Source organism: Xiphophorus maculatus, chromosome 1, assembly GCF_002775205.1.
Source record: "Xiphophorus maculatus strain JP 163 A chromosome 1, X_maculatus-5.0-male, whole genome shotgun sequence".
NCBI lineage: Eukaryota > Metazoa > Chordata > Actinopteri > Cyprinodontiformes > Poeciliidae > Xiphophorus > Xiphophorus maculatus.
The window spans coordinates 24,602,612-24,840,049 of NC_036443.1; the positions used below are offsets into that span (position 1 = coordinate 24,602,612).

General features: G+C 37.7%; 8 protein-coding genes and 1 long non-coding RNA gene across 15 annotated transcripts; 6 read left to right on the plus strand and 3 right to left on the minus strand.

The window, feature by feature from the left end:
* Window positions 1-2,349: 2,349 nt before the first annotated feature.
* On the minus strand, window positions 2,350-51,229 carry iqsec2 (IQ motif and Sec7 domain 2). 3 transcript variants are annotated; one of them, XM_014473167.2, is made up of 14 exons: window positions 49,571-51,229; window positions 15,502-15,799; window positions 13,679-13,996; window positions 11,425-12,479; window positions 11,177-11,338; window positions 8,891-9,013; window positions 8,335-8,501; window positions 6,856-6,995; window positions 6,635-6,760; window positions 6,448-6,547; window positions 6,200-6,361; window positions 5,805-5,999; window positions 4,042-4,091; window positions 2,350-3,794 (listed from the first exon to the last, which is right to left on the minus strand). In XM_014473167.2, the coding sequence occupies exons 1-14, from the start codon at window positions 50,020-50,022 to the stop codon at window positions 2,616-2,618; spliced, it is 4,527 nt and encodes a 1,508-aa protein (XP_014328653.2). In that variant the 5' UTR covers window positions 50,023-51,229; the 3' UTR covers window positions 2,350-2,615. The 3 variants fall into 3 exon arrangements, with proteins under 3 accessions (XP_014328653.2, XP_023189239.1, XP_023189245.1); XM_023333471.1 differs by lacking the exon at window positions 49,571-51,229 and adding an exon at window positions 15,939-16,532; XM_023333477.1 differs by lacking the exon at window positions 4,042-4,091 and having other exon boundaries at window positions 3,680-3,794.
* Window positions 16,893-30,506, plus strand: LOC111608575. The gene is made up of 3 exons (XR_002752745.1): window positions 16,893-17,308; window positions 19,434-19,553; window positions 29,433-30,506. It is a non-coding gene; the product is annotated as an uncharacterized LOC111608575 (long non-coding RNA).
* Window positions 51,230-58,037: 6,808 nt separating the features above from the next.
* On the minus strand, window positions 58,038-126,093 carry LOC106700000 (membrane-associated guanylate kinase, WW and PDZ domain-containing protein 2-like). Of its 2 annotated transcripts, none has more exons than XM_023335095.1 (19): window positions 125,843-126,093; window positions 100,167-100,456; window positions 94,771-94,887; window positions 87,190-87,309; window positions 84,186-84,350; window positions 81,259-81,451; window positions 77,781-77,851; window positions 76,653-76,814; window positions 73,415-73,934; window positions 71,877-72,432; window positions 71,016-71,079; window positions 69,380-69,802; window positions 67,448-67,510; window positions 62,898-63,098; window positions 62,746-62,822; window positions 62,519-62,665; window positions 61,058-61,196; window positions 60,043-60,146; window positions 58,038-58,204 (listed from the first exon to the last, which is right to left on the minus strand). In XM_023335095.1, the coding sequence occupies exons 1-19, from the start codon at window positions 125,923-125,925 to the stop codon at window positions 58,136-58,138; spliced, it is 3,564 nt and encodes a 1,187-aa protein (XP_023190863.1). In that variant the 5' UTR covers window positions 125,926-126,093; the 3' UTR covers window positions 58,038-58,135. The 2 variants fall into 2 exon arrangements, with proteins under 2 accessions (XP_023190863.1, XP_023190913.1); XM_023335145.1 differs by having other exon boundaries at window positions 58,112-58,204; window positions 60,059-60,146.
* A 3,259-nt stretch (window positions 126,094-129,352) lies between these two features.
* gpkow (G-patch domain and KOW motifs) lies at window positions 129,353-142,970 on the plus strand. Its single transcript, XM_005810693.3, has 11 exons — window positions 129,353-129,555; window positions 129,685-129,845; window positions 129,923-130,068; window positions 133,846-133,952; window positions 137,273-137,477; window positions 138,217-138,349; window positions 139,142-139,319; window positions 139,942-140,062; window positions 141,536-141,605; window positions 142,589-142,674; window positions 142,763-142,970. Exons 1-11 carry the CDS (start codon window positions 129,380-129,382, stop codon window positions 142,889-142,891), a joined length of 1,512 nt encoding a protein of 503 aa, XP_005810750.1. The 5' UTR covers window positions 129,353-129,379; the 3' UTR covers window positions 142,892-142,970.
* Window positions 142,971-143,023: 53 nt separating this feature from the next.
* Window positions 143,024-151,126, minus strand: pqbp1 (polyglutamine binding protein 1). The gene is made up of 7 exons (XM_005810678.2): window positions 151,018-151,126; window positions 149,982-150,049; window positions 149,773-149,884; window positions 149,549-149,649; window positions 148,606-148,824; window positions 148,468-148,525; window positions 143,024-144,476 (listed from the first exon to the last, which is right to left on the minus strand). Exons 1-7 carry the CDS (start codon window positions 151,113-151,115, stop codon window positions 144,326-144,328), a joined length of 807 nt encoding a protein of 268 aa, XP_005810735.2. The 5' UTR covers window positions 151,116-151,126; the 3' UTR covers window positions 143,024-144,325.
* Window positions 151,108-158,876, plus strand: timm17b (translocase of inner mitochondrial membrane 17B). 3 transcript variants are annotated; one of them, XM_023337330.1, is made up of 7 exons: window positions 151,157-151,177; window positions 152,510-152,636; window positions 154,766-154,865; window positions 154,947-155,010; window positions 156,686-156,814; window positions 156,896-157,006; window positions 157,826-158,063. In XM_023337330.1, the coding sequence occupies exons 2-7, from the start codon at window positions 152,614-152,616 to the stop codon at window positions 157,909-157,911; spliced, it is 513 nt and encodes a 170-aa protein (XP_023193098.1). In that variant the 5' UTR covers window positions 151,157-151,177; window positions 152,510-152,613; the 3' UTR covers window positions 157,912-158,063. The 3 variants fall into 3 exon arrangements, with proteins under 3 accessions (XP_005810734.1, XP_023193087.1, XP_023193098.1); XM_005810677.3 differs by lacking the exon at window positions 152,510-152,636 and having other exon boundaries at window positions 151,108-151,177; XM_023337319.1 differs by lacking the exon at window positions 152,510-152,636 and having other exon boundaries at window positions 151,132-151,177; window positions 154,766-155,010; window positions 157,826-158,876.
* Window positions 158,877-167,603: 8,727 nt separating this feature from the next.
* LOC102230940 (voltage-dependent L-type calcium channel subunit alpha-1D) lies at window positions 167,604-201,209 on the plus strand. Its single transcript, XM_023337870.1, has 45 exons — window positions 167,604-167,684; window positions 172,556-172,695; window positions 172,775-172,920; window positions 173,998-174,150; window positions 174,233-174,429; window positions 175,533-175,636; window positions 175,754-175,896; window positions 176,439-176,507; window positions 176,588-176,651; window positions 176,736-176,762; window positions 177,338-177,498; window positions 178,422-178,647; window positions 178,730-178,937; window positions 180,005-180,125; window positions 180,223-180,295; window positions 180,422-180,485; window positions 181,926-181,983; window positions 182,074-182,170; window positions 182,255-182,384; window positions 182,485-182,544; window positions 182,643-182,749; window positions 183,568-183,655; window positions 184,059-184,166; window positions 184,262-184,314; window positions 184,409-184,555; window positions 186,410-186,611; window positions 186,732-186,890; window positions 187,578-187,688; window positions 187,768-187,851; window positions 188,651-188,671; window positions 188,760-188,894; window positions 189,082-189,147; window positions 189,218-189,309; window positions 190,161-190,320; window positions 191,940-192,067; window positions 192,160-192,256; window positions 192,874-192,976; window positions 193,057-193,158; window positions 194,022-194,146; window positions 195,158-195,504; window positions 196,370-196,522; window positions 197,163-197,614; window positions 198,170-198,282; window positions 198,367-198,693; window positions 200,521-201,209. Exons 1-45 carry the CDS (start codon window positions 167,628-167,630, stop codon window positions 200,722-200,724), a joined length of 5,982 nt encoding a protein of 1,993 aa, XP_023193638.1. The 5' UTR covers window positions 167,604-167,627; the 3' UTR covers window positions 200,725-201,209.
* A 2,692-nt stretch (window positions 201,210-203,901) lies between these two features.
* Window positions 203,902-221,643, plus strand: LOC102226037 (synaptophysin-like). 2 transcript variants are annotated; one of them, XM_023338840.1, is made up of 7 exons: window positions 203,902-204,056; window positions 204,381-204,515; window positions 205,578-205,643; window positions 216,095-216,219; window positions 216,365-216,563; window positions 218,043-218,234; window positions 218,314-218,595. In XM_023338840.1, exons 2-7 carry the CDS (start codon window positions 204,498-204,500, stop codon window positions 218,593-218,595), a joined length of 882 nt encoding a protein of 293 aa, XP_023194608.1. In that variant the 5' UTR covers window positions 203,902-204,056; window positions 204,381-204,497. The 2 variants fall into 2 exon arrangements, with proteins under 2 accessions (XP_023194608.1, XP_005816429.1); XM_005816372.3 differs by lacking the exon at window positions 203,902-204,056 and adding an exon at window positions 219,792-221,643 and having other exon boundaries at window positions 204,498-204,515; window positions 218,314-218,624.
* A 2,914-nt stretch (window positions 221,644-224,557) lies between these two features.
* LOC102228430 (proteolipid protein 2-like) lies at window positions 224,558-232,647 on the plus strand. The gene is made up of 5 exons (XM_023338866.1): window positions 224,558-224,862; window positions 228,604-228,759; window positions 228,846-228,944; window positions 231,322-231,415; window positions 231,917-232,647. The coding sequence occupies exons 1-5, from the start codon at window positions 224,764-224,766 to the stop codon at window positions 231,928-231,930; spliced, it is 462 nt and encodes a 153-aa protein (XP_023194634.1). The 5' UTR covers window positions 224,558-224,763; the 3' UTR covers window positions 231,931-232,647.
* The last annotated feature ends 4,791 nt before the right edge of the window (window positions 232,648-237,438 follow it).

Below are 237,438 nucleotides of genomic sequence, written 5' to 3' on the forward strand. Positions count from 1 at the left end.
AGAAGTGCTCACTGTTTGCGGAAGTAAACATGGATGCTAACGGTGGAGCACAGCTTACGATTTTGAAGTTGTTGCTGACCGAAGCAGCATATTAACAACTTGACCTTCATTATGGTCCACCACGGTTGTCGTTTTTTTCCCGCTTGAGCGAGTCAGGGCGCAGAATAGTGACGTTTGTCGAGTATCAATGACGTTCAAGATCGATTGACGCGACCTGGCCATTAGGTCACATTAGAATCGGATACGTATCGGATATCCAAGCAGCGTGGGTGGCATTCGGAAAAAAATCCAATCTGTGTTGTTCAGACTGTCATGAAAAGCTCAGATACAGGTCGCATTAAGGCACAAATAAAAAAATAAATCGGAATTGGGTCACTTCAGGCTGCAGTGTGATCGCAGCCTTAGTCAGAGGCTTACTCACAGTCATGAAGAGCAAAAATATATGAATGTTGCGCTTTTAATGATTTATTTAAGCTATTCTATTGCCAGGGTGAAATCTTGAGGGGTTTTTAGAAGGATAAATTGTTAAGAAATGTCATTAATGCTGGCATTTCTTTAATTTACTACACAAGACAGGAATTTAAGACAGGCCAAATCTGCTTAATTAACATCTGCTTAAAGTGAAACTTGCAAAGGAACAAGCAAACATTATTTTAACCTGTAGTACCAATTTTTGCTCTGTGTGGATCAGATAAAAGCTACAACATATTCAAGCTTTTTTTTCTTATTTTAATCTAAATTATGTGTTATATAATTATTCCAGCTTGGGACAAAATTGGAACAATAAATCAATAAAAAACCCAAATTAGTTTGACATTACTGTTTGCAAAACTCTGACTTGTACTGTCAGTTGTTTATTAATAATTACATTTCCAGTCTTATATTTAGACATCACCCCAATGTAGAGAAACTCGTTAAATAAATTTAACTTAAATATCTCTTAATGTTGTTGGTCATGTCATCTAAAAGGCTGATTCTGTTTGGAGGAATCCAAACTTAATTAATTATTTTAACACTAAATAATACTCAACATTACAGACAAAAAGGAAAAAATATGATAATGTGAAAGAAAACCACATTTCACATATCAGAATACCCTCCAGTGGTTATGGCAAAATGAGAGAATCTGTATGTGCTCATACTTTACAAACATTTGCTGATATAATTAATCACTGATCAAAACAATGATCGAACAATATTGATTATACTCAGGAAGAGCAGGTATATCATAATATCAATAAAACAGCAAGAAGGTTCAGAAATACTTAAAATATATTATTGTTTGTATCACTGATTAGATTTCCAAACCCACACAGAAAGTGTTAGCAAGTCCCAAGACTCCAGCTGATGTAAGACCAGGAAGGCAGAACAGCGTTAAAAACCTGCGATTGTTTTAGAAGTTTAAGACAGAGTAAATATCTGAGGTCTTCTTCAGAATAAAGAAATGGCCTAAATGGCAAAGTGTAACCAGCAACAAGGGATGGGACATCATGGAGCCAAGAAAATTATTGCAAAGTCAAGGGAGATTTCTTCTTTTTGTAACTTTCTTCTCTTTTCAATGCAAAACTGCAACTGGAATGCATTCGGTAGTTCAGTCTCTATTTACAAACCCACTGTGAGCCAGTGGATACAGGAACACTCTGGTTTTCCAGTGTCACATTATAACATCTTGGTACTGAACATGGAAATATTCTCATACATACTCATGACTTCAAACAAGTAAAACTTAAGCATTATAATCAGATATAGATTTAGTTTCATTTAAAATTATATGGCTATAGACTTTTTTTTTTGATTGTGTGTGGCAAAAGTAGCAACATGTGCTCATGTTATATTCTGTGTGCAGTTTTTTCAGGTATGTGAGCACAAACCGTTTACCGCTAGCAGTGTTCGCTAGCTCCATATGGAGCTAAATTAGAGCCATCAAGTTTGTTCAAAAGAGTGGAAAAAAAACTGAAACTAAAAAAAATAAAATTGAACTGAAAAATTACTTTGAAACTAAAAATAGTCTGAAACTGAAAAAAAGTTTGAAACTGAAAAATATTTTTGAAATTAAAAAAAAGATTTGAAACAGAAAAATTATTTTGAAATAAAAAAATGAAACTGAAAAAAGTTAAGATTGGAAAAAAATTAAAACTGAAAAAAAAGATTTGAATCTGGAAATTATATATATATATATATGATAAAAAGTTAGAAACTTGAAAATGATTTTTGAAATAAAAAAGATTTAATATTGAAAAAAATTGAAAGATAAAAAAAATTAAAGACTGAAAAAAAGATTTAAAACTGGGAAAAAAAAGATTTGAAACAAGAAAAACAGTTTTGAAGCTGAAAATAAAGATCTGAAATTTAAAAGAAAGTTAAAATCTACTTTTCAGATTAAAATCTCTTTTTTTCAGTTTCGGTTTTTTTTTTACTTTGAACAAACTTTAGCTCCGCCTACATATGTGGGAAGCGAAGGTGAAAGTAGCAGAGACGCAGCAGCCTGCGTTTCCTCTTGTCTCCAGCGCTGCTGCTGTTGCTCTCGGTCCGGGCGGACTTGCTCCGGGTCCGGGACCTGCCCGCCTCCTCGTATCTGTCCTCGAAGCGGTGGCCCCTGGAGCTCCACGTCCGGCTCACACCACGGTGCTTATCCGGTTGATAGGTTTGGATTTGGAGCTGCCCACCGTACCTGTCGATCCAGCCCCGGTCACCTGCGGCACCTGCGGAGGCTGCCCTGGGTGCTGGGGGGGGTGAGGGGAGAGAGGTGTAAGAGGGGTAAGGGGGGACAAAGGGGGGGGTAAAGGGGAGTGTGGTGGGGGAGGGGGGATAGAGGAGAGAGGAGGGTACTGGGGCAGATACGGGCCGGCGGAGGCTGCGTGATGCGCACTGACGGAGGCGGACGGCAGGTTGTGGGGCAGCGTGCCGAATATAAAGTGTGTTTGATGGGTGGAATGGCTGGTTGGGTGGGGCGTTTGTGCGTGCCTGGGGTGGGTTTGGGAGTGTGCGTGGGGGTGGGAAAGAGACAACGTTAGCGGGGGTTTGGAACCAGGGCCGCCGGCCCCTCTGGCAGATTGTGTGGGCTGCATGTGGTAGAGGGCGAACTGCTGGTTCTGGGAATGTTGGGAGAGAGGAGAAAGAGGGGGGGGACATCCGACCACCATGTTGGTGTAGCGACCCTGAAGCCCATGCTGGGAGAGCTGGGAGAGATGGGCCAGCTGCGGGTGCTGGACGTGCGGTGGCCCAACAGGAGGACGACAGGGTAGTGGGCCTCTCTGTAAAGTATGAGGGGGCACACCTTGCAAAGGAGGGGGCGCGGGCTGGACGTGAAAGCGATGGTGATGGTAGTAAGGTGGCGGAGGCTGTATTGTGCCCACGTGACAGAACTGTGCGTGCAGTGCCTGAATCTTGGAAGCCCCTCCCTCCAGCTGGCATAGGGATGAAGGGGAGTGAGGAGGGGCTCCTCCAGTAGTCAGTGGGGGTACAGGTGCGGGGTATGGTGGCCCCGGTGGAATAAGGGGCCCTGGTGGTTTGGCGCGTTTGCTGCCGAAGAGTGAACCCAGGAAGGAGCTGCTGTTGTTGCTGCTGTTGCTCCCCCCAGGGCCGACCCCCGCTCCTGCTCTCTCTGCACTGCTGGAGACTCCCCCAACTCCTGTCCCAGCAGTGGTAATTTGCTGCCCCGGCCCACCCCCCACCCCCGATCCGGGGCTCAGGATGGGGCGGTGAGGCCGGAAATCTTCTGTGCCGTAGCAGCCAGGGATCACGCCCGGCATTGGATAGCGCTGGTGAGGCTGCGGGCTGCTAATGATGGAGCCCTGGGAACATAAAAACTCATCAGGTTTTAAAAGACACACTGGAGAATTACAATCCCTGCTCCTCCTGACGTCGGCACACAGAACATGCTGAGGGTGGATTTAACTACAAAAAGCCATGCAAAGGGTGTCAGTGTAGAATCACACATGCTCGTTTAGTCGATATGCACATGCACTCAGACAGCAGAGCAGTGGTTAGGGGAAAATGTAAGTCCTTTAGCTAATCTCAGCTAATCTTTTATAGACTTACTTCCATTGTACTGTCCAGAGAACCAACACTGTTCCTGCGACCACGTTTCCCTGCACCCCACCAGGAAGAATCAGGTTAGCAAAGCGTGAAAGATTGATTTTTTTTCTTTATTACAAGAATCCAGTGCCTTGCAAAAATAATTTTATTCTGCTCATTTTTCACATTTTGTCACTTTAAAACCATAAACCTCAAGGCATTTTACTGAGATTTCATATTATAGACCAACATAAAGCATTACAACTACTAGCCTTTTGCCGTATGTCTGCTAAAGAATAATTGTCAATTCTTTGCAAAATAGCTCAAGGTTATTCAGATGAATGAAAAATGTATGAGAAGAGCAATTCCTACTTCTTGATTTAAGTTTCTTCTCTGACTGGGCGATCCTAACACAATTATATGGTTTAGTAATAATAAAAAAAACATCCAAATGCAGTAGGGGTGCATCGATTGCAGTTTTTTTTAGCAGATCTTCAATTACCGATCCTTAAAAAGCTTGACCAGCCGATTCCGATTTTGGCCGAAACTAATTTTATTTTGTTTGAAATGTTGCTAAATATAGCAAGAATATCCCTGAATTGGCAACAGTGGAGGACTAGTTAACTGGAAACATGCAGACATGCCCTGATGGGCCGGTCTGTCAGTCAAAACTCTCAGCGGAGAGAGCAGAAGAGGATAGTGGTTGATTTTTAGACCTTTGTTGAGGTAAATAAGATTGTTGGAAGGTATCGGCTTCTGATGTAAGTATTGGCCGATTGCCAATCTCCCAAAATTAAGGAAATTGACAGATGAATCGGCTGGCCGATAAATCGGTGCAGGTCTGGCTGTTTGCGTTTTATAGACCAAATGGTTATGTTTTGGTATCACATCACCTTCATCACTCATGCAGTTGTAGATGCTTTTCCATTGCAAATCTGCGCAAAGTTTTGTCAATATTCCAACAAAAAAAAAAATTTTGCAATTGCGGTGTTTCCACTAAATAACAAATGTGATTATAATTTCACGTGAATAAGTTAGTTCATGCAATAAGTCATTAAATTCATGCCGTTTCATGATCCTCCGGCTACTTCCTGTCGTCTCCTTTGTGGTTTCCACCAGTAGTAACATCTGTTTGTTGATCACATGACTCGTGTGACGCGAAAAAAGCGTAAAAAATAAACCAAAGTTTGATAAAAATTGGTTTATTTTGATAAAGCCGAAAAAGCCACCTCATCCAAACAACAAATGAGAGTTTTTTCAAAATTAGCCTGTTTCCATTAAGCAAACTTGTTTTCTAAATGTGAAACTGAGCAATTATATCGTCAATGCAAATGCAACTTGTGACTTGTTATGTCTTTGTTTCAACAATTACTTTCTTTTTTGTCATTCTGCCATCAAAACCAGGTTTGTGGAATAATAGTTGTCAACAGATTCTCTGATCTGAACTGTGAATCTAAGCAGTTAATTCAGAGTTACTACATCCATGGTCCTGTTGTGATGCTTATTTAACGAATATCCTCCTTGAGTTCATGACCATGTCAAGTTGGGTTTGTAGTTTTACCATACTCTTTGCAGCACGTTGAACCATTCTCTCTGAGGTTTTCAAACTTTGTTTGTGTTTTGTAGTGAGACAAAATTTGATAAGCGCAAGAGTTAAAAGGACTTTTGCAAGACAGAGGAACATAATTTAGCACTAGAAAGAGAGAGCAAGATCAGCCAACCCCAATCAGGAGAGATGATGTTAGAGAAATGGTTTTGACATCGTCTGAGCGGTGATGTTGTCTCACCTGTGTCCGAGAGGTCCCTGAGAGATGAGCTGAGCGCTGTGCGCTTCAGACCCTCACCCACTGAGCAGTTGTCATCAAAACTCGTCCTTCCCAAGGTGCCATTCACAACATCGCTCTTCACACCTACGCCTCCTCCAACCACGGTGCCCGTCAGCAACCTGGGTCGTATCACACCTTTCTGTTTCTCCAGTTCCGCTGCAGATTTACATAGAAACACAGGGGAATATTAAACGAGAGAGAAAAAACACAGAGAAATGAGTTGCATAGCAACAATGACAACAACAACAACTTGGGTAAGTTTCCATTCTCATGCTTAGAAACATCTAGAACAATGGCTGTGATAACCAACAAGGACAGTTTAACTAATAGAAATGACCAGCAGATGGGGCACTTACACTCCACTCTGTATTTCTCCATCTCTTGGACTTCAGCAATACTCTCCCTGAGGTCGCTAACAAACCGGGTGCGGTCTTGCTGACTGGGTGCCATAAAGACGATAAGAACCTTTCTCTCTCCGCCGAGGCTGGATGAGGTCAGGCGGATGCCATGAGGGTAATCTAGTTAGAAATGGAGACATTTATGTTACGATGAAACTGAAAAACTAGGTTTAATTGAAAGGTACAAAATGAAAAAAGTTTCTTACATGAGTTCTGAAACATGTGGACTTGCATGTCAACCAAAGGGAAAGATTGTCTGAAGCTATAAGTTACTGAGGTTTTCTTCTTTTGAAAGATTTTGGTTACCTGGTATGCAATGAAAAATGTATATATTCACAGTGCATGATCAATTATTTAAACTTTAATATCATAGGAGTCTGAAAGTCAGCCTACCACCAGCAGGTCATTAAAGAGAAAGACTTCTCGCTGGTGAACCCCTGTCCTCTGAGGTCTGTTGGGGTCAGGCACCTCGTAGAGCTGGCAACAACACACCAGCCGGCGATGGGGAAGGGACAGCACCTATATACCCAAAGAAACAGAGACAAAATCAATTTTACAGAAAAAAATCCATTAAATCCCATCTTGCGATGCCTTAAATAGTTATAGAAACTCACAGGTTTTTTGCCAACAATGACCCTTTCCACTGCTTGCACCTGTGAGACGTGATCATCATTGGTCCGTAACTCCCATTTCTGTATTCGCTGGTAAATCCCAACCAGCAGGTCCCGGGGAATATCCTGACCATTGTCCACACCTTGGTTTGGATAAGGACATTAATGGTTTTAGGAAATAATGGCCAATGTTTCCTAATCCTCGTCCTCAAGGCACTTTGATCTGCATGCTTTAGATGTTCACCCCATTCAGCAAAACTCTGTTAATCAACCTTCATGGAAATCATGTGTGCTGAACAAGGGAATGCCTAAAACATGCAGGGCATTGTGTCTTGTGGACAATGGTAGAAAAACACTGTTTTAAAAGGATCCACAATTAGTTTTAACAATCACCTTTATATGAGGAATATTTATACAGTAGATGTAAAAACAATACAGTAATAATACTGTAGGCTGTTTAGTTTTTGTACATTTTAATAAAATATTGTCACATGAACGTCTCCATGTTGGTCACGCTGCAATGCATTCTGGATAAGTGATGTTTAATGGTCCAACTATGCTAGCTCCGTCCTTAACAGTGATGAGTAACGTCATTAAGGCTTTTCAAATTGGACTGGAGCATTGAAATGGATCTGAATGTAGAAATCACAAGAGGTCATGAAGATGAGAAGGGCCAATCGGAGGAAGAACTTGGCCGTAGGAGTTGGTGTTTTGCTACCGCTGATATCTTCAGCTTCATAAATTAAACGATGAATGACATACATCTGGTTGGACTGTGTGATCCGGTAAGTACTTCTATAGCTCTGTGTCAGGTCCAGTCTTCCTCCGGGGTGGCAGTAGTGCCGCCAGTACTACTGCTGTAGAGCGCCGTTCACATGTAAAACAGCTTCCAGTGCTGTCTGTCTGATGTTTCTCCCTGTGCTCCAGTTTCAGCGGGGATTAGGCCTTTATGGATAAAAACTGTGGCACAGCATTTATTTTTAGCTTGTTACGGTAACGATCACCAATTTTGCTCATACAAATCACCCAACATCTTCTGGAGAGAAATGTTGAGAATAAAAATCTAAGTCCTTTGGAAATTGTATTCGGCTCCGGCTCTCTACCATTGCGCTCTTCTTTTTTTTCACATGGGAAGCATCCAGATACACCTCACTGTTTTTTAATTTTTTACAGCCAATAGTGACACAGTGTGGCATTATCAAAAATTACACCAGCCTTCCTGTGTTTACTCCGTAGAATGGACATAATGACGTCATCAACCCAGCGGGTTTAAAAATATAACAAGACATACATTTTTTAAAGTAACTATAAGTTTTGGTGTATCACAAATGGCGATTTTTTAGTTAATAGGAAAATTACAACATATTTAGGCCAACATGTTCAACTAATCTTGGATCCCTTTAAGCCTTAGCAGTAAGGAGTATGTGCATGCTGAAACGCTTCTGTTTAATAAAGTGTCGCTGTTAGTAAATGGGTCAGCACCTCTCAAATTCTTGATGAAATCTTCTAGCTTCATCTTCCTCTCTGCTTTGATGTTGGGGCTGTACATGTCCGTATTGAGGAGGATTATGGCAAACGCCAAAATGAAGATGGTGTCAGGGTTCTGGAACTGCCGAACCAGGGTTGGATTGCACACGCAGTACCTCTGACTGAAAACAAAAGGAAGTAGTTGAAACCTTATAGCTTTGTTTCAGTCAACATCCAGCCAAAATTTACATATGGGACCTCATAAGAGTAAAAAATTGGCTCAAAAGTGGGCCCCAGAAGGGATTGTCCATAGATACATAATGTCCTTATAGGTCAAATTAAACCTTTGTCAATAACCAGTTAAGACCTGGCAAACTGCAACTATTTGGGCGCCCAGTTGGACAGGACGTCCATCTTTCCTTGTCAATAAAGGTTTTATTGAGTCTACTGAAGTGTGTCTCATTTAAAAAGTATCCATTAAGCCTGAATAAAATCTTCATCCACATACAGCTGTTTTGTTGGGCAAACCAATTGAATTACATTTTTCTTTAGGTATTTTTCATATACAAACCTGAATGCCTCTATAAGTCTCTCCACCTTTTGGGCTTCCCCTTGAACTTTAATTTGCGCCTGGAATTTTCTCAAGGCGTCATCGATGTCCATACCTGAGAAATCCATCTCATCCACCACACAGCTGCAAAAACACATACACAACTCAGAGGTTATAGCTGAATTTCTTTCAAACCAGGCATGCTTGAACTTGAGTAGCAGTATTATGTAATTCTGATCACATTTTCTGATCAGAATTACATAATACTCTATAAAATCAAATTGGTTCAACAGCTTCTCTGTGGCTTCTGGGCATGTATGCAGATTTACTCAGCTTTTATCCATCTGTCCATTCATCCATTATCTTCCCTCTAAGCCGGGAATGGGTCGCCCAAGGAGAGAAGCCCAGACTTCCCTTTCCCAAGCCAGCTTCTCCAGGGGAATCCCAAAGAATTCCCAGGCCAATCGAGAAACATGGCCCCTCCAGGGTGTAATGGTCATTTTCTGGGTCAATGGTATGTGCCTGGATCACCTCACCAGGGAGGCGTCTAAACCAAATGCCAGAGCCTCCTCAACTGGTTCCTCTCAAAGTGTAGGAGCATTGGTTCTACTCTGAGCCTTCTTGGATGATCAATTTTCCCAACTTATGTCTAAGGGAGAGTCCAGACACCCTGTGGAGGAAACTCATTTCGGCAGTTTGCATGCGTGATCTCATTCCCAGAGCTTAGATAAGGATAGGAACGTAGATTGAACAATAAATCTGCACCATGACAGACCGGTACAATCCTAACATTACTCTAGATGCTGCTTCAATATGTCTACCAATCATTTTCATTTTGAATTTTTACCTCATTTGTAAATTTCTCCAATAGCAGAAGAAAAAGAGGCTACTCTTCCCTTTTCCGGCACAAGACTTACTTTTTGTCAAACTAAAAAGTTCGTGTAATCAAAACACTTAGAACATTACTGTCCTTTGGGACTTCAGTGAGCCACTGTGAGAGATCATAGCCACAAACGGTAAAAATATGGAAAAGCATGAAACAGCAGTGAACCCCATTAAGAGGGGCCAGCAAACCAACTCTTACTCCAAAAGTGCACAGACCAGCAAAACTACAGGCTTCTTCAGTCTCAGTTAAAGCCAGTGTATGGGGGAATTTTTCTGTCATAATTCGAGAGCACACATTTTCAGTGTGTGCTCTCGACAGGAAAGACAGGATTTTGTGACTTTCTTCTCAATACTTGTAAAGCTAGTACTCCAAACTTCTGCTCTCTTTCAAATATTCACTGCGCTTTCTCAAGTCTCGCTGCTTGTGCTTGGGACAAAAAAGTACCGTCGCCTGGCAACCTCTCAGCCAATAAAATGAAAGTGTCATGCTGGGTGCGTTTGTTTCCTTCTAGTGGGTGTGCCTGTGTGGCTACTATCGATTGTAGCTAAATGCGCCACCCAGTGGATGTAGGCTGAAGCAACGAGGAAGAAGTTTTTTAGTAAAGCTCAATTTACTAAAAAACATCTTGATCCCCAAAACATTTTGGAAAATATTCTATGGACTGACAAGAACTCCCTTCAGAAAGGGTGCATCCCAAAACATCTGGAGTTTCAAACACCAAAGAGTCCCAAAAACACAAAAATAATAATTTAAAAGGAATTATTAATTATCTCAAAATCGAATTACAATGCTGAAGCATGGACCAGTCATGCTTGAAAAGTCTATAAGATCCTCTGAAGTAAACAATTCTGCCGAGGAAAATCTGCTAAATTCCCCCACAGGGATGTAAAAGTTAAGCCAACATGATCCCGTCATGTTGGCTTAACTGCCTTTTTAACTTTGTAAATTAAACCATTTCTAAACTGACTTCAGCATTTAATCAAAAACATGGAGAATCAATATTTAGCTTTATATTGTACAAATCTAGAACTCAACTCAGAACAACTGTAACCAACATTTAGTTTTACACCTCACTAATCTTACCAGACATGGAGAACCAACATTTATTTTTATCAGAACAAGAATTCAGAGAAACCCCTACTAGTTTATAAATTATTAATTACTTATTCTCATTCTTATTAAACATGGGGAACCAATATGTATTTTCATACTTGTAACTTTTTGTCTTTTTTTTGTTTTGTTTGTATTTCCTTTTTATTTATGTGAAGCACTTTGAAATACTTTGCTGCTGGAAATGTGCTTTATAAATAAAATGACCTACCTTACCTTACCTTACCTAATCCTATTGATTTTTACATTAAAAAATTATTTGAGATAAATCCAATTTTACACAGCACTTAATGTTTATTTTGAATACTTACTCCAAAACGTCTTTGTTGAACTGTTTTTGTCGGTTTCCAAGAAACTCGCCAATCATCTGCCGGCTGAGGCCTTTTCTTTCCAAAAGAAAGCGAGCGATCCCAACCGGAGTGTCCGACACAAAGCCTCTCTCTATCAGGTACTGGATGCCCTTTTCTGGTTTCCTAAAGTTGACGCAAACAAAGCATGAACCTAATCACTGTACATGCATGGACATAGAAGTATTGCACTTTGTGGAACCTCAGCTTACTTGTTGAAGAGATTGAGACCAATGCGGTACTGGCGTCTCTGCACCACGTCGCTGTTGAAGGGTGGAGAGTCCCAGCTGTGGCGGCTCTCCCTCTGATATGTCTGCTTGCCCAGAGGAGGAAGAGGCTCTTGCAGGCTGTCCTGAGATGAGGAGCCTGAGCTGCAGTTGACTGTCTCGTTGGAGTTGGTGGTGGAGTTGAGGGAGTCGTTGTCTCCGTCGGAGCAGCATGGCTGCTCCAGAGCGCCGGGCGGTAGAGCTGTCGAGGAGGAAGATGACAGTGGAGTGGTGGGGGGCTGCTGGGGTGAGGAAGAGGATGAGGGCGTGTCAGGGTACTGATGGTGATGGATGGGATGGTGGTGATGGTGGTGGTGGGCTGCCACCTGGTGAGGGATATGAGTGGGTATGGATCTGCCAGGTGGCCTGGTCTGACCCTGGGCAGCTGCCGCCGAGGACGGGTGGGTGCCTGAGTTAGGGGTGTGTTTGAGGGTTCCCTGTGGGGAGCCCGACCCCACTCCGGGTTCTTGCTCATACACCAACTGTCTGCTCAGGGAGCCTCGGTCTGAACGATCGCTCATGTCTACTGAGCTGTCACTGGGTGGCTCGATGGTGAGAAGTGGCAGGTGGGCCCCCCTTAGTCGGTAATCTCTGCACTCGGTGCATGGGGTGCTGCGCCGGCTGTTGCTGCTTCCCCCTCCTTCAGTGTCCCTGCTGTCCTCACGGCCTCCAACACCACCGCTGGGGCCCCAGTACTCTGTATCTGTGCTGCTGGGTGCCCGGTCAAGGGACAGAGGAGAAGATGGCATCCCATCGTCCATGTAAAGAGTGACGTCACTGTAAGACGTGGCAGTACTGTCACCATGCATGCTGTGTCCCCCCCCAGCTCCTCTGCCTCTTTCTCCCAAGCCTCTCTGGGAAGACGGGTTGCTGCTGCTACTCCACATGCACTCTCCAAAGTCTTCACTGATTGGTCCACCCTCCCTGCTGCCCTCCTGGGAGTCATCGCGACCCGCACGGCAGGTGAGGGCGTCATCTATGGAGTCGGCCAAGGACTTGACCTGGAGGAAACATGAGAAATTAAATTATTGAGGCCAAATTCTTCAGTTATGTGTGTCTGAGATTTTAAAAGTGACTTCCTTGAACAGGTTATGATAGGTCTATGGGCTATATATAACATGTTCGTTACATTTTGTTGCACAAAGTCATTCTTAGGTAATTAGATTTTTGTCTAAGTGTTTTTAGAATCATAATGACCTGTTTTAAGTCCTTTTGTCACTTTAAATCCACATAAGCTGCTGTTGGCCACGCCCCCCAACACTTACACTCACACGTGAAAATGGCTGCAAACTGATGAGCAAGTATACGATGGTACATTTTTGAAAAGCAGAAGTGGAGCCTGCTGCACAACCAACAAGAATGCAGGAAGTGGTTTCTAAACAGTAAGTCCACAACAAAACACTTGTCTTTTCCAGAAGCCATTATACAACGCATACAGTAGTAAAACCAGCTGAACGTACAGCTCTGGAAAAAATTAAGAGGCCTCTGCACTGAAACCTCCTGGTTATTCCACCAAATATTGATTTCTGAACTCTTCCTGAGTTAAAACATTAGTATTGTTTTTTCTAAATGAATATGAACTTGTTTTCTTTGCTTAATTTGAGGTCTGAAAGCACTGTATCTTTTTTGTTATTTTGACCGTTTCTCATTTCCTGAAAATAAATACTAAATTTTTGCTTGGAATTTCAGAGACATGTTGTCAGTAGTTCATAGAATAAAAGAACAATGTTCATTTTACTCCATCACAGACCTATAAAAAGTAAAATCAGAGAAACCGATCATTTTAAGAGGTCTCTTAATTTTTTTCTAGAGCTGTGTGTGGTGGAGTTCCGATTGGGTTGCTAGGTAACAGGTCTCGGCTCTACTGGGGTTGCTAGGTAACGCCAGTTGAACGTGATCTAGCACAGCTCATTTTCCAGACACCAAAAAAACATGAATTTATTGACAAAAAAATGTGTGCACAAAAATGTACAAAATTCAGATTAATTTATCTTTATTTATATCGCACCAAATTACCACACATATTAAAACATTAGAAACCAAACAAGTCCATTACATAATCAGCTATAGGTCCAATTTCAGTGCTAATCATTTAATTCTTTTCAGTACCATCCAATAGCGTAGTCACGTTAACTGATAACTCGGTAAGTGGAAGCTGCTGTTTGAACCTCATGGCTTTATAAAATCTCATCAGTTTTACCTGTTTGGAGAAGGAATCCTCCAGATGGGTGTAGTCGGGGGCGCGGTCCGGATCCGGGGAGTGAGGAGGCCCGATGGCCACGCTGTGGGTGAAGTTGGTCTGCGTCTGCGCCTGCTGCTGCGGCTGGCGCTCGTCAAAGGAGTACTGCAGCCTCATGTTGGACAGGATGATGCGCCGAGTCATGCGGCTCTCTGAGGCCGAGCTTCGGAGTCGCTCAAAGTTCTTATTCATGCGATATTGTCTGAAGGCCGTCTGAATGGTCTTGGCTGCTCTGCGACTTACAAAAGAGCCTCCGTACTTTCTCTCCAACATCTCCACCTGCAGAAGGTGAGAAAAATAATGTGTGCACTCAGTAACAACTTTCAGCCACAAGGGCCAAAGTTGTTTAGCTGTAAACACTTCTAAAACAAATGTTTTGTTACGCAATTAATCACATGACAAATTAAAATAAGCTCAATTATTTCCTCTTTTAGTAGTATTTTTTAAGGAAACTTTATTTACAAACATCAAAATCTATATTTATTACTTTTGTTAGTTGTATTTTATTTTGGATATTTAAAATATCTCCCATTTCCAGTGTGGAAAGTTTGTCTTTCAGAGAGAAAACTTGCATTATTATAACTTTTTATTGTTTCTATTCCTGCCTTTTTCCATATTTTGAATGTTAGACTTTTTACTGTATTGCAGCTAAAGTGCTTCATAAATAAATTAGTAGTAGCAGTAGTGGTAGTATGCCATTATTAATATATTACTTGAAAATGGTCTCAAAACAACAATATTATTAAGTATTGCAATAATTTCTGGGACAATTTATCCACCATCAAAATCTGTTATTGTGTCAGGCCTAATTATTGGTGCCTTTTTATTTTGTTTGCTCTATAATAGACTACTTCAATTCTATTAAAATCAACAAAAAGATTGTACATACAAAACATAAAAAAGGTCCACAGTTAAATTTTTATTTGGTTTGATTGTTTTCCTTTTTGAGAAGTAAGATTTGCTTTAAAAAAAAAAAGTAGGTCAATGTTTGTGGTTCTGGTTGTAATGCGAAAACGTAAAAAAATTGCAATGTATTTATTTGTACCTAATATTTTTTCTGTAAAAAAAAAAACATGTAAAAATGTCTTAAGAGATGAAAAGGTTTCCGCCTGCATCAATGTTGTCAAGTTTTATTTGCTCCATTCTAGATTTGATCTCTTGGGAAGTAGTAATTGACTTGAGTAACATTTTTTGGAAAAAAAATCAAAAAACTGTTTTGGAGTATGTTTACTTCGCTGTACTTTTTACTTTTACTTGTGTAATTTTATTATGAAGTATCTCTACTCTTACTTGAGTAAAACTTCTGGATTCTCCACCTAATGAATGAAGAACAAACATTATTTAACCAAAAATTTACCAGATAAAGACATACAGTTTTTGTTGACGTTTCATACATTTTTTATTTAAAGAAACTGATTTGGTTATTTTTTGTTACTTAAATGATTTTTTTTTGTCATTTTCATCCTTAAAATACCAAAATTTCCACTTAACTTTATATTTTGGTCCATCTAATGGTGTAATTTCTAAAGACTAAATGATTCATAATTTGATCAGTTACTCAATACTTGCGTAGACCTTTTACCAAATACTTTTTTACTCCTGAGTAATTTCTTGGACGGCTACTTTTTACTGTACTTTAGCATAAATAAGTTGAAATAGTGCTGCTCTTACTTGAGTAAAAATTTGGATACTCTGCCACCCTCCTCTAAAATCCTTAGAAGACCTGACTTTATCATTTTTATTCTGCTCTTCTGAATCTCTCGCTGTCTGTTCAGCATCTTTACCTTCTTATCCTGCAGATCTGTGGAGAGCTCATAGCTGTCAGACAGGGCCTTGCACCTCTTGTTCTCCTCCTCTTCCTGTTTGCGGAGAGCCAGGCTCGCCGGCTGGTGACGGCTCCGCAGAGCCCAGGCCAGGCTGGCCGGGCTGGAGGTGGCCACGCTGGCCGGGCCCCTGGGAGCCGAGGGAGCGCCGCCGCCGCCGCTGTCAGTGTATCGCTCTGAGCCGTGGAGATAAGGCGACTGGCTGAAGGAGCTGTCTTTGTGAGCGACCGTCTCCGGACACTGGGACTCCCCCTCCACACTGAGGAGGAGGAAATACAGAAGCAGAAGTTTATGAGTCATTAACAGTTTGAGAGATTATAGCAGCAAACATTTTGACCTCCAGATCACAGTGACTGAATATCAGCATCTATATGCAAAGCTGCTGAACATGGACTTACTTGTAAATTTTGGAGCGCCGTGAACCCAGCCACCGTCTACTAGAACTCATTGTCAACTTTTATCAGGTTTTATTTTATGCAATTTGAGCTCCTGACAAAATTCCCAAAATGATTTTGTAACCGGACCAACATAAAGATTTCTGCCTGTTGAAGAGTTCAGGGTTTAGTTAACATTTTGCCAAGTCGACATAAATTTCCTCACTGTTGTTCTGCCCTTGTCAGATACGCATCGCAGCAGTAAAACTTTCTGAAAAGTCAGCTGCTACATAAACAAATTTCTGCAGCGCCACATACCAGTAACTCTATCCTAACAGGAAAAACCAGCGTGTTATGTCAGCAGCTGTGGAGCCACCGGCTTACAGGGGAACCAGACAAAATGCAATCATTAAAACTTCAGATTATCCAGAAAGAATCACAAGTTACTCAAAATTAAACTTGTTAAAACTTATCAGTAAATCGAGTTAGTCCAGAAATCCTTCAATCCTGCTAGTTTCAGACCAGAAAAGTCCACCCGCGTCTTTGTGTGTGTGTGTGGGTGTGTGTGTGTGTGTGTGTGTGTGTCACATGTTCCTGCCTGCATTTCCTCCCCGTTTTGGCCACGCCCCCTTCTGTCAGCCGAGTCCGGTCCCAGAGAGGTTGCAGCCGGGGTCAGAGGTGTGTGTGAACATGACGATCAACTCCAGAAAAATGCTAATCAATCATAACAGCAAATCATTTCTAACTGATTAATCAAAACAAAGAAAAACCAAATCCAGCATTTATTTTCCTCTTCCTGATTGGTCACTTTTCCTGCTCTACATCAGAAACTTCCTGTGTGAGAGTTAATGAGGAAACGCAATCATTTCCTTTAGTTTATTAAAATCAACATGTTACAGTTGATTCAAACATCCCGGCTGCTGCTTCACATCCAGAGCCGGAATGTGTGGAGTGGGCAGACGGGGAAACGTTGTACAATGCCGCGTCCTTCAGCCGGACATCCTGTGCCTTTAAGCAACACATGACTTAGCTAAATGATTGTTGAGAGTTGCATAACACAAGCTTTAACAAAAAGACTCCACAAAGGAGGCAACGATTGCCATAATCTACATTTTTACAGCAGATCTAGCTACACTTCTACCTTCTGCAATGTTAAAAATTTGCTTTTTTCTCTCCAGTTTTTTGAGTTGAGTTTTATTCCGCGCAGCATAATTTTTCCAGTCCTCCTCCTCCTCCTCTTCCTCTTCCTCCTCGGCTCCTTAAATAGAGGAGCGGAGAGCAGGGAGGGGGTTGCTTGGTGACGGTTGCTGTTGGACTTTTGTGGGCGGCGAGGCAGTTGTTAGGATGAAAGGCGTTGTTGCCATGGCGACGTATTGACTGTTATCATCGTTAAGGTGGGTGTTGAGGATGCTGAGCAGGTTGTGAATGAAGGTCTGCAACCTTTTGTACCCTCAGTCAAGATGAAAAGTAATTTAGAGACACAAATTATGCATGAAAAGAAAATCGCTATTTATAATTTATGATAAATATCTACTACTATAGGAAGAGAGTTTATTATTTTAATTTCTGTTTTCTTTTTGATTATTTTATAATACAGAAAATATAATCCTTTTGCAAATAGATGAAAAAAATTATTTTATGGGATGTTGACATTTGCAGAAAAGATGTCAATAGATAAATATTTATCTAAATATTATTTAACAGACATTTTTTGGCAACCTAATGACAACTCAGCCTGACTTCACTCTGTAAAACATTAAAACTCATCCAGAATCTGGGCAGTCTTTGACCTTTGCTCCAAGTCTCCTTCTTTATTTTTATTTTTTTTAGTAAAGGGACGTTATTCATTCCAGATCCAAAACCTAAAAGGATCTTGAAGGTTTGCTGTGTAAAAGCATCAACCATCATAAGACTGGGATTTGGGTCAATTTCTTTCAAAATGCTCAATAAATTTAGCTAAGCTAAATAAAATATAGAAAAGCTGATTTGAGTGCAGGCAAGTCGGCTTTTCAGTAAAAATCTCTGGATAAACGCGGCTCTTTGTGTTGTACTGAACATTTTCCACTGCAAGAAAATTATGTCAGTATTAATTTTACACTAATTAAAAATAACAAAAAAAACGTTTGTTTAAAAAAAACAATTAGGAGATTATTTTTTGTGATTAATCTAAAAATTTCTGAAACTTTTGACAGTTTTCTTGTGTTTTTTCTAGAAAATTTTAGATCTTTCATGGAATGGAGCTGGGGGCCACCAAAACAGTCAGTCCAGGGGCCACAAATGGCCCCCGGGCCACACTTTAGAAATAGAGCACTAATGAAAAACTAATTATTGTAAAACTCAATATTCCCACCAGTAAAGACATGAACATAATGAGCCAGAACCTCCAAAATGTGCTAAAGATCAGCTGTGTTGGTTTGGTATTGCTCACTGCAAAAACACAAAATCTTACCAAATATTTTTAGTAGTTTCTACTGCAAATATCTTAGTACACTTGAAAAAAACAAAGCTAACTTTAAAATAACCTTTGAGCAAAATAGAGGAGCTTGTTATAAGTTAATCATTTCTAAATATTGATTAAAAAGTTATTGTTTATTTCCTTGTATTTTGGAAAACGTGTCATTATAAGTGAAATAATCTGCCAGCACCTTTTAAAATCAGTATTAAGGAATTATTGACTTAAAACAAGCTCCTATATCTCACTGAAAAGTTATTCCCTTTTCTCTTATTTGCACTAAGACATTTGCAGAATAAACTAGACTAAAAATACTTAGTAAGACATTCTGTTTTTGCAGTGCTGCAGACTGAAGCTCAACATGTACAAGTAAAACTGTCGAAGAAAAGCCCTTCGTCAAATTATCGAATCAGGGGAAAAAGTCTCATAAGGTTTAAAGAACCTTAAAGAGTTGATCTCGCAGCTGGTGGGATGCACACACACCTCCAAAATGCACATGTGGTTGCTGGGAGACAGAGTAAAGTTCAACTACATTGGTTTTACTTTGAGTTAGTTAGATCTGGCAACCCTGGTCAGTATTTATCCAGTTAAGGAGCCTGAGCAGAAAGATTCAGGATATTTAACTCCTTCATTTTATCAATGGACTCAAATCACGGTATCATGAAGCAAAACAACAAAAAAACTTTTAAATTAGTTCCTTAAATTAGGACCAAAGTGCTTTATTTAGCTGGATTATAGCGAGGCAAATCTTTGAACAACAGCTGGCCTTCTTTGAAACTTTAAATACGCTTTACTGCATCTTAAACGCTTTCAGAGATGGCAACTTTAATTTAATTTTGTTTACAGTTATGATTGTTATTAACTCAAGTGATGTGGCGACATCCGACAGTAAACGATTCATTTTGTTTTATTAGAGACTCTAGTTGTGATCTTCATGCCATCTGTAAGCAGCATCAGGTCTGTTATAACGCAGCAGAGGAACGCCACAGTTTTTATTTGTCCTGCTCGGGGTTATTTTTCTGCTTCTCTATACAAACTCCTGACATTTCAGGTGTTACTTGTCACAGCTGGATCTCTGTGCGACCCGCGCTCAGGTGCTATTCAGACGTTCCCATTCAGCCAGCCGGCTCTGCAGGATTTCCCCAGCAGCACGCGACCCAGAAGTCGGATCACGTTCGTCCACCAAAGTAAGACATTCTGTTGTACTTTTCCAGCCGTCAAATACAGACAGAGTCTCTTTGTTTACATTCCAAAACCCTGGATGTGTTTTGTTTACACAACTCTGTTTGCAAGAGCTTCTTTTGCACACAAATGAAATATATGTTTAATAATATATATTATTTATATTTAAATTTATATGTATTTAAATATGTATTGAATATATACATTTATTAAGTATATTAAATATATATAATATATATTAAAATATATGAATTAATATTTTAATATACTGTATATTAACTAATATTATTAATATCAGTTTATATGTATATATATAAATATATATGTAGTGACTGACTATATAGAATTTATTTTTAGATTAAATTTTAGGAATTAAGCTAAAAAAAATTTTGCTGCTACAATCAATAGTAGCCACACAGGCACACCCGCTAGAAGGAAACAAACGCACCTAGCACAACGCTTTCATTCTATTGGCTGAGAGGTTGCCAGGCAACGGTGCCTAGAGGCAGTTCCATGTGTCGTAAGCAAGCAGACAATCAGAGCAGAGACTAAGTGTGCGCGCGAGGAGAAGTTTTGAGTACAAACGTTACAAGTTTTGAGAAGAAAAACATGAAGTCCTGCTTTCAAAATGAAAATGTAATCTAAAGTATTAAAAGTTTTGAGAACAAGGGGCGTGTCGTGGTGGCGTAGGGCGTAGCGCGACCCGTATTTGGAGGCCTTGAGTCCTCGACGTGGCCGTCGCGGGTTCGACTCCCGGACCCGACGACATTTGCCGCATGTCTTCCCCCGTCTCCTTCCCCGTTTCCTGTCAGCCCACTGTCATATAAGGGACACTAGAGCCCACAAAAGACCCCTTGGAGGGGTAAAAAAAAAAAAAAAAATGTTTTGAGAACAAAAGGTATTAAATCCTGCTTTCAACGTGAAAATGTAAGCAAAAGTATTAAAAGTTATGAGAACAAAAGACATGAAATCCTGCTTTCAACGTGAAAATGTAAGCAAAAGTATTAAAAGTTATGAGAACAAAAGACATGAAATCCTGCTTTCAAAATTAAAATGTAAGCAAAAGAATTAAAAGTTATGAGAACAAAAGACATGAAATCCTGCTTTCAAAATTAAAATGTAAGCAAAAGAATTAAAAGTTATGAGAACAAAAGACATGAAATCCTGCTTTCAAAATTAAAATGTAAGCAAAAGAATTAAAAGTTATGAGAACAAAAGACATGAAATCCTGCTTTCAAAATTAAAATGTCAGCAAAAGAATTAAAAGTTATGAGAACAAAAGACATGAAATCCTGCTTTCAAAATTAAAATGTAAACAAAAGTATTAAGTTTTTAGAACAAAAGACATGAAATCCTGCTGTCTGACTGGACATGTGTGCACTTGTGGCTGAAAGATTTTCCCATATATAGTGCCATTTATTTGCCTATCAACACCATTGAAAGTGAGACCTGAAAATCCTGACAAAAATAACATCTTTGTTTATAAAACAGTCTGCTCACTTGAGAACTTAATCTACAAAAACAGAAAATGCAGCTATGGCACACATTTTAAAAAATGTTTTAGCAGAAAACACAGGCAAGAATATGTGGATGAAAATCAGAAAAACAGGTTTGTTGTGTAAAACATAAATGTGGCCATATCACAGCTGGCAGCTCATCATTTATGTAAGAAAGCCTGTTTTCCAGTCTCAGCGCCAGAGAGAGACGGACTCTCTGGAGGTTTCCTCCAGAGGACAAGCCAACACTTTCCCTACTCTCACCATCTAACCGGAGCTGGAGCAGATGGCTGCACTCTAATAAACTACAGTGTCGTCACAGAGACGGTTTAAAGAATAAAAGAAGTGGGCAGAAATTGAAAAGTGAACGGGGGCGCTGAAAAAGCACAATGTCAGCTTCTCTGGCTCCTGTCCCCTCCATCATATAATATTGATGTGACGATGTGTGTGTGCGCGTGTGTGTGACTGAACCCGCAGCAGGACACCGAGGCTGCTGGATTAACCTCTCTGCAGCATGCCATAGGGAAGCCAATAATGCCATCAATCTGTGTGTTGACTCATTTCCGCAAGAGCGTTGACTCACCAAAGTTGTCTGAAATGGTTTCCAATATTTTCACCATTAAACTTTAAAATAACATTCAATGTTTGGTGTGAAGCTCAAATCTTAATGTCATATTTTAAAGGCCAATCGAGTAAAGTTACCATAATTCTCACAAGTCTGAACCCGAAGCAATCCGCATCACTGAACCGCCATCTTGGTAGGCAAGTGCAGCGCAAAGCATAGATGAACCAACAAGAAAATATATTTACACATTTCACCAATGTGTGAGAGAAATATACAGCCCTGGAAAAAAAAAATAAGAAACCACTTAAAAATGATCAGTTTTTACAATTTTACTCTTTATAGGAATATGTTTGAGTAAAATGAATATTGTTCTTTTATTCTATGAACTACTCACAACTCTCCAATGTAGTATTTATTAGCAGAAAATGAGAAGTGAATCAAAAATAATGATAATGCAGTGCTTTGAGACCTCAAATAACACAAAGAAAACAAGTTCATATTCATTTAGAAACAACAATGCTAATGTTTTAACTCAGGAAGAGTTCAGAGATCAATATTTGGAGGAAATCCAGGAGGTTTTCAATGGGGTTCAATGCAGTGGACTCTTCATTTCTTTGACCAAACTTGTGAAGCTATTGTTTTAGTGAGTTTCAGTTTCTTTATTGCTTATTTTACATCAGCTGTTTTACTCCTAATTGCACTGACTGAACAAATTAAAGTAGTTTTTATATGTTTAACCAAACTTGTGAAGCTGTAGGTGTATTTATGTGTGCTGCACTGATGCAGCATTATAAATTAAATTGGTTTTCTGATTTTAAAACAAGTTTGAAGTCATTTCAGCAGCATCATTTTCTGTATCAGATCGGTCGATACTAAACCTCAGATATCGTATTGGAAGAGAAAATAATGGATCGGTGCATAACTAAGTAGCACCAGTGCTTTTTCATCAATGTTAAGGAATATTTGTCTTAACATAAGCTGCTATATCTTGCTAAAAAGTTACTTGTAAGATAGTTTTGTCTTATTTCAAGTGATCTAAGATGTTTGAACTAGAAACTAGACCAAAAATACTTGGTAAGATTTGAATTTTTGAAGTGTTTTAGTTGGTTTTTCCACATAAATCCAAATGAAATACATTGACGTGTGAATAATTTTGTATATGAACAGTAAATTATCAAGCACTAGGCTGATACCTCTAAGCAATTCTAACAATTCTTTCCAATAATCTCAAGTTTTAAAAAAAACTGAGAAAATGACATAACTGCTGCTGGAGCAAGTGTGTGTGAATCTCCTTCTTTGAGCTTGTCCAACTGAAAGGAAACAATCAAATCATTCACGAGTCGGAGCGGAGCATTCCTGATCCGCCAACACGCTCCAGCCGCTCCGCTGCTTCACATTTTCCTGCCACCGTCGGGTCCAAAACTGAAAGGCGCTCAGAGGAGGCAGCAAGATTCCTGCGCTGCCAGATTGTTGGCAGCGCCACAAAGTGAGGCAGGTGGCAGTATTTTTTAAGCATAATCTCTTTGGATTATCTAAGGATCTCAGGCAAGAAAGACTAAGAGATATGGATTGTGTGAACAGATGATGACACGCAGAAAAATTTAAACTTTTACTGGAAAGTGTCTGTCGTATTGGTGCTTACAAAGGAATCGATTGTAGTTTCTAAAAGAAATTATATTTGTGGAAGTTGCTCAGCGTGAAATAATACTTTAAACTCTGAATTCTGACTTTTTTCTCCGTTTTTTTTTTTCTTCTCAGTGCCCCTAATCATCTCCTACACATAACAAAAATACAGTTAAGTGTTTAGTTTCTAGTGCAAATATCTGATTGCATTAAAATAAATAAATCTCACTGAAGTAGCATTTTAGTAAGATTTACTAGCTTGTTTTAAGTCTTGAATATTGAAGAAAAAGTACAGATTATTTCACTTATTACCTGGGGAAAATGTCTTGTTATAAGTGAAATAATCTGCCAGTGGAACGAGTAATTTTTTAAAATCAATATTGAAGAATTATTGACCTAAAACAAGCCCTCATATCTTGCTAAAAAGTCACTTATAGAGCAGTTTTGTTTTGACTGTAATAAGACATTTGCATTAGAAACTAGACAAAAAGAGTTGTTAACATTTTGTGTTTTTGCAGTGTACCCTGCAGACACGCATTTAAACAAGAACTTAAAAGCTCTGAAACAGCACTTACGGTCATATCTGACAATTACTCACTTGCACTTCCTCAAGAGGTATTTGTCATCTCAATGGCATGTACTCTGCCAAACAGGTAGGCTGTAACTAAAACATTACTTCTCTTTCGCTTGTGTCGGTTTTTCGAATCATGTTCGTTTTCTCTCTAAGCAGAGCTTCGAAAACCAACTGATTTATCACCAGTGTTGCTTTTTTGTTTTTGGAATCTGTCTTTGGAAAAAAAACAAAACAAAAAAAGCAACCAAACTTCAAATGAGGCAAATCTCATAAACAGAAAGTCGCCAACAACCCAAACGCAGAAAATCCAAAATAAATTCACTTCTGTCACAACTTATGAGGTGAAACGGATGTTAAAAACTTCTTACCATCCTGGCGATGTCAGAGAAAAGTCCGACTCTGGCTGCAGGAGCCCGATAGCAACACCCCCTCTCCTCTCTCTGGCTCTTTCACTTTTTTTTTCACACTCACATTTCATTGGCTCCTGTTCGCCCTGCTGAGCCGAACAGGCTGCATTCTCCACAGTCTTCTGACAGCTGTGAACTTCACTCATCCTGCACATTTTCTCACATCTGGCCCAGTCACTTTCAACATCCAGCGTCAAACTTGGGGAATCACAATGACAGAAACATGTTGAAACATCCGTTATTGATGAAAAACGGAAAGGATTATTCAGAACCTGATGCTGATGTAGATAAAGTATAATGATATAGGCAGTGTGCTGAAGCAGCTTACATGAACACTTTTATATAGAAAGTCTCAAAAACATGAAAAACGTTTCTGCTTGTGAGCTCTGGTTAGCGGCGGCCGAATAGTAGGTTCATTCACCTCAAGCCTCTGGAGGATCCTCCACCTCGAGGTTCCAGAGGCTCCAGCAGCTTCAAATAACTGTTTGCTGCTTTGTAAGGGCATTTTAACAGCTGCTCTCTTAATCCGATGAATTTGTCTAACAGAAACCTTCCTCATTATGCCTTTATCTATACAAACCCATCTTTGTTCTGAATCAGCCACAAATCTCTTCACAGTACGATAACGCTTCAGTTTTCCTTAAATATCTAATGTTTTCATACCTTGTCATACAGCCCTACACTATCTGATGATTTTTGTCAGCAGAGATCCTTTCTCTTTCCCATATTGCTTGAAACCTGTGGCCTGCTTAATAATGTGGAACATCCTTCTTAAGTAGATTTACTTTAATTGAGCTCACCAGACAAACTAATCAACCAGCTCCCTGAAATTAATTATAGTGATTCAAAAAGCCCTGACACACAATACCATCTATAAATTTAATAGCACAACACAAAATTTAATTTTTATGACACTTAAGTTCAATTTGCATAATAATTTGGAACACGGTGTATTTTGTATTTGAGCCAGAACACTGTTCGACGGACCATCACATTGAGTGTACTGTCGTTATGTAAACCAACTGTGACCGTTTAATAAATCGGTAAACGATTAAAAAACCATTTTAAGTGCAGTGCTAGTTTTCAAATAATATTTAACCCAGGTTCACACTGGTCGCAGATTATCATGGCCGGAATAATTCACAGATTTTGGTGTAACATCGTTCTGAAGCCTTTTATCCAGGATCATTTTTAAACACAATCCTTTCTTAAGCTAACTGTAGCGTCGCGTTGGACGGTGATTCAATATGAGATCTATTATGTAAAGGCACATAATAAATTCTTTAATGCGTTTGATACTCTATACTAGGACTTACTGGGATATACAGTATATATAAAGTTTTTGCAGTAAAAGCAGTATAAAAATTCTTCTTTCAAAATCTAATTTCTGCAACATTTCAGCTCTAACTGTGGATTTTTCTGCCCTTTTCAATAAATCTCATTTATAAACCATGTGCAAATACAAAAAGGTTGCACCGTCTCTTGCACGTTTAATGATGCATGAAAGAAGAACACGGTGTGAAAATTTGAAGCTGGAGGATTGTGCCAGGCAGCAATAAATGTGCTGCACTCTGATCTGTATTCCACCAGCTGACAGCCTCCCATTAAAAATCACTGTCTCTACATGGAAACCTTAAAATAATCCAGGTAACCAACCCAGTTATTGTGCTGTCAGGGAAAACATCACTCTGAATTTTTCTACTTTTTTTTTTGAAGGGTTTAAATTTTTTTTTTTAAAGAAATATAAACAAAGACCATTTCTGACATCCAAAAATCAAACTGCTTTGAAGAGTGTCACATTATACTGATTGCACTGATTTTAATAAGAGCAATTATTATTTAAATAGGAAAACTTTTTATATTTTTCTCTAAATTAAATGTAAATCTGCTCTGTGTCTCCCTCTATAACAGATAGTACCTTCAACTTAGCGTCAGGCATCAACAGCCCATAAATAAATAGTATTGACCTTTTGCGCGTGACGTCACGCTCTCCAGAACTCCGCCCACTCCGCCATGACGGCCGTCAAAACAAGCAATGCGTTCATTTAATGCTAGTCTACAAACAGACATCTGTAACCTAATATCGCTTCTATCTAGTTGATTTCACTTTTAAAATGGTCACAGGAAGCTGCGCGGTCGACTGCACAGACAGACAAGCATGCAAACCAAACTTGTCATTTTATTGTATAACTTTTATACAGCCGTTAATCATACTGACTGGCAGCCCTCGGTGTTATGCCCTCACCCTAAATTTACAAGGAAAGACGACTAACGTTCATATACATTATAAGTATGTATGATTAGAAAGATATAAAATATCGCATAAAGGAGAAAGTACGGGTCTAACCGTAACCATGGAAACAGTGACGTACCGTCATGAAGCCTTTATGGACAAAAGGCTACAGGCTACATGCCTGATGCTAATCAGTAGTGATGGGTAAATGAGGTGTCATGAAGCGTTTCGACCCATAGCAAAACTGTATCGAAACTGTGTCACTGAATACTGACACCTGCTGGACCTGCAGAACATAATATGAAAGTAAACTAAGAGTAAATTTCAGCTGAATTTAGATTCAGACGGATCAAGTAGAAACTGAAAAGACCCGGATGAAACAATAACGAAGTGAGAATCAATTTCTTATTTTCTGATGTAAGATCAAAATGGTCCCAAACTACAAAACCTTTCCTTTGCCTTGAGGCCCCATAGTTGCCGCTGTACCGTAAAAGATCAGGAATTATTTTGGCAAATGCATCCCGTTGGCAGATTTGCTTCCTTATAAAAACAGGTTGGCGCGCCAGCGTCATTTCGAAACAGTTCCTGTATCGGTCAGGTGACTTCCTGAAAGCAACACACGCAACGACACGGGGTTTGTCTGTGGGCTTGACGCATGCGCCGACGCATCGGTGTTGCCGGACCCATCCCTACTAATCAGGCTACATTAGCATCTCGTTGTTAAGTCTGCTAAGGTGTAAGGGGGAAACGCTGTTCATGACATAGTGATATAAATAATATGGTGTGAATTCAGGAAAAGTTGGTCATTTGATCAACACGTCAGGAGGAAGGAGGTAAACCGACCCGGTTTCTAAGCTAGCTGTGTAACTTTTGTAAATCCCGCCGTCTTTGAGCCCCAACCAGGTGTTTTACCTTCACAGACAAATTACCTCGACTCGAACAAGTGAAAGCCATGAATAAATTGGCCAAAACAAATTGGGAAAATAATTTCAGTCGCTCTGTTCAACACTCCCGACCCTCAATGCCGGCGTCCATCATGGCGCCTCAATGATTAAGTGACGCAGTTGCAAACGGTTAACAGAACAAACTTAAACAGTACAATTTACTTAGCAACCCAGAGCAAGAATCAAACATGGAGAGCCGACATTGAGCTTTATACTGTACAAATCTAGAACTCAACCCATACAACTGAAACCAACATTTAGTTTTATACCTCTAATCCAGACCAGACTTAAGATCCAGAGAAACCTATAATAGTTTATAAATTATCGACTACTTATTCTTATTAAACATGGGGAACCAATATTTGGTGTTGTACTTTTTTGTACTGTTACCCTTACCTTTTGTCTTTCTTTTGGTTTTATTTGTATTTCCTTATAATTCATGTAAAGCACTTTGAACTGCCTTGTTGCTGAAAATGTGCTGTACAAATAAAATTACCTTACATTACATTAAATAAGAGAGACTCCAAACATAAACATTGCTTTGTGTTAGAGGATTCTGTGTTTTAATAACGACTACTAGAGCATCTCTACTATTAGTTTTTGTGTTGCTAAGGTAGAGAAGAGTGATATAACACACAGTGATCCAGTATGACAGAAAAAAGCATAGTGGAGCGTAAAAAATACCTCAAGAAGGGAACAAAGTGTCTCCAGGCCCCCAAAAAATCTTTATTGTGATGAATAAACTTGATGGACAAGAGAATATTAAATAGAAGGAATCATCATCATGATTAAAAAACTGAACACAATTATTTTTATTTTTACATTGCATAAGTCCTGGGGACAGAAGTTTAAGGAAATCAGCACATAAATCAAATCCAATGACTCAACTAGTGGATCCAAGAAAAGCAATAGAGGCAACAGTAATGAGCAGAAGATGCTGATGTGTTCTGACAGAGAGAAATGGCTTCAAGAGAGGAAATAAATAGCAAGGAAGACAGAGAACACAACATCAAGACCTCGTAAAGTAATGATTAAAGGTGCAGTATGTAAATTTGATTAAAAAATAAATGTTTTTTTACATATTTATTAAAAATTTCACCCTGCCATGGTAAATAATCTGGGAAATGATCAAACCTTGAGCTACTATTGCTGAATAAATGAACCGCTTCCAGCCAAAAACAACCAATCAGAGACAGGAGGAGGGCCTTAGTGCTGTCGATTGTCCTCATAAACATGCTGCTAAATGTGCAAATGGCGGAAAAACAATTGATTGTGACAGGAAAACTGTTTACCTGCCATCAATGGTGGCTATGCTTAGGCCTGTCACAATAAATCAATTAATCGCATGATAAAGTGAACTCAGTAATTTCCATTTGGATAATTTATTGTTTTTCTCTTTTTCTACTAAAAACTGGATGATAAATGTCTTCATTTGAATCACCTAATCACCTTTTGAGGACAATTTTGTTCACAATTTAGTTTTTTTGTTTATTTTGTATATTTAAAATGTCTTCCAGTTCCAGTGTTAAATGTTCATTAGAATTTAAAGGTTATTGATCTTTGTTTATGTGTTCTTGCATTTTTATGCCGTTACTATTATAATAGTTGAAAATGGTATAAAAAAACAACAATATTATCGTTTATCACAATAACTTCTGAGACAATTTATTGTCCAACAAATTGTGACAGGCCTAATCATGCTAACCACCCTGAGGATTCATGACAGTGTAGCAGAGAGCATGAGGGGAGTTATAGGAGTGATTGACAGCGCGAAGGCCCGCCTTCTGGCTCTGATTGGTTGTTTCTAAATAGCACTGGGAGTTTGATTATCTGTCTCATCTCATACTGTCACACCATACTAACAAAAAAAGTTACATACTGCAGCTTTAGCACACAAAACTTGTCACACATGAATAAATCGATGACACAGATCCCACAGGTTGCATGCGTCTTAATTTTCTCCCAGCAGGAATGCAGAATGAATGTCTTTTTTTAATATTTTTGACGCACAGCGACGTCTCAGCTTTTTTTTTTTCCCACAGGTAAGCGTGCAAGTCGTGGAGGAGTCAGTCACACCTCTGCTCCGTCAGCGGGAGGAGGGGCTGCTGCAGCCTGAGGCAGAGCAACAGAACTGATGGGCGCCCTCGTCCTCGCCCTCCTCACTGGGGAGGCGACAAACACGGGACAGCAGGCGGACGAGAAAAAAAGAGAGGAAAAACATGAAAAACGAAGCATAAAGCAAGCAGGTGGGATCTCGTCCTTATTAGTGTGGGTGACATTAAAGAGATAAAGCAGGAACAAAAAAGGCATCTGGGTTAGTTTACTCTGCAGCCGCCTTAATGCCAGTAGGTGGCAGTGTTGCGGCGTTGTGTGCTGGAGGGCAGCATCAGCTGAGGGATAAGTGGAAGAGATAAAAGAGGCAGAGAATCACCGGGTTTACTTGTGACTCAGTCAACCTCAGTCCCGCAGTTTACTGGAGATCACCGCTTCCTCTCGCTCCGCTTGAGGAGTGGTGTGCGTTTTTCTGAGCTTGCAGAACAGCAATCTATTAGTCACACCTGGGCGGTGGGACACTGAAGCACCAGTTTATACAATGGGTGGAGGAGGTAGACGAGGATTAACTGTAAAAAATATAAATAACGAAAGAAAACACTGGAAATGAGGGAAATGGGGCAAATAGGGCGGTTTTGGATGACTTACAGGCTCTTGCAAATGTTTTTTTACATCACAACCACAAGCAAAAATGGATTTAATTAGGATTTTATGTAATGTATCAAAACAAGCGATACAGAACTTTTTGTGCCTGGCCTTCTTTACTCTGACATCCCTAAATAAAATCCACCTGTTTCTAATTTAATCTCCAAAATAATCCAGTTGTTCTTAAACTCAAGGTTTTTTAGAGAGGATTATCAAACATCATGAAGACCAATCAGGGTTAAGTTGCAAAGAAGTCTAAAGCTAATCTAAAACTACATCATCAGCTTTGAACAATTCTCAGAGATCATGAAAAGTTTGGAACAACAGCAAACTAAACAAGACTAGGCCGTTCATATAAGTTGACAAATTGCAACATTTTCAGCTGCTACATTGAACTGTCAAACGAACTAAACCTTTTGAAAAACCTGTCACCCTCCTCGCCTGTGGGGGCGCTGCAAAAAGAACCACAGGAAGGAAGGAAACAACACAAACCTCAGAAGAAGACCAGCGTAACTTCCTTCTTCACAAAGTGTAAATAAAATGGAGTAGCGTCAGATTTTACTATGGTAGGATTTCTCTTTTGTCAATGGTTAAAGACCACAAGTCATTTTTCCTGTTAGCGCCAGATTCTCGTTTTGTTTTGGTTGCATTTACCCAGAATGCTCTGCACTATAGTCCACTTCCTACTTTTGACTGATTTTGGTTTGATTATGCATTCACACTTTCATAAACAAACCGGACTTTCAAGGCAAATGAACTAGAGTTTGATTGAAGTGGACTAAACAGAGCTGGTGTGAATGCACCCTAAGAGTCAATGATAGATATTTGTTGTTTTTAAAAATGATTTCTATCCAGTATGACTGAATTTGAGCTAATTTACAGTAGAATGAGCTAAACATCCCTAGATGACCAGAACTAATCACATTTTTGTTTGAGAAAACTAAATGAAAACCATGAATAATTCATCTTCCACTTTACATTTAAAAATACTTTGTTTGTGGCTGTAATGTGAAAAGATTTCAGGGGGGAAAGGTAGCGGAGATTGCAAGGTAGTTGGTTCTTAATCTTGGTCCTGGGGTCCCACCGTACTTGCTCTGCTCCAGCACACCGACCCAAATGCTGCAGAAATTTATTTAAATTAGGTGCAGCATGCAGGACAGTGGGGCCTAATGCTGCGTTCCAGATACCTGGGAATTTGTAACACTAGTTGGGTTTGACGTCAGACCCGAGGTAACAGCGTTCTAGTCAAAGTCAGAATTTCAACATGGCGACGTTGTTTCCAGAAACTTTTACAAACATAATTTTCAGCGAACACCAGTTTTAATTTGTTCAGTTTGCAGCTGCAGGCGCCACATGTAGCACTGATTTTAGACGCACTCTTATGTCTGTATTGTAAAACGAACACTTTTCCACCACATCTTACTATGGGATGTCGTTTGTAAAGTTTCACTGTAAAAATTTACAGGAATAATTTGGTTTATTTAGCCTGTCATATATAAAATGTAGGTGTTCACTTAACAAAGTCACAGTATCACCATTTGTAAATCTCATAAATCCAAACTAAATATTTAATTTGAAAGCTGAATATTTAGTTTCAAAACATTTACATTGCACTGTCAAACAAATATTAGTAAACAATGTTGTTTACAAATATTAAGGTTGTAAACTAAATTTTAAATTTGTACTTATGTTGTCAAATTTACAAACTAAATATTTAATTAACAAGCTAAATATTTAGCTTCAACTTGAATATTTAGAAACTAAATATTTAGTTTGTAAACTATGTATTTGTATTTATTTTCTAAATAAATATTTAATGCTAAATAATTAAACATTTATACATAAATAGATGTAGGAACAAATTAATTCCTAAACAACTAAATAAATATAACTAAATACTAATTTATTTAGTTATACATAAATTTAGTTTAAAAAATATGTAGTTATAAATACAGAAATGTATAACTAAATATTTAGATATAAATAAAGTTAGTTACATTAATTTAGGAACTAAATATTTAGTTTAGAAACTAAATATTTTACTTTCTGACTAGATATATAGCCTGTAAACTAAATATTTAGCTTGTTAATTAAATATTTAGTTTGGATCTCCGACATTTTAAAATATATGAATAACATGAAGAAAATCTGAATTTGAAAAAATAAAATGTACATTTTCTTTTTTTATGCTGAATAAACTAAATTAATATTGTTAATTTTTTACTGTGTAACTTTACAAACAGCAGCCCTTGTCTTGCTACTGCTGATGCTGGCAGCGGCCATATTGAATCATATTTACAAGTCCTAACTGGAGGAAGTTGGAGTTGCTCCCAGTTTCCCAGAGTTCCAGTTGATTTTTCTGATTGAGAAGTCAGAATTTCCCAGTTCTGAGAGCAACTGGAACGCAGCATGAGGACCGAAGCTGAGAACCGCTGCTCTACAAGACGCCTCTTCGCCAGTGGGAGGGTGGTCAGTTCTGCTTCCTGTACACTCACCTGTTGTCCTGCTGCAAACTTTGGTCAGCAGACGGGCAGCAGTACTGGTGGAGGCTGCCAAAGCTGTGAACGGTCAGACTGGTTGGAAACGGAGCGGGGAAGGCGGCACCGCTCACCGCAGTGGGTGTGGTGGGAGCCGAGGTGGGCTGACCCGAGACAGACGGAGGCCGGACACTGACAGCGAGGTTTCAGAGACGGACGACACACAGAGAGAGAGAGGGCGGCATGGAGAAGCAGAGGGACACAGAGACACAAATGATCAGCGCAGAAGCAGAAACAGCGACAGAAAGCTGCACACTCATGGCAGAATGATCATAGAAGCAATGGCCGCTCTGGAAGCAAACAGGAGATGCAGATGTGCGACGGTTTGGAGAGACAGGAGCAAGGTGACTAACTTCATCTGAACCACACAAACAAAATGGTTTGATTCCCCTTCTGGAACATCAACAACTTATAACGGGATTAAACCTGAACATTAAAGGTTTATGCTTCCCTGACCAGGTTAGGATAGCTATATGAGCTACACAAAATCATTTTTTAGATTTAACTCTGGCCAGTTCAGCCAATTTGGAGCTCCTTTCAGAATGAGTCGTTTTTAAGGAAGTCCAACCAAACACTGAATTTTAAAATTATCCTGTGGCTAGACAACTTACGTCCAAAACCAGTTTCTTTGTTTTTAAGATGTAACATTGTTTAATTAAATAAACCTGCTGAATTACATTTCAGTTAACAAGCTGTTTTAGGGCCTCTTGTCACTTTAAATCCAAATAATCTGCTGCAGGCCAAGCCCACCAACTCAACGTTTACACTTGCACGTAAAAATGGCTGCAAATAGGTGCATAATTATAGAACCGAACATCTTTGAAAAGCATTAGTAGAGCCTCCTGCACAACGAACAACAATGTAGCCAGTGGTTTCTGAATGGCAAGTCAATAACAAAACATTTACATAAATGGCTTTCCAGCAGCCATTGTACAGCGCATCCAGCGGTAAAATCGGCTGACCAAACTTTCTAGAACTCAGCTTGGATTGCTAGGTAACGGGGCAATGACTCAATAATCAGTAGGTTTTTGAAATGGCTCATTTTCCAGGCACTAAAAAACATGAACTTGATGCCAAAAAGTGGCAATTGAGAACCAAACGGAAGTACAAAAAAACATGTAAAAATGTGAAATCTGCACCTAGAATTCACGAAAACTAAATGTTTTAAATGTTCTGCTTCTTAAAAGAAGAGGAGTTCTGCTGGATTGCATAAAAGCTCCTTTCTGGATCATCTTTTATGGAAATGGGAAAGCACTTTCTGTAATTCATGCAGGAGAAAAGCACATAAAAAACACAAAAGCCTCTCTCTCTGCTGCGCCTCTGCTCTGATAGGAATTAGAGATGTTCCATCTGCAGCTGAAGAGTGAGCAGCGGCTAGATTAGCATGTAAATGGCTGGTTCCTCACTGCGGCCAGCTGCTTTCAAGGACAGACAGTCCACTTTAGCATGTTAACGGTCTCTGAGAGGGGGAAAAATCCACAAAGTGGGTGAAAAACAAAGCGAGATCCAGAAATGAAGAGTCTGCTGACGTTTTCCAGCTGTGCACTGGGAGCTAACCTTACATCGTTTCAAAATAAAAGCACTGATTGTAACTGCAGAAGAAATTTCACCCTGGATTGTTGCATTACGTAAAACAAAGAGGGAAACACATCCTGCACTGAGTGACAGCCGCCTTCATTAGTATGAATTGTAGCTTATTTTGAGCTGAGCCGACTCACGCCCTCCCGCCGCCGTAAACGCTCACCAAGTCAGCAGCTAAAAATAGCCGCCGTCACCAATGTAGTATTTACTCCCGCTTGAGTTAAAACCTACAGAGTCAAGCTGTTTCACAAGAACCACTAATCCCTTTTACTTCCCACGTTCATTATAACCCACTGACCTCTGGAGCTGCTTATGAAACAATGAATTTACAAACAGTGGAAGAAAGAAACGCTTCACCTAAAACCTAACGAGGTTTTACAGTTTCTGATTCGGGAAACAAGCAGGAGGTGAACAAGATGGAGAGGAACTCAACACTTAAAAAGAAAAACACAAAATCTGACTTATTTTTGGTTTAGTTTCTAATGCAAATATCTTTGTATACTTGAAATAAGAAAAAAGTAACTTACAATCAACTTTTCATCAAGATATAGGAGATTGTTTTGGGTAAATAATTCCTTAATATTGATTAAAACGTTCTAGTTCCACTGGCAGATTATTTAATTCATAACTTAAGAAAAATGTCTTGTATGAGTAAAATAATCAGTGTTATTAAGATTTTAACCTTAATCTTTAAAATATTAAAAGATAAAACGGAATAAAGCATTTATCTCATGTCTACATGCAGCAGCTGACTAAACAAAGTGACAATTAACACAAAAACGCTTCTTGTTTGTGTTTTGTATTTTAAAAAAAGACATTAATAGTTACATCAATAATAGACTAGTTAAAATGTATTAGAAATGTACAGAAATGTTTTAGATTTCAAGTTTATTACTGTCAGGATGTTTTTGTGTCAAAAATAATCAAACCAACAGTGTCTTAAAATAACACATCCACAGTTAAAGAAACGGATTTTTTATTCCATTATTTCAGTATTTTTCTACATATTGTTGTCAGCCAGCAAACAGAAGCGATGTTGTGTTAGTTTTTAAAGACTAACACAACATAATTTTATTTGCTAATTTCATATTTTTAAAACACACAAAAAACACTTTAAAAGACCCCCACATAAACTATGACGGGGGTGTCCAACCTGCGGCTCGGGAGCCGCATGTGGCCCGTTAGACGTTCCTAAACGACTTCAAATAAATTTGGCTAAAACTGATACAAAACAAACTAAAGTTTATTAAAAATGTAGGTTTTTGGTTCTTTAATGTCCATTGAATTTCCTAAACCAAATCACACTGAAAGTGTTATTTTATGGAGTTATATTACTGCTAAATCATTTATTATTTCCTATTGTTTTAGTATTTTTTTTCTTGCCAAGTTTGCTTTCTTTTATTATTTTATTATAATTTTTTTAAATAATAAATGACCTTGTAGAAACTGATCAAAGATCAGGAGTTCAGTAACGTCTGCGGCTCTAAATCCGTTCTATTTGATCCAATTCAGGGGAAAAATGGCTCTTCAGATTTTAAAAGTTACAGACATCTGAACCGCAGCATCAACTTTCCTCCAGAAGTGGGCAAACTGTCTTTTGGTAAGCTGGTAGAATACAGCAACAGGTGGGGGAGGGGCAGAAGACCTCTATGCTTGCTAGAGTCAGAGAAGAATGGCTGAATGTGAAAGAAACATCCAAGGGATAATTTTAGCATTTTCAAAACTGTAATTTTTAAAAACTCTGTATAAACGTTGACATTTTGGCTATTTAATCAGGCTAACGGATCTATTTGAGCTGGTAGGAGGGGAATTACCTCGGACTAAAGGAGGTTTAACAAGAGATTTCATCAAGTACAAAGAAACAGAAAAGGTGACAACACAAGGACAACACTGGAAAAAATGATTATTTTAGCCACTTTAAGGCAGATATCTGTCCACTTTGATGTCTGTCTTTCTAAAACACAGAAATGCTATCAAGAGTTAAGAGCAAATATTTAATCTTGATAAAAGAAGAAAAAATAAGTGAGCAGAATAAAAGGAGGAAAAGTACTTAAAGTCAGAGTTTAGGGATGTAAAATGGCAGAAACAGTGTATGTTCAACTGCAAAAACACAAAATCTTACTAAGTATTTTTGTCTAGTTTCTACAGCAAAAATCGTAATACACTAAAAATAAGACAAAACAGACTTAAACATGAAGAAATCACAATGAATGTTTGACAGCTGCTATGAAGAGTCATTCGGTGAGTAGAGACACTTTTAATGCAAAGTTGACAAAAGTTTTAATACATTTTTTATGTAACGTTGCATTAAAAGTTTATTATTAACCAAATAATTTTGACACTTTTAAATGACTTTTAGAGCAACTTTTCATTAAAAGTGTCATGACACTTCATGTCAACAGTCGTAAATATTTATGAAGACTATTTATGAAGACTCAGCGTCATGTCACTTTTATACACCTTTAAATAAAAGTGTTACATGTAAAGTAAGACAAAACTAACTTACAACTAACTTTTTAGCATGACCTATTGCTTATTCAATATTAAGGATTTATTTACTTAAAACAAGCTGCTATATCTTGCTGAAAAGTTACTTGCAAATAATTTTTTTTTATTATTTCAAGTTTCTGGCAGATTATTATTTCAGCGATAAGATGGTAAAATATCTTATCAGAAATAATCTGTCAGCGTGACTAACACGTTTTCATCAATATTATTGAACAATTAAAAGCTGAAAAGTTACTTGTAATTTAGATTTGTCAAATTTTGTTAAATTGTTCTCAGACATCTGCACCAGAGACCGAAGGTAAGGTTTTGAGTTTTTGCAGTGCGTCCCGCTAAAATGTCTCAGATAGAGAATCTGCTCAAAGAGAAAAGAGCAGAAAAGTGGGAGAATGTGTGAAGTTGTTCACATTTAAAGAGACGAACTAAAATAATCGAGATGAATGGAGGTAAGTGGGTGAGGCAAGAGGCTTAAGTGGAAACGGATCCCGCGTCCGAACCCACCCGAGCCGGAGCGAGCGGGCGTCACTGCGTGGGTGAGCGTCTATGTATAGCCGAGCGCAGGAGAGCGGGAGGCTCACATTCACAGGAAGACATTCAGCTCTTTTCTTTTTACGTACAGCAGCGCACGTTTCACGGAGCAGCAACCCACAGAGCGCAGCCGCTTCCGGTTCAGTCTGAGAACCGGACCGGACCGGACCGCTGCTGCACCGAGTCGTTTCCACTATTGTCTGTGAAAGCAGCGTGTGGGAGCGCACTGCGTCATCCCACCTCCAGCAGGTGACCCAAGATGGCTGACAAACCCAAGATGGCTGACAGCGACGCAAGCTGCGTCAGTTTGAACGATTCACTTCTCTTCCGAACCGCTTGGACCGGCTCTTCCATATCAATCTAAAAAAAATCCTCGTGGTGTTTGTTGAAAAAACATTTTTCAGCATAAAAAAAAAGTTCTCCATATTTGCACGTTTCTATGATGGCATATTAGGACCATTGTAGATTAAACGGAGTAAATTTTAGCCAAACAATTGAAGAATTTGAGAGGAAAAAAACCCTGAAATTTTTTAGATGAATCTCAGAAATTTTCAAGAAAAAAACAAAACAAAAAAACATTAAAATTCGTGGACTCAAATGTCAAAAATTTGTGAGAAAACATGCTGAAATTGTCAGATTAATTTCAGAAACTTTCTAGCAAAAAAGAGAGAAAATTTCTTAGATTGGAAAGTTGAAGCTTTCCGAGAAAAAAACCCAGAAATTTTCTAGAAGAAACCCGGACATTCCTGGGCTTAAAGTCAAAAATATTAGAGAAAAAATGCTGAAATTTTAAGATTAAACTTTCTAGCAAACAAGAGGAAATTTCTAAGACTGAAAAGTTAAAAATTTGTGAGAAAAAACATGGAAGTTTGAAGATCAGTCGGAGAAATTTTCTAGAAAAAAAAAAACCCTAGAAATTTGGAGATTAATGTTTTAACAGAAAAGAGGAGATTTCAAAAGTGGCAAATGTTCTACTTTTTCACTTCTAAAATGTAGGAGCTTGTTGCAAATCAATTATCTCTTAATATAGATGAAAAGTATCGATTCCACTTGTAGTTTATTTCACTTATTACAAAACATTTTCCCATGTTAAAAGTGAAATAATCTGCAAGTGAAACTAATATTTTTTCATCAATTTTAAGGGATTATTGACTTAAAATGAGCTCCTATATCCAACTGAAAAGTTTCTTGTAAATTAGCTTCGTGTTGATTCAAGTGCGCCCAGATATTTGCACTAGAAACTGAACCAAAAATACTTGGTGATATTTTGCGTTTTTGCAGTGTAATAACAACAGCTGGAAATTGTTGCCTCGATATTTTCCAAGTTGAGGCAACAGGACATTTTTCGGATCGCGCTGGTTTTGCGCTGAGTCTCCTGCTGCTTGGCAACAGAGCGGGCTGCCTGCGTGGGCGGCCGCTGCTCGGCGCCAGCAGAAAGCTCAGGAAAGCACGAGGAGGGACACTTTGTGGTCGGACTGCGCGCGCGCCGCTGCGCCCTGCGGGGCCGACGCACGTGCAGCACAGGTGCATGAATCCAAACGGATGATTCACCCCAAACGAGCAACAATCAGACTCCATTTAAATGTAGAGTGGGCGACTTAGAAGGAGTGAGATCCCAGCAGATCACCGGTGGGATATTCTGCTAATAGATCCCGGTTATGAAGTTGGACTTTTTAAGACTGGAACCTGCAACCTTCGGTCTGAATCGTCTCCTCCTCCCCAATCAAGCCGTCATTCAATCCTGCTTCCGTCTTTCACCCTCACTCCTACTCTCTCTATCTCTCTCTATTCTGCGTCTCTCGCCCACAGAGTTCTTCACAGAAGAGCTCACAGTGTTCCCACGGTAACCAGCATCCCTATTCTAATCCACGGGAACGTGCGCACGGGTGTTTGACAAACATCCCACCTTAAAAGTGCCACTTATCCACATTGGAGCCGAGAAGAAAGAGTGGAAGAAAGGCGACTAAGAGCTGGGAAACGAGTTCATGATCGCATCACCCAGTGACCTCCTGACAGCAGGATCTCCGCATTAATGGCGGATAATCTGCGTTTTTCTGCACGCAGATGCCACTTTAACAAAAGAAGCAGAAAAGGTGACCCATTACGCTTCCTTCAACAGGTTAGGATAGATCTATGAGTTATAAAAACATTAATTTTTTTATGCACAAAATCATTCTTAAAAATGAGATTTTAGTCGGATCAGTTCTGCCTATTTTGCTAGGTAACGAAAACCTGCGAAGCCCAGTGGTTGGATGCCAGGGCAGTCATTCATACAGCGGCTCGTCTGTTTTTCAGTTAAAAATGTTTAAAGTTGACAGGAAATTTGAAAATATCGCTTGATAATTGTGTGGTATTGAAATATTGTAAGATTAATACCTGAACACAAACTATAAAGTCTTAAAAAATGCAAACATAAAAAAAAAAAAGACTTAGATAAATAATCAATGCTAAGCCTGGGGGCACAAGTAAAGCCTGGTGACCCGCCAGGCTTATAATACACTGGGGGAAACCCTGGATTGAATGGAGAATTTCTGTGAACACCAATATTCAAGGCCTTATACACTGAATATTTCCGCCACATTGTTAAAACATATTATACACATAAGATTGGCTTCAGAAAGTTTCCATCCCCATGAATCCAGAAAAGTACGCCAACGAGCAAATAATCACGCTCATTAACTCTAAATTTAGGGGAAACAAATGCAAGACCCACTTTTCAGATTTTTGTTCAAATGTTGGAAAACCACTTACCATTTTGCGTCCATGTCAGATTTGTTGTTCTGTCCCAAAACATCCCAGTAAAACACATTGAAGTTCGCGGTCGATAGTCGACTGCAGAGGCTGGGGAGCCGCAGAAAGGCAGGTACAGAAATGTAATATTACAACCGTCTGGAGGCCTGCGGTACAGTTTCCACAGCAACTATACTTTGTCTCTCACAGCATCATTCTGACTCCAAGAACATTGCACTTACAGTGGAAAGATTTACATCACAGCTATTCACTTGTTTTCTCACTATTTGTGGCTAATGGTACCAGCAAGCAGATGGGAAATGAAAGTCTATATAGGCGAAGGCATACTGGCCTTCAGTAATTTACTGCCTGAGATTGTGAAAGTGAGCAAATTCCCAAGGGATCTTCATTCAATCTGTCTGCGTAAATTAAATCTTCCAATTCTGCCGTATTTTGTCAGCAGAATCCGCTTTTTAAAAAATGTGTGAAACCTGCTTGGTTTTGACATCTCTAAAACGTGACACCATTCTGACAAACCATGTCAGACTACGACCCGCGGCGCTCCACAGAACCCATCTGGATTTACACTCAGCATGCAGAATTTAAAATGCATTTGTGCATCAAGCGTAAAACTCGTAAAACCATCTGCAGGGAAGTTGGAGGAACGTCGGCCGCTCTGAGAAGAAGAAGATGAAGAAGTGTCAGAGTAAGACGCTAAATATAAACACAAAAATATGATTTTGATTTCTTTTCCACACGCAGTGTGAATTCACCAACACTCATTTCACTACAAGGCAAAAAAAGCACCACCCACATGCAGCTTCCTCCTACACACACACACACTCATAAATGACATATCTATCATTTAAATTTATGTCAAAATAAGCTGCACCTTTACGGCACTGCTGCAGAATTAAATTGAGAACTTTTTTTAAACAGCTGCAGTTTCTCCTTTAAAAAAAGTCATGGCAGTTTTACAGAAAGCAGATTCTCCCTTCACATCGCTCGCTGTGTTTGGATGAGGTCAGAAAAAGCTCAGCTGAGCTTGCCCACACATTTCGCCCGAGGCCAGTTCATCCCTCCTAAGTTTTATCTTTGCTATGGAAATGTGTAAAACACAAGTCAGCAGCAGCAGCAGCAGCAGCAGCTGCTGCAGCAGCTGCTGCTGCTGCTGCATGGTTTGCACCAGGAACGAATATTCAACAAACGAGGGGTTAAAAAATAAAAACGAAGAAGAAGAAGGGACAAAGCTCAGAGGTGAAGAGAAAGAGAATAGCACAAAAGTAATTTTTGCAGCTTCTCTGAGTCATATCTGCAGCAGTGGGAAACAGAACCAGCGAGGGGGAGAGAGTGAGTGTACTTACGTGAGTATGTGTGAGAGAAAGAGTGTGAGAGATAGACGGGGTGGAGCGGAGTGGAAAGGGGGTTACATGTTGAGGAGCTACTGAGCTCCTTCTGAGAAAGAAAACCCATTACGGTTCCCCAGCTTCATGAAACAAAATTAACGTCTATTTTGGTGAGAGAGGAGCCTGGAGCGGGGGAAAGATGGAGACACAAACACCTTCTCGGCGCTCTGTGGAGCTCCCACTGTGGCAGTGGGTGAGAAAAAGACACACGTCCTTTTTGTTGCTCTTCCTTCTCTGCATTACGTAACAACTCTTCCCTGAGTAATGCTGTCGAGACCTCCAGCGGTCCCTGCCTCTCATCCTGTGAGCTGCGTGACAAGCTACATGTATGTAGCATGCAGTCCCTCCCCCACTTCACAGCCCACTTCACGCTGCACTGCAGGGTCATTTCAGCTGCAAAGCAACAGCCAGACCCAGGTGGAGTATTCTGCAACCACTAGAAGAGATCCACAGCAGAGAGTGTCATCGCTACGCTAGTAAAGCTCTTGAGCCAGATGTGGACAGATTTGCTAGCAAAGCGTGGTAGAGATAAACATTTTACTTCTGCAGAGGTAAAATCTCACATTGAAATCCAATTTGTAGATTTATTCTGTGGGGGAAACATCTCACGTTGAGGAATATTTGTTCCCAGAATCACAACTGTTGGCAGTAGAGCAGCACTCAGGGTGTTTTTACACCTGATAGTCCAGAAGATTCAGTTCGATTTTGGACCAAAACTAAAAGCAGCAAGCAACAAGACGTCCTAAATGATCGCCAACATCACGTTTATTTTACGGTGTTTTCACACCCGACAGTCTGGTAGACTCGGTTCGGTTGGTTGCAACCTTTGTTGCGTTTCACTTTCACACTGCACTGTGTCAAACGATCCAAACTAACACTTAGTTCTCATGTGACGTCACACTTCCAGGAACTTTGTAACCGACGGCCATCTTGGTAGCCAGTTGCTATGGAGTTGCTATGACAACAACAAACAAGCCACAAGCTTAGAACTAGCTCTCCTTTTGTTCCTATCTAGCTCATAAACGACATGTGTCAAACACAAGGCCCGGGGGCCATATATGGTCCTTCATAGCTTCTTATGTGGCCCTAAAGACTCCAGATGTGCTTAAATATTGTTTTATTAATCAAATCAAAGTGTTTACTGTCAAATTACATCAGTCAATACTTGTAATTTTACTGCGATTGTGAAAATTAATGCAAAATCAACAAATCGCATCATTTTTTGGGCTTGTGCATAACAGAGTTTAATGAGAAATTTCCAGAAAAAATGTCAAAAACTTTGGTTTTAAGTGATGCCAACTCCCACCTGCAGGTGGCAGCGTATTTTACTCCTGCACTTTTTTATGAATCATAAACAGCCACATTATACCTAAGCACAAATATTACAGCAGGTCTTGCAAATATTTTTAAATTAGCGCCAGAAAAGGTTTGATTCTTATTGCAAAAAAAAAAAAGAAAATAAGTGAAATTCTGGAGAGACTGATCGATGTGAAAAGAAGTCCAGATTTATTTCATTTTAATTAGCACTTATCAATTGACAGACATATCAAACCATTTGTTAATCGAATTTATTGGTACGTTCTGGCACAACCAGAACCAGATGTTAGGAACATCCGTGATTTTAATGTGTCCCAAAATGAAAATGCGGTTTTTGCCCCTGTCATAAACAAGGACAACTATAACTGAATTACAATTTTTGAGAACTCTACCCACCTCTGTGTAAAGCTAAGATAAATATCAGTGACATTTACTGTTGTACTTATTGCCAATTCTCTAAATCAAGATTAAAACCGTCCTATTTAGAGTTGATTTTGAATCACGATAAATGTAAGTACATATTTAACGCGTATTGATCATTTTAACGACGGCACTTATAATGTAATGTCTCACTGCAAAAACACAAAATATTACCAAGTATTTTTGGTCTTCTTTCTAGTAGTATAAACTGTGAAAAAGGTTCAATCTGTCAATGGAAATAGTAGTTTTTCTTCAGTATTAAGAAATTATTGACTTAGAATAAGCTCCAATAAGTTACTTGTATGTAAGTTTTGTCTTATTTCAAGTGTACCAAGATATTTGCACTAGAAACTAGAGCAAAATTACTTGGTAATATTTTGTGTTTTTGCAGTGCTGTCATTAATTTTCACAACTGTTCACTACATGACGTGTTTATAATGTTTTTACAGCACTTTGAGCTGCCATGTTGCTGAAATAAACGTCAGTGAATGATGCTGTCACCATTGAATGCATTTAAATTTTTACACATTTACCAGAGGAGCAGCTTCATCTGACAGATATGCTCCCAAAATAACAACAACCAAACATCAACCGTGCAGCTTTCCGTGGGCCTGGGCTTGACGTTGAATATTGTTCCCGCTGCAGCCGCAGACTCTTATCGTTCCCGCCGGCGTTGAGAGCCGGAGAGGGACGAAACGGGGGCAGCGTTTGGGACAGCTGCTTGTGGCGCACCGCTGGGAGAAACAAGAGGAGGCAACTTTGTTTTGATGCAGCTTCGACATGGATGACTAACAAAACGGAGACGAGTTACTCAGCCTGAAAGAAAAGAAAAGAAAAAATGGAGGGCTGTGCGCGAGTCGAGGAGGCCAAAACTAATTGGAGAAACAAAACAAAAGCAGGATCTCAGAGCTTCGCTCTCCCTGCCTTGCTTACAGCCTGTTGACAGATGGCGGATCAGTGTGTGTGTTCCACCTTTTCTCTTTCAGTCCGGCGCATGCTGAGGGAGGTCACCCAGTCACTGGCCTCCTCTCCCTGTCATCTTTCCCCCACTTCCACTTCATCCTTCTGCCTCCTCCCCAAATCTGAGCCGCAATTAGACAGTCAGAGGCAGCGGAGGACGGAGAAGTGTGTGTTTATCTCAGATCCATTATTAGAGGAGAGCGGATTGTCACTGACCAGAGCCAACAGGCCCGATTGGATGAGGCTGAGTCACAGCCAGACAGGGACAATATGGCTCCAAAGGCGCGACTCTTTATTAAATGCGACACTCCATATGATGCGCTTGTCTGAGCCTGGATCCAAAGTCGGCCACAACCGCTACAGGCAATTAGACAGGGGAGGATCAGCAAGATCTACATTAGCTATTCATCACTGCATTTAACACCCACATAAATAACTAATATGTGCTTCTGTCTAATGACTAAGTCCACTCCAGGGGGACGGCAGGGAAGCACTCGGCTCTGATCAATCAGGGATTTGGGTAAACCTGAGTCAATCACCGCCAAGCGGATCGGGACCATAAGAAAACAGAATCCAGCTCCAACTGCTGAGATTTTCTGGATGCAGAAGTGCACACTTAGTATTTTACTTAGGAGTGTGTTTTACTTAGGAGTGTGTTTTACTGTGCACCCCTTCACATGAATTCCTGCCTACTCACAAAGCTGAATGCTTGCAGAACAAAAGCCGACTGAGTGCGTGGTTAAGAAAAAGCAAGGACAGATGCTCTCCCTGTGTGCCAAAGCTGTGTGTGTGCGCAGCAATCTGGCTTCAGGTTAGCTGTAAGTTGGAAAATATTTTTTTTTAAAAACAAACAAAAAAACGATAAAAGAAAACCTGCAGTGCCAGTGTTGGGTAGCACAGATAAACAGAACACCGGCATCAGTAAAGATGTGTAAAAAGGCCTTAAAGTAACTCCTCTTAATGCGGTGGCAAACTTCAACACTGAAAAATTTACAAAATCTAATCTTGACGTCCTTTTCTTGGGGAAATTATTGCCCGGCCCAAACATCCTTCTAAAACCATTTAAACAATTATCACATTTTGCACATTTTTGTCTCAACTGTTTCTAAAAACAGAAGCTTCTTTGAAAAAAATTAGTTAAGGTTTTTTCGGTGTCTGGAAAATGAGTCCTTTATAAAACCTCACAATTGTCACAAAGACAGACACTGACCCGTTACCTAGCAACCCCAGCGGAGCTCCAGCTGGATGGATGGGAGGGAGGGATTGATTTGTAGTTCCCGTCTCCCACACAGCACTTATACATCAAATACTTAAATTAATGTTTTTCGTTTGCTTTTAAAAACATCATAGTCCCTGTTTCTGTTGTTTTCCTGTCAGCCCTCCTTCCAGCCTCCAGTGAGGAGCTGAAGAGTTTAATTGAACAAGGAACAAAGGAGTTCTTTAGTCTGTTGGTCTGAGGATTACCGCTGTATTCACTTTACAATGGCTGCTGGAAAAGACAAGTGTTTTATTGTTGACTTTACCATCCAGAAACCATTTGCTGCATTCTTGTTGGTTGTGCGGGAGGCCCTACAAATGCTTTTCAAACATGTACAGTTGTATAATTGCGCATCAGCAGCAGCTTATTTGGATTTAAAGTGACAGAGACCCTAAAACATTTTATTCTGAAAGGAGCTCAAAATAGGCAGAACTGACCAGACTAAAATCTCATCATCTAAGAACAAATGTGTACAAAAAAAAGTAATGAACAAGCTCTGAATAGGCCACAGACTTATCCTGACCTGTTAACGGAAGCATAGTAGGTCGCCTTTAAGTTTATATGTTGAGTTAGAACATCTAATTATTAATCCACTTTGTTTCTCTGGGTTATAAATATCACATAAAACATTCACGTCACCTACTGGCCACCTGGCTGGATCCTTATTTATCTAATATGCGTCAAGGTAATGGAAGAAAAAACAGCTTCAAGGCTCACTGTTAGAGAACAGCAGCAATGGGCGGCAGTTTCCATAGCAACCAATCAAAGCCTTTTCTGTTCAACTATTACAAACACAGACATGTTGAATCAGCTAAACTTTAACTGGAGTCATGTGTTTTTGTGGGAGGACACAACAAATTAGATTTTTGACAACAAAAGCTCCAGTTTGGAGGAAAATATTCTCACGCCTGCTGTTAAACACAGTGGATGACCTGTGATGCTGTGGGCCTCCGTAGAGATGTCAATAACTCTTCAAAACAACAGGAGCCTTTGAATAAAAATCTGGCCAACTTTGCCAGAACATCTCGCCAAAGAAACACGGGAATGGTTCCAATTGGGCACAAAATCAATCAGTCAAGGCAATCCAGTAATACAGCCAGAACTTGGATGATACTTTGGGCCACAAAAAAGAAAATGAATGTCCTAAAGGGCCAGTTGTGGCAGGATGCATTGATAAAAACCATGAAAAAACTGTTAAAATATCAACATCTTTTCACACGGATCAGTCACTCTGAGATTTTGCAATTGTTTTGTGATTTTGTGGTCCTAACTTAGAAATATTCGCAAGGAATTTGCTATATTTGTGCATATGTATGATAGTAAATGTGACCTTTGTCACTCTCCATGTCAATCCCAGACTATAACCTGACATCAAGTTAGCCTGAGGCCGCAGAGAAGTAGAAGTAAGAGACACTGCCACCTGCAGTTTGGAGTTAGCATCGCTTAAATCCAAAGTTTTTGAACAAGTTTCCAATGAACTCACAATTATGAATTAGCGTGGAAAAAAAAAACAGAGAAAAACTGATTTGATTTGATTGATAAAATAATCTGAAGAACTGGCATACGTGTCAAACTAAAGGCTAGGGGGCCAAATACGGCCCGCGATAGCTTTTAATGTGGCCCTCTAGACTCTAAAGGGAGACATAATTAGAACAGTCAAGATAACACTCTGCTTTAATATTATTTTATCAGTCAATTCGATCCAGTTTTTATCTGTTTGCTGCCAAATTACATCAATCGGTTCCTCCAACTTCTTATGAATTATTGAGGAAATAGATGCAAAAAAAATAAAATAAAATCAACAATTTCCAGCACTTTTTCACGCTAAAGCATAATTATGAATTTATTCCAGATTCTTGTCAAAAATTGTGAAAAATATTGGCTCTACCTGATTGTTTACTACCATCTGCAGGTGGCAGTATTTCTTACTTCTACTAAATATTATAATCCATAATAAGTGCAAATATTTCTAAATTACTACTACAAACACTTTTTTATTGCATAAGTTCTCAGTTTCATGCTCAAAAAGTAGTTTTGAAGCAGCTTTATGAATAAATTATGTCCAGTTGGTGCTATGGGAGCCAAAAGACTAACAGTTTTCTGTTATTGTGTAATTGCTAAACCTTTATAAGTCATAACCTCTGTTTCCAGTCTGTTGTTTAGCCAATCTAGTTAAAGGTTTGGTGTGAATTCAAAGTTGTAATAATTTGTTTTTTGTGGTACTACTGCCTTTCTATCATCTCAAACCAGTCTCTCTCCTCTGATGCCAATAACACACTTTTGTTCAATCCAAACAAGTGCCATTAATTGGATATTTTCTCATTTTGAGAGAAATGTTTGTGTGGATCATCCGTTTCTGAAGTACTGGTACCAACAACAATACTACACTCAAAGTCCGATTAATGACGTTTGAACTTCAGCAAGTTGATGCACTGAGTTGCTGTCATGAGATTTAGCTGTTTATATATATATATTTTTTAAGTTATCAACCGTAAATCTTAAAACGGCTCAAAATAGTATCATGTTTTCATCCAGTTAACTTTTCCGTTATTCTAAAAATATAGGAAAAAAAGTCCCAGAAGTGTCCTTGCTGAACTTTTCTTCAACAGAATATTGTTCACACCTACACACACAGGGATGTCAGACATTATTCTACCATTTAAAAATCACCTTGGGCTTTTAACAATTTACCCACAATCCTCCAGTACTGAGTTAATTTTCTCATGGTGCTGCATTAAAATGCCCCCACTGAGATCCAGTGCTTTAATGTGAGGATTATCACCAATGACAAGAAAGGTTGCTGCCTTTCCCTGCCCGTCAGACTGAGGGTTTACCATGGAAATGTTCTGTCAGAGCGGAGATATTCTGGAGACTGCGTCCAGCCATCGAAGGGTGTTTTCACACCTCACAGGCTGGTAGACTCGGTTCTACTGGGGACCAAAATTTGATTCATTTGATACATTTTTAGCTGGTGAGGTTTGCTTTCTCGCTGCATTGGTTCAAATGAACCAAACCAGTTGAACAAAATGTTCCCCTCCTTGCCTGTGGTGGCGCTGCACCAAGAAGCACTTAAGGAAGCAGCAGAAAAACCTTTAACCCTTTGGAGTCTTGGGTCTAAATGGCCGTTTTGGTCTAATTTTGAATTTACCCTTATATTTTCACCATAAAAACTATTTACCTTACCTTGTTTGGTATCATTATTTTCAGAACATCCTAAAATTTGTGATTTTACAGTGTTTGTTTCATTTTGACAAAATTTATTATCACATTGGAGCAAAAAACACACACAGAAACATGACGTCATGCCTGCCACAGGGCGGGCGTTGACCTCAAAAGGTTAAAGGAAACACAGAGCGCAACTTCCTTCTTCACAAACGTAAACAAAAATGAAGTAGTATCAGATTTTGGCAGTTGTAGGATTTCTCATGTCTTTGGTAAAACTGAAGACAAGGTAAAGCTAAACTGTGATTGTTTTGGTCTGAGAAGACCCTGTGCTGAAGTTCACTTCCTGCTTTTGGTGCAGTTTGCATGCACATACGCTTCAGACTAAACATGGCTAGTGTAAAATGTTTTCATCAACTGAAACACTTTGAGGCTGTTTTCACACCTGATCGTCCAGCAGACTCGGTTCAATTGGGGACCAGAATTACAACATTTGTAAAATTTTTAGTTGGGTGGCTCACTTTCAAATTCTGTTGTCAAATTAACCAAACTAATTGAATAACCTGTTCCCCTCCTCGTCTGTGGGGGCGCTGCACCAAGAACTACTGAAGGAAACAACATAAAAACCTCCAAAGAAGACATGAGTGCAACTTCCTTCTACACAAAATGCAAACAAAATTAGAGTGGCATCAGATTTTAGTGGTTGTAGGATTTCTCTTTTGTCTTAGCTAAAAGATCATAACCCATTTCTCCCGCTAGCGCTGCACTCTCGCGTTTGTTTTGGTTGTATTTACCCAGAATGCCCAGCGCTACAGTTCACCTCCTGCTTTTGGAGTGGTCTCCAGTTCACTCACCTTTCACATTTACATTCGAACCGCACCAGAATTCACTTTAACAGAAGCGAGACCAAAGCGGATCAGAGTTCACGCCTCCCAAAACGAACTGGACTTTCTAGACAAACGAACTAGAGTTCAGTTAAAGCGGCCTGAACATGGCTGGTGTGAATGCAGCCCAAGTTAGATCATCCTGATTAGTCTACAGAGAAGAGAAAATGAGGCGCCTGTGTTTGGTGGACTTACTTCCTGCGTGCGCTGGAGCTGGTGTTGGTGTCTGTGCTGTCAGTGCGTTCCAGCCGGTCCCGGTCCATGTTGGAGGAACCGCAGGAAAGGCCTCGCGTCAGTCTAGCGTGGCTCCTCCGCTCTCTGCTGGGCCCTGGAGTTGTGGCTGATCCAGATGTCACCTGAGGCGTTGAGGTGCCACCACTCCCGCTGCAGCCTCCGCCACCGCCTGGTTGGACCGGAAGGGTCAGAGGCTGGCTGTGGTTGTGGTTCTGCTCTGGGGTGTCAGCCCCCCGTGGGCCACGCTCCAGCCTCAGGTCCTGGTTTTCCTGACTGACCCGGTCCAGCTGGCCCTCCAGCTCCTCAATGCGCCGGCGCTGCGTCTCGAGGAGCTTGGCCTGGCTCTCGATGATGTTGTTGAGCTCCAGTAGGTACTCCACGGCCCGGTTGGGGCTCTCCGGGTTGGACTCCATGGTGGGAGCCTTCCTCTTGGTGTGTGTGAACACCACCAGCTGGAGTTTCGCCTCCACCCTCCCCACCAGCCCTGATGAGTTGGGGGGAGGGAGGGCCCAAGAAAGTCTCTGCTGAAGTTTAACTATTTACCTTTGGTGTTCAGAGACAGAAAGTCACAAAGGTGAAGGGATGGAGAGTTTCAGAATGACTACATATCCCTAAGGATGAGCATTATAGCATGTTACACCATGAAGAGTGTTCAAAGCTCAAAATGAAGCTCAGGACGCTGGTGATAGTCTGGTTTCCTGAAGTTGTAGTCATTTTGACTCCACCATAGAGAAGGTCAAGAGTTTGAGACATCATGATTCACAATTTACAGATAAAACATGAAAAACAACAAGAGATCATCCGGTGGAGGGAGAAACAAGGGTAACTAATGACTTACAAGGATTTCTGGGTTTTAAGTTTCCTGACAGATTTAAAAAGAGATCATCAAGTTACACCATTAATAGCTTTAATGGTATCAGTTTTTACTAAATTATAAATATGGGTAAAAAGCACACTTCTTGGACAGACAGGGGAAGGGGGTTGGGGAAAGTGGTGCGGGTTGTGATTTACCAATTTCTTATCAGGCGCTGTCAATCATTACATAACAGAGAAAAATCAGCTCCCTCCCACGTTGAGTGTCCCCGCAGTACATCTTCTCCGCTTTCAACCCATGATTTAAAAATGTCTTCAAAGCGCAAGAAGTACGCAGACTTAGATTGGGAAGTTCATCCTGGGAGTCCAGATCCTCTCCCCCCAACAGGTCCGAGCAAAAAAGGAAAACAAACCCCAAAATACTACATCCCGGGGTTTTTAAATGCAAATCCAAAACTGAACGTCTCTGGTCTTTTCCTCCACTTTCCCTCCAGATTAAGCATTAACGCACAAGTTGTTGCCTTAAAGGGGAATAAAAAAAACTACCTGGACTATTTTCATGGTCCAAATCCTAAAACTGCACTTCTGTGTCTGCAGCCTTCGCTGCTGATATAAATTGGGTCTAAAGAGTTCACCAAGCCGCTTTTCTTACTTATGTGCTCTTCAGCTGCTTCAGGTTCTCCGTCTGTGCAGAAATGAGGTGGCGATGATGCTTTTCCTCTCAGCAGGCGAGGAGGCAGAGAGGTTTCTCTGTTTGCGCGTCTCATAAGCAGGGAAAAAAGCGTTTGGCTTCTCCACAGGAGCGCGTCTCCGTCAGGTTTCCACACGGAACATAATGAACATCCGGTAGGGACTTTCACAATAAAATACAACCTGGCAGGGGCACACTGAAATTATGATTTCACTGATTAAACTGCAGCCATAGGCTCACACTGCAGCTTGAAGTGACCCAAATCCGATTGTTTGTAAAATCGGATTTTTCTTTTTCTTTGGCGCGGTCGAACTTCCGACTTGTACGTTATCTCCGGTGTGAACGTCAAACAACCTGGAAGTGTTCCGCATGCGCACTGAAGGGCGCGATAACGTCACACGGACAGCGTGTGACGTTATCATGTTCCAGTTTTCATATGCCAACTGCCATAAAAAAGAAAGTGCTCTTTGTTTAAAATGAACAAAACATCTGATGCAAACTCAAATCTGGAAGTTGGCGGTAATGAACGTTAAGCTGTTTCCAACCACCATAAAATAGAAGAAGAAGAAGACACAGTGCTCAATGTTTGCGGAAGTAAATATGTATGCTAACGGTGTAGCATAGCTTACGCTTTTAAAGTTGTTGACCGACCGGAGCATCATATTAACAACTTAAACCTCATTATTGTCCGCCATGTTGTTGTTTTTCCTCCCTCTTGCGCGTGTCAGGGCGCAGAGTAGTGACGTTGGTCGCGTGTCAACGCGACCTGACCGTTAAGATTCAGGTCACATTTGAAGAGGTCAAGCAGCCTGGGTCGCATTAAAATGAATCCGATCTGTGTTGTTCAGACCGTCATGAACAGATACAGGTCGCATTAAGGAAAAAAATAAAATACAAAATAAAATGAAATAAAAAATCGTAATTGGGTCACTTCAGTGTGAACGCAATCTTAGATTTCAATAAACAGTGGGTCAAAAATATGAATATTTACTGAATTTGGCTAAATACAGCAAACATTTTAAAAGTTATAAGAAATCCTGTTCTTATAACTGAGAATAAATGTGTTAAATTCTCCCCCCAAAATTTTGAAAACTAGATGTTGTTCTTTTAATAAGGTAAACATGAATGACATCCCTACAAACAAAAAATTGGACTATTTTATTTTCTTGATTTTACCTTTTTTTTCTTTTGGCCCGCACATACTTTTCAATGGACAATTTTGGCTCAAAACGTTTGGACACCGATGCTTTATACCAAGCCTGTTTGTGTATTTTATTTTGAAAGTCCCGTTTGAATCTCATGTTTCGTCTGTCTAGCTTTGCTTCGCCCAGTAAATCCAGTAAGGAGAGAACAACATAACCAGTGCAGTTCTGCTCCTATTGCGCTGATTATTTCTCTATATTTAAAAGCCCAAGACTTGGTTTCAAAGTTTTCTTTTTACTGTATTATCACGCATCATCATCATCATCATCATCATATAAAACAAAGCTTTTCTTTTTTGTTTTTATCCTTATTTCTCGCTTCAGCTGACTTGAACAGAAGGATGTGGCTTACAGGAGATAAGAGAGGGAAAAATGCCTCAGAGCGATGTTATTTTTAGAGCTCATATGTGAACTGAAACGCAGTTAATTCACCTGCTCGCTCTCTCTCTCTCTCGCTCTGACACAGTAAAAAAAATAAATAAAAATAAACAACAACAAAAAAAACCATCTGATATTCTCGGTTTGGTTTAATAACTAAAATCCTGCTATTTACCCCAAAAACATAAAATATGTTTCATCTGCAGGCTATAACTTCTTTTTCTATTTCTAATAATGTCGCAGAGACAAAAAAAAAAAAAAATAGAGTAAAAAAAAAAAAAAGAAATAAAACAAATTTCATCTTCTGTCCAAACTCTGTAATGCATTTTTGCTGCCATCTGCTGTCTGTTAACGAGGCTCCAAAAACATTAATAATAACACGCAGACATTCAAGTCAATGCAAAAAAAAAATTGCTTCTGCACTTTATTTCCACTTTACAGTTCAGCCAATTTCAAAATGAACATATATATATTAAAAAATAACAATATTAGCAAACATTATAAAATAGGCAAAGCTACAGTGTGTTGGAGAATATAACATGATCGTCTGGTCATTTGCAGCACATCAATGCGATCAAGTGGCCTGGAAACAGTAGGTAAAGTTGATTTATGCTTTTTGGAGATGACTGGTAGTAATAACAGTCTGTGTCTCTTAATGCAGCTGCAGAAAATCAACATAATATTGCTGTAGCGTTAACATAATAAAGCAGGTCCACATCGTGCTGTGAAGAGCAGCTTCTCACCCGAATGGCTTTTCTAGAGCAAAGTGTCACAAAACCTGAGTATATAAAAAAAAGAAAAAGACAAATCTTCTTTATTATTATTTAAATAGAAAAATAACATCTCACAGTGTCCATTCAGGTTGATTCCTTTAAGTCATAATAATTTAAAAAGAGAGCAACAGAAAATGATGTGCTAGTTCACCATCTCAGAGCTCAGGTTCCGCAGATATTTTATTTTTTTTATTTTTTGGCATGGCTGAAATTCCTCAACGGTCCACCCATCCGTAGTCTTAGACACCTCAGATTAAAAGATTTTCACAGTAAGAAAAATCAGTGGTTAGGATAAAGTGGTTTGTTACCAAGGCAACTGTACGTGGCACGATGGGCACAGCACTCTCAGGAATCTAGATATTGTTTTTTTTTGTTTGTTTTTTCTCTTTTTCTTCTGACCCCACATACACAATAACAACAGTACTGGAAATATGAATACACACGCCAGGTGCATATTTTTTGGCATCCTTTGCTAACGGTTTAACTCTGAAACACTCAAGCAGCATTTTACAAAACATTCACTTAATACTATTACAGGTGCTACATTTGTTTGTGTGTGTCTGTTTACAACAGGTGGGATTTTTCACATCATTGCACAGTAATAAATAGGAACATATGCCTGTTATCTGTAGTACATGTTTACAGTGCCTTGAAAAAGTATTCCCACCCTTTAACCTCATTAGATTTTTGGTGGCCTACTCCAATCCAGCTCAACCAAATGAATGACTCATTTCCAGGCTTCTGCAGAATGTAATTACTGCTGATTCAGGAGTTTCGTCTTGTGATTCAGGAAGCAGGGATGCATCTAAAAGTTGCTCTGAATGACTGGAATTGGGCAACCATGTTTCACAACAAGCTTCAGCAACTTTAATTGGGATGTCTGTGACAGCAGAAAAACGAGCAAACACATTCAAACTTGTTCAAACTGCTTCCCCCTTTCTAATGCCGCCCTGGGCAACTGCCATACCCAAAACAATCACTGAAAGTAATGCACTGTTTTCTAATTTTTACGAAATAATTCAAAATTAGCATAAATTGAGGTGTTCAGTGAATTTAGCAGAGGTTTGTAAGAGAATAAAACAAGAAAAAGACCAAAAAAACACAGCAGATGGAAAAGTTTCACAGGTCATAGGTTACAGAAAACAGGGCAGGACAAAACGTCACTGCGTTGCCGCCTTACAATTTTATGCAATTTTAATATTGCTCAGACTTTTTAGATTGCTAGCCACATACAAGGGATGCTAATCCTTCTTAAGAGGAGTCTGTTAGTTTTTTTAAACTACTTTTTAACCAGAAGTTGTTTCGTAATTGCAACATTCATAAACATTACATGGTGCTTTTTTAAAACATCGTGCAACCCTTCGGCAAACCTACCAAATCATCCATGATAAACTGAGTCACGGCATGGAGAGCATCAATCAGAGAACAAAGTACGCAGAAGATTTTTTTCGTCATCTTGTTTCAGTTTACTACAAGACATGTTAGAGACGCTCCTAACATGGAGGAAGGTGCTTTGGTCAAATGAAGCCAAAATTTAGTTTTATAGCCTACATGCAAATTTAAATGTGTCAGAAAACCAACACGGCCATCATGAAACACGGTGGTGGCAGCATCAAGCTCTTTTCTTCAGCGTCACAGCAGATGGGAGAACGGATGAAGCTACATGCAGGACTTTGACCTTCCAACAGAAAAACAACCAGCCAGACAAAGTCGTGTTTTTAAAAGTGACCTATTACGGTTCCTTTAACAGATTAGAATTAATCTAAGGTTACAAAAAATGTTTTCATCACATTTTTTCACATACTTTCAGAATGAGCTGTTTTAGGGCCTCCTGTCTCTTTAAATCCAAATAAACAGCTGCTGTTGGTCACCCTCCAGCTCAACGTTTACACTCCCACGTAAAAATGGCTGCAAACAGATGCACATTTATACAACTGTACATCTTTGAAAAGCAGAAGTAGAGCCTCCTGCACAACCAACAAGAATGTAGCAAGAGGTTTCTAAATGGTAAGTCAGCAACAAAACACTTGCCTTTTCCAGCAGCCATTGTACAGCAGTAAATCCAGCTGACCAAAAGTCCTGGAGCACCGCTTGGGTTGCTAGGTAACAGCGCAGCGTTTGCAGGAGATGTTTCTGAAACGGCTAATTTTCCAAACACTAAAAAATATTAACTTGTTGCCAGAAAACAGCTGGGCATTCTCATTAAGTGCTTGGGTTGTTTTTTTTGGAAGCAGTAGAGACACAAATGGAAGTAGAAAAAATGCAAAATGTGATTTTTGCATTATAAGTCTCCTTCAATTAACTTATTTATGCATCAGAATGGCCTAGTCAAAGAATCAATTGGAGTTGTTACCCTAAAAGACAAAGCTAATGTCAAGTCAGGGGGAGGGGATAAACACAAATTCACGCCACACTTTTCAGCTCTTTATTTTTAAAACATTTCGTCTGTCACATTGGTAATAAATAAAACGCTGCATTTTGTGGTTGGGTTGACACAAAATGTGAAAAGATTCTGGGGATGTGAATACTTTTGGAAGGCACTGTATATTTATTTATGTGTTCACAAAAGCTGGGAACCAATTTTCACATCATCGCACAACAATGAAAACTGTCAGTTATTTGTAAGATATATGTATATATATGTGTGTATCTGTTTGGTGCATATATTCAAATATATGATTTTTTCATTAAAGGTATACAAATCAGAGCTTCTCCAATTATAATATTTACAATAAACTCTTAACTTATTTCTTTACAGATATTTACAGAATAGGGGAGCTTCAAAAAGGGTTTCACACACACACACACACACTGAGACAGTTACTGTACACACACACACACACACACACACACACGCAGCGGAGTGCATATGGACGGCTGATAGTCTCGGACAGTCGCAGCATTTTTATTGCTCAGTATCTTCATGAGGTAAAAAGTCTTTGCTGTAATCAAAAGTGGCCAGAGGGAAGCAGAAGAAGTGGAGACGCTGCAAAAGCACAAAATGTTACCAAGTAATTTTGGTCTAATTTCTACTGCAGATATCTTAGTAAACTTGAAATAAGGCATAACTAACTTACAAGTAGCTTTTCAGCATTTTAAGTAAATAATTGATTAATATTGATAAATACTTGCCAGTTCCACTAGTAGCAAGACATTTTTACCTTGTTATAAGTGAAATATACAGATTAGGACCAAAGAGGGGGGGATCTGACTTTCCTCTCTGAATTCAGTTTTGCTTTTTTCTCTGAATTTTTTAATTTTTTCTCTGAATTTAGATTTTTCTTAAAATCTGGACTTTTTTTAAAATCAGAATTTTGACTTTTTTTCTTTCTCAGAATTATTTTTTTTTTCTTAGAATTTTTGATCAGAATTCAGATTTTTTCTTATTCTTCCATAGAAATAATCTATCAGTGGAAATAGTATTTTTCTTTTAAATTAACATTACCGTAAGAAATAACTTTGTTTATTGTTTTTATTGCGCTACGTTTCATAGAGTCAAACTACTATTTCATGAGCACCAGGACGTTTGGCACTAGAAACTCGACCAGAGACACTTGGGAATATTTTGTGTTTTTGCAGTGTGGGTCAGTAACTGAAGGTAGGTTGAAATGTGCAGCAGCGTTCTGGAAAAACGTTTACAACGTTTGGTGGAGGCTCAAACCGAAATGTGGCGCGTCGTCGTCCAGAGATGAGCTGCAGAAAGGCACAAAGAATATGAGCTGCAGGTTTAAAGTGACTCAGACTGTTGGTGCAAGTGGAGATGGAACAGAATCTGATGCCGCGTCGTTTAAATGCTGCGTGTTTTATCTCTTATTAACAGTCAGGAGACAGCGCTGCTGCTTCTTCTTCTTCTCGTGTTGCTCATCCTCAAACTGAACCAGCCTCTGCTGACCCGGTACCAGCCACGGACCGGGCAGCGCGGCGGCGGCCAGCGAGAGCCCTGAAATGCTGGCGGCGGAGATGCTGGCGTCTGATTGGCTGTCTCCAGACTCCGACGCGGCGTCGCCCAGCTGGTTCTCAGACAGCGTGGAGGCGAGGAAGGAGAACGACTCTCTGTGCGACTCTGGACCCGCCACGGTGACACCTGGTAAGGGCCGATCAGAGATGAACGACTCTGGGCCGCAGTCTTCCTCCTCCTCCTCTTCGTCGTCCCTCCTCAGGCCCCGGTATTCTGCCGCCATGTTCCAGTTTTCGTCAGTTTCCTCCTCCCGGTTTTCCTTCGGTCTGGGGAGTCTGTGTGTCGGGCCTGGAATAGGTAGGAAAACATCGTCGTCTTCACTTTCTACTGAGTCCGTTCTTCCCTCTGGTTCCTCCTCAGCAGCAGGTCCTTCCTCCTCCTCCTCCTCCTCCTCTTCTTTCCTCCTCTCCAAACTCCTGCTTTTCGTCTCTCTCTGTCTGCTCCTCCCTCTTTCCTTCTCTCTTCTTCCCCTTCCTGCCTCTTCATCTTCACATTTCCTGATTCCGTCTCTCGGTAAACTCTGAGGCCTCCTCTTCCTCCTCTCCTCGTCCCAGCGCTCAGAGACGGGGCTCCGTAAGTGACCTCCTCCTACTGAGCCCCGCCTTCTTCTCATTCTTCCTCTGATCGCTCCCGTCCCGCTCTCCCTCACGTCTCCGACCGACCTGCTCCTCCTCGTCTGCTGGGCGCGGCGCCCCCTCCTTCCGGTGGAGCTCACTGCAGCCAGACTCTGCTCTTTGGGGTTGTGCAGGAGGGAGGAGGAGGTGATTCTCTGCTCACGGGCTGAACAGGTGAGGAAGAAACGGAGAGGAGACAAGATGAGCCGACAGACAACAGACAGGAAAAATAAAATCTTTGCCTGACAGATTTATCTGATCCGCAGTGCTTTGCAAAAGTATGAATGAAGTTTTGAAATTTTACACATTTTGTCTTGTTCACTGACTTTATTTAAAGGATTAACTCAGTGAAAAAGCAACATAAAGTTTAATAACAGCTTGTTTTATTTCTGTTTGGATAAATTTTCCTGTTCTTAAATTAAAAATAAAACACTTATGCTAGTTAAGGTAGTGTTACTTTAAACACGACCACTTATTCTTCCTTAAATAGGTTAGGACAGAGATTCCCAAAGATTTTCTGGGCCCCCCCTATGGATTACAATAAAATCCCCCCAAAAAAGAAAAAAACATCAACTGGCCACTCACATCGTTCAACCAGACATAAACCTAAACACATATTTTGTTTTCAGACTCCACTGAAGTTTATTTCACACTTCAGGTTGCAACAAATCTACAAACCATCTTTACAGTGAAACACTTTTGTGTAACTGGTTTTTTCATTCATTCATACCGCTTCCCCTTTGGGAACCACTGGGTTAGGATAAGTTTATGGGTTATACAGAACATATTCATTATATATATAAATATATTTTTTAACACAATCATTCTTTGATAATGAGATTTCAACCTGGTCAGTTCTTCAAAATGTGACTCAATAATTAGGAGGATTGTGTTCTAGACACCAAAAGATTTTGATAAAAAAACTTATTTCCTAAAAACGTTTGGATAAATGGTTTAAGCTCTTTGTCTATTTTTGGAAGCAGTAGAGATCCAAATTCAAAAATGTGAATTTTGCATAATAGAGCTCCTCTAATTAAAGCTCGTTTATTCAGAATGGCCTAGTCAAAGAGCAGCCCTATTGAGTTATAGCTAACTAAGTTAGAGCCGTTACCATAAAAGATTTGCAGCTGCAGCCATAAAGCTTAGAGCCGCGGCAAGGATAAACACAAATTCACTCCACACTTTTCAGCTTTTTATTTTTAAAACATTTCGTCTGTCACAGAAAACCTTAATGAGATGTTTTAGGGCCTCCTGTCACTTCAAATCGTAATAATCTGCTGCTGGCCACGCCCCCCAACTCAATGTTTACGCTCACTTAAAAATGTCTGCAAACAGATGTGCATTTATACACAACCGTCCATCTTTGAAAAGCATAAGTAGAGCTTTCTGTACAACAATATAAAGTGGTTTCTGGATGGTACATCAACAGAAAAACGCTCGTCTTTTCCAGCAGCCGCTGTACAGCGGTAAAACCAACTGATTAAACATGATGGAGCTGTGCTTGTGTTGCTAGGAGGGTACGGAAGATTTTTAATCATGAAAATGTTTTAAACCATGCTTCCCTTTCCTCCCACTTCACAATTACGCATGACTTTGTGCTGGTCTGTCAGACAAAATGCTAACAAAATGTGATTTTCATGCTCAACCCCCATAAATACGACTGCAAGGCACTGCACATTAAAAAGCTTCTAGCTTAAGTGTTTCACTGCTCTTAAGGTCGTCTTGGGTAAGAACATCCTTACTGTGCTGCAACATGAATTAATCATACGACATGCATTTATTTATTAGCGTGCTCTCAGATTATGCGTTCACATACTCACAAATCATGAAGGCAAAAGCATTCTGCTCAGAGGTGAATTCGCAAGAAACATAACTTTGTTCATTACTAACTAATCTCATAATCTTATAATGAGGAAGTCCGACATATGCTAAGTTTTACTGAGCGCAGACAGCAGTGGTGAGTGGTTAAAGAGATGTAGAGAGGCAGAAAATGGGAGAACTAACAGGAACCATTACCAACCGCGTATTCTCTGTCCGTCCAATGACATAGAAGCAAGGCTCGCCTAGCTTGGAGTTGGTCATACATAGAGACAAACTGGAGAGCTCCACTGAGAGGCAAAGAGAAGAACAGAGTGGAAACGAAAGGGAATGAAAGGGACAACCAAGACATGCACAAGGCGAAGGTGGTGTGGAAATGTTACCAGAAAGAAGGTTTTAATGGAGAAATCAGAGAGGTGGAAGAGAGAATGAAACAGTGAAAAGGATTTTAGTTAGTCAATAAGATAAAAGAGAGGAATAAAGAAAATAACACCCAAAAGACGCAAATATAAGAATATGAGTTTTTCGTTATAAAATACTGTCCATTCAGGCACCCATATGGTGCTTTTAATGCAAAAACACAAAATCTTACCAAGTATTTTTGGTCTAGTTTCTAATGTCTTAGTACGCTTCAAATAAGACAAAACTAACTTACAAGTAACTTTTTAACACCACATAGGATCTGATTTTAAGTGAATTATTCCTTAATACTGATGAAAAAGTTCTAGTTCCACTGGTAAATTATTTCACTTATAACATGGGGAAAATGTTTTGTTATAAGTGAAATAATCTGCCAGTGGATCTTTTTAAAATCGATATTGAGGAATTATTTACTTAAAGCAAGTTCCTATATCTTGCTGAAAAGTTACTTGTACGTTAGTTTCATCTTTTTTCAAGTGCACGAAAATATTTGGACAACTAGACAAAAATTCAAGAATTTTTAAATTATTTTTTCCAAGTGTTTATTATGAAAAATCACAAGAATTTGGATTGAAAAGTCAGAACTCTCTTTTCCGTAGAAATAATCTACTCGTGTTTTATCAGTATTAAGGAATTATTATTGACTTAAAACAAGCTCCTACCTCTTGCTGAAAGTTACTTGTCAGTTAGTTTTGTCAGGTTTGAAGTGTACTAAGATATTAGAAACTGAACCTAAAGTACTTGCAGGATTTATCTTGAAAAAGCTCAGGCGGCGTCGCACCGTAATCAGGCACGTAGCCGTTGCCTCTCTTGAGCACCAGGTGGATCCGGTGGCCTCCGCGGCGGATCATCTCCACGGCCTGGCTGTGGGTCATCCCGGTCGTACTGTCCCCGTTGATCTCCACCAGCTGGTCGCTGACCTGCAAGCACACCATCACTTTTCACTTCACTCACAGGAGGAAATAAAAACAATGTAAAAGGTGAGCAGATGTTTCACCTCCATATCTCCTGATTCAACAAAACTCTCCCTGTTACGACTCTGATGTTAGCTGCTCTGTATCTGAAGCTGCAGCTTTTCTGCTTTTATATTACAGAATAAACTACACATGTTAGTTTTTGCGTACTATTTAGGAATTATTGCAAACTTATGGCTGCTGTTCAATCCGTTGAGATGCTTAGGCTGCATTCACACCAGCCCTGTTTAAACAGATTAGTTTGTTTTTCTACAGAGTTGAGTTCGTTTGCTGAGGTGTGAATTAAATACGGACCAAAAAGAATCAAACTCTGGTCTGCCAGCAACCTAAGTTTTGGTTCAAATTCATATCTGAACGTCAAATGGACCGGAGACAGCACCAAAAGCAGGAAGTGGACTACAGAGCAGGGAGTTGTGGGTAAATTCAACTGAAATAAAAGTGTGTCTGAAAGTAGCGGGAGAAATTGCTCATGATCTTTTACCAAAGACAAGAAGAAATCTTACAGCCGGTAAAATTTTTGTTTACATTTTCGCAAAGAAGGAAGTCCCATACAGTGTCTTCTTCAGAAGTTTTTAAGTAATTTCCTTCAGTGGTCCTTGGTGCAGCGCCCCCACAGGCGAGGAGGGGAACAGGTTTTTCAAATGGTTTGGGCCGTTTGACTCAGTGCAGTGTGAGAGCGAACATCAGCAGCTGAAAATGTAACAAATATGGCAATTTCGGTCCCAATTTGAACTGAGTCAATAATTCCTTAATATTGATGAGAAAGTATTAGTTCCCCTGGTAAATTATTTCACTTATAACATGAGAAAAATGTATTGCTATACGTGGAATAATCTGCCACTGGAACTGCCATTTTTTCATCAATATTAAGGAACTATTTACTTGAAACAAGCTCATTTGTCTTGATGACAAGTTATTGATGTTGATTTAGTCTTATTTTAAGTTTACTGAGATATTTGAAATAGAAACTAGACCTTGAATACTTTGTAAGATGCTGTTTTTTTTGCAGTGTGGCTTTTTGTTGTCATTTTCTGACATAATGAACAATTTACATTTACTATTAAAACAGACTCGCTTAATATAGCATTAGTAATGTAACATTAATATTTTATAAATGCTCAATTATAACACTACGAATGATAAAATCATTAAAAACGATGAAGGAAAAAATAAACTTTTGTTTATTTGGCATTTCTGAGTAAAGCTACTTTTACCTGCTGGATAAATTTGCTCAAATTAAAGTTGGATTCTCTAAAGTCTGGCACCACCTGTATTTTCTGGCTCCGTGACGCAGGGCCGCCCTCCATCAGCCCGAGGACGTAGAGGCCCATGTTGTACTCGCTGCCGCCTCGGAGGCTGAAGCCGAAGCCCGACGGCCCGCGGTCAAGGTCGACGCTGTAATACCTGGAGTCACGCTGGCAGGGAGCGAGAAAGGCAACAACAATCACTCCCATTTCTGGAAGCACACAAGTCTTCAGGAGACGCATGTCCTCACCTTTGGGTGTGACCTCTGACCTTTCCTGCTCCTGTGACCATGGTCATGGTTGCCGGTTTCTGTGTGGTTTGAAGCATCTGAGGTGGATTAACATTTTGGTTAGATTGTTGACTGAGAGCCAGGATGGTTGGCTCTGTGTTGCGTTTGCTTACAGGTGCTGGGCCGGGGCACGATGGTTAGGCGCAGCGTGTTTCCGGCTCTGCGAAGAATCTGAGTGAGCTCTCGGTGAGGCAGCGTCACCACCGAGCGGCCCTCAACGGCCTCCAGGCGATCTCCGGGCCGGATCTGGCCGCTCTTTGCTGCCGGGCTGCCGCGCCGGACCGTGACGAAGCGGTGAGGAAGGAGGGACGCAGCTGAACAGGAACAAAAGCGATCAGTCGGACCAATCTAAATGGTAAATGTCACATTTTATTTCATATTTAAAGGGGACCTGCTTTGTAAAATTCACATTTTGCACTTTTTTGTACTTGGGTCTCAACTGCTTCTAAAACAGTCCAATTAAAACTTCTTTACTGTTTTTTGGTGTCCAGAAAATGAGCAGCTGATTTTACTGCTGTATGCATTGTACAACGGCTGCTGGAAAAGACAAGTGTTTTGTTGTCGATGGTGGTGTCAATTGATTAAAAAATGTTCTATGCTTTAATTACACCATGATTAATCAAGATTAATCTCTAAGCTTAACTTTGTAAGCTTCAAATGCAAAAATGCCTGTTTTCAAAATGTGTTTAAGAAAATGTTTAATTGTTTCACATTCATGAAGGTTTAAAAGAAGTAATTTTATTCCAATGTAAATTAGATGTTAACTATAAGCTGGTTGTGATTCGGTGGAATTCACCAATGCACTACGAAGGTGATACTTAGTGCAAACTTATGTTATATTACGGTGTTTTAGATTATTAACGTTGAGAGCCCTAGTTGTTCACTTACCACTCAGAAACCATTTGCTGCATTCTTGTTGGTTGTGCAGGAGGTTCTACTAATGCTTATCAAAGATGTATTATGCTTGATCTGAAAGGAGCTCAAAATAGACAGAACTGAGCAGACTGAACTCTAATTTTCTTAGAATGATCTTGAGCCAAAAAAATGTAATGAAAATGTTTTGTGCAGTCCATAAACCTACTTTAACCTCCTCAAGGAAACATAACAGGTGATCTTTAAAGTAACACAACCTTAACTAGCATAAAAGCGTTTTATTTTTTTATTATCAATTCCGTTTAAGAGCAGGAAGATTTTTCCCAACAGAGAGCATGCTACATTTGCTAAAACAAGCTGTAATTAAGCTTCAGCTTGCTTTTTGGCTGGGGTAAGCCTATAAATTGTTTCCAGTGGGAGTTTTTTCTACCCTCTTTGTCTCCCTGAAACATTCCCCCTTTGTTTCATCCTAATTCACCTTTTTCTGGCGCGCCAGCAACATTTTCCCCCCTCTATTGATTCGTCTTTTACCTCCAGAACAAGGAGTCATGACCAGAAGCCTTCGGGCCAGAACTGATTGTTCTGCCCTAAATCTGTCAAGCAACGTCACATTTTGGATTTTTACGCTTAATATTTATACAACGTCAGTAATTTTCTGCTGTTCTGCAAACTTGCGGGTTGTCTGCATCAGTATGCCACTCATATCTGAAAGAAATACACTGCAACATTTCTTTTTCTCTGCAAGCATTTAAGGGGATAGTTCAGGTTTTTTTGTTTTTGTAGAGAGGTTCTGTTATAAACTATAAATCAGATTATAACTAAACTGCAGTAGGTAACTCTCTTAACATCTTTATTTTGTATAAATCCAGACTAAATGACTAAGCAGGATTCAGTTAACATCTTCCTGAAACCAACTCCAGTATAAATAATGGTGTGGCTAATTATCCAGTTATTCTTTACACACTGGTTTGAATTAGAGGGTTATTTCTAAGGAAATTTATGTTTATTTACATTGATAATGGGGGTAGAAGATGGAAATCCAGTCGTTATTTTCTGAAGTGAAACAGGAAGTGGAACATGTAAAGCTCTTCATCTGTCTCATTAAAATGAAGCATTTCAAAGTAAATTAGGGGAATGCTATTTGAATGCTGTTTTGAAGAAGATCACTGCCTCCAACCCAATTATTCACACTTCCTGTGTCAATAATTATTGGATTCTTTGTAAATCTCCGCCTAATTTAACTCTTAGAAAATACCTAAAAATCATTTACATGAACAGTTATGAAGCCAAAGATATTAGAATGAAATATAAATATAATTTAGTGTTTCACAGTGGGGAAATTCAGGAGTTGTTGGAAATTGGAGCTGATTGAAGAGGGTTTTGGTTTAAGCTAATCTCGGGCTAGCTATTAGCTTTAACGTCTTTAATCAGTCGATTTAAAATTCAATGAAGATACCAAAAGAAACGTCTTCGGCACTAAAGATGTAACTAACCCATAGTTCTCAAACTGATTTACAAGTCCCACAGGTGGCTACTGAGTTGCCTTTAAGGAAAATATGTGGCTCAAACTTATTGAAGTTGTACTTAGCATCTGTTAAAATGTATTAGAAGTTTTTGTAAATTTACAGGAAACATTTTGCTCCTTTGCACGCCTACTCTTGATTCATTCGTTCATATAGTCTCTATTTAAATCCTCTAAACATCCGTTGTTTCTATCAGTTGACTGATATTCATTTTTATAATCTATTTCTCCTTGTAAAGTTCAGTTTATTTACTTCCTGCTTCACCTGTTTGAGATTTTTCTCTTTTTATTCGTCTTCTATTTATATGTTTAGTCATGTTTTACTTGGTTACTGTTTCCCTTGGTTTTCTCTCTGTTTAATAGATTCTCGTCTCTTTTATATAAGCTGATTATTAATTTGAATTTGTAATGCTTTGCATTCAAATAATCACCTTCCCTATCACTTAAGCCTCACAGTTCAGTCCCTTCTTTGTCAGATCCTTCCATCCAGTTTCTGTTGTTCCAAAGTCTATTTTTTATGTTTTGTTTTCATGAAATTCACTATAAACTGAAACTGCCCCTCTATCTGCATCAAACATTATATTATTATTGGTCAATGTCTACTCTTAAATTCCTTCTATCAATACTGTGTGATAAAAGAAACTTAAACTTAAACTATCAGGGTTTTTTAAATTCATTTTCAGTTTTCATTTTAAGATATTTGATATTATGAAAGGGCTTGTTGTGCCAGAATATATGAATAAAACCCATTAACAAACTTGAAATATTAATAAATTCCATAAATACTTATTAAAATGAATATCTTTGAATATCTTTTCATACTGATGTAATTTGGCAGTATACAGATACAAACAGCTTTGATTTGATTGATAAAATAATATTAAACCACACAGCTATTATCTTGAAGGCCACATAAAAGCACCAGTGGGCCAGATTTGGCCCTCAGGCCTCGAGGTTGACACATGTGATCTATTTAAATACTTTTTCTTTTGCTGTGTGTGGGAAACAATGTTGGCAATCCTCCACTCTGAGCCTCTGCACCGCTCATCGTAACGAGCTGCAATAAATAAAGTACGTAAATAAATAAAAGTGTGAAGAAGAGGTCAGAGATGATATGGAACTGAGTGGGTTGTCGTGATGCGCCGGTTTCAAAGCAAAAAAAAAGAAACGGCCTCTGTTCGCTTCCTCACTTCGTCTTATCCTGTGTGTGATGAGATCGCTCAGATTTAGGCTCAACTGTCCGTTTGATGAGGAAAAAATACGGAGCAGCCGAGATTTAAATGTTCCTACAATAATCTCCTTCAGCAGATAAGAAGCTCCTTACAGATTTTCTCTGTAAGGAGATTTTCTTTGCTCAGATGTGAATCTTCTGGGTTTTTTTATGCTGGCTCCTCCACCCCATCCCTGCGTTGAGAGCAAGCTGCGTTTTGGTGACAGCTGGCTCCTCCAGAGTCCTGCCAGTGGCCTTACGTAACCCAAAATAAACATTTTTCATTTAATACCAAAAACTCTCATCGCTCTCTGGATAAAAACAGCACGTTTGATTTAAAGTTAAAATGCTCGTTAACAGATTAAACCTGTAACCAGGGGGCGAAGAATATGCCAAAGGAGATGAAGTGCATGTCAGACAGGGACGATGATTCGGTTAAAAGACAACTCAGAGCCCAGAAACATCTCCAATCTGGACGTAATCTGGGTGACCCAGGCAGAAACGGCAATCAGGTCAGATCAAAGCCAAGGCAGCTTTGGACATAGTCTTCTTATCATGCATAATACATCAGCAAACAGATGAATAAACACGAACACGGCACCATTGTGCAGACACACACATGCCCGGAGACCGGGACGAACACATTTGGTCACAGATGTGGGAAAAGAGGCACAGCTGCATGCTAATGCACAGATTGTTTTTTTAATCCTGTGGGGTCTTTCCCTAGTGGCTCTCTGTGTCTACCGTAATCCCACTGCGGTACGTCCTGCAGCCACCATGCATGAAAGGTAACAGCCCCCTGTTCTCTGTCATCACCAAGCCCCCCCTCTGCAGCTCGGATGCGGACGCAGTCGGCACCGAGTGTTGGGAGGTTCTCCTCAAAACGCAGTTAAAATTCTCTCCACTCGTCTTTCTGACTGCTCAAAAATCACAGATAATCATAACATGCAAAAGTCCACTTCTGCAACAACATCAGCAGCAGCATCTGAGACATGTGACCAACTTTCACACAAGCAAACTTCAGGACATGCAAACATGAAGTGATTAAAAATATTTACGTTTGGACTCCTTTACAGTTTTCAAAGCAGACTGTAGTCTCTCCAGCATGGCTCTTTGTTTAGCTAATGCAACAAAAAGGAAAAAGGAAAAGAAAGAAATCAAACAATAAAAAAAAGTCCTTTATTCCAAGTCCAGCAGCTTGAAGGCTTCACTTGCAACAGGAGCTAAAACACAGGCTGGCCGTTCCCCCTCTGTTGCTCTGCAGCGAGGGAAATGTTCAGCATTTCCCTGAAGCATTCAGAGAGGTGGTGGAGAGAGCAGAGAGGTACGAGGGAGGGGGAGAGTTTTAATCTCCTGAAAAACCAGACTGGACGCTTTTACTGCAGAGTGAAAAGGGGGGTGAGAGACGGAGAGTGGGCGGGAGCTTATGAGACGAGTGGCGGAGCGGGAGAGAAAGACGGGACAGACGGAGAAAAGAGAGAGAGACGGGGACGGAGGGGACTTCTTGACAAGATAAGACGACATGGGGGTTTATCGGCGTGAAAACACGCACGTGTTTGTGTTCGACCATAAAGCGGTTTTATCTGCATCCCAGAGAGGAGGAGAGGCTTATGCATCGTTGGTGAGGCTGCGTTTCACCTGCTGTAGATGCAATAAACACCAAACTGAGAGGCGATAAGAGCAGCTCTCTTCCCACAGAGGACATAAATAAACCTCAACGCTCTGTTGCAAAAAAAAAAGGGTTCTGCAGGAAACAGTTATGATTGAGTGGATTAAAAAGTTAATAAAAAAACTAATCCACTAATTTCTGGACGCCTCTTATTCTGTTAAAAACAGATTTAAAGAATTTGTATCTCTTCACTGCAAAAACACAAAATCTTACCAAGTATTTTTGGTCCAGTTTTTATTGCAAATATCTTAGTCCACTTGATTTAACACAAAACTAAACTTATAACATTTCAGCAAAACATAAGTGCTTGTTTTAAGCAAATATTTCCTTTTTATTGATTAAAAAGTACTAGTTCCACTGGCAGATTATTTCATTAATAACAAAGCACTTTTCCATGTTATGCCAGTAGATCTAGTAAGTTTTAGATCAATATTAAGGAAGTATTTTCTTAAAACAAGCTCCTAAATCTCAATGAAAGTTACTTTTGTCTTATTTAAAGTTATTTACACTATCTTAGTGCGCTTAATGAAAACAAGATTTGAATTGGTCTATGTTGCAAAAACACAAAGTCTTACTAAGTATTTTTGGTTTAGTTTCTAGTGCAAATATCTTATTACATTTGAAGTAAGACAAACGTAACTTTTCAGCAACTAGTTCAAATGGTAGATTATTTCACTTATAAACATGGAAAAAATCTCGTTACAAGTTAAATAATCTGCCAATGGGACGAGAAATTACTCACTTTAAAAAAAGCTCCTGTGTCTTAATGAAAGTTACTTTTGTCTTATTTCAAGTGCACCAAGACATTTACACAAAAACACTTGGTATTATTTTGTGTTTCTGCAGAGTAGCGTAGTGACCAGTCCTTCACTGGAGCTCTTCGAGGTCCAATTAGCTCTAAGTGCTCCAGAGCTTGAAGGACCTGAACTCTCTAGCAAAGACCCTTGAACTCAAAAGCACCAGATGACAACGGTAAATACCGAAAAGGTCGAACAAAGATCTGTTTTAAACAACCAGAACCAGGAGATTTAAAAAGCACTTCATAATAAACCAACCTGAAAGACTGAATGCAAAACAAATTCTTTGAAATTGCAAGATGAACAAAAGCACCAGAGAAATGTAGATGAGGCGTTGTGACTCATTCAGTGGCTTGTGGCCATGCCAAGCAATTTTAATGTGCAATTACCTAATAGTGCTTCTTTGCACAAGGGCATCCAAATAAAACCCATTGCTTTGGGCAGGTAACCAACTGTTAATGCTTTTCAGAAGTCCTCCAGTTCTGATATTTTAATGCACCGAAGTGGGTGATGCCAGTTCTTACCTCTTCCGTTCTCCAAGTCCTGAGAGGCAATCACAAACCCGAATCCCTCCCCGGGTTTTCTCCTCAGTTCCACGTCAAACCCTCTGAAACGCCGCGTCCGCTCGCCCTTCCGCTTCTCCAGGCTCGCGTCAGGCACAGACACCCCGCCGCTGCCGCCGGCCTCGTCTTCCAGGCCGATGTCGATCCAGTCTTTGGGCTCCATGGTCAGGGTCACTGGAATCGACTCCAGGAAACTGGTGCTCTGGATCAGAGAGGAGCTGGTGAGGAGCGGGGAGGGAGGGTTGCTGGTGGCGGTGCGGGGAACGGGCAGCGCCTCTGGGAGCAACGACGAATTGCCCACGTCAACGGGAGGAGGAGGGGGGCGCAGCAGAGGTGAAGGGAGTCTCCGACCCGAGCCCGGAGAAACCGATGAGTGATAAGTGCCTAAAAAGACGAGAGAAAAGAAACCGGATATAAACACTAAGCATCAGATGGTAAGAAGTTGGTAGTTGGGTTTCCACTGACGTGTAATTTCACAATTAGGCCATTTTGCTGGATGTTAAATTGTTTTGTGATAAACTAGGGGTGTCCAAACCTTTGGAGCCAAGGGCCAAAATCCCCAAGCTGAAAATATTCAGGGGCCAAAATTTTAATTTTCCCCACCAAATAAAAAAACGCAAAATGTTTTTAATTTGAATTGTTTCTCTTTTACCTGAACAACAATAAATCAAACAGTCAAATCAAATATTTAATAATTTTCTAAAATTATTAAACATTTTAATAGTTGTATCAAATTATTGATAATATATTAATATATATTAATTTAGAGTTAGCAAGTGTTTTCAAAATACACCCTCTGCAATAAACGAGTATATAGCAATATATTAATATTAATATAGATTAATATTAATCTATATTAATATATTGATATACATTTTTTACATCAATATATTTATTTAAAAGAAAAATTATTAATATTTTTTTACCTTAATTTTTATAGTTATGTAACTTTTTGGACTAATTATTTGACATTTTTTAAGTCTATAAAATGTATTTACTTTAATCTTTTACAACTTTTGCTGTATTTAGCCAAATGTCATACATGGGGGCGCCAAAGTCTGTTTTTCAGTGAAAACATGCTGGATGTTTGTGGTACGACTAGTAACAAAATAATTTTAAAAAGGCTAACTCAAGAAAAATTATTTCTGTTGTACGTTTAAGAAGATATAAACTTGCCATGGAAAATATAATCCTAAAAAATTTACAAAAAATTTTGCAAGGCCAAATTTGTCCCATTCTTGAATTGCAGTCACAAAATTAATCCAAGGGCCACAAAAGGCCCTGGGGCCGCACTTTCAACAACCCTGCAATAAACAATAAAACTGTTGTTTTGAGACTATTTTCAAGATATACAGTAGTATTGAACGCATTCTCAAAGATCAATAAACTTTAAATTCTAATGATCATTTAACACAGGAACTTGAAGACATTTTAAATATCCAAAATAAATAAACAAAACAACAACAAATAAAATGAAATATGAAGTCTCTGTAAGCAAAATTGTGTTTTTTGTCACTGGTGGAATAATGACAAACTTCTAATCACATTTGTAATGGAAACGCAGCTACCGACTCCAAATGGGTTGAGAGTATTTTACCTCCTCTGTAAACCAGCAGAATAACTTCTCCCCGTTTTGTGTGTTCCTGCAGGATTGTTTGAATCTATAAAAGAGGAAACGTTGGGGTTATTTTTTGGAGTCAAACTGAAACACATTATTAAGCAAAGCTTCAAGAGTTAAAGTTAGGGCTGGACAATAAATCAATAAAAATATATTGTGATCGACATGTGATCAATATCAATAGATAATACGTTTGATAGAATCTTCAATAGTTATTCTCTCTAGTTCTGCCAGATAAACATGGTTTGTCTTGTTATAAGTTTGTTTAACTTATAACAAGACATTTTTTCCATGTTATAAATGAATTAATCTGTCAGGAGAACTTGCACTTCTTCATTAATATTATAGAATTATTGACTTAAAACAAGCTCCTATTTCTTGTTGAAAAGTAACTTGTACGTTAGTTTTGTCTTATTCCAACTGTACAAAGATATTTGTACTAGAAACTACATCAAAATACTATATTTTGTGTTTTTCCAGTGTGGTGGAATCAACTAACTCCCTCCCTCTTTGATTACCTAGCAACAACATGCTGGGGAGCAAGCAGTTTCAAGTTCCCCCAACTTCGGTTACCTAGCAACAGCCTGTTGAGTAACTTGCAAAGTAGCAGTTTCAGATTCACTACCTTCACATACCTGCTTAACAATAAAAAAAATGTCATTGAGGAGTTAGAACTGTGGTCACACCACCAGTTTGGCATCATTTCAGACATTTAAAGCAGAAACTGGATACATAATTATTACTATCGACTGATATGAAACTCTGATGTTGCGATACATTTTTCAGCCATATTGTCCAGCGCTTGTTAAAATAATCTAGGTTGACTGTTTTATTTATTACCTGAATGAGGCTGAGACTCTGGACATCAGCTCCATTGATCTTGACAACAGCGTCCCCTGGCTGCAGGGAGTTGCACTGCTTTCTGTCAAAGACTCTCTCCACCACAGTCAACCTGCCTCCAGAACCACCAGCCATCAGACTGAACCCGAGGCCCCTGTCTCCTTCGGCTTGCGCCAAGGCCACTGGAACAAGTTCCCCTCCGGTGAATCCCCAAAACCCACTGCCCACACTCATCGCGCCAGGAGAGGAAACGCTGCTGGGGCTGGCGGTGGGGCTGGTGTTGCCATGGAAACCATTGACGCCGTGGTGGAGGGGGCTTTCTCTGGTGAGCGGTGGTCTGAGATGGGAGGTCTGTGGTCTGAAAAGGTGGGAGTAAGCGCTGCGGGGCCCGCCAGAGGAAGACGACGGCCTCCGCGATGACTCGGGGAGCGGCAGCCTGGTCCCCGGCACGGTGCAGGTGGATAAGTCGCTTTCGGATGACTTCGACGTTCCATAACGTAAATGATGCTGCGGTGTCGTAAGGGAGTTATTGTTGTGATTTCGTATCATTGACGCCCTGAGGAGAAAGAGAAGGAGGCAAAGTCAACACTGAATTACACTTTACTTAAAAAACACACGTAAAGTCAAAAAATCAGGTAGTACAAAATCAGGTAGTACAACTCAAAAAATAACTGTTCATGTAACTTACAATAAACTAGTTTGATTGAGTCCTTGACCTTCCTCTTTCTCCAAATTCTTTTTAAGGTTTTATTGGCTCTAGTGGCCTTTATTTGAGAGAGGACAGACAGGAAAGTGCGTAATGAGAGAATGAGGAAGACATGCAGCAAGCAAAGGTCATCAGTCTGGGATTCGAACCTGTGACTAAGACCTCCATGTGTGGGTTGTGCTTTACCCCTGCGCCACTGCAGCAACCCTCTCTCCCACTTCACAGAATTATTAACTACATGAGATGAATTCACTCTCGGCATCGGTCATCACTGACGTTTGCAGGTGTCACTTCTGTGTCAGTTTTACAGGAATACCAGAAACACAAAACAAAGGTTCCGGCTTTGGAGTTTTGCATGTAGGAAAAATGCAATTAACTGAATAATGGGCCAAAAAACAAACAAACAAATAAAAATAAAAAAAAAAACACATGAAGTTAGTTGAATATAGCCTAGCTTAAAAAAACATCAAGTTAGCTTAATGTAGCCTAGCTTAAAAAAATATCAAGTTAGCTGAATGTAGCCTCGCTTAAAACAACATCAAGTTAGTTGAATGTAGCCTAGCTTAAAAAAACATCAAGTTAGTTGAATGTAGCCTAGCTTAAAAAAACATCAAGTTAGTTGAATGTAGCCTGGCTAAAGATAAAATTATACATAAATGTTCTGGTTTTCTGCGCTCCTGTTCATGGTAACACCGAGATTATCTCTTTATTATGAGTCAGATTAGATAAATTACTGCCTCCAGAATATAAAAAAACTCAAGTAAAGCATTTGTACTTGGATGCACTTGTACTTGGATCTCTGCGTCTGAAAAGGTTAAGTTCGGGTTCTTACCTGTGTGAACCAACCGCAGAAACAACCTCGCTGTCACTCTGGCTGGCTAGCGTCGGGTCCAGCAACTGCAGCCTGGCTAAGCTCCTGTGTGACCGCGGTGGCCGAACTGGGGAGAACGGCGCAGCGTTGCTCACACTGGAGCGTCTGTACGGCGGAGGCAGTCTGGATGCGTAAGATGTGGCATTTCCATTGGCATCTAGGGTCACGCCGTGCTCCACGTAGCCTCTGTCGCTGTGGTAGCCGTTAAAGAGCTGGCTCTGTGGTGAAGGTGTTGAAAGGCGAGGTACCTGGTGAAGAGGTTGTGGTTGGGTAGTGGTAGGCGTGACATGGTGGTCCTCAGCGTCCAGTAACCTTGGTGACGGCTGCTTGGGGCGACCGTCCGGGTTGTAGAGCATTGGATATCCCCTTCTCACCTCTATGTCTATGCTGTGGCCAACAGGCACTGATTTGAGCATCTCTACCGCCTCTTTGTGAGACATTCCCAACACACAAGCATCATTGATGTACACGAGTATGTCCGCTGATGAAGTCAAAACAAAAACACACAGATTAATATGCAACAGGCATCATCATTTTTCTGATTTTATGTAATATTTTGGGGAAATTTTGAAATGTCATTGTTACCCTATCTTCTAATGGGTTAATGTGTAATGCATATACCAGCATGTCCTTTACAGAGTTGGGTAGAGGGCCCAAAGATTACACTCAAGTAAGAGTAGCACTACTTCAACATATTTTCACTTCAGTAAAAGTAAAAAATTAGCCATCCACTTGAGTAAAAATGTGTTTTGTATAAAGGCTACTCAAGTACTGCGTAAGTGATCAAAATATTAATCATTTAAGATTTAAAAACTACATAATCAGACAGAACAATATGAAAAATTATGTGGAAAGTTGGTATTTTGAGGACCCAAAAGAAAATTATTCAAATTAATAACATAATTACAATATAACATCAGGCAAATGAAAGTATTTTCAAAATTAATTTCTTTGAATAAAATACTTATGAAACTAACAAAAAATGCAGGTGTGTGTCTGGTGAGTAAGACACACACTTGTGTGTCATTTTACTTAAGAGTAGCAATACTTTATGATCAAATTACTCAAGTAAAAGTTATAAGTATAGGATAGTAAAAATACTCCTAATAGTAATTATTTTTTCATAAAGTTACTGAAGTAAATGTAACTAGTTACTATCCAACTCTGGTCTTTTGTAGGTAAAAGAGTAAACAAATAAAATTGTGAAAAGAACTTAATTGTCTATGTCGCAAATATATCCTAAAATAGCATGAACTTATTCATGGTTAACCTAGGAAGACAACTAATAGTAGCCTAACAGTCACGTCTTAAATTCTTTAGTTTTGACCAGAACCACTGGTGTCTTCAAGACTTTCATCAGACATTCAGTTTATTTCAAAGGAACTAAAATGCTGAAAGGTGAGCGCTGTCTGAGAAGATAAACGGTACAATAACATCTCCAAGCAGTTTCAAGTTTCCATGACAATCATCTGCAAATTGCTGAAAAGTTTCAGGTTCACGGTAATGGGCGGCACTCTCCGAGGACATGAATATAAGAGGAAATGCTACGCCCATTTACCTGAGAACTAATGGGACGGTAAAACTAGGACCAAGGAAACCATCCAGAACCATTTAGGCTGAACTTCCGGGTCGAGGTGCTTTACTTTCTGACAGCAGGATCCTTCGCATTTTGAAAATTTCTGACATAAAATCAAACTAAATGTTGCCAGATGCAGATTTCCGCTGTTGGATATCATGCCTGCATTAAGGATCTCATCTGTTTGTCCAAACTGTCGTCTTGTGTACAGCTCTATGTTGTTTTTCAAGTGAATCAATAATCAATAGCCAAGTCTGATTTGTGCCCAACATTGAACATGCAAAGTGCAGAGACATTTGTCCGCGTCTCTGTGTTCGCTTATAAAATTCATCTGTGAGCTTGCGGACTAATCCGAAAAAGTAATCTGCCTAAACCAGCCTATTTAACAGATATGCACTAGATCAGCCTGTGCTCTGGCCTCCTGGAGCGGTAATAGCTGCCTCTGGGAGAATTTGCGTGACAGTCTGTAAACAGGATGTGCGCCACTGTATTTGCAAGTGTTATGATAGCAAGATTATGGATTACAAGCCGCCAGGATTAAAAGGTTTTATCTACACTTTCTCTTGTATGAAAAAATAAAGATGTGGAGCTGCAGGTGAGGAAAAGATGTATAAACACTTTAATTACAGCCTGATATATATAAACTGAAAATACGTTTGATTAAATGTATAATAATTCCAATAAATCCAGAACCGCACAGCATTCTGGGGGATGTAGGCAGAAGGAAAACTTTAGCCGCTCAACGTCAGCTAAACAAGGTTTTTGGAATCAACTCACTCACTCGTGCTCTGGTTACCTAGCAACTCACTCATTCTGTGGTTACCTAGCAACGATCTCTTGAGGAGCTTGTGCAGCAGCAGTTTAAGGTTTTAGTATTGTGCCTCATAACTGCTTAAGAATAAGAAAGAACGGCGTGGAGTTGAAGAAAAAAAAGACTATAACATCTCAAAAGCAATTTGTGGATAAAACAGGTAGTTTTTCAGATATTTCAACACATCATAATTATTGATATCGACTGATATGAAACCCTAAAATCGTGATACGTTTTTCCTGCCCTACTGTTACTTCAAATACACCAAAACATTTCCATGACTTAAGTAATAATAGCTAGTCTGCAGATATGCCAATTCAATAGCTTTCACAAAACAAATATTTGTCAAATACCGCAAGTTCATGCTGACAACACCCTTCAGTGTGTATGATGTTACAGACTAAAAAAACCTCTCAAAGTTAGCCATGTTCAAATTCACTGAGGAGTTATTAAAAAAAAGCCAGAGAATTAAAGAAAATTGTATTTTCTATGACAGGTTGACGGCCTATACAAAGTCTAAGTCTACAGTTTGTATGGGCTGTAAAAGAGTGAGAGATCAAGATTTTCGCAGATGCCAGGAAAACAATGTATTGCAAAGATGATTTGTTTTTTTTCTTTTTTGGCTCTATGGCTTTCTGTAACTGAACATGCTGGGATTCAAATTGCTGGTAGCTTTTTGTAGATCTCAGTAGTAAACAGGTCAAAATTTTCTACAAATACAAGCAAAAATCTCTTTTACAGTGATTGAAAAAAATTCAATTTGGAACCCAGAACTAAATAGATAAGATTATTTTCATTTCTAAAGATTTTACCTGTCTTTAGAGTGGAGGGGCCACTTGCCGTCACACTGTAGACCTGGAGAAACTCTCTTGGCCGGCTGCCTCCTACTATGTTGAAACCAAACCCTCTGGAGCCCTTGATCAAGTGTGCATGGACAGGGAAACCCCTGAGATCCTCAGGCAGGTCCGTGAACCCTGATGATCAACAAAGTAAAGAAAAAAACACAAAAAAAGAGGCAGAAGATTGATTAATGAGAGAAGCACACCAGACAGGAGACAAAAAAAAGTGGAAACAGTCCAAGGTTTTTCATACACAACTAAATGCTTGGAAGTGGCGGGTTTGAGTAGGGAGGAAAAAAGGAGTTTAACAGTACGAACCAATCGCCAGATGGCTTTTAACGAAATGCTACACAACCCAAAGCATATGGTGGAGAGATTGCTTTAAAAGCAGAATCCATTACTGACTGTCTGCTAAGTTAAATTTGGCAACATAATCCATTTGCTTTACCAAGCTCTGCAGAGTCATGTAGGTCATTTTTTAATTTATTTTTAAATGTTACATCACATCAGAAAAATCTGCGAAATGTGTTTTAGATTGAGCGTATTCCCCTAGTTCATCTTGTTGTCTTTATCTAGACATGTGTGATATTACAGCAACAGATAATAAAAATCATCAAAATCCCTTTAACACGCAGATAAAAATGAATGCAACATTGCCTTCTGCTGGTAAAGAAAGGGCATTACACCTGACTGAGCAGATGGAACCACAGCAATGCATTTGAATCTGTTCCTTTTTTTAATGTTGCTGTGATCACAGACAGACATCATGAATGACGTTTTTATTTGAAACGGGTAGATTACATGGATGCCAGTCACATGTTCTCCCCGTGTTGACCCTGCCAGCCTGTGCAGCAGGTCTGGCCGCTCTCCAGCAGCTCAGAGCTTTAGGCGTTAATCACTTACATGCCACTGTTCGGCCAAAAGCTCATTCTATCTCATTTGACTCTAACAAGCCTGCTGTGTCTGCGGCTTCCGTGCATGACAAATTTGTGGCCTCATTTAGCATGTTCAACTGTTAAATATGTTGATCATGTGCTGATAATTGCATGGTGAGAGAGAAGGGGCAGGAAAGGAAAACAAAGAAGAAACAAAGACGCTCACATTCATTTTTGTAGTTGGTCTCTCTGCTTGAGGGACGAGGGCCCAGCCAGCTGGTCCTCCTCGGGCTGCGCCTTGGGTAGAAAAACGGGCAGAAGAAGAGCCACCAATTTTAGTCAAATTATGATACTGAATAAATGACAAAAATAGTTTTTACCTGGCAAAAATGCACAATGAATTTCAATTAATATGAGTTACAACAATATTTCATTTGTAACTGGGATCAATAAAGTATTTTTGAATTTAAGTCAAAGACAAGGAAGGGCTGGACAATATGGCTGAAAAACGTACCACGATATAAATGTTTCATATCGATTGATATTGATAATTATTGATGAGTTTTTTTGGTTTTAAACACTTGAAATATTGCCAAGCTACTGATGTGATCTTTCCTGTTTTATCCACAGTTTTCTCTCCACAATTGATTTTTTTAAGGTGTTATGAGGAGAGAAAGTGGAGGAACTTTAAACTCCACAGGTTGTTGCTAGGTTACCAAAGAGTGAGTGGGTTGCTAGGTAACCAACGAATGAGTGAGTTAGTTGATGCCAATCTCTATTAGTTATTGGGCAAGAGGAGAAACTTTCATCCAACCGCACTCACAAAAGCACAAATACTCAAATATATGAACTGGTAGGAAACTTGGGGTTAAAGGCTGTGTACTGAAAAAAGCTCAAAAAATTGGTAATAAAGAAAATAACACCCGAAAGACACACATGCAAGAATACGAGTTTCTTGTCACAAAAATACACTGCTCAAAAAAATAAAGGGAACACTTAAACAGGTGTTTCACACTTAAAGTGTTCCCTTTATTTTTTTGAGCAGTATACATCTGTCCATTTATGCAAATTACATTTTGTATTTTAGAGCTTTCACTGCAAAATGCAAAATCTTACCAAGTATTTTTGGTCTAGTTTGTAGTGCAAACATCTTTGTACTGTTGTAATAAAACAAAAATTAACTTGCAAGTAACTTTTCAGCAAGACAGACTTTATTATAAGTAAATAATTACTTAATATTCATGAAAATATACTAGTTCTACTGGCATACTATTTGACTGATAATATGGGAAACTTGTTGCATTGATGATAATTATAATCTGGTACCAGTCCACCATGTGGGGAGGACAACAGAACCCATTTTCACCAGAATCAACAAACAGGTCGTTCAGTTTGCACCACAACTATCCCACTCAAAACTTTAGCATCCAGAGATATCAGCTAGCAAAATTACAATATAATTATTGTTATTTTTCATTATGTTACTGACTACATTTCATTCCGTGGAACTACAGTGAATCATACTCCAGCTATTTATGGAAAAAATAATAATAATTTCCTTCCTAGACCCCTAAACTTCATTTTAGATAATGTTTTACCTTTTATTTTTACATTCCTAATACATCTGTGTTATGATTTTATAATAAATAATTGAAATCATGTGTTTCCATTCTACATTACTGCTGCTAAACCAAAACAAAACAAAACTACTTTGATTCAAGACGATAATCAAAGACAACAACACTACCTCTAGCTAACAGCTGGCTAAAATGCTAATGGGGGGAAAAAAACATCTAAATACTAACTACTTGAACTTACTTGGTTTTAAGAATTTCTGAGAGAAAAAAAGACACTAATATGCAGCCACTCCCTTTTCCTTCGTGATTCACCCAAGGCTCCATTGGATCAGCCAAATGGTCCATGGTTATCAACCCGGCTGGATGCACAGGGCACCAGAAGAGAGGAAGGATGCTGTGTTTCTAATGACCAGGAAGACAACAGGATGTGTGCAGGGGTGTGTGTGAAAGTGGTTTTATATCCTGGTAGGAACAAACTTACAGAGGACTTGCTATAAATTTGGAAAACAAATTTCATTTATAACAAATTTGAAGAGATGGAAGGTGTGATGGTTAATATGTGATTATTCTGGTTCAAGGTTAGGATTAAGCATTCAAGTTTGATGGTAAATGATTGAAATAAGGGAAGCGTGATAAGAAAGCAGCCTCAGTGTGTTTTAAAAACAAATGGGTGGCAATTCATGTATATAATATATTTAAAAATACACAAGACTTTATTTAAAAAAACTGTGATGTAACATTCCTGCATGGCATGCTAAATACTGTGTTCACTACTGGAGGGCATGTTAATTCAGTGTTTTTCACATCGTTCCATTATTAATCATGTTATGTTAGCATTGCATTATCATCTCTGTGTTGAGAAATTTAAGGGGGATTTTCATAGTCCAACATTTTCAGTATTTTAGATGTGAAATCTATGATTACATACTCTAGTTTTATTAGTTCTTATATATTTGTGTTATTTGACTCAATAATAGTTGTTTACATTTGGGTTTCTTAGCTAATCTATTGTTCACCGTCTTAGTCCCCTTCCTTGAAAAAAAAAAAAATCCCCAGAATTCACTTATTCATGATGGAGGACAAAATAATGACTTAGGTTTGATGAACTTATCATGCAAAAATGTTACTTGTGAGTTTAGCCAAAAAGACTTGAGCTCTTTTCAAACACCTGTTGTACCTAAAAGTCCATTCCGCTGCGACATTATAATTCAGTTACAGTAAATTTAATTAAAATTTCATCTAAAACTAAAACTAGAATAAAACTAAATTGGGTTCTAATAAATAAAAAAAGGTGTCACTGATGACAAATTTACACAGTGTGAATTGTTAAAATTAAACTAAAATTTTGTTGTTTGGCAACAAACATTGTATGAGAGTTAGATCTAAAACAAAAAACTAATATGCCCTCATGTTTACTCTTAGGTAGAGAGGAAGACCTGTGATGCTGTGGGCCTGTTTCTCTTCCAAAATCTGAACTTTTCAGAGGCCTAAGCATCATAACATCTTTAAAGTGCCATAACATTTGATGTTAAAACCTTTTGGAATGTCTTTATTAATTTCAAATTGGTCTTTAAGCAGGAAGAAATGGATAATAAAATGAAAAATTAGCCTTCTTCAGTTTTAATCTATATCCTTCAGACCCAAATCCAATAAAATACCTGTAGAGAAAAGCGCATGAGGAACAACAATCAGGAGAAATTCAGAAAAGACTTAAAAGATTTTTATGTATGCTTCACCTTGGAACAGCAAAACATCTTCTAGGTTTTAATGTTACAAAAACACAATGATAGTCATTTAATTGCACCTGTCCACCTCATGTCTCTCAATATGTAAATTATCTGCTACACTGCAAAAACACAAAATCTTAGCAAGTATTTTCGGTCAAGTTTCTTGACCGAAAATACAAGTTTCTCTTAGTGCACTTGAAATAGACAAATGTAATTTTTAAGCAAGATATAGGAGCTTGTTTTAAGTCGATAAAACAATATTGATGAAAAAGTAGTAGTAGTTCCACTGGCAGATTATTTCACTTTTCCCATGTTAAAAGTGGAAGTAGTAATTTTTTAGGTAAAATAAATAAATATTGTTTAGACTTTTCCTTTGCCAGGTTGTTTGGTGAAGACTTACCCGATGTAAAGTGAATCTCCAGGGTCACTGAACGCCTGCTCCCAGTGATCGGGCATCATGCCTCTGATTCTGGCACCTCTTCTGCTGCCGATGATCCCATTCTCTACGCCATGACCCTCGCCTCCACTGCTGGATGCCCGGGGCCGACTGGGGGACCGGTGGCCAATAGGAATGCTTACTCCTGCAGAGCCACCTGTAATGATAATGATAAAAGTTAAAACACAAACATTTACATATCCAACAAAAAAAAAAACAAAGTTTCTCTGTAAGCAAAATGTATTGACGTTTGTTCTGACAACTCATGGAGAGTCAGCATCTCTGCCACTTCTGTCCGCCCACTGAGGAGTAAGACTGTGTGGCCATGCATGTCACACAACAAGCAGAATGAAAATCAGCATTTTTTCCCCCCTTAACTGTCCTTGTAGCTGTCCTTCAGCTTTCAGCTCCAACATAGATCGGCGAGATCTCAGACACTGGGGCCACCCAGAGTCCTGCTGCACATGACAAGTACCGCCGAGCAATCCACCCACAAAGTTACACTTGAAAAGATGACTCAGCAGAGGTCAGAGTGTTGGACGACTCTCTTTTCAGACTCCTTCCTGCATTCACCCCCACTGGTCCCGACTGCCAGCCGAACCCACCTGACTGTTTGGAACGCTATCTTTCTTTGTAATTATCTGGACGTCTGCCTGCCTGCATTTTTCTCCACCCACTCCAACTCCCTCTCTCCTTCTCCTTCTGCAGCAGTCTGGCTTAATGCCTCAAACCTCCCCTCCCTCCCAGCCAAAACCACCTCCCTGTGATGCTGCTTCTTTTGTTTACTTCACCCTATGTGCTCTTCTTGACTCATAATTAGGCCTGTCACCACAACAAATTTTGTCGGAAGATATATTGTCCCAGAAGTTATTGTGATAAACAATAATATTGTTGTTTTGAGACCATTTTTAAGAAATATAACGGCAATTAGTGGTGCACAGATTGAAGTTTTCTGGCCAATTACAGATCTTTAAGAAACATGACCTTCCGATTTTTTTGTCTGACATATTGCCAATTGTCAAGAAAATCACTGAGTTGGCAACAGTGGGGTGACTACTGTTACCTGCAAACATGCAGACATGACCTGGTATTTGGGTCAGTCAAACATCTCTCTGTCATGGTGCTTAGGTGTAGTGACCGTTTGCAACTACAGTACATCACTTAATTATTGGAGGAGCCATAATGGAAGTGAGGGATCGAGAGTATTGAACAGAGCAACTAAAATTGTTCTCCAAAGTTGTTTTTGTCAATTTATTAATGGCTTCAATTTGTTCCAGTCCAGCTAATTTGTCTGTGAACGCAACACACCCGGTTGGGGCTCATAGATGGCGGCATTTACAAAAGTTTTAAATCGCTAGCTGAGAAACCGACCCATACCTCCTCCCTCCTGACGTGTTGATCAAATTACCAACTATTCCTGAATTCACACCACATGATTTTTGTCACTATGTCATAAACACCGTTTCCCCTCGATCACCGGATCAGACTTAAAAACGTACAAAAGACGAGATGCTAACCAATTTTTTCCATGCATGCTAGGCTACATGACGGTGAGGCATTATCTCCAATGGTTACCAACGGCTACCTTCTCCATAATGTGATATTTGACATCTTTTCTAATCATACTTACTTATAAAGTATATGAACGTTAATCTTCTGACCTCGTATAAAGTGTCCGCTGCAAATCTGCGATTACACCGAGGGTTGACAGCCATTGTGATGGACAGCTGCTTCCCATTACGATTAAAGGCTCCTATCCATCGCCACCGTATCTTTCCTCATTAAAAGTTATAAAATAAAATGACGAGTTTGGTTTGCATCCTTGTCTGTTTGTGCAACCGACCGCGCAGCACCCTGTGACGATTTTTAAAGTGAAATCACCTAAATAAAAGCGATATTAGAAATGTTACAGGAAAGTCTGTTTTTATAAGTTATTCTTCCTGAATTGACACTTAGCAACTACGTCACCTAATTATTCGAGGCGCCATGACGGACATCGAAAGTGAGGGACGGGAGACTTAAGCAGTGCGACTGAAGTTGTTTTCCCAAGTTGTTTTTAATAGACAGTACATATTAAATCAATATAATGAAGTTAATGACTTAAAACAAGCTTATTTCAAGTCTAATAAGATATTTGCACAAGAAACTAGACTAAAATACTCTGTAAAATTTTGTGTTTTTTGCAGTATAGGAACTACAGGACTGCTTTATCCTGGTATTTACTGAGTCATTAGTAGCAGTCCATGAATTATTTAAACCATGCTTTTACTTTCTTTGTGTTTTAAAAGCAAGATTTTCACGCCCAGTGAAATTTTTCTGTACTGACTGTTTGTTCCTAAAGTGATAAAACTGGATCCGTTTCAACACTTATGATTAATCAGCTTCTGATTCTGTCACAAATGAAAAATAACTAAAAGCTCTTTGGATGACAAAAACTCAATATATTTGAATTTATTTCTTGGCAAGGTGAATGTAATAAATTTCAGTAAGTCTAGCTTCTGACCATAATTTCACTATTTTTTATGGTTTGGCTCCCAGTTTTTATTCTAGCCTATCTGCTTAGTCGTTGTTTGTTTTAGGGATCCTAAGACAAAACGACCTTCCTTTGGAGGTGATCCAACAATCAATGAGGCCACAGCTCCACCGAGACTTTTCAGCATACTAATTGTGCTAATGATTGATTAATTTGGGGATCAGAGACTCGAGCTATAGATAGGGGAACACTGGATACTGTGCAGAGCTTTGCAACAAACAATATCTTCTGTACTCATATATTTTTGAGCTCTGAACAATAAAATGCGACTTATCAAGTTGTGCAAAGTGAAGAATTGATCAGCCTCTGTATTCTTTACAGTAGTACTTATGGCATAATTTAGCTTTGCAACACTTGCCTAAGTCGTCCTCGCTGTTTCTGCCTTCGTCTGCAGCCTTTTCCAGGTTGCTGAGGGATTTGCTGCGTGTGCGGAAGTTTCTGAGCAGGTTACGGTGTTCCTGGTAGCTGATGGGGGGACTCTCTGGACCTATGTGAACAGGACGAGGTGTGCCGTAGTAATTCCCTGTAATAAACAAGGGCAGGACAAGAAAACCTCGCTTTAAAACAAGCACATGAATCTGTTGTAAAAATATATATTTCGGGGCTGATATACATCCTGTTGGGACAAAACTTCTCAAATCAACTATTGTTGCAAATGAAAGCTGGTTAAGAAACAAGAAACTGGCGTAACATAATGGTTTGAATCCACAACACTTTGTATTCTTAAGCAATTATACACACTTACAGAATACAGCGTGTACGTATGTTACAAGATTTTATTTTAACAATATTACAGATGATTCCTAAATGTGTTTATTTATTCTTTGAATTGATTTTGTTTAGGAAGGTAGTTGTTTCTCCAGACATTTTTATCGGTGTTTTACATTCTGTTGAGCTGCTCTTGGCAGTTGGTGGTTACCATAGCAACCGACAGCTCCTCCCCCTTTTTTCTGTTGCTTTGTGTTTTCTTTACAAGTATTATATTTTAACAGATGTTTTAGACAAGTTTAATCACATACAGTGTTTCCTGAGAAATTTTGCCACATTTTGTATATGTTTTTAATCGTTATTAATGTTATACATTTTAGCTGTGTTTAATTTTACGACTGTTAACTGCTACTAACTGCTGCTAACTACCTTTTAAACCAGTGGTCCCCAAACTACGGCCCGCGGGCCAGATGCGGCCCGCCTCCACATTTGGTCCGGCCCTCTGAACAATACCAGAGTATTTTCATATATGTGCATTTTTATTTGATAAGTTGGACTTTTGCAATAAAATAAATGTTCCTTAGTAATGAACTTTATTTATTATTAACTACTAGTTAGTAACTATTTTATACATGCATATAATTGACTCTAACCCTTTTTTTTATGTGGAGAACCCAGTGTTATTTGGTTATTATTTATTTCATAAATAGTGTTATTTCCTGACTTTTGTTCTCTGAAGAATCCAGAAAAGGTTATTTGATTGTGCTTTCTGAAAAACAATACATTTTTATGTTTAGCACTCTTACAATCATCACACTTTTTCTGTTACAAACTGACCCCGGCCCCCCATCAGAGAAGGGACAAGTTATGTGGCCCTCACAGGAGAAAGTTTGGGGACCCCTGTTTTAAACGGTTGTTACTTCCTACTAACTCATTGGGAACAATTGCTCTGTAGTTTGTTTAGGGGTTTTTTAAAACTATATTTTATTTAATGCAAAGTGGCAAAAGCTGTTGGACTGAGGTTAACCACCAACTTAATTTCTTCTTTTGTTGGGCATGTTTTAATTTTTGGTACAAAGTTAAGTTTCCGTTGTCAGTTGTGTGATAGTTTTTACACGCGTGAATATATTTCCTGTAATAAAAATATATATTCATTGCTATTTATTTTAAAAATGAGATTAGTTACGTGGATTAATAATGAAAATTTATGTTAAATACCACTATACAATCACAATTAGCTGCCACTTTTTCTGCTGCTGTCTGTAACTGTGAGGCAGAAGCTGCTGGACTGATTTTTTGATTTCCTCTTTTGTTTGAATAAATGCAGAAAACTTGAGTGTGTCTGTCGTGAAATCAACCTGCTGGAGCTGAGACGAACATAGAAGTGTTACACGTACATTATGTATCCCCTGGGATGGTACACTGTTTTTGTTATAGCCATCTGCTCCCGCCTCTAAAAACAAAATGGCATTATCCGTACCACCCCCACATCCCTCCCATTTGGCTCATAGGGATACAAATGGGTTGAGGGGAAATATTAGATTAGCGAGCTAAACAGCAAGGTCACCAGCCGTCACCATTTACTGCAGCTTCTGGAGGCTACAGCGCGGCTGATACTGCTGACACTGATAGCAATGTGCATGTCAATGTCAGATGTGAGACAGGTGAGGATGACATTTATTGGTCCCATTAAACTCATAAATTATGGATAGTAATGTATGGAGGTTTTTTAATCAGAGGCAGGGCTCTGACCCTCACAGGAGAACCGAAATATGAGCTGAGCAGCACCTGATGTCAGAAATATATGCCGACCAATGGATTTTGAGTAGCTGGCAATTGCTGACTCAGTGAATCTCATTTGTTATAGTGTTTATTTGGTCATTTTATACAGATAATCAATCAACAACATTTGATATATAGAGAAATAGGGTTATTTGGGTTAATTAAAATTTTTAAAATATGATTATGGTATTTAATAGATGCTAAGTATCAAATTTACCTTATTCACTGCAAAAACACAAAATATGACCAAGTATTTTTGATCTAGTTTCTAGTGCAAACATCTTCATAAAATTTAAATAAAGCAAAACTAACTTACAAGTAACTTTTCAGCAAGATATAGGACCTTGTTTTAAGCCAATAATGCCTTAATATTGATGAAAAAGTGCTTGTTCTACTGGCAGATAAATTAACTTACAACATGGGAAAAATGTCTTGTTATAAGTTAAATCTGCCAATAGAGCAAGCATTTTTAATCAATATTAAGGAATTATTTACTTAAAATAAGCCTCTATATCTTGCTAAAACTTCTAAGTTAGTTTTGTCTTATTTCAAGTTTTCTATGATTTACACTAGAAACTAGACAAAAATACTAGGATACTTGGTAATACTTTTGCAGTACATTTTTGCCTACAAAACTCGGTAATATTTTGTATTTGCAGTGTAATACAACAGGAAATCAAGCAAATTTGATAAAGAAGAAATCTAATCTGCAAAATAAATATCTTCCACTTGTGTTAAATTACATTTTGGCTAACTGTTGCTCCATTTTTTTAAATGTGGTTTCAACAAAATAACATTTTCCTTGGATCTGAATCCCTATAATCTTTAAATGTTGTTGCAATAAAGAAAATGTCAGATTTTTTTACCCTAACCTTTGAATTTCCCACTCTCGAGCAGCGCTCCGGACTCTTCCAAGGAGAAAAACTCCTCAATGGAGACAAAGTTGTAGTCTACCCCTGAGATTTCCCCGTCTCTGGGTTGCCTGGTCGTACCTGTGATAAAGGAGACAATGTCAAACATTAGAGCGATGAGGCTACATATAAAATCGGCTGTGGCATGGATGATGTATCAGTTAATCAAACCCCTCTCCTCCAATCAAAGGTCATCAATCTGAGCTTAGCGTTCAGACAAACTGCAGATCAGCAAAATATAAATAATCAAGTTTTGACAAATGATGCAAAAATGTAAAAATTACACTAAGTTAAGCCAAAATGGCATTATTTAAAGTCAGTTTTTTTATTTGTTTTCAACAGAGCAGCCATTGTTAAACCAAACTTTGCCCTTTTGTGTAATAATAGCAAGCATTTACCAAGGCCTCCTTATAATGAACAGATCAATACGAAGTGGATCAAATATTAATGAGACGCTGGGAAAGTCTTAAAGTGTTTCTATCACCGTTGCAAAGATGGAGCACTTAGATGATCAACGATCTGTCATCATAATTAATTCACATTGACCTTGGCCTGGAAGAAAGCGGCGAGGGTGAGGCATCATGCACAACATAGCATCTTTTCTTCACTGCTTCACTTCAACACTGTAAATCTCCACGCAGCTGTATGCAAGCACAGGCATGCAGTGTGAAATATATAATATTTTTATGTTTCCCATTAAGCTACTGGAGTAGTTTTAATTTGCAAATTGGAGATGGAGAGCAACCATCGTGACCTTGAAACACATCCTGCCTTTCCTTCAGACTGAATCGCTCCAAAGTAAAGACAAATCTCCGTCCTTCCACGGGAGGACCACATGTGACGTCTGTCTGTGTGTGTGTGTGTGTGTGTGTGTGTGTGTGTGTGCCCAGCAGGATGAAGTCACACCCGGCTACCCTATAAAACCTGTGATTAATGCACTGCTGTCCTGGGAGCAGCTCTCGCAGCCACAATGACACATGCAGGACTGCACTGAGCATGCAACCCACACACAAACACGCACACACTTAAGACGGGAAACAGTTTTCACACACTGCAGCTAGCTCTCACAGGTAGGAGACTCCAAACTCTGGACAGCTCCTCCACCACTCTGTCCTGTTCCCTCTGCAGCACAAAGTGTGTTTACTTTGCAATCAGCTCTGGCTGTTTGCCCTCTGGGCTTCTGCCAGCGGTTAGCCCAGCACTCGCAGTCCGTTTCTCGCCAAAACCTCCACAAGCCCAAGTTAAATTTATCCAGCGCTTTGATATTAGGATGCTTCCTGCCGCAAACATTTCCACAGATTTTCACATTACAGGATTTTATTTTAAATATCAGGGTGATTGATGTTCAGGTCAAAAGCACAAACAGAACCTCATCAATATTCTTTGATACAGAAGCACACTGTGGCTGTTGGTTGAATGTAGGGATGCACCTATTTCCTTAACTTTGGAAGATCGGTGAAGCCAATCTTATCCACCGATCTTATCTAGCTTGGCAAATGTCTAAGAATCAACCACTGTCCTCTTTTGCTGTCTGGTGAGAAATGTTTGACTTTCTGCATGTTTACAATTAACAATAGTGACCCACTATTGACTGTTGTGAACTCAACCTTCTAGCTATATGAAGCAACATTTCAGACAAAAAAAAATTGGTATTGGCCAAAATCGGAATCGGCAGGTTAAGCTTTTTAAAAGATCGGTAATCGGTGATCAGCCAGAAAACTGCAATCGGTGCACTGCTAGCTGAAAGGTAACACTAGCACTTCCTAGCATAATATTTTTACTTACACTGATTGTCGAGTGAGAACTTGGTAATTATAAGCTCAGATAACTTAGATATTTAATTGGAAAATTAACTGCAAAGCACTGATGAGTCACTATTTTCATTTACTATTTTTGTGAAATATTAATGAAATTTCCTTACCTACCTGGAAAACAAACTTAGAAATTACCATCTACTTAGCAACCCAGAACACCTGGAACCAACATCTAGTTTTATACTTATAGCAACCCTGAACAGGAATCAAACATGGAGAACCAACCAACATTCATACTTTTTAGTTTATTACTTTTTCTTTAGGTTTTATTGTTTTGTTTGTATTTCTTTCTAATTCATGTACAGCACTTTGAACTGCCTTGTTGCTGAAAATGTGCTATATAAATAAAGTTAAATAAAGTATAGGCCCAGAAAAGTGCACTTAAGGCTAGCACTAGGTTATCTGGGCTTATACTTGCCAAGTTCCCGCTCTGCAATCGGTTTAGGTAAAAATATCGATTCATTCATGCTTTGCAGTTCATTTTTCTATATCAATCCATAAGAGCCTTTAAACTGAATCGATCACCAGATCACACTGGAACCGGAAGACATTTTGAATATCCAAAATAAATGAACAAAACAGCAGAGACAACAAATGAAATGAATTATGAAGTCTCTGTAAACAAAACGGTCCTTCAAAAAAAGGTCTAGTTGAGACCAAAACACTTGATTAAAGACGTTTGTCATCCGGTTTTTGGTAGAAAAACGATAAATCATGCATCTCATTTCAATTTATCATGCAAATAATTAATTTATTGTTTATTGCGACAGGTCCAGTGGTAGTTTTGCTTTATTTCCCATGTAATCAAACATTACACTATAAAAACAAGACCAAAAATAATATTTTGTTCTGCAGTGCAAAGTGCATTCCTGCTCATGTTTTCTCATGTAATTCCTGCACCTCCTATTTCTAAACATATATTTACCCCTCTAATTATGTGCAACTCAAATTTAACCCAAAAAAATAACTGAAACTGCAAGTCTTTGTGTCTAATTAAAAATCTGATAACAAACTTGTGTGTAATTATTCTCCTTCCCTCAGGACACACAGTATCTCTCCAGCTGATATGGTGCGAGGCAGGGAATCATTATCCATGCACCCTCATTGGAGTTATATATATAAATATATATATAACATGTCAGTGGGGAGACAGAATGGATTATTGACATCTTCATCTTCCTCGCCTGTCCCTGTAGGCGCCACACACTCTGATCCCTTGCAACACGGGTGAGGAACGGATTGAAGAGGAAATTACAAAGAACTGCCTACGACTGTCTGCCAGGATCAACCGCACACAAAAAGCAAAAACAACCAACCCTGTTCTGACTAAAAGGTCACAGACGGACCGGCGGACACGCTGCAGGGAGAACATTAGGATAAGTTGAATGATGATGTTTCTTATCTCTGAGTCAGACGATTAGAAACGTCTTTCATGGAGGAGATGAAGGCGCAGCCAGCCTTCAAACCGCGACTTTGGCTCTGAATCATCCAAGGGCACATCTGCAAAATTCCAACTGCGATTATGAAAGAATGGATGGGAAAGTAAAACAAAGGGGTAACGAAGCCGAAACCCGTAAAACAAAAAAACTCCATGAATGAAGAGAGAAAAGAGGTTTATAGTTTACTCTGAATTTCATCGAAGTCGAGGCACAACCCAATATTCTCACTGTGTAACAATATCCCACTTATTTGATCGTTAATTTTCAAAATAGGTTTCATTTTTTTCCATTTAATCAGAAAAACGTCAATGATTCAAACTGCTGCTGAAATATTTTACATTTTACAGGAATGATGTTATCCAAACGTTTCATTCAAAAAAAGAACTGAGAATATTCCTATTCTTAAGATCTTCTGGAATTTTAAATGAGTTTTTATTGTTAATGCTTTTATTGTCTTTTGTAGCACTTTGAAATTTACATTTAAAGTCTCATTGTGCAAAGTAAAGGATCTTTTTTAACATTATAGTCCTCAGAGAGCTATTAAATTGTCGGAAATCAGTCAGTTTTATTTTAAACATCCAATTCTTTCCATCTCAATGAGTTTATAATTTAAAGAAGTAGATGGAATATTTTTTAAAACCTAATTCATGCTTTTCTGAGGAATTTTAGCAGATTTTTATACATTTATGTGCTGCTTGAATGTATCAAAAAATCTAATAATAAGAGCTCTGACTACTGCAACATATTTGCAAACACCTTGGTCTCAGTTCGGTTGAAGTGAAATTTGTTCGAATAAATATGTGAACGGACCGGAGACCATTCCAAAAGTCAGAAGTGGACAATAAAGCAGGGCATTCTGGGTAATTACAATCAAAACAAACCCGAGAGTACAGAACTACTGGGAGAAATGACTCGTAGTGTTTTACCAAAGACAAAGAGAAATCCTACAACAATCTGATGCTACTCCACTTTTGTCTACATTTTTTGAAGAAGAAAGTGTCTTCCTCAGAGGTTTTCATGTTGGTTCCTTCAGCAGTCCTTGGTGCAGCGCCACCACAGGCGAGGAGGGGAACAGGTTTCTCAAAAGGTTTGGTTCAGTTCAGTACAATGCAGTGTGAAAGCAAACTGTAGCAGCTGAAAATGCAACAGATGTTGCAACTTTGTTCCCCAATCGAACCAAGTCGTTTACAAATATGAGATTTTCCTCCTCAAAACCCTGTTAGGTTATGAACAGCAGATGCAAATGGAGTAAAAAATACCTGTTTCCAAAACATTTGTGCTGATCTTGTCTGAGAGTCTGGAAACAAAGTTGTAAGGTCAGATTTTAGGTCTCTAAAATAGTAAATTAGCCTCTTTATTGGCTCAGTAGCCCAGCCTGCAGCTTGATGCTTAACAGACGTGTAGAAAGACTTCATACTGGGATTACTGATACTAATATTGGAAACCAGTCCCTGCCTCCCAGTACCACACAGTCTGCCTCATCATTAGCACACAAGTCCATTAGAGCGACGTCACTTTGGCTCTGACCGACGTTAGCTTTTAATTTAATTCCTCTCTGTAGATTATTGATACTCCAGCATGCATTTGCTTAATTCTGTCGTTCATTTCCATTTTTACGAGCTGCCTTCCCAAATGAGCCTTTGTAACGTTATTTCTTGCTTCAGTGCCAACTTCAATATCGAACAATATCATCTCATCAAAAGATGCCTGAATTACTCTAAAACAAAACAGCAGCATGAAGCAAGATTTACAAAAAGAGGAAAAAAAATTGAAATAAGAAACATATGTGATCTGATGGTCTAAACACATTGCTAAGCACTTTTCAAAAAGTTTTCCAACACCAGACTTTAGAGATAAAAATAACATAAACTAGCTATAAAGACAGTTTTAACTGACTATTATATAACATGTATTACTGTTAATGTCTTACTATAGTATTCTACATAGCAAGGACAAAATAAACTAAAATATAACAAAATTTTATGTTTTGTAATATCTCACATGCACCCTACTGGTCTGAGAACAAAACACTAATTTAACAAAAAATCCTCCAATTATAACAATTTTGCTTAATGTATAAAATACAAGACAATTTTTATTTCAAATATACAGACAAATAAGTTATTAAGCCATAAATATTTATTGAAACAATCAGAACAAATCGTGAATCTATCTGCAATACCTCATTGAGTTACAGCAATATTTAATTTCCCTTTCGGATCAATAAAGTATTTCTGAATTTGAAACAACATAAAGGAAGTTACAAAAAATCTCTAAAAAAATATTCTTGTTAATTTTCTCGAATTTAGCAAGTAGAAATAATTTTAGTAATATATCTGACGTAAAACAAGAAAAGTTTAGTCTGATTTAACTTCAAGCAGTCAAAAAAATATACGCCTTTTTTTAGATATATGAAAATATCTATTTTTAACTGTAAATAACATTTTCCAAATTTAGGCTGTTAATCAAACATTATATTGCACTTTATTACAAAACTGTTCAGTTTGAATATGAATCATTTTCAAGGACTTTGTACAGAAATTAAGCACTTTCCAAATATTGAAAACACCTAATTGAATTTAAACTATTTTTAAGGCTGTTCCTTAGCATGACGTATATTTTAAAAACTCAAATTGTGCCAAATAAATAACTAGAAATGCAAGTCAAGAAAGAAAGCAGGAAAACGTACTTATGTTCCTGAAGGGGGCCACAATGAGCCACTGATGAAAACTCCTCAGCGTTTCGCTCCTGTTAAACACAGCCGCCTCATTCAGGGGGGAAAAGACAAACAATACGAGCAGGAAAGAAAAACAAAGAAACTTGTATGGTCTGAAATAAGAAGTGATGCTGCCTGAGCTGCGTGGGGATCAGGCTGCGCCGGTGTGAGCATGAGAACAACAGCATCTTACTGTGTCATCTTCAGGAGATCAGGGGATTACACACCCAGGGGGCCGAGCCTGCCTCGTTGTCACTCTTACTAAATTAAAACACCCAGAGATGGCAGGAAGTTCGTAAAGTTTCCCAACAATAAAGCAAGACGGATTAAACAACTCCTTTTTTTCTTTTTTAATCAATAATTAAAATCGGGGCACTGTTTCCTTAAATCCTCCTCTGGCTCGCCTTCATCTGATTTGCTCATTTTAATTATTAAAAAAAAAGAAAAAAAAGCAGAGAGCGGCAGAGTTAATTTGGATTGTGCCGTCCCTGAGCAGCCACTTGTAGATGCAAAGCGCGGTAATAAGATGAAAAACAGTTAAAATTGCAATTAAACTTCAATTTGAGAGATAAAGCGAGGCTCTCTCACGCCGTCTTGTGCGTTCTGGACCGCTCTTTGTTCTGTCAGAGGGTGAGTTGTGTGGCGTGGCGGCAGACTGTGCCATTTGACCTACTTCCTGGACTAAAGGAGAGATTAACAGCAACTCCACAGTACTACGACAAGGTTAAGACTACACACACACACACAAAGAGAGAACAGTGATGGGTGGTGTCCTCTGCATCACCGCTTGTAAAAAGCAAAATTTAAAAAACGCAAAACAAGGCAGAAAATTACATTAGGAAAAGCAAATTGCGATTCCAGACTCAGAATAGTCAGCTGTTATATCCTGCAGCCGTTCGCAGTGACGTCACCATGGAGGGGATTAAGATAGCAACAGATGTACAACTACTAGCTGCCTTTGGCTGCCACTCTGCATGCTTTTATTTATTATAATCAAAATGAAATTGCTTGTGCAGGATAAAAATAAATAAATAAAAAAAACTGGAAGAACCTGTTTCAGTCAACTACCCTCAGATTTAGCACCACCTGGTCAAACTGCCTGCACAACACAAAATAAACCGTGTTGTGGCAATACTGACTGCCCAAACTGGTTGACTTCTCCTTAAATTTTCATTAAATTTAATTGCAACTGACCATTTCATGTGCAAAGTTGAATTATTCAGTAAATCAAATCACCTAGCGGGAGCATGCTTCGACATGAGGAAGTGAGGAAAACAGTTCTGCATGCTTAAGTACTAATTAACACCAGGATATTCACGTGACAGCAGCAGGAGATACGTTGTCACAGAATTAATGAGGCCGGTAATGAAAACGAAGAGACACGCTTGGCTAAATTATGAACATAAGCCAGGTTGAAGTCGATTTAATATTAGCCTTAAACTGACATGAGCTGACAGATGACATCACATGAGAGGTGTAAATGCAAGCAGAGGAGACATAAAGGACACAAACCAGCAGCAGGCGGAGAAAGATCGGAGATTTACGAAAAAATTAGAGAGAGAGGGCGACTCACAGGGTACAGCTCGGAGGTAGAGGTTCTCTCTGATGACCTGCTGAAGCTGGCTGTCCACTGAGCCGGGTGTGAAGCACTTACTCAGATATAACCTGAGATCTTTGCACAATGTGGAGCCTGAGGGGAGGGCAAACAAAACACAAACAGCATAAAGAGGAGGAACCAGAATTAGAAGCTACAAATTAGCATAGTTTATTAAGTTGTTTCTTATACATTATTTTACTAAGTGCATAACTTTTAGGTATTTTATATTGTTTACTATGATGTAATTGTGAGTTGTTTATTGCCATAAGCAATCTTGAGCTGTAATGTGAATTTCCATGCATGGTGGGAAGCATCTATTTATCTATCTATCTAGTAAGGATGAACAATAAATCAATGGAATAGGAAAGAGTAGGATATACTTTATTGGTAGCTACTCCATCCGAAGTGTTAAATACTGGTAAATTCAAATGTAACCATACGCAATATAAAATTTATAAAAATATATACAGAAGTGTGATATTGTAAGTGATTTAAATACGACTAAATAATAATTAAATAGACCATAAATCTGATAGAATAGTCAATATATGGAATATTCACTGAATTTCGGTTGGCAGAATTAACTCTCTCACTCTTTGGTTACCTAGCAACTCACTCACTATGGTTGCCTAGCAACAATTTGTTGAGTAACTGGCACAACTGCAGTTTAAGGTTCTGCCATTTTCCCTCATAACTTTTAAAAATAAGCAACAACGGCGTGAAGTTGCTTAAAACTGTGGATAAAACAGGAAACGGTCTCGCCACCAGTTTGGCAGCATTTGAGATATTTAAAACAAAAAACCTAATCAATATTTATCAATATCGACCGAAATGAAACTCTTATATCACGATAGGTTTTTCAGCCATATCGTCCAGCCCTATTTATCTATCTATATATTAGGAGTGAGGTATGAGACATTGAGTGAAAAATATAAGGACAAATAAACAAAAATTTATACTTTGTCTTTCACAATCATTTTTCTGTTATCCTTATTTTGATACACCGATTTAATAAAAAAAAATACAGCATAAACACCAAATAAACGCAACAATTTTCAAACTAGCATGCTTATTGAGCACATTATAATTCTTAAGAAACTTGCTCTTATTTTTGGCCCATATTTTATTAGCTTATTTAATTGAGTCAAACTTCTTAATTTTTTTGTTGTTGCTGTGTTTGTAATCTTTGTAATGTTTTATCGAAACGGGTCTCTCTTGTAAGTCATATCTTGGATCTCAATGAGACAACCTGTATAAAAAAGGCCAAATAAAAATAAAAGTTATACTTTGAGGGTGGTAACTCGTCTATGCCAAGCTTGACTGTATCCAAATCATTTCTGCTACTAGGATGGATTTAAAAACAATGTTTTATGACCTAAACCCTGACACTAACACCTCACTGTGCATTTAACCTGACTGTGAACTGAGTATCCTTCATGTATAAAAATAGAGAAAACAGAGGTTAATGGAGACATAGGAAGGAGTCGGCGTGGATCAGCAGGACTCCGTTTTCTTTCTGTGATCTCTTAAAAACATCTCCAGAGCTTTACGCCGTTTGATGACAGCTCGCTTCCTGTTATTGATGGGCTGAACACATCTTCACTTGTCACCCTCACATGACAACTCTGTCGGTGCGACCCCTGCAGGCATCCGCCTGTCTGTCTGCACCCCTGACACCCCTGACACCCCCCACCCTCCTGTCTGTCACACTAACTCTACCTAGTAACAGACTGATTTTAAAAATACCAAAGGATTCAACTTCATGTCTGGCGGTTAGCTGCATGTAAGTATGAATGGTCACATATGGCGGCTGTCTGTAAAGGAGGATTTAATCTCGTCTGTTGCCTTTAGGGAGAAATTATGGGCTTTTGTTCAATGTGTTATAAAACAGCTGATGTTTTCTAGTCTGTTCAGGCCTGAAAATTTGCTCTTTGACTCAGGGAGCCAACTGCGCTTGGATTACAAAGCCAAACCTCCTGAAACTTCCCTGTTTCATCACAGTATATCCATAAAATTCAATGTATTTCATTGGGATTTTAGGAGGTACAACAAAACAAAGTGGCATAAAAATAAGTTTTCAAATATGTTTTGGACTATAAATCTAAAATGTGTGATGTACATTTGCATTAAAGGTGACCTATTATACTTCCTTGAACAGGTTGGAATATGTATGGGTTATACGAAACACGTCCATTACAGCTTTTGTACAAAATCATTCTTAAATTATGAGATTTTAGTCTGGTCAGTTCTGACTATTTTGAGCTCCTATCAGGATGAGCTGTCTTAGGGCCTCTTGTCACTTTAAATCCAAATAATTTGATGGCCACACCCCACAACTCAACGTTTAGACTCGCATGTCAAAATGGCTGCCAACAGTTGTGCACTTATGCAACTGTACGTCTTTGAAAACTCGAAACCTCCAACTTCTTCAGGAATTCAGCAAGTGGTTTCTACCTGGTAAGTCAACAACAAAACACTTGTTTTTTCGAGCAGCCATTGTATACAGTGTATACAGCAGTAAAACCAGCTCACCAAAAGTGCTGGAACTCTGTTTGGGTTGCTAGGTAACGGACTGGGCTTCACTGATTCCTGGCTTATATTCCAGAGGTTTTTGAAATGGCTTGGTTCCCAGACACCAAAAAACATTTAACTTATTGCCAAAAACTGGCTGTTTTTTTTCTTTTTTTTTATACATTTGTTTTTAGAAGCAGTAGAGACCCAAATGGAAGTGAAATAACATGCAAAATGTGAAACTCGCATTATGGGTCTCCCCATTTTCCAGCGTAAGAAAATTCTGTCAGTCATAATTTTAAGTTTTAACAATTCACTTCAAAAAACCAAATATTACCAAGTATTTTTGGTGTAGCTTCTGATCCAAATGTCTTCATAAACTTGAAATAAGACAAAACTAAATTAAAAGTAATGTTTCAGCCACACATAGGAGCTTGTTATAAGTCAATAATTCCTTAATATTGATGAAAAAGTGCTAGTTCCACTGGCAGATTATTTCACTAATGGGAAAAATGACTTGTTACAAGTCACTTTTTAGCAATATTAAGGAATTATTGACTTAAAACAAGCTCCTATATTTTGCAGAGAAGTTACTTGTAAGTTAATTTTGTTTTGTTTAAAATGTATTAAGGTACTTGAACTAGACAAAAATATTTGGAATTTGATCAATTTGGTAAAATGTTGCGTTTTTGAGGTGTTCAATACATAAAAATCTACCTCTAGTTGCACAAAGCTGATACACTGCAAAAACACAATATCTTACTAAGTGTTTTTAATCTAGTTTCTAGTGCACATGAAATAAAACAGAACTGCCTTGCAAGTAACTTTTCAGCAACATATAGGAGCTAGTTTTGAGTAATTAATTCCTTAATATTGATGGAAAATATCAATAAATCCATCAATGAAATAATTATTTTATTGAAACTGAAGATTATTTCACTTATAACAAAACATTGTCCCATATTATAAATTAAATAATCCGCCAGTGGAACTAGTCATTTTTCTATCACTATTTAGGGGTTATTTACTTAAACTAAGCTGCTATATTTTGCTAAAAAGTTGTTTCTAAGTTTGTTTTCTCTTATTTCAAGTATAATAGAAGTACTTGGTATGATCTTGTGTTTTTGCAGTGTAAACACACCGCCCCAAACAATGACAGTTTTAGACGTAGCTTAAAGTCTGTTCTGTCTACAGCCTCTTTTTAAATTTCCCAGTTTGTGAGTATCAAGGCATCATTGCTATTTGTGCTTCCTGCATCTGGGGAGCCCATCTTGGTGTCCTGTATTTGAAAGCTGGGGCAGAGGGAGTTGTAGTAGTAGTAATAGTCCTAGAGAGAGTGGGAGGAGGAGGTGTGCCACACCGACCCAGAGCAGCAACACATCCATCACTGTCCAGGTTGCATGCAGTCAAGCTGCCTGGGGATGGCCAGGAAGGCTTCACAGCTGATAATGGATCTCCACCAGCAGCAGAGGCACCAGGAGCAAAGGTGCCCATTTATACCCTTGTGTCCAAATCAGCTATCAATCAAACAAGCCAAGGCCACGGGGAGCCACGGTCAGGTGACATATTACCCTGTTCAGAGCCAACAAAGATATCCATGTCTCAAACCCCCGAATCACAACATCAAGGCCTCTTGTGGTTGACAGAAAACCATATTGCAAAGCCCTTTGTCATGTGTCATCACTGATTGTGGAGACAACCCAAATATTGACCAGCTTACTTGACATGCACACTCAAACACAGAGTCATTGACAAGTCGGCAGTAAAATGCTACAAGCAACAGATTTGGTTCTTGAGAGCGTAAAAAGGAAAATAGAGCTGAAAGTAAATAGACGACAGCCTCTGTGATTCAGACTATTTTGGTGTGAAATGACACATTCACAGTAGGTTTGTAAAATAGGCAGCACCAAATTAAGCCGTCTACAAGTGCATGAAAGTTTATTTATGCCAATATGAGTAAAGAATACTAGTTTTCACAGTAAATAAATTTATGCATCACAGATGTTTAGAAGCTGCAAATTCAGTGACTCCCTTCTTACCAGTTGGCGTCAAAGGACCAACTGTTTCTGACTGCACTGGATTATAATTGGGATTAAACTGCAAAGAATGTCATTGGTTCTGGATTTGACTATATGACTGGACAGAGTTACTACAAATTAAACTCATTTCAAATTAATTGAACCAAACATGGAGAAGCAGCATTCAGCTTCTGTGCACCACAAATCTGGAACACACTTCCAGAAAACTGCAAAACAGCCGAAACACTGAGTTCCTTTAAATCTAGACTAAACCTGTTTAGAGTTGTTTTTGAAACATAATCAATGAAATATTGACCAATGTATTGGACATGTATTGATTATTTTAATGATGATTTGATAATGTTTGTCACTGGTATCTCACTTGTCGACTGTTGGGTGTTTTTATGACTTTTTATTTTTGTGTTTTTATGATGTAAAACACTTTCAACTGCTGAAATATGCTATACGAATAAACTTGATTGATTGGTTTGATTTTAAATACATAAAAGTGCATATTTGCCAACCTAATGACAAGAAAAAATGTTTTAAAAGTAATTTTAGTGTCATTTTGTTATGGAAATTCAATGTAACTGTTCCATGAAATAAGCTGACATGCATTTGTTTTATATCTATTATCTATATTTAAAAATAATAGTTGGTTCTTTATCATTTTTAAGTTCTTAAGAGCCATTGTGGAAAGTCCAAAGAGCCAAAAGTCGCAGATCCCTGCGCTAAATAAAACAAAAATATTGCTGTTAATATTTTTACCTTGTAACTTCACAAACGGCAAACCACTGAAAAACATCACCTGAACTTCATTTGTACTCAAAACTAGAATCATACCTGGTGAAACAGTTTTGATACGGATCGGATGGGGGCAGGAGTTGAGGACTCCTCGAACATCCCCTAAAGTCATCCCCAGTACCGGAGTTCCCCCGATCTCTAGGATGATGTCTCCCACTGTGAGGCTGCCGCCGGGAGCCGACGTAACGAAAGGAAACTCTCCATAATCTGCTCCGCCACCAACCGCGACCCCCAGCTCTCCAGACGCGCCAAGCAAGGGGATGAAGGTATCCTGCACATTGGACCGCCAGTGCAGCTTCTTCACCGCTGTCTTAGACATGGCAAATGAGCTGGAGAGGAAAATAGAGGAAAAAGAGAGAGGGAAATTCAGCGTTAGCAGAAAGTGTCAGGCTGTCAATTACATAGCAAGCGAGGAAATAACCTGTGATTTTCAGTAATCATGTAACCTTTGCTACTTGTCGGCGTCTTCCGTCTGGAGAGCTGCGCCATTTCACATCAGAAGGTGCAAACGTCATGAATAATCCCGACGTTTTATGCCTGGGATATTTTAGGTAAGAGGGTGCTGGACTTGAAATTCAGGTATGACGTCACATGGAAACTACGTTTTTGTTTAATGCAAACACATAATGGCCTCCAGAACATGTTCTGCAGCCGCCAGAATCAAACTTTTCCTCATGTTCACCCCGTTGGCTGTAGGCTGACATCATGTTTACATGTCAACATGCAGGGCAGGAGCTGGCGCACATTCCTGCGTGTTTACGGCCACATGGGGAAAATCTGTTAACGTTTCAGGAATCTACGCACACACATTTCCATATAGCTTAATTCAGCTAACTGCTAACGTTTGTCTGTGACGCCATTTTGACGCTGTGAAACTTACCGGAAATTGAATTTGTGGTTGTTTAAATAACTGCAGAGCCAAGTAATGTGGCTGTTAATGTTAACTTAATATTTGGAAGTTTACTTCCACCGCTGCTATCGCTAAGACTACAGGCGGACTACAATTCTAAAAAAAAAAAAACAGCGCAGAAAATTGACGTCATCGTTCACAACTTCTTCTGTTCGCTGATTGGCTCGGTAGAAAATGTACAGGTAGGAATCAAAATTAAGGGGATAAACCCCAGATTGTGAAGCGAGATTTTTATTCTGCTAACTAACGTTTTTTGCCAACCGCCAATAAAAATTACGGAGCCCGTAATTTAGGGAACATTCTTCTTTTGCGTTCCCTCGCAATACTTTTGCGTTTTCTCGCAATGATGTACTGATCAGTTCATGCGGCATAATTGAATACTGTAAGCCTTTCTTAAAGTGGCCATCATACTTTCTGTTACTATGTAAGGTTTTCGTAAGGTTTTTCTGTCTATGTTAATCTCATTGTGAAATATTTGAAGTTTTATATCTTTTTCTTTAAGATAGAAATGGGTAACACTTTATTTGACGGGGTGTGCATAAGATTTTGCTTAATAAGTCACTTTTATGTTTTTAGTAGCAGTGACTGTTCTCAACATTTTAGATGAAGGAAGCTCACATTGCAGTAAAAAATTGCTTTTTTTTGCAAGTGATTATCTTTGCTAATCAAACTTGTAAGTGTTTTAGCTCTTCGCAACTTTATCTGTTTTCATTTAAATTTGCAAAAAATGCCGTGAGATCTCACTTTTGAGGTGAGAAGTTTGAAATTAAAGTGGCTCAGAGGGGGAAATCTGCTGAAATGTGGCTCCTGAAGAGCAGCTGCGAGCTTGAGAGGATGTAGACGTGGCTGACACGGTGAAGATCTGCTGTGATGTGACAGCTCTGATGCAAAACAACAGACGATGTTCCTCTGACGTGATCAGAGGAGCCCTGTCACCTTAACACGCATCGAAGAAAAGGTAGAAAAAGTTCGTAATTGAAGGAATGCTGTGAAATGTGGGTTGGGGAAAACAGGAAAAATTTACTCCACTTTAATACTCGTTACATTACGTATTACAAACAGAAGAAGAAAGACACATTGTTTATTATTAATTAATTAGAGGCTATGTCAAAGAATGGCAGCATAAAAGTTAAAAATAAAAGTAATAATTTTTTTACTGTTTATTTATATGACTCTGAGCTATAATTAACATGACAATAATTGTGAAAAAATGTTTTTAAAAAAAAGAAAGGGAAAAAAAGGCGGAAAAGAAGTAAACTGAGCCTGCAGCTGAAAGCTGTGACCAGGCTGTGCATGGAACGCTGAACCTGGGCATTAATGCATAACAAAGGCCATCCAAGGCAAAGTAGTGAGGGCAATGTTTGCAACTCAGTTGTGAGTTTAAAATAATAAGATTTATGTGTAATTGTCCAGAAATAGGAAAAAATAAATGCTAAGTGTGAGTAGAAGTTTGGAGACTTAGCAAACTGACACTCATCCAAGGGATTTAACAGTGCACTGTGGTGAAAGTACAACAACAGCAGTAAATGAAATCTTCTGACAAAAAAAAATGTAGTTTGAAAAAAATAATAACATTCTGGCAAAGGGCTGGGCAATAAATCAACTTAATCTATGAATTGAATTTTCTGTTTTTGAAGATTTAATTATTGGAAAATCAATTGTTAAAATTGTTTTTTGGGGGGGTGGAGGGGTAGCAGAGTAATAATAACCCACCCAACAACTAAATTTTTTTTCGTTTTGCAAAAACTCATTCTCAGATGATGAGATTTCAGTCTGGTCAGTTCTGCCTACAAATAAACTGTAGCTGGCCACGCCCCCCAACTCAGCATTTGCACTTGCCCGTGAAAATGACTGCAAATAGATAATTATTCAACCTTTGAAAAGCATTAGTACAGCATCCTGCACAATCAACAAGAATGCAGCAAGTGGTTTTTGGATGATAATTCAGCAATAACACACCTACAGCAGCAAAACCAGCTAGCCAAACGTGCTGGAGCAGCTTGGGTTGCTAGGTAACGGGCGGAACTCTTCTGGAGTTGCTAGGCACCGGGCAGAGGCTACTGATTTGTGACGTTACATATGGAAGGTTTTTGAAGCAGCTCATTTTCCAGGCACCAAAAAACATGAACTTATTTCCAACAAAATGTCTGGGTGTTTTTTTAAGTGTTTGGCTTGTTTTTAGAATAAGTAGAGACCCAAATGGAAAAACATGCAAAATATGTAAAATATTGGTATTAAATTTTCCTGTCTCCTGTTGACAAAAGGTAGTCACACTCTCTCAGTTCTTATCTGTTTTAGTAGATTTTAAAATTACGTGTCTGCTTCTAAAAACATTCCCTTCCCTTTTGTAGAACCTGTAAGATGCAATTTTCTGTATTGCAATGTGAAATAAATGTTTCTTTTATCCCAACCCTTTATTTTAACCAGCTGTGCAACACAACCCAAACACAGGCCTCTCTTTGAGTAGCCTAGTAGTGTGGACCTGATAAGTCGATGTGTGAGAAGGACAGAATGTATCTAATCCTTTCCCCTTGACTGGCCCTTCAACAGGCGGAGCTGACAGCGATCCTGCTCCATCCTCTCTCCCTCCTCCCTGCTACACACATTAGATCCCAGGTGATTTGACCAGCAAACAAGGAAGAGAAATCATTTAAAACGATAAAAAAATTAAATAGACATATATGAATCTTACATGCTAAGAGAATAGGGAGGGAGGAGAGGAAAAAGGGAAGCACAAAGGTCAAAGAGAGATGGAGAGGCACGGCACAGCCTGAGGTTGGCATACGACTCATTTTATTGACCTTGCAAAAGAGCAGCTCAGAAATAAAACTAGACACAGGTTCTGCTGCATCAGGAATCCCTGCAGGAAAAGTAAAAATTAAAAAACATGCATGTCATACTTTGTTTATTGTTAAAGCATAGTGGAATAAAACACTAATAAACAAGTTTTTTATTCTTATCACATCCTCTGTGCCACACTGTGGCCCCATTCTTTCTGTCTGCCCCACTGTGAAGCCTTCTGCAGCAACATTGTCATCCTGCTTCCCAGAAGCCAATCTGCCATCTGCCCTAAAACAGAGCAGAGTAACCCTGCAGGTGCACCGCTTGCTACGAGAGGAAAATATAAGCTAAAGCAAATTAAATCATGCTTTAATTTACCATGCAATGTCGAGACATGTTCCGACAAATATGCTCCCATGGGCTTCAACCTTAACAACGTAATTCTCTTTGTGCTCCGTTTAAAGATTTCTCAGAACTGGTCAGCAGTACAGATTAAAATGTGGAATATAAATCATCTGATTGGTTTGGAGTATTATCCTCTCCTGCCTCTGTGCATATTTTTGCAGATGCGGTATGCATACATGCATTCGCCTGAGATTTTGCTGTCGTCTTGACCTCCCGGTGTCTGACGGGGGTTTAATGAGCCGCAGCCTGTCAGGTCCGCAGACGGACCTGGACTCGTCCCCGCCACATCGACGGATGCCACAAACTGACCGAGCACGCTCGTTTCACCAATGTCTCTTTTAATTCGATGACAATAAGTTGCCATTCCTAAATACTGCGCTTTGTGAAGCTCAGATCGTTGAGCTCCAAACAATCTTAGCTTCTGTATTGCTGTAACAAGGAAACGTGTGACATTTAAAAGATGACAGGGTAAAATTATGACCTTCTATTTGCTGACTCACGCTCCTTTAAATTAAAAAAAAAAAGATCTACAGCGGTGCTTGTGCTCCTGTGAGGCACAGACGTGATTGGCTCTAAATGTGATATAGATCACGTAATGCAGACAATGATCTATGTTCGATTTTTATAGCAAGAAAGAGATTTCACAGGTTGATGTTTGTGTCAAAATCCAAGCATTTGTCCTTTTTTTTGCTTTATTAATTTATATGCTATTTTGAGAACAAGGAGACAGCAGAGAACAAAATATCTGTAATAAGAAGAGATGATGAAATCAAAAGGAAGACAAAATAAGGATGAGAAGGATGAAATGCGTAAGGAATGAGGTAAGAGAGTAATGATAAATGTTAGGGATATGAGATAATACTAAATAGGAGAACAGGGATGAGAGGGATGTGGAGAGCAATAAGGATAAGAGCAATGAGATTGAATAAAGGATGAAATGGATGAGGAATGGGAGGGATTGGTTGGCCAGAGGGAAATTTGGGAGAGAAATGGAGGAAAACTAATGAGAAGGATGAGAAATGAGACTGAATCAGAGATGGGAGTGATGGGGGCAGTATGGACAAGAGGGATAAGAGACGAGAGAAATGATAAACAATGTGCTTTTTTCTGAGTGAGTTGGGTGTCAACCTTTAAAGGTCTAGTTAGAAAACTGTTATTGACTGTCTACCACATGTGAAAAAGATATTTTCACATTCAGGTTGAAAAATATCACAATCTGCTTGAGCAGATTCACAGCTACATCAACACGTCCTGGTTTCTATCTGCTGCACCAGCTGGGCAATGTTACATTCATCTACAGTGTTAACATTTTTATTGAATGAGATTGTTCAAAGGTGACCTATGCTTCCTTGAACAGGCTAGGATAGGTTTATGGGCTATAAAAAACATGTTCATCTCATTTTTTGTGCAAAATCATGTAGATAATGAGATTTCAGTCTGGTCAGTTCAGCCTATTTTGAGATGTTTGTCACTTTAAATCCAAATAAGCTGCTGCTGGCCACGCCCCAAACTCAAAGTTTACACTCGCACGTGAAAATGGCTGAAAACAGATACACAATTAGACAACAGTACATCTTTGAACAGCATTAGTAGAGCCTTCTGCACAACCAACAAGAATGCAGCAGGTGGTTTATGAATGATAAGTTAACAATAAAATACTTGTCTTTTCCAGCAGCCATTGTACAGCACACACAATGGTAAAACCAGCTTACCAACGTGCTGGAGCTCTGCTTGGGTTGCTATCAATGGGGCAGTGCCCATCGATAGAAGCAGCTCATTTTCCAGACACCAAAAAACTTTAACTTATTGCCAAAAAACAGTCTGGGTGCTTTTTTCTAAGCACTTGGACAGAAGCAGTAGAGATCAAAATGAAAGTATAAAAAGGTGCAAAATGTGAATTTAGCGTAATAGACTCCCTTTAAAATCCCATGAAACTGTTTTTAAACTGATTTATACTTTAAAACCTGAGACTAGACTGTGTTGCTCTGAAAGCAGCAACACTTAATGCATGCCATAATGGCTGTCATTAAGTATCTGACATGAAAAATAAGCAAGACATTAATGCAGTGGTTCCCAAATGTGGGGTGTGCCCCCTACTTGGGGCAAAGTGCAATTGCAGGGGAGGCACGGGAAGTGGAATGGATGAATTAAAAAAAAAAGTTACACAAAAGTGTTTCACTGTAAGGATGGTTTGTAGTGTGTTTTGTTGCAACCTGAATTGTGAAATAAACTTCAGTGGAGTTTTATGTCTGGTTGAATGATGTGTATGCCCAGTTGATTCTTTTTTCTTTCCGGCGGGGTGGAATTTTACTGTAATCCATAGGAGGGCCCAGAAAATCTTTGGGAACCACTGCATTAATGTGATCATGTGTTCAAACAAACAAATTTTGGAGTGCACTCTCTAAAAATATATATTTTATAATGAGAAGTCTGTTAATCCTGATTTCTTACATAAGATGAGATTAAATCTAATTTGAAACTTATTAAATACTCCTAAAATTATCTTTGCTTATGCATGTCTGCCAAAGCTTCCACACAAACATGGACTTGACTCCACAAAATTCTACTCAAAATAGGCTATGTTCATACTGCAGCCAGAAGAGACCCAAATCCGATTTGCTGTGAAATCTAATTTATTTATTTATTTAGCGTGGTCGTTCACACTTCCAAATAAATGCGACCTATATGTGATCTCCAGTGTGAACTGCAAACGACCTGAAAGTGTCCCGCATGCGCAGTAGAGGGCGCAATAACGTCACACATAGAGAGCGCGCTCAGTGTTTTGCCAACCGCCATAAATAAAGAAGAAGAAGAAAGTAAACATTTTGCGGAAGTAAACGTGGATGCTAACGGTGGAGCATAGCTTACGATTTTGAAGTTGTTGTCCGACCGGAAGCAGCATATTAACAACTTAATCCTGATTATCGTCCGTCATGGTTGTTGTTTTACTGCCCACTTGCGCGTATCAGGACGCAGAGTAGTGACGTTTGTCGAGCATCAGTGACGTTCAGGTTAAGATTCAGTTCACTTGAAAAGATCAGATACTGTATCGGATTTAGGACCACACATTCAAGCAGCCTGGGTTGCATCCGAAAAAAATCCGATCTGTGTTCAGACTGTCATGAAAATATCAGATACAGATCACATGAAGGTAAACAGAAAAAAAAACACATTTAAATGGGAATTGGGTCACTTCAGGCAGCAGTGTGAACGTAAATATAAAGTAGTGAAGAGCATTTGAAGATACATCTCTTTTAATCAAACATTAATATTTCAGAAATATTATGCATGTATGAAATACACACTAAAATATTCAGGCAGGCTGAGTTCCTTTTTTCTCTGTATTTCACACAGCCGGATTCTGCTTTACACAACCTGACACTACCGACTGTAGATGCCTGTCACCTAGCGGAGCTTTGCTCAGAAACGGAGAGAGGGAGCGGCGCACCGGGCTGATAATTGCCGCTGAGTGGCTCCTCGGTCGGGCGTGTCACAGATATCAGAAGGTTTTTCAGAGACGAGGAGCTGCAGGTGAGACTGGATGAGGAGAGGCTTGATCCTTTTTTCTGAAGCACCAAAGTTTATGTTGCATCATCTGCAAACTTAAAGGTTAACGAAGTGAAAGAATTTTAACTAAACCGAATGGTTCAAAACTATTTCTGCAAGATAATCTGATTTCAAAGATTATTTATGTATGCCACCCTACAAATTTATTGATACCTCAGGAAAAGACGTGTAAAATGTTAAATAAATTAATCTTTTATTGCAGAAAATGTATTTATTCAGGAAAAGTCCAACTCGGGTCTGGTCTTTTGACTGATGTTTTGCCAAATAGTTTTGAAAAATGTTGACACTTTTGCATTTTATTTCATCACAGTATTTTATTATGATAGGTAATAACTGTGACAGACTTTGGTCAGCTGTTGTTTTTAAATGTTCTATATTTATTATTAAATATAATTGAACTGAAGATGTTTTTAACTAAAATTTCTATACAATTTTCTTTTTTTAATTGGATAAGAGTGTCCATAAGATTTCATTTTGCCTAGTTTACTGATATAACTTCACACATAAGCCCATTTGTCATATCCACTTCTCAACATGGGCAAGACAAGAAAACATGCCATTCAACATGCATATAAAATGCAGCAAGAAAATCAGCAATAATGAAAACAATTTGAACTGTGACAAGAATGAACAGCAAATAAGTTTATTTTGTTACCAAACAAAGTGAGAAGGATGGTGTGAAAAGCAAATAAACTCTCCATGTAGTGTGAGATTAAAAGAAAAAAATGTCTTCATTAAAAGAAAAAAATGTCATATTTTAGCCCACATAGCCACACTTTTACGACTTCATCCAATATCAAACTGTTAATTATTCAGCAGTTTTACTGGGGACGTTGTCCAACTAACAATGTCATTGTGGCTTAAAAGCTGCAGCCAAAAACGTCCAAACTCAATTTCCAAAATTGAGACGAGATGACTTTATTGATCCGAATAGGGAAACACCAGAGAAAACGAACAATGACACAACTACCAAAGTCACTGCAACTGGATTAAAGGTGACCTACTGCGCTTCCTTGAATAGGTTTAATTTTTTCCACAAAATCATTCTTAGATAATGTTTTTTTAGCAACTGGACTGCAGCAGTAGAGACCCAAATGGAAGTACTAAAACGTGCAAATACTGAATTTTGCTTGAAGGTCTCCTATAAATGCCAATCCATGCTAAAGCCATGCTGAAATGATTAAGAACCATGAAATATGTTTACTATTTCCACTATAAAACCTATAAAAATCACAGATTCTAAAATCCTGAAATGAGTTTTAAAATTATGATCATACATAGTAAAAAGAAACGTTAAAAATAATACATAAATAACTAAAGAAAATATAAGTGAACTTAAGTCTATATTTAATTTGAACGACTGGTATAAAAGTTATTAACAACAATACAATTATTTAAAATTAACATAAAGCTAGGGTTGGACGATACGGCTGAAAAATGTATCATAGAATAAGTGTTTTATATCAGGCGATATAGATAATTATTGATAATTTCTTTTTGTTTTAAATATCGGAAATACTACCAAACTGGTGGCATGACCTTTCCTGTTTTATCCACAGTTTTTACTCCAAGCCATTGTTTTGTTATTTTTAATCAGTTATGTTATGAGGCAATGTGGAGGAACTTTAAACTGCAGCTGTGCCAGTTACTCCACAGGTTGTTGCTAGGCAACCAAAGAATGAGTGAGTTGCTAGGTAACCAGAGAGCGAGTGAGGCCAGTTGATTCCACCAGCTTTGCTTAACTGGTCGTGAGAGTTTGAGGGACTAAACCTTTTCCTTTGCCGACATCTCCCAGAATGCTACGCGGTTCTGGATCAAATAATTTACATTCTATAAGACATTCTACCAGATACAGTATATTACCTATTGATATTGATCACTATCGCAATATATATTGTTATTGATTTGTTGTTCAGCCCTATATAATAATCAGAGCACCACACAATGTTTGCTAAATAGTTTCAAAAGAATATTATGGCAAAAAAATGTTCAGGTTATCCTGTGTGCGATCAGTCTCATTAATGCTTCTGAAAACATTCTTAAAGTTATTCTGTTTTAATTCTTGAATAACTGTTAGTTCTTTTGGACAAATATATTGATCTAAATGCCAAACTTAGGTTTTCAAAACACACTTTTCCAAACAGGAGACTGAAATCACATTTTTATTTGCGCTTCGGTTTGTGTTATTTGCAGACCGGCTTTAAAAATCGAACCTAAAAAGGCCATCCACCCCCGTAGAACCGAGATCTGCTCTGATTGGTCGACGCCACTGGCCTGAACAGACACAGGCCGCCGCTGCATGTCAGCTTAGCTGAAAATGAACAAATTGAGACAGTGATTCAGTGGATATAAATTAGAAAGTGGCCCGAAGCGCAGAATGAGTCGTCTTCATTCTTAATTGCATTCCAAGAAATGACAAAACCCATTAGGACCAATATCTATAAAAAGACCTTTTTTTCTTTGTTGGACCAAATGCTGGTGTATAAGTAAGCACAAGATGATGAATGAACATTTCAGGAAGGATATTTTTATTGTCTACAGTAGCGAACATAACAAAATTACTGTCTTCTTAAGCCAAACTGTAAGTATGGCTAAAAATAACAAACTGTCTGGATTACATGAATTACAGTCACAAACATCCGGTTTAGGGGAACACAATATAAGATTTCAAGATTTCCAGCCCTATAAAAAGATTGCTGCATTGAGATTTTCGACCTTTAGGTCAGAGAAGAGCTGACAAACACATATCACGTTTCACTGGCTTCTTCACCAGCAGCGACATGCTCAGGATCTCTGCAGATCCCAACCTCGCCCTCCACTGTAGTAACTTCAAACCAAAGCAGTCAGGGAGTGTGTGTGTGTGTGACACACACACATTTTACTTAGAGGCTATGCTTGGATGTATCTTGTTTTATTTTTACAATGTAACTCTTTAGACACAAAGCATAAAACTTAGGCTAGAGGCGGTTATTATTCTGACTGCCTGGTATAAACAGCTGTGAAAATAACTCTACCATGAACTTTATGTACGCTTGTTTATATACTAAAAATATATGGAAGAAAGTACTTTGGTCAGATTAAACCAGAGTCTATGTGCAAAATAAAATAGTTGGTGTAAAACGTCCCCTGTGAAACATGGTGGTGGCAGAACCGTGCTGTGGTTTTCCTTGAGAAAGGAGTAATTTCAGCAAAAAGTAGATCTGGAAAAACTCAGGAGGGCTGAATACCAATCCAAACTTTCTTCACATTTTTATTTACATAAAAAGCTGAATATTACATAAAAACTTTCCTTTCCTTACAACTTTTTAGCAAATCTATCATACATTGGAATATAACTGGACATACAAATTCATTGACTTTTTAATATTTTTATATGCCTTGCTTTTAACTATGTCTGTTTAATTTTTATACTTTACACAATTTTATACTTTTCTTTGTTGGCTATGATGGCGTAAAAAAGGAGCAATACATTTCTGCCAAAAAAAAAGTCTTGAAAAAGCTTGGAAATTTCTGAGTTTGAGAAGTTAAAAATTTGCTTTAAAAAAAAGACAAAGAAACAACAACAAAAAACAAAGAACACTTTTTGAGATAAAGCCAAATAAATGTTTTTGAGAAAAATTGAAATTTCTGATTTTGAAAAGTGGACAATTTGCTTAAAAATATATATTTTTAAAAAAGCTCATACATTTTCTAGAAAAGCTTGGATGTTTCTGAGTTTGAAGACTTGAAAATTTGCTAAAAAATGACAAAGAAAAAAATAACCCTGATTTTGAGATTTTCTTGAAAAGACTCAGAAATTTTGAAATTAATCTCAGAAATGTTGAGAAAATTTAAAATGTTCAACTTTTGGAAATTTTCTGAGTTACAAATTGGAAACTTTTTGACTTTTGAAACTCAGAAATTTTTCCAAATGGCAAAAATTTAACATTTTCTCAAAGATTTCTCAGATTAATTTCTAAATTTCTGAGTTCTTTTTTGTCGAGAAATTTTATGAGATTAATCCCAAAATTTCAGAGATTTTTATGAAAATCTACTGTTGGCCCTGATAGTCGTCTGACATACTGCTACCAACAAATCAATGAATCAATGAATGAACCAACCAACCAACCAACCAACCAACCTACCCACCCACCCATCCATCCATCCATCCATCCATCCATCCATCCATCCATCCATCCATCCATCCATCCATCCATCCATCCATCCATCCATCCATCCATCCATCCATCCATCCATCCATCCATCCATCCATCCATCCATCCATCCATCCATCCATCCATCCATCCATCCATCCATCCATCCATCCATCCATCTATCTATCTATCTATCTATCTATCTATCTATCTATCTATCTATCTATCTATCTATCTATCTATCTATCTATCTATCTATCTATCTATCTATCTATCTATCTATCTATCTATCTATCTATCTATCTATCTATCTATCTATCTATCTATCTATCTATCTATCTATCTATCTATCTATCTACAGCTGCTCATGAGTGAAATAAATTTATTTCACCACAAATTAACTAAGCCATAATTCCAGGTTGCTTGTTGAGCTGCTAATTTATTAAAGTCCAATATTTCAATGTCAAGTTAAATCAATAAAGTTGAAGCAAGAGGGAATATGTTTTGACACTGGGCCACATGATTTTCTTGAAAGACCTTCAAGCAAAAAAAGGAGTGTACACCATACGCATTAATTAAGATAAATGAGTAATTGAATTACTTTGCTTAAATTGGTTCTACCAAGGTTGTGAAAACAACAGTTTGCTCTGGCAGATTTATTTCAAGGTAAAGCCTAAAGTGCACGCTGTTCCACTGAAAGAGTTTTCCTAGCAATAAATGGAAATTAACCCATTTTTTTATTACATTTTGCTCCCAGATATTGTAAGAAGCAGGAAAGGCAATTATTGAGATGCACAATTACTCTCGGAGACTGTTATAAATCCAGGGCACTCACAAATCCACTCCCTGCCAGGGAGTCGCATGTTCAGCTGGCATCGAGCCAAGACAATAAAAAAGAAAAGCTATTTTTATTTAAGCATTCTCACAGAGAAGAAGGGTGAGCAGAAATACAAATGTTTGATTTTATGTTCAAAAGCTGTTTTAAAAGGGTCTTTCTTGAGTGCAGCGTTGTGTCCAATGCACAGATACTTCTCCTTTTCCCCCCCCATTATCAATAGAAAGTGTCTTAGTGGAAGAAGAAAGCTCCGACTGTCAGCTCTCGTGACTCTCCACATGTTCCTGATGTCTATCTGGATGCCGGGCCTCATCCTCATCAAAGCCGACGCTCAGCTTGTAGATCACTGGCTGACATAATCGGCTTTGACCGCAGCCCAGTTTGTGCAACTTTTGCAAAGGTGAGGAAACTTTTAACACAAGCAGATTTCACTGTAAAATGTAGTTAATTTTTGTTTTAGTTAAAAATACACTGTAAAGCAAATAAAGTTTTTATGTTCAAATCACTTCAAAGGAAAATAAATGGAGTTAGGAAAATAACATCAAAAGCAAATATATATAGAGAATAAGGATATGTGAAAACTGCAGTAAGTCAGTTTTGATTTAAAGCTACAGTATGGTAGTTTTATAAAAAAAAAATATGTTTTTAAAAATTATTTTTCCCTTCCTGTTAACTTTTTCCGAATGTCTTAACTCTCTCACCACCCGTTTTCCTGTCACTCACTGTCAAATAAAAGCCACTGGAGCCACATAAATCCTTTAAAATATTCACGTGAAATAGGGTTATATTTGAACATTATTATAGATGTAAAGTTTATGTATTCTTTGAATCTATTTTGTTCAGTCAAGAAGTTGTTTCTCCAGACATTAAGTTCTGTTACGCTGCTCTTGGCAGTTGGTGGTTACCACAGCAACCAGTAGCTGGCAGCTCCTCCCCCTTTTTTCTGTTGCCGTCGGTAACTGTGGGGCAGAAGCTGCTGGACTGTGGTCATGTTGTGAAAGAAAAACATAAAGCTGTGTGTCACTGGTAAGCAGAGACAGGTAGAGTACCCAAAAACTGCACCCAAGTAAGAGTAGCACTAGTTCAACATATTTTTACTCATGTAAAAGTAACAAGTAGCCGTCCAAGAAATTACTCAACTAAGAGTAAAAAAGTATTTGGTAAAAAGTCTACTCAAGTCCAGAGTAACTGATCAAATTATCAATCATTTCATATTTGAAAATTACATCATCAGACAGAGGGGGACTTTTTTGGTATTTTAAGGACGAAAATGACAATAATTCAAAATAACATTTTTCCAAATACATTTTTTTCAATAAAAAAACTTATGAAATTAAAAAGAAACATTTCAGGTGTGCGTCTGTGTCTGGTGTATTTTTGGTTAAAACATGTTTCATTCAATGAAGAAGAAAATTCAGAAATTTTACTCAAACAAGAATCGCAATACTTCAAAATATAATTACTGAAGTAAAAGTAAAAAGTGCAAGATGGTAAAAATACTCATAAAAATAATGCAAAAAAAGGTATTCAAGTAAATGTAATTTAGTAAATTTAACTAGTTACTACCCAGCTTTGTCGGTATGTGGTAAAAAATCTTGTAATATTCAGTCATTTATTTGATGTATAGGCATCAAATAAAAGAGAACCGAGAGTGGAGACTTGTGGAACCCCGCTAGCCATTTTTGTTTAGTCAGAATCCAAGGATTTGAACCGGCAAGCCACCGATTGCAGAGCAAACTTCTACCATCGCCATCCAATTTGGGCAATTACATCTTTACAAAGGTCAAGGTTAGTTTGTGTAGCATGTTTCTCTTAATTTAGATTAAAAAATAATTTGAAAACTGCCTTTCTCTGTTTGTTTACCTGAAATGACAACAAAAAACTGAAATGACACAATACATTTTCAGGCCACTGCATGTTATTTGTGCTCCAAATTATGTCTACAGTAATACAATAAACTAAAATCAATCAGTTTGGCTAGAGTCCTGTTTCATTTACTGGAAGCCTTTCTGTATTTTATGCGTGTGTAACTGAAAGTCCAATGCAGTGAAAGGCTGTCTTCTCTAAATGTGAATTTTGGTGGATATTGATGGACTGACTGTGTGTTCTGTCAGCTAAAATGTGACCAGAATGTCTAAGGCAGTGGTGTCCAAAGTCGGTCCTGGAGGGCCGGCATCCTGCACGTTTTAGTTCTCTCCCTGGTGGTACCAACAACCTTTAGGTCTTCTAACGAGCCATCATTTGAGGCAGGTGCGTTAAACCAGGGAGAGAACTAAAACATGCAGGCTGCCGGCCCTCCAGGACCGACTTTGGACACCCCTGGTCTAAGGCTTCATTTGTCCCTCAGCGAATACTGGCAGTGAATAAACAATCGAAAAGGACTAGGATTCTTTTTACACCAACAAACCTTTTTATATATGGCTTCAAAAAGAAGACGATTTATTTCTGGATTAATTGCCCAACCGCTGTGGCTTTAAATCAAGTACACAAGTGTTACGGGATGTCGATTATTTATATAAGAAAGGATGCGTTCACATTTCACCGGCAGGGATTGCGCCACAATAGTGAGTTCAAAAGATTTATGGAGGAGAATGTGGCGACATTTAATGCTGGAGTCTTTGGAGATTAAACCTCTGCAGACGCTACAAATCATACAGAAGAGCAAATAGTGACTAATAGATGAATGGATGAGGAAGATGAGAGGGACTAAAAGAGGGGGATGAGAGCCGAAAAGCAGGTATGGATGATGGATGAGGACTTTGGGACAACAAAGGAAGATTTAATGAGTGAAAGGATGAGAAATTAGAGATGAGACTGACAACGGATGAGAGGGTTAGTAATTGGGGAAAAACAAATGTAAGAGGATTAATAGTGGATGAGGGGGAGGAGGTAATGGAGATAAGAGTGGCATTATTAAAGGGGACCTATTATGTAAAATTCACATTTTGAATGTTTTTGTAATTCTATTTTAATCTCAACTGTTTCTAAAAACAACCCAAGGACTTAAAAAAACAACCAGTTGTGTTTTTGGCAATAAATTGATGTTTTTTGGTGTCTGGAAAATGAGTTGTTTCAAAAACCTCCCAGTTTCAATCCTTGGGCACTGATCCATTGCCCCAGCCATGCCCAGTCCCGTTACCTAGCAACCTAAGTTGAGTTCCAGCCCGTTTGGTCAGCTGATGTTACCACTGTACAATAGCTGCTGGAAAAGACAAATGTTTTGTTGTTGAATTACCATTCGGAAACCACTTTCAGCTTTCCTGTTGGTAGTGCAGGAGGCTCCACTTCTGCTTTTCAAAGCTGAACAGTTGTATAATTGCACATTTGTTTTCAGTAATTTTCATGTGTGAGAGTGAACGTTGAGTTGGGGGGCGTGGCCAGCAGTAGATTGTTTGGATTTAACGTGACAAGATGCCCTAAGATAGCTCCAAATAGGCAGAACTGAGCAAACTAAAATCTCATTATAGCAATGATTTGTGCAATATAGATGATGTTTTGTATAGACCGTAGATGTTAGCCTGTTCAAGGAAAAATAAGATGTCACCTTTAATGCTGGGATACTAGATGAAACTGACTGATGGATGAGAAGGACGACAGAATGAGGTTTAGAGGGTTGGACATTGCTGAGAGATGGGAGGAATAAAAATAAATAAAAGTAACATTGGTTTACGATTTGGAATTGAATCAAATGGTTGAAGGAATAATGATGATAGATAGTAAAAGCAACGAAGAGAATGCTTGACAGAACATGAACAGGTGAGTTGGGTAAAAATAGACGGCTGTGTTGTTAGAGGTGTGATTAAGGTGAGAGCCTCTTTGTGCTCTTTGTAGTTTTTATTAGTTGTACAAAACAGATTTTTAACAGATCAAAGATCAATGTGCTTGGCATCAACTACTAGCTACAAATGAAGATGAGACAGTGCTTTGGAAATGCACCAGTTGAACCAGTTAGGCTCTAATATGTTCATCCAAAGAATTCGTACGATTAATTCATGTTTAATTTTAATGACTGTAAAAACTTATAGCTCTGTATTTTAACTTCAATATTGACTTTAATCAACTCAGGAAAATCCTTAATATCCAATCAAAGCATCGATTTTATAATATAGCTGACTTATGAAGTGTATATTGAACGTTTTGTATTAAATAAATACACAGTGAAATAATCAAATATATTTTTAAAAGAACGTTTACTTTATTTTATTATTTAAATTAATTATTTAAAAAGGTAGATTTAATAATTTCATGGGACATTTAAATATGACACTTAATTTCATATTTCAATATTTCATTATATATGTAATTATTTATTGATGTATTTAATAATTTAATTATATATCTAACTGCTTAGTGGTAAATAAAATTATTTAATGGTGTTTTTAATAATTATATAATGCATTTTGTTAATTAATGGGAGATTTACACGTGTACTTTATTCTATTTTTATTATTTAATTTTCTCACCCATAAAAATGTAACATGAATATGGTTTTATGTTTTTTCTTTTATGTTTTTTCTGTTTTCTGCTTTATGATGTTTTGATGCTTCTTCTTGATCAGTAAAATAATCTAGTAAAATAAAAGAAATATACAATTAACTGAATTAAGTGAAATTGCATTGAATAATATAAAAAATTGAAAAATGTTTGATAATTGTTGAATCTTTAAACAAAACATGTCCTGGATTTGCATTTATAAATGATAAATTACATTTCATGTTGTTTTAGGTAACACATAAATTATCTTTAATATCTCATCATTAACATATTTCAATGACTTCTAACCTGTTCTGTTATAAAAAACAAACTTTGTTCTAGAAATATAAATGATCCAGATTATGTTTTAATCTTTTTTTTGTGCTAATTTTAACAGTGGATCATGGGTGTCCAAAGTGCGGCTGGGGGGCCATTTGTGGCCCTCAGAGTCGTTTGTGCGGCCCTTCACATGCAATTCAAGAATGATTCAACTTTGTCCCATCGCAGGAGCTTTATGCAGATGGAGACTTTTTATTTGTAATAAGAGTAAAATTATAATCAACATAATTTCTTTACAGTGGAAAATGTTAAATACAACACAAATTTTTGTCTTTTTATAACAAAGTTTTTACAATAAATAGAACCAGGAGTTTTACTGAAAATCAGCCTTAATCTAATTTATTAAACTTGACTAAATATAGCAAGCATTTTGAAAGAAAGAAACCCAAATCCTCTATAAATTTTTAAACTTAGGTGCGTTTTTTTTAATACAGCAAAATTCTTTATACATGTTTGTATTTTTACTCCAAGAAATAATTTTTAAAAAACAACTACTTTTGCTTAATTTTAGTTTTTTTTTTGTTTGTTTGTTTTTTTCTTTCAATTTGACTATTTTGACTGATCTGGCAAAACATTTGGACACCCGTGTAGGAGCCTGTTTTAAAATGTTTAATAAATAGCTGAAAAGATGCAACATTTGATCAATTAATTCTGTCAGAGATAAAGCTTAGTTTGCAAGGAAGACATTTTAGGGTAGATAACGATTAGAGGAAAGATATTTTCTGTAAACGAAGGTCGACTCATCCCTGAAACTTGTGATGAAGCTCGCTGCTGCTGCTAATCCTTTAGCATCTTCCTGTGTAAACGCAGAGGGTCAGCCAGGTAAAGCATCTTAAATAACCACAGGCCCTACATTCGTTTGAAATTAAATAAAAGTGGAGAGGCAATCAGACGGAAGAACAAACTCAGAGAACTCTCCCGGTTCGCTCTGACATCTCCCTCCCAACATTTACACTGGAGCAACACGAGCAACGTGGGGTGTAGTAAACCCTCACTGACGCTCGCTCACTTTCAAATCTAGGGCACGGGACTGCTCAGCACAAAACAGATAGCGGTGACAGATTTAGAAATAAAAGATTAAACCCGTGACAGCTGAGAAACGCACAGAAAAATATCCTCGTTCCGTTGTTTACGGAGGCTTTCTGCTCGCTAACAGGGCCGGTAAAAGCATTTTTGGGGCCCGAAGCAGCTTTTTTTGGGTGGCGCCCATACCAACATTTCAACACCAAACAATTTATAATTTATAAGCTACTTTATGTGTGTAACACACCTTCTATCGTTAGCATAGACTATTATGACTATTGATTTTATCCTTACAGGAGGAACGAAGAAAAATAATTTGGATTTTGAAATGCAGAGCTGTATTTAAGTGTGCCATTTTGTTTTAACTATTTGAAACACTAAATTTAATATCTTACATTCTGCCAACAGTGGCAACAACAGGAAGAGATTAATCCTTATTATCTACAAAAACAATACAAAAATTGTTTTGCCATATTTAATAGCATTTAGTTTGCAATTTTCAATGTTATTTAATATTTATATACAGCTTTTAAGAGACCACTAAAAATGATCAGTTTCTCTGATTTTACTTTTTATATGTTGTTCTTTTATTCTATGAACTACTGACAACATGTCTTTGAAATTCTAAGCAAAAATTTTGTTTTTATTTACAGAAAATGAGAAATGGTCAAAATAACGAAAAAGATGCAGTGCTTTCAGACTTCAAATAATGCAAAGAAAACAAGTTGATATTCATTTAGAAACGATAATACTAATGTTTTAACTCAGGAAGAGTTCAGAAATCAACATTTGGTGGAAAAAAACAGGAGGTTTTCTGTCGGGTTCAGTGCCGTGGACTCTTCATTTTTTCCAGAGCTGTATGTATTTTCCATCATGCCAGTTTGGTGCTCTTGGGCCCCCTGGTGGCGTGGAGGACCCTAAACTGCCAGTAAGCCCGTGTATGCTTTGGGCCGGCCGTGCTCAATAACACCCCCAATCAGAAGATAGAAAGTCTGCAGCACGTGAAATAAAAAGTACAGTCGTTGCAATCTGTAAACCCCAAATCTACAACGGTGTGGGATTTAAAGCTGCTCTGGTGTTGACCACAACAATATTTAATCATTGATGAGCACAAATGTTCGCAGATACACCTGGAAGGATCACAGCAGCCCTCCCTGTGGGGAAACTGTATATTTAGAGTCAGGGGATCAAGGTCAAGGCAGGGGGAATGCAGCACCGTGTGCGTTTCTATTATCTCTGCAGAAAACCAGCGTGACAAGAGGTCTTCTTTTACCCCACAAACATATTCCTACCCCTTCAACTTGTTCACATTTTGCTTCATTACAGCCTCTAATTTCTTTGTATTTTACTCTGATACATTGACAAAAAGCAGTGCATAACATGGCGGATCGATAATATCTGCATTAAGATAAAATTTCTTCTTTAGTTTCGGATTTTGTTTTAATTTTGAATTGCAGTTTCTCAAGAGATTTTGCTTTAATTTGCTCTCAAATAATTCCTTGTTTATTTAGAAAAAATGAACTCAAATCATGTTATTATTTATTAAAGTATTTTGTAGATCTCTATTAACTTTGTCCAAATTCTGCCCTGAGTTAAACAAAACAATTTGAATTAAATAATTAAATATGGTTTACATGGAAGTTTTTTGTTATTTTATTATTTAAATTTATTATTTAAAAAGGTAGATTTATCCAAGATTTAACAATTTCATGGGATATTTAATTACTTAATTGCACATTTAATAATTTCATGATATATTTAATTATTTACTGATGTATTTAATAATTTATTTATATATTTAACTATTTAGTGGTAAATTAAATAATTGAATGACATTTTAATAATGTAATGCATTATAAAATTACAAAAAAACATAAACATCAAAAGTTTAAATTTAAATAAACGTATCAATATTGATATCAACAATACAGGCTTCTTATTAACTTGTTATTGTAATCAAAACTTCTCTATTACATAAATATGGAGAAGGAAAACCAGAAATGATTGCATTAATCCCCCTTTACTTAACCACATCAAATATGGAAGTAATTGTCTTTAGAAGTCACATCATTAGTAAATAAAAGCTACTTAATCTCAGGTAATTACAGCTCACTCACAAGGCTGGCCAAAGTTCAAACAAGTTTATATCCCATACTGCAAAATCAAAAAATGTTACTTGGTAATTTTTGCCTAGTTTCTAGTGCAACTATGTTAGTAAACTTGAAATGAGTCAAAACTGACTCACAAGTAATTTTTCTGCAAGATAAAGGAGCTTGTTTTGAGCAGATAACTTCTTAGTATTGATAAAGAAATAAATAAAAGTACTAGTTCCACTGGCAGATTATTTCACTTAAAATATGAAAAAATATCAAAATGGCCCAGTCAAAGTCCACATTCTGAATCTTGATGTGCAAAACTGGTACTCTTCAATCACAAAAGACTTGGTTCTTCAAAGTACTGACTCAGGGAGGCTCAATGCAAATGAATGCCACTAATTTCAGACCTTTTTAGTAAAAAGAAAAAGTTAAAAGTATTATCTAGTGCTGATAAATTGAATAAAATCCAAATAAAATCCAATGTTTTTGGTTGTAATGTGACAAAATATGAAACTTTAGTTGGGTAACTCAATGGGTTACTCCCCTGACTGCGAACCCGGATCAGCTCTCATCGGGACGAATTGCCTTTTTAATTAAACGGAGCAGATCGGCTCCTCGACTATCTGATGGATAAGAGAGGCGGAGCAGAGAGAGAGATTAGGAAAATTAAAGGTGGATGAAACAGAAAATAGATACAGCCTGGGAAGAAAAAGAGAACAAACACAGAGAGGCGCGCTGCAGCCTCATAAAGGAACAGCTAAAATCATAATAACAAAATGAATAATTCAGCAGCGAATGGGGGAAAGGTTCACTTCACTATAATGAGCGTTTTTGTGAGGTCGTAGTTTTGTAACCTAAGCAGGCCTTTGAGCGTGTGGCTGTGTGTGAGTAGGAGAGATACTGCTGATTCAGTAGGGATGGATGAAGGTGACCCTCTGCTGCTCCTGCTGCCTGTCTCTCCTCCTCATATTGATCCCAGTTGTCCAACTCAGATCTCACTCAAGGATACACTCATTGCCTCCTTGACATTTCAAATACGACAGTGTGAAAGCTGTAACTCCGCGCCTGGTCATTGAGGAGTTGCTGATCTCCCAGCAAAGTTAGAGTAAACCACAAAATGCGGTTCAGTTGATCAAAACTTAGGGTGCATTCACACCAGCCCTGTTTTGATTTGCTTCAATAAAACTTTAGTTTGTTTCTCAAGAAAGTCTGGTTTGTTTGGTGTGAATGCGCAATTGAACTCTGGTCTGCCTAAAAACTTCAATCTTTGGTTGAAGTGAACTCTGATTCGGTTTGAATGCGTATGTGTATGCAAAGAGGACCAGAAAAGCTCCAAAAGCAGGAAGTGTACTATGGTGCAGGGCATTTTGGGTAAATATAACCAAAACAAACATGCAAGTCTAGAGCGAGCGTGAGAAATGGTTTGTGGTCTCTATTGCTAAAGTCTGATGCCACTCAGTTTTTGTTTACATTTCGTGAAGAAGAAAGTTGCGCTCTGTGTCTTCTTCAGAGGTTTTCATGTCATTTCCTTTAGTAGTTCTTGGTTCAGAGCCCCCACTGGCGAGGAGGGGAAAAGGATTTACAATTAGTTTGGATTGCTTGACACAGTGCAGCGTGAAAGCAAACCAGAGCGGCTGAAAATGTGACAAATGTTGCAGTTTTGGTCCTTTATCGAACCAAGTGTTAATTTGGTTTGGTTGATCATAACGTAGGATGCATTCACACCAGCCCTGTTTAGTCCACTTTAATCAAACTAGTTAATTTGTCTCAAAAGTCTGGTTCGTTTGGTGAGGTGTAGATGTGCAATCAAACTCTGATGCGGATTTTAAAAGCAAACGCTGGTCTACCTAAAAACTTCAACCTTGGTTTGGTTGAAGTGAACTCTGGTGCAGTTCGAATGAGCGGACAAAACACCGCTCCAAAAGGAGGAGGCAAACTATGGCACAAGGCATTCTGGGTAAATATAACAAAAATAAACATGAGGGAGAAATGGCTTGTGGTTTTTACCCAAAGAGAAATCCTACAACTGCTAATATCTGATGCTACTCCATTTTGTTTGCATTTTGTGAAGAAAGAAGTTGCACTCATGTCTTTTCCAGACGTTTTCAAGCCGTTTCCTTCAGTAGTCCCTTGGTGCAGCGCCCCCACAGGTGAGGAGGGGAACAGGATTTTCAATTAGTTTCATTTGACACAGTCCAGTGTGAAAGCGAACCACAGCGGCTGAAAATGTTACAAATGTTCCCAAATCGAACTCAGTCTACTAGATTATCAGGTGTGAAAACACCTTTAATCTCTAAACATGCAAGCACATGGCGCCACACTTCTGGCTCAGATGTGTTGTTTTCATACCAGACTGCACACAAAGAGTTGAGAACTAAGAATAGAGCAGGCTACAACTGCAGCATTCAAATGCAGTGGCTGGGAGCAAAGGTTTGGACCACATATGGGAGAATGTGCCTGCGTAGACCTGCGCCGTCAAGGGTAAACTACCACACGCACACACACACACACACACACGCTTTCACCTCACCTCAAAACAGCAGCATGAATATGCATGATGCCGAAGGACGCAGGAGAAACATAATTAGACAATCAACAACTCCCAGATGACACGCATTACTACGACAGACGGGATGTGCCCCTCACTTCATCCTCCCCTCTTGTTAGCAGTAAAAAGCCGAGTCGTGCTTATACGTCAACATGAATTCCCACTTACCAGTGGCTCAAACTTGGGCAGAGAGCTGGAACGAAGCAGAAAACAAACAGAATAACAGCCAGAGGAGCCGCATGTGAAGACAATCCAACATAAAATGTAACTCCTCCGCAAATTAATTACAAAATTAATGCTTCAGATTCAGAGCAGACACTTTGAAATGAACCAAGACACACCTTAAAAGACAACACACACACACTTTTTCTCTCACTCTCACACTAAAAGTGCTGCAAGGCACTCTGGTGCACGCTCCTGTGCACGTGCACGTACACACACCTGGCTGCGAAGTACACAGTATATATTTGAATGTGTGAGTTATTGCTGGCAAAATGGGAGCAGGTGTCCCGAACAAAGGCTTCTGTTTAGGTTTCATTAAGCCAATTTGTGGAGGAGATTGGAAATTTAAAACAAAAACAGGAACGGGATCAGGGAAGTTGCAGAAGCTTTGTAAGCATTCAGTGTCATGAAATGCGGTGGGGAGGTGATGAGGCAGACGCAGAGGTCCCAGGTTGTAGAGAATGATGGATGTTTAATGAAGAAATAATTCAAAAGTCCAGAAATCCAGGCAGCACAGATGAACTGACTAAACTAAGCTCAGAGCTGGTAGCAACTGGAGACAACTGAAACAAAACGACAGACTCGACAGCAGTCAAACGAGACGAGGACCCGACAAAGAACATGGAGCATAGGTGACATTAAATACACAGAGGGCAGTCAGGGAACGAGACGCACCTGAGAACAATCAAGGGGTAGACAGGACAACACAGAGACTCAATAGACACAAAAACCTAAAATAAACACGCAGAAAAACTCAAATCCTCACATTCAGATGGACTAACAGAACCAGAAGCAGCGACTCGGCCGTGCCGCTTCCTGTTCCTCGCAGCGACCCTTCATCACATTATTAAACATCGTTTTCTGCATATCTTTAATTTAGTGTCAACCACTGTAGTTACCCCAAATCAGCTGTTATTTTGACCTTTTTCTGATTATTGTTCTTAAATTTACATTTACATTTTTCTTTTTTAATTTTACAATTTTCAGAAAATTTTCTGAAATTCAGAAAATATTACTTTCAAAAATAATAAAAGGCTTAGTTATTATTATTGTGGTTGTTATATGGTTCATATGTACCAATAAAGCATTTAAAATACTGTTTCCATGTATTTTAACACATAATGTTCCTTTGCAGATATGCTTTTTTAGAAAATTAAAACAAAAGTTCATCTCACCAAACTGGAATATTACCAAACATTTCCTTCTGATGGCATTCGTTCATCAGATTAAAAATACCTTTAAGCAGGTATTAAACACAGCTTTCATTAAGCCGACATTTCTGTACTGAAATGTTTTTTATTGGTATGATGTAATATTTTAATCTCCTAAAAACAGGAATAAAAGCTTAAAAACAGGAGTTTTTGTGCAACAAATCTACATGTTTCACTTAATCAAACAACTGAACTTTTCTATTGTATTTGGACGACCAAGTAAGTGTGATTTTTTAAAAACAGAAAAGTTTGTACATGCACTGACCAGTATATGCGCTTATGCTTAAATTATTTCACCATTCTCACTGAATGTTAGATAAGTTAGCAAGCCGATCAATTAAAGTGATATCATGTTTATTAAACTAGTTATCGAACAAGCTGCTCCTTTTGCTTGTGAATCTTTTTAGCTTTACCACACTTTTTCCTCCCATTGAACTTTCCATTACTGTGCTTAAAGGGTTAATATACAACTCAGATTACCAAGTTTTCAGTTTATTCAGGAAACAACCCAATAAAATGACCTGGGAGAAAAACAGAGTTAGCTGGGATGGCAGGACAAGAAGAGGGAACTATCACTACTTTGAATAATAATAATAATAATCATTATTATTCTAGATTTTATTTTTAATGCCCTTTATATATTAAGATCTCAAAGGAACACTACTTCTACTACGACTAATAATAATAATTTGTGTGTTTTCACATACAGATAAAAATTTTTTAAATTAAATTATGACTTAAGGAATCTGTTTAGCATAGAATAATTCAGTTTAAATTTACATATTTTACATTTTACGTAAAAAAAAAGATCAAATCCAGTCCAGATTCCCATTAACAATGCAATAAAATTTTAAATCAGAAATATATCACATTGTATTGAAGTCTTACTTCTAACTTTTCCCCTAAAGATGGAGACGCCCCCAACATCTTGCAGCCACGGGTGAAGAGCCATATCATTCATATCAAAATCACTTACAACAAACAAAACCCGGGCACAAAAGAAACTCATCTCATGGTTGACTTTTTTTTTTTTAGATGCAAACTCACCAGACACCATGCTGCCAGGTACACACACGCGCGCACACGTACGCGCACACACACATTTGGATTTCCCACAACAGATTCTCAAATTTCTCATATTTAGGCAAAAAACAAAAGAGTGACATACTGACCTGCCATGCCGCTGACACACACACATTCTCTTCAAGCAGTTCAGCCTTTCAAAGAGGATCCGTTTGAACGCGTCTATATACATTGACCCTGCTGAGGTTAAAGAACAAGCCAGCACTAAAATATTTTCTCACGAATCGCTTGATTTGAAATAGCAGCAGCGGCGGCGGCGCGATGAGCCTCGATAAATGCTGAGGAGACGCGATCGCCGCAGAGAAAGAGAAAGTCAGACACGATGTGCGCGGCTGACGGGATGTTGGGACACTACTGATGCTCTGAGAGCTCCGTGGTGATCTTGTAGAGAGGGAGAGCGCGGAGAGAGAGAGGAAACAACACACACACATACACACACACACTCACACACACACACACACACACACACACACACACACACACACACACACTATCAGCCAAATCTGACAGCGCCGCTTATAATTTTATAGCAGCTGCTGCACAGTTGGGAGCAAACAACGCGTACAGGATGGATGAGTTTGTTCAGGAGAAGCTATTTTAACTTGTGCAATTCACAGAATAATCCATTTCTTACCTCCATATTCGCTGCCCGTCGCCTCGGATGCTTTACTCTCCCAGATCGCTCAGGTATCGAATCGCAATTAAAGTAGAGTAAATAAGAAAAAAACAAAACCCGCCAAGGCTACTGTAAGTTTAAGGGAAGTAAAGCTGCTGCCGAACTTGTTCCCAAACGCATTGCTGCAGAAAGCCGAGCTTTGGGGTAAATGGGATGAGTGCGGTCAGGTTGACGATCCTGACATGTTCTTTGAGCGCAATGACACAACAAATGAGAAGGTTATCCATGAGAAGTTGAGGAGGGAGGAGGATAAAGGAGTTAAAACGCCGCCCACACCCGCCCAGTGTTTCCATCTGAGACCTACCTGCATCAGCAGCATCGCTTTCTGCTTCGGTTTTGCTTCCGGGACGAACAGGCGTGGGAACGAGGTGAAAACTTGAGTTTTTCCCAAAACATGACGCACTGGGCCATGTAAACCCTGCTAATGTTAAATAGCTGAGAATTTAGTGCTTAAAACTGTGAAACTTACCGAACTGCAGGTGCTTCTTACATTGGAGTAGGGGTGTCTAAAGTCCGGCTCGGGGGCCATTTGTGACCATGAGATTAATTTTTGTGGCCCCTCGCAGCAATTAAAGAATGGCACAAATGTGGCCACCCAACACTTTTAGTAGTTTCTTTTTGGGGTTTTTTTTAATGGCAAGTTTAAATTTTAAATGCAAAATGATTTTTTTCTTGAGTTATTATTATTATTATTATTATTATTATTATTATTATTATTATTATTATTATTATATAAAATCCAGCATGTTTTTACTCAAAAACAGACTTTGACATTCCCATCCATTTTATTTGGATGAATAAAAGACTGCTCTTATTTTTGTTGCCGGGAATGAACTGAAAACATTTTATAGACTTAAAAAAACGATAATTAAAAAAGTTAGATATCTTCATACATTAAGATAAATTTAAAATATTACATGTGTTATTTATTGTTGTGCCAGTTGTTCACAATAATATTTTTTGTGATTCTAAATAGAGAAAATATAATAATCTTTGCCCCTGAATATTTTTCGGGGGCTAAAATCGAACATGCTGCTGTTAACGTGCTCCTTTTCAAGCATGTTAAGATTATTGTAGTACAAAAATATGTGTCTTTTGCATTTCTTGTTCGTGTGTATGATTTTATATTTCTATCATGTTCAAAATAAATAAGACTCACCTTATAACTGGCTAATAGACAGTGTATAAATATATTAGTAATTAAACTGTGAATACTTTAGAAATTATTAATCGCAGCATGCATTAATTAAATGAGTAAACCTGACTAGTTTCGTACTAAATAGTGAGCCAAATATGTTTATATTTCAACAGAGTTGCTAAATTAAACACTACGTTGTTGCAGGTTTACTTCACAAATTTACTTTAAGGCTCTCTTTGATAGTTGTTAATATTTATATTGGAATAATAAAGTACAATGCTATATGCTAAAGAATTATGGCTACAAATGCTGAATGTGCTTAAAAGTTTGTCTGAAATGTTTGATTTAAAAACTCTGCATGAAATACACATGTAAACAGATTTGGCAAGAAACTGGTCAGTTTTCTCTTTTTCTTGTCCATAGTTATTAGATGTTAAAGTCTTATTAATGATTTGTAAAGTGTTGACAGATAAAATTAGAAATTTGTAAGAAGCCTTATTGTGAATCAGTACCAAATTAGAATATTATTAAAAGGAATTTTATTTCTAAAAGTGATCATCTTAAAAAATTTTGAGATTAATGTATGTATTGAACTGTTAACGTGGATAATTATCGTATATAGCTAATGGAATCTGAATAACATTTCTGTGATCATTTGAATTTTTACATACAACCAATAAAAAATTTTTTGTAAAACAAAAATGTCATGCAATGGCCATGAAGCAGCCCTTATGAACATGTGGAAGGTTGATGAGTTTACATCTGTATTTTCAGCAGAGACACTTCCCAAAAGGAGCCAGTCCACAAAACTGCTAAAGAACCTGGCTGTTCATAGAATTGTATGAAAATCAATGGAAAATTGTGTGGAAGGAAGAAATGTAACCCCGGACATGGCTAAAACTGTGGCATTCCCTGTATTAAGCTATGATAGTGATAAAAAGGATTGGACTGGTGCTCAGTAGTCCAAAGTTGTCTGTGATGTAATGTTTGTTGCTGAAATATGCTATCCAAATAAACATGCCTACGCTTGTCTTGTCACCATTATTATTGTTTGAAAATAAAGTTCCCAAAGTCTGAAAAAAAGAGTGGAGGGGCACAGAGTAGCAAACTGAAGATAGGTGCCCCACCATAAGATGCCGCCCTGGGTGGTTGCCCATGTCGCCCATATCAGAAACCGCCACTGTGTAAGTGGAAAATAATCCTAAGTAACAAAAATAAAAGCTTTTAAAGAATCAGTCTGTGTGTAGTTAATCTACATAATATGTTTCTCTTTAGGAATTGAGTTGTTGAAATAAATTAACTGTTGAAAAATATCCTAATTTGTTAAGTAATTCTATATATTCTATGGATTTACATATATATGAAAAAAAGTAAAATAATAAAAATGATATATATACATAAATATATTATTTTTATTATTTTATTTTTCTATGTAGAGCTTCTTTCTGTGTCCTAAAAAGCACCATACAGATTGGATTTCTTACTATTATGATTTTTATTCAAGAATGACAAACATGTAAAAAGATGAAGAAAAGATTACATCTTTGTTATAATAATTATAATATTAGCATAAGAATATTATTATTATTGTTATTATTATTATTATTATTATTATTAATAGTAATAATAATAGTTATGCTATTGACCTACGGTAAAAACTGAACGTACAAGTAGAACAACGTAAATACGCCTGTAACTGCAGTGCATTATGGGACATGTGGCGAGTTCAGGCAGTAAGAGTTATTTAAATTTAGAGAATGCACTCCAGCTCCCAGAATGCACCGTTCTCATTCAGTTCCTTTACAAACAAAAATGGCGTCGCACGGAGAAGATACGGTTGCTAGCAAAGCTGCTATTTCAGATGAGCAGGCAGAGAGAAAAACAGCGGCAGTGTCATTTGGTTTCACTAAAACTGTTAATAAATTTAAACCAACTGCTAGAGTTGAAAAAGATTTTTTGACCGGAATTGACAGGAATGAACTGCAGAGGTGCGCTCGTTGTGCTAATGCTACTATTAAGCCGACACCGTAACGGTTACGTTTGAAATGTGACGTTACTTGGTAATCTGAGGACATCATTTAACTAAATGATCTTTTCTAATTCGTGTATTCTTGCAGTTCAAAACCAACCGAGAAGCCCAAAGAGCTCATCATCCCCCTGATCCAGAAGAACCGCTGGAGCCGAGCGGGGCAGCGCGGGGAAGGAAACGGGAAGCCGGAGGCAGCGGAGCGGGATGGGGATTCTGTGGAGTCTCAGGCTGTGAAAGAGCTGATCGAAGGTGTGGATGGGAGGAAGACATCCTGGTGGACAATGAATAAGAGCATCGGTCTCCTCATGAGTCTCTTCTGCTTTTAGATTCACGAAGGCAGCTTGAACTGTGGGAGAATGGGCCTCAGACAGAGGGGAGCCTCAACCTCTCCATCCCGCTGCTAATGCAAAACAAAGTGCCAGACGGCTTTGAGGATGGAGACCTTGTCAAGGTGGACCTGCGGCCTGAATCTGTGAGTAGGGGAAAGTGGTAAAGGTGACCTACTATACTTCCTTGAACAGGTTAGGATCGGTCTATGTCCTATACAACACAAAATCAATATTAGATCTTGAGATTTTAATCTGTTTTGAGCTCCTTTCAGAATGAGCTGTTTTAGGACCTCTTGTTACTTTAAATCTAAATAAACTGCTGTTTACACTCGCATGCGAAAATAGCTGTAAACAATTGTACGTCTTTGGAAAGCAGAAGTAGAGGCTCCTGCACAACTAACAAGGGTACGGCAAGTGGCTTCTGATCGATAAGTCAACAACAAAACACTTAATTTTTCTAGCAGCCATTGTACAGGGGTAAAACCAGCTGACCAAAGGTGTTGGGGTTGCTAGGTGACAGACAGTAACTGCTGATTTGTGATCTTAAATTTGGAAGGATTTTGAAAAGGCTCATTTTCTAGAAACCAAAAAACCCCTGAAACGGCTTGGTAGTTTTATTTCTTAGCATTTGTTTTGTTTTTAGTAGCAGATGAGACGCAAACGGAAGCAAAACATGAATTGCTCATAATAGATCCCCTTTAAAATTGGTTCTAAAGTTTTTGAAGTAATGGATTAAGGAGAAGTATGGAATATTGTATTACAATATATTGTGGTTTCAGATGTTATTTCCTGTCCCTTTGTGTAGACCTGGTTTCCATCCATCCTCTGGAAATTTGAGTCTTGAAAAGTGTGGCATTTAGACATAAACAATTTGTTAGATCCTGACTACATGATCTATGACCCTGATATTCTATTTAAAATTGATCTATTGATGCGATTGTGTGAATCAATACATGTTGTAACCAGGAATAGAAAAACCTGTTGCTGTTACCAGACGGTTTGAAAGCAGCTTGTTACTTTTATGCGTTTATTCTCAGACTTATAATTCTTTTGCTTAAAAATCCCAACTTGTAAGATGTTTGGCAATAAGACAAAATAGAAGCTCATCACTTCAGGGTCTCATGATCAAGAAGGAGCAGCAGCTCCTCCACTCTATCTGCAAGGCTCAGTCCAGACACATTAAGCAAGAAGATCATTTCAGCCACTTGTAATCAGGATCTTGTTCTTTTGTTCATGATCCATATTTTATGACCACATGGTGAGTTGAAGCGCTAAATTGAGAGCTTCGCCTTTCCATCTCTGCTGTTTTCTCCCTGCGACGGAGCCGAGCAGTGAGTGCTTTCTGCAGACACAGAGTTTCAATCGGTTCGTCAGTCGGTGCTTGAAATGATTGAAAATGCTTGAATTTCTATTAGGTGTTTTCCAGGTTTGGAAAGTGCTTGATTTCCGTATAAAGTCTTTGAAAGTTCTTGATACTCAAACTGCATAGTTTTGTATAAAGTGCAATCAAAGGTTTGATTAAAAACCTAAATTTAGAAAACATTATTTACAGTTCAAACAAGATATTTTCACACACCTAATAAAAAGACTTTTTTCTCTCACTGCCTGAAGTTAAATGAAACCAAACATTTGTTTCAGTTAAAATTACCAAAATTATTTCTATTTGCTAAATGCCAGAAAACGTAGCAAGAGCATTTTTTAGTAACTTTCTTTGTATGTTGAGATAAAGCATTGAATCTGAGCAAGAAGTTCATTTACCTGAACACAATTTGTTTCGTTTCAGTGTAACAAATATGTATTATTCCAAATTTATCAATGACTCGTTGATCTGTGTTAATTGAATTTAAAGGTTGTCTGATATTTTATACTTTTTTGGTTAAATTAGTGTGTAAGCAAGACATTTCAAATCATAAAATATTGTTATTTTGATTCATTTTGTCCATGCTATAGAATATCAATACTACTATCTCAATACATTATTATTAACAGTAATAAATATTATTAAGGCTGCACTGATTGCAGTTTTCTGGCTGATTGCTGATTACCAATTTTGGACGATACCAGGTTGTTGTTTTTTTTGTCTGAAATTTTGCTAAATAAAGCAAGAAAGTTGTTGAGTTGGCAGCAGTGGAGTGACTATTCTTAACTGAAAGCGTGAAGACATGACCCGGTGGGCCGGTCTGTCAGTCAAACGTCTCTCACTGCAGAGCAGAAGAGGACAGTGGCTGATTTTTAGATCTTTGCTGAGGTAGATAAGATCTGTGGATAAGATCAGCTTCACATGTAAAAGATCACCAAACTCCCAAAATTAAGGAAATTGTCACCAATAAATTGTTGCACCCCTAAATATTATCATGTAATTGTGAATGTAAACTGCCTTTTAGTTCATTTTTATAGCTTTTACCCTGAAAGTGCTGGAAAAGTTTGAAATCTTACCTTAAAAGTGCATGAAAAATTCTTAATTTCGTTGATTAAAGTTTCCTCAAACCATATAAAAATATGATATGAACATCACAATACAATCTCTGATTCAGGGGTTTATTTTAGCATGAATTTCCTGACAGTACAGAATGTCGACTGGCAGCTGAAATTTGAGTGTGTGAAAGTGCTGAGTGGCCTGACATGGCTGCATGCGTATACAGTTGCACAGATGACTGTCAGTACAGCACGTCTTCGGTAGCAGACGGGCGTCAGCGTTCTCCCCAGAGACATGAGGGCAGCCAATCACATCTCTCTGTTTGTTTTCATAAGAGGCCTGGCGTGTCTCCTCAGTATGTGCTCAGTCACATCCCATCTGAGCGTCAGGACGCCCGAGTCACGGCGGCCCCGGGCGCGTTTTGATGTCAGGGTGGGCTGCCTGCAGGAAAACCTCCGGAGTCTGAGTGTGACGGCCCGGGGCCAAACGGCTGAGTAAGAGCCACGTTACAAGCTGCTTCTCTCTCTCAGCAGCTGCTGTTTCAGAACTCCAAAGTTTACATCCATCCATCCATTTTCTAACACATGGGGTCGGGAAGGTGCTGGTGCCCATCTCCAGCGAACGTTTCGGGCGAGAGGAGGGGTCACCCTGGACAGGTCGTCAGTTTGTCGCAGGGCAACACAGAAACACACAGCACATACACTCACACCTAGGGAGAATTTAGAGACAGACAGTCATGTTTTGGACTGTGGGACAACATGCAAGACCCCGGGCCGGGAATTGAACCCAGGACCTTGCAAGACAACAGTGCTACCAACTGCTCCGCTGTGCAGCCCCCCCAATAATTTTCCAATTACGGATGAACCGATCAGCTTTTTTCAGCTCCGATACCAATATCTGAGGTTTAGGGCCGACCACAGTACCTGACAACTGTAACAAAAGTAGCAAAACTTCAACAACTACAAGTAAACGGTAGTCGTCCAAGAAATTACAGAGTAAAAAAGCCTGTTGAAATACTGAGTAACTGATCAAACATTTAATATTTAAAAATTACATTATCAGACGGATCAAAATATAAAGTTAAGTGGAAATCTTATTTTAAAATGACAATAATTTATGTAATTAACCAAAAATAACAAAATCAGGCAAAATAATTTTTCCAAATCAGTTTCTTTCAATAAAAAAACTTTTGAAACTTTAACAGAAACGGCAGGCGTGTGTCTGAGTCTGGTGACATTTTGGTTAAAACATGTTTGTTTTTCATTCAGTTGGTAGAAAATCCAGACAATTTACTCAAGAGTAGAATTACTTCTTAATAAAATTACTCAAGTAAAAGTAAAAAGCACAGTGTGGAAAAAATACTCCTAAAAGTAAACTTTTTCTAAGAAGTTACTCACGTAGATGTAACTAGTTGCTACCCATTTCTAATTGGTATTAAAGCCTTCATGAGCACGGTGTTGATTTGTCTGTTTAATTCTTAGTTTTTATTTGTTTTTTATTTTAGTCGACGGAGGCAGACTATGAGAGCGTTCCTGTTGAGGCTTATGGACTCGCTATGCTGAAAGGAATGGGCTGGAAGAAAGGAGAGGGAATCGGACGGACATTTAAACAGTAAGTGACAGATTTACTGTTTCTGCCTTCTGTAATAACAAAATAACACTTTTTAAAAATCTCACAATCTTGTTTGGATATATAGTTTATAACCATAACTGCTGCCATTCTTGCACAACCATCTGCTCTGTTTTTACTCATTTCTAAATAACATCTATGTTTCCTGCACCAATATATTGTATTGCAGGGTTTTCCAGGCGTATCATAAGCCTGGCAGGCCACCAGGCTTTACTTGTGCCCCCACCAGGCCAAGCATTGCTTATTTATTTAAGTCTTTTTAAAATGTTTGCATTTTTTAAAATCAAATCAAATTTTATTTGTATAGCACATTTCAGCAGCAAGGCATTTCAAAGTGCTTTACATCATATCCAACACAGAAACACAAAGCAACATAGAATCAACAATCAAAACACGACATTAAGTCAGGTTCCATCAATAAATTTGTAATTGATTACGTTTCAAATACAATCCTAAACAGGTGGGTTTTTAGTCGAGTTTACATCCATAGAAAGTTTACCTGTTACACTCCTACTGTGTTATATGGATTAGACGTTATAGTTGGTGTTAAGGTATTAATCTTCCAATCTTTCAATAACATATAATTATCAAGGGATGTTTTCAAATTTCCTGTCAACATTAAACATTTTTTAACTCAGAAACACAACGAGCCGCTGGATGAATGACTGCCCAACCACTGGACTTAGCAAGTTTTCTGGGGGAAACCTTGTATTGTAAATAGTCAGTATTTAGTTTTTAAATGCAAATTATGTACATTTTTGAAAAAATTGATGCCACTCATTTTAAATCTTGTGTCCAATCTGTCTTATTTATGTTATTGTTTTTAATCCTGTTTTTTTTCCTATCACTTTAACACTTTTATGTCTGTTGCTGCTGTTTGAAAGGCTGTTTCTATTCTTCTACTCACTTAAAAGTATTTGGGTGTTTAAAATGACTCCACATCCATCCACCAGTTCATACCAATGTTTTGTTTTTGTATACCACCATATAATTCTGTTTTCTATCTAAAAACAAACCATTTTAACCTTTTAATCTCTGCATATCAGTTTATTCTTCATTGTAAAGTAATTTCATGAATTGCAGAGAAGTTCTTTATTTTTATCTTTTTTCTCTTTCTTTTATTTTCTTTCTAGTCATATTTTGGGTCATGAATAGATTCATAAAATATGACACCTAATTAAATCAAAAGTTATCTTTTATAGATTTAAAACACAGTTGGCATCATTGTGCAGGCTAATCTTTCCTCCTGCATTGTACCACGTGCAGCACATGTGTCAAACCCGAGGCCTGGGGGCCAAATCTGGCCCGCCGTAGCTTTTTATTTGGCCCTCTAGACTCCAGACTACATCAATAAATCACTCCAGTTTTTCAACAAATCTGCAAAACTCACAAAAATCAACAGACTCACATTTTTTTCTGATTTTTACTGCAATTCTTTCTCAAAAATGGCCAAAACGTTGAGTTTAAGTGAGTGCTGTCGCAGCCTCACTTGATGTCAACTTACATAGCCTGATAGTGGTCGATACGGCGATTAATAAAAGTCACATTTTGCATCATACGTGAGTGCAAATATCATAAAAATGGCTTACAAATATTTATAAATTAGCCCCACAAAATTTTGGATTTTAATTGCAAAAAATCAATCACAAAATCCTGGATGGACTGGTCAGTGTGAAAAGGTTTTAAGGAACACTGAATGCGGAAACAAACATGTATTTATTAATATTTTAAAAGTTTATTGGTTTCATCAATACATTCTGGTGTAACCGGCCCTTTAAGAACATTCAGATTTTTGATATGACCCAAAATGAGTCTGACCCCCTGACCTGCAGCATACAGGTGCAGTCTTTTGATCTGATAGATATTTTTTCTTTCTTTTTGCTGCAGAGCTTTGCTGTTCAGACTGTATTTTATTTTATTTATTTATTTTGTTAGCGGTCTTCCGGATGGCAGCACTGATTTCACAAAAACCTGCAGAAATTATGTTTATAATGACCAAATTACTCGCGCTCTGATCACTAATAAACCTCCGTACCAACGTAAATGCTGATTTATGATCAGTTTGTGTATTTTAGTTTTCTGGTGCTGGTTTGTGTTTGTATTTATAGATGTAGCAACAAACGGCGTTCTCTCTGGATGCCTGACGCGGTTCTGGAGCGCTGGCAGAGATTTGCTCCACACCCGTCTCTATTTTTATTGCCGCTGCCTCGGGGCTCGACGATCACAGCCATCCAGTCGTTTATTTTCTTCTGTTTTGTTTTTTTTCTCTCCTTCCAGATTTGTTTCTGGTTTCTCTGAATCTACTAAGGATTTTTTTCAGGGCATTTAATCAAATTCTTTTGTTTTCCTACCTTAATTTAGCTTACTCATAATTAATTGGTTCTTTACATACAAAGGCCTGTCACGATAACTAATTTTACTAGACACTAAATTGCCCCAGAAGTTACGGTGATAAACGATAATATTGTTGTTTTGAGACAATTTTCAGTTAATATAATAGTAATGGCATAATAATGCAAGAACACAATAAACTTTAAACTCAAATTAACATTTAATGCTGGAAATGGAAGACATTTTAAATATCCAAAATAAATAAACAAAACAGCTAATAAAATTATAAAGTCTCTGTAAATAAAATTTTCCTTAAAAAAGGAGCCAGTTGAGACCAAATCACCAGATTGAAAACTTTTGTTATCCAGTTTTTGGTAAAAAGAGAGAAAAGTAAAAAACAATTGAGCTCATTTTAATTCATGATGCGATTAATGGATATTTTGATTATTGTGACAGGCATATTTTCAAGTAACATGGCGTAATAATACAAGAACCCAGTACCAAAGATCACTAAACTTTCAAATTTAATGAACATTTGTCCAAAATAAATAAACAAAACAACAGAAGCAACAAATAAAATTAATTATGAAGTCTCTATAAACAAAATGATCCTTCAAAAAAAGGGCTGGTTGAGACCAAATTACCAGACTGGAGATTTTTGTTTTCTAATCTTTGGTATTAGTTGTTTAATTTTTTATGCGTTTATTTGATTTATTGCTTATTGCGACAGGCCTGGCCTTACATGTTACACAATCTTCCTTAAATCTAAAAAATCTACATTTTATTTTATTTTCTTGCAACAATTTTATCACTCCACAGATCACTGCGTTTCTTAACTTTAAAAAATAAAACCACAAATGGAGATCTGACAAACTCAAACTGTGAAAACGAAGCGGCGTCTCCCTGTAGCCTGATTTAAATCCTGCGCACGTCCAGATCTTTGTTCATTGATCTAACGCTTTCGCCCACAGAGACGTGAAGCCAATCGAACACCAGCTCCGTCCTAAAGGCCTGGGCCTCGGCGCCGATCGATCGGCCATAAAGGATCTGGAGCCCAGCAAGCGCCAGCGTCCGCCGAAGCCGGGCGAGGAGCAAACCAAGCAGGAGGAGCTGGCGATGGTCCCTGGAGGCTGCGTTCTGGTGGGATCCGGGGCCCACAAGGACCTTTACGGCAAAGTAAAACTCGTTGCACCGATTGCAGTTTCCTGAGAAATCCTGACCTGCTGGTTCCGATTTTGGACGATAAAATAATTTTTTGCTTGAAATGGTGATAAATTTAGAAAGTCGCTAAGTTGGCAACAGTGGGGTGACGATTGTTAACAGCAAATGTGCAGACATGACCTGGTGAGCCGGTCTGTCAGTAAAACGTCTCTAACAGGAGAGCAGAAGAAGACAGCGGCTGATTTCTAGATCTTTGCTGAGCTAGATAAGATCAGCTTCACATGCAAGTATCGGCTGATCGCTGATCTCCCAAATTTAACCCTTCCAAACCGAACGTAGCAGCGACGATCCAACCAAATTTGCAGTACCGTAATTCCACCACACTTTGCTCTGTCTGAAAAATTCCAACTGCTTCTGAAAGGAGAGACGTTGCGCTTTCCAGCCAATATCGGGTTATTACGGTAATTTCCGTCCCGCCGTTGCAGGAAGTGAAATGAATCTGAAGGTCACTTTTAACTACTAAATATTGAAAGTTCCAGTTGTTATGGATAAATGGGCAAATATATTTACTCACAGGACGTTTAAAGAACTTTGTACAATTAAAATGAGCAAAAATATTCAGGCAGCGATTTGAAACTTTGGACTCAAAGGGTTAAGGAAATCGGCGCCAATAAATCAGTGCAATCCTGAACGCATCTCTGGCCGTCTAATTCACATAAAACATGTCTGATGAGTTTTTGTTTCTGCGTGGCAGATTGAAGGCGTAGACGCAGACAACGCTCGAGTCGTGGTAAAGCTCGCCATCGGCGGAAAGACGGTGACGCTCAGCCAGTACGGAGTTAAACTGGTCGGGACGAAAGAATACGAGAAAAACAGCAAAGACCTCAGTGAGTATTCGATGTCAAATTTATTTATGCATCACTTTTAAAAGCAGGTTAAAAACTGCACCAAAGCTACTAAGACAATAGAATAAGATGATGAAAAGAGAAGAGAAATAATAATAATACAAAAAAATAAGCGTTATAATAATAAGTAAATAAAATACAAATAAAATATCACAACAGAAAAGTTACAGTATGAGGCCTCAATTAAATGCTAATGGAAACAGTGTCACTGTTTACTCGTTTTATTATTATTATTTTAGAAGAATCTTTAAAATATCACTGCAGATGCATCACAATAATAAAACAATACTGTTTTCAGGAAATCAAATGTAAAAAAAGTAAAACATTTACCAGCTTATGGCTACTGAAAAACGTGAAATAATTTTCCTAGACGGTGAACATCAGGGCCAAAATTGTCCTCCTCAATTAAAAACACAAAATTATTATTATTTTCTCTTTTTCCTGCACAGTAATAAATAATACATGTGATATTTTACGTTTTGCGTAATGTTGACATTTATTTAACTTTTATGACTTATTTTCCATTTTTAAAGTCTGTAAAATGTTTTAATTTATTCCCACCAACAAAAGTAAGAATTTCTTTTACAACTTTTACTTTGAAGAAACGTAGATAATAAGAGTTAATACATTTAATTTCCCTTTGGGATCAATAAAGTCTTTTTGAATTGAATTGTTAGGCTTGTTTTTTAATCACAGCAGGAATAAATTCATCCTGCAGAGCGATGTTATTCCAATTTATTGAGATCTAATGGTTCTGTCCGACCCAACTCACAGGCCGGCTCAGTAAGGCCCACAAAGACAAGGAGAAGGAGAAAGAGAAGGAGAAGGAGCGACAGAGACTTGAGGAGAAAGAAAAGAGCAGCAGTAGTGACAAAGTCAAACACAAGTCATCTGAAAGGGAGGAAGGGAAAGACGAGAGGAAGAGGAAACACAGAGAATCAAGTCAAGACAGGTACGTTTTCACTTTAAATCATCTCGTTCAGTTTCCGTGAAGGAGACCTATTATGATTCCTTGAACAGGCCAGCATGTTACAAAACATTTTCATTACATTTTTTCCATAAAATCATCCTTAGATAATGAGATTTTAGTCGTTTACACTCCCAAGTGAAAATGGCTGCAGATGCAGCCGTACAGCTTTGAGAAGCATTAGTAGAGCCTCCTGCACGACCAATAGCATTGCAGCAAACGGTTCCTGAATGGTGAGTCAACAACAAAACACTTGCCTTTTCCAGCAGCCATTGTACAGTGCATGGAGCGGTAAAACCAGCTGACCAAACGAGCTCAGCTCGGGCTGCTTGGTAACGGGCGGAATTCTGCTGGGGTTGCTAGGTAACAGTGGAACTGCTGAGGTCACCTGCTGATCTGTAGGTCTTTGAAACTTCTCATTTTCCAGAGCCCAAAAAATATCAATTTACTGCCAAAAATGTCTGTCGGTTTTTTAAGGACTTTATTTAAAAGCATTTGAGACCCAAATAAAAATACGAAAACACGTCAGATGTGAATTTTGCTCAATAGGTCAATGTTAAATCCTTGATTAGCTGTTTTCTTTGGTGTTTTTTTTGTTCCTGTGCAGAGATAAGCCACCAGTGAAAGAAGCGCGGCAGGCTTCAGCTCCTCCCTCCTGGCTCCAGAGGGACCTGAAAGTCCGCTTCATAGACAAGGCGTTTAAAGGCGGCCGGTACTACAACTCAAAGGTAGCGACGCCTCGGCTGCTTTTCTCTGTGTTTCACTCAAACGCAGCTCAATGCTGTGAAGTTGAAGCTGAGAACATGATTACTGACTCTGTCACTGGCTTCCCACTTAAGGTTCTTTGCTGCTCACCGTAGCAGCTTTGCTAACAAATCCAGACGTAATCAACCTTATTTACACAGACTTTAAAGAGAATCAATGTTTTATACCACTAAATATGGTCTTACTTCTTCTGTTAAACTAGAAGTTTAACTGTATTTACACAAAAAACAGCAGAAATTAACAATTATTTCTACTTCTGCTGCAAAAACAAAATAACATCTTGATTATCACAGCTTCAACATGGAAATCTGACAGTTTTGCCTTGATTGACTGTTTATTTGCAGTTCAGATACAAACATCATTAGAGGCATCAAAATGAAGAAATTCCACCTATAAATACATCAACAATTAACATGTACTTTGATGTTATTTCTGTTGAACTCAATATAAAAAAAACAGAAAAATTAACAGTAGAGCTACAACTAAAGATTATCTTAGTAACATAGTTACTAAGATAATCTTTTGTTATTAATTTAGCATTTAGAATAAAAACAGTTTTGACTGTAAATATGTTTAATCCAAGAACGTTTAAAGTATTTCTAATATTGTGTAAAAACACTTAAGTGGCTAAATAAAAAAATTGTGGAATGTGCCAATTTTCTTTCTTATTGCCAAAGTGTTTTCATCCTAAATGCTTAATCCATAAACCCTTAAGTCCTTTTTGGCTTAATTAATTCTCTGAATGTGTTTTTCTTTTCAATAACTGTCCTTTTTAAAATTAATTAAGTGCAATTACTGAATTAGTTGACGATTATTTAATAATCAATTGTGATTAATCGTCTCAGTCCTCATTAGCAGCATATTATTTGATGAATAAATATTAATGAGTGTGTAACTATTTCCCTTTCTGATTTAATCTAAGCCACATCTAAAGCATTTTTCTTCTGGTTTTTGTTTCAGAAAGCTTAGGATCGAAAATCTGAATCCAACAAATTCAGAGAAAATATGAAAATATAAAATGTCTAGTGATTGCATCTTGAATAATGTTTTCTGCAGCATTTACGTTTTATAATTTGGATTTTGTGTGAAGATTTAAGCAAAAATGTAGCATAAACAGCCATTTAAATTAGCTTTAAGTCAACAGGATATTATACATTCTGCAATTTGTCATTATGTTCTTTATAGTGTTAGTAAGGCTACCTGCTGAGGTAACCAGCATGCAGTCTGCTGCCGACACAATCCTTATGGCTTAATATATAAATAAATAAAAAACAACTGTCACACTGATGGCGTTGAGTTTTTGCACCATGACTATCTGGGTTTTAGGCAATTGGAAATATTTCCCAACTGTTGATCCTTTAAACTAAAACCTTTATTTGTTGTTTAATCCCAGTAAATTCAGGATTGTTTTTGAACTCGGTCTCACTTCCCTTCAGATGCGAGTGGAGGATGTCCTGACGCCGTTTACCTGCGTGTGTCGAACTGAAGAGGGAAGACTGCTAGACGGTGAGTCAGCCGTGAAATCTCTCGCTCGTTTTGTGTAAGTTTGCACTCGGGCGTTCCCTGTGGGCAAAATGTGTTTATCTGTTTATGCAGCATCAAAATATAAAGCTGCTATTACTCAGCCGATTTAGTTTAATTCATTACGGATGTCTTGTGGTTAAAACAGCCTCAGTCTCCAGTTAGACCTCAGTATGAACCATGTTTACCTTTTAGGAAGAGTTTTAAATTGTTAGTAGTGTTAGAAAATGTAAAAGCTACAAATTTGGTTTCCAAATGTAGCATGACAAATTTGACGTGTGTAAACACTCACAGTTAAAACCTCGTTTCCATTTTCTTAGGTTGCATTAGCGGGAAAAATGACTCTTGGTGATTTACCAAAAACAAAACAAAAAGCGCTAAAATCTGACGCTACTCCATTTTTGTTTACATTTCCTGAAGAAGGAAGTTAGGCTCATTTCTTCTTCAGAGATTTTTGTCATTTCCTTCTGTTGTTCTTGTTGCAGCGCCACCACAGGCGAGGAGGGGAACAGGTTTTTTAAATAGTTTGGATCATTTGACTCGGTGCAATCAAACCACAACCGCTGAAAATGTAACAAATGTTAGAAGTTTTTCACTCCTTTGATTTAAGCATACTGTGCTTGTATCATTTTTCTTTTGAACTACCATTAGCAAAAGTATTCATACCCTCTCCACAAGCAAATTAGATCCACACTTTTCAGATTTCTCCTTACACTACGCAATTATTTGTTACTTTTTGTTGGTCTGTCACATAAAATCCTACACTTACTGAGCTTCTAATGTCATTTTCTAGCTGTCACCTCTAAATATTTTGTCGGTATGAAGTAAAAATAATCAGCAGCCTCCAGCCTTCATGAAAAAGCAGCAGAATAATGATCGGCGACTGGATGATCAGTCCGCTCCTGACTGCTGCTATGGAAACGGCTGCTCTAAATTACGTTAGCAATTAACCCGTCTCTCTGTGGCAGATGTGAAGCAGAACATGCTGGAAACCATCGTCCCAAAAGGAGAGTACGACGCTGTGATGGTGGTTCTGGGCGAGCACAGAGGACAGGTGAGCAGTGGGTTTCGTTTTTATCTGGTCTGGATGTGACTGATTGATTGATTGCTGCTAATCGCCGGCTCTTCGTTTGTCGGATCAGGTCGGCCGTATTCTTCAGCGGGATAAGAACAAATGCAGAGCGATGGTGCAGCTCGACAGATACGAGGAGAAATTATTCACTCTGGATTATGACTCCATTTGTCACTATGTGGGAGCCACAGACGACTGATCTCAGGCTTCCTGTAATGTTCAGATGTAACCTTTAAATCATGTAATGTTTTTTAATAAAAATATATTTAAAAAATTCACATCTGGACTTGTTTGTTCGGGTGATGTTATTCCTCTTCAAGAAAAGACAAAAGTTTCACAGCAATGTTGAAATTTATTATTATGGCCAGAGATGGTTGTAGTAGCAACAAAAAAGTCAATATTTAATATAAAACATATTTACAACATGTTTGCATGGATGCACACATCTAAAAATAAAATGTTTAAGACATAAAACTTTTTTTTTTTGCGTTCCCTCGCAGTAAACTAGCAAACTAGTATATTGACATGGACCTTAACGGAGCCTCTGAATATTTAAATATTCTTCACTTTTTAGTGGAGAAACTGGTTGAAAATTAATTTATTATCTGTTTTTTTTCTCGTTTGTGTAATTCAGAGATTGGACTGCCCATGAAAACGGCCCTTTTTTAACCATTTAGACGACCAAACTAAATTACTTTATTACACTGTGAAAATAAAAATTGTCCAAATAGTTTGGATGTATTTTCTTCTCTGTGTTATGGAAAGTTTCTGTTTGACCTGTATCCTAGTGAAAAAGATTTAAAATTTAAAATAACTCAAAATAGATGTTAATATACGTTGAAAAACTTCATATTGTAGCAGAAAGACTCTGTATTCAAGATGCTGCGTGAATAAACTGGTATGTTGTTGCGAGGGAACGAAAAAACTTTGGTACAACAGCGTGTTGGGGCCATACTAAAAAATCTGAAAAATAAAAGAGAATGAAGTCATTAGATGTCATATGAGAATGAAGTTGAAATAAGTCATATTTTAAGAATTAAGTTAAAGATTTATGTGAATAAAATCACATTACGACAATATGAACAGGTAAGTTTAATATTTGGTTTGGATGTGATTAATTGCAGGGAATAATTGAGCCAAAAATAATCAGTAATGAAGAAATATTAATAAAGTAATATTACTTTGTCTACTTTGTAATATTACTTTATTACGAGAATAACAAATATTACAAGAATAAACTCGTACAAAAATAGTCTAAATATTATGACTTTATTCTCATTATTTAGACTTTACTCCTACATTTTTTACTATAGTTTTGCATTATTTCAAGTTCTTGTGGTAATATTACTTTATTCTCATAAAATTATGACTTTATTCTCGTAATATCCTTATTAACACAATAATACAACTTCTTGAAATATGAATATTCTCGTATTATTTTGATGTTATTCTTGTAAATTAAATTTTTTGTATGGCGCCAATATTCCGTGGTACATTTGCGAGCCAACACACACACAAAAAAAAAATCTCCCCATGTCCCTTAGGTGTTTCCGTACTAAAGCGCTGGCAACAACGTTTGTGTGTGTGCGGCCCTCCATACGGGACCTTTTGTCTGTCTTTGCGGGATCCCGGTTCACTCCTTGGGCGGATGGTTAGCGGCGTTCGCTCGCAGCACCGCGCCGGGACTCGGGTACGGCCGCTGCTGGAACAGCGGCCCGGCTGCGGTCGTGTCTGCGCCCGTCTTTGCTTCGTTGCGTTTGGGGAGGCCGCTTGACCAAGAGCCCCTGTGAAGATTAAAACATTAATTTTAATTAGCAGCTTGATTTCATGCGCTAATCCCACAGCTAAGAGAGGGATTATTGACTTTCCACATCAAAGCCTCGCAAATAGCGCTGGTTACAATAAATCAGCTCAAAGAAAGATGACGGAAGTTTCTGGAAACAGAATAATCTGCAGGTTTCAGCAAGTCAAATGTAATAACTTTTACTGACACCTTGAATGAAACTTAAAACTAAATATGGAGGATGGTAGCTGGAAAGCTACAGTGGCCTATTAAGTCAATTTAAACTAAAAACCTAACTTTACAATTATCAAAAATTTTCTGAAAAAAAAAAAAAAACTAATAAAAAAAACAACCAAATGAGATTTCTGAACTCTGAAGGTTGAAAATTTGCAAGAAAAAACATGGACAATTTTAGATTAATCTTGCATATTTTCTAGAATGTTTTTTAAATTAAACTCAGATTAATTTAAAAATTAATCTAAAAACCTTGGAAATTTCTAAGCTCCAAAAGTTAAAGATCTGTTAAAAAAAAATCACAGGATCTGAGATTATTTTTACATATTTCCTGGAAAAAACTTGGAAAAAGTCTCAAATTTCTGCCAAAAAACTCTGAGAAATGTTCTAGAGAAACCGTAGAAATTTTCTGAGCTCCAAATGTCGACAATTTGCAAGAAAAAAACCTCATATTTTCTAGAAAGAATTAAACCTTAACTAACCTCAGAAATATTCTAGGAAATACAAAAACATAAAAATTTCTGAGCTTGAAAAGTTGAAAATGTGTAAGAAAAAAAAAACTCAGAAATGTTTAGATTAATTTCACATATTTTCTAGGAAAAATATTTAAAAAAATTTAAATAAAAAAAGTGGATATTTTCTGAGCTCCAAAAGTCAAAGATTTCTGCCACATTTTTCACATTTTCTAGAAAAATCTTGAAAATTTTAGAGAATCAAAATCTAAAGTATTAAATTTAAGGTTAATATGTTTAATAAACATCTTAAGGTGTCTTTTGTTAATTTTATTTAATTTCTGTTTAGGATCAGTAAAGTAATTTTGAATTTGAATTCAAAGAGCCCGACTACATTATAATATTTATAATAATAAAAGTGATCAGTCCAGTTTTGCTGGGTTTTTTATTTTCCAGATTATCTTAAATGAGAATCTGCATAACATGGTACTATTTTTAAGCCAACAAAACTGTAATATTCTACATTTTCTTTTAAATTAATAACCTGGAGAGAGAAAACTATTTCAGGTAGGTTTAATCTTCCGAGCCAATAAAGCTAGCTCTTCAGGTCGTAGTTAATCAAGCAAAACGTATAAATCTGCAACAAAAACAGTCTAGAAATTGTGTGAAACTCCATATTTATGGATGCCATCAACAAAGCTACAACTGTCCAACCAAACACCACAACAATGAAAACTAAAAAATGCCCCTTTTCTTTCCCTGAGGCGTTTTGGTTGAGAGCAGATCAGCTGTGTCAACCTGTGGGCCGATGGGATCGATGTTGTGACGCCCAGCATGTGAAACCGGAGCGTCTGCAGCCGCCTGGCTCCCACGGGGCGACCCGTCACGTGACTCGCCGTCTGCTCTGCAGTGCCACCAGGAGTCGAGCAAAGTTTCAACCCAGCATGCATCATGTTACACTGCAGCTGCGACCCTCCACAGTTACAGTCAGTGTTGCACTAAAGACTTCCTGTTTGATTAACAGCAGTAATCTTAAAAATTATGAAAAATGCAGCCTAGTAAAAGTCAAAACCAGTTGAATTCAATCAAAAGTAAAAGGTAAATTCATCATTTACAAATAGAGCTGGGCGATATAAGCGTTTCATATCAGTCGATATCAATAATTATTGATAAGTTTGTATGTTTTAAGTATCTGGAATATTTCCAGACTGATGACTTGACCTTTACTCTTTTATCCACCGTTTTCACTCCAAGCCATTTATTATTTTTAAGCAGTTATGAGGTAAAATGGCGGAACCTTAAACTGCTGCTGTGCCAGTTACTCAGCAGCGCGTTGCTAGGTAACTAAAGAATGAATGAGTTGCTAGGTAACCAAAGAGTGAGCGAGTCAGTTGATTTCACCAGCCTTTCTTAGCTAGCTTTCTTCCTCTGCTTCCATTTCCCAGAATGCTGTGCGGTTCTGAATCAGAGTTCAGTGAATATTCTATATATTGAATATTCTATCAGCTTCATTATCTATTAATATTGATCACGTGTCTATCACAACATATATTGTTTTTGATTTATTGTCCATTCCTATTCATGTCTACACATTTCTGTAATTAGTTTTGGGCTGCAACTAAAAATTATTTTAGTAATCCATTCTATTGATTCTTCTGACAATTAATAAAGTAATCTGTTAAAAATATATATATATATTTTTTTATAAGTATAAAAAAATTCTTTTTTATAATATAAGTAATAAAATATTATTATTACTTATTTTTACTTTGCCACGCAGGGAGAAACAAAATTTCCTCCCCTCTGGGGAACAATAAGTATTATTATTGTAAATAACACCAAATTAAGCTCCTTATTTGTTATATCACCTTTTTAAATCTTATTGCCTTTACTTTGTTTTATCTGTATAATATACGATTAACTTCTGGTTTTCATTTAATGCTTTTATTTTATACAGTAGAAGGACAACTTCTACTGTATAAATTATAGGAGGGCAGCTTAAGACAAGTTGCAACTTTGTGAAAATGTATGTAACACGGTATGTTTATCTTGTAAATAAGATTATTTCTAATATGTATTTGTTGAAATTGTGAATTTGTTTTATTGTAGTCAAACACTAAGGTATAGTTTTTGAATTAGAGTTGATGTTTTCAGTGGTGATATTTTTATTTTTATTTTACACTGTAGATTTTTCATACAACCACTTAAGCTTTTATGTACAATATTAGAAATACAATAAAAATGCTAATACTTAAATTGTTTTAAAATAAGAAAATACATATTTTACTGTCTAAAATGCATAAATAATAAAATATATATCTGCAGTTAAAAGTTTTAACATCAACATGTGAAAAGCTCAGGCATTTCTGCTCGATTTAACATCAAATGGCTGATTTGGTGATTATTTTTTAATTGCCTGATTAATAATTGGATAATAAAAGATGCTTAATAGGAGATTTTTTAACAGTCTGAATCATACCAAGCTAAAAGTATTGTGAGAGACACCAAATTTATTAGTTTATTTATTTATTTTACTGTTTATGTGTACTATAGTTCACAGGTATCCCAACCAATTTGTTTGTTTATTATAATGAAGTTCATTCTTCATTGTAGTTTGTTCATTCCTTCAGAACTTGGTTTTGTGTTGGTCTCCTACCTCAATCTTTGATACTCACATTTCCTATATGTCATTGAATGTGACTTTACTTGCGTTCCTAGAACGTGCCTTTTTGCAAGGCAGTGCACTGTTGTTTCGTTCTGCTGAAGAGCGTGAGGCACCGAGCGTGACAGGCTGAGATTTTGTGTTAAAGTAAATAAAACCTTTTTTTATTCACAAACACAACTCCGGATGTCGTCTGTGCCTGATCCCAGCAACACTGTGCTTACTCGAGGAGTTCTGGGTAGAACATATTTGCAGACAAATAAGCTTTTTTTTTTTATCTTAAATGCTAAATGTTTGTATTTTTGTGCAGATTTTGCCTAATTGCTGCTGAGTGTGTTATTTCACAAAATTGTTTCTTTTTTAGTCTGTTTACTACAGTTAATGGTTGAATTATTTGATGATTATTTAAATGTTTAATTAATCAGGATTAATAATTCCAACCTGCATTAAGACATTTGCATAATGTTTCAATAATCAGGGAAATTCAAATGCATCCTGAGTATTTTAAACATTTTTTTTCTTAAAGCTGGATTCATTTATTTATTTAGAATATTTGAGCTCCTATATGTTGCTCACATTTCCTCCATCATAACGAACGTTTAAAGCGAAAAGGTTTGTCCTCATGTTTCCTGCTCATACAGTACCTTGGAGCATCAGAATAGGCACTCGGGTCCATTGGGTCCATCTCATCATCTTTTCTTCCTGTAGAACAAATGAAGTTCTCAACATTTGCTACTATTTAAAAAACTGAGGTAAAAAAACGAGACATTTCAGGATATTACCTCTTTTGCTTTTGCCGTACGGTGGCATGTCGTCTCTCCTCTGCTTCCTTCTGTCCCGTCCTTCGTCCCGGTCCCTGTCTCTCTCTCGGTCCCGTTCCCGGTCCCTTTCCCTGTCCCGGTCTCGTTCCCGATCTCGTTCCCGATCTCTGTCGCGATCCCGATCTCGTTCCTTCTCTGGCTTTTCAATCGGCCTCTCGGCTCTTTCATCTGTGACATCAGCTTAGAAAAAACAACATAAAACACGAGAATGTTTACAAAAATAATTCCTGAACAGTCAAAACCAAACTGCTCATATGTTATCATAAGGCAGGGGCGTCCAAACTGTTTGAACTGAGGGCCAAAATCACAAAGCTGAAATTATTCTGGGGCCAAAATGTATTTATTTTTCCGCATTATTGTGAATTCTCTCTCTTGTTTTAGATTCACCTTAATGTTTACAATTATTTAATGCTTTGAACTTTCTATTTTTTAAGTCTATGAAATGCTTTTAGTTTATCCCCAATAATAATAATAATAATAATAATAAAAAAGGTTAACTCAAGAAAAATTATTTGTGTCGTACTTAACATTTTTCCGTTTAAGAAGATACAAAAAGAAAATGTCATCCTAAAAAAACTACTGAAAGTGTTGGATGGACAAATTTGAGCCATTGTTGAATTGCAGTCAGGGGCCACACAAAATTAATCAAAGGACCACAAATGGCCCCTGGGCCGCACTTTGGACACCCATGGCTTAAAAGACAGTTTCAGTCCAAAGTTTGCAAACATAAATCACATTTATTTTGAGCTTTACATTATTTGTTAATTAGTTTTTATTGTTGACTTTTTCTAATCTACAGGTGTTAAAATTATACATTCAGGTGCTTTTTGTAGCAAGTATGTAAACTTCTGGCTATAACTGTAAAGATAACTAAAGAATAATAATTGAGGCTGCTTCATTGTACCCTTCATTTTCTTGGCAGGTTTTGTTATAACTGCAGTGGGGTCGTTTGGTGAAAGCCAGGCCACCATATCTGTCTCTACATTCCAGTAGTAAGGAAGACCGCTGTGGATTAAAAAGGAAAATAACTGATTTAAGTGATAATTAAATACTCCAACACAAATATGTAAGGTAATTTGGTATTTCTATAAACTCCCAAAGAGTTGAATTTAATTTATGAGTACATACCAGGACGGATCGAACACTTTGTACCAGTTTGGAGGAAGGTTCTCTAGTCTGGTGGATTCATAATCCACATTGTTGTCATCGTAATCTTCAGCGATAATCTCCTCATCTCCATCTGATGGAAATAATCAGAATATATTTGTTAGAAGAGACAAATTATAAGGCAACAAGGAAAATAAATAATTATGGCTAAAATTAAAAACCAGGTAAACCTTGATCTGTTGGTTTAACAATCCCTCTCTTGGCCAAGCGGGCCAGAAGTGCCGGAGGAAGAGGCATTCTGAAAAACAGGAATTAGGATTAGGATTCTGCTTTTAATATTGGTTAAATTTATTTCAGCTCTAAGTATTTAATATCCAAGTGTTTTTATGGGAATATGAGTCTTTCAGATCAAATTGATTAACAATTTTGATCATATTTCACATTTTATTGTGTCATGTAGCGCGGGGTGCTGGTCTTGGTCTTGACTTGGTCTCGGACCCTAAAAGTCTTGGTTTTGTCTCGGTCTCGATACACTCTGGTCTTGGTCTTGACTTGGTCTCGGACCCTAAAAGTCTTGGTTTTGTCTCGGTCTCGATACACTCTGGTCTTGATCTTGACTCGGTCTCGGGTTAGGTGGTCTTGACTATAACACTGGTTGGTTGTTTCACAAATCAAAAGAGATTAGATATTCAGCAAAGATTATTAGGAATGTTACTGGAAATATGCCCTAATATTTAAAAGCTTCCAATCTAAATCCTAAAGTTTTGATTCTGTATTTATGTTCAAACAAAAACACAATATATAAGTACAGGGTATAAAAACTAATCTGCTTTTACAGAGATTACAAAGTGAACTGAAAAGCTAACGTGTAAGTAATGAGACTTATTTCCTTTTTGATAAATGACGTTTATTGGAAAGATAAACGAACAGTATTAGCTCACATTTTCTGTTTCTAGGTTGTGACTGTACATCAGAATAAATCGTTTTAAACTTCTTTAGTATTTCAAAGTGAAAGAAACCACTAATGCAACATTTTAGACGTGCTACCTTTTGGATTATTTATTAAAAGACTAATAATTTTGATTTATTGTAAGCAAATCTCTAGCAAGAAGGAGAAAAGTGGATGGGCTGGAGGGAATAACGATGTAGCAACAGCTAAAAACACCAAGCAACAAAAGCACGCTGTCTTTATCCCAGCATACACGGAAAAATAAACACAAAAACCTTATAAGTAAGATAAATAATTAATAGTAATTTAATCCTTACCTGCATGAAAAGAATTTGCTAGTTACTCGTCGAGAGAACAGTTGATACCGCCGACTGTTAGGAAAAAATAAAAAAAGAAAGCCGCCGGCGGCGCACATCGATTACGTCACCGTGTCCGCTTGACGTCAACAAACATGGAGGAGTATGCCCGTGAGCCTTGGTAAGATTAGTTTATATATTTTTGTCCTTCGCTGTTTGCTAAGCATATGAGATGTGTGTTGTAGATTCGGTTTTAGCTTCATAAAGATTCTGTTGGACAAACTTTGTTTTTGTAATACGGATGTTATTCATGTTTGCTTCGATAACAAATAAACAGCTGTTGTCCAGCAGTAAGTTTTCTACACACTCAGTGCTTTTTATTGTAAAATTTAGCACTTTATCGGAAAGTCATGTTTCCCTCAAATTACAATTGAAGCGGTTTTATACCAATAAATCAGTAGCGTGTAGATAAAATTCAATGAAGTCATTGAGATTACAATCATTTCTCATTGATTTGGTGCATTTCTCCGAGCAAAATTAAAATGTTTCTTACTGTTGGTTCATCCGCCACTTGTAATTTGTGAACAACATAGTTGCAGTTTGCATCGGTTGCTTCTGTATTATCTGCTTTTTTTTTTTTTATTGCATTATAATTTGTTTATGTCTGTCTGACATAATGAACCTATGATCACTGAATCCAATGGATGTTTCTTATGTTTACTACAAATAAACATAAGAATAAAAATTAAAAAAATACATACTCAGTGTCATGTAACTGTAGATTTCAAATGGCTGTGCAAATAGTCTGTTGCTGTCGTGAGCATATTCAGGTAGTGTCGCCAAGATATTACTTTTTTTGCATTTGAAGGTTATCAACTCGGTTTTGCAATTTGTACATTTTGCAATTGTTTTAAGAAATGCGCTATCGCAACTGAGAAAACTTTAATAAAAAAAAACAACAAAACTAAATACACAGTTGCTATTTAAAAGGGTAAAACCCATACAGATATTGTGAATAAAATCTTATTTTTAACTGATTATTGTGACTGACTGTGACTGTAAATCAGAAGTTCAACATACAAGAGTAGACAGATATGGTTGTATAGCTGAGTGTCCGAAAAAGCGCTATAAAAATGTTATGTATTATTTCCGAGGTGGAATGACATCATCCACAAAAAACAGCTGCTGCTGGCCAACAATCAGGGAAGGAATACAAGGAAATTTCCAAACCATTTCAAATAGTTAATTTAAAAATAATATTTAAGTAGAAAATATTTAAAGACAGTTGCCATTCTTTTCAGGAGTTGACGTCCAAGTAAATTATCACGAAGCTCAAACTGAAAAGTTCAGAGGAACTATAAAAATGTAAATTAAAGGTCCATCTGGCACTTTACATGCCTCAGTTTTCAAAATAAATATCGAGATTTTAGTCTGGTAAGTTCTGCCTCCGTATTTCCGAGCTACTTTCAGAATCAGCTGTTTTACGGCGTCTTTTCACTTTAAATCCAAACAGGCTGCTGCTGGCCACGCCCCCAACTCAACGGTCACACTCGCACATGAAAATGGCTGAAAACACACGCGCACTTTTAAGGACGCACATCTTTAAAAAGCATTAAAATGCCGCAGGTGTTTTCTAAATGGTAAGTCAAAACCACAAAACTTGTCTTTTCCGAAAGCTATTGTACGGCGCATGCAGCGGTAAAGCCAGCTGCCCAAAAGTGCTGGCGCTCCGCTTGGGTTGCTAGGTAACGGGGCTGGGCTATGCTAGGGTTGCTAAGTAACGGCACAGTTCCCGTCAATCGGGAGGTGTTTGAAACGGAATTTAACAGATACCAAAAGACATGAACTTATCGCCATATTGTCAAAGTGTAGGTGGGTCTTTTAAGCGGTTGGGCTGTTTTTAGAAGCAGTTAAAATGCGCAAGACAGATATATTTGTAAGTGTTTTAGACCCATCAATGTCGACCATTACCTTCTCTGTATACCAAATATTCTGAAGTCAAATCTAAGACCGTTTGGACAAGCTTTTCCCAATCTAGATACGTCCCAAGAATCCCAAATACGTCAGCAATTACAACAGTGTGACGGTGTAAATGGCTCAATCACAGGCGGCTGTGCAGAAATAAATCTCTGGAAACCTAAATAAAGTCAGCAAAAGAAGGTGGAAGAAATCCTCCCCAACAACACGAGAGACATAAAGTAAACAGAAAACTAATCCTGAGAGTTATTGCTTCTAAATTGGGTCTCCACAAGCTATTTAATTAATTTTTCCCATGGCTGGATTGACAGTAATGAAAATGTGATTTTTTTTTTTTGGCAAGCTAGGAAACTGTTTGATAGCTGTGATTTAAAAACCATTTGATTTGCAATGCTACTAATGTCAACTGACACAGAGGATTTATCTCTGTAAATGTCCTTTATTAATTTCTGTGTGGCAGTGTTGTGAATGGTTACATTGAGCAGGATTGTAAATTTAAAGAGTAAAGTAGCTCAAATGTAAATGAAAGAACGACTCTGGACTGAAACTTGATGGAACCTAACATAAAACTGTAAAGACTCTATGAAAAACTATATTTATATTTTTAAAATAAATATGATTTTATTTTAAGTAGTACATAGGAATGCATGAATAGTAGATTTTTATGGTATTTTTTACACCTGATAGTCTGGTGGACTCAGTTTGGTTGGGAACAAAAATTGCAACATTTGTTACATTTTCAGGTGTTGCAGTTCAGGTTCACACTACACTGTGTCAAAAAAAAAAAAAACGTTGAAAAACCACTTTCCCTCCTCGCCTGTGGTGGTGCTGCATCAATAACCACTGAAGGAAACAACACAAAAACCTCGGAAGAAGACACTGAGCGTAACACTGAGCAGTCATAAAATGATAACAAAAATGGACTAGTGTCAGATTTTAGAGGTTGTGGGATTTCTATTTTGTTCTTGGTAATCGTCCATGACCCAGCTAGCATAATACTCACACGTTTTGTTTGGTTGTATTTACCCAGAATGCCCTGTGCTACAGTTTGCTTCCTGCTTTTGGAGCGGTCTCCAGTCTGGTTGGCGTTCATAAATGGATTCAAACCGTCCAGAGTTCACTTCTACTGAACCAAGACCTAGATTTTTAGGCGGACCAGATTTTACTTTTTTTGGTCCTCAGTAGTGTTTGATTATTCATTCGCAGCTCCCCAAACAAAATAGATTTTTTAATACAAATGAACTAGTTTGATTAAAGCGGACTAAACCCGGTTGCCTTCCTGCGCTATTTCACTCAAATCAAATCTCGCTTACAGCACAGTCTGCGCTTTCTCCCATTCACTTGGATTCCTCCGGTAGAATTTTAATCGGGCCAATCAGCGAACAGAATAAGAAATTGTGAACGATGTTGTCAATTTTCTGCGCCGTTTTAGAATTGCAGACTTCCTGTAGTTTTAGCAACGGAAGAAATGAACAAAACCATTCGGTTCATGTTAGCCAATTATTGAATTAACATTAACAGCCATTGTTCGGATTGGCACCTCTTTCTTTGCAGTACAGGACGGTTGTTTACAGTGTAGGTAATTTCTAGTAAGCTTCATAGCGTCAAATTGGCAAACGTTAGCGATTGAGTACAAAGCAATCTGGCAGGGCTAGTGTGAATGAAGACCTACGCTCTCCCAATTGTTTCTTTGATGGCATTTGGATGTTAATATCCCCTTGTTTGTTTTTGTCTTGTTCCCATTATGACCAGTATAATCCATGTTGATTTTGTTTCTACTCTCCTCCTGCAGCCCCTGGAGGATAGTGGATGACTGTGGAGGGGCTTTCACCATGGGTGCAATCGGTGGAGGCGTTTTCCAAGCAGTGAAGGGCTTTCGAAACGCTCCGGCTGTAAGTTTAAAAAAACAACTAAATATCGTGGTAGTTTTCTCTGTGACTCCTCATTCTACAGTGATCGTTGTAATATTTCAGGGTGTTGGACATAGGCTCAGAGGAAGTGTAAATGCAGTGAGAGTCAGAGCTCCTCAGATTGGAGGTAAGGGACAATTGTTTTGCTAATTTTCTGAACTGTTCAGCAGTTTTCTCTTTTCTTGGATTCATCATTTCCAGAGTTGGTTATTAACTTGCTACCTTTGCTCAATCACATTTACTGGAGTAACTGTTTTGGGGGGAAAAAAAACTTTTACACTGTACTTTTTACTTTTAACTTGAGCAATTTTATTATAAAGTATTTCTACTTGTAAGTGCGGCAAGCTCTCACTAGTCTAGCCCCTTAAAGCTCTTTCATACGCGACACGTTTCTTCTAAAAAAAAAAAGAGGTCTTGAATCCGACGGTCATCTTTAAGTCTTTACTGAATTTAAAAGAAAATAAAAATAACAAACAGATTCAAAACAAATAGAAAGTGACGGTCAAAAGACTGTGTTACTCTCAAGGTGCCAGACTTCTACAAAGAGCAAGTACTTTCGTCTTTCATAAACTAATTAGTCACTAACCAATCAAAAAGCACCATGTCATAAGCTCAAACACAATACAATTACAGACGCTTATCTTTTTCAAATAACAGAGTAAATACTTTAACTCACATGAACACAAAATAACATTTTGTATTAAGCTCCAAAAATGTATATATGGCTCCTACACTACTCTTACTTGAGTAAAATTTCTGGATTCGCTAACCAATAAGAGAAGAATAAACATGTTTGAACCAGAAATTCGCCAGACACACACCTGCAGTTTTTAGAATCCTTTGTTGACATTTCAAACAAAGAAAGGCTGTTTTCAAATTATTATTTGATCTAAATTAAGAGAAACGTGTTATTCAAACTAACTTTGCCCTTTGTGAAGATGTCATTGCCCCAATTGGGTGACGGTGGTAGGAGTTTGCTCTGCAGTCGGTGGGTTGTAGGTTCAAATCCCTGGAATCTGAGGGAACAAAGAGGACTTGTGGGGTTCCTCAAGTCTCCGCTCTCTGTCCTCTTTTATTTTATGTCTATATACTCCCCAAAACTCAGATTACAGAGTATTACGACTTTACTTACCACAAAACAAAGGTGTCGGGTTGGAACTAGTTACATTTACTTGAGTAACCTTTTGGAAAAAAAATTACTTTTAGGAGTATTTTTACAGGGCTGTACCTTTACTTGAGTAATTTTATTATGAAGCACTGCTACTCTTAATTAATATTTCTACCCACTGAATGAAGAACAAACATGTTTTAACCAAAAATGAGCCAGACACAGACACACACCTCGAGTTTTTGTTAAAGTTTTATCATTTTTTTTATTGAAAGAAAATAATTTGGAAAAATATTATTTTGCCTGATTTTATTAATTTTCATTACTTATATGAAGTATTGTCAATTTCGTCCTTAAAATACAAAAATTTGCACTTAACTTTATATTTTGGTCCATCTGACGATGTAATTTTTAAATATTAAATGATTGATAATTTGATCACTTACTCAGTACCTAAGTAGACTTTTTACCAAATACTTTTTACTTTTACTTGAGTAAAAATATATTGAAGTAGTGCTACTCTTACTTGAGTAAAATTTCTAGGTTCTCTGTCCGCCTCTTATCATTTCATTTCATCGTTCGAATTATTAGAACGCTTCAGACTTTTGTGGCTTAACTTTGTCTATTTTTACTTTTAGATGTATTTTTTTGCTTTCACGCAGGCTAGCTGATGCTAACTGGTTTGTGTTTCCAGGTAGCTTTGCTGTCTGGGGAGGCCTTTTCTCCACAATCGACTGTGGTTTAGTTCGCCTGAGAGGAAAGGAGGATCCGTGGAACTCCATCACAAGTGGCGCCCTGACCGGCGCCATCCTGGCAGCACGCAGTGAGAGAAAACTACGCAGCCATCGCCTCTCAATGGCCGCTGTAATACATGCCACTGAGTGGCTGCTGTGTTTTTCTTTAGGTGGTCCGCTAACGATGATGGGCTCTGCAATGATGGGGGGAATCCTGCTGGCGCTCATTGAGGGCTTTGGTATTCTCCTGACTAGATACACAGCACAGCAGTTTCAAAACCGTGAGTTGATTTAGGGAATTATCATCTTATGGTACTGAATGTCTAAAGGTGCCTTTTGTTAAACTTTCAAAGCTTTATAATCACCAGTGTGTGATTTAGGCTGTAGTACTTTTGACCTTCTGTAGAGTCCTAAATCCTTGAGCTAAAAAGGAAAAAACAAAATATTGATTAATCAAATTTTTTGTTTTGGAAGACTCTGGGTTTCCATGTCAGCTCACCAAACGGCGCCATCTTGTTTTGTTTGACAAGCGTTTTTTACAGCTTCTATTTATTTGGACTTTGAATTCAGGTCAATGAAATATAAGGCTCAGGCTAAGTTTTTAAAAAAGTAAAAACAAACAGAAATAATGTCAGTGGTACAAGACTAAAGTCTTATAATATTGAATTCAAAATAATAATTTTACATGAATAAAGTCGTAACATTTGGAGAATGAAGTAGTAGTTTAATGAGACAACACAAAAAATTGCAGAAAATATATTATCCAAATGTTTTTTATGTTAAATTTTTTTATATAGCACAATTCTCCTAATAGTACAACTTTATTCTGGTAAATAATTAACCTTCCAACTCTCAGAATGGATGATTGAAATTAAAGTAATTTTCTTTTTTTTTTAAAAGTGAGTGAAAAAATTGGAAATCGGACCTGATATGAAAAAATTTTAGATTAATTTTCAAGCCTTATTTATGGCCTGTTTCTGATCTAATTTATTGATTTAGATTCCATAATTTAACAAAACAGCCGCAAGACAATGTTCTAGAGACACTCGGGACGTTTGAATCTGCCATGTTTCGTTGTTTCTTCTTCTTCTGTTCTCCAGCTTTGCCGTTTACGGAAGACCCCAGTCAGCTCCCTCCGAAGGACGGAGAGCAGCAGCAGCAGAAAACTAAGGGATTGTTTCACTAGAGACCTTCTGCGGACACAGTGAGTCCCACCGCAGCGTATCGGAGCGACAGCACTGCTAAGAGGACTTTGAAAAGTAGATGCACTTTGATGAAACACCTCAGGGTCAAATGTTGTGATTTAGTGTTTAAGAATGAATTTTGACATGTAAGAATCCTTCAGATAAACATTTTGTTGTCTTCTTGAGAACGTTTTGTTTGTTTTGTGTCATTCCTGTAGTCTCTTCTCCGTATGGATTTATTTATGTGACATGTTTATGCTACAAATATTGCCTCTTTCTTGAATTACTGAGCGTTCTCCAGCTGATTTTAGTACTATCCAGTTTTTAGTACATTTACAGAGCTGACCTATGAATAAAAAACATTTTACAGATTATCTGGAAAAATAAAGTAGCAGCCTTTTTTTTCCATTCAAGCAAATACTGTGAAAGATGCACATTTTACATTTACAGCTTTCTGGCATTTCACCAGGAAGCTTGTTCAGTAATATTCAAACAAACTTTACAGGAAATTGTTTTGGAAAATGCCAGAACATTCTGCTGAGCGTTTTATTTCCGCAGCTCATGTTTCCAAAGGTCTGTGCTAAATCTGGAGCGAGCAGACAGTGAGCTGCTCACACTTTAAACCGGATCCGTTAACATTTACATTAACGAGCTGATGTTAATAGAGAAAAGTATTAATACCTTTTTTCTACATTTTGTTATGTTACAAACTTTAATGCGTGACTATTCTTTTTGAAAAGTAGCTCAAGTTCAGAGAGACTAAAACGATCAAACCAACACGTCTTTACAACGGCATTAGGGCCACGATAAGACAATATAAAAACTAAAATCACGAGAATAAAGTGATATTACAAGAACAATGTCGGTATTACGCAAATAAAGTCTCATAGTATTATTTTATTATTTTACTTTATTCTCATATTATTTTTACTTTATCCTCATAATATTTTTTAATTATTCTCAGAATGTTTTTAATCTATTCTTGCAATATTGTGACTTTATTCTCATAATTTTATTTTTTCATTTTAAATTTTTCCTCACTATGGCCCTGGTACTCTGTCGTACCTCTTAGATTTTTTTTTACGTACAAAGAAAATTTAAAGCCATTTATCCTTTTCCTTCTGCTTCACATATATCCACTGTTATATGTTTGGCTATTGCTTAAAAACCTAATAAAATACATCAACAATTAGGTTTGTAACAAAACAAAACAGTAAAAAAGTTAAAGGGTATAAATACTTTAACAAGACGCTGCATGTGAAGGATTTAAAACAAATCAAGTAATCATCTTTCTGAACTGATTTAAGCACCAAATTCAGTGTTTTGTGATTTCGCGCCTTGTTTGTTCAGCAGGTTTTATTATAAATTATTACTTATTGTTTTATTATGTTTTATTATTATTGATCTGACTCTTGTTTCCTGTACACCAATGTCAGCGATCAATGCTAATGATTGTCTGTGTTAAAATTATGCCAGCATCATTTCACTCTGCGCAGTGAAACATCGTGTTGCAATAAGGAAAAATCAATGTTGATGTTTCTTAAAGCAGGTTAGTTAATCCGCCGTTTTATCCGTCAACCAACCCAGTGATTTTATCTAACAAGGACCAAAACAATGAAATGTTTCACATGTAAACTCTGTATAGAAAAATTAAAAGTTTATTTTATCAGAATATATTTATTGTGTAAAAATTTAATAAAGACTTGAGATGTTAAAGGATTTATTTGTTGTTTTACTTTTTGGAGTGGATAATAAAAGCGATCAAGTTCTGAAGTTACTTAAAAATAACTCTTCTTTCCTGTGCTGTTATTATTTATTAAACTGATTTGAAACCAAAATGTGAAAACTTAATGAGTTTAGTACATCTGTGCAACTTGTACACTGCAAAAAGAAAATCTCACCAAATATTTAGATCAAGTTTCTAGTGCAAATATTTTAGTGAACTTGAAATAAGAAAAAACTAACTTACAAGTAGCTTTTCAGCAAAAATATAGGAGTTAGGTAAAGGTAAATAATTCTTAATATTCATTTAAAATGTACTAGTTCCACCGGCAGATTATTTTGTAGCATGGGAAAATTAATTTTATAAGTGAAATAAAATGCCAGCCAAACTAGGACTTTAAAATAAATATTAAGAATTATTTACGTTTAATAAGCTCCTATATCTTACTGGTAAGTTGCTTGTAAGTTATTTTTCTCTTATTTTAAGAGTACTAAGATACTTCCACCAGAAATAGATAAAAAATACTTGGTAAAATTTTATGTTTTTGCAATGTACTGGTTTCATCCAGACGCTGATAATCATGAATACAGGAGAGTTTTAACATGAAGCCAAAAAGCAAAAGAATCCATGGAGAAACTATTATTGCTGCTAGTCAATCTGGAAATTGTTACAAATTGATTTACAATCAGAAATCCTGCAGTGGAAAAGTTACAAATCTAAAATAATGAGGCGTCCACAGCTCCGAACCCGACTAAAAACCTGCTGGATTTTCCACCAAATGTTTATTTCTGAACTCTTCCTGAGTTAAAACATCAGTATTGTTGTTTCTAAATTAATATTAACTCGTTTTCTTTGCTTTATTTGAGTTCTGAAAGCCCTGCATCTTTGTCATCATTTTGAAAATTTCTCATTTCCTGAAATAAAAACTACATTTTTGCTTTGAATTTCAGAGACATGTCAGTAGTTCATAGAATAAAAGAGCAAAGTTTATTTTGCTCAAATGTAGACCTATAAAAAGTCAAATCAGAGAAACTGGCCACTTAAATTTCTTTCCTTTCCTTTCCTCAAGCTTTAATGTGTTTCTTTGAATCCTTTGTGACAGAAATCCATGGAGCTCAGCTGTGTTGAAATCACAGACATGTTTGATCGCTTTGGGCAACCTAACAAAAACAACACATGAAAAAAAGACTTAGTAGGATTTATTCTGGAGATATGAAACTATCTGCAGGGAAACGTTGGCCTCAGGCAATGCCCAACTCACCTGGAGCGACGGCTATCCTCACTGCCGGGAAATTGCTCAAAGGAAAGGGCTGAAGCAGAACAAGTGTGTACAAAGTTAAAAAGAAAAACTGGATTTATGTAAGGGAAACGTTTTTAATGAATAGATCTTAAACATAAGTCCTGGTGGAGACAAACAAACCGGTTCTTTGCTATTTCTATGACTGATATGGTTGTGAATTTCAGCTAAAACTGAGCAGTAAGTACCGGAGCAACGTTTTAGAAACATTTACGTTTAGGAGTATTTTTGTTATGCTGTACTCTTTACTTTTGAAGTGTTGCTACTTTTACTTGAGTAAAATTTCACTGAATGAAGAACAAACTGTCATGAAGTGCGGGTGGTGAGAGTGGTGAGGCAGAGGACCCAGGTATGATGAAAAATGATTTAATGAGAAAAACAGGCAAACTACGAACAGCAGGCACAAGGAAACACTGACGACGAAGAAGCTAACATTGACGAACAATTGACGAGGACCCGACGAGGAACAAGGAACACAGGTGGAGTTAAATACACGGGAGGGTAATCACAGAACGAGACACACCTGGGAACAATCAAGGGGAGGACAGGACAACGAAGAGACTCAAGGACACAAAACACTCTAAATGAACACAGAAAACACAGATCCTGACAGTACCCCCCCCCCCCTCAAGGGCGGCTACCAGACGCCCACAAAACAAAAACACAACAAGGGTGGGTGGAGGGGCGCCGGACGGCGGGCCAGAGTCCAAAATAACACAAAACAACCCACCGTTGTGGGCGGAAAAACAGGAAGGGCCAAAAGTCCAAAAACAACAAAAAACTACCCACAGGGTGGGCGGAGGCAAAGGAGGCGGGAACCACGGAGGTGGTCTGGCGGCCATCCGCGGCGCTGGAGGCGGGAACCACGGAGGCGGTCCGGCGGCCGTCCGCGGCGCTGGAGGCGTGAACCACGGAGGCGGTCCGGCGGCCGTCCGCGGCGCTGGAGGCGGGAACCACGGAGGCGGGACCCCAGGAGGCGGTCCAGCGGCCGTCCGCGGCCCTGGAGGTGATGATGAGCCCCGGGGGCCGCCCACAGACGGCGACGACGAGCCCCCCGAGGCAGGGTCTCTGGTGGAGAACATGGGGTCTCGGTCGGAGCACAGGGGGTCTCGGTCGGAGCACAGGGGGTCTCGGTCGGAGCACAGGGGGTCTCGGTCTCGGTCTCGGACGGAACACTGGGGGTCTCGGTCTCGGACGGAACACTGGGGGTCTCGGTCTCGGGTGGAACACTGGGGGTCCCTGGAGGAACACAGGGAGTCGGGGTCTCAGGAGGAACACAGAGGGTCTGGTCTCAGGAGGAACACAGAGGGTCAGGGTCTCAGGAGGAACGCAGAGGGTCAGGGTCGGAATGCAGGGAGTCTCTGGAGGAACACAGAGAGTCGGGGTCTCAGGAGGAACACAGAGGGTCAGGGTCGGAACGCAGGGAGTCTCGGAAGGAACGCTGGGGGTCTGGGTCTCGAAAGGAACACTGGGGGTCTCGGAAGGAACACTGGGAGTCTCGGAGGGTGCGCCGGCTGGAACGCCGGCTGATTCGGCCTCGGGTGCGCTGCGGGGGCGAGCCGGAGCGGAGCCTCGGGGCCGGCTGCGGGGGCGAGCCGGAGCGGAGCCCGGGAACCGGCTGCGGGGGCGAGCCGGAGCGGAGCCCGGGAACCGGCTGCGGGGGCGAGCCGGAGCGGAGCCCGGGAACCGGCTGCGGGGGCGAGCCGGAGCGGAGCCCGGGAACCGGCTGCGGGGGCGAGCCGGAGCGGAGCCCGGGAACCGGCTGCGGGGGCGAGCCGCAGCGAAGCCTTGGAAACGGCTGCGGGGGCGAGCCGCAGCGAAGCCTTGGAAACGGCTGCGGGGGCGAGCCGCAGCGAAGCCTTGGAAACGGCTGCGGGGGTGACAGCTCCGGAAGGCGACGAGGGGTCGGGTCCACCGGCGGCTCACGTCGCTGTCTCCGGGCTGACAGCGGAGGTGACGGATCCGGAAGGCGACGAGGGGCCGGGTCCACCGGCGGCTCACGTCGCTGTCTCCGGGCTGACCGTGGAGGTGGCGGCTCCGGAAAGCGACGAGGGGCCGGGTCTGCCGGCGGCTCACGTCGCTGTCTCCGGGCAGACAGTGGAGGTGGCGGCTCCGGAAAGCGACGAGGGGCCGGCTCCACCGGCGGCTCAGGTCGCTGGCTTCCCGGACGGAGGTATCGACGGGGGCCATATCCGGGGGGTGCTAACACCAGCCTTGTTCCCCGGAAAAGCTCCCGCTGCAGGTCGGCGAGAGCCTCCGCCAGCTCCCTGTCCTCCCTGCCGGACCTCCGCCACGGGCCGCTCTGCCCTTTAGGCGGTAACCTCACTCCAGCTGGGTCCATCATAGCAGCCTCACCTTTCGGTCTGGTCGGGTCCTTCTGTCATGAAGTGCGGGTGGTGAGAGTGGTGAGGCAGAGGCAGCGGACCCAGGTATGATGAAAAATGATGATTTAATGAGAAAAACAGGCAAACTACGAACAGCAGGCACAAGGAAACACTGACGACGAAGAAGCTAACATTGACGAACAATTGACGAGGACCCGACGAGGAACAAGGAACACAGGTGGAGTTAAATACACGGGAGGGTAATCACAGAACGAGACACACCTGGGAACAATCAAGGGGAGGACAGGACAACGATGAGACTCAAGGACACAAAACACTCTAAATGAACACAGAAAACACAGATCCTGACACAAACATGCTTTAACCAAAGGTTCACCAGCTGTAGACACACCTGAAGGTTTTATATTGAAAGAAACTGATTTTGGAGAAATTATATTTTGCCTTAATTTGTTATTTGTAATTATTTATAGAAATTATTGCCATTTTTATCCCTAAAATACAAAAATGTACACTTAATTTTATATATTTGTCTGATTATGTAATTTTAAAATATTAAATAATTGATGTTTTGATCAGTTACTTGGCACCTTATCAAATCCTTTTTTTACTCTTACTTGAGTAATTTTTTGAACATTTACTTTTAACTTTAGCTTGAATAAAATATGTTGAAATATAATTTCCTGGGTACTTCTTCTCTGATTTCAGCCTTGCCGTTCAATAAAATACTTAATTTTTAAGCATTCCAAATATTGTATCTGCATTTATAATTGATTATTGTAATTTAGAGCTAAACAATGAGCTAAACTTAAATAGAAATGTGATTCATTAAGTCAATTTTTGCTATTGTCTGTGAAGATGCGCCCCCTGCCGTCTCTTCCGGTGTATTGCGCAGACGTGCTTCTGAAAACAGTTTTCTGCTAGTTCCATCCAACTTCTCCATCTGGACAGTTTTGTTTCCTTTCATAAATGTGATTTTGCTGCTGAATCTCGTTCGTCCTCCTCCTCCTGCGCCCTGACAGATTTCCTCCGTCATCCTTTTAACCGGCTCAGCCTCTCTAATCCCGGCCGGCTCACCACCGCCTCTCCTGCACCGTGACGCGCCGGAGTAAAACTGTTTTATATCTCATTTGGTTTGCGCGACAAGTTGCTAAAGGGTGGAGTTAATTTGATCCTTTTTCGGCCAGAACTTTGCACGTTATAAAATGTGCCAGCCTTGATTTTTTTTAAAACCTCTTGAAGGTTTTTTCTTCTTCTAAAGAAGAACAAAAACAACAACAAAAAAAACCCCATTATATATCTGTGATCCTTTACGCATCACAGATATATAAAAGAGTTGATGGTGCGTTATTTTAGGTGACTGCCTGCTGTGAAGCTGCGGAAATGGAAGGAGCAAAAAAAGGTAAAACTTACTCACTTTATCGTCATGCAATAGTTGTTTATTTTCGTACAGTGTTTCTTTAGTCCTCCGATACTTTCATGATGTATTTCTGGTCATAGATGAGAACTTACTTCAACCGATCATTCCTGAAAAAGCTTTCTACGTTTTACTGTTACTGCTGTTCTTATTTTCTTTAAAAAGCACAGACTTCCCAGGGTAAAAAAAAAAAGAAAACTCACAGTGTTTTTAACACTAGCTGTGTAAAAAAATAAAATATATCGTCTTTAATTTACGGTAAATACCGGCAGCTGTATTTTACCGTAAATTAGAATTTCACAGGTAAAATCAGTCCAACCGTAAACTACCGTAAATTAGAGACGTTTTTGTTTGTCCCCTTTTTTTTTAACGTGCAGGTGAATTTATCTCAGTGCAACACCTTTGCTAACAGGTGTTCATGGGTCTACCTGGGGGCAGTGCTGCGCTAAGGGCCTTGCTGCTCCCTGTAAAGAAGTAGGTCACAGCTGGTCTTATCATGTGAGACCCGCAGGACTCAGCATCTCTTTCCTGCAAGCACATCTTTTCTTAATTGTGTTAGATAAGAACGGTGTGATGTCCAGGATGCCATCAAACATCCCACTTTTATGCTTTTTTCCCCTAAATATAATTGAATCTAAGATATCTAATGTTAAAAGTGTGCTAAACTTTACACAAACTTTTTGATGAAAGTATTCAGTGGACAACATTTTATTTTCCCTCGAATTAAAAACGCAAAAATATTGTTGTAAATTCTTTTTCTTTTACCTGCACAATAATAAATAAGAATGTAATATTTTACATTTGCCTTCATGTTTACAATTTTGTAACTTTTTGGACTTTCCATTTTTTAAGTCTATAAAATGGTTTTAGTTTATTCCCAGCAACGAAAGCAACACGTTTTGCTGGTTTGGGCCAAATGTAATGAATGGATGTGCCAAAGTCGGTTTTTAAAAACATGCTGGATGTTTGTGGCACAGTGATGATGTAATTTTTAAATATTAAATGATTAATGTTTGATCAGTTACTCAGAACCTTCTACAAAATACTTTTTTTACTCAAGTAATTTCTTGGATGGCTACTTCTTACTTTTACTTGAGTAAAAATATGTCAAAGTACTTTTACTTGAATACAATTTCTGGGTACTCTACCCACCTCTAATAGCTTTGTAAATAAAACTGTAAACTTTGCCTCCTTAGTGAGGAACCTTCATTAGAAATTACACAGTGATACGTTCTGCACAATTAATTTGTTATAAATCAAAAGTCAATCTTATTTGTGTGTCGTATTTTCAGCAACAAGGCAATTCAATGTGATTTGTTTCTGGCCGAAAGGTGCTTTATAAACAAAGTTGCCTTGATTTACATAATTACAAAACAACAGAAAAAAAAAATTCTGTCGTACCTCTTAACAAAAAAGAAATTTACATTGCAGTGGCAAAGTAAGAAAAAACAATGACAAGTTGGAAAACAACCAACATCTTGACTTGGTTATTTTTACTGAATCTGTTTTACAGTTCTCTATTTTAATGTGCTGTGATGTTTTTCTCTCCCAGATTGTTTAAATTGTGTCCAGATGTTTTTGGTTTAGTCTCATCAGGCAATAACAAAACTTCCCTCATGAAAACTTTTTTATATGATTTCATTCTGATCTTTTACTTGTTTTACTTTTGTATGTACAGATGCCCCGCCTGTGGGCGATGCGGGCAAATCAGACACCCTGGGGTCAACTGGCTCGGCCAGAAAAAGGGGCGGGGGGGCCAAGAAGGCCATGCAGGCCAACAAGTCTGCCCTGAGGGCCCCCAGAGCGCTCTGCTGCCTCACGTTGAGCAACCCAATCCGCATGGCAGCCCTGGCCCTGGTGGAGTGGAAATATCCTTTATTTCCTCCTGTGCATGTCTTTATTCGTGTCACGTTTGCATGAATAATTCTTATTAATGTGTTTTTGGTGCAGAAGTATTTCTGCCTTTTGAAAGTTTTCTAATTATAGATTTTTTTCAGTCTTTAACAAAGACAAGACAGCAGTCAAACCACTTCAAATTCTTAACTACAAGACGCAAACTCTGTTATTTGGCTCACATTTTTAAAAAAGTCTTACACTTACAGTTTGGTCCAAATGGTCCAAAACAAATTCACATACCTGTGCAGAAGAAAAACAAAACTTGTGAATATTTGTTCATCACTCAACAGTTAAACCGTCACAGATTCAGATGTAGAGATTAAATTCTACAAGTCACAAAATATAAAAGTTCTTCTCCAAACGTTTTGCTCCACTCAGTCCTGAACCTTTGGGACAAAACTAATTCAAACACGGCGTAATTTCTGCTAAAGGAAAAAGTTCCGTTTCTGAGTTGAAAATTTGCAAGGACAACTCAGAAAAGTTCTTTCCTCCAAAATTTCAGAAATTTTTTTTTCTGGCAAATGTTTGGCCTTTGGAACTGAGAAATGTTGTTGACTTTTGTACAAGATTTGTGATTAAACTCAACCTAACAAATTTTCAACTTTTGAAACAAAAATTTCCACGCTTTTTTCTAGAAAATGGCTGAGATTAATCTCAAAATTTCAGAGATTTTTTAAAATTATTTTTAGCAAATTTTAAATTTGTATTTTTGAAATGTAAAAATTTCTGAGTTTTTAAAAAAAAAAAAAAAATTTTTTTAGAAAACTTATTGGGCAGAATCTTTTGATGGAAACTGACTCCTATTTTGTTTTCTATTAACAATGGTCCTAATAAGCCAACGTATGTATTAAAATTTTTACACAGACATTTTTTATATATTTTTTTCTTTAATGTCTTTATGTGCCATATCTTTGAACCATTTGTAAAGCAGATAATATGTTTTGGCACTGGGTTGCAGATTTATTCTCGCTAAAACCTTAACTCTGTTCTCCAAGCCTTTTGATATCTTCATTCTTTTAGCTATTTTTGCCAACTGTGTGGCCATGGGGGTCACAAAGCCATATCCAGATGATGATTCCAACCACACCAACCACCAGCTGGTAAGTAAGACTGCAACTGACAATTATTTTAAAAGTCGATTATACTGTCAATTATTCAGACAATCCGATAAAAATGGGCAAATTCTACAGATTTTTCAGTGAACCTCTTAAGTTTTTTTATATATTAGAGATAGATCAAATGACGCAAATATACAGATAATTCAACCATTTTTAAACACAAAATAAATATTTAATTGCTTAAAATTTAATAACAAGTGCATTCCTTTAGTGAATTTGAGCTGGATGAAGCTAAACCGCTGCCACTTACGGAGTTTTGGGTAAAACATATTTACCGGCAAAGGTGTTTTTATATTAAATTCTAATTATGTATACATACAGTATTTATACAGTTTTGGTTGAATTACTATACTGAATATGTTGGGTTTTCAGCAAATTACCTTTTTTGAATCTGAATACTCCAATTAATGATTAATCAATTGTTGTTTTAGTTGATTATTTCAATGGGCTCTTTGCACCTGCCGCGCTGACGTGACAACCGCATGCGCAAATGCGGCTCTCTTTTTTCCGCTTTGAGTTACCATGACAGCTAGAAAAGACAAAGTCGTATTTCAGACGCAAATAAAACTATACTATGCACTTTGCTGACTTCCTAATATAGTGGGCTTTTAAGTTTTCATGGATTTCCAAGCGGTCCTGAATTAAGAAGACGGTGGCTTGTAAATATTCGCCACACAGCAAAGTTTACAGCCTTCACTTCACTCTGGATCAGCTTCTTCAGCCTAAAGAAGAAGGTAAAGGAGCCTCCTGTGTTATTTCCATGGAATCACTTCTGTATTCAGCCTGAACGAGAGTTTATGGGAACGAGAGAGCAGACCAGAGCCAGCCAGCCGAGCTACTGATCCGCCTGTACAAACTGCTGTAAACACCGTCCTGCTTCACAAGAAGCATGCAAAACTAATAAAACGAAATAACACGGAGACCTTAAGGAACACGGCCATATTTTTCTAAAAGCAACAACTTTGAACCTGAACAGTCAGCTGAACTAGAACTCCCACACCAGAGCTGCTCTACTGTTAAGCTATGGGCTTGTTGTGCTTCCTGCTTCAGAAGCAAAAAGCCTGAACCGTAAAATCCCCCGTTACTTGGTCTCTGACACTAACGACAACAAACACAGGTAATATACTTGAAAACAAGGTAAAAACGTTGTCCGTTAGAATGGATGAAAAATGTTTAGACACTTAAATAGCACATTTTACAAGAAAAATGTCTAGCATAAGCTAAAGCTAATGTTAGCCACAAAGTTTAAAGAAAGTAAAACTCACCTTCGTATCTGTGTATAACGAACATCTTAAAACCATTATCCAGCTTATTGTCGGGGCTTCGGCTCGATGTTCATCATTAATTGTTACCTTGGACAAGCCCTGCAAACACCCAGTGTAAAGAGCCTTTTTCAATAGATCGGAAAAGATTGAGCCGCTTTTCCCCGAACGCGGAAGCTGAGGTGCAAAGGGCCCATAATCAATTAATTGCTTCAGTGCTACCGGTGAGTATCTTTTAATAATTTTTTGAGTGAAAACATATTTTTTGGTACAGTCTCTTGCAAAACTATGTTGTACTTTTGTCACATTTCAAACACATTTATATTTGTTGGAATTTTTATCGTCAACTTTCTAACATAAATGTAATTTATTTTGACAGAAGATGATTTCGGCAAAATGTAAAAAGTTTAAAGAGTATGAAAACCTTTACTAACAACCAGATACTTTGGAGACAAATTGGCTCAAACATAATGAAAGATCATGTTTTGTTGGCTTTTATAGACAGAAAACACGAGAAATTACATAAATCATGACATTTTCACAAAACATGATCAGCCAATTTTCATCCTTACAGTAATTGACAATCTGATCAGTCTGTGATTGCAGCTATTAGCAGTTAGCAGCAGTTAGCAGGTGTAAAATTAAACATAGCTAAAATGCAGAACATTAATATTGATAACAAAACATATACAAAACACCACAAAATTACTCATAAAAGACTGAATATGATTACATTCGTCAAATTATAATATTTGTAAAGAGAACATGGAGCTGACCCTAACAGGAACCATCGTTACTAATGGCAACAGAAAAGGGGGGAGGAGTTGTCAGTTACTGGTTACTATGGTAACCACCAACTGCCACGAGCAGCGCAACGGAACTTAACACGATAATAAATGTCTGGAGAAACAACTTCTTTACTAAACAAAATCAATTCAAAGAATAAATAAGCAAATTTTGACAAACCTCACATCTATAATAATGTTAAAATAAAACCCTGTTACAGATTCATAGAATTCAACGCAAATAAAACCCATAAAAATACAGAGAATAGCCTTTTATACACGATGTTTGACAAACTGCTTCGGGAAAAAGGTGATTTTAAACATACAGCAAGATGGACTATGTAATAGAAATGTTAAAAATCACTTTTAAGTTTGTGAAAAGCATAAAATGCAATATTCTTCTGAAGAACAGTTAGTCGGCATGCAGTTTAACCAGGAAGTGAGTATTCACGTGGAGGTAATGGTGTTAGAGATGCAGTGTGACCTTCACTGGAGAAGCTTGTCAAAGCTCATGACTTACTTAAACTCCAACCATCTGCTTTGTCTCTACTCCTCCCATCTCAAGGTCCATCCTTATTCCTCTGTAATGGTAGTTTTTTCACTAAAAGACCTGAAATTAACTCTAACTATGCAGAAAGAAACCAATCAGCCTGACTAAATAATTGATTAAAATATGTATGTTATCCATAGAAGAAATATTGCTAATATCATATTGTAGGAGCAGTCATTTTACAGTGTGAAGATTGTAAAATAAATATTCAAAATTAGGGCTACAACTAACGATTATTTTAGTTATCGATCATTCTGACGATTAATCGATTAATTAGGCAACAAAATTGGCAAATTTTGTTAATTTTTCATTTAACCACTTATGTGTTTTTACACAATATTAAAAATACATAAAAATCCAAATAAACAAATAATTTAATCAATTTTTAAATAAGAAAATTAATATTTTATTGCCTAAAATGTAATAACAGAATTTTTTTTAGTGTATGCTTGAACATTTGAAGCAAAGCATAATAAAAATACAGTGTAGAGCTACTCTGTTTTTTTTTTGGGGGGGGGGGGGGGGGGGGTTGCTTAATGCAAGTATTTTTTTTGTTTATTTGTTTTTGCAGAATTTGAAAGTGGTAAATATAAAACTATGCCACTCCAGGAGTTCTGGGAAGAACATGTTTAAGTTTTTTTTATCTTAAATGCCAAATGCATATATTTTTTTGTTAAATTTTGTCTTAATTATTATGTTATTCTTTCAGCTAAAAGTCGTTGGTTTGAGTCTGTATCCAGTTAACGATTAATCGATTACTAAATCAGTTGACGATTATTTTCAATAATTTATTAATCACGATTAATCCGATTAATTGTTTGAGCCCTGTTCAAAATACAAGCTGGAAGTGCAGTTTGAGTGTTTTTAAAGCATCACACACACGTACAAGTACATACCAACAGCAGGATGAATGTTTGTAGATCCCTTTATTGGATTTCACAGATGAGTTAAGCTGACTGTATAAGATCTGTCACAGGGATTTATTATCTCTTACTCTTCTTTTTTACGTATAAACAGGTTTTAGAGAAGGCTTTTCAAGCATTAAACTTGTTCTGTTATGTTAAGCTACACCACTGCTGCAGGGTAACTGTGTCAGTTTGAGGTGAAGTCCAAGCGGCATTAAGTAGAAGCATTAACCTGAAAGTTCACAGCAAAGCAAAGTGGGGTCAGCGTGTTTTAGGCTGCAGGTTAGCAGGTTAGAAAACCATTCCAGCTCCAGCATTAAGCGATCTTCTCTTGGCCAAAGGAGGTTGTTTTACCACCAGGAACAAATCTTTTCTTAATGGTGGAGATTTTAAAAATTTTATGTGTTTTCTCACTGTCCCTTCTGCACTGTTTCTGCTAGTCAGAGCCAAAATAGGAAGAAATGGTCATATTTAATTTGTCCTTTGCAATTCAAATAAATTAAACCATAGAAATGTTTGTCTTGTTTAGACGGGCTTGGCGCATCTCATTGAGAGCTGAGTAAATTTTCACCAAAAAACCCAGAAATTCTGAGATTAATTTCAGAAATTTTAGTTTAAAAAATTTACATTTTCAGTTTCAAAAGTTGAAAATTGTCAACTTTAAAACTCTGAAATTTCTACGTTTCTTTATAGACAATTTGTGACTCAACTGAAAACTTCTGAGTTTTTTCAAGTAAATGTTCAACTTTTCAAACTCAGAAATTTCCCAGTTTTTTCTAGAAATTTTCTGACAGTCAAATATTTAACAGTTTTCTTCTAGCGAACTTTCAACTTTATGAGCTTGGAAATTTCTTAGTTTTTCATAAAAAATTCTGAGATTAATCTAAAAATTTCTGATTTTTTTCTAGCAAAGTTTCAACTTTAGGAACTCAGAAATTTTCAAGTGTTTTTCTGAAAATTTCTGACATTAATCAAAAAACCTTTTGAGTTTTCTGTAGCAAATATTTGACTTTTCAAGCTCAGAAATTTTCTTGTTTTTTCTAGAAACTTTCTGAGATTATCCAAAAGTTTTCTGACTATTTTGGTTGAAATGTACTCTTTTTTTTCTATCTGCAATGGCCCTAGTATGTATCCCATTCACCAACAACATGCTGGCTAACGTTAAAACAACAAAATTCATGTGGGTAACCATGGCAACCAGTGACAATTTAAAGGCCGTCCGACTATTTCCGCTGTCTCGTTGCGCACGCATCCGCCATGTTTACAAACAAATAATCCCTCTATACAACAAAATACCAAAGTGGTGACGCATTTTCACACTGATCTGCCAAACCTGTGCTCTGATTTTAAGGAACAAGTTGAATACGTCTTCCTCGTCATCTTCACCATCGAGACCTTCACCAAGATCCTTGCCTACGGTTTAGTGATGCACCCCAGCGCCTACATACGCAGCGGTTGGAACCTGCTGGATTTTATCATCGTCATCGTCGGGTATCTCAAAATTTACCATCGGAAGCTATCGCTCGTCAATAAAACCTACGGAGCAACATTGATGCCGTCCTCTGTGCAGGTTGTTCAGTGTGATGGCGGAGGGAATGACGGACCATAAGCCTGGCGAGGCCCACCATGCTGCAGGAAAACCCGGAGGCCTGGATGTTAAAGCTCTCAGAGCGTTCAGGGTGCTGCGACCTCTTCGGCTCGTATCCGGCGTGCCAAGTACGTACATATTTGTTTTATATTTATATATTTTCTCAGTTGGCTTTTGTTTCTGTTTGTCGTTTAGTAACTGGAGCCTCAGAAAGTTGGTGGGAAGATGAGAAAAAAAGCAAAATAAAAAAAATTATTGCATAAACTTATTAGAATTTTCTTTTTTTTAAAAATAAAATATGATTTGTTTTTTAAGCACTACTACAGAGGCCAAGAGCTGACATTTTAGGGAGTTAATCTTGAGAACAAAATGTTTTGTTTTCATTGTTTGCCAAGAAATGCCTGCCGTTGTGAATTCAAAGGATGTTTGTTTTCTTGAGATGAACTTAAAGAAAACAGGAAAACGATCAGAGAAAGTTTATGTGAAAGTTAAAATAACTTAATGAAATGTTACGTGCCATATTCATCTTTCTGACTGGTTGCCAGAAAAACTTACCAAACTGCTTTGTTCTTCAAAATAGCACAGTAAGCATGGAATTAACAGGTATGGAGTTAAATTGGGGTCATAAAGTTTTTCAAATGGAAAAAAAAATAACTAAAAAAAAAATTTTACTGAAAAATTGTTTTGAAACTGAAAAATAATTTTTAAATTGAGAAAAATGTCCAAAACTACTTTTCAAATTCACTTTTTTTTCAGTTTAAAATCTTTTCTTTTTTTTTTTTTAACAAGCTTAATCGCCTCAATTTAGCTCCAAAGACATGTTTTTGAAAAGACCAAAGAAACTGAGTGGCAGCGCTGCTGTAGAGGACAACGCTGCAAAATACCTAAATACTGTAGAGATTATATAAAATTTTATCCGTGATTAAAATAAAATATCACATATTACCTTAACAGAGACAAATTATTTTACCACATAATGACATGAGGAAGACCTTATTGACGTCCTGGTAATAAAATACTCCACTACAGCCCTCATGGCTAACTGGAATCATAAGAAGTTATGTTAGCATCTATGCTAAACGAAAGTAATAATTATTGAATAGTGAATAAAAACATTCTAAAAGTTGATGTTTACATATTTAGTAGGTTTGCAGGACAGGTTTGGGAACCCTGGATCTGGCTGAATGATCATTTTGTCCTGTCAGGTTTACAGATTGTGTTGAACTCCATCATGAAGGCCATGGTCCCACTGCTCCACATCGGCATGCTCGTCATGTTCGTCATCATAATCTACGCCATCATCGGCTTGGAGCTTTTCCTCGGCAGGATGCACAAGACGTGCTTCGACACCAGCACGGGTCAGTCCGTTGTCTGGGCTTCCCAGAACGGCCTTGATGTTCTGCTTTCATCGTCCTCCTCATGTTCTTCTGTCTCATGCAGGCCTCATGGTGGAGGACGATCCGTCCCCGTGTGCTTTTGCGGGAGTCGGACGTTTTTGTGTCACCAATGGCACCGAATGCAAAGGGAAGTGGGAGGGTCCGAATGGCGGCATCACAAACTTTGACAACATTTTCTTTGCCATGCTCACAGTTTTCCAGTGCATCACTATGGAGGGCTGGACAGATGTTCTCTACTGGGTAAAAAAAACACATTCATGCACAACTCCCACGCTTCAGGTCAATGGTTTTTATGTCACTAGGTTGGTATGGAAGAAGATTAGTGTCACTGAAATTTTTTTTAAAAAAGTCAGAATTATGCCCCCCCCCCCCCCCCCCCCCCCCTCATAATTCTAACTTTAATCTAAGAATTCTAATTTTAAAATATTAATGTCATAATTCTGAGAAAAAAGTAAAAATTCTGAGATTAAAGCTATAATTCTGTGGAAAAAGTCTGAATCCTTTTTTTTTTATTTTTGGTGGCCCTAATCCTCTTCCATAGGTTGGATACTACGTAGTTATTTTTGCGTAATTTTGCACAAATACCAATATTCCAAGAAAGAGAAATTATCCATTTTAATTTTACTAAAGTTTTCAGTTTTTCTTTAAATGAAAATAATAATAAAAAAAGAAATAAAATGATTCTCTAAACATTGTAACAAATTTCCTATTGTATATAATTATCAGCAATTATGCTTTGTGGCAATAAAGGAGGACATGAATTTAGCGAGCATCAATGATTTTTTAAATAATAATAATAACAATTGTCCAAAAGTTTTCAGATGAACACTGCAAAACCACAAAATCTTGCCAAGTATTTTTGGTCTGGTTTCTAGCGCAAATATTTTTAATGCACTTGGAAAAAAAATACAGAACTAATTTAAAAGCAGCTTTTAAAAAAGACATATGAGCTTGAATTTAAGTCAATAATTCCTTAATATTGATGAAAACGTTCTAGTTCCGCCTGCAGATTATTTCACATATAACAAGGGAAAAATATCTTGTTGCAAGTGAAATAATCTGCCAATGGAACTAGTTCTTTTTTAATAATATTAATAAATGATTGGCCTAATACGAGCTCCTATGTCTTGCTAAAAAAGTTACTTGTTTTATTTCTACTGTACTAAGATATTTGCAATATAAACTACATGAAAAATACTTGGTAAAATTTTGTGTTTTTGTAGTGAGATTATGTTGGTGAAATACACAGATGGCTATATTTGAACTTTTATGCATCTTTATGGGGGTTGCATGTTATATTTGGGTGTTTTATAAATATGTGCTTTCTCTTTATTTCTGCACAGATGAATGATGCCATCGGCTTCGACATTCCCTGGGTCTACTTTGTTTCTTTAGTCATTTTCGGATCATTTTTCATCATCAACCTTGTATTGGGTGTGTTGAGCGGGTGGGTAGTTTCTGTCTCGCTGACTTCCACTTTTCTCTCAATCTCACCCTTTCTGAACACAGATAAAACTCTCGTATGCCGGCAGACACAAAACTTTCAAGTGTTTATCTTTTACAGCGAGTTCTCCAAAGAAAGAGAGAAGGCTGTTGCGCGTGGAGAGCTGCAGAAAGCTCAGGAGAGCAAGCAGATGGAGGAGGACATGATCGGATACATGGACTGGCTTATAGAAGCCGAGGATGTGGACGAAGAAGGAAACAAACGTTAGCCTAAAGTGTTTCTATGGAAGAGGGCTGGTGCCACTAAAAAGAAAAAGAAAAAGAATTCTGAAAAAGTGCAGGTTTACAAATCATACGACAAGGAAGAAACAGCTATATGATTATTTTCACATACTAACAATATAACTGACACAAACCTAAGAATGTTTGGTTATTTATTTTGATTTTGTCATAGATTAACAAAAAAAATTTATTTTGAGATTAATTAAATAAAAAATTCTGAAGGAAAAATAGAAGTCAGTTTAAAGTCTCTATACTCTACGATAAAAGTGAAAAAGTCAGAATTTTGATTAAAAAAAAGGTTATTATTTAGAGGAAAAATAGTCCGAATTCAGAGAAAAAGGTGATTGTTTTGAGGAAAAAGGTGAGAATTCTGAGAAAAAAGTCAAAATTCTGGGATCAAAGTCAGAATTTAATTTTTTTTTTTTTTGGTGGCCCTAATCCTCTTTGTAGTTTTTCCACCAAACACACACCTTATTGAATTTCAGCGTCCCATAAAAAAAAAAATCTTTTGTACATGTCTGAAGGTGCTGCAATTGCAAAGAAAAAGATGATGAAGAAATTTGGTTGGTACAAACACAGCGAGGACGGAGGAGGTATGAAAGCCATGAGTTTCTTTTCTGTTTATTTTATTTGCTGCTGCTACAGTTTGCAGACTATTTTGTATGTTTAACAGAGTCTGACTCTGACGACGATATCGCTTATCTCGATGATGATAATGGCTTCTGTGCTTCACTCATGTAAGGCAACAGAGGAGAGACAAATTTCAGTAATTAATCATTTAATTATTGTGCTAAAGTGAGCGCCATTTTCTCTTTTTTAAGGGCGAAGATGATGGCTAACAGCTTCTGGTGAGACATTCTTTTTTTAGTAAAAACCTGAGAGCAGCACACACATTCATTGAACTTCCTAGTTTTGGTCATAATAGTTAGCACTAACTGGAAAACATGGAAAAATAAAATCAGATGTAATAGTTCAGTGGTGTGTTTGACTCAGTGTTTTAGGATCAGATAAAAAAGAAAACTTTTTAATTAGGTCATTTTTTTAGTAGTTTTATTTAAAATCGTTGTGAATGTCCGACTTATATTATCTCTGTATAAATACCAATATATTTAGCATTTTCTTTATTGTATGATCACAGTGTTTTTATTTTTTGATCATTATAGCAACTCAGCCTCTGACGGCTAGCTAAGAAAAGTTGCTAAGTAACCATTCTTTGGTTACCTAGCAACAGCTCGTTGAGTAACTGCAGTTTAAGATTCCGCCACTTTGCCTCATAACTGCCACGAGTTTTTCAGATATTTAAAACAAAAAACCGTTTGATATTATCGATGTCGACTGATATGAAATGTTTATATTGTAATTATGTTTTTCAGCCATTTTGTCCAGCCTCAGTGTTAACACACAGGCTGTGTTTGTCCTTTAGTGACCAGTTGTGCCAGCTGAACCACACAATGAGGAAAAACTGCCGGGTTGCAGTGAAGACCACAAACTTCTACTGGTTGGTGTTGCTGCTGGTGTTCCTCAACACGGTGGCCAGCGCCTCGGAGCATTACGGACAGCCAAAATGGCTCACAGAAATGCAGGGTAATTAAAAAGAAAGAAAAAAACCTTTACTTCTGCCAGATTTTTATGACTCACTGGAGTTTTGCACTACAAAAACACAAAATCTTACCAAGTATTTTCAGTTTAGTTTCAAGACAAACTTGAGACTACTTTGTTTCTATAAAAACACATTTTTAGAAGAATATACTCCCTTAATATTGATTATTTCACTTAAAACATTTCCCCATATTTTAAGTGAAATTATCTGCCAGTGGAACTAGAACCATTTAATCAATAATGAGTTATTGACTTAGAATAAGCTCCTCTATCTTGATATTTGCAGCAGAAACTAGACCAAAATACTTGGTAAGACTGTGTTTTTGTGGTGAATGCTTTTTGTCATATTAGTCAGAAAATTTTATGTATTTTGTTGAGATTTTATGATCAACATGAAGTAGGAAAAATGTGTGAAATCCAACGAAGACAGTTTTTTTAAATACAAATAAATGTTTGATAAGTCAACATCCAACATCCTGTAGCAGCAATTTTTCCTGCACTACAGCTGTAAGTCTTTTGGGTTATATTTCTACACATGAAAAACTGAAATATTTGCCGATATTTGTTTGCAAACAAGCTGAAGTTCAGTGACATTGAAAAGAAAGTCTGTGAACATTTATTTCCTAGTTTTGTGAGATTCTAATTCTTATTTAGGTCTGGGGTTTGACTAGACCATTCTTACTAAGTATTATTATTTGTTAATCCCAATAAAACACATTGACGTTTGTGGTTTGATCAATATTAAGGAATAATTTACTTTAAACAAGTTCCTATATCTTGCTGAAAAGTTACTTGTAAGTGAGTTTTGTCCTATTTCATGAAAGATGTTAAGACTAGAGCCAGACCAAACATACCTGGTCAGATTTTGTGTTTTTGCAGTGACTGATTGATCTTCTCCGTTCCCTCAGAGCGAGCCAATAAGATCCTGCTGCTGCTCTTCACCTTGGAGATGCTGATGAAGATGTACGCCTTCGGTCTTCAGATCTACTTCATGGCCCTGTTCAACCGCTTCGACTGTTTCGTGGTGTGTGGCGGCATTCTCGAAACGCTGCTTGTAGAGATGGATGTCATCCCGCCCATCGGCATCTCCGTACTGCGCTGCATCCGGCTGCTCAGGATTTTCAAGATGACCCGGTAAGCAGTACCAGAAAGAACCAGATATTCAGATCAAACTTTGCTTCCTGCATGCATCCCATCCTCTTTTCTCCGTCTTTAGGCACTGGGCTGCTCTCTCTGATCTGGTCACCTCACTGCTCAACTCCATGAAAGCTATCTGCTCCCTTCTGCTGCTGCTCTTCCTCTTCCTCATCATCTTCGCCCTGCTGGGGATGCAGCTGTTTGGAGGGAAGTTCAACTTTGACGATACTCAGATGAAGAGAAGCACGTTTGACTCCTTCCCTCAGGCTCTGTTAACATGTTTCCAGGTGATTTACATCTATCTGGTGATATTCTCTATGGTAGAAGTTAGGGAAGTTACCAATTAATGAATTAATTGTATCAATCAGCTAACGAGTTAATAAGCGACCATTTTCTTAAAAACCTGAGTTTCCTCTTTAATCAAGAGGGATGACCGTCTTTCCATAATAGCTACGTTTTTCATAACACACTCACACTGAATTTAAAAAAACAGAAAAACTTATTACATTTTACTACTATTTTATATAAACTGTTTTACTGACTGAATAAACACAATTTTTTGGTTTTCTGACATGAATAAACTGATTTCTATTTATACAAGACAATGTCTGCACATCTTCAGAAAGATACATGAATTTTCTTTCAGAGGCTCTTCAAATCCTTCAGCAAGGGGTTTTGAACACTCCCTAAAATGGTTTCGTTTTATTATAAAATAATTGTATTATATATTTTTTATGATAAAATATAAAAAGGCAGGACCCTCTTAGGATGCTGTGTAGAAAAATGGAAGATGAAAATAATAAAACGTGAAACATTTACAAAAAGATGTTATACAATGAAGAAATGTTAAAACTTGACACAATGAAAGTTATTAACTCACAACAGCCTCAAAAAGCAACCTTGCTTATTAAGATGTTTTTTTCATATTACATGTTAACCGCTCTGCTTTTCTGTCCCTCGTCTTTGTAGCACATCAATAATTTTTGAAAGAAAAGTTGTTGCTGCTCAGTCATGCAGTTCGGCTGAATGAGAGCGATTAAAGTGAAACTTAATAAGGTTGTCGAGTGTTTAATATTTCAAAATAGAACCGCATAAAGTGCATTTTGCATCCCACACCAGACTCTGGACCGTTTCTTTTTCTCATTTTGATTTGGCTTGCCGCCATCTTTGTTTCTACATCAACGGTTCCGTCCTCTTAAGGACGTCGAACTACAACACTAAAAAAAAGTCTAATCGGGCGTTATTAGTTGATCTTTTCTAACTAATAAAAAAAAAAAAAAACATTAGTCAACATCCCTACTCGAAGTTCTTCTTTTTGTCCGGTTGGGTTTCGATGTGTGCCTGTCTGTCGCAGATTCTCACCGGAGAGGACTGGAACGCCGTGATGTATGACGGCATCATGGCGTACGGCGGGCCGATCTTCCCTAACATGGTGGTTTGCATTTACTTCGTCATCCTCTTTGTCTGTGGTAACTGTATCCTTTTTCACTAAAACAACTTTGAATCCAAGTTCTGTGTGAATGTCGTCCCATGAAGAAACAAACAAATCCAACTCCTTGACACTGGGATCAGACATCCTGCTAAACGTCTTCTTGGCTATCGCTGTGGATAACTTGGCAAGCGGCGGTGGAAAGAAAGCAGTAGAGTAAGTCGTAGTAATCATCAACCTCAGACAATTATAAAAGATTTGTATTTTCCTGTAGTTGTGCTTTGGTCACTAAGCACAGCTACATAATCTGAGCCAAACTGTGATGCTTTCTTTTTTATTCAGGGAGAAAAAGGAGGAAGAAGAGGATTGGGATGAGGATGAAGAGAAAGAGGATGAAGATGCAGGGGTAGCGCATGTTTACGTTTTTCTATATGTTACCATCAATGCAGGATGTTTGACAAAGCTGAAATGCAACTCAGGTAGGGCAAACCTCCAACAAACAAACAAACAAACAAACGGTATATAAGATGCAATAGTTACCTGAAACATTTGGTAAGGCATTTTTGCCTAGATAAAGGCAAACTACTTACTTAATTTAAAACTAGAGAAAATCAGATCTGTGATGAGCGGCTCTTAAGATAGGAAGAGCAGGTCCTTGAAGTTTTGACAGAGCGGTGGATCCATAAATCTTGTCATTGATGTTTGTATGGGCTTAATTTATTTGTTACATACATTGTAAGTGTATTTACTGGGATGTTGTTTGTTGTGTATAAAGTGAAAAACTTAATAGGCCTAAACATGTTAAAACACTAAAGGGAAATATTTTGCAAAATTCAATTTGTATTTCCATTTGGGTCTCAACTGCTTCTAAAAACAAGCCAAGTGTTCAAAATAACCCGCCTAGATGTTTTTTTCAGTAAGTTAATGCTTTTTGATGTCTGGAAAATGAGCTGTTCCAAAAACCTCCAGACTTTCGACAGGCACTGCACCGTTACCTAGCAACCCAAGCGGAGCTCCAGCATGTTTGGTCAGTTGCTTTACTGCTGTACAATGGCGGATCAGTCAACATTAAGTTAAAAAATTAGGCTTTCTTGATCAGGTTAGGTCCAGCAGCCATTGTACAGCGATAAAGGAAGCTGACCAAACATGCTGGAGCTCTGCTTGGGTTGCTAGGTAACGGTGCAGTGCCTGTCGAAAGTCTGGAGGTTTTTGGAACAGCTCATTTTCCAGACATCAAAAAGCATTAACTTACTGAAAAAAACATCTAGGCGGGTTATTTTGAACACTTGGCTTGTTTTTAGAAGCAGTTGAGACCCAAATGGAAATACAAATTGAATTTTGCACAATAGGTCCCTTTTAGTGTTTAATATATTTATTCAGGTTTTCACATTATATACACAAAAATATACATATTACAACAAGGAAGGAGAATGAAAAAGAAACTACCAACCAACATCGCAGTAAATACTGTCGCCTGGTGTGTAACAAATAAATTAAAATCATACAAACACCAATGTCAAGATTTATGAATCCACCAAAACTTAAAGGACCTGCTATTCCTGGATCTTTGTTGAGAAAAAAGTCATAAAAGATTTCCAGGTTTTATAAACTTTTCATCACATATCTGATTTAATCTAGTCTTAAATTAAGTAGTACGTCCTTTATCTGGCAGAGTTCAAACTGCAGTGACCTTTCCACCTCCAGTAGGTAAATCTAAACTCTCTGGTGTGACCCCAAAAAGCAGCATAAATGGGCTTGGCAAAATCTTAACTCCAAACACACAGGTTCCCTTTACGCTGTATTTACAGTAAAATAAAGATGGTGGCCTTTTGTTTTTTGGCTTCAGAATGAAGAGGATGACTGGCAGGAAAACGAGGAGCTGAGAGCCATCGAGGGCCTGGAGGGTGAGTCTTTCTTCCCAGGAGAAACGCCACACATCAGCTGATCGAGAGACATCTTAAAGCAGCTCGTCTTGTTTATTTTCTTTATTCTAGGCGTTGCTCCACTAAAGCCCGAGTTCTCCGGCCCCAAAGAGAAGATTGTGCCGATTCCTGACGGAAGCTCCTTCTTCATCCTTGGAAAGAAAAACTGGTACCTGAAAAGTGTTTGTATCTAACAGAACCCTCACACCAGTGCAGCGTGTGTGACTTCCCTCTCATTCGCTTCATTCTTCAGTTTGCGAGTTGCCTGCCACAACCTCATTCACCACCCCTACTTCACCAACTTCATCCTCATCTTCATCATCCTCAGCAGCATCTCGCTGGCTGCTGAGGATCCCATCAAATCCCACTCTTTCAGAAACATCGTAAGGCTCCCTCGGACAGGCTGCCACTTTAAAGTCGGCGTCTAATCCCGCTTCCACGGCGATGCGACTGAAATCTGACTTTAGCTTCTGTCGTCCTCAGGTGCTCGGATACGCCGATTACGTCTTCACTTCGGTTTTCACAGTGGAGATCGTCCTGAAGGTAACGGCTGACAGAATGAAAGTGGATAAATCGGAGCTTAAAAACTGCGAGGAAATGTTTTCCTAATCTCGTTTCTTTGCTGCCTCCTTCTCGTCTAGATGACGGTTTATGGAGCTTTTCTTCACACCGGCTCTTTCTGCAGGAACGCCTTCAACCTCCTGGACCTGCTGGTCGTCAGTGTGTCGCTCACGTCTTTCTTCTTACAGTGAGTAGACAGATGAGCGACAGTCTGCAGATTATCCTCCAAGGCAAAGAAACTGGGACAGAAACCCAAAGAAAAAGAAATAATGGTTCAATTAGCTTAGCTTTGTATGGAAGTCAATTTCTGCCACAAAATAAAAATAAAATAAAAGTCCAACAGGAAGTTATGATTTCGAGTTTTAAAGTAAAAATTATGAGATTGAAAGATGTAATTCATTCATAATTATAAAGTCATAATTACGAGATTCAAAGTCATAATCTTGACTTTGAAAGTTATAATTTTCAAACGCAGACATCATTATGTGATATAAAGTTTGAATTTTAAATTTGAAAGTCAGAAATATGATATTCTTTCCCAATTTTGAGATATGAACTTAGAATTTTAACTTTCAGTCATAATTTTGAGTTTTAAAGTCATAATAAGTCATAAATTTGACTTACAAAGTTATAATTTCAGATTCAGAGACAATTATGAGATTTGAAGTCAGAATTTCAACTTTCAAAATTTTAATTTAGGGAAAGTCATAATTTGAAATATGGAGTAATAATTTATCTTTTTTCAAGTCATTTATGAGATTTTTGTTATAATTTTAAATTTCAGTCATTATTAGTCATAATTATGAGATATAAAGTCATAATTTTGACTTTATGTTTCATAATTATGACTTTCTGTTGGGTTTTTAATTTTTTTTTTCCTTTCTCGGCAGAAATGGGCTTCCATAGATTTGAACATTTTACTGCATCTTAGCAAGTGTTATCTGCCACTTTTTATATTTCCATTAGCTGGATAATTGTCTAAATTTTTTGTTTTGCTGTTTCCAGTTCGAGTGCGATCTCCGTGGTGAAAATCCTGCGAGTCCTCCGAGTGCTGAGGCCGCTGCGAGCCATCAACAGAGCCAAGGGGCTGAAGGTAAACGCCTGGCGGACCGGCAGGCTTATAATACACTGGGGGAAACCCTGATACGGGCCCCGTTTATATATAATTCTATCTTATTTATTTAAGATAGAATAATCTACAGATAATCAGGATTAATTTTCTACTTTCTTATTTTACCTTATACAGATTTATAAATTATATATATATATAAATCTTGAATGCAACATCTCGAATGCTGATTTTGGTTTTAAATGCCAAAATCATTTAAAACCAAAAGGAGTTTGGTTTTACATTTAAAATTTTTGATTTAAAAATGTAAATTTTTAACTTTTTAATTTAAAAAATTAAATTTTTTAAATTTATTCGATTTTAAAATGGATTAAAATAGATTTTAATCCATTTAATTATTGATTGAAACTGCTTGTGGTCTCGGCAGAACGTGGTGCAGTGTGTCTTCGTGGCGATTCGCACCATCGGCAACATCTTGATCGTCACCACTCTGCTTCAGTTCATGTTTGCTTGCATTGGAGTGCAGCTTTTCAAGGTTCCCTCACCTTCGCCAGTCTTTTCTTTGTATAAACGGAAAGTTTCCGGAGACGGCTGCTGGTTTGGTAAACTCTCTGGTCTGGATGTTTTCAGGGCCGATTCTACAGCTGCACAGACGAAGCCAAACACACGCCAGACGAGTGCAAGTCAGTTTAATTTGCTCTCACAGCTTAAAACACTGACTTGTTTCCTGAAATTAGATTTATTTTACTGCAAAGTTGTGTGTTTGTGTGATTCCAGAGGAACCTTTGTGGTGTATAAAGACGGGGACATGAACCACCCTATGGTCAGAGAGAGGATCTGGGAAAACAGTGACTTTAACTTTGACAATGTGCTGATGGGGATGCTGGCTTTGTTCACTGTGTCCACGTTTGAAGGCTGGCCTCAGTGAGTTTTCGGTTTGTTCTGCTAGTTCAACGTATAACAGTTATTATTATTGCTATTCAGGGTTTCCAACAGAAAAAGCCCGGTGCGCCAGGGCCGTCTTTCATCCAGCCAGTCACCGTGTTTGAGAGTAAAAAAATGTTTAAGGTTGACAGAAAATTTGAAAATATCACTCGATAGCTTTGCGTTATTGGGAGACTGGAGTATTAATACCTAAACACCAACTATCAAGTCCAAAAAAAGGGCAATAATTTAAAAAAATTAAACAAACAAACAATGCTAAGCCTGGTGGCCCGCCAGGCTTATAATACACGGTGGGAAATGCTGCTATTATAGAAAATCCATCTGTAACCAACTGTACAAAGATATAAAATAAAGGTCTTCAGTATTTAACTTTAGCAGACGTAGAGATTATATAAGAGACTAATTAGAGGCACAGTTTTGGTAATGTGTGAAAAACCTTGAAATAATTTCACCTATTTCAGAGAACTATACAAACTTTAATTTGAGCTCATTTATTCAGTGTTATAAAATAGTTTGTAACACTTCATCAGGTCTTATAAAAAAATCTTTTTGTCACAATCCTTTGGTGTTTGGGTTTTTCAGCACATTTTTCTGTGTTCGTTATTGTTATAAAGGTGAATAGGACTTTGTTTCAAGTAAATAAATCCTTAATATCGATTAAAAAGTCATAGTTTCACTGGCAGATTATTTAATTTATAACAAGACATTTTTCCTATGTTATAAGTGAAATAATTTGCAAGTGAAACTAGTACTTTTTAAACAATCAATATTAAGGATTTATGTAAAATGAGCATCTATTTTCTAAAAAGTTACTTGTAAGTTAGTTTTTCATATTAAGATATTTTCACTTAAAACTAGACCAAAAATATTTGTATTTTTAAAGTGTCGAAATTACTGAATGTTTTTTTAAAATTTAAACTAGATACATTTTTCAATGTGGACTTAAACTTCTAATTATTAATTAATTCCTGTTTCCTATGGTTTAGTATATCAAGTCCAAAAAAAATCCCACGCAGACTTTCTTCATCTCTACCCTTCAAAATAGGAAAGAGAAGCGAACATTCAAAACAGACTAACCATCCATCTGAACTTGTACACATGATGTGCAGTCAGAGCTTTAATTAAAACATTTAAAACAACTAAAAGTGGAATAAATAAGGCTGGATGAGGAACAATAAAAAACAAAACAAAATAAAACGACGTTCCTAGAGCCGGCCAGAGGAATAAGCAAAGTAGGCCTGCCGTGAGAAGAATAAATTTACAAATGTATAACAACAATTCATAATTTAAAAGTTACATTAATTGAGTTGGTACCACTGTTGAGACCTTCCATTTAGTATCAAATTAATCATTATAAATGTAATCATTTTAAAAAAGATTAAAAATCTTTTTAAAAAGATTTAAATATTCACTTTCCTGTGTTTGCTTTATTTTCTGAACATTTTATTAATTCAAAACAAAGTTTTACCAAGTATTTTTAGTCTAGTTTCTAGTGAAAATGTCTTATATATGTATATTTAAATAAGACAAAACTAACTTAAAAGTAAATTTTCAGCAATAAATAGGAGCTTATTTTAAGTCAATATTTCCTTAATATTGATCTTAAAAACGTCCCAGTTCCACTGGCAGATTATTTCACTTATAAATGAAATTATCTTCCAAAGGAAAAAGTACTTTTTTGTCAATATTAAGGAAAAATAAGCTCCTATTTCCTGCTGAACCGTTTGTTTTGTTTTGGCAGCAGAACCTGGACCAACAATTCTTGGTACGATTTTGTTTTTTTGCAGGGTAGAAACCAGATTGTCACGTTTTGTGTTCTCTTCCTCTGCGAAGGCTCCTGTACCGGGCCGTGGACGCCAACGCCATAAACCGAGGCCCAATTTACAACTACAGAGTGGAGATCTCCATCTTCTTCATCATCTACATCATCATCATCGCTTTCTTCATGATGAACATATTCGTGGGTTTCGTCATCATCACTTTTCGAGAGCAAGGAGAGGCCGAGTTCAAAAACTGCGAACTCAACAAGAATCAAGTCAGCCATTTTTTTTTAAAGATATCTGAATTCTTTTAAATTCAGATTAAGTAAATTTGTTGTGTTTTTGTTTAATTGATCCAAACTGAACAGATTTTCTCTCTGTTTCGCCCGACACAGAGGCAGTGTGTGTATTACGCCCTGAAAGCTCAGCCAATAAAGATCTACATCCCTAAAAACCCGTCGCAGCTGAAGTTCTGGAGGATCATCAACTCCAGCCAGTTTGAATACGTCATGTTTGTGCTGATTTTGGGAAACACTCTCACTCTGGCGGTTCAGGTACCGTTTTTCTGTTTGATTTATTTATTTCAAACATACAGTATTTTCAAAAACAAGGAAACAAGCAATCAGTAGGCAAGGCAACTTTATTTATATAGCACATTTTATATGGGGGAATTTTCCTGCCATAATCCAAGACGCAAAATCAACAAATTGCACTAACAATTGGGAGTTTATTGGGGATTTTTCTCAAAAATTATCAAATACTTTCTTGCTTGTACTAAACAGCTGCCTCAGCTTTAGCTGATGTCAGATTATAGTCCAACATCTATACAGTGAGTAATTAAAAAGTCGCATTTACCGCCATAAATAAACGCAAATATTGCAAATATTTCTAAACACTTTGATTTCAATATCAAAAAAATCACAAAATCCTCGAGGGACTGCAAAGCTGTTCAATAATATTTAATTTTAAGAATTCATTGATATTTTAACAGTTTATGAAGAGATTTTATCAATACATTTTGGCACAACCGGCCCTTTAAGAGCATTCATGATCTTGATTTGACCCAAAACGAAAAAGAGTTTGACACCCCTGACACAGACAAAATGGTTACAAACTGACTCATAACATGACGAGAAAATCTATGGAATAACAATAATAGTAACAACCGGACATTTCTCTCCTGATTCTCTGAGAAAATCCTGAAAATAATTTCACGTTGGTGTTTCTGTTTATCTTTTTAGCATTATGAGCAGTCGAAGCTGTTCACCTCCGTCATGGACATCCTCAACATGATCTTCACCGTGGTTTTCACCGTAGAGATGATCATCAAGCTGATGGCTCTTCGAGCTCATGTGAGTTTTCCCGCCGAACGCCGAGTTTCCTGAAGTTTCTTTGACTTCACGTTTCTGTTTGCTTGTCTTTATCTGTTAGCATTACTTCATCGATCCCTGGAATTCATTTGACGCTCTGATCGTTGTTGGCAGCGTCTTGGACATCGCAGTGTCTGAATTTAGCGTAAGGATTTTTTTCTCACTTTTACCTTTGGAAGAAATACTTGTAAAAGTTTTTAAAATGTGTTAATAATGCACCTCTTTAGGGCACTTTTTCCTTCCACTCAACTTTCCATCAATACACAGTTCTCTGCTTTATTAAAGAGTCTGTTTCTTTTGTCACATCAAGTCAAGATAAACACTTATCTTGACTTGATGTTAATCAGATTAATTTATTTCTGTCTGACTTCTTGTTACTGTCCAGGAGACGCAGGATTACAACTTGGAAATAGTTTAGTAGTAAACATCTAATACCTTGATATGTAATTATCATTGTAATTATAATGTAATTAACAGTTAATAACAGTTTGTATTAAGATATTACCAATAATATAGTTATTTAATGTTTAGAAATCGGATCATTTAAATTATTTATTAAAGAAAAATTGGATATTGTGTATTTATATGATACTTTTATATTTTTAATGTGCTTTTCTATTTTTATTGTGATTTATTTCTTGTGTTGTTTTACATTTGTGTAACCGTGGCCTTAATGTCTGCTAATAATGAAATCTGAATTGTAACATGATTGTAACAGCTCACAGAAAGTCATTAAAGATAGAGTAATTGTTTGAAAACAATCTGATAATCTGCTAGTTCCATGTAATTAACAACGTTATTACACTGTAATTATCAGGTAGTTCCTTATTATTAAAATATGTCAACAATGGAGGATACAAAAACAATTAGGAATTACTTAAAAATAGAAACAATTCAATGTATTTTTAACTGTTTCTTTCTCTGTTGCTTAACTGATGATCCAGGGAGGAGGCGGCCATGGAGAGGTGATTATTGGATTGAGATTTTGTCAAACCTTTTTCCCGTTTCTGTCTTTTTAGGTTTATATTAACCCTAATAGTTTTGTTTTTCCAGGGCGGTGGAAAAGGAGAAAGCGGGAAAGTGTCCATCACGTTCTTCCGCTTGTTCCGAGTGTTGAGGTTGGTGAAGCTCCTCAGCAAAGGAGAAGGCATCCGAACTCTTCTCTGGACTTTTGTCAAATCCCTGCAGGTCAGTGAGTCATCTCTGTCACAAATATTGTCTTATTACCTTTTTATACTCCATTAAAAGAAAAAAAAACAGCTGTGGTTGCCAGAATTTTACCGTGTAAATACGATAAAATTAGTATTTATTCTGTAAACTTCTACCGGCATTTCACCGTGAAATAGAGGCAATTTAGTTTTTTCCATCTCTCCAGGCCTTGCCTTACGTTGGCCTCCTCATCGCTATGATCTTCTTCATCTACGCTGTGATCGGCATGCAGGTGAGTCTCTGGAAAAGGTTGAAACGCTGCTTTTCCTGGTTGACGGTTTCTCTGCCGTTTGTCCTCCCAGATGTTTGGGAAAATAGCCATCGATGACGACACAGACATCAACAGAAGCTGCAACTTCCAGACGTTCTTCATGGCGGTTCTGGTTCTTTTTAGGTAAGACGTTTTAACCCGCTTGTTCCAACAGCGGTTCTTAAACCTTATTGGTCTAGACGGTGAAATTTCTGTTAGGACGAAAGTTAAATGTAATTGAAGATTAGTAAAATTGAAAGTTGGCATACGTGTCCCTCAAACTCTTCCACCGTCTTCTGCATATTTCGTCTAAATAAATACAATGTTTATTTATTGTTTATTTAATGTCACTTAACGTTTTTGCTTGACGGATTTGGATAGCTCAAATCGTAAAAGTTATAACTTACTCGACATTCCAACTTCCTGGCTGATCCTCTTCCATCAAGAGGATCCTGTCTCTGTAGTCATAACTGGATTATGCAGATTATAAGACGAGAGCAGACAGCGATAATTAGTTTATCCTCCACAGTTTTTCTTTCTGAGATCACGTTGGAAGATGTGCCACTACGCCACAAAGCGGAGTCTGTATGATTGGTTGATGCTCTGCGTCCAGCGGCGAAAGTTCAGATTTTCCATCTCCAGCTTTGGACACGTCGGATGCCCTTGACGTGCGTCAAAATCTCAAAGCGCTTCAAAATGCGCCTCCACATAGACTTTACATGTAAACCTCCTGGTGCTTTAAGTGCATTTGGTGTGAACGCACCGTCAATCTTCTAGCCATCTAAACATAGTTATCACTATGCATATCCATACTACACTTTTAATACCACCCATCAGTTTTCTTCCATCTCACACCAAAGCTATATTTTGTATTAATCCATTACATAAAATCCCAATAAAAGACATTGATGTTGTTGTTGTGACATAACAAAATAAGCCTCGAAGAGCATGGAAACCTTTCCCAGGCAGAATTAAAACTGCTTCCTCGCTTGCAGGTGTGCCACCGGAGAGCAGTGGCAGCAGATCATGCTGGGCGCGCTGCCCGGCCGGCGCTGCGACCCGGAGGCCGACGTCGAGCCCGGCGAAGAATACACCTGCGGGAGTAACCTGGCCTACCTTTACTTCATCAGCTTCTTCATGCTCTGCGCTTACCTGGTGAGCGAAGGCGGATCTGACGTTTTACTTTTCCCCTCGCTTTACTCAGATAGTCTTCAGATTACGGGCTCTAAATTTAGCTGCAATTAATTCAAACCCTGTGCGTCGACTGCCAGGTCAGGCGGAATCGGAAGTTGGATGGAAATAAGGACGGCAGCATTTCAGCAGCAGAACACTGACAGTTTTATTTATCCACAGATGAGTGGTGATGCACGCCCGCATCACAAAGGTTTAATGGGCTGCACATATTTGGGTGCAGGAGCTAATATGCTCCCTGTGCTATTTTAAGATGCTAGCTCGGTCGAGTGACGGTGAATCTGAGCCGTCAGAACGAAAACCTCCGGCTCAAACGGCGGCTGCACACCCACAGCGCAGATCAAAAGAAACGGAAAGTAAACGTTTTATGGTTGGGCTTTCATGTCATCAGTTATATAATTTACATACCTTGAACATGTTAGGATAGAACACTGGGCTACACAAAACATGTTCATTACATTTTTTTTTGCACAAAGTCGTTCTTAGAAAAGGAGATTTTAGTCTGATCAGTTCAGAATGAGACGTTTTAATGCTACTGTCACTTTAAATCCAAATAAGCTGCTGCGGGTCACGCCCCCAAATCAATGTTTACATTGTCACATAAAAATGGCTGGAAACAGATGTCCGATTATACAACTGTGCATCTTTGAAAAGCATTAGTAGAGCCTCCTGCACAATCAACAATATTTCCTTGCTTTTTTGTAAACTTTAATTCTTTGTTTTTATTTGAGAAATAGTTTCTTCTTAAGACAATTGTTCTGTCTGGTTTTGGATGCCGTGCAGCTGGAAGGACCTTTACTCCTTCTTTTACTTGGTTGTTTTTCCTGTGTGGCTGTGTGACGGACTGTGGACCCGTCCAGAACCCTGGACCACCTGACTCTCCTATGCATCCAGTCAATCTGCTAGTAGCATGGCTAATTCTGAGCTAGCTAATAGTGGAGCTGTTTATATGTCTTTTTGAGCCTTTATTTGTAATGTTGTTCCTGCATGAATCACAGAAAATACTAAAACTTTTAACACACATGTGCTTGAAAACCTCCAATCCTTTGTTCTACACTGCAAAAACACAAAATTGTACCATATTTTAAAAATATTTTTGTGCAGTTTCTACTGCAAATACACTTGAAATAAAGTAAAACTAACTTATAAATTTATTTTCAACAAGAGCTAGAGGCATGTTTTAAGTAAATAATTCCTTAATATTGATGAAAAAGTGTTAGTTCAACGAATAAATTATTTCATTTATAGCATGGGGAAAATATCTTGTTATAAATTAAATAATCTACCAGTAGAACTAGTCATTTTTTATGAATATTAAGGAATTATTCACTTAAAACAAGCTACTAGATCTTGTTGAAAAGTTACTTTTAAGTTAGTTTTATTTTATTTCAAGTGTACTAAGATATTTGCTCTAAAAACCAAACAAAAATACTCTGTAATATTTGGTTTTTTGCAGTGTACAATAGCTTTACATCACATATTTAAACAGCACTCTACTATGTCATGTTTCATTTGTTGTAATATATCTAAAGAATCATTTTGTTACATGTATAAATACCCTTTCCACTTCTCTTTTCTCTCAGATCATCAACTTGTTCATTGCTGTCATCATGGACAACTTTGAGTATCTGACCAGAGACTGGACGGTTCTGGGGACTCACCACCTGGACGAGTTCAAGCGAGTTTGGTCCGACTACGACCCAGAAGCCACGTGCGTCTCATTATCTGAATCCAGCTCAGTCTTCTTCGCTGTTTCCAAAACAAACTTCTCTGTCTCACCCGTTTTCCGTTTGCATGTGGCAGAGGTCGCATCAAGCACATCGATGTAGTCACTATGTTACGCAGGATTCAGCCTCCTCTCGGCTTCGGAAAGCTTTGTCCTCATCGCGTTGCTTGCAGAGTAAGGGTGAACACATGCAGAGCTGCAAAAACGCAAAATGTTACCGAGTATTTTTCTGCAGTTTCCACAGCAAATATATTAGTGCACTAAAAATAAGATGAAGCTAACGTTCAGTTTTATTTAGGAGATTATTTTAAGTCAATAACTTCTCAACATTGATTAAAAAAAAGTACTAGTTCACTTATAACAAGATATTTTCCCACGTTAGAAATAATCTGCCAATATTTACCAATATTGAGGAATTATTGACTTAAAATAAGCTCCTATATAATGCTGAAAAGTTCATTTTTAGTTCTGTCTTATTCCACATGTACAAGGTTATTTTCACTAGAAAATAGTACAAAAATTCCAGGTAAGATTCTGTGTTTAATGAACAAAATGTTCAGAAAGTAAAGCAAACAGGTCCCACAGGACACAAATATGTAATCCAGTTCATATTTTTAAAATAGTTTCATATATAATGATTAATTTTATGCTAAATAAGCGTACCTGTTAGCGTAATAACACTTGCATATTTAGCAACAGTGGTACCAACTCAGCATTTGCAGTGTATGATGATGTATGGGTGGAAATAAATGAGCAGGTTTCATATTTTCTGCTTCCTTGTTTCTTCTCAGAGACTGGTGGCCATGAATGTTCCCCTCCACCCCGATGGCACCGTCACCTTCAACGCCACTCTGTTCGCTCTGGTCCGAACTTCACTGAAGATCAAAACTGAAGGTCGGGAGGATTCCCGCTCATGGAGCCGCGTGTGGAAACGGCGACTTTTATTGAATAAATCTGCGTTTGGATTCCACCAGGTCCCGTTGATCAGCAGAACGAGGAGCTGAAGGTTATCATCAAGAAGCTGTGGAAACACACAAAACCTAAACTCATCGATGAAATCATTCCGCCCCCTAGAGGCAAGACACAAAACTGCCAAACGCCAATCCCAGAAATATGGAGGATTTGGACCACTGACAAAAAACAAAATAAATAAATTATGGCTTTAGCATTATAATGCTGTTAATTAATCTCAAAATAAGTACTTTTGTCAGAATTTTGACTTTTTCTCAGAATTATGAATTTATGTCAGAATTCTTACTTTTTTCCACAGAATTCTGACTTTAATCAAAAAAAATTTACTTTTTCAGACTTTTGGCTAAATCTCAGAATTCTGGTTGCTTTTCTCAGAATTTTGGATTTTTCTCAGAATACTGACTTAATCTCAGAATTTTTAATTTATTTCTTACTTTTTTCACAGAACTGACATTTATCTCTGAATTCTTAATCTAAACATTTTGACTTTTTTCTCAAAATTGTGATTTTAATCTTAAGAATTCTGATTATTTTTCTCAGCATTCTAACTTTTTGTAAGAATCAGATTTGTTTAAATTGTTCATGCACCATTTGGCATGTCTAGTCTTTAAACTGAAATCCACCAGATAAATTTGTTGCAGGCTTTCAGAGTGGATAAAAGTTCAGGTTTGCAAATTATACAACAAGGAAGAAACAGTTATGTGATTATTTTTCACACACTAATAGCAATATAATTGACACACACATCAGAATGTTATTTAGTTATTTATTTGGACTTTGACATAGATTGACGATTAAAATTCTGATTTAAAAAGTCAGAATTTCATTTAAGTTTTTGGTGGCCCTAATCCTCTTCTGTACAGAAAGATAATTAAGAAATTTCTAAATTATTCAACGTAAGAAAGCATTACGTTTCTCTGTTTATCCAGGAGTTTTCATATTTGTCATGTCTGTTTGCGTTTGGCAGGCGATGAGGTGACTTGTGGAAAGGTTTATGCCAGTTTCCTGATCCAAGATTACTTCAAAAAGTACAGAAAGAGGAAAGAGAGGGAAAGGAAATCCAAGAGGAAAGACAAGGCTGCTGCCCTGCAGGTAAGATCTGATTTAAATCCTTTCTAATTTATATGAACATACAAACAAAAACATCTTTGAGTCTCTTTTTTATGTGAAGTTTGTGAAAAGGATTATTTTCTCATTTACATCTGGTTTTTAGCATTTAGCACCACATCTAAATGTTTTTAAACTCTTTATGAATTAAAAGAGGGAAGAATAGATTATATTCCACTTACAATCATATTAAAGGAATTTGCAGAAGCAGAGCTGTGCCTCTATTATTTGTTTCTCAATTGTATAAATGTACTCAAACAATTGATTTTATTTTTTACTTTTTTATTATTTTCATTTTAAAAAATGTGCATGAAAGTTGTTAAAATATTTCTCACATCTGTAAAAAAAAAAAAAAAGAAAGAAAAGATATGCTTTAAACGTCTTGAGTGCAAAAACACCGCTCACCGGTAGGGGGTGCTACAGGCACGTTAAATGTATGTTTTTCCATTAGATTTGCATTCAGCCCTGCTGTTGTTCACAGTTACAATCTGTGTAGCTTTTAAAAGGTTTAGAAAATCTAAATAAATGCAGTGTGTAATAAGTAAAAACTTTTTGAAAAACCTTTGGCAAATCAGCAGCTAATTGAACATACTTATACATACAAATATAAAAACAATAAAAGTTCACCTTAAATATAGTCAAGATCTTGTGTTTTCTGAAAAATGTGAAGGAAAGGACAAGATTAAGTGGTAGGATGATGACGGTGCGGCATGTTTTTTAATAACTTATTGTGTGGACAAACTTATTCAGGTGTGATTTTAATTGCGAATTAGTTTTTTGACATTAGTGAAATACCAAGAAGGTTTTGCACACGTTTGTAATGGAACTGCAGCTGATAACTCCTGAAAATCTGGTACATTGTCTAATTAATGTGTAATTTTTCATCTTCTTTATTAAAGTTTTTTGATTTGATACTAAAAATCATGAAATTATAGATGTCACAGCATGCATTCTATGAGCATTTGCTGTAAAATTCAAGTCCTTTTTGTGTTTTAGCAAGGGCTGCGGACGCTGCAGGACTTGGCTCCAGAGATGCGTCTGGCGATGGCCTGTGACCTTGAGGAAGAGGAGGCCATCGAGGGCGAGATGACGGGCGACGAGATCTTCGACAGCGAGCCGGGGACGTCGGCGAACCCCACGCCCGCCAGCACGCCGATGCCGCCTCTGGACATACTGGTGGAGCAGACGGCGGTGATCATCGAGCCCACGCCCCGGGTCGCCAAGAAGGACGTGATCACCACGCAGGTGGAGGCCGTGCAGGAACACCTGAGGCCGGGATCGGAGCTGGCCGGACTGAGAGTCGTTACAGAGCAGCCTGCAAGATCCGAACCGCTTCCAATCAGGTACTGAGTCCATCTTGAGTTACTTTTTGGCAAAATTGTACTTTTAGAAGCATTTTACTGCACTTTTACTTGAGTAATTTTACTATGAAGTATTTCTCCTCTTACTTAAAATTTATGGATTCTCTGCCCACCGAATGAAAACAAACATGTTTTAACCAAAAATTCACCAGACACAGAGACACACCTGCAGTTTCTGTTTGTTATTTCCTTACTTATAGGAATTATTTTCATTTTAATTATTTGAAAATTCAACTTAACTTTACATTTCGGTCCGTCTCAGGGTTTCCTCCACAAATCTAGCTAAGCCTGGTGGCAGGGAAGCGACGGCAGTCCACCAGTTGCTGCACCGTGTTTTTTTGTTAAAAAAAAATTTAAAGTTGAAAATAATTCTTGGAAGTAAAACATCAACAACAAAGAAAATACAGCAGTGGATGAAATAAATTAGTCTGTAGGTTGTGTATGTATAATCAACAACATTATCTGTTTAAATAGCTAATTGCTGAAAATTACTGATGTTTTGTTAAATGTAAACCCATCTTTGCCCGTTTTTGCTATTACTTTTACTGGCATTTTAAAAAAATTATTGAAAATAAACAACACGTAGCCTGGTGGCTTATAATACACTGGTGGAAATCCCGCTTCTGTTGTAATTTTGATCAGTTACTCAGGACTTGAACTGTCTTTTTACCAAACAGTGTTTTACTCTTGGGTCATTTTTTGGACGGATACTTTCTACTTTTACTTGAGTACAATTGTTGGGTATTCTGCCCACCTCCGTGTGTTATAGCCGTACATGCTGGAATCATAGTAGATCATATTGATCATATTGTTGTGTTTTCTGACTTTGTTCTTTCTTCTCCATCAGCGAATCGCCTCTTCCTCCTTCTCCACCTCCAACAGAGATGTCGGGAGGAGAAGACTTTCTCCTCAAAGATGCACTCGTTCCAACTCAAAGTGAAGCGGCTGAGCAGTTTTACAGCAGTGAGGCGTTTATGGCAAGCATGCCGTCAGTAGATGGGTACGATATAAAGGCTAATCTGAATATTTAAGGTTTTTAAAGGGGACCTGTCATGTGTCTGGAAAATGACCAGTTTCAAAAACCTCCGGAATGTTAAGTCACTTTGCTGTTACCTAGCAACCCCAGCCGAGTCCAGGCCCAATACCTAGCAACCAAGTGGAGCTCCAGCACATTTGGTCAGCTGGTTTATTGTTGTACAATTGCTGCTGAAAAAGACAAGTGTTTAGTTGTTGACTAAGGATTCAGAAAACAGTTAATACTTTCTTGTTGCTTGTGGGGGAGGCTCCACTTCTGCTTTTCAAAGATGCATGGTATGCAGCCTTTTTCATGTGGAAGTGTAAACATTGATTTGGGGGTGTGGCTAGCAGCAGCTTATTTGGATCTAAAGTGACAGGATGCCCCAAAACAACTCATTCTGAAAGGAGCTCAAAGTAGGGTGAATTGGCAAGACTGAAATCTGATTATCTAAGATTGATTTTGTGCAAAATATGCAATGAACGTGTTTTGTATAGTCTATAAACCTGCCTTAATCTGTTCAAAGAAGCATCATAGGTTAGCTTTAAACAAAAAATATTTTTTTTCAGAACTTTGCAAACTACCACATGCCATATTTCCCTTTTTTCCCTCTTCACTCTTGCAGGTATGAGTATCAAGAGGCGGTTTCTCCTGTACCAACCGAAACAGGAGACAACGGCCAGAGTTTGGATGTAGCCAGCAGCATAGGAGAAATTCCCTATGAAGGTCATGACCCCAACGGCTTCATCAGCAACGCATACAGTGAAAACAATATGAATGGAGGCAGTGCCGCTGTCAGTCCCGCTCCCTACGATGCAAACGGATACAACAGCAATGAATACACCGGCTACAACGAGAATGGAAGTACTGTGAACGGTTGCAATGAAAATGGCAGCACCATCAGCGGCTACAATGGGAGCAGTGGTTACAATGGGAACACTAGCTACAACGAGAATGGCTACAATGGGAACACTGGTTATAATGGAAACACTAACTACAACGAGAATGGCTACAATGAAAATGAGAATAATGGAGCCCAGTTTGTCAGGAGACGATTACTTCCTGCCATACCAAAAGGTCAAGAACAAATTTTATTTATTAAAACTAGCGTTAACATGTTTAATATAATTAGCTTAGCTTTATTCAGCTTAATTTAGTTTAGCTTAGTTTAGTTTAGTTTATTATAGTTTAGCTTAGCTTGGTTTTTCTTATCTTAGCTTAGTTATGTTTAGTTTAGCTTAGCTTAATTTAGCTCAGCAGCTTGGCTCAGCTTAGTCTAGTTTAGTTTATTACAGTTTAATTTAGCTTAGTTATGTTGTGTTTAGTTTAGCTTGGTGTAGCCTAGCTTAGCTTAGTTTAATTTAAATAATCCTGCTCCCTTTTTTATGTCTTACATTTTACAAATTATTCTTTATTTAAAGAAAAATTGCATCCTTTGCTATTTTGTTTCATTTTAGGTAATAAAATGTTTGTTTTCTTATTTTGAAAAAACTAAAGAAATAAAGAAAAAAATTAAAAATCCAGAACAATTTCTTTCACAATAAACAGACGGTCTCTGAGAGGGGAGTCAGTTTTACTAATAATAACAAACAGTTATTATTAGTAACAGTTTATTGTTTCTCACTGCTTTAGGTCGGAAGCCTGCGTTTAACTTCCAGTGTCTAAAGCCTCAGACCAGCGTTGACGACCTCCCCATCCCTGGAAACTACCGTGGGAACACATCTCCATCCAGATCCCGCCTGCAGGTGAGAGTCACGAAAAACAGACCACATGCCGTCTCATCTTCCTCCAGTTAGTCTTCACCGACTGCTGCTTTCTGTCAGAACCAGCAGGGCCTGGACTCCCGGCCCAGCAGCGTGTCCTCCATGTCGTCCGCCACCTGGGCCAACACGGCAGCAGCCGGAGCCACCCCCCTTCCAGGAATAATTGCCCCCACCGGGCGTCGCGGAAAGCTCATCTACACGCCCATGATCCTGGTGGATGAAGAAAGCGGCTCCAGTCAGCCGCTCTGGTGCGACGGGTCTGCCAGTCTCCCTGCAGGGAAACGACCGGGCTGGTACCCGGGTCAGACCAGAACCTTCACCAGCGTCAGGATGCCACCTTCGGCCAACCAGGGCATCATAGATAAAGGCAGCGCAGACAATCTGGTCGAATCGGTACGTTTTCCTTACAAAATACTGTAGATGTTTTTTAATTCATCACATTTAATTAACTTTCACAAATATTACTTCTGTGGAGCTGATTCTGATTGCATTCACAGAAAGCCATGTTTAGTTGCTTTAATTGAATCGTTTGCCTAGAAAATTCTTCTCATTTTGGGAAGGTATGAATACACAGTTGAGTAATGTTGTTTTTTTTTCAGTTTATTTACTCCTGAAAATGACTTATTCTATTCTCAAATTCAAAAATTAATGAAAACTTTCTTCAAAAACAAATAAATAAAAAAAACATTCTTCTATTAATCTAGTTTATTTGAATTATAAATGTTCTCTAGTGTTTTTTTTTATTATAGTAAAATTCGCTAGATGTTTACAGCCACACTTACAACAAAATTAAAATTAAAATACTTTATGTATAATAAGCCATTAAAGAAGAATTTAATTCTCATGCTAAAAAATGGCAAAAGTGTAAACTGGAGAGCCAGATTTGTACCATTCTTGAACTGCAGTCAATTACCACACAAAATCATACAAAGGGCCACAAATGGCCTCCGAACCACATGTTGGAAACACCTGCTTAGGGCTGAACGATATTGCTGAAAAACGTACATCACTATATATAAGTGTTTCTTATCACTCAATATGAATAATTATTGATTCATTTTTTGTTTAAACTATATGAAATACAGCCAAACTGGTGGTGTGACTGTTCCCGTTTTATCCACTTTTCACTTCACTTTGTTTTTTTAAATTTCATTTTATTTTTAAGCAGTTATGAGACAAAATGGTGGAATCTTAAACTGCTGCTGCCAGTTACTCAGCAGGTCGTTGCTAGGTAACCAAAGAATGAGTGAGTTGCTAGGAAACCAAAGAGCTAGCGAGTCAGTTGGTGCCACTCAACTTGCTTAGAATGAATATACTGAATATTCTATCGGATGATTTATATTGATTTATTTTCCAGCCCTACCATTACTTAAGATCATGTTAAGTCTTTATGTCATTTTGCGACGTAGCCGCCATCTGTTAGTGTTACACCCCCTGTGAAAGGGAATAATGAAAACAGACACGGACATGACGTCACTCCTTTCGCTTCCAGTGTTGTAATTATATTTCAAGAACAGTTTTAAACATTACATTGTCACAAACTGAGTGCTGAACACTGCACACAAACATTGTGGTTATACCCACACAGTAATAAGAATAAGAACTGTAGCACAGGACGCAGCTAGCTAGAAAGCTAATGTGAGTATAACTCTTTAAAAAACTCAAGTTATTCACATACCACAAGCGCTCCCTGCTCATTCGGCAAACGTAATAAACCTAAATACAGCTATAAACCTTATAAGTCAGAATTTTACCTGTGAAATGGAATAATGAAGACAGACACGGACACGACGTCACTCCTTTCGCTTCCTGTGTTGTAACGGAGGAGCAGAAGCGACGCGTTCCACTACATCGATTCAGACAAAACCAATCGAGACACGATCGGTAAACAAACTCTCAAAACTTAAAATCTATGATGGTTTAAATCTCTAAATATTATACACAGACATAATCAGAAAAATAACATCAAAGAAAATAAATTTTAAACTTAATCAAACTTATGCATCCCTTTACTGTATCGGTCTGTAGTTTTTAACTTGCAATACCAAAGTAATCGATCATAGATCACTAGATCTGTAATCACAGACTACTAGTGCGAAACAATATAATTTTGCTTAATGCTATTTTTTTGTAAACTTTTTTATTTATCTGAAATAGTTTTAAAACCACTACATGAGCACGTTGACAACATATTAATTTCTCCGACTCTCCCAACAACAGATCTTGATCTCCGAGGGCCTCGGCATGTACGCCAGGGATCCAAAATTCGTGAGCTTTGCCAAGCGGGAAATTGCCGAAGCGTGTCACATGAGCCTGGACGAAATGGAGAGCGCGGCTGCTGACCTGATAGCGCGGGGAGCCAGTCACCTGTCCCGGTTCGAGGACGAACTAGCCGACGAAATGAACTGCGTGATTTCTTACTGAGATCAGCAAAGCCAAAAGCAAAGAGAAAAACAGTAAGAACATGAAAGTCTTGAGCCAATATTTTATAAGAGTGTGTTATGTCAGTTTATATGTCAGTTGTTTAAAGCAAATATTGCGTGTGAGAGGTGTGTTTTGTAGTTTTTAAACATCCTGTTGGATATGAAATACTTTTGTTTGTGAATGCCAAAACATGCACACAGATGAGGCTCAGGAAGTTTTTATATTTACACAACAGTGCAATATAAAGTCAGACTTTTGCTTTTAAGTCATTATAACAGAGAATTTACAAAAAAATCATATGTAATTTAGATGATATCTCAATGCATTATGTGTTTTAGAGAAACTACATTAAATTAAACTGAATATCCTCTAAGATGCAGCATTGAAACTTCTGTTAAAAAAAGTCTGTGGTGTATTTCTTGATTATTGTGAGTGTTCATCCAGGTCGCTTTACATTCTGAGCAAATAAAATATGTTTTCTCAAACAACTCGTCATTCATATATTTATTTCTTTTTCTCTTTGACTAGTGTGAGGATTCCTGGTAGGAGGAATAGTGAAACATAACCAGTGAATTATGCAATCAGTGATTAATAGACTGGCAGATGGACGACAGCTGGGTTTCACTTCCCCCTTCAAAGAGATGAATCTTGCCAAACAATGGGCTGCATATGTCTGCAGCAGAATATTGTTGCACTCATATGGCCATATTTTACATTTCTGTCATTTCCTTATAATTTGCGAGGTGGAAATACCCACGAAAAAGGAAGAACTGTAAATAAGCTGAGTTTATATCACAATTTTCCAGTCATGTAAACGACTCAAAGTGTCACATTACACCATATAGAAATCATTTATAATTTTTCTTTACTTTTCTTGTGATGCCACACATGAAAGTAGTGTTATGTTTGATTTTCTTCAAATAAATCTTCAGCTGTGTGACCCAATCAGAGGCTTGTAAAGTCGTGACGTCATCACCCAGGATTTACCCGCATTTTTAAAAGGTGTAGTAATTTTTTTATAAAGTTAAAGATTTTTCTATGGCTTTCAGCAAGGAAAAATATTTTTGGTAACCCTCACAGACATTTAAAATGCAAAGTTGAGTCAGAATTATTGTCAAACAGTAAGAAAAAATGGTTATGTCTTTTTAAATATTGCATGTAAATATCTGGTTTATTTATGTTTTGTTTTTTTTGCAAAACATTGAACAGATCTTAGTGTAATCTAGTGTTGTAATCTAATTACTTAGATTACAACATATCTAAGTAATTACTCCACTAAGAGTAGAAAAGTATTTGGTAAAAAGTCTACTCGAGTAACTGATCAAATTTATCAACCATTTAATATTTAAAAATTACATAATCAGACAAACCAAAAATATATAGTTAAGTGGAGAGTTTGGTAATTTAAGCATGAAAATGACAATAAGGAACAAAAAATAGCAAAATCAGGGCCAAAAAAATTAATATCAGTTTCTTTCAAATATTAAGCTAATGAACTTTAAGAACCAATTGGTTTGTCTGGTGAATTATTGGTTAAATAAAACATGTTTGTTTTCATTCAGTGGGTAGAAAATCCAGAAATGCAACTCCAGTAAGAGCAGGGATGAAAGTAAACAGGTGTAGTCAGAACGCCGGCAAGAATTTAAAACTACTTTTCACCCCTGAGTAAGTTAGCGATACTTCATAATAAAATTACAGCATAGTAGTAAACATACTGCTATAAGTGTAGGAACTATTTCTCCATTTTCAGTTAAATCTTAGAATTTAGATTATTTAGTTTATTTGTATTTTTTGCTTATTTTCTAGCTGATTTATAGTTAGAATTTTTGTTTAATTTGTTATTTAGAATAGGTTTTTGGCTAGTGATTCACTTAATTAGTTAATTAATTTCAGTTTGGGACGTGGGTGTTTCGCGGTATAAGTGGGTAGGTCTTAGGTAGCTCCTTATGCACGTGGGGGGTCATATGGTTTTTTTACCAGTCAGTGTCAGTGCCAATGTCCGTCAGTCCCGGTTATGTCAGTTGTCAGTCAGTTATCAGTAGTGATGGTGAGATGAAGCCTCATGAGGCATTGAACCACTTGAGCCAACTGGTTCGAGAAAGGGTTCATTTCTTGAGGCTTCATGTGCACACGAAACCACCTACTGGCCAGGTGTATAATCACAGCCAGCTGTATCTTAACACGTGTGATGCATTGAATTTTTGTCTATTATGGCTCTTGGGAATGACGTCACAAAAGGTGTAGGACGAAATCATTTGTCTACATAAATTATGTATACACATATGTGTATAATAAAATATTGTTTGAATGTATCCTCTGTGTGTAATTATTCCCAAAATAGTAGTGTTATGTGATATGGCATGTTGTGTAATAAAGTTTTTCTGTGACTAGAAAAATGGCCTGGGCTTAATCAGGCAGATGACAGTGAAAATGCTTGTGGAACTAGGGAGGGGGTGGTGAATAGGCTAATGCTTGTGTAGCTTGGATGATTTCATGCATTTTTATTAAGAAACAACGATTTCTCCACAGTTTTTGGTTTCAAACGATTTCTCTTTTTTGACACTACATGGATGAGGTGTTATTATTGTACCCCAACTCCTTGGAGCACAATAAACACCTCACCTTTACAGAACATAAGAAACTGTGAAAAATACAGTTCCTCATAAGCAAACCTAATGCCTCTGCAAATGTTCAGTTCACCTTACCTTGTTAGGGCTTATCAAATCGAAATGTTCCCACATAGGGGAAATCCTCCTCTTTCTCGCCGGCTCCATCCTACTCCTATCCTGTCCTCACGCTCCTAAATCTCCTTTCTATCTCTGTCCTAAACTCTCCAAACACCAAACTAACTGTCTCAAACTAAATAACCACTATCCAAACTCTGCTATCCAAACTCTCAAAACTCTATCCACTCTCTCAACTGACCGCAACTCGCCTACAACAGCCCACATTTTGAATGGAGCCTGTGGGGTTTCTAAAGCTGTCAAACCCCGTGCCAATATCTGAGCCACTTCCCGAAGCAGTCACGTGGTACAGCCGGGCAGCGAGGCTTCGGACGTCATCGTTTTCGGCTCCTCCCCTAAACGAAGCAAGCCTCGATACGCGCTTTACGGCAACGCCCCCTCCGTTACTCGACACACGCCTCGAAGCCTCGGCACATCACGTAACATCAGAGAACAGGTGCAGGAGTCAGAACAGGAGAACTAGCAGGCTCCTGTGAAGCCTGTAACTTGTTTGTATCTGGAAATTGGAATAAACTAACGAAAGAGCTGCATTTTGACCTTTTCGATCCCTTTTTTGAACTGCGTAAACCAGAACCCACGGTGCATCAGGTGACTATTTGAGTTTAATTCACTTTGCTTTGATCACTTTTGAGTCTTGAGTTTTTTGATTTTTGAATTTGAGTTTTTGGACAAATAGTCACTACAATAAAAAAAAGTTACTCAAGAAAATGTAATTGAGTAAATGTAACTAGTTACTACCCAGCTCTGTATGTATCAGAATTGACAGGTCGGAATTGAGAGACGGTAATGCGTCTATTTGTATCGAACTCCAAGCAGAACATGCCACTCACAACATGGCGAACGTGCTGACGTATGGCGTCTACGGCGAGGCCAATGCGGCGTTAACTCTTCCTCTTGCTTCGTAAATCCCAGCTCGTGATGCAGCCCGGCTGTTCCTCCGGAGCGTCTCCCCCCATCCGAGCTGTTCCGGCTGGGCCGCCTCCCTCCCTCCGCCCTTCTGATCCTCTTATCAGCGAGTAAGCGGCCAAGATGGATGTTGCGAACCAGGTAGGAAATTATCTTCCTATTTCTATTACTGTTCCTGTTTACATTTGCTCTTCAGTTAATGTTAATGCATAGAGCGCGTCGCGCGGTGGGAAATTAATATTTATAATTCAGATTTGCTGCGTTCTTGTTGGAGATTTTGATGCAGTCCTGACAAGCATTTAGATTTTAAATATTTATTCAGCAATATTGATAAATAATGATAATATTAATAATAATCCAGCTTGTGTAGACATTGTTCGTTGGATTTTTTTTTTTTTTCAGCTAGTGATGCTGCAGACTGAGCGGCCCGCTTGTGCAGGATGTCCAGAGAGCCGCAGCAGGGACATTTAGCTCAGGAAGGAGATGATACTGACCGATCTCTCTAGAGAGACTCGGATAATTGATTCAGATTGCTCCTGTTTCAATTAGGCCGCTGTTGCTAAGATAACAAAAGCGGAATGTGATTAATTTTCTGGGCAGTACACAGGCCCAACATATAGGGGAGGAAGAGGAGGAGGAGGAGGAGGCGGAGGAGGAGGAGGAAGAAGGTCTCCCGCAGCTCTCTAAACAGCCGAGCGGTTTAAATAAAGCCCTTCATGTTTGCTCTGGAAAACCAGGCGCTCATCGAGCTGTCAGGCTGATCTGAGAGCAGATTTTGTCACCTGTTTCATTAGGATGCCTAGAAAACAAAACAACCTCAGAGAGAGAGAGAGAGAGAGAGAGAGAGAGAGCGAGCTGCTCGATGTGCGGCCATTTACTGATGCACACCTTCTGACTGCGGCGTCGCAGCCACCTGCGCACAAATACTCTCTTCTTGCGCCAAATTTAAGAAATAAGTAAAAGAGATAAATAAAAATGGCTGCCGCTGGGTAGGAGGAGAGAACCAGTTAATCAGCTTTGTCTAATTGTGATACTGGCAGCAGCTCTTTCTCTACTCCACTCACGCAGCATTTCATAACGTCACAAACATGTGACAGCTAATGTGTTTTTCACTACTCCAGAAAAGCGTCTTCATTATAACTTTGCGCTTAAAAATATTGTACAGAATCTGCTGCATCTTACTGTTGTTTGCTATGTTGACAGCTGGTGGCCCAAGGGCAGTTCACAGTAGTCAAGCAACCACTGGGATTTATAAAAGTACTACAGTGGGTAAGTTTTCTTCCTCGTTCATTTAGATCATAAACAGACAGTTTGTCACAGGGCCGGACAAAGCTTTTCCGGGGCCCTACTAGCAGAGTTTCACTTGGAGACCCCCACCCCCATACCAACATGCCAACACCAGATTCTTTATCATTTCTAGCATAATTTGTGATTAGTTTGCATCATACTGGTGCTTTTGTGGCTGTTGATTTTAACCTTAAAGGATTAGCAAACAAAAAATGAATAAAACATAATTTTCTTTCCTTAACCTTCCTGTTGTGTTTGTGTTTCTACTATATTTTTTAGATTTATTGAGATTTAATATTATATTTATTTTTTGACTTGCCTTTCAGAGTTGCTATTTTTTAGATTTTGTTGTGCTTTCTTTCTTGCACAATAACAATAGAAGGAATTATGATTCTGAATTAGAATTTATTATTTACAGTAAACAAGTTTGACATCTGCCTGCTATTTGCGTAACAACTGTAAAAAATAATATAGCAATTGTTTTTTCATGTCTGATAGCATTTAGTTTGTTTGTTCAGCATTATTTTAAATATATATATATATTTTATTCTGCTAGCTTGGTCCTGTTGGGGGCCCTCTCGGGATGTCGCCTCTTAACTTGCATATTCCTTGGGCCGTTTCTGCTTTAGCACCACAATATACAAAATAGTTTATTGATAGTTTCCCTGTAAATAAACAATGATATTCACACACAGAAAAGCACCGATTTGAGATCTGGTGTTTCTTCAACCCAAACTCCATTTTCTTCTTTCTGAATAAATTATTCAGAAATTTTCTTCACACTGAAATGCTAACAGTAAAATAAACGTAATTATATTTTATAAATATGTTTGCTGCTCTCCAATCTCACCAGTGAGTCAGCTGCTCTTACATAAAAGCTAATATCCTCCAGGCATAATCAAAACCCGAAACTAACAAACACAGAAATATTACATATCATATTTTATTTCCTGCTTCATATTTAAGAGGAAAAAGCCCAAATTTACTGTCAGCTTTTGACTTCATAAGGCTTTTTGTCATGAATGATCATCAGTTGTTTATATTATGACCAGAATAATGACACACACTCATAAAAATGACACGTTAGATAAACTCAATTAAAGTTTGAACAAGTTTTTCATTCAAAAAATTTTTTTTTTCTGAGACAGTGTAAGTTAAACATTATCCCTAATTGAATATAAATGTTATCTAGTTCAACTGAAGTAATATATTTTAACTTAATTAGATCCATAAATGTTTCCAAAACACAATTCATTCATCAATGTATAATATATATTCACTGACCAAATACAATCCATTGTTTTCTCTCCAAAATGTAACAGTTTTGTAATATATTGTCATAAAACAATAATTTAATCAGAAATTAACTTAATCTTCTACAGAATGTGAATGAAACAAAACTTGGTCGAGATGTTTTTATTTAAAAAACTGTAACAAAATCATGTTTGGTCACAACAAAATAAATATGGGTCAGTCTTTATTTAAAAACACTTAAACAAGTTTTACAGCAAAAAGCAGATTGGAGTAAATCACAACAGAAGGAAACTAGAAAGCGTAAAATAGATTATCACTTTGTGTTGCATCTAACGTTTTTGTAAGTAGATTTTAATTGATTTAATTGTTGTAGTGTTTTCCTAATTTATTTACTTTTTGTAGTTGGACAGGGCCGCACAAAATCCATCCAGGGGCCGCAAATGGCCCCCGGACCCAAGTTTGAGCAGCCTTGGTTTAGACATTTTTTGCTACATCAAGTAAATATTTTTAAATAGTTTTTTAACCAATTAATTTAGGTACCTGAAAATGATAAGATCTGTTTTGTGATTGCGGCTTGTGAGCGAGAGAGAGAGCAGTCTATGTTACACAGCTCCGCAGTTAAAGTGGATTTTATTAACAATTTCAAAAACAAAATGACCACAGAGTTGACTTTTTAAACTATTCTCAGCAACTAAAAATATAGATTAGCGCAATTACTGTTTCTATGTGCCTGTTCACTGGAGATTTTCCAAACATTTTTTAATCTATACAGAATTAAACTCGTCAAAAGAATAAAACAGAACAACTTTGTTAAAGTTTAATAAATTTCACTAAAGAACAGCCAACATGAGTTAGTCTTAACCGCCTCATTGAGACTAAAAGAGGTCAACCATGAGTCTTAGCTCATTAACAACGTTTACACTGAAGAGTGTTAATTGGTAATTGGATGTGAGCTGAAAAATATTGTGATTTTTTAGTTTCTGACCGGCCAATCACAGATGAGGAAAGGTCAGCTGTACATATTCAGGTCACCATCCCATTTCCTGGCGCGTCTTTACTATTTATAGAGCGGTTTGTAACACAGAGGAAGAATCTGCGCGACGCCTCGAGCCAAACGTGAAATGTGTAGAAAGTTAATGGCTCTGCACTGCGTTTGAACCTTCACTTTCTGGGGTTTTCCTCTTTTCTCTTTTTCTCCGATGGGTTTGTGAAGAGTCTGTCGTGTTTTGATGTTTTTCTGCGGAAGACTCCAGCAGGAATGTGTGTCACTGTTACACTAACACAGTCCCGTTCCACTGAGGGATAAAATCACAGTTTAATCTTCCTCCAAAGACACTTCAACACTTTTTATCTGCTGCCTTGAACAAATGTTTAAATACATTTTACCAACTTAATAAGGAATACAAATCACCAATTAGGCTAAAAATGTGCAAAAATATACATTTTGCATTTAAGAAGAACCTAAGTTTTAGCTTTGCCTGGTTCAAATTTGCTATCAAATTATTAATCAGTTAATCCAAAATTAATCAACATATTGACCTTATTTTTCTATTTTCTTATGAAAGCATACTTCTTTCAAACAAATCTACAAAATGTAAAATTGAGTCTTCCTGTTGCATTTTTTGTTTATTTGTAGTTTTTATTTATGTCTAATATTGTATAAAATGAGCTTAATGCTTAATCAGCAAAATGTGACAGTTAAAAAAAGAAACATAACAATAATAATAATATGTTTTATTTATAATGCCTTCTATATCTTGAGATATCAAAGGGGTGCAAAGGTAAAAAATAAATAAAAAATTAATCCTTAATCATAGGAGTAATATAGAATAATTGATTACTAAATAGCTTAACATCAACATTGTAATTAAGAAATTGCAGTTTTGCATTACTGACAGCCAAAACATTCGAATTCAAAAATATTTTATTGATCCCAAAAGGAAACTGAAAGCTGTTGATTGAATTATTCAGAGTTGTGCATCATGTATTTCAACATACATGAAAAGTAAATATAAAATAAACATAAAGAGCAGCTTCTTTAGTTTAGGTAAGCAGTTATTGTCTGTTATAAAACATAATGTCGTCCAAAGTGTTTGTCCTCCATCAGCAGCAGAGGCGATGCTGCAGGGTTGACATTGGAGCTGCTCCAGTTTAGCTTTAGCTTCTGCTGGGAGAGTTTAGGAAAGAGGAGAGACGTTTATCTGGCCCACATTTACCTCCACAGCTGCTTGAACACTTCACCCACTCTAATGTCAATTCGGTTGTAGGAATAAGTTAATAAACTAAGAAGGTCACCTTGGGGTTTTTTTCAGTATGAGCTGCAATTTAAAGGTGACCTGTTATGTAAAATTCAGGTTTTGTATGTTTTTATTCTTCCATTTGAGTTTCTACTGCCTCTTTAAACAGTCCAAATAATAAAAGAAAAACATAACCCAACTGTTTTTTTGGCAATAGATTAACGTTTTTTTTTTTAATATATGTAGAAAATGAGCTGTTTCAAAAACTTCCTGTTACTTAAAGGGAACCTATTATGTAAAATTCACATTTTCTACGTTTTTGTACGTCCATTTGGGTCTCAGCTGCATCTAAAAACATCCAAAGTACTTAAAAAAATCACCCAGATGATTTTTGGTGCCTGGAAAACCAAAAACCTCCCGATTGTTGAGTCACATTCGATGTGCACTGCAGTCGCCGTTACCTAGCAACCCAACCTGAGCTCCAACACGTTTGTTCAGCTGGTTTTACTGCTGTATGCGCTGTACAATGGCTGCTGGAATTTTGGCTTAGTTTTTAGTGCATCTTAGTAAACTTCACATAAAACAAACTAACTTACATGTAACTTTTCAGAAACATATAGGAGCTTGTTTTAAGTCAATAATTAAAAAAGTTCTTGTTCTTTTGGCAGATTATTTTGCTTATAAGAATAAATTTTTCCCACGTTATAAGTTAATTTATCTGACAATAGAACAAAAACATTAATGAAATGTTTACTTTAAAAAGCCTCTGTATCTTGCTGAAAAGCTACTTTAAGTTTAGTTTGTTTTATTTAAAGAACTAACATATTTCCACTAAAACCTAAACCAAAAATTACTTTGTAAGATTTTGTGTATTTGCTGCATTCTTGGTTGGGCAGGAGGTTTCACTTTGGTTTTCAAACATGTATAGTCATGTAATTGTGCATCTGTTTGCAGCCATTTTCCCGTCATTGAGTTAGGGGGCGTGGCCAGCTGCAGCTTTTTTTGGATTTAAAGAGACAGAGCCCCTAAAACAGCTCAATCTGAAAGGAGCTCAAACAGATTAAAATCTCATTATCTGATGATGATTTTCAGCAGAAAACTGTAATGAACATGTTTTGTATCACCTATAGATCTATCCTAACCTGTTCAAGGAAGCACAGCAGGTCACTTTTACAGTATTTTGATGATTTTGGAGGAGGTAGGAGCCCAAGCCTGAGAGGAGCCATAACACAGATGAAAACATTACGGTGTTGACACAGCTCCGCGCTGTTACAGCCTCTGTAGATTTGCAGCACAGCAGTCAGAGGCATGAGTGTGCTGCATGACTCTGTAGTCCTTCCCTGGAGCTATGTGAGTGTGCCAGCACCTCATCACTGTCTCCCTGGGTCACTGCGAGCCAACCAACCAATCAGCGTCCTCGCTCTGGAGGCCAGGGCGATGCATGAATCATCTGTCAGAGAGGGTCTGCGTGCCTCAGCGTCAGGCTGGAGGAAGGGCTGCCAGAGCGCCTGCTCTTTCTGCATTATTATGGGCATGTATCACAAGCAAGACAGGGATTTATTATTTATTTTTTTATTTTTAGGAGGGGGAAGAGGAGCCAAACCTCGGTAATATTTATCCAGATTCCTTGAACTGAATCCAGTGAAAGCAGAGCAGCAAGGAATAGATCTGTGCAGCTTAGCAAGTATTTTTGTTCTGGTTTCTGATACAAATATCTTAGTTCACCATAAATAAGAAAAAACTAACTTACAAGTAACTTTGTAGCAAGATATAGGAGCTTGCTTAAGTCCAATAATTCCTTAATATTGATTTAAAAATGTACTAGTTCCACTAGCAGATTATTTAATTCATAACCAGACATTATTCCCATGTTATAAGTTAATTTATCTTCCAATAGAACTAACACTTTTTCAACAATTTTAAGAGTTATTTACTTAAAACAATATAGTCTATATCTTGCGGAAAAGTTACTTTTCAGTTAGTCTTATTTCAAGTGTACTAAGATATTTGTAGGAGAAACTAGAACAAAAGTACTTTTGTGTTTTTTAATTTCTCCATTAGACCCAAAATTGTCAAGTTCTCTTCAAAACTCAAATTCAAAAATACTTTATTGACCCTAAAGGAAAATTAAATGTGGTTGTAACTCATATTAATTCAACGGGTTGTTGTAGATGTTGATGACTGTTGGCAGGAAACAGCTGAGAGCATTCAAGGGCCACATTTTGTATTTTAAATTAAAAACAAAAAGATTTCTTTCTTAAGATATCTGTTGTTTTTATCTCTTCAATAATATCCTGATTAGACACTGTTTCGATAAAGCAAAGAAGAAAAAGTTGTAGTTCTATTGTCAGATTATTTCACAGATAACAAAACATTTTTTCCATGTTATAAGTTAAATAATCTACCAGTGGAACTGGTACTTTTTCTTCAATATTAGGGAAATATTTACTTAAAACAAGCTCCTATATCCTGAAGAAAAGTTTCTTGCATGTTAGTTTTGTCTTATTTCAAATGAACAAAGATATTTGAAGTAGAAACTAGACAAAAATGCTTGGTAAGATTCTGTGTTTTGGTAGCGTATGATACTGCGTCACCTTTGACCTTCTGTACTTTCCTCTGTTTGTGTCTAATATAATGCTGGGTGAAACCTAAGAAAGGTGTGTTGGTTGTTAGAAGACAGAGTTACCAAATGCGACTCATATTTAGCCAAATACGCCCTTTTTTCCCTCATCTGCTGCGTTGGGTTTGGTCTGAATTTAAATTCAAGCTCTGACTCATTCTCAGCAAACATTAAAAGGCCGAGAACACAAAGTAACAGCCTGATTCACTCTGGGTTAATCCGTAATGTGTAATAGAAGGTGTTTATTGTGTTGCAGCTCATTAGGTGTTTTCTGTACAGATGCTTCATGTGGTTATTACTCCAGGGCTTGTTTTCTGATAATCTCCTATATGCATATATATATATCCTATATAAAAATGTTTTAATGGATGTAAAGGATGGAATAAAAAAAAAGTGTGAGGTGGTTTATTTGTTTAGTGGTACACCTGCTTCTTTCATAGGAATTAAGTCAACAAGGAGCATCCATGAAATAACAAATAAAATCCCTTATGAAGTCAGAGATTTTGAATTCTGCAGGCAGCAATTAATCTACTTGTTATTAATTGTTTATTACATTAAAATTAACTCCAAAGACATCCACTTAAGCCACATGTGTCAAACTCTATCTATCTATCTATCTATCTATCTATCTATCTATCTATCTATCTATCTATCTATCTATCTATCTATCTATCTATCTATCTATCTATCTATCTATCTATCTATCTATCTATCTATCTATCTATCTATCTATCTATCTATATAATTATAGTTCCTCTAATGGTCAGAAACATAGTCCTGCATGTGTTAACATGCAGGTACAGAAACACAGAATGCTGACTTTGTTTCTTGCAAACATCAGCACTTGTTTTTAAAACCTACCTGCATCCACATTTGGATATCTGCAAGCACAATGCATTTGTTTTAAACTGTTAAGATTTGGAAGCAAAAATTGAAGAAAGTTTTCACTATTATTTTCTTTTCTTTTTTTTAGCTATTATGTAACATGATGACTTTTGAGTGGGATTTAATTTCAGGAATAAAACAGTTTCTAATAACAAGCCAGGATTCTTATCAAAAGGAAAATAAATGGTGGGCTTACAGCAAAATTGTTGGTTTTCAGTATTTGTGGCCAAAATCTCTAAAAATGTTTACTTTATTGTAATAGTATTGATCTCATATTTACAACCTTAGAAATCCTGCACTTTGTGTAAATCTACCATGACCACCCAGAAGTATATTAAAGTTTGTTATTATAATGTGAAAATGTAAAAAAAAAAAAAAACCTTCTCAAATTTCTCAAGGCTTGAGAAGTTTGTACATTTTTGTAAAGAAATTAGAAAAAATAAGTTGGCAAATAAACCCTATAATGCAGCTTCTTGTTTGTGAAATTCTCTGATCTGCTGATGAAATAATGAAATAAGATATCTGTGAAAACTGAAACCTGGATTGTAAATACTCCAGGTTTCATGAAATTGATACATCAAACCGACTGAGAGGTGTAGTTTTTATTTTTAGAATAGCTTACTACAAGCAGACTCCTGCAGTAAATACTGAATTAAACCACAACCATATTTCACCCTATTCTTCATCTGCATGTTGGTAAGAAAAACCAAAGCATTAAAAACACTCTTTACCGCCAATTTACATATAAGATTGATACTAATATTTTACTCAAAGTGTGAAATTCAGTTTTTTAAATGTAGAAAAGGGATAAATGTCCTGTTTCCATCATTCTAACAGGGATAAAACATTAAAATACATTCAATTATGAATTTAAGATCTATGTTCTGCTTAGTGCAAAAACATAAAAATTCAAACTCAAAACGTTTTTAAAAAGTCCAAAATGTTAAACTTTTGAACCTCGGAAATGCCCAAGTATTTTTCTACTCAATGTCTGAGATTAATCTCGAGATTTCTGAGTTTTTCAAGCCAATTGTTGGCTTTTCAAGATCAGAAGTTTCCTTACTTTTTCTAGAAAAATTCTGTGATTAATCTAAAAATGTCTGAGTTTTTTTCTAACCGATTTTCAAGCTCAGGTTTATAGCTGTTAAAATTATAAATCTCTGTTTGTTCTGATTAATATAAAAAATTCTGATTTATGTATTTATTTATTCATTTTAACAGAAATTCACAAATTTTTCTGTCTAAAATGGCCGTCATATAATTAAAAGTCCAAATACACGGAAGCTGTAAAAAAACGTTCGTTAAACAAGATGGCGGCCTTGGGTGAGCTGGCTTCGAGTTTTTCAAACCGACGGATCGCATTGATGGAAAAAAAGTCCCGATGTTACCAAACTGAACATCGTCCAAAAACCTAAAACTTGAGAAAACAAACCTCCTGGTCATATGAACTAAAAGATTACCGATAATATTGTTATTATTATTGTTATTGACGCCTGTGGAAAACAGACGTTACCATTTCGATAAGAAGGAAGTGACGTGTCGCGTGTTAGCTCGGAGACGCAGCGCGGATACTGAGGATGTTTTCCTAGCTTGTAGCGGAGTATCCGGTGACAGATGGTGAAGCACCTCAGCCAGATTAATAGCTGGATTGTCCCTCCAATCGGATCTGGCCTGCAGAACCGGGAGGGTGTGGTAAAAATAGTCCGGCTCCTCTAATCTGCTGTAGGTGAGAGAGTGTGCGTCTGTTCGTACCGTTTACTGGACGGGACTGATCGTGCTGTAGCAACGGACAGCTTTCAGGAGGAACATAACCGGGGAATTAAATAACAAAAGCAACAACAACAAAACAAAAAAAAACAGCTATGCAGAAATTAAAATTTTCACCAATAACCATGGCAACAGGGACAGTCTGTGCTGTGTTGGCTGTTAACAACGGCGCATTGATTTACACTTGGTGTGAATGTATTAACAGCTCAGAGGGACTGGAGGATGCTGGCCGGTCAGAGGGATGCTGCAGGCAGGAACCAAAAGCAACAATTATTAATATTATAATAAGAGAAAACAGCGACATATATGAACTTGTTTGAAGCCAATAATTCCTTAATATTGATTTTCCAAAGTTCTAGTTTTGCTTGCAGATTATTTCACTTATAACAAGACATTTTTCCAATGTAAATGTTACATAATCTGCCTGCGGAACTGGAACTTTTTCATCAATATTAAGTAAGTACTGACTTAAAACAAGCTATAGTCTGATAAAAAGTTTCTTGTAAGTTAGTTTTGTCTTATTTCAAGTGTACTAAGGTATTTTCACCAAAAGCTAGACCAAGAACAATTGGTAAAAATTTGTTTTTGTAGTGTATGTGCATGTGTTCTGCAAAGGTATTCACACCCCCTTGAACTTACATCAAGTATCTTTGGTCTAGTTTCTTGTGCAAATATCTTCATACAGTTTAAATAAGACAAAACTAACTTGCAAGTAACGTTTCAGAAAGAAATATGAGCTTTTAAAAGTAAATAATTCCTTGATATTGATGAAAAAGTACTAGTTCCTCTGGCAGATTATTTCATTTATAGCAAGACCATTTTTTCATGTTACAAATGAAATAATCTGCCAGTGGAACTGGTACTTTTTCATCAAAGTTAAATAGTTAATTATTAAAAACAAGCTGCCAAATCTTGCTGAAAAGTTACTGTAAATTATTTTTGTGTTATATCAAATTCTCTGATATTTCTGCACTAAAAAGCTGTAGACCAAAAATGGTATGTTTTTGTTTTTGCAGTGCATGACTTTTGTCATGTTTGTCAGAAACTTCAATGTATTTTGAAAATAGGACATAAAGTGTTAAATCCAATTAAAATAGTTTTTTAAATACAAATAAATGTTTTAAAAGTCAACATGCTACATATTGTTGAAGCAACATTTTCTGAGCCGATAGCTGCAAGTCTTTTGGGATATATTTCTAGCAGCGTCACACAACCAGAAACTCAAATATTTGCTACATATTTTCAAAGTAGTTGAAGTTCAGTCACATTGAAAAGAAAGTCTCTGTGAACATTTATTTCTTAGTTTTATCACAGATTCTCATTTTTATTTAGATCTGGGCCATTATTGCTGTGCATTATTATTTGTTGGTCTTTGTCTTCAAATCCCACTGAAACACTTTGAAGTTTGTGGTTTTAACATGAAAAAATTTGGAAAAAGGTGTTATAAATATAAGTAAGAGAAGTAAACAAGTTGGTCGAGTAAGAGGTTTATTGCCTTACAAGAGGAAGAATATGGCTTCACCAAAATCGCTGAACTTGCTCATCATGCTGGAAAATAAAGTCCAATGTGTTTCTTTTTTCCGGTTTGTGGGCGAAGCCTGAAAGATTGTCTGGAAAAACAAACTAATTCTTCTTGTGCTTTTCTGTTTTTTGTTTTTAATTTTCCCCAGATCTTCGCGATCTTCGCCTTCTCGACATGTGGCAGCTACTCTGGCATGTTCAAGATGAGTGTGGAGTGTAAAAACCGATCATATAGTAACCTGGGAATAGAAGTAGAATTTGAATATCCGTTCAGGTACGGCAAATATTGTTAAAATAATTTATTCATTTGATTTGATTTACATGTTGTTCTCTTGAAGCATTGTTTTATCTCCTTATGTCAGCTCTTCTCTCTCTTCTTCTTGTCTTTTTGTGGGGGTTTTTTGCGTTGTTGTCTTCAGGCTCCATCAGGTTTACTTCGACGCCCCCACCTGCGAGGGAGGGAAACCGGACCGCCAGTTCCTGGTCGGAGACTACTCCTCTTCAGCGGAGTTCTTCGTAACCATCGCCGTCTTCTCCTTCCTCTACTCCATGGCAGCCCTCGCCGCCTACTGTTTCGTTCTGGAGAAGTACCGCGAAAACAACAAGGGGGCCCGGATTGTGAGTTCTTTTATTTACATTTTTCAGCTTGACCTGCACAAAATATCAAATAGCAATATTATAATTTCATACAACTGCTTGGTAGGTTCACATTTTGTATTTTAGGAGCCATGCATACAAAATTTGAATATTTTCCATGCAAAATAACATATATTTTAATATTAAGTGTTAAAACTTACATAGAATGTAAAATTGACTGTTTATTTCTGTTTCTGCCACCTTGGCAATAGAAAAAATGTCATCCAAAGGAAGCCTTTAGCATCAGAAAAACGTGCTTCTTCTTAAGCACCTTGAAAAGAAAAGAGTAATTAAAACTTGGATTAATTTTTATCAATATTTACATTCGACATTTAGCAGTTCCTCTAGTTTTCCGGATTTAATTATTGCGGAAATTCACACAAAATCAACAGATCAACGCATTTTTTCAGACTAAACATAGCTGTGGGTTTATTGCAAATTTTCCACAAAAATGGTCAAAAGCAATGGGTGAGAGTGATGCTAACTCCTACCTGCAGGTGGCAGTATTTCTTTCTTTTTACTTCTGCTATTCTGCTGGGTCAACCTTACTTGATGTTAAGTTACAATTTATGATTGATGCAGCAAGAAACCCAAATCAAGCTACTCAGATCCAAATCAAGCTACTCAGATTCTTTAAGCCGTTTAGTCCGCTTTAATCGAACTCTGGTGCGTTTTTATAGAAAGTCTGGTTCGTTTGGTGAAGTGTGAACGCACAATCGAACTCTGAATCAGACCAAAAAAACTAAATCTGGTTTGGTTGAAGTGAACTCTGGCACATTCTGAATACATAAGTGAACGCCAAGCGGACCAGAAACTGCTTCAAAAAGCAGGAAGCGAACTTTAGCGCAGGGAATTCTGGGTAAATAGAACCAAAACAAACATGAGAGTCTAGCGCTGGCTGGAGAAATGGGTTACAGTCGTTTATCAACATCATAACAGAAAACCTACAACCACAAAAATCTGCTGTTCATTTTTGTTTATATTTTGTGAAGAAGGACGTTTTGCTCATGTCGCCTTTAGATGTTTTTGTGTCGTTTCCTTCAGTAGTTTCTGCTGCAGCGCCACCACAGGCGAGGAGGGGAACAGGTTTTTCAATTAGTTTGTTTCATTTGACATAGTGCGGTGTGAATGTGAACCACAGTGGCTGAAAATGTAACAAATGTTGCAACTTTAGTCCCCAATCAGACTAACAGATGTTAAAATAACCTCAGGAATAAAAATATTTGCGCGTCCAACTTGTCTGATTGTTGCTTTTTCCTCAATATGTACATTTCAGAAGGCGTTTAATGAAGAAAAAATTTTGCAAATATTCCTAAAGTAGCCAAACAAAATCATTAATTTAGCAAAAAAATCACAAAATCGTGGCAGGATGATTTAGTGATGGAATTACAGTGACATGTTTTCCTGATATCATGATGTTGTTGGTTTCAAAAATGGATTTGATTATGTTTCTGGTTCTAGGACTTTGTTGTGACGGCAGTGTTTGCCTTTATGTGGCTGGTCTCGTCATGTGCTTGGGCTAAAGGCCTGTCAGACGTGAAGACAGCCACCGATCCAGAGAGGGTGATCACTCTCATCCGGGCCTGCGACGATCGGGAAAACCTCTGCAAAGAAGTCTACGACCCCAAAGTCTCCGGGCTCAACACCTCTGTGGTGGGTTTGTGATTCTGAGCTGCATAAAGAACCATTGTGAGATTATCCACGCTAACGATGAACATTGGTCTCCATCCAGGCTTTTGGTTTCATCAATCTGATCCTATGGCTGGGAAACCTGTGGTTCGTCTTCAAAGAGACCGGCTGGATGGCTGCATTCGGGGGAACGTACGTCCCATCGCAAGAGAAGCAGCCCGCCCCCGATTCCTTCGCCCAGGGAGGCTACGGACAGCAGGACCCGTATGCCGGCACCCAGGGCGGATACCAGCCCGAGTACGGCCAACAAGGAGGCTACAACGAAGACGGCGGTTACAACCAGGGCTACGATCAGCAGCCCACCTCCTACTCCAACCAGATGTAAACCTCCTCAGTCAAAACAGCTGCAGGATGGTGAGTTCACCAGTCATTACAGGATATCCACACGCATCCCTAGAAAGTCTTAAATTAATGTAATTAAAATACACAGGTGAGTAGAATATCAAAAAATAGTACTTAAGTTGGAGTAGCACTACTTCAATATATTTTTGCTCAAGTAAACAAAAAACGTATTTGGTAAAAGTCAAGTACTGAGTAACTGACGAAATTATCAATCATTTAATATTTAAAAATTACATAATCAGACAGACCAAATTATAAAGTTAAGTGGAAATTTTGGTGTTTTAAGGACCAAAATGACAATAATTGATATAACTAATAACAAAAAATAACAAAATCAGGCAAAAGTAAATGTATCCAAATCAAGTTTTTTTTCCAATATGAAACTTTAACAAAAACTGCAGGTGTGTGTCTGTCTGGTGGATTTCTGGTTAAAACTTGTTTTTCATTCAGTGGGGTGAAAATTCAGAAATTTTACTCAAGTAGAAGTAGAAATAATTTATAATAAAATTACTCAAATAAGAGGAAGAAGTACAGTGCAGTAAAATACTCCTAAAAGTTTTTTTTTTTTCAAAAAAGTTACTCAAGTAAATGTAACCTGCTACTACTCAAATCTGCTGAAATGTCTCAAATTCCTCTTTTATAATACATATTTGTTTCATAATTGTTAAAACTGTCAGTTTGTAGTCAAACAATCTGTGAAAAGATTGATCTCCTCCGAGTTAACGTCTGAAAAATGTAATGGATGCATGTGAATCAGAATCTGTTTTTGAGTAAAAACATGATGGATGTTTGTGGCACAACTAACAACAACAACAACACAATAATAATAATAATAATAACAATAACAATAATAATAATAATGAATTCTTTGTGTTGTGCTTAATATTTTCCATTTAAGAAGATATAAATTGTCACTGAAAATCTCATCCTAAAAAAATTACAAAAACTGTTTCATGGCCAAATTTGTGCCATTCTTGATTTGCAGTAAGGGGCCCCACAAAATGAATTGCAGGGCCACAAATGGCCCACGTGCCGCACTTTGGACACCCGCGATGTAAAGCATCTTTGAAAACCCTTTTTGCTGAAATTTGCCATACAGATAAACTTGATTGATTGATAGATTGATTGATTGATAGATTGATTGATTGATGCATCCTGTTTCTTTTCTTTCCTCCTCAGGGCGATCTGGTCATTGTTGGAGCGTTTCTCGACCACCACCTGCGTCTCCACACGCCTCTGTGTGTCTGTCTGTGTGTCTGTGAGTCGGCAGGCGGCGGGAGGGGAGGCCGCACTCCTACCATATGGGGAGGGGACGGGCGGGTCGGTTCTGGGGTGGGTGGGAATGGATTTCTTCTGTTTGCTGTAACAATGATGATTATTCTCGTGATGTATTTAACTGTAAAAGACAACAGAGGATTGTCTGTTTGGGTATACGAGAAAAACTTGAACACAAATACCAAAACATTCGTAAGGGAAACCTTGTTGTGACGGAGAAAATTTATGAGGGGGGAAAAAAATTGTAGTTATATTTAACTTGAGAGAATGTATTTGTCTGTGCTGTGTAAATATCGACTTGCTGATATATAAATATATATATGATTATATGTACACAGTTGAATAATTGTGCACTCTATATTAGTTGTTATACAACAAATGTTGAGCACAGAGTTATTCAATTGCATTTATTTTGGTTCTGTTTAGGAGCTCTCATAGTTTAAACCTTTACTGACCGGATTCACAGTCACATTTAAATCTGAACATTTGCTTTAAATTAATCATTTAAAAAATAAAAATCTGGGCAAAGGCTGCAAATAATGACTAAAAACAAAGATATCTATCTATAGAGAAGTGAGTGACAGTGGTAATGTTAGTGATGAAAGTAGGTTTTTATATATTTTTCAACCATCTAATATCACAAGTGGATGCGTTCTGGTTGTGCACTGATTATTGTTAATCCCGACATCTGCAAATCACAAGTGCATACGGAGAAGAAAATTACCTTTGGCGTCTCATATTTGCTGTGTTGTCAGTATGGAAATTGTGAAATGAGATGGTGTAGTAAGAGTTTCTGTGTATTTGTTTGGATGACATTTATTTCCTTTTGTCAAAAATAGAAAAAAAAATCTTGTCCTTTTCTCGATCGCCTTCTTTGTGATTCAGAAAGTCCTAAGACAGAGTTGCGTGTGTTTGTTTTGTTTTTTTATGGTGTTTTTGTCACACTTTAATCACTTCACAGAATAAAAAGTAAACGAAGGTTTATTAGATTTCTAAAAATCCTAGTCGTGCCACACAACGCGCCGTCTTCGTCCCGCCCTCGACTCTCCTCCTCTTCCGATTGGAAATCCGGTTTAGTGCATGCATCCTACTCCGACATTCCATCAATAATCCTACGTTAGAGGCAGACAAACAAAGCCAGACGACACAGCGAACCCGATGTTTGGTACACAACACTGATTATTACAGCAGCTCTGCCATAATCTACTGAAAGCACAAAGTGCTGCAATAATTGCTTGTATCCAGATGCAAACACACCTGTACGGCTGCCCATCCTCCGTACGGCTCTCCAAGCAGCATGTTTGCCAAACCATAGCAGATGTGTTTTATTGGTATTTAGCTTCCACAGCTCTCAACAGAAACAGCCGTAGTTCAACTCCAGTGCATCTTTAGTCATCGTAAAATCTTGTTCTCTCTCTCTCCTTTTTATTTTTAAATCAGGGTTCTTAGATCCAGGCAATCTAGAAGCTACTTGCTTTCTCTTCCTTTCTGTCTTTCTTTCTCTTCCACTGTAGCTCTTATAAATATGCTGAAATGAAATATAGTCTGTCGTTAGTGGTGAATGATGTCTTGTGATACTCTCTAAGCCCTCGAATAGTGCTGTGTTTTATTGTGTATGATGTATTCATATTAGTATTTATGATGATGATAAGTCAGAAAAAAATATTCAAGACTCTCCAAAGTTTTGCCGTATTCTTATTATATGGGATTCATGTGAAACTAAATGAAATAAACTTGAAATTATTCTGTTGAAGAATTAATTGTGTTTATTGTCTCTGGATGACTGTTGAGACATTTTTATTTCCACTTATTTGATGTAAAATAAAAAAATGTTTAATGTGAATAAATGGTAGTTGCCCCCTTTCACCTCCGTATAGATCCGCCCCTAGTAGCGCAGAAGCTGCGTTTTTAATCACCATATAACTGCGCAATTTAACATTTCAAAAATAAATTTGCTTAATGAAAAACACCAATTTTAAATAAAAACTCTCTTTAGTCGATGATGGGCTTTTTTGGCCGTATCGAAACTGGTTTATTTCACAAAACTGCAATAGAAAAAGTTCTTCCGCATCACGCGAGTCACGTGATTAACAACCGGATGTTGCTATGGCGCAAGCCACGAAGAAGAAGATTGTAGTATCAGGCTATGGTGTTTGGGGGCGGAGCCGAATAAAGGAGTACCTGCTAAGATGGAGATGTCTCACGCTGCTTCTGTGTAGCCTCAAGATTTTATTAAATATACATATCGGAGAGCAGAACATGGTGTCAGAACTACTTAGCGAAGAGAGAAAGAGAACAAGTGAGAACTGACGGCTAAAATAAAAAATAAGAACGACAACGTCATGAACCAGCTTCAAGTCGCCCCGCCAGAAACGTTCAGTTCAGAGCCGAAATGGATAAAGCGCTTCGAGAGGTTTCGTATCGCGTCTGGTTTGGAGACACAAGCGGACGAAAACCAAGTAAATACACTGATATACATCACGGGGGACGAGGCAGAAGATATACTGGTTTCCCTGCATCTAACTCCGCAAGAAGCGAGAGACTGTTGAGGTACTGCTGGTTGCTCACTTCTTAGCCCGCCGGACCGTTTTATTTGAGCGGGCGAAACTCAACCAGCGCCAACAGGAGACCCCAGTGAGTCCAATGAAAGGCATGTTTACAGCAACACTCAGCAATAACAGTGTTAGCACTGAGGAGGACATTTACGTTGTGAATGATTTATATACATTATTGCTGAGTGGACGTGCTGCAATGGCATTAAAATTGATTGCCAGGGTAAACCACATAGGTTTGGACTGATTGATGCTCCTGTGAAGCAGGAGTTTCCTAAACTTTTCACAGGACTAGGACTGATGGAGGGCGGGTATAACATTGTTCTGTCGCCAGATGCGCAGCCTTTCTCCCTCTCAACGCCGAGGCGGATATCCCTCCCCCTACTGCCTAAGGTTAAAGAGGAGCTCAACTGTATGCAGCAGGAAGGGGTCATCACCAACAGACTGGTGTGCACCTATGGTGGTTGTTCCCAAGAGCTCGGGCAAGGTGAGGATATGCATTGATCTCACAGAACTGAATAAATATGTCATGAGAGAAAAACATCCACTCCCATCATGCAGCTGTTTGATTGATTTGTTGGACAGACCTGTGAAGACGCTGTTGCAATAGTCAATGCGGCTGAAGATAAACACATGGATGAGTTTCTCTAGATCTGGCCGAGACATTAGTCCTTTAATCCTGGAAATGTTCTTCAGGTGATAGAAGGCCGACTTTGTAACTGTCTTTATGTGGCTCTGGAGGTTCAGGTCAGAGTCCATCACTACTCCCAGGTTTCGGGCCTGATGGCTGGTTTTTAGTTGTAATAACTGAAGCTGGATAGGAACTTTTGTGCTGTATTGTGTTTGGCGGGAGAGCAGAATAAAAGAGTACCTGCTAAGATGGAGATGTCTCACGCGTGATTCTATGTAGCCTCAAGATTTTATTAAATATACATATCGGAGAACAGAACAAAGCTGACAGGAAGTTGTTGGAGAATTGTGAACGGCATGTTTTTTAAGGACTTTTGGAGTGAACAAACTTATTCACATGTGATTTTAATTACGTTTCTTATTTAATGGAAACTCCACAGTTGTGAACTTATAATTTCGACTTTAGTGGAATATTGACAAAGTTTTAAGCACATTTGTAAAGCTGATCAAATCCAAACTGGACATGTTTTTTTTTTCTCTTTTTAAAAAAAATAAAAATTTAATTCATGTATCAAGCATATATTCACTATGTAGTGCACATTAAACTGTGACCAATACAAACACACACACACAACCTACATTACAAATTTTGATGTTTACATCTATTATGTAGGTGATTTTTATTTTTTTTTTAATGGGAAGAACAACTTTTCTTATACCAATTTAGCTAAAACAATTATAAAAAGATGTGTGCATTAAGCTTTTCAGATTACAAAATTTAGAGGTGATTATTGGATAAAACACAGATGCAGATGTAAGTAGTAGTTAATTAAATTTACTCTGTTACATTTATCAAGTAACTTTTAGGAGAAATTGTACTTTTATGAGTTATTTTGCTTCCTTTTTTCCCCTTTATTTGAGTATGAAGTATCGCTACTTTTACTCAAGTACAATCTCTACCTAACTTTACTGGATGAAGGACAAACATATTTTAACCAAAAATGCACCAGATTAACTTATGTTAAAGTAAGACTTCTTCTTTCTACAAAAGTTTTTTTTAGTTAGATCACATGTTTTGTTTTTCAACACAGCTGTCATCAATCTAGATAGACTTCTGAGATTAAAGTAAATAATTTTGCAGAAAAAGTTACAGTTCTGGAAAAACAAACATAATTCTAAATTATAAGTTTAATAAGTCGAAATTTTGAGACAAAAAAAATCATTACTTTGAGAAAGTAAAAACTGTGAGGAAAAACAGGTCAGAATTATTATTTTTAAATATCCTCTTCAGTACTAATCACATCTGGTGACATAGAAGCAGAAAAAAAACAACTTGTGGCCACAGTTTTTAATTTTTCTTTCTCCCATGTCACCAGGCTGCATAATCTGGCTCCAACACAATGTGGTAGCATGTTGCCATGAGCGGAGCTCCATACTCAGGGGAAACACCAACGCCCCTGCATAGAGTCCGCTTGGCCCCGCCCTGCTCTAACACTCAGTTTATTTCTCAGAGACTTTTTCACCAGACTGCTTTCTTCTCTCCACCTGCTTACACGAAAGCTGCACTCAACCACACTGGGGGAACTGCTTCTTTCCTGAAATATCTCACCTAAGGAAAACTTTTGCTCATCCAAACTCGCTCTTTCACTAAAGGGAAGCTACTTCAAGGCCTCTACGTTACCATTTCTCCCAGGATGGCTGCTGATATAACCGAGAGCTCCTCTGCGAGCGTCGTGCAGAAGCTGCAAAGTTACGTGCGGACCCCGAAAGGCACCATCCTCGCTGCAGAAATAGTGAGTTTACAGTGGAAACAAAGTGACTCTTAAGCTCATAAAGCTGGCTGTGGTGCGTTTTTACAAATCACGTGTGGCTGATGCAACCAATGAATATTTAATGGGTTATTATGAGTTAATGTTGGTACTGATTTTCAGGCTGAAGGAGAAGCAGATCATATTGATGTGAATGACGGAAGTTAGGGTTTAGGAATGCATGTGGTTTGTGGGGGAGTTGAAGGCTGAGGGACAGGAATGACGGTTTCCACCTGTTACAGGCACATTTCACACTAAAGAGCTAAATACTGAGGCCTCAAGGAAAATTCAATTCAAAAGTACTTTATTAATCCCAAAGGTAAATCAAATATTGTTGTAGCTCATTACATTAATCCAGATTCTTCAAAGGGTCAAATAATAGCATAATGTTGGAACGGTACACTGCAAAAACACAATTTGTTATAAAGTAGTTTTGGTTTAGTTTCTACTGTAAATGTGTCTTAGCAGACTGGTAAGATATAGGAGGTCGATTTGAGTCAATAACTCGTTCATATTGTATTGGTTCAACTGTCAGATTATTTCACATGTAACAAGACATTTTCCATGGTCATCTGGCACTAGTACTTTTTAAATCTATATTAAAGATTTATCGACTTAAAACAAGCTCCTATATTTAGCTGAAAAGTTACTTCAAGTTAGTTTTGACTTATTTCAAGTGTACTAAGATATTTTAACCAAAAACGAAACCAAGAATAATTCGTAAAATAAAATGTCTTTTGTTGTGTTTAATTATGTGTTCTGCAAAGGTATTTATAATTTTTTAATGATTTAATTTTAATAAAATATTCTATTTCCCAAAGTAACTGGGAGCCACAACAGAAGGATGAAATAGCCACACGTGGCTCCGGAGCCATTGGTTGCCGACCCCTGCCTTAGGCCATTTTAATATTGGTTTACTAGAAAATAACTGAAGTTATTTACAGTAGAAAATAACTTCTACTGTTAGCTAGCACCTAAAGCCAAGTAAATGTAAAACTGTGTTTTTTGAAAGCAAGAAAAACCTTCAGTCTGTGTCTCACTGGAAAAAGGATCTGCTGTCCCAAATGGAACAAGCTAATTTTAAAGACGGCCTCTCTGAGCTCCACCCACTGTAAAAGTTTCCCTCCGGTTTTTTTGTTTTGTTTTGTTGTTGTTTTTTCATGAGATAGTAATGGAAATTCCAGACTGGTGTGAAGATTAGGCCCGGGAACAAGGAATCCACGAAGCTTTTAACCCGGATCTCGGCTGCCGCTCCATTCAAGGATTGACTTCAGGCAGAGAAATCCTCCATCAGGCAGGATTTCTGAAATAGTTTAGAAAACATTTACTGCTCCCTCAATCCCCCAGGAGAAAAACAGGAAGGAGAATATTTTACTGCTAACTATGGGAGTTTCAGTTTGGACGGAAATGGGCCTCATAGCATCAATTGCTGGGAATACTAATGTGAAACTGGGAAATGTGAAGCTCTAATCATCGTTTATTTCATATGGAATGACTTCTCCGCCTGTCATAGTCATGGTGATTGTGTAGGAACATGTTAATGTGCAAGTTAATGTGTGTGACTTGCAGTGGGTGTGTGACTTGCACACCCACTGCAAGGGAGTCACATTTTTCTTCATGTCTGAATCTGCAGAGATAAGATGGAATGGCAGATCTGAACCTTAACGTTAATCACTATTAAAGGGTATATTCATTTCATTTCCAGGTCTGTTTAGACTTGTAGCTCATAACAGTTGTATTTATTTCCAAAAGCTAAAATGAAGCCTGAAAAAAACACAGATATTGTGTTTTGAAAGGCCAAATTTTGGCATCAGTAACTAAAACAATGTCCATTCAAGAGAAAAGTGATAACAGAAAAGTGTCCAGTTCAAATTTGAGGTTTTAAAATGAGGATTTGCATGGCGATCTGGGCAGTTTGGAGACTCAACAAACCAGTACGCTACGGAGAGATTTTAAAAATTCTCTGTAGTGAACCTGATCTACATAAAATTGTTCACAAAACTTAAAATACAAAATTCTAATAAAAAAAATTGTTGGCGTAGATGTAATTTGTGCTCCATTTCTGATCAGCATTGTTACTTTGATGGGTTTGTGCCTGTATTTATATTTTTCCAAACAGCTGTCACCAAAGTAGTTCATGTTTTATGACACTAAAGATACTGAGGCGATGCATGAAAGGAAAGCTAAAATACTCTCCTTTAAGATGGCGACTAATTATTTTACTAATTGATTATTATATTGATTATTCTGATAAATTGGAAAAAGAAATTTAGAGAAAAACATTTAGTCATAGCTGGAGAACTGAAGACATTTTATTGTTGTAGTCTGCAATTTTACCTCTCAATGGCATTAAACTTTACTTACTGATCCTTCAACAACATGAGTTTACATTTTTCATGTTTTTATACTTCCCTTTAGGGCTGCTTCTAAAAACAATCCAAGCATTTAAAAAAACATCCACCCGTTTTTTGGCAATACTTAGTTCTCATGCACCGTCACACCTCCGTGAACTTTGTAACTGTCAGCCATCTTAGCAGCCAGTTGCTATGACAACAACAAACAGCCCCCAAGCTACAGCTCTCGCTTCGTTCCTAACTTATGAACTATGTAAGGATTACAACTATTACTCGATTACAATTTTTGAGTACTCTACCCACCTCTGTGTAATACCAAAATAAATATAACTTCTACAGGGATATTTACTGTAGCACTTACTGCCGAACTAGCAAAATTAGCTTAGCTAATGCTTATATGCTAGCTGAGACGGACATGTAGCCTATGTGTACTTACTCTGCCAGAACCGGAACCTTGTTATTAAAGAGCTCGTACGTCCTTTACAAATCCGTTTAAACATTGATTGAATATAGATTTCAGGCGAAGCTCCTCCATGATGTAAACACTCTTCTTGTTCACCAAGTAGTGAACTATATCACAAAATGAGATCGGAGGCAGCTTGTCCACATTTTCCTTCTCCGTCTCATATGAGTCCATCCCGACAGCAGCCATTTTGTTCATGGATCTTTCTCTCACACCAGGGGCTTGAGCTCCTGCCCCTTTTATCCTTGATGCCCCTAATGCCCTTTTTGAGGGGTTTTTTCTTATTGTTTTTCAAAAAAAAAAAAAAAAATTCTATTTTTTTATCTGTATGTCAGAAGGCCTGCTTGTGCCCCTCAGCAATAATATTTAGCTAAATATAATAATTTATATAATCAACTGGCAGATTATCTCCTAGTGAAATTTAATCTCCCAGTGGGACGAGTACTTTTTCATCAACATTAAGGAAATTAAGGAATTACTGATTTAAAATAAGATCATATCTTGTTGAAAAGTTACTTGTAAATTAGCTTTTTTATTTGAAGTGTACTAACATTTCACAGTAGCAACTAGAGCAAAAATACCTGATAAGATATTGTGGGGGATTTTCAGTGCAGTCAGATATACCCAGATGTTTCTTTCTTTTAAAGGTTGATACATGTATTTGCACAAAATGTTTCATGTCGCAGCGATTACAGGTCGCCTTTTAGTTTTTATGCAGCAGATTCTTGGTGGGATTTGTTTGGATGTGAGATCGCGTTTGCCCTTTTTTTCTACATAACGGAAAATTGCTGAGGGAACGACCCATTACTGTAAATCTGTCTGCTTGTTCCAGACGCTTGAAGAAGGTTAAATTTTAAATCACTGTCTCACTGAGGAGCTTTCTTTTTGTTTTTTTGCCTGTTTTCACAGGTTCTCAGTCTCATAATCCTTATCTGCCATGCTTCGTCCTGGTATGGCGGCTACACTGTTCCTGCCATCTGCGAGATGTGCTTTGCTATCGTGTTCTTCTGTGTCTTCATGATGGGCCTGGACAAGCAGTTTACAGCCATCAGCTGGGTCTGGAGTGTAAGTTCTTCATGAGCAAACGCATTTTAAAGCGGCGCGGCGCTCAGTGCATTATGTTCTGATTTTTAAAAAAAATTTTCCTGCAGGACTTAATCCGTGCCTTTACTGGCACTCTAGTTTACCTCATCACGTCGCTCATCTGCGTCACCAGAGGATACGGGGACGGAGCGCTCATCGCAGGCGGGGTCAGTTCGCTCGTCTCATGTCTGCTCTGAAACTCCTGATTCTGGGTTTTACTGTTTCTGACAGCCGTTTACCATGCAATATGTTTCTAGGGAGATATGCAGAAGAAAATATGTTCTGTTTACCCTGATACACGGCAGCTCTTTGTCACAATTCACTAATTCTGAGAATCTGATAACATCCCACATTTCCTTCCTGTTCAACTTCAAAAACAACTGCAGTTATTTTCAAACAGCTTCACTTTGAAAGGTTTTATCAGAGTGTGGTAAACTGAATGTTATCACCAGGGTCATAATAGTTTTGGGTTTTTTTAATTATAGTTTTGTTGTAGCGTTTTGTTAGTTTTATTTAGTTTTTGGCGTCTGTTTGCTAGTTTCTGTTAGTTTTATTTTTTACATATATATATCTTGGTCAATTTTTAGGTGTAGAATTAAAATAGGTCAAAGTATTGTGTTGTGATCATGTAATGAATGCTCAACAGAAGACACCATTTTTTAAAAAATATAACCAATTATTGCAGAATAACTGTTGTTTTCTCCCAACTTTTGTTGTCGCCATTTTGCGTCGCCAGGCAGAAAATGGAGAATTGTAATTTGCCAACAGCTGATGTAAACTGCTTGGCTGAGGAAAAAATAAATTAACTACATATCAGTTCGAAAGGCTAATAAATGGATTCATTAACAAGAAAGTGAAGGATGTAATATCTATAATTTCAGCATGTTTTAGTTTTATAAACGCACAATATTGTTACATTTAGTTACAGTTTTTCGCTATTAATTACTGTTTTTATTTATTTCAGTTAATGAAAATATTTTCTCAATTTGACTTTTTTTATTTTGTTAGTTTAAGTTAACTGTCATAACCTATGTTTGCACATCTTCAAGAGTAGAGTGCAGACCATGGCATATAGTCAAAACATTTTGAACCACATGCCAAACCTCGGATGTTTTCTTCTCCCTGGAATAAAAGTCATAAAATAATTTTATTGTGAATTACTTTCTCTTTATTTTAAATGCCAAACAATAAACTAAATATTCATTAGTTTACTGAAACAAAATGGAAAAGAAGAAATTATTGTAGTTCCATAAAGGGGCCTCAGACGTTTTCTGTTACATCGGAAAGGCGATGAATGGGCTGAATGTTTTTGTTGGTTCTTTGTTCAAAACCCCGGCCATATTTAGCTAAATCAGTCTGTTTTTCAGTAAATAGTCACCGAGCGTTTGTGACCATGCATACATTGATATTAAAATGAAGGCAAAAAAATATGGCTAATAACAGAAAATACTTTCCGTACCTAACTGTTTCCATTTAAAAAGATATTTAAATTAGTAAATGAAAACGTCCCTCTTCAAAAATTATTTTAAAAGTACATCATTTGTGGTCAGGGGTCCACACAAAATTATTCCAAGGGCTGCTAATGGCCCCCGAGCCGCATTTTTGACGCCCCTGGTATAGTGGGAAAGGTGTGGAAAAGCACAGAAGTAGAAAAAGGTCAGAATTTAAAATCTTGTATCGACTTGTTCTTACTCACTGCGTACCCCAGGCAAAAATAATATTCACAAAAGATACTTTAATCCTAAAGGGCAGAGGTCAAGATTTCACAGGAGCAACAAGGAATAAAATGTCTCAAATGTTTTTAGTCTAACATGAGCTTTGTAGCAGTACTGCATTCAGATATTATTGCTTTCTGATTTCAAAATAAAGCGAGCTTCCCTTTTCTTACCCACATCCTTCCTCTGTGCTGTGGATCCCTGGCTGGGTCGCAACACGAGGTCACAACCATCTGCATCCGACCAGGTTGCGACAGAACATCGAAGTTGCAGCTTCGCATGTGTACAACATGACAATAAAAATAAATTAATGCAATTGTGGAAAGCATCTTTAATTTTGAAAAAAAAAAAACAATGTTTATATTAATTAAGCCATATTGTCACAGGAAATAAGTCTGTATGGGACTGAATGATTGATCCTAAAATGAAACCTGAAATAATTGAGCTGTTTTGCTCGTGTTAGGCCATTTGAACACGTGGTGGCTCCTTCTATGAACCAAAAGGGAAGTTCGTTTTTTGTCTGAAAATGTCTGATGGTGTTTATTTTGCAGTCTGACATGAACAGAGAAGTAGCAGGAGAAAGGGATGTAAATAATTTAAAATAAAAACTCAAACAGTTTGCCATTAACTTTAATCGACACATAATCAAACTAAAATAACTGAACGGACTGAACTAAAGTTCAAAGGAAACAGGGCTGATCTAATTAAAAGAATAATAAAAGCAAATACAGATAACAAGTAAATCAACAAGAATCCAAAACAACCCAAGACCCTAACAACAGCTTTTGTTTTAATATTAATAAAGTTCTTGTTTTGCTGTATTTCCCAGGTGTTCGGCTTGCTCGCTGGTCTCCTGTTTGCATATGATACGTACACCATCTACCTGCAAATCAAGAGCGCCAGGTCGCAAACTGAAGGTTCTGGTAGGAACATAAGTGTTTATTCACCAATGCATCCAAAATCTCCCCTGTGACACAAACACTGCAAAAACACAAACTTTTACCAAGTATTTTTGTCTAGAAATCACTTAAACTTAAAGTTATACGATATAGGAGCTTGTTTTAAGTCAATAATCCTTTAATATTGATAAAAAGTTCCAGTTCCATTGGCAGATTTTATCTTTTATATAAGACATTTTTCCAATGAGTGAAAAAAAATTCTACCAATGTAACCAGTACTTTTTTTCTCCAACTTTTAAGGTATTATTTACTTAAAACAAGCTTCTATATCTTGCTGAAAAGTTAGTTGGAAGTTAGTTTTGTCTTATTTCAAGTGTAACACTATATTTGGACTACAAACTAGAACAAACATATTTGGTAATATTTTGTGTTTTTGCAGTGAACCTCATGCAATATATATATTTTTCCTGTTGGTATATAAAACAGACTTACTTTCTTGATGTACTTTTCTAAATTGATTTCCAGGTGGCACAGCTTAACCAGTCCACACATCTGTCATCGACGCTGCAGAAATACAAAAACAGAGAAGAGCGGCTCAGTGAAGGGAGATGGACAGTAAAATGACCAGGTCACAGTTTTAATCATTGCAACTGTATGGTGTGAACAAATGAGAAGTATTTTAGCAGATGCCTGAGAGGAATACCGCAGAACCAAAGTGAGAGGCACTGTACTGTACATCTGTGTCTGCATGTGTGCTGCGGTGGGAAAAACCCCCAAGTTTTTTTTCCGACCAAGACAGACCATCGACTAAACAGGGAAACCTGACATTAATAAGGTAACAAAAGACTGTTTGGTCTCTTCAAATAGCTTTTCTAATACTTTTCTTTACTGTTAACGAACTGCTGTAGGAAATATTAATCGTGTTATTTGGACATCAGAAGTAACTGATGCATTAGGAGTTATTTAAAAACAGATAATATTTGTCTTGTCATTGATGTCAATATTTGTTTTTATAAAAGTCAGTAAAACATTATAATACACGGTCTCTGTTTTTTATGAGGGTTTTGTTAAGAGGTCATGAGTAATAAATATGTCACTAACTTCAATTGACTCTCCTGGCATTTTCACTTAGATAACATTTTGAACTAAACTAAAGGCTCAACGGCCCAGGTTAGCTAGCTGCAAAACTTTTTTTTTTCTCTGTAAATAAAAAACTTTCTTCTGCATAAACACAGCAAAAAACCAGAAAATCTTAACAAATATTTTGGTCTAGTTTCTAGGAAAACATCCTACAACACTTGAAATAATACAAAACTGACTTATAATAGATTTTCAGCAAGAAATAGGAGCTTGTTTAGTAACTAATTAATACTGATGAAAAAGCGCTACTTCCTTTGGCAGATCATTTAACTTACAACATCGGAAAAATGGCTTGCTATAAGTGAAATAATCTGAAAAAGAACTAGTTCTTCTTCATAAATATTAAGCTATTGACTTAAAACAAGTTCGTATTTATTTCTATAAAGTTAATTAGAAACAAGACCAAAAACTCCTGGTAAGATTTTGGTTTTGCTGTGAAGATGCTCATATTTTATGGATTTTCTTCAAGCTAATGTGGCCGTTGGAGAAACAGTCTGTTCACGTAAACGGACCATGCTAAGCGCTACTAGCGCTACTAGCTAACTCTTAAACTCTCTGAAATAAACAAAGAACTACTTTCAATATCTCTGTGGTGTTAATAAATCAGACATGCAAGAACCTATTTAAAAGAAAATGGCCCTTTTTAATGTCATTTATTCGGACATTAGGAGAGTGAGAAAGCGCATAGCTATTAGCGGCTAACAGTACAACAGTGGTGCTGGATTCAGTTGGTAGCGTTTTGGTTTGGCACTGATACTGTTTAGCTTATAATCTCTTTTGCTTTTCTAAAGTATTTTGTTTCAACCTTTTTGCCACATTTTGGTACTGCCACAACCCTTTTTGGTACTGAAGTTTGTGTAAAGGAAATTATCCTTGAAATAAGGGGCTATTTAGACCAGTTAACCATACTGGAGACTTTTTTCATCCACCTTTAGTAGAAAGAGAGAGAGACACAAAAAACAATCAATCATGCAAATGGGAATTATCAAACTCATGTGATTAATTGATTTATTGCTTACTTTTCACAGGCTTAATTGGCTATCAGCAACATATGATTTGTAGATAAATGTATTATTATTTGGGATTAGCACTAGCAAAGAGCAGCATGCATTTTAGGACTTCATGTCTCAGGAAAACACAACCAGACACCAAAATAACATTGATTCCCAGACAATTATCTATAAAAAGGCCAAACGGATGCAAAGGGAAGAATGCAACTGATTAAAACTTGCGATATTGTCACTCCAGATAGCGCTGTTGCCTCAATACATACAGCTTAACCTTACAGGACTGGAACGCTGGAAATTTCCCATTTTTATTTGTATGAAGCAAACAGAAGCAATAAAAACAAAGTTTGAATCCCAGTTTTTACAGCATCCTCCATATCTGATGCTATATTACTCAGAACATAATTTAAAACATTATTCCTACAAATATTCATCTTCCAATCTCTATTTTATCAAAGTCTGGAAGTTATCTACTTCAGGGAGGACATTAACGGCTCATAACCTTTTAACTAAACCTTTGAAAAAAGCTAATCAATTTTCAGTTTCATTTCATGTAGTTGTACTTCCATCCTTTTCCCTTTTTGGATTTCTGAGTCCTAAACAATTGATGGGTTCTGTGGTTATTTATCAATACTGTTCTTTTGGTTTGGTTTTGAGAACATATTTCTGATTTTTGTATATTTGATATTGACTCCTCTTCAGTTGATCGATACCACACAGATTATGTCGTCCTCCCTCATTTTCACTCATCTTCATTCTTGCTCAGGTTATGATTTTTTTCATACATCTGTAACACATTTTTTTAAAGATTGAAAGCCATCTTTCTCTTGAGATTTTTTTGTAGTGTTCCTGTTCTCCTAAAAAGAGACAGAAGATTAGAAATTTGTTGTTGGAGGAAAATCTTGTCATTCTAATGTTTTTTTTTTCTAACAATGTGCAGTTTGTCTCTTTATATTCAGATTATTGTTTGCTTTGAGAAATAAACCGTCATTACAACAAAGAGTATTAGCATTTCTATCTTTTGTCCTGAGTTTCTTTCATTTGATTGTTGGCTCTGGATTTTAAGTTGTTGTTCTTATTGCCGCTAGATGGAGCCAATCAGTAACTGATGATCAAATATGTGACATTTAATTTTTTTTTGCTTAAGTAAAAATATGTTGAAGTAGTGTTACTCTTACTTGAGTCAAATTTTTGGGTACTCTGTGTAACAGAGAAAAAAAGTGTGTGTGTATGTATGTAAATGTGAATTTTACCCAAAATAATAATAATAGTATGTATTTATAATGAGATTTTTGATCCGTGTGTTTGGAGACACCTAGTGGTGTGATGAGTGACTGCATGCAACGGGTCCCCCAGCCGCTCTCTCGGCTTCCCCCGCCAGGAAGCCGAGAGAGCGGCTGGTGGAGGTGCGAGAGGCGCAGCTCTTTGCTATTTTTCTTTTACTTAGGGTCATATTTTTCTAGTTCAACAATTAACGAAATACTGTAAGATCATTTAACATTTACAAATATAATTTGTAAAGTTTTCTCGTGTTTTGGGCTGGAAAACGTGCGCCAGTTGGTGGTTGTGGCTGACCGCTCAGTCATGACGCTAATTATGTCTTTTGTTTTTCAGCTGCTGGGCCACTTGCGTGCAGTCAGAGTCACATTGTTTCAATTTGTATCGCATTAGGTGAGTTCAAAGTATAAATTTATGAATATATATTTAAATGTTTTGTTAATGTTGAAACTGTTAACTGTTATGGCAGTTGTCTGTTATTTTACTGTTTGATTCATGGAATAAGAATGTTTTGTTTTGTTTTGGAGGAATTGTTAACTGTTTTATTGTTTAAACTATACGATCACATCTAAAAAAAATAAAATAAGAAAAATAGAGAATTCTGAGGAATGCTGGTGGAGCTGTTGGGCCCTAAAGTCGTGTTGTGAGAGAGTTTCATTTTGTATCGCACTAGGTGACAAACAACCAAACACGGAAGGCTACATCTGCCCACCTCTGAAAATCACCCAGAATCAACTCAGGAGTTTTTGTAACCCCTGTTGTTGGTATAACGCATAAAAACAAATGATCTCACATGGATCCCAGTGAGGATCTCAGTTCATGGAGGCCAGTGTTCACTAGGGATCTCTAATCTCATCTGATTTTCTTTACAGAGTGCATCCATGCTGCCCCCATGCTTCATTCTGAGATTACATTGTTTTATGTTTTTTTATTATTATTAAAATCCCTTCCTTTATTTAGAACCTTTCGATTGCATTCCTGTTATTTTTAAAGCCCTGAATGATAATCCCCTTTTTGGGATCATGCCAGCATTCACCAAACTGCTTCCGAGGCTTTTTAAAAGCATGATGATGATATTAACTTTCCCTAAACTGACTTTTTTTTCCAGATTTCTTTGTGGAATAATTTTATCTTTTTTCAAAATTTAATTCAAAAGATATATTTACAGTGATGGAGTCACTATGAAATCAGAGGAATTGGTGTGGAAACGTCTATTACCAGAGAATAAGATGGAGGTTATAAATTAATGGATGTATCTACAGAATTTATTATAATTATTTTTATTATTCCCTAATTTTGTAAACAGTTTTAAGCATACAGTAAATCAAAATCAAATAGAAAAATTCATAAAACAGCATATGCTTTTGTGCAAAGTAAGCCTTTTATTTAGACATAACAAATAAAGTAATGATTATATAATTGGATAGTATATATTTTTTGTGACTATTCTTTAAAAGTGTGTTCAATTAATTTCAATTTCAATGTTAATAAACACATGATGCATTTTTGTAATTCAACTCAAAAAGGTGACACATTTATACATATTTATCACACAAAGTGGGATATTTTTAGTTATTTCTGGTATTTTTTATGATTATGGATTGAAGCTAATAGAAAACCCAACATTTTGTGTCCAGTTTTACATAAGACCAATTTAAATGAGCACTTTCAATGCAGTTGTGCATTTTTGACCATAGTATGACCTGCATAATGGTCCAGAATATGGTGCATTATATCCTCTAGCAGTGTAAGGTACAAAAGACTATAAAAATATATATTACCTGTGAATTACGCCGACCTATCCAGATCACTGGAAACATCGAGACTAATCTGAACAGCGCAATAAACGTGACAACAGCCACGAATGAACGAGTCCGTAAAGTTGTGCAACTAAACGCCATTATAATGATTAATATTAAGATAAGTGTCACAAATCTGTGCAGCATCTGAACTGTGGAGCTGCAGGAGGAGCTCTGAGCGCTGTGACACCAAACACAGGGCCGTAACGCACAACCTGGAGGCCGGGGGGCCGGGGTTTAAAATCCTTCTTAGAGTTTTCCAGACAATAGTGGACCTCACAAAGACATACATAAATTACTAACGTTGTTTTTTTTGTACTGTAACCATTAAAAAATCTCCCGTTCAGTTCAACCTTTTAAGTGGAGACACATTGTTGATGTTACCATTAAAAAATAGATTACAATTAAGTTTTGGCAAAGATCAATGTCATTTTCACAGCGTTGTTGTTAGCAGCTGCTGAAAGTAACTTAAAAAGTTACTTTTAATGTAACTTAGTTACTTTCCAAATCAAGTAGTCAGTAATCTAACTGAGTTACTTTTTCAAGGAGTAATCAGTAATCCGATTAAAGTTACTTTTTCAAAGTAACTATGCCATCACTGGTTGTCAGTATGGAAATTGTGAAATGAGATGGTGTAGTAAGAGTTTCTGTGTATTTGTTTGGATGGCATTTATTTCCTTTTGTCAAAAATAGAAAAAAAAATCTTGTCCTTTTCTCGATCGCCTTCTTTGTGATTCAGAAAGTCCTAAGAAAGAGTTGCGTTTGTTTGTTTTGGTTTTTTATGGTGTTTTTGTATGGTGTTATTAGATTTCTAAAAATCCTA

Coding starts and splice junctions, on each gene's coding strand:
- iqsec2 (XM_014473167.2), bottom strand. CDS start 50,022: ATGGAGTCCAACCCGGAGAGCCCCAACCGGGCCGTGGAGTACCTACTG. Junction 11,339..11,424: donor GGTCTCAATCTCTTCAACAA/GTAAGCTGAGGT, acceptor CGTCAACTTTAG/GAAACCAGAAAAGGGCATCC. Junction 6,996..8,334: donor TTTCATCAAGAATTTGAGAG/GTGCTGACCCAT, acceptor ATCCAAACCAAG/GTGTGGACAATGGTCAGGAT.
- LOC106700000 (XM_023335095.1), bottom strand. CDS start 125,925: ATGTATATAGACGCGTTCAAACGGATCCTCTTTGAAAGGCTGAACTGC. Junction 87,310..94,770: donor CTACCTCCGAGCTGTACCCT/GTGAGTCGCCCT, acceptor CCTTTATCACAG/GTACGACCAGGCAACCCAGA. Junction 71,080..71,876: donor AGAGTCTCAGCCTCATTCAG/GTAATAAATAAA, acceptor CCTCTTTTATAG/ATTCAAACAATCCTGCAGGA.
- gpkow (XM_005810693.3), top strand. CDS start 129,380: ATGGCGTCGCACGGAGAAGATACGGTTGCTAGCAAAGCTGCTATTTCA. Junction 138,350..139,141: donor GAAAAACAGCAAAGACCTCA/GTGAGTATTCGA, acceptor CCCAACTCACAG/GCCGGCTCAGTAAGGCCCAC. Junction 141,606..142,588: donor AGAGGGAAGACTGCTAGACG/GTGAGTCAGCCG, acceptor TCTCTGTGGCAG/ATGTGAAGCAGAACATGCTG.
- pqbp1 (XM_005810678.2), bottom strand. CDS start 151,115: ATGTGCGCCGCCGGCGGCTTTCTTTTTTTATTTTTTCCTAACAGTCGG. Junction 148,825..149,548: donor ACCTGCCAAGAAAATGAAGG/GTACAATGAAGC, acceptor GTTTTTTCTAAG/CTGATGTCACAGATGAAAGA. Junction 144,477..148,467: donor GCCTATTCTGATGCTCCAAG/GTACTGTATGAG, acceptor TAATCTTCACAG/GGGCTCTTGGTCAAGCGGCC.
- timm17b (XM_023337319.1), top strand. CDS start 151,152: ATGGAGGAGTATGCCCGTGAGCCTTG. Junction 151,178..154,765: donor GAGTATGCCCGTGAGCCTTG/GTAAGATTAGTT, acceptor CTCCTCCTGCAG/CCCCTGGAGGATAGTGGATG. Junction 157,007..157,825: donor AGCACAGCAGTTTCAAAACC/GTGAGTTGATTT, acceptor TCTGTTCTCCAG/CTTTGCCGTTTACGGAAGAC.
- LOC102230940 (XM_023337870.1), top strand. CDS start 167,628: ATGGGGGTCACAAAGCCATATCCAGATGATGATTCCAACCACACCAAC. Junction 174,151..174,232: donor GTGCTTCGACACCAGCACGG/GTCAGTCCGTTG, acceptor TGTCTCATGCAG/GCCTCATGGTGGAGGACGAT. Junction 175,897..176,438: donor GGACGAAGAAGGAAACAAAC/GTTAGCCTAAAG, acceptor ACATGTCTGAAG/GTGCTGCAATTGCAAAGAAA.
- LOC102226037 (XM_023338840.1), top strand. Junction 216,220..216,364: donor GAATTTGAATATCCGTTCAG/GTACGGCAAATA, acceptor TGTTGTCTTCAG/GCTCCATCAGGTTTACTTCG. Junction 218,235..218,313: donor CCGGGCTCAACACCTCTGTG/GTGGGTTTGTGA, acceptor GTCTCCATCCAG/GCTTTTGGTTTCATCAATCT.
- LOC102228430 (XM_023338866.1), top strand. CDS start 224,764: ATGGCTGCTGATATAACCGAGAGCTCCTCTGCGAGCGTCGTGCAGAAG. Junction 224,863..228,603: donor CCATCCTCGCTGCAGAAATA/GTGAGTTTACAG, acceptor CTGTTTTCACAG/GTTCTCAGTCTCATAATCCT. Junction 228,945..231,321: donor GAGCGCTCATCGCAGGCGGG/GTCAGTTCGCTC, acceptor TGTATTTCCCAG/GTGTTCGGCTTGCTCGCTGG.